Source organism: Vanessa cardui, chromosome 13 (genome assembly GCF_905220365.1).
Source record: "Vanessa cardui chromosome 13, ilVanCard2.1, whole genome shotgun sequence".
Classification (NCBI taxonomy): domain Eukaryota; kingdom Metazoa; phylum Arthropoda; class Insecta; order Lepidoptera; family Nymphalidae; genus Vanessa; species Vanessa cardui.
This window is the reverse complement of record NC_061135.1, coordinates 8,079,535-8,323,327: the sequence shown is the minus strand read 5'-3', so window position 1 is coordinate 8,323,327 and position 243,793 is coordinate 8,079,535. Positions and strand designations below refer to the sequence as shown.

Here is a 243,793-nt window from a genome sequence, read left to right as displayed (position 1 = left end):
CTTTTATAATATATTTGTTTACAATAAATAAATGACAACATTATAAATAAATGAAATTGTATTTTCCATTTAAACTGAAGAAAAAAATATAAAAAGAATAATATGCAATGATATTGGATGTTTTATTTTTATACCTTTAATATTTATTGAGATAGATTTTGCTTTTCATTTCGTTATTAAAAGTTTTGATTAATATGAGTAATCGATTATAAATAATTATTGTCAAAAAGCGAGTTCTTAGTAAAATTGGACGTAAGGCACATCCGTGGGAGACATAATTCATGTTTCCCAAAAAAATATAATTAAATAAATAAAAATGGTTTTGCGTGGTAAACGTTCTAAAGATTGGTCTCGCTTTTTTGCCCAGCCACCAACCACCAGTTTACCAATTTTGAAAAACTATTTAATCTTTAATATTTCAAGGACAATATCTTGTGACAAAATTAAATTCCCACATGAAGAATTTAGCTCGCAATGGGCAGTTTCATACTTTAAATTTACGAAGGTTGCCGTTTCTCAAAACCAACTGTAATCCATGAATATTTAATGGACGTTTTACGTGCTTATTTAGTAAAATCTTCGAGACATGTTGCTTGTTGTTTAGCTAAAAATGTACCCAATGCTTACATTATAAAGCAAAAGGAAGATGATGCGTTTGGGACATTATTATCGTAAAAAATATTGTTATTCAAGTAAGCTTTTCAATCGTCATGTCAATCAATCAATCAATCAGCCCATTCTCGTCCTAGCTGGACATAGGCCTCTCCAATTGCACGCCACTGTGATCGTTCTTGGGCTACTCGCATCCAGTTCCTGCAAAAGTCGTCATGTAAAAGTGTTTAATTAAATGTAAAGCCCTCAGTATGAAATTTATCTTTATACATATATATAGTTCTGATTCTGTGGAGGCGAAGTTACATAAGCGAATGCTAATTCCCGATAGTCTATGAAGTAATTATCATTTTGTTAATACTCAATAATGAACACTTGTCACCTATTAACGTAGGTTAATGTTGCTCTGTTTTCAAATCGGCAATTTTAGTATGGTAGTTGTAGAAAAGCTTTAATTTTATAAGAGTGAGTTTTATCAGGTTTTATATAATTTTTGATGTTATAATTCTGCGAAATCCAAAGAGCATAGCAAAAAACAATACTTTTTTACAATATGTGTAATCTGTATTGCGCTTTGACATTTGTTACTGACATTTCAATTTTTAATCAAATTTCATGTTCCTAAGACCCAAAGTCAAAATGGTGTACACACTGTTAAACTAGGGAAATAATTTGAAGTTTTAACTTATTATTCAAGTTCCCAGATTATTGCAAACATGATTAATTTTAAAGACACTAAAAATAAATCCGCTCTAAGCACAAGATGGGCGCAAATGTCGAAACAAGAACAAATCATCGAAAAAAAGAAAATGGAAATTCAAGCCAAGCTACAAGCCCAAAAGCAAGCTGCTGCTTTAGCGGCTCAGGCGAAACTATCTAAGTAAGTATTCAATGTGTCTATTATTTACTTTTTAATATACTCCTAAAGGTTTTGATTTTTCTAATGGAGCAATTCCTAAAAAATGTCTCGTATGCACAGTAGATAGATGTACTGAGTAAATTATATTACTTCTAAATCTTTTTTGCTTACTATTATTTGAATATTAAAAATGGATAATCAGCTATTATTCAAATGAGTAATGGGGGTCATGTAGTTATTCAACTAACATTAAAATAAGGAAGCAGTCAATGAAGAATCTGTTTTTAATTTTTTTCATATTATCTTCACGTGTGTTTATAATGGCAAACAATTGAAGTTTTAATTTCATCGTCATCAGCAGCCTATTTCTGTCCACTACTGGACATAGGGCTCTCCATTGTACATCACTGATCTTTCTAATTTTAATCATGAATATAACATTATTGACGCTCATAGGTATCATCATCAGTTTATTTTGATTGAAAACCAATCAAACCAAGAAAACTAAAGAATTTGAATACCTATTTAACAGTAGATATTTTCATAAAAAGTTCTTTTTAATAGTAGGCCTTTCCTATCTACTCTGCCGAGTATTCTATAAAAGAAAAGGTGAAAGTATAGACAGAATCAAAAACATTAGTTGCTTATAACTATCTAAGGACTCTTACACATGTATTGATAAAACTTAAAGTATTTGATACACAAAAAAAAAGTTAACAATATTATAGTATCTCTTCTTTGGATGTTGTTAGATTAATAAAATGAGAGTAAATTTGTTTTTCTATTAATATACAAATAAGAAAGTGAATAATTAATGAATTTTTGAGATTTGTTGCAATGTAAGCATTTAAATCCAAATATTAATAAAATATTATTTGTAAGTTTAAGAACTAAATATTGCCATTGCCAGTTCCTTTTTTTTTGTAAAAATTTTACTCATTATAGGGTAATATTAATAAATACCATTTGAATATCTAGATTTATGACAGTTAATATTACAAGTGCAATTTAAAATTACATTTCTGTTTATGAAAGAGATATTTCTAAAGACCTAATAAGTTGTATATACCTACATATATTGAATATTAAATATTAAATAATTGCATAAAAAATAGTTGAGTTGTATAGAGGAAAAGGAAAAAAGGTAATTTTGCATTTCATTTTCAGTCCCCCTGTGGCAGATGAGAAAGGATCACCAAATATTTTCTCCAATGATGGTAGCTTTATGAGCCAATATAAAGCTCTCCTTGAAAAACAAAGTAAAGAAAAACAAGAAAAAGAAGCAAAAGAAAAAAAGGAGATTGAAGAAAGTCAAAAGAATAATAATGACAATAAAGATACATCAGAAACAAATCCTATGCAAGAAGAAAGTGACACTTTTGATGGTTTCGAACAACACAATCATAATGCGAATGAAAGAAGGCCAGATAGAGGAAACAGGTAGATCTATAAACAATGTTATATTGTATTATAACAATTTAATACCTAATCATTTGTTTTTCTTAAATTCAGGGACCGTCACAGGCGATGGAATGACAGAGGCCGTAATCGAGCTCATAGCCCCATGACTCCAGTTATAGAAGATAGAAAGAAAGTGACTGATACTATAAATATCCCACCTTTAATGCAACTTACTGTGCAACCTCCTGATGATCAATCTCCACCACCTAATTCTCATAACAATCGTTGGGATTCTCGGGACGGACCTTCTCCTAATGAGGAATTTGACAGAGAAAGTCAGCAAGACAATTCTCATGACCAATGTCCAGATTCAGTTCCAATGGGATCAGGTCCAATGGTATCTGGCCCAGGGCCTATGGGGCCTGGGCCAATGGGCTTTGGACCTATGGGTCCTGGACCACTAATGCCGAACTCGATAGGTTCAGGTCCTATGGTTGGTGGTCCGATCGGACCAGGTGCAATGGGCCCAAGATCAATGGGGCCCGGTCCTATGGGTCCTGGGCCGATGGGACCCGGACCAATGGGTTCTGGTCCAATGGGGCCTGGACCGATGGGGCCTGGACCCATGAGACCAGGACCAATGGGTCCCGGGCCGATGGGACCCGGACCAATGGGTTCTGGACCAATGGGACCCGGGCCAATGGGTCCCGGACCAATGGGGCCTGGTCCAATGTGTCCCAGGAACATGGGTCCTGGCTCCAACATGCCTTCAGGTCCAAATATGGGTCAAGGATCTAATTCAGGGCCTAATGGAGGTCCTATGATGGGACCTAGGGGACCTAATATGCCACCAATTCCGCCGTTCATGGGCGGTCCTCCGAATTTTCCAATGCCTCCGAATTTCATGGGTCCTAATGGACCAGGGGGTCCTTGTGGCCCTGGTCCGATGCCACCAAACATGTGCCGTCCTAACATGCGAGGACCTGGACCAAATGGTCCAATGCCACCATTTTTTCCTTTTCCTAATTCTCAAATGCCTGGCCCTAATGGTCCACCCAACTCAATGAATTCTCCTTTCGGCCCTAATGGTCCTAACTTTGGCCCACAACCTCCATTTGGACCCAATGGCCCCAATTTTGGACCAAATAATAATGGCCCACCGATAGGAGGCCCTCCTAATATGCATTTTATGCAACAAAATTCTTTACCCCCTAATTCCATGAACGAATCAAAACCTTTGGATAATATACCTCCGCCTGAACCTATGAAACTTCAGAACATTCCACCTCCACTATCAATGCCCCTCAGTCACATCCCTAAACCAAATGATGTGGAACCAGGACACTTACCGGCACCACCGCATTCTATGCAAGGTAAACACTTATTAAAGTATACATACAACTTTTCTACCTTCGTCCTATTTTTTAAACTTTTAGTGACAAAAATAGTACAAAGGTGTTTAGACCTCTCAGAACTGCCAAAAGATGAAGTTCTATGACTGCGATTAGATTTTTCTCCTCCTTAATGCATTGTGTTTAGAATGATTGCTGTCACAGAGCTTAGACGCAGGAGGTCAGCTAGCGTGTAATTCATAGTACGATAATTTAAATGTGTACTGAACTAATCTGGTTGCTAAAGCAAACCAGTTCGTTGGAGCGGCCGTAAGACAAAATGTTGACTCGTGGTGTGCAGTTCTCTCTGCAGATTCGTTCCCGCCGTCAGTTCAGCGAGCCGCAGCCGAGGTCGCAACCAACGGCGACCACTGGGAAAATGTCCTGAAAGCAATACACTCACAAGACCAAAATATGTGGTAATGCCACTGTAGCCAGTTTTGATTCCGACAGGAGGATACGTGCTGTATTCATTTTTATATTACATACTGAACATATATTGCAATAATTTAGTCTGGAGCAGCGTTGCCGTACTATATGATTACCTCTTGCTACCTAAATTACATCGGTGTAGACGCAACACTGTTTCATTAGTATATTTTCAGGTTGTTTAACCTAACAAAACATTTATAACGCTTTTCTATTGACGTTAGATTTATATGAATTATATTTCCAGGTTTCTGCATAATACGAATTCGAATGAGTATAAGGCGTATAGGGATCTCGTGACAAAGATACGGCGTGAAAACCAAGGTGATAGAAAACCTGAGATCAAGCCTGAAGACAAATATGAGCCTGAGTTCTCCTTAGAAGACGACGATAGCAGCGACAACAAATATATAAAGGAGGAAATGAAAGACAAGTATGCTAATGGCCAATTTCGGAAATAATATATTCAATCAACACATTGTTTTTTTTGCAAGACATGATTAGTAAAAGAATAGTTACATAATGATTTTTGTGTATCTTTTTTATATGTTAAATTACTTATAACTTTTGTTATATTTAATAATATAACAAAAGTTGTTTTTTAAAAAAAATATCAAAATCGGTTCACCCAGTCGAAAGTTATGAGTTAACAAACATAAATTTGAGTCAAATTAAGAAAATCCTCCTTTTTTGAAGTGGATTAAAAAGGAGACAAATCATTGTTTAACTATACAGCTACATCACAATGTTAATTAAGTTCAATATGTCCATATAAAAGAATTAAAGTATTTGCTGAATAAAATACCTATTTTTTTTAATAAAATATATCTTCTTATCATACTTAAATTCTGTTTTACTTTCAGTTATGATGTGTACTCGAATCAATACACCAGTAATGTTAAACGGGAACAGACCAGCTCTCAGAGTGACGACGATTCTGACCCTAGAAAGGAGCGTCGTAAGAGGAAGAAGTCGCGTTGGGGAGATGACCCGCCAGTCGATATAAAACCACCGGGCGTAGTCACACCGTTACCAAATTCTCTTCCAGGTAACATGCTTTGTTTATCTAATATAACATGTAGGTAAGATATCTGTAAGAAAATATTCCTTTTATACGACGACGTGTTTGATTTGAAAAATGCATATGTTTATTTACTTAATGATTAGATTGCCTTTAGGATAATTTTTAATAATCATTATAATAAATATTAAAATTTATATTATTTGATAAAATTCAAAAAGTTTACGAATACTTTTCTTTCCATTTAGGGTTACCCTGTTGCTTACTTAGGATTATGACTTTTATTGTTTTATATTCTTGTTATGTAGACATATAACTTTATCAACCTTTAACTTGTTCTGAAAAAGCTTTGGAGGATTAATTCTTTTTTTTATATTTATTTTCACTAGTTTTTTGACTATGTCTGTCTATGACGCATATTAATTTCAAATACTTAAATTACAGGTGCAAAATTATCAAAGATAGACGAAGAAGGCTTAAAGCTTACAAATGTCAATCGTAATAATCAAGCGTTAATGCAATATGCAATGACTAACTATGGTACTACTAACCTCAGTGTGGAGGATTGGAAAAAATGTGAAGATAATTTCAAACTCAACTTACTGTATCAGGTATAAATGTTGCCAAGCATTTGGCATTTTTATTGATAAAAATAGCTTAGTTTGTATTTTTCGCCATTTCTAATTAAAATTGTTTAGTTATTGGGTTTACTGGTTCATTTTCTATTGACAAAAAAATGTGTTATTTTTTTAGCACAATTTTAATTTACAAAGGAATAAAAACATTTGACAACATAAAACAAACAATAATTTTAGTGACAATTGTACATATACAAGAAACACTATCCCACCTAGGCAAAAATGCTTGAGGAGTTTTCAAAATTGTAATATTATATACTTTCTAATTTTAAGGATATGTTAAAAAAGAGGCAAGAAGTAGAGCGTTTGGCGGCCGCTGGTAAACACAAATACGAGTATGACAGTGATGAAGACACCTCAGAGGGAACATGGGAGCACAGGTATGTTTGAAACAAAAAATAATATTATAAGGTACATGCGTTATATATTTACGTTCCATACCTGACAAATTATTTCTATAAATATGTGTATGCTAAGTTAATATGTAAGCTGTATTGTCTGAGATATAATGAAATTGGTATCTGGATAATATTACAAGTACACTGAAAGTATTCCAGGTAAAAAGTTATAGAAATACAGAAAGAAATACATATATAGAAATAGCACACATACCAAACACCTTCTCAATGTATATATGATAGCCGCTTATGTTAGTGGAATCGACACACCAAATTTAATATTACAGAATTACTGTAAGGTATAATATGTGCTAATAAAATACTTTAATTAATTTTGGAAAGAAGTTAAGTTACTATGGTCAGCAAAATTTAATTACTATTTTAAAAATTTATTTACTATTTTTAACATTCAAATAAATTCTTCAAAGTTTGACTGTCAGTATACATGATGTACATAATAGGAGGCGAAAAATCATATTTATTTATTTATTCAGCACAAAACTAAAAACAAAAATAAAAATAGACTATGTTATATTACACTCAGAATGTGTAATTATTAGGAAGTGAATGAACTGGCATAATTCAATAAAATAATACTCCATAGTTTATGTTACTAACTCTATCTGATAACAAAAAATGAAGTGTGAATATAGTTAATATTTGACTATTTAGTAAAGAAGTGCTGCAATTTTTTTTTAAATCAGTACATGGCAATTTGAATATGCTATTATTATGACATTAATAGACCTAAAGTGTAAGTTATTTAGGCGTTTAGTAGTTTAAACAAATTAGAATGTTTTTAATAATTTTGATGTTATATATATATGTACTTGTTTAAGAAATATCACAGGATAGATCATAAATAGAAAAATAGACATAATTAAATGAACGAAAATAAACAAAATCCTTTTGATAGCTAGTATGATATAAGGTTTATATCAAATGTTTTCATTTTATGAACTAAGTTAACATTTAAATTTCTCACATACATTTATATGGATATTATGTATACATACATTCTGCATCAATCATATAAAAAAATAAATCTAATTTATTACAACATACAACAACAACAGCCTGTAAATTCCCACTGCTGGGCTAAAGGCCTCCTCTCCCTTTGAGGAGAAGGTTTGGAACATATTCCACCACGCTGTTCCAATGCGGGTTGGTGGAATACACATGTGGCAGAATTTCTATGAAATTTGTCACATGCAGGTTTCTTCACGATGTTTTCCTTCACCGCTGAGCACGAGATGAATTATAAAGACAAATTAAGCAGATGAATCAGCGGTGCTTGCCTGGGTTTGAACCCGCATTCATCGGTTAAGATGCACGCGTTCTAACCACTGGGCCATCTCGACTCTATTACAACATACATGTACGAATTTGTTTTAGATTACGTGCCAAAGAAATGAATGCCACAGAGAGGTGGGCAACTGAACTCACAAAGCAAGCTGCAGGTAAACATCATATTGGTGACTTTCTTCCACCCGAGGAACTGAAAAAGTAAGTTTATTAATACAAAATCTATTTTAATAAGATCTATTCAAAACAAATTCAAAAAAAATTAAATAAATGCAAATTTAATATGCCAATACATAATATAAACACAATTTTGTACATTTAAATCATTATATGATTTATTTATATGTATCGTATTAAAATTGGTTTATGTATATATATTGAGTTTCCTTGAAATTCTTTTTACAGATTCATGGAAAAATATTCAGCAGTTAAAAGTGGCAAAGAGCCAGACTTGAGTGATTACAAGGAATACAAACTTAAGGAGGATAATGTTGGTGAGAAACACTGTCTTTAAATACAATTTTGTTAGTAATGTTATAAGTAAATGTTACCGATCATTAGTTGTTAATATTATGAAATATATTTAGGAAATAATGATAAATCATTTGCATAGACTGACAAATATAAATATGCCAATAAAAATTGATGAAACCTATAAACTAAATGAATGAACAACATTTTATACTTATGGAATATGAGTTAATAAATGCGAGAGAATAATATATTGATGTCATTTTGATTACTTTTTTTGTTTAATTTTTTACTAATATCATCCTGACTAATAATTTTTGAATTGTATTATAAATAGTATAATTATATTATAATCATCGAATACTTACAAAAATATGCTAAAATAAATATAATCAAAGCATAGATTTACATTTATCATGCAATTTCCTAATAACATTATGCACAAAAATAATAGTTGAGAAAGGCAGATGAACCAACAAGGTTCATATTTGGAGATGTTGTAGGGGAAGGCTTAGAAAAGCTAAGTTTAAAATTGACAATTTATATGACTTCGGCACCATTTGAAAAAGGCTTTGAATTTTAATTTTTAGCCATTGTTACAATACATCTAAGACAAGCTTTTTCGGTTAAATTGCATTATCAAAAATATATAATAACTTTTTGTAGTGAATCATATAGTCATATGTGATTCATGTATGATTCACAATTAAACTCTTGAATATATCTTTAATTATGATTACCATTTCTACTTCTTATAGCCACTTAAATTTTAACTGATATTGTGGATGATACTTTTTCACGAGTTAAGACTAAATACCACATGATTATTATTCAGGTTTCAAAATGCTGCAGAAACTTGGTTGGAACGAGGGTCAGGGTCTTGGTGCTGAGGGGACTGGTATTGTTGATCCGATAAATAAGTGAGTACAGATGTTTATTACAATTCAATACATATAAGAATCAACTATAGTAGAACACAAATTAGATGTAGCATCGGAAAATGCAATGGAATGAAAATAAAACCGATTACTTCCGATTTACACGACCAATAGAAATAGCTCCCTATCGCGCCATTCGACGCTATTCGTCGCTATAGATTCACGCGTCAGAGAAAGCAAATGTATGTAAATCCACGCATCAAATTGACGAATATATTAGGTCATATGATATTACAAGTTATTACGTTTGTGTAAAGATCATATTCGGATGAGAAATAAATATTGATAATTTGGGATAGCGTACTCAATTCGGATGTAATCGGTTTTACGAATTTTGTCGATGCGACATCTAAGTTGTGTCGTACTATAGTTGCAATATTTTTTTGTAATAAGGTTCACATGCGCCTTTTGGAAAAATAATTTTATTCAAAAGCATTTATTATGTTATACATATGTGGTATAGTTTTCTTATGAGTAGAGAAATGGGAGTTTCTTTGGGAGATCGGGCTCCTTCCATGTCTCTCTAGGCTGATTCTCTGCAGTATAAATCTGAAGAGAAGTTAATTCAGATAAGTTGATTGGGTGATTGATGATGATCTCAGTATATATTAATCCTAAACGCTTGAGATATGATGAAATTTAGTAAATATGATTAAAACTTTTCAAAAGTAATTATAATATTTAGAATAAATGTTTATTGTATGTATATATGCTATCATTTTAACAACTTCCCTGTCCCAACGACAGACAGTACTTGAACAATATCGATGAGTCATAATTATATGAATCATGCGAAAATAAAGTGCCTATAAACAAATTAATAAAACCAAAATATAATATTGAATTAATAATTTAATTTCAATCATCAATCATTTCGAACATATTAGTTTACATTTAGTTAATATAGGGATATTACATCTCAGGTCTGTCATACTGTAAGAACTAGCGCGCACGGGTGATTTTTGTCACGGTGACTGTTTCGTCACTCTTGTCGAGTCCATGAATATGTATGGTCGTCTACCCGTGACCACGAACGCTGTAAAGTGCTCGAAACGTCGGGATGTTAAAAATAATTAATATACGCGATTTAAATCCGTTATAACTAGTTTTATTTCAATATGTATGGAGTTGCGCGCACGTTACGACGTGACAATTGGGTGAAATTTGTCAGTCTTGCGCTATCTGCACTTTGACTGCCGACTTTAGCGCGAGCAAATGGCGTCACCATCTATTCAAAACGTAAATATTCGTGAAGACGATACATATAATGATGCTCTAATAGAAGAAGTGGAAAAGAGACCAGCTCTTTATGACAAAAAATTGAAAGAGTATTCAGATATTCACGTGAAAATTAAAGTCAATGGCAATTTGACACTTCGATTTCGAAAATGTTTTGTCTCTGTCTCTATTAATGAGCGCACTCCGCTTTGGAAACGTGACGTGACAGTGACAAACACTTTAAAGTCACCGTGACAAAAGTTACCAATGCGCGCTAGTTCTAAGTTTCGCAGGTTAGAAAGAGATGGAATTAATATTAAAATTTATGTTGTTTTATAAAACTCGGAAAGCTTATGAATACTTTTTTTTCTATTCAGGGCTAACCAGCCTGTAGCTAACTTAGGATTAGGCGCATCGACATCCGACGTGGTGTCTCCTGAAGACGATGAGTTTGATGCGTACAGGAAGCGAATGATGCTCGCATACCGCTTTAGGCCTAATCCTTTGGTAACTGAACTTTATTCTATATTTAATTAAGTTACGTTGAGTTTTTAATTAAGTAACATAGAACGTGTTCTTAAACGATGATTGCGAGTTCAAACCCAGACAAGCACCGCTGAATATTCATGTGTTGTGTTTATTATGCATCTTCGCCTTGGCGGTGATCGAAAACATCGTGAGAAAACCTGCATGTGTCGAATTTCATAGAAACTCTGCCACATGTGTATTCCACCAATCCGCATTGGAACAGCGTGGTGGAATATGTTCCGAACCTTTTCTTCAAAAGGGAAGGCCTTAGCCCAGTAGTGGGAAATTTACAGGCTGTTGTTGTTTCAGTTTTCTTGTATAATAGAGCATTCCGCTTCTGTCGGATTATTGTCTGTACTTTTTCTTGCAGTGTGATAAAACATATTGGATTTCATAGTACGAGAGCAAGTGATAATGATATTTGCATGATATGATAATTAATATTATTATTATTTGTAAATTGATCTGTTTTAAGTTAACTTATTCTTAGCAGATATCTCAACTGATTCGTATAGGCAGGATTTTGTCAGTGGTTGTTGAATTAATTGAACAATAGCTTTCGTTTCTTATCAGTGATGGGTTATCGTAAGTCAATGTATGTTCCTCACGTTTTGCCGATTTTGATAAAAAAACATATAATTTTTAATCAGTCACGTCTGGTGGTCATGGCTGTATTTTGATGTGCTTAATTTAATTCAAAATTAATCTCGTGGCTACGGAAAATAATGTGAGTAAAACCTGCACGTATCTGATGAAATGTCCCATAAGTGTATACTTTACTTTACTCGCATTTGGACAGTTCCTTGCAAAACTCTCCATGTCCTTTCTCTAGAACTATGGTCTAAACCCAATATTGTTACTTTAATTTTCATTTCTGGAGTGCGGGAATAATTATAATTTGATAAACAAATCCCTGAAAGTGAAAATGAACGTAGAGATTTGGGGCATACTAAATATTACTAGATACGACCTTGATTCCATGAACATGTTAGAAAAAATCCATCACTTAATCACTTTAGCAGCCCATTCAGTAAAGTCGTATATAATACAGATATAGCACAAACATTTTTAAAATATTTATTCATAATAACTCCTTGATATCACATAAATACCTACGAGTACTTCATAAGTAATAATAATATATTAATTTTAAAATATCATTTAATTTAATTCAATATTTTAGTACCTAACTTAGTAGTCGCTGTTAATTTGTGTGGATGCATCGTTATACAAAAATATAAATTATTCACCTTTTTAATTATTGAAATTATTGTGTATTTCAGAACAATCCTCGCCGACCATATTACTAAGAAAGAATAAAGCAAGGACTTTTATGGGAAATAAAAATAAAAGTACATTTTGAAGTGTTGAATTTATAATTATATAACTGTTTAAACATAGCATATTTAAGATAATACACCATTTTTTGTGTAATTATTTTGATGAAACATAAAATATATTTCTTATCACAATGTATCAAATTATTTTTAGTGATTAGTTAGTACGTTTTTGTGTACAAATGTTTAAGATTTTTTCCATATTATTGATAGTTTGGTGAAGGCAGCAAATGTGTGTGGCTGTTTTCCACTGGTAAGATTTAAGGCTTTGTCTTTAAATTGAGATTAGAAAAAGAGCTGCATCTTATTTTCAATGTCAAGTTTATTACGACAGAAGGAAAGGAATCAATGTTAACTTTTGCTGATCGTTTATAGATAAAGCCGTAAATTCTTATATACACTAGAATTTTCGTCTTTACATATTGTTTATTTTTGTCAAATACATAACATTTTTCAAACACACGTTTTTCAACACATTTTATTAAAAATGTCTACAAAAATCTAAATATAATTTAATATTATACCATTTGTTTGGAATCTTACTATACAAGTAACTAGATATGTTATATATCAATGTGCAAAAGCCTTTTTCCGGATAAGGCTGTTTCCAAAAACCACATAACAATTAATAATTTCAATTGTATTTATATTATTATATATTTAATTATATTATTTTAAATATCTTCCACGTCGAATATTTATTAATGATATGTCTTCGAGTGACTATTTGTCCGTACATAACATTGTGCAGCTCGGAGGTACAATCCGGAATTAAACGATTTTTGCAAATTTTTTTTGCTCAATCATACGACATAAGCCTGTAAAATCGTACAGTTCTTGGAATTTAATGAATAGATAAAAAAAAATATCGGAGATGGTTAGCAGCTTATACGGTTAGCAAAAAAAATATGTTTATTTTTGCTAACGGCTGAAATATACTCGTAATAACTGTGATGACATTATGTCATGACATTTTTATCGTCGTCTCAAATATTAACATTAAAACAATCAAAGTATGTCGTAATAGACCATTTTTATTCCTTTTTGATTGATGTAATAAATGTTTTAATTCTATTAAAATTGTTAGTTTTAAGAATGAAGATCCAAATTATTATGTAGTTAGGTAATGTTTAAATTATATTAAGAACTTCCCTTTTGTATTATATACTAAGATTTTATTAACAAGTACAGGTATTGTTTATTTTTAAATAAAAATTAAGAAGTCATCATTTGTTTTATTTATATACTATATAACATAACATAACATAACCATTTATTTATATTAAAGCTGGGTTTAGATATTTTATGACTTACAAATGTATTTATCCTATGCGAAAACTTTATAATATTGAAAAATGTATAGTAACAAGTAACTTTGTAGGAGTCGTTCTTAGATTTTGTATAAAATTTTAATGTTTGTTCACCGAAGAGAACGGGGATTTTTAGATAGTAAATATTGCATTAAAGTTAATTAGTTGCTATTAATGTAGTTACATTTGCTTGTAATAACACTTTTAGTAAGGATTTAATTTGAATTGAAAATACGACTCAATTTGAGACATGAAGATATAATCGATTTTTAGAATCAGTTCATTCGATTCAACGCGATTAAGTTAAAACAATAAAAGCTTAGAATACAAAATATTTTCAGCGTTAATTGATAACGCTGTAATATTTTCCATAGGCGATTATCACGACGATTGAATAATAAATGAATTATGATGGATGAATGACAAGATTATTATATTTATTGATTAGCGAATGACAGCACATTGACTAAAACTACTATAACTCACCACTTCGATGGCGCTGCGCCAGGGTCCTGGAGTTTTGAAAAAAGGGGGTTAAACAGCTCCTGAAACTTAAAATCCTTGCCACCGCTTATCAATTTTTTTTAAATATTTCATTCTATCAAGTGCTATAATTTTGAAGGTCAAGATAAGTTAAAGAGGGAGTAAGAGCCCGATTCTTTTTCTATGCATCGGGGCCTTTGCCCACCTACTCACGTTACTGCGTCCGGCGCTCGTTTGATTGCCTTTATCTCTAATATGTAAATTACTTTACATTAAGAATTATGTCAACTTCCGTTGTATCGAATTAGAACTTACGAGTGATGATTGATGACTAATTATATCGAATCAGAAACCACTACATTCAACTTTATAGCATATGTGGCGCCGGCGTTAATCTCGTCATATGATAAACCTGAATATATAATTTAAATTAATAGAATAAAAGTATTTACGGGGACGTAGCTTCCTATGTTATAAGTTAACAAAATCATTTACAATAAACCAATATTTCTTCTTCTGATTATATATTTATCGTATTTTTCTAAGTTTATAATTATGGCGTCGGTCCTTCTAATATCATTCACTCTGACATGACTTTTATTATGTTATTGATTAAGATGATTTTATTTAAATGATCCATGAAGATAGCATTTGCCTGTTTAGCCGTTTCTTAGTAGTTGAATCTACACTTCGAAGCAATGTTAGACTGTAATTTAATAAGTAAAGTGACGGTCCAAAAGAGCTTGCATAAAATCTAATTTTGTTGTTTGCCAAATGCAAGAACAAACCGTCAAATATTATTTTTACAAAATTATGTGGCTAAAATATCACAACAAATGAAAACTCTTTTGAAAATAGTTGATCAAATAAACATGGTTTTATTTACCCACATCGTTTATAAGTAGTTTTCGTTGAAACGCACTTCAGGAAATCACCTCTACATCTTTCTATACGTGAGCACGTGTATACATATCAATGAAAATGCAAGAAAATAAGTTAATGGTGTTAATTCGAAGAACCGTAATGCGATAATTTTTCAATCTGATCTTATTGTTGATGACTCAAACTCGACGTGGACGCGCTTACGCCTCAGCGTGCGAACTAATTTTAGAAATCAGTGACAACTTATATTCAACTAGTATATATTCCTCCTAGCATCAAATTTTAGTTTCGGAATATATTTTGTAGTGTGTGCTTACACAAGAGTAAATTGATTTCGAGATTGTGAGTTTCATTGTGAAACGTGTATGAACGGCTAAAATGTCGAAAAGTAATCTTCGGAAAAGTGTTAGTACTTCTTTTCAAGTTTACCATCATGTCAATTCCAGTAGTAGTGACACTTCTACTTCGTCAAGTTCTTCTGAAAATGCGGATACACCACTAAAGAGGTAAATACACAAGTCTTCGCGTCATCACTAGGCTAGTAGGTCAGCAACATGGAATTTTCAGCAGTTTAATGAGACTAAATAGGAACTACATATAAAAAAAAAAAAAAACAAAAAAGAAACGAGATCGAATTATGTACATAATTTTTTTATATAAATAGTTATGAGCCTTAGCTAGTATATTTTATAAAAAATAATATCCTTAAATTATTATACTATACCTATTGCTCTATTATATTCATAATATAGTAAGTCCATTACGATTCCAAGATACAGGTTCTTTAATGTGGAGGCCGCTGTGCACTTTTCAAACTATAGTATTTATACTCTCATTTGTATTTCAAAGTTATTTTTTGCATATTTTTAATAATTCTAGATTATTTTAAACACTTGTCAAAGGAAATTACAAACTCACAATGAGAATGTAGCGGTTCCGACGATAAACCAACGTTACAGTATTATATTCAACAATCACAAGATTTATAAATAAGTAAATGAAATGATTATATTTGAATATAATTATATAGACATAGAAATTACTTAACATTACACAACACAATATCAAAGAGTTTTAGTAGCAAAATATTATAATCAATCTTTATTCAAGATTCAACCGCCTGCTTCGTTCATCAGTAGCGCGACACTGGAGCTTTTTCAGAAGAGAACGGCCTGACCTCAGGAGTCGAGGCCGATCAGTATCAGATGCCGGGTTATGTTCTATCGTTGACAATGGTAAATATGTTAATGTTTATTTTGTTTTAATACTAGCTATGCCCGCAATCTTGTAAGCGTTAGAATTAAAAAAAAAGGTATATATCTTTCAGCCTAAGTTACTCTTTATTATAATTTTTCTATCTTTATTATAAATTATCTACCAGTGAAACGCCCGTCAAAATCGGCCCAGTCGTTCCAGAGATTAGCCGGAACAAACAGACAGACAGACAGAGAAAAATTGTAAAAAATGATATTTTTGTTTATGTACCGTGTATACATACACATATGCATTGAGTAAAAACGGTTTTTTTTTAATATTACAAACAGACACTCCATTTTTACTATAGGTATATAGATGTTTCAATGAACTAACGATTTTAAATAGACCTATTATTCGACAAATATGATTTTAATAGTAACATTTTACAGATTTGGGCTTCTTGGATATTACAATGGTGGCGCCGCGTCGGTCGTTACAAGTTATTGGCGACGCAGCGAGGACTAACATACCTTCATTATCGATAACGTAAGTAGTACTTGACGACTTTAAATGATTCGAAAGTGCTTGTAAAGGCGTACTTGAATAAAGTATATTTTGATTTGATTTGAAGTATAAAATCAAAATATATAAGTTATAAAACACATTGTCAAGCTTACAATGTTTCCAGATACTTAATTTTTTGTACCAATTCTTTTTTAATTTAAAGTTCATTTTAAAATATGATACTATTAACACCGAACACCCTATGATATAAAAACTTCGTGAGTATATATGAGTAGATAAATTCGAAATGAATTGAAATATATTTTTAAGTTTAATATAATTATATATACCTATATACTTATATTAAATGTTTTATTGAGTAATTAAGTTGGTGATATGTGCGGAAAAAGCCTAAATATTTATTTACAATAATGATTGAAAAAAATAAATTCTGTTATAAACTGGTAATAGGTCATTTTCTGGTCGAAACTTTAGTTTTAATTAATTGACAATTCATTAATGTTTACTTAAAAAAATATAAAGCATCTGCACCGACGAAACGGTCATAAAAGCTCTACTTAGTACACATAAAAAACCGCCCAACGGCAAGTATGGGTAGGTGCACTTAAAATACAATTTGCATTTTTAATGAGTATTTCAATCTGTGTCGCCACTTAAAATAAAATTAAATCAAATGGGTCATCGAAATATCTTCGAGTCCGGCTGTGATGTCGCATACCTACAGCAAAATAATATTTTGATGACATTCGTAACAATAAAAAAAGATAAGTATTAAAGTTTACACAAATAAGCCGATAATATAATATATAACCTAAATAAATTTAAAATAAATGTGTATATATCTTATAAAAGTATGAAATGATAAACATTATTTATGAAAATCGGAAGTCGGATAACATTCTTGTGAATTGATAACATACGTAGGAAGAATAAAAATCTCTTTATAATACGCAATACTGAGATCGTATTGATCTTCCCTAGCCTTGGCCGTTCAGTTCAGTTACAGGAACGGTATAATATTCAATTTATAAACGTTGAATGTAGATGAACTTGATCTTGTATATTGATTTGGACTTTGCGTTCAGAACATACATTATACAACGAAAGGTAGTAAAGTTTACATAGATCGTACCCATAAGGTGCTCCAATATATATGCGTTCCTTCAACATTTTATTAATTTCTCAGAAAGATAAAAGAGTCAGTATTCTTTTATTTGCATTTTCCTACCCATGAAATGCATATTAGTCATCAGCAAATTCGTGTAATGTTGGAATATTGACAAGAAGAGCTATTCATTTAGCGAGTTAGTTAGAAATAAATTCAAACATGTAGTATATATAGTAACAGTCTGTTCCATTGCTGGGCTGAGGAGGAAATCCTTTTAAAGTGAACATTCGGAGCTGAGGTATCTACTCTTTATTTTTCTACTTACTCCACTTACTGCTAGGTATAATGCAAGCTTGGGACAAAGTGATAATTATTATCAAAACATGCAGTCATCCTCACGATGGTTTACTTCACTACTGCACGAGATGAATCATTAACACAAATTCAGCACATGAATATTCAGAGATGCATGCCCAGATCTGAACGATGATATAATATATAATTAATGGTTTGGCTAATTCTTCTTACAGTTAAGTCATTAGTTATCCGTTTAAATTCTAATGGCGATATTTCTATCAACTCGTATATATAAGCGGTTACGCAATCAAAATGAAAATACGTGGCACGTGGCAGTGGATCACGATAGAGGCGCTCGCTAGGCGAGGGAAGATCATGAACTATACAATAGCGTAGTACCATAGTAACAATACAGCAAAAACATTGGAAATCATTCGAAACAATGATAAGGTGACAGATAAAGAAAAGAAACAAAAAATATATAAAGCGTGTAATGTATAATAATAAAAAAAAAACAAAAGATAATTTTTATGTACATATATTAGATGATACAATTAATTGAATGACGCATAAATATTTTAAAATCAACTCATGCTTTTATGACCAAACTTGAATAAAAATATATATTGACTTTGATCTTGGTCGTATTGACATTGAAGTCAAGGAAATATGGAGAGTAGGTACAGCATCTCCACACCGTGTATCCAAGTAAAAAAAAACGTATATTTTATTAATATTTAGGTACATGTTAAAAAAATAAATGACTATGTATAAATATCACATCTCTAAATGTCAGCATTGAACTATATTTATGACGCAAGATAATTATCATATTTAAAAAAAGAAACATAACAATATAATACATTTACGTCACTAAAATTTATTCAAGATGCCTCAAATAAGACAATTAAAGAAGGCAGCTAAGATATTTTTTTCATACATTTTAATTTAATTTTTACGCAGTCCATATAAGATACTTTTTAAGATAACTGTCAAAATGTGAATGACTAGTACAGTGTGTAAAATCGTTCATTTTATACGAATCTAAAACTCAAAATGACAATGTATATGTAATGCATGTAAATTGATTATGATGTACGAATATAGAATAGCCAGCGCTTATGATAGAAGCCACAACAAAAGCTACACGTGACACTAAACCATGTTGTGATTAACTAAACAGATTAGCGACGATTGTTCCTTTATTTATAAATTTAGGTTAATAATTATTTAACCTAGTTCCGTTGAATTAGTAAAACATACTTTTCTTAAAGTTAAGAACAAGAAAAACATCAAACTTCATTTTAGTCTTAAGATTAATCTGATCTCTTGTTTACTTGATAGATTTAGAGACTTTTGATAAACTTTTTTATTGTGCGCATCTATAGGAGATCTCTGTCTCCTCTTAAGCTCATTGTTGGTCCGATTGCAAGCAGTGTTCTGGCGATCTCCTCTCCCACAAAAAAAGAGTGATCGAGGTTAAAGTTTTTAAATGACCTTTACCGATATCGAATCGGTTACAATTTAGTGATGCGCCCCTAATTCGTAGCGCCCCGAATTTCTGCATACCCTGCACTCTGGGTTAAGACTGACTCTAAGTTTTTTTTCATATTATAATAATAATGAAAAGTGTACAACCATTTGATATTTCATAATAATATCTGAGTAGCAAGATGCATCCGGATTTATATTTAAAAAGTAAAATATAATAATCTTCCAAGCTCATATCCTCATGTCGAGGACGACGATTACGTGCGTCATAAATTTTAAGCATTTTCTCCTTCCTTCCTTCACAGTTGAACACGAGATAACTTATAAAGTACATTATAATACAATAAAAATACTCGTTACAACAATCAAACGTGTACATGGAATATTGATAAAAATAAATAAGATTTACACGATCACAATTTATCGGACACAAGTTTCTATAAACTGTGTCATCTTGACTTCAAGATAAGCAAATAACTACAGATAAATATAAAGGTACAAAGTTACTTGTAATGAAAGCCAAAAGCTTGGCCCTAACGATTGACGAGGTACGATGGCTTAGTAAGTAAAAGCATGTCCCAAGTACATCTATGTATATTTAAATTAAGTACGTATATACAATATTAAAAATTGAAAGGTTAAACCAATAGCAAAAAATGCCTGTTTTTACAAAGCTCCGCTTGGGAATATTTTTTAATATTAATTATAGTTGTTGACATAAATCAAAATAAATATAATTAAGGTCTAATGTCCTTTATTATAAAGTATAGTGTATTTTTTCTAAATCGGCTTTTATATTTACAGCATAAAGAGTACAATTTAATGAATTTATAGTATATAATATATATGTTAAAGAATATTTGAAGACAAAATTGCCGCCACATTTTCCATTACACATATGATTGCAATCAATATTATGCGCAATGCACCACTGCGCATGTTTCTGTAGAATTAGAAATGATACAAGCAAATTTATGCTTTAAACATTTGACATAAAGGATATATTCGCGTATTTAATTTATTCAGCCCAGATGACAGCTCCACGGGTTGTTAGGGATCGGTACAGTATGGAAGCGATTGGTACGGTGAAAAGGAAATAACAGAAAGAATAATAAGTGTAATATAGAAAACATTGCTCAATAAATCACACTTGTTCTTGAATTAAGTTCGAATCAGTCAAGGTGAAAGTGAAGTGTTATAATGATCATTGAAATTACATATATCGTAATAATCAGACAAGTGTTACCTCGTTTCTGTAAAAAGTGAATAGCCTTTACTTGATTTATTTTTTTTCTTAATTATTATTTGATCGATTTGTACTTACTGTTGACATTCATACGCGAAGGAGGTCAGTCCTTCCAGCCCTATTTTTACGTTAATTAATTAATGTTAGAAAAATTGCGTCGGTCATAAAGAATGGGGCTGTTTTTATTTAGTTTTTATATACTCCTTATTGGAGACCGATAATATTTCGTAGTAAATTTGCAACCAAAATGTACAATGCTAATTTAATATAAATAGACGAGAAAGTATTGTCAAGTTGAAACTGGTATAAATGTTCCACGGTCACGCAGTACTTAAGTTATAAATATAAAAATGCATTAACTTACAGATATAAATATACATTTACCATTGAATAATATATTTAAATTTCCATATACTGTTGCATTGTGATAAATGGTTACACTTTGTGTTCATGGTTTTTTTAAGTCATAAAATTGTTATTATAAATGGATGTCATACATCTCAGTATTAGTTAATTTTGCATACAAATAAAGTAACAGAAAAAGCAATGTATCTTTAGAAACAGTGATAAGATTAAAATTGAAGCTATCTTTGTGTAATCCAATCAACTTGTAAGTCATCGTAATGTTGTAACGTTTTTTTTTCTCTAGGTTACAGTTTGCGGCTTACATTTAAACATACTTCATGCACGTACCGTTTAGATTTTAATTTCATGTATTAAAATTCCATGCTTATTATTTCATAAACAAACAACCTTTTGATCATTGCTATGGTGTCCGGTTTCTGTGTAGTGCTCGTTGGTTGTGATGAACTGAATTAAATCGAGGATATATATTATTGTGATAAAAGTGTACATAAAATATCAAGTCATTAGTCGCTTGAAGAGAATATTTCGGTGAGTGAGAACACGTAGTAGTAACTATATCATTTTAGTTTGTTTTTTTTTTAAATAAAGACTTCCATTCATTTTAAAGTCAATTTAAATTGTGTCATTGTGAGAAAAAAAATCATTTAGTAACAATTATACAAGTAGAATTTGTCATTGATTATAATTATTGATGATGTGCATTATGTGATATAGGTTTAGCTTTGTGCATTATTTCTAGGTAATCGGCATGGCGTGTGTCGAGTTCATAGGTCACCTAGGTTCCAACAATTAGTTCCTGCTTGCAGCTTTTTGAGAGCTTATAATGCCAAGGTATTATGCATGTGCACGATAAACTTACATACTTTCACAGCACTATCATACGTAATTCAATATTATTTAATAATTATTAAATATTGCTTGTATAATTCTTAAATGCAATTTTAACACCCTGTACGCTATATATGTACTACATATGTTATGTTTTTTTAGAATTAAAAAAAAACTATTTTTTGTTACGTATCTCTGCACTAAGTAAATGATGTACTATTACATTATTTTTTACGAAATACATTAGGTAACTATTACTGGGTTATAATTGCGATTAAATCAAACTATCTGTTAAGCATCTAAGACTAAATAAAATAAAAATAATACCGGTTAAGTCTTACAATATACATAGAATAAAGAGTATGAACAACTAACCTTAATTTATGACTGAAAACGATCTTTACTACTATTTTCTGTCTGTGTTCTCCTATAATTGGAGGTACATTTAATATCTTATTGTCTAAACTTGTATTTTTTGTATTACATATGTACCTGTGTTGGAGTTCCATATTAAATAAATAAATAAATAAATAAATAAGGGCTATTGATTCCACAGGCTATAAATATGACTATTATCAGATGAGTTCAACAGAGGTAACTAGTTAATACATTCAAAGGAAATTTAAGATTTGTACATTATTTTTAGTGATTGCATATAATGATCTTTATATCGATTGTAAATCATCAATTAATAGCAATATGAACTTCTGATGAAGATTTAATAAACTTTAATGTTCGAATAACTACTTCTTTATGGTATAAGACTGCGTATCAAGGCTATAAAAAGGCTATCAAAACATACTACTAACTGTTCCAAATGGAAAGTCGATAGTGTGGCTAATCAAACAGACAATGATTTTCTTTTTAAAACTTCTTTTTCACGCTTTGTTTAAGCTTGTTTGTACTTCTGTTAATTATAACAGCAGCATATATAAGTATACTTCCAACAATTTTATTGCGCTATTGGCACTGAAGTTTGCTGAATTTTCACAATACGGTAACTTCCAATAATAATAAAGTTCGAACAGACTATAAAAGCGTCAATGAATAAATCATGACTTTGTTAACTTTCATCTCTAATATTTTACGAGTCACTAGGTTGATTCGAGGTCACTAGATATCCCGTATTCATATTAGTATTCATCCTAATAGTTACGATTTTTAAATTTCCCGAGTGAAAAATTGCACAAAAGATCGCGGAGTTAATGATGTTTTCATAAATTTGGACCGGTGACAACATTTATTTTTGATTTTATCGATCTTAAATAAATATTCTTTTTAATATACATAATATTTTTCATTGAAAAATTAAAAAGGTTTTATTTTAACTTTTTTTCAAATATTTGAACAGGTTGTAATTTAAAAATATATGAAACACAGAAGTTCAATTTAATTTATTATACAGCTAAATAGCAGGGTACATGATTTCAGCCAGTATGTATGCTCATCTATTACCTATCTTCGAAACTATTTATCATAATTCGACAAAGGAGGTTTCGATAGAAGAGTCTTAGTCTCCCGCTGGTTGTACGGTTGTAATCTATGTGACGTCACTTTTTTCATAATGGATTTGAGGATATAAGATCCTACATTTCAGAAAAAAAAAGTATTATTGAAAAGTGCCATTTCGGTTATCGAAGTAAATATGTTAATCAGCACATTTCTTGCTTACTGCTTTGCTTGAATTGAATCTATAATTGGCTAATAATTCAAAGAAATACCTTTAGTTTTGAATCTTTTAATATGATTTCTACGGAACTGAATAGCTAAAGTTGTAGTTTTGTTTATCACCTACAAATGAAACAACATTTTAACACAAGTCTTGTTAATCGTAGGTCGGCGGGCGGGTCCGGGAGCGCAGTCGGCCTCGAAGAGGCGAGTGACGGCAGCGACGCCGAGCGCTCTCGGAGGCATCTGCGCGTGCCTACACCGACTTACTTGGGGCAGTAAGTCATTTATTAAATTCTCAACTGCGTACAACACAACAAACAATCTCGTCGTAGATTTAACAACAACTTTAACACGAACTTATAATTAAGATACGAACAAAATAAAACAGCTCTCGATAATGACTCAGTTGATAAAATATCACGATAAAGTATAGCGTTATATTAATAACGCATTATGAGTCATATGTAATCTCACTAACAGTATCTATCAATTATTACCGTATGAGTAACTCATACTTTTAGTAACTCATACAGTAACTATTGATTGGTACTGTTATCATTTTGATATATAAAAATTGGAGTTAAAACAATGTTAGTTATGTTTGCGTTCTCATTATATTTGATAACATAATTTTGGTAGTAATTATACCTTAGTGTTTGTGTTCCGGTTTGAAGGCTGAGTGAGACATAGTACAAGAGACGTAAATATCTCAGTTGCCAGGGTTGGTGGTATATTGGCGATGTAAGCGATGTATGTATACTTAATATTACAATGTGAAAACTAACTCTGTCTGTCCGTTTGTGTTTCGGTTTTTCACGGCCAAACCAATGAACCGAATTTGGTGAAATTTGAATTAAAGAAAACTTAAACTCCAAAAAAGTTTTTGCCTGGCACATGACAACCAATCACCTAAAACGCGAACGAAGCCGCGAGCGATAACTATTTATTTTTATAATTATAGAATAGGGTGGCGGACGAGCTTATGGGCCACCTGATGGTAAGTGGTTACTATCTCCTTGGGAACTAAGATGTTATGTTCCTTGTGCCTGTAGTTAGACTGGCTGACTCACCCTACAAACCGGAACACAACTGATGAAGTGATCTCCTGGGTAGGTACCACCCACTCATCAGTCTTTGATCACAAAAACTGATGAGTGGGTGGTACCTACCCAGACGGGCTTGCACAAAGCCCTACCACCAAGAAGACCATTCTTGAGATGGTGACGAACTAGTAGTTAATATTTCTGAAATCGCTAACCAATAATGGTTGGCGTTTAATTTGGGAAAACTAACCACTACTATCAAAACCTACGTGGTACGTATTGATTTGTGACTCTGAAGAAATTGATAAATACCCTCATATATATACCTAATACATATCTACCCTGATCTTTCATATTACTTTCATACAATTATATTATTAACGTTTATCGAAACAATGTAATTACCGCAGAGATTATATTGAAATATAACAACCATAATTTACGTTGTAAAGTAATTTTTTAATCTACGCTTCGTTCGTATATGATTAAAGAAACATTAAACATGTTAGAGCCTGTTGTTCAGAAAGTTTTCTTTAACCATTTGGGAACAGTGCACAGTTGATACATCATTAGGTCAGAAGTTTCGCATTTTATAGGTAAACTAATTATCGCCAGCGGGTTCACTTGGTTTAGTCGTGAAAGACAAACAAACAGAGAGACAGAGTAAGATTACTAGAAGTTAAATTACTAGAGCTGAGATGGCCCAGTGGCTAGAACGCGTGCATCTTAACCGATGCTTTCGGGTTCAAACCCAGGCAGGCACCACTATATATATGTGCTTAAATTGTTTTTGGAATTCATCTCGTGCTCGACGGTGAAGGAAAACATCGTGACCTGCATGTGTCTAATATATTCGAAATTCTGGCACATGTACCAGCATTCCACCAAGCCGCATTGGAACAGCGTGGTGGAATATGTTCCGAACCCTCTCTTTAATGGAAGAGGAGGCACAGCAGTGGGAAGTTTACAGGCTGTTTCTTTACTTTACTTTTTACTAAATTACTAGTTATTTGTAACTACAGAAAACAACTTCATGTAACCCAATTCGTTTATAGAGTATAAGGCATATTGAAGATTCTTATCTAAGCTGACGAAAACACCTGCCCGACAAACTTAAGTAGTTCAAGTAAACTCAAACATTTAAACTTGTTACTTATATCTATGGCTTATATACTTATATGGTCGCTTAGGGAATGGGATGTATTCATCCGAAACGTGGAATTCTGTTTTAAATGCGGACCAAGTGCCGTTAAGTTTTCAAGTATTTGAATTGTTTTTATTATCTCGTGCTATATCTTAGTAAGAAAACCTTCATATGTCTGATGTTTTCGTAATTATACCATATATATCAGACCAGTATTAAAACATAGATGTAGGATTTGTGTAGGAGAGAATTATTGACTCAGGCATTTGTTAATTCTATTCAAATTTAAATCTACACTAATATTATAAAGAGGAAAACTTTGTTTGTTTGGTTGTAATGAATAGGCTCAAAAACTACTGGACCGATTTTAAAAATTCTTTCACCATTCGAAAGCTAAATTATTCCCGCATAACATAGGCTAAATTTTATTTTGAAAAAAAATAGGGTTCCGTAAGATATTATGGGTTTTTCGGACAAAAAAGGAAAAAATCTACCAAAAAAATTGTTTTTTTGCGTATGATGCCTAAATTATAAAAGATAGAACTATAAAATGTTCTAACTCCGGTCCTTAGAGGGCATAATGGCCTCCGACCCTAAGAACCTCATCAGATTCGTGGCTGATGTTGGTCTGTTGGCTGAGGTGTTGTGATCACGAATTTGAGGTTTATCACAATAGATCCAAGCGCCGATTGCAGTAATTCTTCAAATGTGACCGTGCCTCAGCAGTAGGGATATTAGAAGACTGATTATGAACCGTTATCTACGCGGGCGAAGCCGCGGGCGACCGCTAGTCATATATAAAATGGAACTAAAAAGTATTTACTGTTTTGAAACTATTACTCTAAGTTCATTCTATTTATAGATTTCTAGATTTAATGGGATTATACCTCGAAGAAAACATGAATTTCTTAATTCTGTCTTTAAAAAAGTTAATTCCAACAATAAATAGACTAAAACATGAATTTTGTTCTTTATACAAAGAGTACTAGTAGAGTGAAGATAGAGTAGGTATGCTTTTCCCCGTTATTTTTCCTAACTAAAGGTTTTGCTACAATTTTACAAAACCTGACTATTGACTTTTTTTATGGTATATGGGCAACCTGATGGTAAGTGGTCACCATTACCCATAGACAATGACGCTATAAGAAACATCTACTATTCCTTAAATCGTCAATGCGCCACTAACCTTGGGAACTAAGATTTTATGTCCCTTGTGCCTGTAGTTACATTGGCTCACTCACCCTTCAAACCGGAACACAACGATACTGAGTACTGTTGTTTGGTGGTAGAATAACTGATGAGTGGGTGGTAACTACCCAGTCGGACTTGCACAAGGCCCTACCACGAAGTGAAATAACTCTTAAAAATCGACCAACTAGTGCTCAGCGTCTTAGAGTAAGCACCACGCCTTCTTCGGTTTTACTTTACATTCGAAGACAATTTTTGAAAAACATCAACATTGGTAAAATAATTATTGTTATAATTAGGTGAAGTAGTTAATTAAACTCATATTTTAATATAATCTTAGGATTTTTACAAAATGTCACTCTACAATTCTCATTTGAAATACTAATGAACATAAAGCGTTGCGTAAAGTACGCAGTATAACTTTTAAGGAGATACCACATTTACTTTGGAATATTTATACATCTAACCTATAAGGTATAGGAATTAATGAGTAACTAATAGATAAATAATAGTAACTAATAAATGATTGCGAATAAAATAAAAACATATACCAATGTTGAAGATGAAAAGAAAATATTGCTAACTAATGTTCCACTCGCCTTCATTATGTGTAGACTTTTTAAGGTATTCCTGCATAACTTTTTAAAAGTAGTTGTTATTTACACTCTGTAGAGCCAGGTATATTTAAACGTATAAAAATATAATTGTAATTGACGTAATAAATTATTGAAATACTGGTCCGAAAAAAAATTAAGATTAATTAATTTGGAAAAATAACATTAAGGTAAAATTTAAAGCCTCCAGTCCTTACTATCAGTTGCTCCAAAACGGCTTTTAAATCAGTCCCTTCGTAATATAAGAATTATTATAATGACCACGATATATATGGTGGTTTAAAGTTAAATACATTTAAAAATCACAAAATGTTAAACATTGAAAGAACAGAAAAAAAATGCAATCAAAGATATTTTACATAATGTTATTCAGTGACAGCTTATATAATGGAACTTTATACAATACAGAATAGTAGAATATCACTATTAATATAATCTACTGCAGTCTTGTCTTGGGCCTGGAATAACGAGTTGGCTCGCTTTATAACCGCAGTGTTACGAAAGCTATTTGAAAATACCTGGGATAACGTCACGTAAGATAAGAGAAAATTTTAAGAGATTTTATAATAAAGCCTTCTCAATTTTCGCATACATATTTTCTCGTTATATACTTGACTACCATTCCAGCTTTACGTGTACAATAAGAGTCAATCTACAACTTTTATATTGAAGAACAATCCCAATGAAAAATAACTTTTAAGATTAGAAAAATAAACATTCTCGTATACATAGAAGCCTTCTTGTATAACTGTTTTTGATGTAAACCACACTGGATTTTCTATTACGTAATTTAAAAGATCTAAGCGTACGGACGGTGGGAAGCGACTTGGTTTCCTATTATCACAAACATTAAAGCTACATTCCTAAACAAAGTGTTTTGTTGATAAATTAAAACTTTTTTTTCTATTAGAGATCCCGATGATTTTTAATAAAGTTAAGTTAATAATCGAAATTTATTTAGTTGTTTCTTAAATATTTAACTGTAAGTGACTTTAAGTTTTTTATACGTACGTCTTTCTTTTGTGTCTATGAACATAGAATATATTATAATATGCATATCTATGTTTTACAAATGGCGACTTTAATTAAAATGCCGCGCGAGTTCGGTCTAATTGGAAGTGGTTTTTTTATCTCGAATCTCATCTAGTAAAGTAGAGACAGCCAAGTATCGTTCAATAGACACTCCGTCGATTTGAAGCTCTACGTTTTGAATGTTTAAAATTCAATTGAAAAAAGAACATTCTATATAAAACGATAACGATAATTGGATATATTGCTTTAAATTTATATTTGACTGAAACTCGGCTTTGTTATTTAAATAAGACAGGCTGGAAATAGCCTAATGGTAGATGGTGGTTCACTACTGACAATATTGTGCTTTTCTAATCACATGTGTTTAATTTTCCAACATTGATAGCAAATTATAACAATATAATTCACTGAATTCAATTACTTTAAATAAATCATGAAATAAATGCGTATATTTTGAAATTGTTATAATCGTCACATAAAAGTATCTTCTGTCTCTTTTTTCATTCTTTCATTATGCACGTCTTTCTTTTTCCGATGGTTTACTACGCGAACCGAGAAAATTAATGAAAAGATTATAATAAAAGCCTAGCATGTTTATAACTTAAACTAGCATAGTATAAGAAGCTAATTAGGAAAAAAGTTTCCTGATGAAAAATAAAACAGATGTATTTGTTGATTTATGTAAATTTTCAATGTGGATGCTTTCAAAGGATTGACTGACTAAGAATATAAATCATAGTGCACATGTATATGTAGTAATTCGACCCGGGGTTTGATCGCAGGACCTATTATTTACCTAATATAATTCTACAGCTTTATAAACCAGCCACTTCACCTATAAAATTGTGATCGATATTTATGTTACCTAGTAAATAATAGTTATTTTTATTATAAAAGTTACACATACGTGTAAATTTTAAATGAAGCCTTACATCTGACATTTAAAACCAGGGCATGTGGTCAACCTTCCATAAAGAAAATTTATACACTTAGCCAAGAAAAAATATGCTGAGCTCAGATTATAATAATTAGAATCAAGGTGGCTCGTAGAAGGCCGCGGATTCAAATGCGGGTAAGCATTACCCACAGTGAAGTTGTTTTTGTAAACAATTTCAATTTTGTTCAGTGTTAAAGGAAAATATAGTGAAAATACACGTATTGTTTTATAAAATATTCTAAGGCTCTTAAAACCTTGTCGAAATCGTAATTTTTACAAGAAATAATACCATCGAAAAAGGACGAAACTCTAGATAGTTTTAACAATCAATCGAAAATGATCATTGACGCCCAAATGCATAACCTAACCTAACACGTGGCATAGGCATTGTATTTATTTGTTTGTAATTACCGGTTTCGTAAAATATTAAACCATCCTTTAAACGGACTTAGAGCAAGATTTTTTTTGTTTTATATTCAGTTTTCGAGATATGTAACTCATTTGTAAGTTTGATGAAAATAAAATGTTTTCACATTCAATTTCATTTAATTACTGTTTCACAGGCATTTAATCACTGTTGACTTAACTCTGCCTTATCTTTAAAAGTAAATATATAACAGAAAGACGCATGATAACAATCAGTTCTAGCTAGGACTGCATCATGTTTTGGTGATTAGAATTGTGTTATTTGTGATACTTTTATTTTATAACCGATAAGTGAAGTGTTTGCCTAAATGTCAAGTGTTAATTGGAATTCCGTGTTTAATGTTACACTTCTAATAGCTAGATGGAAGACGCAAATGGAAAATGAAAACGAAAAATTGCATGTGATAAGATCGCGATCGATACTTCGATGGGCCATTAGGCGCGACAGTCTTCCTTTAGCGACTATAAGAAAAGCTTGGCTTAGAAGTAAACGGAGTATATCGCCTGACGCGCTATCGTGGCGTCGGAGGTAAGCTTCCCATAGATATACTAATAATCATGACTGTAATATGTACTTTTCAGATTTTAATAGTATACATAAACATACCTACAATTTTATAGCGATACCAGAGTGACTAAAATTCATATGTAAGATTTAGGTATATAGAGTTCGTTGATCATTTAGAACTATATTTTATAGAGTTGGTTCAAAGCAAGAGAATGACTAATTATCATATAATAGTTATCTACTTCGCGGTTGTGAAAAAGGGTTTAAAAGTACTTTTTTATTTCACTAGCTCATAGCAAACAATGAGATAGAACCACGTGAATGAAAACACGTGAACCCAAATTAAGCTGTAACAGATACAGTGTGCGTGACGCTTTTATATATACATGGGTGCCGATGTGTGCGTAGAATGACCAATGTATAAATTGTACTTCCGATATAAAGATTATTACTAGAAATGCCCATGACTTGTAAAGCACAATTGTGTGCTTTGTGGTCCAAGCAGGATACATTAATTTAAATAATTGTATTTAATTAACATGACTTTGTAATTTTTAAATGTTAAAAAAGAGTTTCTTGCCGGTTCTTCTCGGTAGAATCTACTTTCCGAACCGGTGGTAGCGTCACTTAATTGTAAAATGACGATTCAAAAGTGCTTATAAAAGCCTACTTTAAAAAGTTTATTTTGATTTTGATTTTTTTGTGCACAAATACGAGAGAACACGAGAGAATGACTTCAGGCATACGACCGTCAGCTTTACCTGGCACGGTAACTCCGAACTATAACTTGTTTTCTATTTGACTGAATTTCGAATCAAGGGATTCTCAAGGATACGTTATATTACTTCGATATAACACCCGCTACAGATATGAAAGTTTTCGGCTTCCTATATTAAATCTTTGCTATGTAGCAACAATTTAGTAAATTGCAATCAAGAATCCTTTATTTTTCTTCATATATATGGCTGGAGCTCTTCAAAATGAGACCATAACCGATTTATATGCTGATGATAAATGCATAGCGTTCCTTAATCACTGGAACAAAAATTGGATTATGCTATTATTAAAAACACATCAATTCATATAACAAATTGCTTGTATTTGTTTCGTTTCATAGATAGCATTTTGATGTAAAATAATGACGATTGTTCTCAGTGAATAGGAAAACAGCAACAAATGGGCTCTTACATTGAAACAAGCGTCTGAAACCATTACGTATTACGTTATTATCCGGATTACATATTATGCTCTATCACTGAAGGATTTTACTTTGTTGAAGTATTAAGTCTTACATAAGGGACTATTTATTTATTACGTAAGACTGTTTCCGCTAGTTACTCCCTTGTATTATAAGAAAAATTAGATCGACCCCTTCCCTCTTGTTTAACATTTATAACGTAAAAAGCAAAATTTAAACATTTGGTTTATTTTAATGTTTATTTTCGAAAGTAACAATTTTTTTAATGTTTATTTGTAATTTCAACGGTTCGTATCCTAGCAAATTTCAGCAATTGCGTGGTTTTTTTGTTATTAAAACTATCGAAACTTTCTGCCACGCCTCGTAAGAAAGCATAAGAAATGTTTGACCGACCGACCCCAGTGAATGAATAGCCCCTAACATAACCAAAGATATAGCAGTAATAGGTCATGAATATCCCACTGCCGGCCAAAAGTCTATATCTTAGTAGGAGTTATATATTCGCCGGGATTTAGATTCTTGTCACTCGTACTTTTAAGGATAAGATTAATTAAGTCGATGATAATATTTTTTTAATTTAATTGTAATTTGTCTAGGCTTTTGAAATTTAAGATGGAAAATGTTCTACATCATGATTCCCTGATTGGTCTAGACGTAAAAGTATCTGATTTTTAGGATAATAATTTTATTATCTTAAACCTAACCTACTAAAATTTTTGGACATTTATTTCTGCTTTTTGATGTAGTATTTACGTAGTGATTGTGCAAGTTATTTTATAAGTATTTTTAATTAAAACTTATTCGTTGTGAAATGGAAACAATACTTAATTAAAAGTGGTTACAATTTAAGGTATCCGGGTTGTTAATAAGGAAACAATTAGGTACATTGAATTAAAAAAATACGATCTATACAACTTTTTTAAAAAGGAAATTATTCATTTGTTTCGTAAAGAAATCGTCTATCTAATATTATTTTATAGCCAGTATTTTTTTAAGAATATATTCGTATTAATAATACTTATAAGCTTGGTAATTACAGGCGCAGTTTAAAATTTTTTTAATAGAAATGTTGCTATGTTTAATGCAACATTTTTTAAATTGTGAATAATATGATACCAAATCGGAAAAACATAGGGCTAATAAGGTAAACATAGGAGTTGAAAATTTGTTTCTGCATGTCATTAAAATATTATTTTACTTGTGAACGAATGAATGAATGATTGGTGCTTTTACGTAAAAAAATTTAAATTGATAAAGTTCATTTCATATTTAATTGATTTAGCCCAAGGTATATGGGTATACCTGAACATGTTAGTCCTATGATACCCGTATACATGTATTGTGGGGCATTTCGACTGATTCGATCATCCATGAATGGAATCTATTCATTCAAGCGTATTTCATTGGACGAATGAACATTATAAATGTTATATAACTATTATGCCACTAAACAAACACCTCTTTGGAAGAAGATGACCCACTTTCAGGAATGGGGCTTCATTTCCTCAAAAGTATACCGTTTGTATAAAGGACTTCGTGAATGCAGACTCTAAGCTTTCAAACGATGATGTATTTTAATGCATTTCTTAAGTAACTTTAATACTTGTTCTATATTAATGCACTTGATTCTATATAGAACTGTTATGTAATTTTTTCAGTATATGTACTGTACGGACAATGCCGAAATCGGTCAGGAGACATTGGACATTGATATGAAGTATCAAAATAACTACTTTTATTTAAGTGAAATATAAAACCTTCTATTGCGTCGGAATAGACAATTATAATATCAGCAATTGATAAACAAACATGGCCGTTATGACGTCCAGGAAAATTGTTTCAGATCCCATAGTTGGCAATGCATTGGAAATATATAAGTATACTTCCCAACGTCGATGGATACCCATCCTCTAAAATCACTCAAATGGTCCATTAACAACTGTAATAAATAGGCACATTTTAAGTAAAATACACGCATAAAATAAATACGATTGTTTTTGCCGCTCATTTGTCGCAATTGTTAGCAATTTATTTTATATATTAATAGAGTCACCTTTTTTCGTGTTACTCACCTTGACCAAAGTTCGACTATTTACCGAAAAACGAAGAAAAAAACGCTTTAACCGATGAAATATTGGATATAACGACGTAGACACTCAGTTGGCAGTTTAAATATAATGTAGGCGGTTCTGAGAAGTAAACAGCATTATGTACATACTAACAATGAAACGATTAACATATAAAAGCGTTCATGGATTAAATAGCCGTAGAGAGGTCCTAAAAGTGTGACATTTTCCTGTATATCAAATTGCTAATATAAAATTTGATATGAAAAAAATACGAATTAATTAAATAACAATTATAGTAGGCCATTAATAAAAATCTGTTATCAATTATTTTTTGGCACAAAATTTTTTATTTTGCTGAACATATCATTTTGAAAATTCGCGATATTTTCAAATATCATTTCTTTCGAAGCTGTCATACTGCACAAAAAGCATGCAATATTTAGACGACAAAATTAATAATTACAAATGTTATCATGCAAGCAGATTAGTCACGTCAGAATCATAAACACAAATACTATTTAATTTACGATAAATTGTAATAAAAGGGGACCTAGAGAACAAATTATCTTTTTATCAGAGTTTACTCTTGGATGGAAAATCTAACAATGCATTTTTTTTTTTACAAATTGGGTTTAGACTCTTATGTAAGCATGTTTAAATTTTCAATCGTAATCTGATTTTGAGTGCATAGAAATTAAAAAAGTATTGTTACAAAAAGTTACAATATTTTCATGGAAAAGAAAATATATGGGCCCTGTTCAATATGTAGGTGATAAATTAAATTAGGGCCGTAAAATCAACTGGAATTCAGAATCCTTCAAGAAAGGTACAAATTGACAATTCTGCTTAGGTATAAAGTTGTTCCTCTATAAAAGGATAATTAGATTATTTGTGTTATCGCTTATGTATGACGACCTCCGTGGTCGAGTGGCGTGTACACCGGTTTTCATGGGTACCCCACTCCGTGGTCCCGGGTTATATTCCCGGCCGAGTCGATGTAGATTATCATTAATTTTCTATGTTGTCTTGGGTGTGGGTGTTTGTGGTACCGTCGTTACTTCTGATTTCCCATAACACAAGTGCTTTGGCTACTTACATTGGGATCAGAGTAATGTATGTGATGTTGTCTCATATTTATATTTATATTTATATTTATATTTATATTTATATTTATATTTATATTTATATTTATATTTATATTTATATTTATATTTATATTTATATTTATATTTATATTTATATTTATATTTATATTTATATTTATATTTATATTTATATTTATATTTATATTTATTATTATGGAAAAATCGCAAACAAACAATTTCCAACTCTATCAGTAGAAACGAATGAATAAAATATTCTAAACATTCAAAGTCACGGATGTAATTTCATAAAGATGTATTCGTATTACGAAGTCGTACATTGTCACAGTTTTTCATCAGGGATGTCAGAAATCGGGACACTTGCCAAAATTTCATGTCTGAGGCCGCCACGCCTTCATTTAAACATTGTGTCGCCAGATTTTACGTCATTTAGTATTATTTTTACGCATCTTAATAGTAAATACGTCTCAAGGTTTTAATGGGAATACTTTGTATCTAGTTTTTTTTTTTTTTTTCGTTTATACAATAATTTTAGTATTAAACATGAAATAAAAAAATTAAAAAGCACAATTTTCGCATTAGTCATTTACAAATTAATCTATACTTCTTTATAATATTAATAGAGATTACGGTTTAAATATAAACATTAAAATAGAAAAGAGAGGCCGCGTTGTATCAATTCCAGCTTACTTAATCGGTATTGAAGGCATCGTTGGCGGTTTTCTCGGTTTTATTGCAATATTATCGCATGTGGCCAAAAAAACATATCTGCATGTCTATGGCATTCGAATTTATATAACATACAAATGTTAAAAAAAACATCTTTCCAAGTTAATATATAAATAACTATAATATGTATTTATATATTCAATATGTTTATCTAATCAGAAAAGACATTAAGTTTACTACGTGTGTTGGCGTGAGTACGTATCATATTGAATTAAATGACGACATCTAAGATCTATAATTAATATTGTTATTGTAGAACACGATGACAGCTATCCCAGATTTTCTGAAAGGAATTTCTTTGATGTATGATCTCGATAAAGAAAACTTTTCCTGTATCATTGTTTGCTTCTTTAAAAGATGTTTATAATTGTGTAAACATAACGATTTAACTGAATAAGCTTGCGCCTGCTGTCAGTGTCAGTAAATAAGTATATATTTTCATTTTTATGACTTGATATTAAACAAAACACGCTCATTCTTGTTATTCGTAAGCCTGCCTAACATTTTACCATATTTCCGCCTTTTTGTATGTATGGCATAAATTGGCGGAATGATGTTTCTGCCACAAATAAAATCACGTAATAAATCAAACTTGTTGGCGTTTCTCTTTCCGTACCTATGTCATCATCACATTTTCATGATTCATTTCTCTTTAGTTAAATAAACAGTACATAAACTTAATACACGCTTCACAATTTTTGATTAACTTACGTCCAATGATGTTGTATTAAACAGATATGTTATCAACGCGCAAAAAGTGAAGACTAGAAAACGTCCTAATTGGGACGTTTGTCTTTAGTCGTTTTACGTAGTAATGCGTTATAATACATCATAATTACGTAGTAATACGTTTTGCGTAATTATAACATCTAGTTATCCCTTTTACTTATTGTTTTTATCAAGGTATTCTTTTTACTTTTAACGAAATGTAAAAATAAACTAAAATAAACGGTCCCCGGCACGGCACACTTTTTTCTGTTGTTTAGTTTAGTATGGATATAACATATCTGTTTATTAGAATATCATTGCTTACGTCATTTTTGACTAGATAGTGCCTTAAAACATCGTACTTTAACCATGAATGTGTCCATAAAAACGTACAAAGAAATCAAAATCCAACGATAATAAACCTTAGCAAAAAATTTGCAAGTTTATTAAATTTTGATAAATTACAAAAACATGAAGTACCTTGTTTTTAAAAGATAGGTACTGTTCTTTTGTAAAGAGTCAAACAGATAATTTAAAATAATTATTATTTAACTTGACGACGTGTTGTCTATGAGAAGATTGAGAGAGAAAAAACAAACTTAAAAAAAAAGTGAATAATAAACATTATTGTCTTTAAACTAGAAGAATTGTCTATATTTCATTGTACCTACTTTCATTATACACAATATTTAGGATTACATCAATACAATAATATCATTGTGTTTTTCGATAAAACTACGTATTTGAATTCATTTTTATTTTCACGTTCCCCTCGTTTGAAACCAAAGCCCTTTGCTTTGGTTCCCGGTAACCCAGGAGATCCCGTAATTATTACAGGTTTTATAAAAGTATTGATCGAAATAGTCACGCGATGTGCAGGCGATAGTTTTAGTTGACTACTTGAAAATGAAATAAGTTTTGATAGGCAGGTAAATTTTCAAACAAACTTAAACGTCAAGAAGAAATCCATATTAATCTATCTTCTTATATGCGAAGTATAACAAGATAAATTGATGCAGATTTGTAATATTGGTAAAATAATAATTTATGCCCTGTCTCGACACAAGTAAAATCAAAATTATCTAAAAACATCCATATTTTTTTTACCGTTTTGATGTGAAGAGTTAATTAACAAAATTTTATATGTCAGATTTACTACATAATAATTCAATGTATTTTCTGTTTATTTGTATTTTATCATAAAATATTTGAAATAGCAAAAAAAAATATGTTGGTATTAAATAATTGGTTTGTGCAATATATATCTATATCTACCGATTGTGTCACACCCGAGCAAAAAATGCGTAATTTCTGAGTGGCTGTATCAATAAGATACGCGTAAATATTTTTATATCCTTTCACCACAAAGTTTGTAGCCGTCGCGTCAGTAGGATGTCAACTGTCTCACACAGCTTAAGCTAGCGGCACACATCTAAACAATCTTTTCTTTCAGTAGTTAGCAGTAGATCTGCTAAGCATATAATTTGTGTTAACTTATAGGTATTAAGTTACTATAAAGTACGTAATAAATTGGACTATTTGATGACGTTGACGCCTTGGTTGTGGCCATTTTATTTTACCTATTACTATTGCTTCTGAAATTACCTTCACACATCGTGTATAATTAAAAAGTTTAAATGATTAAATATTTTTTAAACTATTCGACAGTTTAACACGAATTGCGTAATTATTTGTTGTAAATTGCTAGTCACAAAAAATACTACTCATGTGCCTCTGTCGCATGTCTGGCCTTACCTTTAGTCATATAAGAACTGGGCGGGGGCAGGCATGTGCTAGCCGGCTCCGGCGTTTAGTACTTGACTACTTCAGTATTCGTTAGCCGTTGTATAAAGCTATACGAGTGTTTTCGAACGAAAGCGTTGTTAATATTTACAACTGAAGTCTGAACTTAAAAAATATAAATATGTCAGACAATTCATCGATAATATATTAAAATACAAAAAGTTTGTGTTTTTTCTTTTGAATAAGTAAAACGTCTTTACTTATTTCTATTTCACTTTTTTCGTTATTGTAAATTCGGTCTCGTGTGAGCTGTGAACGAAAAGTGACGTCAAAATATAATAGTGAACAGTGGTACTAACAAAATTTAACTTGAATTTGTTTGGAGATTGAAATAGTAATTGGATTAGGAAGAGTACTACATACAAGTGCCTCAATCGAACAAGTTTTGTAAGTTAATAAGTGGGTATGACCTTCTAAATGAAGGAATCATATTATCCTGACGATATTATGCTCTGCTTCGTACAAGGATTCGGTGAACGGGAACCTGGATATGGCAAAGACCATGAGGGAGCTGAATGTGAAACCACTAACATTAATACATTAAAGAAAAAACAAAAACGTAAATTCTTGACAGTCCCTAAAGCCTCAAACACAGGACTGGGCGAGCAAAGTGACATTGAATTTAGAAGGACTGAGTCTGTTGAAGATAAGTCTTTGAAAGATACATTCCTCCGGGGCCTACCAGAGGTAAAGAGAAGCTTCAGTGATAGATTCTCAGTCAATACCGATGCAACTGGAAGTAAAATACCAAAAGGCCTTTCGACCATTAGAAAAACTTGGTGAGAACTTTATATTATTTTAGAAAAAAAGGTTAAAAAAAAGTTATTTTAAACCTATAAATATTGGTTGATATTGATTATAATGAATGCATTACTTAGATATCAATTATAATTGTTATCTTAGTTATCAATAGTTATTGATATATACTAATCATCTGAAGCTATCGTTAATATTAGAAATCAATTAGTAGTACCATCAAATTTAACATCTTAAAATTATTGATTTAAATTACATTTTAAACTCTGCTCAATTATTTTTCTTTCATTATCTCACTAATGGAGTTGATTTATTTGAAATTAAATTAGAACCTCTTCTGGCATGATATATTTCAAGAAATAAGTGGACAAAATTAATGAAACATGGCAGTTTCACATTTATGCTTTTTATAAAGAAGACCAATTGTGTGGTGCTCTAATCCGAGTTCAGTCTTGGTATATCCTTGATTGTTGTTAACACAAACAATACTACATGAACTTCATATTTTCATCAATATTGAGGATTTCTCTATTGTACTTTCAATGCACATAGTTACTGGATGGTAAGTTTGTCTATAAGCTAGTCTAGAGTTGGTATCACACACTCATCGCATATTCTTCCTGCAAAAAGCACTTAGTATTATTCCAATTGATTTAAGCCAAAACTTTAAAAAAGTATGATTCATGTTCATGTGGACAAATTGCAATCCTATTTATATTGAAGATTATTAAAAAGTAGTGCATATTAAAGAATTTTCTTTAATATTTATGTGTACCCTACTCTAAAAATTGAATATATTATTTTTTCAATTTTTCATTTATATGAATCTAATCCAGGCTGTTTACAAGGAATAACTAAAATATCAAACAATACCTGTTGACTTCCAGGCTACTAACTAGTATGACTGTATTTTTTAAATGTTAAAAAATAATTTCTTGACAGTTCTTCTCAGCAGAATCTACTTTCCGAACTGGTGGTAGCTTCACAAATTTAGTTAAATGACGACTCAAAACTGCTTTTAAAAGCCTACTTGTATAAAGTTTATTTTCATTTTCATTTTGAAATTATTTCCAAATGAAATTTTCTAGGAATTTGATTATTCAATGTATTAGAACCTTTTACTTCCACACATTGCTGGCCTCTTTACCAGTGAGCCATTTATTAGTTTATACTTTAATCTTTAGGAAAGAAGTGGTTGATATTGATCTGTTATTGTTATATAAGATAAGATAACACAGGTGTTACTTGTTAGAGTATTAATCAAATGTCACATGATAAGAGTGCTATGATAGGATTAAAATTATAAGTACTTTAACGCTATACATATATGTTGGTAACCAATTTTAAAATTATACTTAGCAACTGTTTTTATATACCTGACTGAAATTGCTTTTGAGGAACATTTCTATAAGGATATTAATAATCAATTATATTGTAGATGTAGATGTTAGCTTTGCTGCAAATTAAATTCTGAATATGACTACTTATTAATCTTAAAGGTTACTGACTCTTTCTTAAATAGTAATATATTTAAAACTTGAATTCATATTAATTTTTGATAGCAAAATTGACATTTGACATTTAATATGCTGGACAGCAACGTCTAAATAAAGATGACGTATGGGGAAAAGAAATTTCTTTACAACCGATATGTGTTGACAGATATAACGCTTTTAAATATAGATACATATAAGATCTGGTTTATTTACACTGCAGCACATGTTATTTTCTATTTTGTAACAGTCTACGAACTCCATAGTGCTTTAGGTTTGTGAATAACAGGAACATGTGCAAATGTTTTGTCAACATTAACATCTGTTGTCTTGACATTGAATCTAGACTAAAAAGGTTACTGTTGTGACCACATAACAATGCAAATAAAAATGTTACATATTATAAAAGTTGCCACAAGAATAATATATTTTTTTAGTTAATGATAATGAATAAAGTTTTAATACAAGATTATCAAAGAATCAGCCATTTGAATTTATATCTTTATTTTAATAACCCCTATATTAAAGCAATATATTTAATTGCTTCCAAATTATGCTTTATCAAGTTTGCTTTAGCAGCAGTTGACGTAAATTATAAAGAATATTGACGTAAGATACGGCTCTTAATAATATATCTTTTGGTGTTAAATAATAGCTATTAAGCATTAACATGAGTATACGGTAACCACACATAAGAATCGTGTTTCACAAAATGCTTGCGTGGTTTATGTCGCAAGCGTTATAATGATAGACTTCTAACATATGTTACTGACCTAGTTTACGTTGAACTACACTACCGAAATAACTGTTACGTTGTTAAGGCCAAGATATTTTTGTTAATTCATGTTTCAATTAATAGAAATGACATATTTACTTAATGATAAAAAATATGAAATTGAACATGACGTGTGTTATATTTCATTGTATTCGTTATTGAACTCTTTCGTGGACATTCAGTCATTCAAATATACTTTCATTAGGCCTTACTGTCGACGCGGCGAGTGATACCGTCTAAGATTCTATCAAAAACGAAAAAAAGCTGCACAAATTCTTAACTTACTAGGAACACTTTAAAAAAGGTTTTTGGTGCAATAACTATGAACACATATTTTTTATATATATTTATAGATATCTACAGGCTGTTGTTGTAATAGATACGTTCACTTAAGTATCTAATTATAATCCATATAATATGTAGTCTATAATAACTTACACATGTCACCGTTTATGACGACGCTTGTTCCTACTAAGTATTTTCAACCGACTTCAAAAATCATCAATTCTTATTTTTGCTATATTTGGAGTCGGTGTCAGCCAACCCTATACTATACCTATCAAAAAACAATAAACTTTAAGAAATGTTTCTTACAAATTACCTTTTATACGATATTATACTGGGTCAATCAAGAGGCTCGTATCGCTTCTTTCTTTTGATTGTTGAAGCGTGTGCCTGTGGCTGACACCGGCTCCAAATATAACAATAACTATAACTACGTTATATAATCGTAAATCGACTTTTAAGTAGTCTAATATTTTTCATTTCATTTTACCTAGGAGGACTCTCAAAAATATGTTAAATATCCAATTATTTTTATTATTTTTTAGTGCTTTTTAATTTGTTTTAAAATACTGTTTTGTTTGAAGTCGGTTTTTCTTTTTGTTAAAATTTTATAGTACAATTTGTCAATAAGAGAATAGAATAGCTCGTAAAGAAATCAACAAGTAAACATTTTTAAGTATCTTTGATCATCATTTTATAGAAAAAGGGATTGTAAAGATAACACCGATTCGAAAAGTAGATTCTACATAAAGTAACCAGCACGAAACTCAACAGATACTTTTTTTTTATACTGAATTACATCGCTAAATATATATATTTACACTTGTACATGCATATAAAAAACAAAGAATAATATCTTCGCATTTTTTGCGTGATAGATGTTAAAAATGTTTTATAAATTTCACAATAGGCAAAGTCAAAAATATCTGCACAGGAAGGATGTGTTGACTTTGCGGAATCGGAAACTGTTGTTAGTTTCCCCTTAACTCTCCTGATTAAACAAAGAATAGTTACTTTGATTCTATAATGTTATTGCGAATGTACCTAAAACTATTTTAAAATAACATACATATGGTGTTCCTAGAGTTCCAAAATTATAGATATGCAGCCCTGTTTTGTACATTGGAAATAGTTTCTAGTACTGTAGCATTACCCCATATTAACACGTTGTACATGTAAGACGTAATATTATGTTATAACCAAGGTATACTATATCAAGCAGTATCAATATCTTAATTGTTTACGTATGTAGTATACATGCTGTGAAGCTCAGTCTTCCCGCTAGGGACTATGAATGAGGTTTCCATTCAAGTATAACCTACAAATAATTTCTTTATATTAAGATACGTATTGTTAATTTTTCTGTTGACTGTATGTAACATGATGCCTTATTTATTACGCGTGAGCTAAAGGATGTCCGTTTAAAAAATAATTTACGCTTACATGATATAATAAAAATGTTACCATGTAAAACCTTATTTGTATATTCGGAGTAAAACAATAGATAACAATGACTGAACAGATAAGATAAATAAGGTTGTTATTAATTACAGCGTAAAAATATTTGTAATTACGAAAATACCGGGAAGTAAAAGGTCATTATATAACATTTAAGTTTATCAAGAAAACGTAGCTTGATCAAGGTTATTTAACTTGTTTCAATAAATATGGTTTATTATAGTTTATTTTATTGTATTTAATAAAAATATAATGTGTACTGTATTGGCTTTATTCGTATTTACAATAATCAGTTGCGTTTGCGTTCGTTGTTCATACCTGTAAACTTTTCCAATTGCAGAACCAGTAAACATATTGCGTATTCTGTGCAGTTTAATACACAGTTTAACACTTGATTAATTTGCTGTTATTAATAATACAACACTATTACACTTAGCTACTTATATCTACTTGATTTTACGATTAAATTGTTCATTTTATGGATACCGAACATTATTCTAATTTTCGACGTTATTAGGTTACTTACCATATTTTAATAGATTTGTCTAACTGAACGGCTACCACAAATAACAGTTATTTTTTATTTTTTTATTTTATTACGTGTACACTTAGGAAAATATTTGCACTTATATAAATAAATATGAAATGCTTTATTTAAACACAATCTCAAAAAATCTAAAATGTGTTTAACTAAAGAAAAAATAAGGAATATATTAGTGATAGGGCTGGTTTTTGCATTACGTCTGGGTACCACACATGACACACCTATCACTTATTCTACCTTCGACTAACAATAAAACAAAGCGTAGGTTATATTGTTTGGTTTTAATTAAAAAATTTCGATGAGAGTAAGGTCTGTTATACGTAGCATAAAATATATACTATTATATACATTCTCGTACATAATAGTTGTTTTACTTGCATTAGTTAGGTACATGCCAGTAATGTCGTCTAGGCTCGCCATTACATTACGTAGTAGGTTTAAATATTGCAGAAATGTTGACAAAAAGCTAGTTTACTGTCAAAAACTTTCTCTATCAGATAATTTCAGGGCGTGCAAGTAATATGTAAAGGGAAAATACATAATTAATGTGTATAACGAAGTTTTATGTTAATAAACGTTAATATTTTTTTATATAGCATCTATAACTACGTATAACTTATTTTTTTTCGTATAAAAAACATTATTTTTTTCTGTAATGTTTGGAAATTCCACTTAAAAGGTATAATAGTTTTTACTTAATTGATTACGAGGAAATTGTTTAAAGTTTGAAGATGTTCAAAGATTCGATCCAAGTATTCAATATTTAAATGTATTTTTTTTTAATTATTAATATGCACATTCAAATTAATAGATCATGCAAGCGTAAAAATACTCGTAGTTCTTAATTTATAATATACTAGTTGTGATCCGTGGCTTTCAGTGACGGAGTTACTTTTGTAACTTTATTTCAAGCAAATGTAGTAGGTACAAATAGCTGTTTTATAGTTACAGACTCAACGACGACGCGAACAGGAAACGTTCTCTAAGTTTTAACCAAGCTAATTATAGTGGGTAAATAAAATCCAGACAGGGCGTTATTCAGAGGGGTATGTCGTAATGATTTCTGCGCAATTGTTGCCCACCTACGCGTACAAGGTCATAATATGTGAACCGACGTATGTACATCGTCTGCTATCATTCGTCATCAACCAAATACTATGAATTATATTCAGTTTAAATCCTTACATCGGCTTAAGATGATTAAATTTCCTTTTGCGTTTTTTATGGATTGTTTATTGTGAAGCCAGCATGCGTAACGCCATTAAAAAATAACGAACAATCCTTGGGTTTCTGCATATTTTAAAAATGTATTGTAAGTTACTTATAATCTTTGCAAAGGTTTAATGTGTTTTTTTTTTTTTTGTATAAATTTTGTCTCATTAGATATTTCGTTCTAGTCGCGATCGTTCGCCGCCCACGAATTGTTCGCATATAAGGAACGACGAATAACCCTATTGAATTAAACATTAACTAATTCCGTCGCGGCTTTTCATATGAGTGTCCTTCTTCAATTGGTTCGGTTGTATTTTGCTTCCCGTTTTAGAGGATCCGTAGCGCGTATGGAAGTTGGCATGGCGCCAAAGTTTCGGTGATTACAAACGATGTATCCGATACATATGGTAGGGGAGAGAACAACGTTTTTGAGTAGTTTTATTTCATTCTATTGTTCTTAAGTCATCGTCCAACAAGTTAGAAAATATTTACAAAGCAACCTAGAAATTGAACGTGTTAAGAATTTGTATTTAATTTTAAAACGGAGTAAGTGTAAAATTAAAGAGTTACTTTCAGAATACGACCGGTGTCAATAGGACCTTTTTCTCTTGACAAATACTTGATTGATGTCCAATTCTACTTACAATTATGAAATATAACTTCCAAATCTATACTTCTAAATATCATAAGTGTGAAAGTAAATCAGTCTGTCTGTCGCCCTTTAACTGCCTAACTAGTGCACCAAATTTGACGAAATTTGCTATAAAGTTTTTTTTGCCTAACTTATGATAACTAAACCCCTAAAATAACTAAACCCCTAAAATAACTATAACCTCTAAAATAACCCCTAAAATAACAATAACTAGTTGCGGGCGGCGGGCGGCAACTAGTTATTGTATGATAAAAAGTTCTAGCAAAAATCGACATACGTCTTACCTGTATATAATTGTTATGGCGATCGATTGAATGTTTTAAAAGTTGATGGGTAGCAAGCAGCAAAATAAAATGAATATTACAAAAAAATATCTTCTATAACCAATCCATTACATTCGAATACCAATCAAAGAAGGAATGAGTAAGCCTTTATGTACCTACTGATTTACGTTTTCCTGAGATTTTGATTTTGTGCACTACCAGTGCTACAAGTTCCGATAAAATTTTAATATACGTTCAAAACGCTATTTTTTCACAAGGTAAGTTCAATGATATTCCGTCAATTCTTAGTGAAATTGTTGTATATTTGGCTTTTGTTCTATTTTGAAATAATAGGCTATATTATATGCATATAGTCATAGTAACCGGACATACTCTGTCTAAGATATACCTACTTTATAAATGTCAGATTATATATGGTACATATTTTTACTTGAAATCATGCAATCATTTGTTATTTTCCTTGAGCTAAGATTAGCAACAGTATTTATCTCATTTATTGTTGTGAAACACAATAGGATATCTACGTCTGAGATATAACTTACATATTAAAGTAACAAAAAAAAATAGACAAAGAAAGTTAATTAATTTTTTGAACATACTTCTTTATCGCTTAATTTGATATTCGAAATTCAAATCTTTTTTTTTTAATAACGTTTTAAAGGTTTTATATAACTTTATTGAATATTGAAATAGTACTTGTGACGCAGTTCTCACAAACTCTTTTGTCGTTATACTTGCTTTTATGTGACGAGAATCGACATATGTTCAGGTCATATTTAATAACTCGGCAAAGTTAGCAGTTGTTAAGGAAACTACATTATATTATGAATATTTAAAACACAATGAGAACTTCTGTATATTATTAGCTTGAATATTTAAACGCTAAATGTGTCTATATAATTATGTATATTAACATATATCGTGATCTTATTTATTTATATTAGATATTGTGTCTATTTTCTTGATAGTAGGGTTTTGAGTAAGCAAGATGTATAATATCTCAGTTCTCAAGGTGGGTGGCTCATGGCGATGTAAGTTAATGGTTATTGATGGATGTTATGGTCAACGGTAACTAACATGGCCCATTTGCCGTCCGCCTACGTATCACATCAAAAAGATCTTTATTTTACTTATAAATATATATCAATAATAGATATATTATTCTAATTTGCTCTCATCGCTACAAGGTTGACATAGCTATTGTTTCGAGATTAATTTATACGAAAAACTTCTTCTGTCTTTATTTTTATAGTAAAAAAATATTTTAAGACACTGTTACTAAGTTTATTACATTTTCAACGAGTTACACTTACTACATATTGGTTGTAAATAGAACATCAATATTTGTATTTAAAAATAAAATTATTTTACCGAAAAAGGTCATATGTCTAATATATTTGTGAATCTTCTATTGTAACCCTTATACAATACAGACGGGGTCATAACACATGCTATAATTTGTAAACATGTTCAATCAGGTGTAGTTATTGTATGGCTTCCTCGCATACGCATCAGGATTCTTGGCAAAACCATCTGGCAATTGATTTGGCTTGTTATCATATTACAAAAATACATATTTCCTTTTAGCATGTACATATTTGTAACTGGAGCTGAGATATATTTGTTTACAATAGCAATTTATATGCATCCACATGCGTTTTTATTATATACTTTAGATTAGGTGCGCTCAACATTTGATATATGATATTATTTCTTGAATATAATTTAATTTTACCATGCGTGTGGAATGGGTGGTACCTCTTTATAATATCTGTGGGACATAATAAAAATTAAATAAATAAAAATGTATCTAGGCATAAGCAAAATGTACACTCAAAGAACTACAGAAAAAAGGTTAAAGATTATTATCATCTCAAACACGATATAAAAGATATTAAGAGTTACATAACTCCTACATGTAGACTTCAATTATTGACGACCTCCCTGGTCGAGTGGTGTATACACCGGTTTTCATGGGTACGTCACTCCGAGGACCCGGATTCAATTCCCGGCCGAGTCGATGTAGAGTATCATTCGTTTGCTATGTTGTCTTGGGTCTGGGTGTTTGCGCTACCGTCGTTACTTTTGATTTTCCATAACACAAGTGCTTTAGCTACTTATATTGGGATCAGAGTAACGTACTATATGTGATGTCTCATATTATATTTATTTATTTACATTTATTATGGTGACTAATTGTGACCGTGACTTTGTGCGCGTTTGAATTTAACGAAAACATTTATTGTTGTAGAGTGAGTTACTCCTTATTATATCTAGCCACAGCTATATGAAAGACCCTTGCAAATTGGTCCAGATCTACTAGAGATTATCCAGAACAAACACACAAACAAAAAAAATGTTATTTTGGTAAATGTACCGTATATACATACAGGTGTATTTAGTAAGAAGCGTTTATTGTAATATTACAAAGAGACACTCTAAAATTTACCTCACAAAACCTCCCAAAGGTGAAAACGCCTTGTCATTTAGTGGTACCAGAATAGATGGCGATTTTAAACCTTGGGGTAATTTGATGAAATATTTAACACTATCCGGTATGAGAATACCTACAAAATAACATTCATTATTATCTCTTATCTTATGAATATCTTGAAAGATATTTCAGCCTATACTTGTATATGAATTATTATTTTAGTATTACGTTTGTTAGTTAAAAGTCTATATATGTAGACAAAATTTCTGTTCACAAAACATTTATTCCGCTATGCAAGAAAGGAGAAATTAATAAACGATTGTACTTAATTTTCTGATCACTACTAAACACGTAATTATTGGTATCGACTTACCATTCGAGTCGTATCTGTATTTTCGAAGCAACGACTGCATAGTCGGATTTTGTACATTCGATAACACGACAATAGCACATGGCTGAAACACAATACAGAATGATAAACTAATAAATCAATTTAAACATTGAACAAAGCATGAATAATATTGTATTTTATAACGAGAACGTGAGGAATTTTCACATAAGTTTCAGAAAATATGACTTAGTTTGTATTATTGAGAGAAAAATGACGAAAGCTTAAAATAATAATTTCAAATTGAAATTCCTTTGTTCGATATAGCTTTACACTTATCGATCGAAGTGAAAACTGTTACCGTTCACCGTTGTGAGAGTGACTTAAATTGTGTCATGTATACAACAACAACAACAGCCTGTTAATTCCCACTGCTGGGCTAAAGGCCTCCTCTCCCTTTGAGGAGAAGGTTTGGAACATATTCCACCACGCTGTTCCAATGCGGGTTGGTGGAATGCACATGCGACAGAATTTCTATGAAATTTGTCACATACAGGTTTCCTCACGATGTTTTCCTTCACCGCTGAGCACGAAATGAATTATAAAGACAAATTAAGCATATGAAACAGTGGTGCTTGCCTGGGTTTGAATCCGCAATAATCGGTTAAGATGCACGCGTTATACACCACCACTGGGCCATCTCGACTCTTGTGTCATGTATGATAATAGATAATTTTACCTTCTTAAATTTCTCATTGATTTCTTCATTGATTTTGAGTCTGATGTCATCGCTATCCCTACGCGTAACTGTTGTCAGTATTACTTTTTCATTGGAACCTTCATCGTCGTGGGTGTCAGCTCCAGTCATAACATTCTCCGTTGCCGGTGCTTCGGTCTCATAGTAAATTGGCAGCATTCTCTGGAAATAACAAATATTACAACATGCGTTATATTTTTGTGATTATATAAGCTCAATAAATACTAACATTCTCAACTAAAAGAACGTTTGAAAATATAGCTATTAAAATTCCTATAAACCACATTGTTGACGGTTCCGAATAACTTCTCCGACTGAAACGGTCGTCCTAACGTCGAATATGTTTCACCTTTATAAACAGTCTCTTATTTCGTTAATTTGAGTTATTTCCTAAACATGCATGTCTTTGTTTGAAAACAATGTTCGAAATTTTAACTTTTGAATGTCATTTAGTCGTAATTATGTTTTAGTGTTAATTCTTGTAATTGAGAAAAAAATGGTTGACCCTTCAGGTCATCTTTCGAATTTTCCGCTATTTCTGAGAAACTGAAAATTATATATATTTTCAATAAAATATATTTTCACGGCTCAGGACGAAAATGTTTGAAGTTATTTGTCGGAATGATGAAAAAGTGGTTCTTTTAAATTTTTGAAACGCGATAACTTTCTAATATCTCGACGGTTTGACTAAAAAATTAATCGGATCTAAATCTCGATTAACCCTATCCAATGCCGTGTCGCGGATCTTACATTTGATTCGTTCTTGGGCATCGTACGACATTCAAATATTTACACCTACACACAAACACAAGCACGTATACGCACACACAGCCGGACGTCAAACGTTAAATAATCATATTGGCTTCCTATTAATTACAAATGTATCTATTAAATGAATGGTCTTAGCTTTCCTTAATTAAATATTTATTTTGAAAACAATGTATTTTCTTGCTCAATGTGTTTTATTTACCTTTGCTGGTTTTTAGGGTTCCATATCTAATTTATAATATAATATTTATAATATATGCGTCAAGACCCTTTTTCCGGTGGTACAGAACACTCAGTGCGTCAGTTCGAATCTTACTTGCCCGGTTTTTAATCCTATATCGAATGATGTTTTTTTTATGATTCTTTAACGTTCGGAAGCTGAACGGGCATTAAACGCCAGGAAGAAATCCATTAAATGTTCGTCATAAAATTGCTGCCTTTGTGCAATAGTGTTACATTAGTCTGATTAGTGCAAGCCAGGCCGGATAAGTATCCTCTTATCATACATTGCACCGCCAGACAGTAAAGATTACTATTGTTGTTTTCCGATTTAAAGAGTGAGCTAGCCAGTGTAACTACAGGTAGGAGGTACATAAAATATTAATTCCCAACGTTAGTGGCGCATCGGTGATATGAGAAATGCTTAGGATTTCTTTGAGTAGGTACCTATGGGCAGTTGTGACTATTTACCACCTGGTGGTATTCTCCGTACATATTTGAAATTAGCCGTGTCTTCGCGCGTCTTTGAATTTAAAAAAAAACAGTTATTGTTGTAACCTAAGTTACGCATTATCAGATATTTTCCAATGAAAATCTTATCAAAATCGGTCCGGCCGTTCCAGAGATTAGCCGGAACAAATAGACAGACACAAAAATTATAAAAAATAATATACATATTTTGGTATAGGTTTTTTAATTTTATAAACAGACACTCTTATTACACTTTATGGAAAAAAAAATCGTGTGGACATAACCCACTAACGAAAAGTTTAACCTCAATATTTAATTACAATTTCATACCAGAATAATCCCGTTGTTGTTATTATTACAAGAAGTAGGCTAACGGTAACATAAAATAGATATAGTTTTCTCGAGTAAACAGTTTAATGGAAAAATAACACTAGACTGACAGACGCCTGTTTTTCGTTTATGAAGTTGATTACGGCTTTGCTGGTATAAATGCCAATTAACAATAGCCGTGCTCGTTTCGATTTATAGTCTGGAAATATTCCGATCATCGGTTATCTCTGGTTTAACAGGCAACCTTAAAAACGAAATACGTAACAACTGAAATCGAATAGGGAAAACATGCTGCAAAAAAATAGATCAATATTTTCATCCTATATTTTAAAATTAATTACTCGTTTAAAGTGAACTTAGTGTTTATAAAAGTTCGGATAGGTAATTAGTTATAATATTCTGCGAATTATCTTCATTTTTCTTAATGATAAAGTGTGAGTTAATTGGAAATTTATATTAAGATAGAATCAGGAATGTTCCAAAGGTTTCTATCATAACACAAAAATTATATTAGTTCGCCGTGGAACTTTCCAAGGCCTTCTCTTATTGGGTAATCGCATCATAGGAAAACTATCATAGAATAAAAACTATATATCAATACGATGATATATATCAGTGTGGGAGGTTGATTGGTGTTAGGTACCCTATGTACTCATCTCCTATAAGGTGTATGTAATTTCATGATAATCGTTTGAGTAGTTAAGAATTGAAAGCATAACAAAAAACATAATTTTACATTCATAATATTAGTTAGCAATTGAGGACATTTATGCTTCAATGTTCTTGTATTTCTGCATATATGTCAATTTTACTTTGTTAGTAAGAGGACCGGAGCAAATCAAAGGTGGTCCCTTTGTCCGCAAAAATTGGCTTTATATGCAGATTTGGAAATCAATATAAATTCAATATAAAATATATTCTTAGATCAATGAAACAGATGATCACTAACTGGGCAAGGTGAGCCCTATGATGTCACTAATTTTATTAGCTCTCTTAGAAGTACAGCGAAGCCGAATGTTGGTGTGTTAGAATTTTAATTTTAATTATTATGTTTTATCGAATAAAAGTTTTAAAGTACCTATGTCTTACTGTAATGTTTTAAATGTTTATGTAAGTAAGAATGATACAGACTTTAATAAATATTTAAAAAAAAAAACTTGTTGAATAGTATATAGTTTTCAAATTGACAAGAATTAACTTAAAATGTAAATCAATAATCATCTTAAATGCGATTGACCTTATTCCCAAGTGTCACTTAACTGTTTAAATTGACCTGAAATGAAGTCTAATTAGCTCAAATAGTCGGCTTTAATTTATGGCCTCGCATGAACTGAATACCTGCAAACCGCAGACAAAACAGGCGTTTTCTAAAAACGTACTTAGAACGGTATTTTCCTTTAGTGTTGTAAAGCTTTGTATGATGAATTAGCTATTAAATTTTACAACTCTAGGTTTTCGCTCGCGTTTGAGGTTAGGGATAAAATTCTATATGCTATTCCTCATTATAATCTTCCATTCAGATCAAAAAATTACCATACATAATTTTGTATTGATAAACTAGCCACTGGCACCGGCACTGCTCGGGTGCAATGCTGATCCTAAGTTCTTTAATATCTTCGAAAATATTAAGTTAAATTAGTTATATTAATTTAAAGCATGCTGTAAAGACACATATGATCTATATTAAAAGGACAATGTATTTAAGGCACTTAACTGGATAAGTATTAATGCTGTATTGATAAAAATAAGTCACTATTTGTCGTTAAAGTAAAGAATAAAAGATTATGTGTAGTTTATCCCTATGATATAGACACCAAACATTGACATCAACCCTTGAATCAATCAATTAAAAAAACCGTATCGTAATCCGTTGGGTAATTTTAAAGATCTAAGTACACACAGATGTAGATAGACAGCGGTAATCGACTTATATTAATAATTTATAAATAAGACATTTAAATATATACATTCAAAAATAATAAATAAAGTAGTTTTCAAAACAAGAGTAAAACTTAATAATGTTTAATATTCATTCATAAATTTGAAATGTTTAATAAAGTTTCCGCCATATTTTCCGAAATAAACCGGTCTTGGCTAATTAAAACGGAGCTTTGATTAGGTAATTAGGTTGGATCCACATTGTAGTATCCAAATTCGTAAACAAACAGTGCACATAGATTGGTTAATTAGGTCATGTGACGTCATCGAAAAATTGGGGAGAGCTTAGGCCCAAAACCTAAGACTGAATGATTTTGCAATATCGGGATTGTAGCCTAACCGAATAATTTATTGGCAAAAACATAACAATTGCACACGCAATTATCAAAACAATTGTCATTTCTTTGATTCAATTATTGATGCCCTAAACTCAAAAGATAGATATATGAATTTGTATAATAGCAGAAAAAGTTTGCTTAAATTCGTTGAAACAAAATGTTTGCGATTTAGTAACAATGCATATATAGAAAATCTTGGTTACATATAGCGATGGTTCAAATTTATGATATTTCGGTTACGAGTAATCGTCTGAAACTTTCTTATAAACCTTACCGTTCTGAATATAAGGTATAATTTAGCTTGCTTAGTCTGTGATTTCGCGTTAGCAAGCCTGTTAACAGCGGCAAAAAATGTACACGTGCATTAGCCGAAAACAATAACCGTCAGAAAGAGACAGAGCATATTTCCATGATATTCGAATAATAAAAAAGTGAAATGGATTGTTTGTGAAAGAATAGATTCGTTGTCCACAGACTCGTTGTGCAGCTTTTACCGACCATCTAAAGATGTGTTTCCTTTATTTTTATACAGTAACAATGTCCCAAAGTAATTAAGGAATTCCTATTTACCCCTACTCTTAAGCTTATCACTTGTAGTAGTAGTAGGGACGACAACAGCCTTAGGGGTCTAGATCGATCGCAGGCTTTTGATGTTGTGCTATTGAAGTTAAAAATAATAGCAATTCAATATTAAGTACATTATGTGATTAAACTTGCATACAATTTCAAATTTAGATACTAGGAAATAAATTCCAACTGGTCTTAGTGCGTCTCCCATATGATGCAGCAACAGCTCTTAATATTCGTTTTGCCATATTGTATTGGTATAAAAATGCCCATATACTTCCCTGAAACATAAAACAAAAACAGCTTCAGTATTTACTGAGTTTCTGGTTCTTCTCTGTGGAATCTGTATTCCGGGCTTTTAAATGCCTACTTAATTGATTAAAGAATATTTAGATTCTTTATTCTATTCTACTTTCAATAATAATAAAGGAATGTAACTGATAAATGCCACAAATAGGTCTAAGAAGTTAAAATAATTTAAACATGGAACAACACGATGTTTCGGATGTTTGTGTTATTTGAGAAATGTTATTTAAATTAAGTTTATTTTAGAATATTAATTGCAGAAACGTGAAATGGTTGTTTTTCGATGCCACTCGTTATAAATTTCTGACCGGTCAAATTGCGCGTATAAGAAAAGAAAGTTTATCTGTACTCTGTTCCAACCATAAGAGAAATAAGCCAAATAAACATTTGACAAATTGAGGCGATATAATTTGTCGAGAGCTTGATTAATCTATGTATTCACTGTGTTTGCGAAAAAAGGCGCTTAGAATGTCGGCAAAGAAAGTAAAATTAATGTGTATAAGTAGTTTAGTGATATATTATAAATAAATATATATTAATCATAAACTGTAAGAGCACAATATAGTTTATCTTTATCTTTACTCGTACTTCGAATGGTATAGATTAGAAATTGAAATATTTTTAGAATACGACTACTAACTACTACTAGTAAAGTAAAGTAAAGTAACAGCCTGTAGATTTCCCACTGCTGAGATAAGGCCTCCTCTTCCATTAAGGAGAGGGTTTGGAACATATTCCACCACGCTGTTCCAATGCGGATTGGTGGAATGCGCATGTGGCAGAATTTCGATGAAATTAGACACATGCAGGTTTACTCACGATGTTTTCCTTCACCGCCGAGCACGACATGAATTATAAACACAGATTAAGCACATTATATATAGTGGTGCTTGCCTAGATTTGAACCCGTTATGATGTACGCGTTCTAACCACTGGGCCATCTCAGCTCAACTACTACTGTTTTTAAATGTTTAAATGACTTATGTTAATATAAGTACATGTACTTAGGAGTATTAATCGTTATGTAATACAAATGCCAAGGTCAACATTAAATAATATGTCCTCTGTAATCTCGTATGCACGAAACAACACCATATATTTATGCGTTTAAAATTTTAAATTTAATATTCGACCCTGATGTGTTTTTGTTACGCTTTTTTGATGTTTACATTATACGGTAACGATTTATTTTTTCAAATGCCTGTCTGGCGAAACACTTGGTTTATTTTACTATTTGCGTTTTAAATTTACAACGTGCTTACTGTATTTTAAATTGTATACTTTAAATGTTGCTTTTAATACAGAAAAAAAACAATTTAATCATTTTAAAATTTACTTGTATTTTTCTATTAGATTAAAATGAGTGCATCGACGCATTATGAGGAAAGTTATAGACATTTTAAATATTTCTCATATGTAAAATTCTTGAACACTTTTTTGCTCGCAGTTTGATTTAATAATTAATTATTCCATGAATTACTTAGTAACGCTCGTGGCGCCATCAGTGTATTTTTTTAACAATGTGGTTAACGGGTCTCTGCCAAATGTATTTGCATAACACTCTGATATATGATTCAAGTGGTAAATGTAGTTATTTAAAATTAACTAATATATCTCCGCAAAGGTTAGATTAGAGACAACATGTGTTAAAGTAGTAATGTGTTAGGCCTGGATAATGATAATCGTAAAAATAAAGTATAATATTAAAAAACGTCACGTCCATATGCCGGAAATGGAAATTTATGTCCATAAAGGAGCCTCAGTACCTTCTTCATTTTATTCTGTTTTTCTTAAGCTATTTTTTCGTCTTCTTAATTTATAATCATATACAATATATAATTTAATTTTACAACTTGTATCTGTTGATGTTATGCTATAATAACGTATATCTAAAAAGACTTCCTGCCCATTTAAAATGCCTCGAATTAAAACTTTTTTATGAGATTTTAATTTTTCTTGTAAATATCTTTAGTATGTATTTATGATATATTTTCGGTAAACCTGTCGACTGATTCTTTGGAGCTGAACCCACTCTGTTTATAAGACTATATGTCTTTTCAATAATGTGACGGATTTCAAGGATTCTATCCAAATTATTAATCGTATATTTATAAAGAAAGAAAATCTCAAATATTTTGAATAGATTGAGCTCAGCCTGCAATAATATTCATTCACGGATTGTAGTTTTTCGATAACTATAAAATCAATGATTTATCCTTGTATGAATCCTTATCCTAATAATTAACACTTGAAGGTTTTTTGCATCAGCTCAAAGATGTTCAAACATTTTTAAGGAAAAAAAGACATTACATGGACGTTTATAAGGTCGAGTTTTATTATAGTTTTTTAATAATAAATATTACTCTTTAGTTATAGATAGATTTTCTTTTAAACAAACACGAGGTTCGTTCAATAGAATTTAGTAAGGACGCCAAGTACAGGCGGATAGATCATTAAGATTGTTTACGGTAACTTAATTGGTTTCAACAACAGCTTGCCTTTTAATAGGCACCATAATACGGGCTAAATATAAATGTTAGCTTATTAAATTTTCTGTAATAATACTTAATTTTTAGTATATAAGAGAAAACTACTTATCGAACTCACAACTATTTTAAAAATAGAATTAAAAATGGAAGAACACTTTTTTTAATTTAAATATAATAGGAAGTTAATTTGAAAATCATTTATGCACAGCAAAATTATTTAGATTAGACGCAATTCTTTTTAAAGCCGCTTTATTTTTTGTTATAACGTTGTCAATATATAATGATCTATATCAATCTATCAGAATATACGTATAAAGTTCAACGTATATAGTGAGTTGGCAGGAAGAAATATTTGTCTCATGCATACCAAATACTTTCTTACGGGAAATGAGCGGTGTTTTTATTGCGCAAGTAAAATATCTTAAGTATTCATGAAGTATGTACGTACAGTTTGCTCATGATTAAAATACGTATCGAAAATAATATTCCAACGAAATTGCGAAGGTGACATACGTAATCGATCGTGTGACGTCTTTCTATGACGTTGAAGGTATAAGAAGGTAGTATTGCATTCGTCCAGGCGTACAAAATTTATGTACCAAACATACCCTGGGCGTAACGTGCAAGGAAGTTTATTCCTTATCAGCGGCGGCCTTACCCATTGCGAGGCTCCGGGCGATAGGTCTTTGCGAGGCCCTTTCCTACGAAAAAGTAACTACCTACTATGTGATGCGAAAGTTGGTCTGGTTGTTTGATAGGTATTTGTTATGTTTGGTAAGAAATGCTAAAGTTGTAAAAATAAATAAATGTTGAGTTTTAAAATATTTTACTTACATTGAGTGATTTACAAAATTAACAAATACAAAGGTTAGCCTCTGATAAATATTAAAATTGATGTTTACGCCTTTTACTAAGACTAAAATCATCAATTAGAGCACAATAATCTAACGAATGAGCTACGTCATTTTCGATTGACAGAATAGCAAGGGCTGAAAGTCGATCTTGTGTCATCGAATTTCTTAAATATGTTTTAATAATTTTGAGCCTCGAGAAACTCCTTTCGGCAGACGCAACCGTAACAGGTGTAGTGGCAATGTTTCTCAGAACTATTTCGATAATGGGGTAAACTTCAGTTTACATTATTATTTGTTTTCTATAATGTATCTCAGCACCGGGATAATGTCATCGTTTTCTTCATACACAAAATTAGGAACAAATTCAAGTCTTAAATAAAAAAAATATAGTAAATTTTTTTTTTAAATGCTCGACGAGATGCGAGGCCCCTTCAAGCGCGAGGCCCCGGGCGATTGCCCTGTTCGCCACCCCCTAAGGCCGCCACTGTTCCTTATTTCAGCGACATAAAAGGCATAGTTTAATTTATTAAAGCAATGTTATTAACAAGTACGAATGCACTGGTATTTTTAAAACCTATTATGTTATCAGCTGTTTATTCAATTACTTTAGAGGTGAAAATCGTACATGTAGGTCTGAAAATTGTAAATTTTAGTTAAAGTTCCTAATTTATCAGCTAAAATATCGCCCAATGGATGATACGATTATTTTTTCCTCTGTTAAAACCTTGTGGTGTACAACAAAGTATATTCAATTACTATTTATAATTAATTATGTAAATTAGGATATACGAGAAAGCTAACACATATATACACAAACACATTAGTCGACATTGCCTCATAAATTGTTTATAGCCTTTTCATCAATAAAAGAAATATCTCTTACTGATGAATAGACTATAAAATTATACTGTTACAAAAAAACCGTCGCATGATATTGCAATACAATGAGTCATCTAATAATAACCGTTATTAGCATTGTGATAAGGTTGTTATCAGAATAATGATTTTAGCGAAAGGTTGCTATTTTGAAAAAGATTCTTAACATAATTAATATATTATATTCAACTAGTAGTCGTCTGCGGCTTTATACTCGCGATTTAGGGTGTAGGTTGTCATGTGCTAGGCAAAAAAAGTAGCCTAAGTTCTTTCTTAGAGTTCATGTTTGCTTCATAGCAAATTTCATCAAATTTGGGTCAGCAGTCGGAAGCGCGACAAACATACAGTTTCTTTCACATGTATAATATTAATATAGATATAGATATTGTTTATATATAAAGTTTTTGATGTTTGGTAAAAATATGTATGTCATTGAGTAAATGATGTTTTAGTTGGGGGCTTCTTAATTAAGTCGGTTAATTGTTACAGGTCGACCGGGAACTTCGCGTCGGGCGCGGCGGGTGGCGGGTGCGGGGCGCCCCGCTCCGCTCCCGCCACCCCGCTGCAGCTCGAACCTCACTCAAGATCGAAACATGATAAGTGAGTTGGTTTTGTTATTTAATAATTGCATTTTTATACTACGAATTGAAAACGGAAAGGGGTTTACCAGGTGTTGAGAAGTGGCCATCCCCTGCCACCCAAGTTTTGTCTATAGACCAAAAAAATATTTGACCTACTCTAGTACTTTTTATACTTTTAATAAGTCGGTAAACAAAATAAGTAGACGATTTTCAACTTTAATTTAAAATTTATAGGCAGATGCCAGTTCATTATTATATTACACATAATCTATATCTAAAAACGTTTTTATGTAACTAACCTACCTATAAAACTATCGATATGCCAATATAGTACTTAAAGCTTATACATGTGTGATCATAACCGATTTTATGCCACGGTGGTAAATATCAAGTGTTCTATTCCCTCATTCTCATGATCCGATACATGCAAATGCTACATGACTGGAAAGATTTCAAGTGCATAAACACGTACTTTCCCGGGTAGGGTGTGGTTTCCAACTTCGAAACTCGGGGTTGTACTGGGAATTTTTCGATAGAAAAGCCCAATGTTTTTTATCGACCCCCTGGGATCTCGGGATCTATTTCCTTACGGGTTCAAATCACAGTACGTAATTTTTTTTATTTTTTAATAGTATAGGTTGGCGGACGAGCATATAGGCCACCTGATGGTAAGTGGTCACCATCACCCATAGACAATGAATCTGTAAGAAATATTAACTATTCCTTACATCGTCAATGTGTCACCAACCTTGGGAACTAAGATGTTATGTCCCTTGTGAAAATACGGTAATACGTGGCAGACAAAGTCTGCTTAAGGTTTTGCTGTTGTTTGGACATTTAATTACATTTAAAGTCTTTTATTATGTTTTTTTTACTCAATTAATGAATTCATTATTTATTAATTGAGTAATAAAAGATAATAAGCGCTTTGTAATTCGATGTACGTTTAACGTCATGCAAGTGAAACAATATATTCTTAAATAATAACCCATTATTTTACACTGATCATACATTTATTGCAATATAAAAATAATATTCTTATTGAATTTTCTGATTGACTAAAATGCGTTCAATTATGACAAACTATCCGTCAATTTATTAATTACTATTTTATCTATATTATAAACATTATAAAAAATAATTTCAGATTACTTAAACCGTACATTCATTCTGATTCCTAATCCTAACCTTATCTATGATTCACATTCAGCCCTATCGTTATTTAATTTACTTCAGACTTATCCGATAAAGTATCATTGATTATTATTTATTATTAAATATAAAAACCTTTATAGTTTTAGGAATATCCATATTTTAAAGTCCCCCCAAGTTAGAATATGTTTACGAATCATAAGTGTTTGTGTATTTATGTGTGCGTGCATACACGTGTTTTTACGTATTTTTCTGAACGTCAAATAAATAATGCTGTGATTCATATCGTCATCTATACATTTCCTACCTAGGTGAAGTTTGTTTGTTGAGCATGCCTCCCCTTAATGAATAGGTGAAGATTTTGAAATGTTTCCATGTGACTTGGCTGATGCACGTGAGGTAAATTTTCACCTGACGTTCACAACTTCACAGGTTAACTTACGATGTTTGACTGATGAGCATCGGATGAATAATTTTAAATATAAATTAAGCACATGAAAATTCAATGCTGAGCTACTCTTATCGATTTAAAGTCACGATAATATATTACGATCCACGTGTCCAGCAACTAGACAAACTCGGCTAATTTAACTCAAGACCTTACCTACTTAAATATAATAAAACCTGTATTTTTTCGCCTGTTAACAATCACACTGCGAAGGTATGCCTGTGATATGAATAAATAAAAAGATATTTTTATTTTCTCAGTGACCTTGAATTTTCACGTGTCTTTAGGTACCTACGATTGTTTGCTCGATGATACAAAAATAACAAAAAAATAATTGATATATTATTGTAAAGTATGTATATTTTTGTAGATATTATATCTGTAGCAACAAAAATATCTTTACGCTTGGAGACCTAAAACTTTATCTTAATTACAAGAGAAGTACTATTAATTAAAGTATGACACTGATATGTTTTTAGTACTCATCATGTTATTAAATTACATGTCCACTTCCTAATAGATAATATAACGAGTTCACTCTCTACGATAACTTCGGCCTTTTTAATAATTTAGACGTTTATTTTCCCCGTTTTAAATGTTAATATGTATTTTTGGTCAGCAATTAAATCATATTTATAGCGTGCTTTTCAACCGACTTCCAAAAGGAGGAGGTTATCAATTCGTCTGTATTTTTTTTTTTTTTTTTTTTTTTTTTTTTTTTTTTTTTTTTTTTTTTTTTATTATGTTTGTTACCTCATAACTTTTCACTGGGTGGACCGATTTTGATAATTTTTTTTTGTTCGAAAGGTAGTGCTTCCCGTGGGGTCCCATTTTTTTTATTTTTTTTTCCGATGATGGTATCCATGTGAAAACGACATAAGTCTTAAATTTGCATTATGTATATGCGCGACAAATAGGTGAATAACTGAAAATCACGTTAACCAATTTTGATAATTCTTTTTTTATTATAAAATATATACTTCAAGGGTAATTTGGTGAAAGTTTGGTAAGGTTCTGAGCACTGGATCCACGACAAAGTAACGGAACGGAAGGGAACGGAACAATTCTGAGGAGCACGTTAGCGATACTCGGTCGAATCTTTTATTTATAGGTTATTTTGATATTTGAGTCACCTTCCGTAATGTGGTTATGTTTATGTAATTATCATAGTCGAATATTATAATCAACTAGCTACCCACCCCGGCTTCGCACGGGTGCAATACTGATACTAAATATACTACAGAATTTGTTTATATACGACATCACATCGCAAACTTCTAAAATTATCAGTGTTTCTTTAGTATATTGTTCATGTATTATATACACAAACCTTCCCCTTGAATCACACTGTCCTTTAAAAAAAACCGCATCAAAATCCGTTGCGTAGATTTAAAGATATAGGGACAGAGAAAGCGACTTTGTTTTATACTATGTAGTGATGGAACTCCTATACGGCTCGCAGTTAGGGTGCGATATGGGGCAGAATTTCTTACTATCTTTAATCAAATTTTGTGTATATGATGTGATGTCATATGATGTACGAAATAAAGTTGGTCTATTTCAAAGTTTTTTTGCTGAGTTCGATTACAGCTCTTTCGAGGGATCCTTGTAGTTTACGCCGCGTGACGTATTAAATCCGCATTTTCGAAAGTCTATTTTTGCTTTATTCGCAAGTTTCCTTTGAAATTGTCCTCGAAGTAGTTTCTGACTCATATAAACGGAACGCTTAATCTATCCATATTAAAAAAAATTAGTCAACATCAGCTTCACTTAAAATCAAAAAATAAATAAAATTTTAACAAAAAGAAAAACCGACTTCAAACAAAACACTATTTTAAAACAAATGAATATGCACGAAAAAGTAATAAAAATAATTGCGTATTCAACATATTTTTTAGAGTCTTCCTAAATTAAATGAAATGAAAAATATTAGACTACTTCAAAGTCGATTAACGATTATATCATGTAGTTATAATTATTGTTATATTTGGAGTCGGTGTCAGCCAATAAAACCCTACAGTATATCTATCAAAAAAACAATACGAGAATACTTTAACAAATATGTTTTTACAAATTACCTTTTACACAATAATATACTGGATCAATCAAGGGGCTCGTATCGCTTCTTTCTTTTGATTGTTGGGGCAAGGGCACCGTGGCTGACACCGGCTCCAAATATACCGATATCGATGGCGTCACTTGCCGAGTACAGACGTTAAAGCAGAGCTCCGTAAAATAAAATTCTTTATTTGTAGTTAAAGTATATAAAAGTTACAGTGCCAGTCATTAGAAACTTCCTCGAACTAGTAGTGATTGAAATTAATAGTGTTCATGGTGAAAATACCCAGTGATCAGTATAGCAGACCATTTTATGGATGATATAAAGATAATATTAATATTGCATATATTACAATTGAATAACAAAACTACACTATCGTGCAAAAAATAGTGCTAACAATTTGCCAAATGTGTTAAAATTAATTGCTTTTAAGTTAATGCCATAAAAAATAAAATAAAAAGAAAACAGTGAATCAATTTTTAGTTTGTGGGTGTTCTGTTGAAATGGTTTGTTCATCTACCATTCGTTAGTAACTTTGTAACAGGATTGAGTATATACGGTACACAAAATTCACTGAGTTATACTAATAGAGTCTTGGCCCCGTGGTCAACGGTTTGGACTCAAACTACCCCAAACTGATAGACCTGAGTTCAATCCTCATCGGAAACGAAACAATATTTTTCACTATATATATATATTTTTAAAACGATAATTTATTCATAAAAATGTCTAATTCAACGACATACGCAATATGTGCAGGTTGTAGAAACAAATTACCACAGAATCAATTTCTTACTTGCACTAATTGCAAAGCGAAGTATGATATCGAATGTGGCAATATACCTCTAAGTCAGTTTAAACTAATGGATTTACATCAAAAAAATAGCTGGAAGTGCCCTGAATGTTTAAATAAACAGCCAAAAACGGGAAATATGCATACACCAATCAGATCAATCGCACTATTCGACGATGTTAGTAAACCTTCCACCGAAACGCAGGATGTTACTTATGTTACTAAACGTAAAAAATTTAGTAAGTCGCCTCAATGCTCCACGCCTCAATACAATATCGAAAGTGTAGACCTGACAGAATGTAAGTTACGTAATATTATTCAACAAGAGTTGGCTTCCACAATTCAAAACTTAGTAACAACTCATCTTAACACTATTAATGAACAAATAAGAGGATTTTGTGAATCAATAAATTTTATAAACACTCAGTATGAAGAAATGAAAGCAAAATTTGAAGAAAAATCTAAAATAGTGGACGAATTAAAAAGGGAAAACGAAAATCTTAAATCTTCGGTTAAGGACATTACATCCAGATTAAATATTGTTGAAGTGCATATGAGAGAAAACAATATCGAGATTAATGGTATTCCAGAAAACAGAAATGAAAATTTGGCTAATGTAGTTGTACAATTAGGTAAAACTATTAACAATCCTCTGAAAGTGGATGAAATACAGCATGTTACTAGAGTCGCGCAGTTTAATAAGAACAGAGAGAAACCACGATCAGTTATTGTAAAACTGCAAAGCTCAAGACATCGTGATGCCTTTCTGGCGGCTGTTACACAGTTCAACAAAAAGAATCCTAAAGAAAAATTAAACTCACATCACCTAGGAATCGGGGGAACTTCCAAACCGATATATGTTTCTGAACATTTAACCCCAGCGAATAAATCGCTTCACGCAGCAGCACGTATTAAAGCTAAAGAAATGAATTATCGCTTCACTTGGACAAGAAATGGGAAAATTTTCGTCCGTAAGGATGAATTTAGTCAAGCTAAGCTTATTAAAAATGAAGACAGTCTTAAACTAATTAATTAAACTCATTAAGTATATTAATGTTATGGTAGTTGGTTGACACAATGTTAGACATATACTATCAAAATGTAAGAGGTTTGAGAACAAAAACGAACGATGTGTTTAAAAACATTCTCAATACGCATTATAAAGTTATTGTTTTTACCGAAACATGGTTGAACCCATCAATTTCGAGTAACGAATTATTTGACTCACGCTATGTAGTATACAGAAAGGATCGTTTATGTTCTCAAACCTCAAAAAAGGACGGAGGAGGTTTATTGGTCGCTGTTTCGCGGGATGTTTCGTCATGTAGGGTCACTAATTGGGAGACTGAAGATGAAAACATGTGGATTGTATTAGATATTAATAGTAATCAAATTGTTAAAAAAATCGCTTTTTGTATTGTATACTTACCACCACCTGTAAAAGTAGAAAGTGCCAAGAAGTTATTTGATCATATTGACATTGTAACAAATCAGGTTGATGATGTAATTATAATAGGGGATTTTAATATGGGTTTTATTGAATGGAACACTGGGGCTGATTTTTCTTACATGGTTCCTTCCAATTATAATAACCCACTCGGATATTCATTAATTGATTTCTTATCTACTAACGATCTACACCAATACAATAACATTAAAAATAGTGATAACAGACTCTTGGACCTGATAATTAGTAATATGTCTAATATAACTGTCTCTAGGCCTCTTGAGTTACTAAGTAAACTGGATACATATCATCCTAATCTACTAATAAATGTTTCGTACCCTCTAATAACATACCTTCGCCCCAAACAATGTATAAAATACAATTTTGTAAATGCTGACTATGTAAAAATTGTAAATGAATTAAGAAATATAGAATGGGCCAAAAAATTTTCCAACTGTGAAAGTGTCAATGCCATGGTTGAGATTTTTTACAGCATATTGTATGAAATTATAGAGCGACTAGTACCTAAGCGGAAATTACGAAACCTAAAATATCCTACTTGGTTTAAGAATAATCTCACTAAGCTAATCAAAGAAAAGGAGAGGTTACGTCTCAGATATCGTAAATATAGCAATCCTAGAGATAAACTTGAATTTGAAATTTTGCGTAATCGCTGTCATAGATTATTTGATAATTGTTATAATAAACACAAAAGAAATGTCGAACAAAATATTTCTAGGAATCCAACTTTATTTTGGAATTTTAATAAAAGCAAACGAAATTTAAATCCATTATTGCCTTCATCTATGTCTTTGGAAAATAAAAGTACTAACTCGGGAATAGAAATCGCTAATCTTTTTGCTTGTCATTTTTCATCCGTTTACCCTGAAGAAACAGTAGCTATGAACAAGAGAAATCAGAATAATTTGGATAACACTAATATAACAACCATTACTAAAATAATATTTAGTGAAGCTGAGGTTGCAAAAAAAATTAAATCTCTAGATCTATCTAAAGGCGCCGGTCCTGACGGTATTCCTCCACTCTTAATTAAAAGATGCAGCTCCGCGTTAGTACTGCCGTTGACAATAATTTTTAACTCTTCCATGAAAAGTGGTATTTTCCCTGACGAGTGGAAGAAAGCTCGAATAATACCAATATACAAAAAAGGTGATCGTTCAGATATTAAGAATTACCGTCCAATCTCAATACTGTCGTGCTTCTCCAAACTGTTTGAGAGCCTTGTCTATCCCATACTTAATAATCATTTTAAAAATATTTTTACACGTTCACAGCACGGGTTTAGAAATGGGTCATCTATTGCAACAAATTTAACTATTTTTACATCAGATCTGGCTTTGGCAATAGATAAGGGTGATGAAATTGATTGTATATACACCGATTTTAGCAACGCGTTTGATAAAGTGAATCACCAAATACTCATTAACAAGCTGTATCAGTATGGCCTTGGCAGTTCTTTGATTAACTGGTTTCAATCATATTTAACGCAGAGGCCACTTACAGTTTCGGTCACTGGTTTTGACTCCGAGATTTACTTTGCCAAAAGCGGGGTGCCGCAGGGCTCACATTTGGGTCCTCTTTTATTTCTCGTTTTCATCAACGACATAACCAAATATATTAAACATTGTAAATATTCTCTTTATGCAGATGATCTTAAAATTTACAAAACAGTAAAATCGAATAAGGACATTAACTTAATACAGAATGATATTAACAGTATTAACGAATGGTGTTGTTTTAATAATATGACTCTTAACGTCAGCAAATGTTTTCATATGAAATTTACCAGGAAGAAAAAACCGCTTGTCTCTAGGTACTCCATCGGCAATGTATTAATCGAGAAAATATTACAAATAAAAGACTTAGGAGTCACTATTGACAGCCGTTTAACATTCATGACGCATATTGATAATATAGTTGTTAAAGCTGCACAAAATCTTGGTTTTATCAAGCGAAACACCCATGGATTTTCTAAAGACACTAAAATACTTCTATACAATGCCTTGGTACGCAGCAATCTTGAGTACGCCAGTATCATCTGGAAACCTTTTTACACTGTTCATTCTCAGCGCATTGAGAGTATACAGCGAGCATTTACCAAACATCTTGCTTACCTTGAAAAAGATTTTTCGCATAGACGATTATATAAGGACCGTTTGGCAAAATTTAATATGGTTTCACTACGGAGTAGGCGCGAAATTATTGATCTAAAATTTTTACATAATATTATAAACAATAAAGTAACAAATTCAGAAATTATTGAAAGACTATTTATATCTGTTCCTTCTAGACCACCCAGAAATACTCACAAAATATTCTACACTCCTTGTTTAAGAACGCATGTTGGCAATCAAGCCCCCTTGATACGAATATGCAGCGAGTATAATAATATCCTTAAATCAATCCCTGGCATTGACATTTTTAACGACTCCCCCACTATCTTCAGAAATAAGTTATTTAATTACTACAAAACGCATGATTAGTTTTAGTTTTAATTTAATTTTGATTTTATTTTTATGTAATTTTAATTTATTTTGATTTAATTTTTAATTCAATTTTGATTTATTTAATTTAATTTTTATTTGATTTTGATTTAATTTTTATTTTACTTTAATTTAATTTAATTTGTATATTTATTCTGAATTAATTAAATAATATAAATAATTTTTAAATTTGCACTGTAACTGTAACTATCATTACTTATAAAATAAATATACATACTTAATGAATGTTATGTACACTTGTAATTGACGTACATATCAAACTTTAATATAACTTTTAAATTTCAATAAAAATGTTTGTAATATGTATGTTGTAAGTGTGCTTAAATAAATAAATAAATAAATAAATAAATATAATCGTTAATCGACTTTTAAGTAGTCTAATATTTTTCATTTCATTTAATTTAGGAAGACTCTAAAAAATATGTTGAATACGCAATTATTTTTATTACTTTTTCGTGCATATTCATTTGTTTTAAAATAGTGTTTTGTTTGAAGTCGGTTTTTCTTTTTGTTAAAATTTTATTTATCATAAACAAATAACATAAGTTGGTTTTATTTTACATGTTATATTATTTTATCCGTCCAAATTCGCTAATAGGATTTAGTTAAATTTTAAATATGTCATCTATATCTCTGCTAACATGGCTGACTTTATGTTTTGTCGAATTAAACTATGTGTATGGAACACTGAATGTATATGGAACAAGTGTACGGAAACTTAATGTTTCCCCAAATGTCTGTAATATTTTATAGAAAATATACATCGTGGTTGGTAAGGTTTTAGATAGGCAACCTGTCTGGATAAGTAGGCACTCAAGACATATTATACAGTAGTACTTAGTATTTTTGTCTAGTATCTATATCAGTACTTAGTATTTTTGTATTCCGCTTTTATGGGTAGAGAGCTATTGTAGCTACAAGCACAATCACCAGGGACATATCGACATTTTCCATGGTTGGTGTTGTATTGTGATCTACGGGATGGGTAATATATACAGTGCTTATATTTATTAGTAGTGTGGTAAGTGTAGACTTGGTGGGCCATTAGTCAGTCTATCTTCCTACTACCAAATGTAGACGCATTTCCTTTATGGTCCAGACTTGAAGCGACGCGACTTTTGCACATCTCATCACGTATGCATTGAGTGTGCTGTACTGACGTATCACGCCTGTCTGATACTTCAAACACTTTCGACTGAACTTTGTGGTACAATAAAATGTTATTCCAAACGAAAGAAATTGGGATTATATAAAATAAATCCTTGTAGTTTACGCCGCGTGACGTATTAAATCCGCATTTTCGAAAGTCTATTTTTGCTTTATTCGCAAGTTTCCTTTGAAATTGTCCTCGAAGTAGTTTCTGACTCATATAAACGGAACGCTTAATCTATCCATATTAAAAAAAATTAGTCAACATCAGCTTCACTTAAAATCAAAAAATAAATAAAATTTTAACAAAAAGAAAAACCGACTTCAAACAAAACACTATTTTAAAACAAATGAATATGCACGAAAAAGTAATAAAAATAATTGCGTATTCAACATATTTTTTAGAGTCTTCCTAAATTAAATGAAATGAAAAATATTAGACTACTTCAAAGTCGATTAACGATTATATCATGTAGTTATAATTATTGTTATATTTGGAGTCGGTGTCAGCCAATAAAACCCTACAGTATATCTATCAAAAAAACAATACGAGAATACTTTAACAAATATGTTTTTACAAATTACCTTTTACACAATAATATACTGGATCAATCAAGGGGCTCGTATCGCTTCTTTCTTTTGATTGTTGGGGCAAGGGCACCGTGGCTGACACCGGCTCCAAATATACCAATAACTATAACTACATGATATAATCGTTAATCGACTTTTAAGTAGTCTAATATTTTTCATTTCATTTAATTTAGGAAGACTCTAAAAAATATGTTGAATACGCAATTATTTTTATTACTTTTTCGTGCATATTCATTTGTTTTAAAATAGTGTTTTGTTTGAAGTCGGTTTTTCTTTTTGTTAAAATTTTATTTATCATAAACAAATAACATAAGTTGGTTTTATTTTACATGTTATATTATTTTATCCGTCCAAATTCGCTAATAGGATTTAGTTAAATTTTAAATATGTCATCTATATCTCTGCTAACATGGCTGACTTTATGTTTTGTCGAATTAAACTATGTGTATGGAACACTGAATGTATATGGAACAAGTGTACGGAAACTTAATGTTTCCCCAAATGTCTGTAATATTTTATAGAAAATATACATCGTGGTTGGTAAGGTTTTAGATAGGCAACCTGTCTGGATAAGTAGGCACTCAAGACATATTATACAGTAGTACTTAGTATTTTTGTCTAGTATCTATATCAGTACTTAGTATTTTTGTATTCCGCTTTTATGGGTAGAGAGCTATTGTAGCTACAAGCACAATCACCAGGGACATATCGACATTTTCCATGGTTGGTGTTGTATTGTGATCTACGGGATGGGTAATATATACAGTGCTTATATTTATTAGTAGTGTGGTAAGTGTAGACTTGGTGGGCCATTAGTCAGTCTATCTTCCTACTACCAAATGTAGACGCATTTCCTTTATGGTCCAGACTTGAAGCGACGCGACTTTTGCACATCTCATCACGTATGCATTGAGTGTGCTGTACTGACGTATCACGCCTGTCTGATACTTCAAACACTTTCGACTGAACTTTGTGGTACAATAAAATTTTATTCCAAACGAAAGAAATTGGGATTATATAAAATAAACTTTTTGTCTATAATGATTACTTATATTTATTGAAATTAAAATCGAATAAAATAGATAATTGTATACTAAAGATTATTATTATTGACAAGTAACGTTTTTCAATTTTTTATCACTTTGGCAGCTCACTATCTATCTATATAGATTTCTCTTATTTTTATATTATTATGTAAGAGCTACCCGTACCTATTTTCCATGGGTACACTAAAAGGTCTATACAACTTAAAGATTGAACATAAAATTGTTTAACAAATTTGATTTTATGGGCTTTATGGCTATGATATTCATGTTTTATACATATATACAACCCTTCCTCTGGAAATAATCTGTTTGTTGATGAAAGTGCATACAGAGCCACTTTGTTTTATATTAACTTAATCGTGCATGGTTTTCAACCGACTTCAAAAAGGAGGTTATCAATTCGTCTGTATTTTTTTTTTTTATGTTTGTTACCTCATAACTTTTTACTGGGTGGATCGATTTTGACAATTGTTTTTTTGTTTGAGAGGTAGTGCTTCTAGTTCTAGTGGGGTCCCATTTTAATTTTATTTTTTTTCCGATGATGGTATCTGTATGAAAACGACATAAGTCTTAAATTTGCATTATGTATGTGCGCGATAAATAGGTGAATAACTCAAAATTGGTTGGCACAATTTTGATGATTCTTTTTTTATTATAAAGGATATACTTTAAGGGTACTTTGGTGAAAGTTTGGTAAGGTTCTGAGCATAGGATCCATGACTAATTAAGGGAACGGGAGGGAACGGAACAATTCTGAGGATACTTGAATATTTGAATCACCTTCCGGAACGTGGTTATGTTCATGTAATTGTCATAATCCAATATTATAATCAACTAGCGACCCGCCCCGACTTCTCACGGGTGCAATACTGATACTAAATATACTAAAGAATTTACGACATCACATTGCAAACTTGTAAAACTGTCAGCGTTTCTTACTATATTGTTCATTTATTATATACAGAAACCTTCCCCTTGAATTACACTATCTATTTAAAAAAACCGCATCAAAATCCGTTGCGTAGTTTTAAAGATACAGGGACAGAGAAAGCGAACTCCTAAACGGCTTACAGTTAGGGTGCGATTTGGGGCAGAATTTCTTACTGTCTTTAATCAAATTTTGTGTATATGATGTGATGTCATATGATGTACGACATAGCATACGAATAGCTCTTTTACAAAGTTTTTTTACTGAGGTCGATTACAGCTCTTTCGAGGATGGTACCTTGTAGTTCATGCCGCATGACGTATTAAAGCCGCATTTTCGAAAGTCTATTTTTGCTTTATTCGAAAGTTTCTTTTGAAGTTGTCCTCGAAGTAGTTTCTGATTCGTATAAACGGCACGCTTAATCTATCCATATTAAGAAAACAATTTTAGTCTACATCAGCTTCACTTAAAATCAAAAAATAAATAAAATTTTAACAAAAAGAAAAACCGACTTCAAACAAAACACTATTTTAAAACAAATAAAAATGCTCTATTATTTGTTTTAAAATAGTGTTTTGTTTGAAGTTGGTTTTTCTTATTGTTAAAATTTTTTTATTAACCAACTCCATCGTTGGTTTGCTCAGATCACTTCAATAATATGTGCATACTTTGTGTTTTATAATTCGTACTTCATTGGTCAGATTAGACTTAATAAATTAATCTTTCCCTTGCTTGGGAGCGATTGGTGCCTTTTTCCGTACTCTAATATTTCATTTATGTGTCTGGTTTATTTTCAAAGGTTATTCTTGCGTAAAGGTTTAGAATGATTTATTCTAATAGCTTATCTGTATTTATTGACGTCAGTACCTCTATGTTGTTGCTATAATCATAATTGTTTGTTTCAGAATAGATAATATCTGTACAGTGCCGTAATTAAGAACATCAATTATATTTATATTTACGATATAAACAAGTTGCGTTACACGAACTATTTATATTGAATAGCGTTGAATTTCGGTATTGAAATTATTGTTTGGGACCTACGTAGACGATTTAATTGATGAATATATACTTACGAAAATTGTATTGCAATTTCTTATACATATTTCTTCTCCATCATACTTTTTTTTAAACTAAACGATCGATGTTTTTGTCACTTGTAATATGATATTAAGTAAAACTATTTGAATAAAAGAAATGTATATGTAAGGCTCATGAGTCTTATAGAAGTAAAGAACCTTTGATCGTTAATCGTGCGGTATTGGGTGGATTGACCTCAAAGCAAAGTCATTACTAGCTTCCTTCGTGAAAGGTTTTTCTTAAAATAACTATAAAATACTTCATAGTACCTAATAGATAAATTTAAACGTCAATACCTATTAAATAAAACTAATAATGTTGTTTGTTTATATTTGATTCATTATCTCCTTAAAATAATTGGAGCAATGTTTTTGTATACAAAATACAGATCGTAAACAAGTTTAACCTACTTAAATGAATATAATAAATATACGTCATTTTTTAAATAAAGGAAATTGAAAACAATTCCTTCTCTAAAATATTTGTATACTACCATAGCTATTGTACCATAGAGGCTACAAAAGAGGTTTTATATATTTTGCTCATAGCTACACTAAAATAATTGAAAGAGTATTGCGTAGTTTTAGACCATTAGATTAAAACCAGGTCTCGCTGTGTGCTCCAGAAATACATACGGAAGTTATTTTATTACGAGTATTTTTATTGAATGTTTTTCAGGCTTCCTTTAGTTAATAATAGCCGTACGTTATACAATTGTTTGTAGACTAGTTTCCGTCCGCGGCTTTGTCTTCGTAAGAACTGAAGACGGGTATATTTTACGATTGACAACGTCTATGCCAAATTTCTTGGTATTAGGCTATTTGACAATGCGAAAAATAAATTGTGAATTATTGTAATCAGTGTATATTATGAGTTTAAAAATGGTTATTTACTAACGAAACTTGAAAATAACACTTAATTTATTCAAAAATCAGTACATAAAAATGCATTTCTTCAAACGTTTGTCACGTGACACAAAACGCTCCTGATCGGCCGCGCACATGATGAAGTCACTTTCTTGTAAACCTTGCTTTTCTATTATATGTACCACAGATTAAAATACAGCAAAGTGACGTCACCAACCCCATTGCAGCGCCATATTGTCCAAGTAGTGTTTTCGCGCGTTATTTAAATATGATATTTTTCGGCAAATATGTACTAGAAATAGAAAAATCAACTTTTAGTGTGTTCCTTAACCTCTACTATATAATATAAAATGGATTTTAAAAACTAGTCAAATAGCCTATTGGAGGTTTGGTTGCGTTGTGAAAGCATTTTTAGCAAACTTTCTTTCTCATTTAAAATATTAGTTAGTTAGTCAATGAAATAAAACCAAATAAACCCAACAGGCGAAACCAAATAAAGCCAGGTAATCGAGGGTTTTCCCCGTGCGTCAGATATAATAAAGGCATATATGTATGTTCTTAAAGTCACAACAAGACGTAAAGTATAGGACTACTCTGTGTGGTAATTTAAATTACACTAAAGTTTTGAGCTAAATGAGAGAGAATGAATGATTTCGTAAGCGAAATCTTTAAACTCAAACTGTCTCATCAAACACTTTTTATCACCGACTGGAGATTAAATAGCTCTGAAAACTTTTCTTCAAGTGATATTGTCACCAATATGAATCGGATTTTGAGAATTATTAAGTGCTAAACTAAGGAATATAGTGTTTCATTTTTAGCACTTGCATCTACTGTATCGCAATTTGCAACTAAGTGTAAATAAATTGTTAGAATCAATTTTTTACATTATAATGGAGTCGATTGTACACTCTAAATATTTTATTATACACGGTGAGTTATAAATATAAAGTTTATTTTAAATTTTAAATCAATTATCCGGTACGATTCACCCGCCTATATTGATGTATTATTATTTTGCAATCAAAAACCGTTTACGTTGAATACTCTATTTATACATAAAAAACTGCTCTAATGTTATTTTTTTTAATGTCGCACACCGGGTCGAACTACGTTGGACTCTACCTTCAGCACTGATTTGCGTGTTTTTGACATTGACGGCAAACTCTAGTTATCCAGTTCAATAGTGTATGTACACATTTCTAAAGGTCCGTGCACTCACAACAACAACAACAGCCTGTAAATTCCCACTGCTGTGCTAAAGGCCTCCTCTCCCTTTGAGGAGAAGGTTTGGAACATATTCCACCACGCTGTTCCAATGCGGGTTGGTGGAATACACATGTTGCAGAATTTCTATGAAATTTGTCACATGCAGGTTTCCTCACGATGTTTTCCTTCACCGCTGAGTACGAGATGAATTATAAAGACAAATTAAGCACATGAAACAGCGGTGCTTGCCTGGGTTTGAACCCTCAATCATCGGTTAAGATGCACGCGTTCTAACCACTGGGCCATCTCCACTCCGACATCGTTTAAAAATTGGTAGAATAATAAATCAACACATTCAGTATGGTAGAATAGTTTGTCTTAAGAAACTTTCTTTAAAAGCGACACACAGATCTTTACGCTATATTTATAAATATAAAGACGGATGTAGTACTTTTTACGGCACCCAATTGAAAAACACGTTATTGTTACTAATATCACCTCTGACAATGTTGCGAGTTCGTGGTCTCTTTCCTATATCATGCGCTGATAAAAAATGCAATACAAGTTGCAATTTCTGCAATACGACGTTTATGATTGATATGCATACGATTTAAGAAATGCAATCTATGACTGTATTGCGTCTCACATTTAAAACTTTTTGCTCGTTCTGTGTTAAATCTTTTATTTTTTTTACAACAATAACAGCCTGTAAATTCCCACTGCTGGGCTAAAGGCCTCCTCTCCCTTTGAGGCGAAGGTTTGGTACATATTCCACCACGCTGTTCCAATGCGGGTTGGTGGAATACACATGTGGCAGAATTTCTATGAAATTTGTCACCTCACGATGTTTTCCTTCACCGCTGAGCACGAAATTATTTATTAAATTAATAAAGACAAATTAAGCACATGAATCAGCGTGCCTGGGTTTGAACCCGCAATCATCGGTTAAGATGCACGCGTTCGAACCACTGGGCCATCTCGACTCTTTTATTTTTTTAATGATTATGATCACAAGTGGGCACTTGTGATCTTCGATAGACCTTTACGCGACTATATAATCATATTGTCAATACGCTGATCACCTATATTATCTATAATTTCCCTTGTAGAAATTTAAAAAATAAATAAATGTAAGTTAAAATGAAAATAGAAGCAATATATGTCATTAAAAACATAATTATTATCTCATATGCATATTTAGAATTGTTGAGGTAATTCAGTGTTTAAAACGAATCGTGTATTGTTTTCTCAAATCTATTCAAACTATACTTAATTCACATAAGTCATAAATATCGTAAAGGAGGTTACCTCTATGTTTCTGATGAATATCTACCCCAAGTGTTGGGCAACTCGCTTTGAAGTTGTCTGGTGGAGTACCCTCTTTGCGTTCTAAACAGAAGGAAGAGGAAGTCTTACCATACCTGTGGAACATTAAATGATTGATACTTCACTTTTAATCTTATAAAAAACCCTATAAAGTATTTCGTATGTATATGGTAATCGTATACACAGTTATAATGGAAATTTTGTAAACCAATATTGATGTTCCTGTACCTACTACGGTTTAATTAATCTTAATTAGTGTGTAACAAAATAGGTAGCCTGTCACGTGTGTGTTGCGTATCAAACGCAAGTGTGTCCTCGGAATAGAGAACATCACAAGTGGCATCAAACTTCAATCTTTTACATGGGAAAATGAGCCATAGTAACTGATAAAATAGTGAAAATATCAATACAAAATTCAATGTAATTTATTCGAATTTCTAACGTGTTGTCCAATTGGTATAAGATACTAATGATACTTTACGAAAGTAAGTAAGTTAGTAATGGAATTTGTGTTGTATTTTCCCGTCTAAGGTTGTACCCATTTGTTCAATCAACACAGATAATGTTGATGTTCCCGGCCGCCCTCGATTCAAGCGATTAGGTAACGACAGCAACAACATTTTGACTATAGTTTCAATCACATTATAAAACATTCGTGTCATTATAGGTAATCAATGTTTTATAATAACCTTGAACAGAAAGCCTGAAAATACAATTTGAGCGATTGAATAATTACTTAAAATAAAAATAGGTCTGAGAATACTATATAGTGCATAGATTTATTTAATGTTAATGCTTGGCCATCAAAAGTATTCACATATTACCTTAGTATGTATTATAATAATGAGGAAATAAAATATCATTTGAAAAGTCTATACAGTGTATTTATAAGTTATCTATAACGTCGGTTTACGTTAAAAAAAGTAATAATTACGTCGACACGCGATTCCTACTTGTCAAATTGGGCATAACTTTATTATACCGTCTTTGGTCATTGATTTAAAAATAATTCGTATCAGTATTAAACCGGTAATTATGCTACATTGATAAATAAAGATATTGCGAAGTACACCTCAATTGATAAAAAACCATCTTTAATATTATTATTGTTTTTTTTTTATTTCTTCAGGGCATATCTGTGTTTGGTTTATAAAAATATAACATATCATCATTACATAGCAAAGTCCCTTACTGCTGGCTCTCTCTATGTATTCTTAGATCTTTAAAATTTTACAACGGAATTTGATGTGATTTTTTTAATAGATATATTGATTCAAGAGGTAGGTTTATATGTGTAATATATATACAATATATAGTAGAAACATACTGATAATTTTATACGTTTCTAAAGTTATGTAAAAACACATTCTGTGGTATATTTAGTACCAGCATTGCTCTCGTGCGAAGCCGGGGCGGCCCGCTAGTAAATTATACTTGTTCAATTTGTAAATGAAGTACTATTTCATTATTTAATAGTCATTAAAATGAATCATAATCGCATTCCTAACATTAAGATCATTCGACTACTTATCGAGTGAATATTCATGTATAATAATCTTCCTATTAAAATAAAATTAATTAAACATAAAAACTAACCAAAGAATGTGTTCAATAAAGGTAATGTCTAATAGACTTGCCATTTAATTATCGATAAGGAAAATAATAATACATTTTTCTTGTTAACTTAACCTGCTTATCAATTATATAATAATTATAATTAGATATTAAATTACCATAACCGATATTCAAATCATAATCATTGAATCGTTTCTTGGATCCCGGTGTCATTGTTCGAGCTATCTGTACGTTGTATATAAGCGACTTCACTTTATTTCGCTACAAACAGCTGTCGCATGTACTGGCTGCATCTTGCAGTCTGAATTTGCTTAACTAGCGTGTTGTACCGTTGTCGACCGGTAACGGATCGAAGGTGAATGTCGTTTCTAGTGATTGTTCAAAAGCAATCGTACGATTTTCTTCCCACTCTCTATATTGTTTTTGATGTCAATTAAAGTCAAGTCCGCGGTATCTCTGCTATCGCATGGTCCGGCCTCAAGCCGCTGAGGCGTTATAAGTTCGATGAACTCGTTTCCGGAAGGTCGTCGTCGTCTTGGAGAGATTTTTTTTAAAATATTTTAATAGAATTTATTTTTACCATTTGCTAAATCGTTAATAGCGTTTAATTTCGCTACACCTCGTTTAGACCTTCGCTATCTTATCGTTTGTGACGATAAATTACAGCGTATTCGATACACAATCAATACGTGTTGTACATAAGCATTCTATCAACAGTTGTTCTCTCGTGCGCGGCCGGAACGCTACTTCTGTCCGAAGTTAGTGTTTTCATACGTAATATTATCGACACTAGTTCAGTTTAATTTAAAAGAATAGAATTACCGGTTTGTTCGTCATTGCGATGTGATGGAATAATTACGAATGAATTGGAATCAGCGGCCTCGTGGACGTGTTTTGTGTTTTATGTTCGTCAACTGTAAAATAGCTTATAGTTTCGATATGTTCGCCTCGCTAACCGTATCATTTTATATTTAAACAAGTGATGCAAGGATATTGTCGTAATTCATAGTTTTAACGTTTCGGTATGTTCAACGGTTCGCTTTTGTTAATCTTATCGTTGGAGATAGACGGGGGTCAACTACATTATTCGCATACGTCAGTCGAAGATTAGGTATCGTTTGGTCTACATTCATTGATCAAACGCTTAACCTGAAACAATTATGAATGACAACTCGGATCATTGAAATTATAATAATATATTCGAACGATGAGAGTGTGTCGTTCATTATATTCACGTGTTTGTGCAATCAGAATTACAAGATTCAAGAAGAAATATGTGTAAAGTGATAGTGTGATGTGTACGTTGTTACCGATGATGTGAGATATCAATCAGGACAATGGTAGATAATGCATCTTTCGAGTATTCGGACGAGTCGAGTGGTGAAGGCAGCCTATCGAATCGAAATTTAGGGTAAGACACTTATTATGAAACTTAACCAATCAAATAAATATAACACAATTATACAACAAGGAAACGCAGCTGTTTGTAATATATGAGAATTAATTAAACTGATAAACAACTGGTTTTGTTAATATTTTGTAATAGAGTGAAAAATATCAAATAATAATCAAATCTTAAGCTTAAAGTATCAACCGTAAATATCCTAATCTTGAAATATGTCTTACTCGTCTCTTGAGAAAAAGAGGAGAGCAGGGTCTAGTAAACTTATTCTATGACGCTGTTCCAAAACGACTTGATATGTTACAGTATGACATTGTTAACAGCTGATATCTTTACCAATTAAGTTTCAGTACTTACGAGTCACGTGACCCCTCAACAATCAGGGTTCTGAATGTTAAGCTTGGCCATGACGAGTTAAATTTTAATCAAATTCAATTTTTAAAGTGAATCGTCCAGAATAATGCTTGAAATTGTAATTTATGTAAAGAAAAATAGGTGAGAAATTACAACAGCAGCCGAATTCGTATAAGACAAGCGAGTTTATTGCACTATCTGTATGGATATTGAAGTTTGTTTATAATAAATTTCGGTTTATACGTAAATAAAATACGAGGTTATCATTCGAGATGTATGAAAATTTACGTGATCTCATTACATTGAAAATAGAACGATATATTCTTTTTTCCGGATGTATCAGAAACTATTTGATTCTGTTATGTAAAATGTTCTATTTCCAGTTAATGTTAAGTGGCATAACAGTGCTTCTATCTGTGTCGTATTAAAATGCAATAACTTGCGTACGTCTCCACCGTCATATATGTTTTATTTATTTGGATCGACGGTGCCCTTGCCTTTTTCTCAGCAATAAGACTCATATTCGCTCGGCTTTCTCCTGTTTTCGTTACGGGATATCAATTCTGTTCGAATGCATATAACCAGGAGTAAACACGGTTTTTGGTCAGTTGCTCGCATCGAGGTCTCGACTAGTGTTTTGTGCCATTTACGAGAAATGGGTGTTTTTCTTCTGAAAAAGTATGTATTTTCATCTATGTACTTGCGATAAGGCGTTTTTCTACTGCCAAAGAGTATATTTAGTGTATATTCTATACCTTTGTTGGTATTTTGAGTCAAGTTTTAAGTAGAGGAAGTATCTGAGCTTTAGTGGTTGGCAGCACATTGTACTTCAATTTAACCCATATCATATGAAATAAACCTTTTCCAAAACATATGTCATAAGTATATTTACCGCGACTTGCGGCTAGACATAGAATCTGCGAATAAAAAATAGAAAATACCGTCAATTGAATGTATCACAATGTTAAATATATCGTACTATTTATATAATACTGTCCAAAAGTGTCCAAAAAAAAAACATCTATGATGAAAATCAAAAATGCGAAATACAAATGTTTGACTCTTCCGCATTTTTAAAACTTGATATCTAATTTGAATTTTTATATTCAATAATGAGATGTTAAATTTTCTGTCGTTATTCGTAAGACGTAAGGGTACCGATAGAAAAAAAAAACATTATCGAATTTTATAAAAATAGTCAATTTTGACAAAAACATTTGTAAGATTGCTTTGTTTGAATAGTTGTATTCGCAATATGAAACAATTTTAGTTCTTATAACAATGGAAACATTAATTTAAATAATATCGTTAATGAAGAAACGGGCAAGTTATAATAATGATAACAATTATACAGGTCAATTGAACAACTTTGATACAAGTAATCTTTTACGGTTTTCGAATCAAGTTGTTAAGATAGTACTTTTGTATATTTAGATAGTGTATCTTTATCGTTAATTGCAAACTTTGTGTGATTTTTTTTGAGTAATGTGTGATTGGAAAATAGGTCACTTGATGGTGACTTGTCTTCCTTGTGGCTACAGTTACAATTTCTCATTCACCCTCCAAACCGGAACACAACAACACATAGCTATTATTGTTTGGCGGTAGAATAACTAATGAGAGAATGATTTTTGTCCAGAGTCTCCCAGTTATTTAAAAAATTTGTAAGCTTCAAGACTTTTCCCCATACATGGGGATGATGAGGCCTTAACATTTACAAGCAGTTACTGTTGTTAAAAATACATCAGATATTGAGGAGAATATGTGATTTTCTGTTAGAACTTTGTGAAAGTAACTCAGTTTGTTTGCCTCCCTTTCACGACCAAACTGCTTAACCAAATTTGATGAGATTTTGTATGAAACAAATTTAAACTCTAAGAAAAGAAATAGGTATATAGGAAATACTCTTTTTGCCTGACACATGACAACCTATATCCTAAAACGCGTGCGAATCCGCGAGTAACTTCTAGTTCAAAATAAATTTTAAGGAATTTACATCAGACAGCTGAATTTAATATCAATATTACAATTTTCAGTTTGATTAAATACTACAATATATTGAATTAATCTCTATCATTAGTCGCAATGTATAATGTGTTATTCGTTTGTCTTCCAGACATGCAGTGAAGCCTTTGTCGGGCTCGGCGCCATCGGTGCGCGTGTCGGCGTTGGCGTCGGGCGATGAGGCCAAGGATGGCAAGCAGCCGAGTAAGTCCCGACAGAAGAAGTTCCAGAGGCACTTCCCGCAGGTCGGGCCTGAAGAACGTGTGCTCAATTGTAAGAAATTTTCAGATCTATATATTTTTGCTTTACTACCTTCAACCGATCATACTCTTATATTATAAGAGATACATTAATTTGATGAGTAAGCGTTTCTTTTTCCTTCAGTTATCATTATTTCTTTATTCAAGTATTATGTTATACTAAATACTTATACCTTAACAATATTATCAGAAATTTCAGTAACATCTATTAAATAATGTAAACTTTAAATTTATTCGTCTAAATAGAATTCGTCTATATCTTCATCTTGCATACTTAATAAATGTAATGAAGATTATATGTTATGAATGTTTTCATTGTTTTGTTTGTGTGATGCATCGATAAGAGCATGGGGTTTCACTACGCGTTGCCATAGGACCATACGGCGTCCTACTCTCGATATTATTAGCGAATCTACAAGTACAGCAGTGTTTTATGAAATTAAAAAAGTAAAGTAACAGCCTGTAAATTTCTTACTGCTGGCTAAGGCCTCCTCTCCCTTTGAGGAGAAGGTTTAGAACATATTCCACCGCGCTGTTCCAATACGGGTTGGTGGTATGCACATATGGCATAATTTCGATGAAATACATACAGATAGATACATGTAGGTTTCCTCACGATTTTTTCCTTTACCGCTGAGCACGAGATGAATTATAAACACAAAATAAGCACATATTTATAGTGGTGCTTGTCTGGACCCGAAATCAGGGGTTAAGGTTGCACTCGTTCTAACCACTGGGCCATCTCAGCTTTATTTTTAATTAAAAGTATATTTGTAGATATCTTAAAATATTTTTAAGTAAAAAATATACAGAAAGTAACTGGTCAAAAGTTTGACGTAGTCGAATCGTAATTATATACAAAAAAAAACCGAACGTTCATTGACTTTCATATTTCGAAAGATCAGGAGATTTGAATGTCAATATGCCATTGGTCCAATATTTTAATTATGATACCGTTTCGAGGTCTGATGTTTGTAGTGATCTTGTAGTGACTCGAATTATTCATGATTCTGAATATGTAGACTTGAAGAGATTTTGTTTATTGCATACAAATAAATGTTAATACACTATTGTTATAAATATTTGATGGTAGGCGTATGGCCAAATGGGCCACCTGATGTTAAATGGTAACCTCCGCCCATAGATATTGGCGCTGTATGAAATTTTAATTATTTCTTAAATAACCAATGTGCCACCAACCTTGGGACCAACTGAGATGATATGTCATTTGTGCCTGTAGTTAAATTGGCTAACTCATCCTTCAAATCCGAACTTATCAGTACTGTGTATTGTATTTACTCACGCTTCAAATTGAAACAACAATGTATTTCTTTTTGGTGGTAAAATATATGATGAGTAGATGACTAAACGGATGTAGTATGTACTATCTGGTATATAAAATTAAAGAATTTATGTTAATGATATGTAAACTATATAAAATTGTGAATTTTGATTATGTAAATAAATATACTGGTTTTCGCTCATATTTCTTTGAAAATCTTAATGTTCTTCTGTTCGTTTAAATACATAATATAGGATCGCCAATTTTTAATCAAAATCATGTGTACTTGGTAATTTTGAATCAGCCATTTTACAGTTTGTAAAGTTATCGGCTACGAAAGTAGTTTGATCTGAGAAGATATGTATCTAGACTCGGTTACGTTTTTCCACCATTCGAATAGCAATAATTGTAATTAAATAAAATTAAAAGCAATGTTATAAATGTGAATCATTACATAGTATTAAACGTCGCTTACCGCTGTCTGTATGCTTAGATCTTTAAAATTAAGCACCGGATTATGATACGGCTTTTTTTAACAGATAGAGTATTATTATTATATTGTAATCCTAGTAAACTGTGAAAACCAACCGCGGTACCCTCTCCGTCTCTTCAAACTATGACTTCACGACTTTCCCACTCAATCGATCATCATAAACATTTTTATTAAACATTATTAACCCCTTTCTCCCATCAGATTACTTTACAGTCATTGTAATTTTACTAAAGTTTTCAAACATAGTGTTCTTTTTTTTTAAAATAGTTATTATATCTTTCAGATTACTCATGCGCCCTGGTCGGTGATCTGTTGCTTCAAGGACATCTGTATATTACGAAGAACTATTTCGCTTTCTATTCAAACGTCTTTGGCTATGTGACCAAGGTAAGCCAGTCGATATATTTCACATATCTTGAACATTTATATTTCTATCGATGTGATTATTTCTCTTTTTGACTTATATGTACGGCGACTGTTTTTTTTAATTTGCAACAATTATCATCATCATTATCATGTAAAATGAAATAAAAAAAAATATGTATATTTTTGAGTTTCTTTCGCCGGTACTTCTCAGGTCCGAGGTGATAAATTCCAAACCGGTGGTAGATTTTTTGACTATCAATAAGCAAGTGTAAAATCACTTCTATATTGAATAAAGATTTTTGAGTTTGTCTTTGATTTGACTTTACCTACATTTTACATTCAGGTTTTAATAACTAGTTACTAGTTGTCTTTATATGGTAATTTACATGTTTAAATACTTCGTATTTCTTGAGTCGTGACCGTTTATATGTTGTGGGAAACCAAACGTTAGCGCGATTTAGAAACTTGCATTTAAACTCAAAAATTTAGTGCAAAATTTATTTTATACTGTTTAACAATATTTTACGTTAAGCATTATACGAAGCTTCTATCGATTTACATAAATCAAGGTGATCGAGTTGCTTCATAATGCGAAGTTGTTGAGTGATTAATTGAGATAAATAATTAATAGGATTTTGGTAACAGCAAATGTTCTATTTCACTAAATACATATTTCGAAGTGAGTTAGTGGGTCACACACACACATGCATCTTACATGTTAAAATTATTACTCAATAAATAAATATTCTTAGAAAATTTGTAGATTCATAAATTACTAATACTTGTTTCTTACTTTTTTTTTCTCGTAAATAACTAATGCGGAGGTGGCCCATTGGCTAGAACGCTTACATCATAATCGATGATTGCGGGTTTAATGCAAATCCAGACAAGCGATTCATATCGAGCTCGACGGTGTAGTCGTGAGGAAACTGCATGTGTTTAACTTGAACGACATTCTGCCGCATGTGATTCTACCATCTGTCGAATCAAAATCAATCAAAATCAAAATAAACTTTATTCAAGTGGGCTTTCACAAGCACTTTTGAATCGTCATTTAACAATTAAGTGAAGCTACCACCGGTTCGGAAATTAGATTCTACCGAGAAGAACCGGCAAAAAACTCAGTAGTTACTCCTTATCAACATTTAAAAAAATACAGTCATGTTAGTTAATATAATTATTTAAATTAATGATCCTAAAGAGAGAGGAGACCTTAGCCTATCAGTGGGAAATTAACAGGCTGTGCGTATCGCAAATAACTGTCAAATATATGTAACTCAACATTATATACGTAGTTGTTTGTGTAATGTCGTGATCATGAATTTGTCGTTACCATTTCCAATAGGACTTGACGTCCTTAACCTTAAGACTGATATAGATATTACTCAACTGATTTACTCTCGACGGAATCTTAACCTTGGACTTAGTAAAATACAGTTATAAAAACTAACGAAATATTTCTTTGCGGTGAAGTTTTCGATGAAGTTTTTGATTTTGGAAGGTACTTTGAGACGAAATGGCCCAATGGTTAGGATGCGTGCATTTTAAACTATGATTACGGGTTCAAATCCAGGCAAGCACCACTGAATATTCATGTGCTTAATTTGTGTCTATAATTCATCTCGTGCTCGGCGGTGAAGGAAAACATTGTGAGTAACCCTGCATGTGTCTAATTTCATATAAATTCTGTCACATGTGTATTCAACCAATCCGCATTGGAACAACGTGGTGGAATGTGTTCCAAACCTTCTCCTCAAAGGGAGAAGGAGGCCTTAGCCCAGCTGTGGTTTACAGGCTTTTGTTGTTGTTTGAAGGTTCTAGAACAACTTATAAATAGCTATCTTAAGAATGTTTTTGTTTAATTATTCTAAATAGCTTTTTAAATATGGGCTTGTATTTAATTCCAGTTACTAATACCGACGACGTCCGTCCTTCGTATAACAAAGGAGAAGGTGGCCCGTATAATACCGAATGCGGTTGGAGTATGCACGCGCGACGAGCGTCACGTGTTCGGCTCGTTGCTGTCGCGCGACTCGACCTACAAACTTATGATGCTCGTTTGGAAAGCAAACAGAGTTGATGAATTAACTGTTCCTAAACCCGAAGTAAGTACTTTATAATACCACTAATTTGTTGATACGTTGTCATGTGTTAGGCAAAAAAAGTAGTCTACGTCCTTTCTTGGAGTTTGATTCATATCAAATTCCATCAAATTGGGTTCATTGATTTGGTTGTGAAAGAGCGATAGACAGACAGACAGAAAGAGCTACTTTCACATTTATAATATTAGTACATATTACTTTCATCACCTTTATATGAATTGTAAAATATTGGTCCAAGCGTCGTTCCCTGCGGGACTCCTATAAAATTACATTTCGTACATTATATATTCGTTGAAAAAGGTCTTAAGCGTTGTAGTTATATTTTAAAATAGATATGTTTTTATCATTGTAATAAAACTGATTTTAGGAAATTGCTGTTGTGTGTTTACTCGTAAAATATTCCACAGGCGTTTTTTACACGCAATCATAAAGATACAATAACATGCCTGAGACCTTGCGGTGACGTCGCTTTTATATAATTATAAAATCTTATATCATTCTCAAAATAAAACAGTCACATTAGTAGTAGATTCGCAAGGTTACATTTTTTAAATATTTTTCATTTTAGCTTCGACAGCTAATATTTTAATGACGACTACAAGCTATGTCATTATTGTCGTTTTAAAATTCTTGGTCAAGATATATTCTTGGTATTTAAATGGTAAATCTTATTGAGTTTTAATGAATGTATACTTTATATAATGAATATAATTAAATATATATACTTGCTTATTCTTTCTTAACATATAAAATTTCAATTCAACTTTTATTTCTTGTTTGTTGGTTTTCCGTATTAGTCATGGTTTTCGCCATATGAGGTTGAGACGTTTGCGTTGGAGATTCAGGGATACGTTGTAAAAAAACGTACTATTCCAAGAAATATTTCAAAAGTTTTGATTAACGAACGAATATTTTAAGAATATTGTAGTTATTAGTTTTTAAATTAACATGGTTATTTTTATTATTACAATTATTAATTACGGGATATTTACCATATGTTTTATTTTTGTTCTCGTGAACAAGACATTCGTAGATAATGTCGAAATATCGAGCTCCAACGATCAAAAATATAGGACATGGTAAATATCTCGTAATTATTAACTGTAATATTGTAGTTATTGTTGAAAATTTTTATAATATATCTTTATTTATTCCATAGGAACTCCGGACATCGGAAGTCGAAGCATCGGAATACTCCCCGGAAGACGACAGCAGTTCAGGGGGAGCAGACCACATAGATGCCCCCTCAGTACCCATTAGACCTGAACCTGAAGCTATTATCGCTGCTGGTATGCTATCAGTAACAACTGAATATTTTATTGTAAAACTATTATCTTGCATTTTGCATTGTTTGTTTGTGCTGATCTGACAGGAAAATGACACAATGACAAGGCAAAGTCAATGACTGGAGATAGTTAATTTTCAGTTTTCATAAATTTAATTTCAAGACCGATGAAATTCTGCTTCATAAGTTTTTATTAACACATCCAATATTTATCAGTTTTTTTTGAGGTCCAATAAGACGTCAAGGAAAGAAATTTAAAGACAAAAATATCTCTTATAAATCAAAGTGCGTGTATATTGAATGATTGATTTAAATTAAGTTTATTTTAAAGTTATTGTCTTTACTGCAACTAAAAGGTTATATTGAAGTCGACACGTATGTATGGTTTAAACTATGTCCAACGATTGTCTCTGCCCTAAATATCACTGAGCAAAAGTAGGCGAGTTAGTAACAAATGCAACTATAAGGTTATATTGAAGTCAAAACGTATGTATGGTTTAAACTATGTCCAAAGATTGTCGTTGCCCTTAATATCAATGAGCAAATGTGAGCGAGTTAGTAACAAATGCATCTATAAGGTTATATTGAAGTCGACACGTATGTATGGTTTAAACTATGTCCAATGATTGTCTCTGCCCTAAATATCAATGGGCAAAAGTAGGCGAGTTAGTAACAAATGCAACTATAAGGTTATATTGAAGTCGACACGTATGTATGGTTTAAACCATGTCTAACAATTGTCTTTGCACTTAATATCAATGAGCAAAAGTAGGCGAGTTAGTAACAAATGCAACTATAAGGTTATATTGAAGTCGACACGTATACAACAACAACAACAACAACAGCCTGTAAATTCCCACTGCTGGGCTAAAGGCCTCCTCTCCCTTTGAGGAGAAGGTTTGGAACATATTCCACCACGCTGTTCCAATGCGAGTTGGTGGAATACACATGTGGCAGAATTTGTATGAAATTTGTCACATGCAGGTTTCCTCACGATGTTTTCCTTCACCGCTGAGCACGAGATGAATTATAAAGACAAATTAAGCACATGAATCAGCGGTGCTTGATTGATGCGACACGTATGTATGGTTGAAATTATGTCCAACGATTGTCCTTGCCCTAAATATCAATGAGCAAAAGTGAGTGTATTGGTGACAAAGAGTGTGATGTCGTTAGCGGGCGCGGCCGTGATCCAGCCGGCGCTGCTGACGGGCGCCGCGCCGCCGCGCCGCGCGCCGCGCTGGCACGCGCTGCTGCTCGCGCTCGCGCTGCTGCTCTGCTGCTCCGCGCTCTACTTCGCCTACCGCCTCTACGCCGCCGACCAACCGCGCGTGAGTAGACCTCGCCGTACTACACGAACCGCCCCCCCCCCCCACACGCCCGCTACCCAACGTACTGGGAACACAAGCAACGTTACAGTGGTTACAATAATCTCTATAAATAGACATGATACTCATTACATAACGTTCAGAGCTCATTGTTGGTCATTAATGTAGTACATAGGGAATAGGCTATTTGACAATGTGAAAAATAAATTGTGAATTATTGTAATCAGTGTATGTTATGATTTTAAAAATGGTTATTTACTAACGATTTGAAAATAATACTTAATTTATTCAAAAATCAATAAATATAAATGCATTTTTTCAAACGTTTGTCACGTGACATAAAACGCTCCTGATTGGCCGGGCTTATCATGAAGTCACTTTCTTGTAAACCTTGCTTTTCTACTATATGTACCACAGATTAAAATACTGCAAAGTGACGTCACCGACCCCATTGCAGCGCCATATTGTCCAAGTAGCGTTTTCGCGCGTTATTTAAATATGTAATTTTTAATATGATATTTTTCGGCAAATATTTACTAGAAATAAATAAATCAACTTTTACTGGGTTCCCTAACCTCTACTAAATAATATAAAATGGATTTTAAAAACCAGTCAAATAGCCTATTGTATTTCTTATATGATCGCTTATAGTGACCTCAACTCGCTACTCTGTTTTCATGAATTAAAAATGATAAATCCTTTGAATCGGGCTCGTTCCAGGAGGCCGTGTCGGGAGACGAGCTCTATTCGGAGCTGGTGCGGTGGCGCGCTCGCCTGCACGGCCGCGCCGCCGCAGAGCTACACGCATTCCTCTCCACCAACCTGCTGCTGCTCGCCAAGGTATCACATCACCCCTCTGGGGGTATAATGCTTAGATAATTGTATCCGTGTTACGATTGGGTCATTTATTTGTGGGTTCAGGAAAATTATGGAATGTATTGTCTAATGTATTATGAAATTGAACAAATCAAATTTTTTTTTCAAATTCAAATTAAAATCAAACAAATGAAATTTAATATTTGTCTTCCCCACACCCCTCTAGGGGTATACTGCTTAGATAATTGTATCCGTGTAACGATTGGGTCATGTATATGTGTGTTCACGAAAATTATGGAATGGATTGTCTAATGCATTATGAAATTGTACAAACCAAATTTAATCAAATTAAAATCAAACAAATGAAATTTAAGTTTCTTCTGCTCAAGAATACTACCGACAAAGGTGTTAAATAATATATAATATTGAACAGCTAATCGTGTTGGTTCAATATAAGTAAGATCTGCACTAATTTGACAGTCTGAAATGTTTGCTAAATTAAGTTTTTATACACAGATATTATTGTAACAATACCTCTTTATAATATACTAAACACTAGCGGCCTGACCTGCCTTCGCACGGGTAGACATAAGTTTAATTATTTTGACTTTTCATTTATAAATTATTTTAATGCTTTTTAACGACACGCTTAACAATTGTCGTTTTATTTCAACTCTGTCTATTCCTGAAAACCGCATGAAAATCTGCTCACTAGTTTTGGAGTCTACCGCGAACATACCGACAGACGCGACCGGGGTACTTTGTTTTATAATAGTGATATATATAGCTAACCGGATTTGTATGTTATCCCTGCAGGTGCGACAGTCACTGGAGGCGCTGTCGGGCGTCATACTCACGGACATGTCGCAAGCGGCCGCCGACATAAACCTCGACGTGCCCAACGAGACCGTGTTCAGTTAGCGCGCCGGCGACGCGACCGGGGGCCCGGGGGCCTGAGGGGGCAGTTGAGGGGGGGGGCGTTACGATCAAGGACCAGTGATACGTTAACATAGTGCATTTTAAATTCATCGTGGATTATCAGTGATTATGTTTAAACGGTATTCTTTTTAACCCAAATTAGTACCTGCCTTTAAACATTATGTAATCGCAAATACTTTTGTTCAGTTCTACCGTTATGTAGTACTCCTTTTGAATACTGTGATTATTTGTTGATTTAGAAATTTTTTTTATATTCTATTATGTTAAGTGTAAAGTTAATTTTATGTATATCCAAAGAATTCTTGTTTGAAAATGTGATTTTGTATATAAGAGCAACGGCGAAACCAATTAAAAGCCTATAAGGCGATGCTAGGTCATATTGAATGTGTCAAACACGATAGGTTAAGGGTGATTGGCCAATAGAATCGACGTTAGGGTAAATACAACCATATTGGCCCGGCAGTCAATATTATACGTGGCGATTTATTACCTACTTTCTTTTATCATGGGAATTGGGCTTAAAATGTTGCTTGACTAGAAAACACTATGTATTTATATCCAAAAATCTGTTATAACTTTAATTTAATAGTAGATATGGAATTTATGATTGTTTTAATTTAGAATGTTATATGAAATTGAAAATCTAAGCAACATTTTAACGTGAAACCAGAGAGCATTTATAATTGAAATTACTTTACCAAAAGGTGGCGGTGCTAGGTACTAAAACATTCCTGAACAAATACAGTCAGAGCTGAAATAAAGTTTAACAATAAAAATTTAACAAATAAAACATAAAATATTTGATTGATAAATTTTATGGAACAGGACAATAATGAGGAGGCTCTGATTCTGATGAATGCATACAATGATATTGAACTAAAAGGTTTGCCAAAAAAAAAACAAATACTTCTTGCCAATACGTAATAACGAATAGTTGTTTCTGTTATTGCAGATATATCGTATGTAGCGCTGGTATTAGTACATTTATTTTTTAAGTATTTAATTAAGAAATCGGGCATTTTAGCGTTCACTTAGTCTTGCTCGGTTTTTTTTTTTGATTGCATCCTATAAATAATATTTGACAAATTTAGTGAATAGATAAATATTATTTTCATTATATTCGAATTAAACTGAGTTTATAGTTGTAATTAAGTTTTATTTTCAGAGTTAATATATTAAACAATGCAATCGAAATACGTGGCCCGGTGCAGTTTCATAGTATATAATTTATTCTAGTCTTTAGTAACGCTCAACTTATATGTTTCGGTACTATTATAGATGTACTTATTCATTGTAGAAACCGCTTCAGATAATGAATATGTACGGACAACAGATTTGTTGTTTGTGTGAAAATGCATGAATGATATATGATAATCGTCTCTTTGATTGGACTTTCATGGTTGTTTCGATCAAATCTAGAAGAATCCAAAGCATAAAAATAATAACCCTTTTCATTAAAAAAAAGAGTAATTTTTTTTTTTATTACATTTAGAACACATTTTAAATACATATATTCTCTTTTAATTCATACACTTGAGTTTCCATATATGTTACCAGCGGTGCCAAAGTATTTGTCACTACATCTATGATGCATCTAACGTAACTATAGCAAATCTGGTGCATTAGGCTGTTTACAATGACATTATCTCTACGACACATTGTTATGAAAGCAAACTTAAAACAACATCAATCAAACAAAATTATTTATTATCTGTTCCGTTCGCTATAATAATTGTTGTTAACTTTAAAAAAAAAAAAAACTTGTTAAAAATACTGCATGAAAATTTCTTTCTAAAATTTCTGTGCGTGTATGTGTCCAGAGATAAAAGTTAGCTTTTTCAATGTAAGTCAGAAATATTTTTGCCAAAGACAATGCTAGATTAGGGAAGGTATCACGTAGTTAGGTTAGCAGTTTGTACAATACGCAGTGTTAGATAGGATTATTTGGAATTCATATTTTCGGCTTAATGGAAATGTTATTTTCATCTATATTAATAATTATAATCATTTACTATATTGTAAATTATTATAGTTATGATGTACGAATGATTACAAAGTATTGTAATTTTAATGCTTTGGATAAGGATTTTATCAAACCGTCTGTCTAATAATTTTATTATATGTTGAAATTTTCAATGTATAAATGAATATAATGTGAAATTAAGTGACGTAAATTTAAAAGTTTTATTTTTTGAATTTATATTTTTTTTATGTTTTTTGTAGAAATGGAAATAGTTTTGGCATTTATTTTATTATTTATTTTTTATTATTATTGAATACTGTTATAGGCAGACGGTTGTTTAGTGCAATCTAATTAAATTGGTGATTAATGTTTTCTTCTAGATATTGTTAAGGTTTTTGTTATGCGGTCATTTTGTATATATGATTGGAATTTGTTTGTTAATTTATGTAAATAATAGATAAAGGACTTTATTGAATATAAACAATTGTTTTATTATAACAAAACCAACTTAACTAGTTTTAGAAAAGAGAATATAAAGCATGCTGATAATGTTTATTATTATTGTACTCTTTTGACACGTTTTCTGAAATGTTTCGTGGCTTTATTTAAAATTAGATACATTTTTTTTTGACAGGCACGGACTACAAAATTTTGGGCTATGTCTATTGTAGCTATCGACTAAGCAATATTGAATAAAAGTTTAAGGGTGTCTCGAGGTCTAAAACTAAATTCGATTCGAGTTTAACGTAACATCACTATTTTTCTAACTAAATACATATATAAAATTTATGCATATACATATATAATTATCTTGGAAAACGACGAAGCGAAAGGTAATACCTAGGCATTTATACCATCAATATTTTTGATTTCTAAATGGTATTGTCGTTGCGGTTATAAGTTACGAAAGTAAAATAAAATGACAGCTTTGTTGAAAATTGTACATTTTGTAAGCGTCGATACAGAGGTATTTGCACAGAAATCATAATACGTTTGAATAAAAACCCAACATTATATAGACAAAATTTTATTAAATTTTAATAACATTAACAATCATTTTAAAAATAAACTATGTACGAGGAAATACATAAAAATTGCAAAAATGCTTTTTAAGGAAGATACATATTTAAAATTTAACAATACGTTAGTTTTAAGTTATAGTTTAAATAGAACGGCAACACAATGTCTAAAATATTATTTTGTATACAATTTGGCCAAATTCCGTATAATATTGTACCAAATGCGACTTTATGTAGTTGCAATAATAGTTGTATTATTTCTTCTTGGACAATGTTCTTTGCTTCTCCGCGTGTTGCACGAGTTGTTTGTCAGTTGCAAGACCCTTCCTGGTCCTGACGGCGTCCATGTACGCCTTGGCTCTGTTCACGCCGTCCCATTTCTCTCCCCAATGCAAGTACTCCTCTTCAGTCCTAGGCCTCCAGAATGGATCGATGTCAATTACCTGTAACGAAACGACATAATGATGGTGGTTACTATTAATCATTGCTGTATTCGTTTTTCAAATATATGTAGCAATTTAAAAACATACTACAATAAAATGATCACTAGTAAAATAAATGGAATTTCACGTTTGTAGCATGAATCGCCTGAAGTACAAAAATAGCATTTACACGTATCAATACATTTTGCTCACACAAAAATTAAAGGAGCAACTAGTAACTTCTAAATTATTTGTTAAACAATGAAGACGTAAGTCATACTTGACCTTAATAAAAAAATCTTTTAATAGTACGATATCAAGATAATCAAAATAAATTACATCTAAGTTTACTTATTGAGTGATTTCATCGAGATAATGACGACGAATTTATAACATTACCTCCCAATGACTGAACATCAGTTGCGGCGCGGCGAGCCCTGACGTGTGCGTGCGCAGCTCTATCGCGAACTTGAAGCTCTCGGCGACCGGCATGAGCGCCTGCACTCGGAACGAAGCGGAGCCGCTCTGCAGATCGCTGCCGATCACCCTACCGCCTCTCCTGCCCAGAGCTGCATATAACTTACCTAGAACAGAAATTTCATATGTTATTAAAATGTTTAATCATTTTTTATACTACCTAAAAGTTTGGAGGAACTATTGGCTATCGTCTGTAAAGTGTCCAATGAACGTTTCCTTTTTTTGTAATAGGTTTTACATATTATAACGAACTTTAAAAGTTTCAAAACCCTGCTGATAATGATAAAAAATATTTGTTTTCTTTTGTAAGACTTAAAATAAGTATAAATAATAATCTACAGTATATAGTGTGGCTAACATGGCCAATATTGGGAAATATATCGCAGTATAACCTGTATTGAAAGATTGAATTTCAAATTAAATATTTATATTAATTTTTTCATGGCCACAATGGAATCAATAAGTAATTTTATCACAGATATGTGAGCAACCACACATAGCCAATGATTGTAATACAACACGATACACGTGTAGGTATTGTTAGCACATAGTAGGTACTCATAAATTCAAATGCTATTACAGTTTATTATATAAAGAGCGGAAATAGAAAAAGAAAATCATTTATAAGATTTGTATATAATACGTATGTAAATTGCTACATATTATTTTCCGAACCGGTGATAGTGTTTAATTTGACCATCAATCAATAAGTGTAATGCGTTGATATTGAATAAAGGAATTTGAGTTGGAGTTTACTATTTAGTTTATATGGTACATCATTTTATTTAAAAAGGATTTTCCGATAAAACTAATATTTCTTGGAATATTAAGTTTTGTTTGTGTATGTATAGACGCGTTGCGGCTTCAAATGTGAACAATAACCATCTATGAACAACTTCTAGATTGAAAAACAAACATGTTTTTCATTTGATTGTTGAAATTTCCGAAGTTTCCCTGCATGTATTATACTTATAAAGCTTTTAAATACTCTATTTACTTCTGACAGCCTTATCAAATTTATTTTATCTTATATAGAGAACCTCTTTAAGCAAACAAAACATTAAATAAAAAGAACTTGAACCAGTATCAAAAAATATTTAAAATAACTATGTCAATTTTACTACTATTTATATAGTAAGACTTATATCGATATCTTGATAATAAATGATGTCATCAATTCTAAAATACTTCAGCATAATTAATGCTTGATTAAACTTTGATGATTAGTTTCATGTCTCAAAGCGTTAGTGTTAGGCTAAATAAATGGCAATTTTTTTTTTAACATATCTAACCGACACCCTCGATTCGTTTGTCAAATAGTACCAGTTCCAGGTTCTGTTGCATCTCGCCGGACGAATCGGACCGGATGCACGCCCGTGACCGGAAGACCTCCATTCATCTCAAAATGGCTCGCGACGAATCTTTTTAAGACCGACGGTATTTTTCTACGCGACTGCCCACAAAATATTTTGTCAAGTTATGGCATCACGAAGCAAAGTTTTTCTTGCATTTTTTTTTTCATATCCTTTTTGTTGCATTATCACGAGATGCGTTATTCGATACCCGTGGCGTATAGTTTCAGTCAATAAACTTTTGACACGAATCGGCTGAATTGCGAAGGCTAATTTATATAAGACTGGCTGCCACCCGACCGCTTGGCTGCGCATTAAATAAAAAAGGAGGAAGAATTAACGGAATTCTAAAATTGAATATGCCTACAACTATCAGAGATGCTCAGTCTCTAAGCGATACTTTCAGTAATTTCCACGAAATAACGAATAAAAATGTTTCGCATATATAATAAAAATCATTTCGGAATAACAAATTTGAAATTGTCAATTCAATTCAAGTCAACAAATTGTGATCGATTCATTTATTCAAAATAGTTATTATTAATGTACCTAAATAAATTTAATACGTATCTACGTTTTATATCAATTTCATCAAAGCAAATCAATATATATGGATGAGTACAACTCCTTCATTTATTTCCTTTAGATATTTCATAAACAATATAAAACTTTAGCAAACCAATATCTGACTTTGACTTTTTTTTCTTTGGTTCAAATATATATAAATATAGCGAATTCTCTGGAATTATATATGGTAATAAGTATGATATATATAGACATATATACAACCAAATATTCTCTTCCTTTTTTAAATTCGGTTAAAAAATATAGCGTGATAGCTTGAAAACTATAACAAAAAAAAAAAAACTACATTGTAGGCAAATAATTTTAAATGATAGCAGAAAAATTAAATTAATTAAAAAAAAAAAGGTTTTATATGTTATCAATTTTATGATGTTGCAATTTTGTGTAATATTAAACTACATACAACCAGGATATTAAGAAAGCATGGTACTAAAGTAATCGTAGCGGATATAGGATTAAATTTCGCTGAATATTTTTATTAATTACTGTACTAAGAATAATTGTAAAGCAAATAGCGAATATCGCTTATTAAGTTCCAATAAGGTTTTACTAACGAAATAAAACTCTTTAGTTATTAAATTGATTAGTAATATTACAGATGAGTTAGTATATAATACTGAAGTCAGCTTTTTATGATTTTTTGAACAGGGATATACCGACGGTTAGACTATGGATCCTAACGAGAGGATTACTAGAAAATCAATACTTTTTTTTTCATTAGCCTATAAATTTCCAACTGCTAGGCTAGGTTCTACTCACCCTTTGAAAAGAAGGTAATCACTTACATAGTATTAAAATATAATATTTATTACTGTCAATTTTATTGTAGGTATTACAAAATTTAGTGACGTCAATTACAATAAAAGTTAAAACTTGAATAAAACACATTATATTTCATTATATTATAAAAAAACAGTTCCCATCAACATATATCTGTCTGTCTGAACGCAATACATTCAAAAACTTAGACACACTAAGATAACGACGCATACTCAACATGATTTCGTTTTAATATGTTATTAAATATCAATAATAATTATGTCTAGTATGCTGCGGTTTCATATGAATTGAAAAGACAATGAATTCCGCATAGCGAGGATGGTAAGAGATGAAACACAGACCGTTGTGCCCTATATCACCTTGTCCGCGCGATGCAGTTATGTTCTGTTCCGGGAGACGCGTGTCTCACGGCGGGACGTCGCATTACTAATATTATTTATATGGACATATTTTTATTTTAGAGCCGAGTTGGTCCAGCGGTTAGAACGCGTGCATCTTAACCGATGATTGCAGGTTCAAACACAGGCAAGCACCACTGAATATTCATGTGCTTAATTTGTGTTTATAATTCATCTCGTGCTCGGCGGTAAAGGAAAAGGTGTCTAATTTTATAGCAATTCTGCCACATGTGTATTCCACCAACCCGCATTGGAACAGCGTGGTGGAATATGTTCCAAACCTTCTTCTCAAAGGGAGAGGAGGCCTAAGCCCAGTGAGAAATTTACAGGCTGTTGTTGGACATATTTTAGACCTGACCTCAAGTCCAGAGTAGATTTTTAGGCCAAGGCCTGTTGTAACGTCAAAGGATGAATCGAGCGTCAATGAATTCAGTACGATTATACATATTATACAATAACAAGTCACCGAATTCCATATGAATGAACTGTTGCGGCCTTCGCTTCCAAGAATCACTTGTTTAAATTAAGCCTTTGAAATAATTCATAAGTAGCGCGTAAAGATTGTAGTTTGATAAGTTACGTGTTGATAGGAAAAAAACCTTTAGCACACACATAACGACAATAACAAATCCTTTTTGTTTTTCTTACTTATATATTGCATATATTAATATTATATATTATACATTTATTATATTATATATTTACATGTATTAATATTATAAATGGGAAAGTAACTCTGTCTGTCTGTCTGTAGCTCTTTCGCGACAAACCGCTGAACCGAATTTGATGAAATTTGGTATGTAGCAAACTTGAACTCCAAGATAGGCCATAGGCTACTTTTTTGCCTGACGCATAACACCCTAAAACGCTAGAGAGGTCGCAGCCGACTAATGGTATATAATATGGCTCCTGATATTTCTATTATCATCGTAACTCGTTAAAATACACATATTGTTGTCTAAATTACAAAAAGTTCCGTTGTTGACCAGTATATATACATATCAATATTCATTTCAAGGTTTGTTTAGGTAAAAAAATATTACTTAAGATGCACGTCTTAACCGATGATTGCGGGTTCAAACCCAGGCATGCACCACTGAATATTCATGTGCTAAATTTGCGTTTATAATTCATGGGAGAGGTGGCCTTAGCCCAGCAGTGGGAAATTTACAGGCTGTACTGTACGTATAGATTTAGAAATATAATTTAATCAACAGTCGGACCCTTAAATTCGTTACATAAATATAGATAAATATCAACAAATTTTGCAAGTGGTAGTGCCACACTGCATACCTCTCGGTTGCAGTCGAATGGGCCGGCACGCCCGGGGAAGTACCACTCTCTCACTTAAAATCGGCGTGAAGTGGTAGCTATGCTACCGCGTTTCGTCTGGTAAGTGAGAGTTCCGGAGGCCCGATCCCTCTCCCCCCAAAACATGGTTGTGCAGAATTTGGTGACATTACCCCAGGAGGGTACCATCAGCGACTGCGATGGAGAATCCCTCTCTGGGCATCCATGCTCAGGACGTACACCGCCTGAGCAGGGATGCCCAGGCTGCCCTCCGAATTCTGGGGGGGGCAATTTTGCGCTCGCCACTGTTCGGGGCAAGCGGAGCAGGCATCATAAGGCAACCCCTACCACACTCGCTGTGGACTTCTGCAACATAAGGGGACTCAACTCCAACTTGAATGCCGTTCACTTTCACCTTGAGACGGCGAAGCCGGCCTTGCTCTTTCTTACCGAGACCCAGATATCTTCTCCTGCCGATACGTCTTTTCTCTCTTACCCCGGGTACAAATTGGAGCATACTTTTGTGCCACGAGCTGGGGTGTGCGTTTACGTCAGAGATGATATCTGCTCTCGACGCCTCGGCAGCCTTGAAGGGCAGGACCTATCAATTATCTGGCTGCGCGTAGACTGCGACGACCATCCGCGAATCTACGCGTGCCTTTATAGGTCCCATAACGGTAATGCCGAAACCGACCGACTGGTTGAGCACGTCCAATTGGCTACAGATTCCGTGCTGCAGCAGACTCCATCCGCAGAGATCATTATTCTGGGCGATTTCAATGCTCATCATACAGAGTGGCTTGGATCACGCACCACTGATCATGCGGGTAGATCTGTTCTCGACTTCGCTTTGGCTTATGATTTGACACAACTGGTCACCTCGCCAACGCGAATACCGGACGTGGAGGATCATACACCTTCCCTGTTGGACCTTCTGCTGACTTCGCATCCGGACGGCTATAAGATTGTCGTCGATCCCCCTCTGGGCTCGTCGGACCACTGTCTCGTCCGGAGTACAGTGCCAGTTACACGATACTCACGACCTCGTTTCGCGGGCTGTCGTCGCGTGTGGCACTACAAGTCAGCAGATTGGGATGGGATGCGGTCCTTCTTTGCATCTTACCCATGGGGGCGAGTTTGTTTCTCGATGGATGATCCGAGCGTTGTTGCTGACTCTGTCGCCGATGTGGTGCTTCAGGGTATGGAACTTTTCATTCCATATTCTGCGGTGCCCATTGGTGGCAAGTCCCAGCCCTGGTTTGGTCGCCTCTGTAAGACGGCTTCACGCCGAAAATGGGAACGCTACCAAGACTGGGCTAACGCATCGGCGTCTCGTGATACAAACACCAGCACATTCAGAAAGGAATATAACTCTGCCTCCAGGTCCTTCAAAAACGTGATAGCTGAGGCGAAGTCGAAGTACATTGGCAGAATTGGCGAGAGACTGGTGCGCTTCCCATCAGGAACACGTGCGTTCTGGTCTCTCGCTAAGGCTGTCCTAGGGAATTTCTGTCAGCCTTCTTTTCCGTCTTTGCACAGGGACGGTGAGTCATTGGCCCATACCGCGAAGGAGAAGGCCGATCTTTTAGGGTCTCTCTTCGCGTCGAACTCGACTCTGGATGACCAAGGAAAGTCACCTCCATCAATCCCGCGATGTGATACGACGATGCCGGAGGTTAAATTTCGGCAAAGTGCAGTTCGGAAAGCACTTCTTTCCTTGGACATTCACAAGTCGAGTGGACCCGATGGCATCCCTCCAATCGTGCTACGGACATGTGCTCCCGAGTTGGCACCGGTCTTAACGCGTCTCTTCCGGCAATCCTACGCATTAGGCGTCGTCCCGAACTCCTGGAAGACTGCTTTGGTGCATCCGATCCCTAAAAAAGGCAACCGCTCAGATCCGTCCAATTATAGGCCTATAGCCATCACCTCCTTGCTCTCCAAGATAATGGAGTCCCTTATTAACTGCCAGCTCCTGCGGTACCTAGAGGAGAATCAGCTGATTAGTGACCGCCAGTACGGTTTCCGTCGGGGTCGCTCAGCCGGTGATCTTCTAGTTTACCTTACTCACAGGTGGGCTGAAGCAGTTGAGAGCAAGGGGGAGGCATTAGCAGCCAGCTTGGACATAGCGAAGGCCTTCGATCGCGTATGGCACAAAGCGCTTCTTTCGAAGCTTCCTTCTTATGGGCTTCCCGGGAAATTATGCAATTGGATTACCAGCTTTTTGGCAGATCGGAGCATCAAGGTCGTTGTCGACGGTGCATGCTCTGACTTAAAATTCGTCAATGCTGGTGTTCCACAAGGCTGCGTCCTATCACCCACTCTGTTTCTTCTGCATATCAATGATTTGTTGCAAATCGGAAACATTCATTGCTATGCAGACGACAGTACCGTTGACACCTTATACACCGGCCGCGCTAATATTTCTCGGGAAAACGTCGAAGAAAACCGGAACAAACTTGTGTCTGAAATCGAGTCTTCGTTAAACGAAGTCTCGAACTGGGGCCGGCTAAATTTAGTCCATTTCAACCCCAAAAAGACGCAAGTTTGCGCGTTAACCGCTAAAAAAACACCATTTGTCGTATCTCCACGATTTGAGAACATCCCGATAGCCGCTACAGGTAGTATCGGAATACTTGGCGTTGATATTTCGAGCCTCGTTCAGTTCCGCGGTCAATTGGAAGGCAAAGCCAAATTGGCTTCAAAGAAGCTCGGTGTGCTCAGCAAGGCGAGACAGTACTTCACGTCGGCCCATCGCCTAAAACTTTACAAGGCGCAAATTCGGCCTCACATGGAGTACTGCTCTCACCTCTGGGCGGGTGCTCCCCAGTACCAGCTCCTTCCATTTGACCGCATCCAACGTAGAGCGGCTCGAATTATCGACGATCAAGCCCTTTCCGATCTCCTTGATCCTTTGGCTTTGCGTAGAGATGTTGGATCACTCTGCATCTTCTACCGAATTTTTCACGGGGAATGTTCCGAGGAATTGTTCGGATTAATCCCGGCTGCTGAATTTCACCTTCGGACATCTCGTCAAAATTCTAAGTTTCACCCGCACCATCTTGATGTCCGAAAATCCACAACAGCGCGATTTCTTAGACATTTTCTGCCTCGCACAACCACTCTGTGGAACCAGCTGTCGCCGGCGGTTTTTCCGAACCGATACGACATGGGAACCTTCAAGAAAAGAGCCTACTCCTTTCTCAAAGGCCGGCAACGCACCTGCAAGCCCCCTGGTGTTGCAGATGTCCATGGGCGGTGGTAGTCACTTTCCATCAGGTGAGCCTCCTGCTCGTTTGCCACCTATTCCATAAAAAAAAAAAAAAAAAAAACGAGCATGACAGGGCAGAAACATGAGATCTCAGTTATAATGTAATCAGTTACGACAGTTTTAACGTGGGTGTCTTGTAATACTTGTTAATTTTATGCAACAAATTATTTATAAATATTTTTCCGCAATTAACAAACATAAACGATGGACATAAGCTTAAAAAAAAACAGTAAGAACATAGCAGTTGGTTGGTATCTTGTTAGATTTTGAATTCAAAAAGAAAAAAGTTTCTTTTTATAATATTTTTTTGAACATATTTGCGTTCCCTTTGCGGAACTATGCGGATGCGTTTCCTAATACTAATCATTTTATAGTAAAGTATACATACGATTTAAAAAAAAAACCAATTGGTTGATACATAGTCAGATTATGAATTAAAAAGAAAAAATGTTTTTTTTTTTCTAATATACTTCTATTTTTTTTGGACGTGTAATTGTGTTCCCTTTGTTTATGCGTTTACTGATAATACTTATAATTTCATAGTAAAGCATGTGATAATAAAGCAGTAGTCTATTCCTACTACAAGATGATGAATCAGTATAAAATCTTTGATATTGAATTAGCGCGATACTGATTTTCGAGATCTTGAACAATTTATGATTTTCGTAATAGAATCACGAAATGGTGTTTCTAACTTAAGTAGAGGTGGAATGGTGTTGTCATATGGAATATTTTAATCTAAGAAATCTTTACTTCTTCGATTGAAATAGTATGTCTTATTTAATTTTTAATTTCTTGTAAAATATGACAATGCCTTTACTTTCAAAGTGTGTAAAATCATTCAAAGATTATATTCAAAAGTTTTTAATTACCTTCAGCGAGTTAAGTGGGTCAGAATTATTAGTTTAATTTGAACACATTAAGCTGCACTACTGGTAACTATGAAATCTTATTAAATTTTTTTTTTTTTTAAAACTACTAGCAGATTTTTGAAATGTTTTTTGTTGAATAGTAACTATTACATAAATTTCGATATTATATAAATTAAAATAAGATAATAATTACAAACATTCGAATAAGTAGTTCTTTCTTTCCTCAATATATACGACCTTCAGTGTCGCTCGAATCGATTTACTGTGACGGCCATCAAAATAATGTTCGCGCACCGCAAACATCCGTCGGTATAGAAAAACATCTTATAATAAGCTTACAAGCTCCGGTTGTTCGTAACGGAACGGCAAATAAACGCAGCCAACAGGCGCACGCGGAAATATAACACAATTTAATGTAGTGCCTGACCATTGCTATTTTCTCTTAGTCTAAGTCGGCGGGTTAGTTAACGTGTTTTCAACTTTAACAAAATTATAATCATTTGGTCTCATTTATGAGCGTGATTATCGTTGATTCTAGACAAATATTTATGATTAAAAACACACATATTATTGTGATTAACTAATATGATTCTATTTTTAAATGTTGAAAAAGAGTAACTACTAATTTTCTTATCGGTTCTTCTTGGTAGAATCTACTTTCCGAATCGGTGGTAGCTTCACTTAATATAGTTGTTAAATGGCTTAAAGGTGTTTGTAAAAGCCTTCTTGGATAAAGTATATTTTTATTTTGAAAATATGCGATATGATAGGTTCATAACAATCGTTATAAAATAAAAATATATTGTGCTGTGAAATTTTAAGGTGAGTAAATATAAATTGCCTTCATCTGGAAAAAACAAATCTTGATATTTGTGTAATCAAAAAAAATCTATATAGCGTCATCACGCCTAATAAAGCTTAGGTACTGTTGGTATTAACTACACCACTTATAACTACAAGGTAATTAAGGACTTAAAGAAGATAACTACACTGATGTACTGATAGTTTAGCAAACCTCGAAAGCGAACCAACGCCGTAACGCTCTATTATCTCAAGGATTCATCATCCATTCATGTTTAAAGCTAGTTTAAACAAATACAATTTTATCAAACGGTACAAGCAAAAATTACGATTATGCTTATCAATTCAAGGTTATAAATAGAACTCGGCCGTTACTTATGCTCGAGTGAATAGCAAAAACGTAAACAGCGCGGCGACAATTCCAGAAATATTTTCAGCCGACCGGCCCGTGATGAGAAGTGTTATTATCGAATATCCTCGAGATCAGATCGGATTTTGTTTTTATGTTATTCGTTATCGTGACGGGAAACGATCGACGGGAAGGGAGAAAAACGTAATGGTTCGCTTTTTACCGTCGGCTCGTCGGTGACAAATTGCATGCGATTCGAGTTTCCGATTTGACGGAATCGACTCGTTCGTGACGTCATCGTCGCATCGACATCAAGCCGTCTTTCATGCCTTTAAAATCACTTACTTAGATATAGAGATTGCCGTTGACGATAACTAGTATAGTCTTAAAATCTATAAAACACCGTAACTGCAAGGGAAATACAGTATATGCCGCTAGTAAATCCAACATGGATTTTACAGACAATATTTCTACCAAATCAACACAAAAATCTCTTCTACCCTGAATTTATAAGGATGATATAAAATATATTTTATTCGAGTAGGCCTTTACAAGCACTTTTAACTAGTATAGATAACTAGGTATATAATAAAATTGGAGTGTTTGTTTGTAATACTAAAATAGCCTTTTTTTACCTTTTTCAATGCATATTTATGTATACGCGGTACACCAAAATAATATTTTTTACAATTTTTTTGTATCTGTCTCTTTGTTCCGGCTAATCACTAGAACGGCTGGACCGATTTGAACGGTATTTTCACTGGCAGATAGGTGATATAATCTTTGAGATAGTACGTTGAAAACAACCGATATCAATTAAACCGACAAAGTATCACATTAGGTACAATTTGTACGGTGACTGTTATCCAGTTACGCCCGTGTCTAAAACATCAATAACGTTATCAAATATTAAAGAATGCACAATATTTTAAGACTAGCGAAGGAAGCGGGTCTCGTTACTAACATCCGTTGTACTTACGTGCACGACTAAGAACTTATTTCCTGTAACATCTGGTGATGCCCTTAATTTAAGATGTGTTTGGTGCTCAAAGTTAAGAGTATGAGAAATGTTGCTTTGTCAATTTCTCATGTACGTAACGCATTAACCGTGCTTGCGGGATATTTTGTACATTTTTCAAATTAATTTTGCATTTGAATTAAAAATATATAATTATCTTATAAATAAGAAAGTATGTATTGGTTGCTCTTTTACGGCCAGACCCTGATCGAATTAAATAAGATTTGGTATTGTGCATGTTTGAAGCCCAAAGTTTGACGTATGTTATTTTCTTAAAGCACAAGCCTACATCTGACGGTCTATCTCTAAAACGCGAGAAACGAAAGACCTTGTATAAGAAGGTTTAACAACAACTTTATACACCTATACGTTACGTACATTATGTACTTATGTATAGGTATATAATTAGGTATATACGGTACATCTACCAATCATAAGCCTTCGAATAGTTACTAGACAGTTTTTCAATCTAAAAGTTGTATATAAGCTCTTATTGTAGCGCGTGAAGGCAGGACGGATAGTTTATCTATTAGCAAAACCATGATATAAGAATTAAAAATAATTTGAACATACAAATTAATATTTTATTTATAATAATATATAATTAATATTTATTACTCAATTTTTCAATATGGATTATTTTATTTATTTAAGGTTACATTAAGGAAACAAATCATTTATAAAAGCTGTTAGTTATTATATAATTGTTAATTAACTGCTAATATAAGAAAGTGTATTTAAAAAGATAATAAAGCTAGAAAACAAACGAAGCACGCTGCAGTAATTAAAAAGTAATACATGTGTTTAAACAGTCAAAGTAAACGCAACTCACACATATGTACAAATCTGAGGATAATATGCACACATCTATAGTTCTATGTATATACGAGTATTTAAGCTTGAATTACGATATTCGATTGCAACATGGCGGAAATTTTAATATTTTCCCGCTTTAGGCCATAATTATCGTCCACGGTGAAAGCAACTCGCCGCATAAACAAGCACGCTCGCAAATCCATTAAATATTTTAATTAGATTTTTCACACAACTAATAATAAACTACAACGGCAGATATAATTTAACGGGAGCTTTCGTTGACAGAGCTGAGATGGCCCAGTGGTTAGAACCCGTGCATCTTAACCGATGATTGCGGGTTCAAACCCAGGCAAGCACCAGTATGTGTATGTGCTTAATTTGTGTTTATAATTCAATCTCGTTCTCGGCGGTCAAGGGAAAAATTGTGAGGAAACCGGCATGTGTCTAATTTCATCGAAATTCTGCCACGTGTGCATTCCACCAACCCGCATTGGAACAGCGTGGTGGAATATGTTCAAAACCCTCTCCTCAATGAAAGAGGAGGCCTTATCTCAGCAATAGGAAATGTACAGGCTGTTACTTTACTTACTACTTTTCGTTGACAGTTCTTGTTTATAATCAAACGAACTAATTGAATATGTATATTTAGTACGCTTTATTTTAATGGTTATACAAAAAACTGCTTATTGTTGTGTTTAAATACAAAGTAATTAGGAAACACGTATTCGTATGATGAAAATCTGCCACAAGTATATGCTTACCTATTCCAGGATTCATCAGATAATAATAATGATAATAGATTCATTATGAGTACCTACATAAGAGGAAGTTTGAAAGTGACACTGATAGCCGAGAAGTTATGTGGAAGGCGGCTATCATGGTATGGGCATGTAACGCGGAGGAATGAGGAACATAATTTGAGGATGGCCTCGAGCATGGATGTGGGTGGATATAGAGGTAGAGGACGACAAAGGAAACGATGGATGAATTGTGTGAAAGACGATATGGTTAGAGAGAATGTTACTTGTGTTACGTCTGATAGAGAAGTATGGAAGGAGAAGACATGCTGCGCCGACCCCAAATAAAATCGGGATAAGGGCAGGAAGATGATGATCCAGGATTCATCAGAGCATAAACCCTATAACACGGTAAGAAAGGTTCTATTCTTCCCTTCTATTTTTTCGCAATGGAAGTTATATTTATTAAATGATATAAAGGTTCTTTAAATAAACAAATCAACGTTACGATAATGAATATAATTTCGTTAAAATTATTTCAATTATTGCATTTTCGTATCTATTTATAAATGACCTAATAATTTTATTTATACATCGTATCGTGGTATACACGAGGCGTGCAGCTGAATCCATTTGATTAGCTCCAATTATTGTTCTATTTCGGGAATCGATGGCGCCCGATCAGGCTCTAGAGGTCGCACGTGGGTTGACGTGATCTTGCACGTGGATGTTACGATCACTTAACGTTATATGAAAATATTACAAGAAAAATATATCTTAGTTAGTATAAACAATATACATTTTTCAATTTATAAATTAATTAAAAATGATTCTATTACTTTTTAAGTAAGTAACGCATTTTAATATTTACATAGGTAGGTAAATACTGGATAGAGAGATAATAATACTGCAGTTTTTGAAAATCACGAACAGGCAGACTTATAAAGGTACATAAGGCTAACCTTCACTCTAAATCTGCGAGCACAAACTTAAGACATGAGTTTAAATAGGTTTTACAGACAGTGCACTGTGCACTGGCAATCTAAGGTATTCTACTGCGAGTCTATTATTACCATGCTAGAGAGGGAAAAATATACTTACCGCTGCCGAGTTAATGCGCGAAATAAGTAAACAATGACATTACTCATTCTCCCCTTGCTATAAAAGAGTTTATATGTAAGAACAGCTTAACATATCCTCCGAAACACTCTAGGCCTTAAAAAACGTTTCAAGGAAGTTTAGTCGTCGGGGCATCAAAGCAGCGTACTTAAACAGTTCTATGGCGTCCCAGTCCATCAGGTGCCCCTGATTTGTGTAGATTATTTTTGCACGATTCCCATTATCCACATACCCTTATTTTATTGTGGGGGATAAACATATAATCAGGAAAATTATAAACATGGTAATATGATATGTGAATTGTTTTCCACCGATATATATTTTATTTGTTTGTTACGCCTGTTAACGGGAATAGTCTGATTGGATTTCTGAAGACATTTCCAATTTCCCATATATTATTTTCTTATTAAGGCATTTCAATTAGATCATATTCAATTACGTTTAGTTCAATTTAAACAGTAAATAGGAAGAAAAAACATTCTTATTGCCACAAAAAGAAAAAGTAAACAAAAGGTTGTCTCAAAATAAGATAACTTAAAAGTAGAAAAAACTGTTAATGATATAGTAATAACTATATTTTTATATATGGGATTATATTTATGACAACATGTTTGTTTTTATCCAACCGTGAACAGAAACAGTAACAATTGACTTATTTTTTCAATTGTAGCTGATTGTCTGTTTGCGACTGTCTTGTCTCGTGTCTGTGCGTACGATACACGTGCGCCTTTATACACGGTTCTATATTAAAGGATCTGACTGCTCTTTTATAACACCCAATCGGATCTTCGCTTCCGTATTATTTTGTTACATTTAAATTGTAAAAAGAAATAATTAGGTACTAAATCTTTTAATATTTATAATCAGATCAAAAAGGTAATTTATATTTATAAAAAAGTTCACAAAAGTTATTTTTTAAACAAAAACTGGTTGGATAGCTAAAATATATAAATACATATTTTTATAATAATTATAATTGCTTATTGTAATATTTATAGTATTGTAACAATACTGAGTATTGTGATAATATTTAAATCAATCATTGAATTAACTTAAAAAAAAATCGAATTACAAAAGACCGTAAACAGGATTTTTCATTTCAGAAACTTATATTTATCTGCTTATACATAATATACATATATAGCAATAACTATAAATAAACTTTTATTTGCCACTTTGCCACTTTCTTTATTTAATAAAATAGAAGATCACACTATAAAGTCAATTTTAAATATAGTGATTGATATTAGTTCCCAATGAGTATAAAAAAACACTGAAATGGTAACACCTACGTCGTTTTTATGTAATATTGTTTTTATCATAAAAGATTCGAAGTCTTATTGTTTGAAGGATATATATTTGAATGATAATAAGTTCAATGTATGCAGTAGCTATTTTTTAGTTTTTAGTAAATTTGTAATTCCAATTGGTGAATATCCTTCTGAATTCATAACTCACTCTGATTTTGGTTTTCGATTCCTTATATGAGCGTTTTTCGTAGTCTATTTATTTATAGTCTTGGATAATTAATTGTTAATACCTATTTCGTACGAAAAAATGTTTTTCTTTTTTTTGTTTCTATAGAGATTTTAATACATAATATTTTGTCAAACATTTTCCTTTTCATAGATAAAAGATTCTTCTATAACAATTGTAAAATCGTCTACTTCTTGTCCTGTGATACCCGTCGCGTGTTTTCGGTGATTATTATTTTAGTACGAGTCGAAACAAGCCATTATGAAGTTTTCTAACAACTGCAATATAAATGAGTGTAGTTTTCGTCATTAGCATCTTTTCGTATCGCGTGATAATATTGCGTGAACATCAAGATAGTGACATCAGACACAGTGTGGCGTTGGATTATTCAGGTTAAACTTGCTATCATATCCTTAAACATTCGCAGGCAAATTACGATGAAAATTGTGACGGGTCCTGTGAAAGTAATTACTCAACGTACTTTATATAGGTTACTTGTTATTAAATCAAATCGCGTTATTTGATTGTGCAAAGGACATAAACGGATAAGGCTAGCCTAACTCTAGACCTTCAAAAACGACGAAAAGAATTGAGCAAGATGTTACATCGTGTTAAAACAGCTATTGCGAAATATTGTTGATAAAATTTTCTTAATTTTTACAAAAAATCTTTAAAATCAACAGATAATCAATAAAAGTTTTAAAAAACGTTTTAAATATCAGTGCATTAAAAACTTTTTGTAGTAAAATAAAAAAAAAATGACGTTAATATGTACACTTCATTCGTTACTATATCAATAGCCCCGTCCAATCAGCAAATGAAAGTGATAAAACAAAAAAAAAAAAAAAGTTATATTATCTGTTAAACGCGTTAACGTCGTCTCAGTTATTTGGAAGAATGGGTCGCACCGGATATGTCACTTCCCAGTAAAGAACAATACAATCTTAATACGATGGAATACCTTACAAAAGGTTTGAGAGCGCGTGCCAATGGTTTCGTCAGTTTCTCACACGATGGGGTGCGGAAAAAATGCTGACCACTTGAGTTTGAAGTGCGCCATTGTTTAGTCCACTATCGGGACAATGCACTCAGTTTTGAGAGCTCTTCCTTTCTTATCTACTATACACAGAGTTACTAGATTATAAACATTTTGAATATCGAACATAAAACCTCGATTCGCCTTCGTATCGAAACGTGCCCGGTAATATTTAAGTTCTTTTTATCGTCATATTAGTTTATCCAAGATCGAAAAATAAATATAATTTTATTATTGTAATGAAGTTTTCTAACATTTTTTTTATGGTATAGGTTGGCGGACGAGAACATGGGCCACCTGATGGTAAGTGGTCACCATCGCCCATAGACAATGACGCTGGAAGAAATATTAACTATTCCTTACATCGTTAATGTGCCACCAACCTTGGGAGCTAAGATGTTATGTCCCTTGTGCCTGTAGTTACACTGGCTCACTCACCCTTTAGACCGGAACACAACAATACTGAGTACTGTTATTTGGCGGTAGAATAACTGATGAGTGGGTGGGTGGTACCTACCCAGACGGGCTTGCACAAAGCCCTACCACCAAGTGTTTAGTTTAAAGTTTATTTAGTTAAAAAAGAAACAAAAATGATATTAAAATAAGAAAATAAAAAAAAATAGACCGAAATCTCTTGATTTTGCCGTTAATCTGACACGGAATTAATTGTAATGCTCGATATAATAATAGTTATTTAGTACTATCGTATACCTACGAATTATAAACCAAAAAAAGTAATCGGATTCCATTTTAATCCCCGATTATTTGCAACAAATCTGTCATAAAAATTACATTTCCGCAAATTTATAGTAGCTCTGTTAAACTTTTGAGGTATTTTAATTTCAGCATCTGTTAGCTCTAGTTTACACGGGCATTTGTTTATTCAATCAGGAATTCCTTTCAAGCTAAGCATATGCATAAACACGGAGGGCACTCGAAAATTTTATTACCTTCTAATTTTAATGCATGTCTAAACTGTTAAAACGATTGACTAGGTATAATTATAACGTTCGCTAATGTTGAGCTTCCTGTTTTATAAAGGACTTCCCTTTGTAATAGTTATGTTATTATTAAGACCTTTTTCGTTTGGACGTTCATTATGGAAATATACATATATCGATAAATGTATGGCAATACATTAAATTAATTCTGATATGGCCCAGTGATTAGTAAACGGGAATTGTTGAACATTTCGGGACCAAGCCCGGTAAGTACCTACCATTGAATATTTATTTGCTTAATTTGATTGTGTATCATCTCGTGCTTGGCGGAATAAGATTTGTAGCTCCATAGTGGAAATTTTACAGGCTGTTACTTTCCTTTTTTTCCTTCTGCCAATCTTGACGTAATAAAAATTAATAGCTTTTAATTCACCAATATAGGCAATTTACACACTATCGTATACGAAATCTTTCAAGAAACAATTTGGAATATTTTCTGTCCAGCCGTCAGCCTGAAGAGTACCTTACTCGAAAAGCTTTTATTAAAAGTTCTCCGCCATGATAAGGGTAGTGGAGGCGCTTACGTGCTCGATTGACGGGTGCGCTTAACGAAATTCCCTTAGTCGGGTCTTTCGACACCCACGGGTTGGGATGAGGTCGTTCTACCCCAGTAATCGAAAGGAGATATAATGATGAATTCAATTGGAAGAGCTTTAATCATTGTAGAAAAATTGTTTGGAAACTATACTGTCCTAATGACATGAATAATAAATGTTGAAAATTTACTTGTGCTATACATCGGTTTTAAGTTGTAAAATATTAAGAAGGTATTAAGAACCATTAGTTCGATAGACCTTACAGTTCAGATGTTAAGTTTACATATGAGATGGTAACATAAGATATTAGCTATCTATTGCAGAGTGTTATGAACACGTGTTGTGGAACGGAAAGATGATTTCTTACTCTACCTCGATAATAAGCTTCCACACTGGTAACTCTTTAGAATAAAATTTCTACTTCACAGTAATATTAGTTAGATAGTACCTAATAATGAATTTTTAATTCATATATTTATTAAAGTTGCGGCACAATGCGACCTAAAACGTCGTAAGTCACCGGGACAATTGGAGTTTATCCCATAATCAAATTGTATCAAATTTAAATAAATTGTAATTTTACTATAAATCATGTTATCTGTTCCTAATCTTAGATGCACCAAGGTACCTTAAAATACTAGCCCCGGGCAGTTATTTAAATGGGCGCCAAATTTGGAACATTGCTTGAAAAAAAAAAAAACTTACTAAATCAATGGACAACTAACAACATAGATAATAAAGAGTATAAATTAATTCTTTTTTCAAATACATTGTATTCAAATCTAAAAGGGAACGATCAACTTCAAGTTTGTGCCCCCGGCTTCGAAAGTTCTTATATCCGGGGCTATATGTTATGTTATTCAAATAAACTAACCTATATTAATAATTTAAAAGTGAAATTGATCTAAATAAAGCGTTACACTTTTTTATTTTTGTTACAAATTAATCAATTAAAATAATCGCGTTAAAATTTAATATGGGAATTTAAATAATTATTCGATTGACGTAACAAAATCACAGCGTCCTATACATTCATATTTCTAATAGCTTAACAACAAAAAAAGTAGAATTTACAACTATTTAAATTAGATATGAGTAAGCTTACACATCCTGTATAATATAAATATTAAAACTTTTTTGTCAGTCTCATCGTGTTTTACTCTATAAAAAATCGATTTTAACGAATTTTCACGAGTAATAACTTAGAACTCGATGGATATCGACTTAGAATCGAAACACTGTCAGACGATGTTTTCGACAAATAACAGTTTGAATAGATGATTAGCAGTCAATATGAGTATTTGTTACACGTGTGACCTTAAAGTTTTCCATTTTATCTTTTTAAAAATCCACGTGGAAGAAATCGAAGATAAATAAATATACAGCGAGAAAATCATAGTTCATATTATCCTAACTCTCTTGAAAATTTTTCTTTTATAATAACTTTAAATATCGTATACGTAGACAATAGGTCACCTTTTAAATGTAAGTATACGCAGATAAGTCATAATTGATCTAGTACGGTTTTTCTACCTACGATTCTTTAATTTATATCCACGTAACGTTTTTTTCGTTGCTTTATAAATAAAGTATAAACTATATAACGGACAATTTTGTCAAAATTTCAATCCCAATAAAACCTGCCTTCGCATTCGTAAAGAAAAAAAACATGCGACCACGTGCCATGGTACATACATTCAGAGATATAGCCATGAGGCCTAAGAACTGGGTCGCTCATCAGAAATGGCATAAAAAGCTATACTTATACTTGACAATATTTTTATAGCGATACATTTTCTATGTTAGCTTAGCATACAAATACGTATACCTAACTCTATCTAGCGTATTATTGATTAATTACGATATTCCAAACAAATATTGAAATAATTCTATCTATATATGTTTTATCTCGCAGTTTAGTAACGTCTAAGTTCACACGTACATTGACATTTCCAATATGTATTATGTTCTGAGAACAAGACACGTATACCAGTAGGTATACATAGTACTATGGCGACTGTCCACTCATTCATAAGAAGCGGTTCATTCATGCGAGCGCGCGGACACTGAATGGGAGCGAGAGAGATAGAAGATCACATAAGGTCGCGTTCACTAGCATATAGAAAGGACCAGGCGATCTGTTATTACAACGGAACATAAACGAAGCGAGGCAGACAACATATCGACACGATAGTACAATACAATAGAGATTTCTTTCTCTTTTTAGCATGCATTCATAAAGGGATCGAGTATACAGCCTATGGTAGAGTTACATTGACAATTTACAATTCTCATGAATGGTTCTTGTTCTGCGAAATAACTTTTGAAACAATTGAAGGTGCTGTGTTTGTAAAGCTATTTACGAGAACGACTTAAGGTGGTCGAGTGGGATTATCGGATGTTCATTGTTTCTTGAGTGCAGTTGTAAAACGATTTTTATTTCATATAAAAGAAAATATATCAGCCATTATTTAATAATGTTATTGACTCTCAATACAGCACGTTTGAGAGTATATTCCCAATCGGGATATAAGACAAGATATATTTTAATTACGTTTTAAGTACCAACGTTTTAAGGGGGCATAAAGTTATTTATTGTAACATTTCTTTAAGTGTTAACTTAAAATCAATATAAACGTATCTTTATACCCGAGCAACAAGATTGTGTAAAAAAAACATCGTCGGTAGGAAGTCAACCCGAGCGCGACGCAACATTCTTGATCTATGGAACATTCCGAGACTATTTAATACACGGCCGATTTCCTGATTCTATTAAAAATTAACATATTTTTATAATGACTTTCTAGTATCATAAATAAAAAAAATCTTTGCCTACTTTTGTTATTCATTACTTTTTTTATGAAGTGTTAACAAAAAATACATTCGAGGATATGAATAAAAAAACGTTCTCATCGGAAATTAGCACAATTATAAAACGTTTCAAATAGATTATTTTTTATAATATGTTTCTAGGTAGATTAAATTAATTATATCGCAAATTATTTAAGATTTATATTTTCCCACACTATGTGCTATACTATATTTATTAAATTACAATAAAAATTCAAATAAAAAAAAACATAGTTTAATTGTTGTAAATGAATAAAACGAAATATAATATTGTATTAAAATTATAAATACGAGTGACAAAATGTTAAAGCTCGCGTTTAAAAGCCTCCAAAGTATCAAGGCGTTCCGATCGTCGTCGGAGGTGGTTTTACCGGGCGCGTAGGCCAAGTGGTACCTGCCTCGGCGCGCCCGTCGTCAGTCCGAGCTTGCCCGACCCGCAAACAACTCGCACGGATCGCTCGACGTTCACGAATATCGACAAGTGTGACAGTGACTCGAACATGCAAGTGATAGCTACACTACTCTTCGCGAGCGTTCTGGCCGGCGTCCGGGCCGTCATCCGGACGCCTCTCGAGGCGTTCAGGCCTTCCGGAGAGATCCACATCCGAAGGCCGGACAAACTACCGATTCTCCCGCACAGACGGACCCTTCTACAACCGAAAAGTGGACTCAAGATTCTCTATCAAACCGGAGTGAGTATCCCTTACGATTAATTTCCCCTTGATCGTTTCGATTTACGAAACCTTGTTTAAGTTACATCTCAATAAACTAGCTTCTTATAGATCTGCGTGGAAAGTTGTGTTCTTCGCATTTGCGGTATTGAAATAGTACCTTGAGTTTTTCGTTTCGTAACTTGCATTATTTCGACCTAATTCTGCAGTTGTTAATTACGAAATGGTTATTATGCATATACCTAAAATGGCCTTTCCTCGATCAACACTAGTTAATTTGCCACAACGGAAGTAATGTTTTAACTCTTATGCTTTCCGATATCTTAACGTAACGATCGGGGCCAGTTAATATCGCGTAAAATATAATTAATAATATTAAATAGCTATGTCGAAATACTCGTGGAAATCTTAAGATCGTATCCGACTTTATCGCGGTTTATGTATTTATGTACAATTTGCTAAATATCGTAAGTAATAAAGTAATTTAAATAGGTACGCAATTAGTTCAAATGAAATAATAATGTTAGAAGCGTTATGTATATCTTGGAACAAATATTGGCGCGAAAAGTCAACGCTATGGGTGCATTCGTTGAATTAATTATTTCTTGCGTACCGGTAAGACAATATAATTATTCGATTCTTCTAATTAGTAGTACGTGTGGTTTGACATATTATCTCATAAGGCATAGCAAGCGTGTAATAAGTCGTGACCAACGTCACGAAGCAATACAAAGCGTTTAAATAAAAGAATTGGTATGTGTACGAAGTCTCATTTAATATCGAATTCTGCTAAATTGATTTGCAACTTGTTATTCTAAATAATTCGTCGTCTGCATTACAAGTGAACATTTAATTATAATTACTTTTTTAATTCATCGTCAGCAGTAACAAAAATGTTTCAAACATACAATTATTTTTAAAATATATAGATCGAGTTTTGAAGTTTACTTTTAAATTTTGTTATTAGACTTATTCTTGTAAGACTTTTTCTATAGAATCCGTAAACCTTCTTACTCGGAACTCATTTATTAAAAAAACTCTCGGAATCCGTTTCGAGACGTAGGAAATATTTCGAATTTTTCTTTGAATGATTTTCCTGAACCCTGTGTTTCTCATATAAGATGATCTAGCGGGAAGATATTAGTCACGTGTTAATCGTTCCACGAAGGGACCCACCCAGTAATTAGCCCAATTAAATTCAAAAATACCGACACTTATACGCGCTACGGTGACTAATAAATGCGAGAAGGAAATCAACGATATAGTTTTAAAACAATCAAACTTACATCATCAAAACAACAGCACAAAATAAAGGCATCAATTTCCTCGGAGAAACTCATATCAGAGGTCTTGTGAAATAATTATGCCCGAGATTTAAAAAAACAAAATAGAAGTTACGGATGTCAAGTTTTGTCAGTCACATATTAAAAATAAAGTTAATCATATTATTATGCCTAATTTTAAAGTCGATTCATGAAGATAATCGCTTCAACCTAGGTATATAATTACGTCCATACAATAATAGTTTTTAAAGTATACGTTGTATATATTTAAAAATGTTCTGTAAGTCGAATGCCATAAAAGTGAAAATGCCGGTGTGTTTCGAATGCATTTAAATGTTAAATTATAATATAGTGGATGTTGCACGGCTGCGTAGGAGCATGCGTAACACTGGTAGCGGCAGGTGTTCATTCACTCATTCTTATCTTGACAGCTTCGATGACTTACGTTCGAGGCTCCGTCCCGGGCAGTGTGTGCTATTTGGTTGAAAAAAAAAAAAATGTTTTTCTCTCTTTATGTCACTGGCTTTAAGCTTATTCGTAACGGTAACCGTTTCTTTAGCCGTACGTCTTAAGGAATGGAATTTAAAAGCTATCTTGTCGGTTATTCATAATTCTTTTATGCGAGAATAATCTTGACAGATACGTCGTGAAGCCAATTCGTTTAGTTCGAAAAATAAACTTAGTATAATAATTACAATTAGTTAAATTATTTCATTCTCAACTTGAACGGTTATTACAACAATGGTGAAGGAATATCTGTTGTCTGTTTCGAGTGGCGGTACTCGCGATCCAAAGAATGGATGAAGCAAAAGACCGACAAATAAACAAAAGATCTTTCTTGAATGACAAAACCGCAGGAGGGTGCTGGTCAATGATCATCTGCTTCACCTCATAAAGAACTCCTCATACAAAACCGGGAACAATTGAAAATGATTAAATTGTGAAGTCATTATAGCGAATTCAAAGAACTGAATAGTTTGTTATTTTTTGTCAAACACTAAGAAATGTACCGTGACAGCGTGTCTACTGGGCCACGATTACACTATACCATAAATCAGCTTCATTTACTTATTTCTTGTTTTCAAACTAGCAGAAGTTATAGATACTCTTTCGTACACATTTATGGATAGCCCCTTCCCTATTTCTTTCAGAAGTAATTATAGTTTGTTATTGGGACTAATAAAAGTAAACTAAAAGAATATTCACTTCTATCTTTAATGTAAAAGACTTTGTGATCATTTGTATAAAGAAAAAGACAAAAAATAATTAATTGTTTAATTTAACAGTCTTCAAATATCGTATTTGAAAAGAAATCCTCACCTAAGTAAAATTGTCTCCATATTTTGTTTCTTTATTTAGCCTTAAATACAGCTTTAAATCAGTTAATTTTAAGACCAACGCATAATTTTTCCTAACAAATATTTGTCGTAATCCTAATATAATACAAACTTTTTAAACATTACATATATTTGTTCGTACATACCTAATCATGTTGATGTTATCCCCTTGTCAGCCGATGCAAAATGATTAGACGAACGGATAGAAATAAATGATAGGATAAAGTCACACCTCAGTGTCACTCTTGACAGTTTCAATAGAATAATAGCCATGCAATTTGACTAGTATGATTTATTGCCTGTGAGATTTGCAGTTGCCTAGATGATGAACTTATATATAGAGATCAGAGCGACCAATTTAATTTACCTGTATTATACGTAGATGGAGTTATTTATAGTTCTTATTCTGATTCAACCCTTAATACCTGTAAGTTATTGCTGACCGATAAAGTTTAAGCGGATATTAAAAGCAAAGAATCAGTATCGAATCGCATCAATCATGATTAGCTTAGATACAACGTCGGGTTGAAATGATCACTTTGGATATTTATTACAAAATATAGCTTTATATCATTTGAAATTGACGATATATTCCTTAATATATACTTAACAGATTATATAAAAGGAATCATAGGATTAAATTTTTGACAATTTTTACGTTAACGTATAGTCATAACATCGTAGTAACGGTTGAACCAGCTGGACTTGTAGAAATTAATAAATTAAAATGTTTAGCAAAATATATATTAAATGTAAGTCCAATAACTAGGACTACACTAACTTAGAATTATAAAACCAATATATCCCTTTAAACTAATGTTAAGTACCTACCTAGTGACTATAACTTAAGTCCAATAAGTTATTGATAACAAATATCGCTTTAAATTCAACGAATCCCCTTACGATATCATATCGAACAACTCATATAGTAAACAGAAAAATGAACAAGCAAGGACTTACACACTCATACGAATGCAGAAAAATTAACTACGATACGTAATAGAAGCCGTGATCGTCGATGCAGAGCAAGAACTAAATCCAATTTAATTACAACGACAGTGTAGATTGACATGTATATTGTTGTAATATACAAACGAACGAAAAAAATGATATCCATCAAACACTGACAGATCCGATTGAACCAATGAAATGGGTAAGTAATGAGATAATTAACGCTTCTCCACGGTTAGGTCGGACAAATAGCGTGACTGCAGACACGAGTCAATACAGTGAATGTAAAAAGTGACCTCGAGAGGGAAGCGAGTCAACAACGTCACTGGTAAAGACGGGACTACAATGTTTGGAATGCTGTCCGAATTTAATGACAACATAGCTCGCGTAGATATTACTAGCGACCCGCCCCGGCTTCGCACCGGTACTTGATATGTAACATTATATTACGACTAAATTACATTTAGTTATTCTGATGTACAAATTATATTACTGTAAAATTTCATCCAAATCCGTTTAGTAGTATTTTTCGTGGAAGACTAACAAACATACATACATCCATCCTCACAAACGTATTTATACTAGTAGGATTAGTAGGATATTAGCGATAAAAATTAAGCGATAGAATATACACGATACACACTGAGTTTCATTGCTTATTCTCATTTTATTCGTAAAAAACAATCTTTGATAATTTATTAGGTACCAGTATGGCGAGGGACTTTATTTGTTGCATCTTTGAAATTCAACTATTTGTGACAAAAATTCTAACTTAGGGAAAACGTAATTTTATACATTTAGTTTCAATGAAATTCATTCAGTTTACTAAAGTATCAAACGGATAATATTTCAATGAAATATATAATTGAAATATGAAATAAGACTTAAAACATGATACATATTAGGATACTTGTTTTACATATACATAATGATTTAATAATATAAAATAACAGCTTCAGCATAACGGTTTATTTGAGAATCGTAAATACTTTAAAGGTTTCATTCAATCTTTGTGAACGACGCATTAGAATTTTATGAGAAAAAAAAAAGACATCCAAAAACGAAAAACACCCGAATAGTCAAAGCTGCACCTGCGTTACGCGACAAAAAACCTAAATACGATGCGCTTTTTATTCTTTATTTCTCCCAAACGTTTAAAAATAAACAAGTCTTGACTTAGTGATCTAGAAGTGGCTTAATTTTTGATAAAATAAATTTATATCGTTATTCAGAATTATCATTGTCAATTCTATTTTATTTATCTGTCAACTTACTAAGGCCTTTGGCTAAGCCAGTCTTGGTTGGTACCACCCACTGATCCGAACTGACCGCCAAACAGCAGTAGGTACTCAGTATTGCTGTGTTCCAGTCTGAAGGGTGAGTGAGCCAGTGTAACTACAGGCACAAAAAACATCTTAGTTCCAAAGGTTAGTGGCGCATTGGCGATGTAAGGTATATATTTTTTACAGCACCATTATCTATGTGGTGGTGAACACTAATCTTCAGGTTGTACATCTATGCGACTATTAACCTCTCTAATAAAAAAAATTGAGCTGTAAGAAACGTCAATTCTGTAACAGTAATTCAAATTCTTTTAAAGAAAATTTTAATGAAAAGATTTTTTTTTATATTGCGAATATAGTTTATGTTACGCGAATTAAAGTACAAATTCGATAAACCAGGCTGGATCATTGTATTTTTAGACATTTGGACAAGTTATAACGAATAAGACAAGGGAAATACCGGAAGCACGTAATAAATAAACTATCTTCTTAAATAACTCAGACGAAGCTGCTGTAAACGTCTTGTATTAAACTAAAAACGTTTACCATACATCGAGATCCCCTTCAAGACACTTGAGCGTCTTGGTAGAATGTCAAAAGGACACGTGCGTCGTGAATAGGTCCGGATGGAAGGGCGACAATAGACACAAGATGTGCCCTACTGTTATACGGGGCTATGTTTAGAGCCTTTGATATTGAAATGCTCGAGTACAATTACGTGCGAAGTTATATGTTACATAAGTTACATACCAAAACATACATAGACTGTATTTAAATTGTCGCAATTGTTTGATTGTGCAAATTTTATTCTATATTTAAATTATGATTGCAAAAGTAAATTTGTATGTCTGTTTGATGCTATCTTAAACAAAGTTGACGATTCGTATGAAAAGTCTTGATCGATTTTTATTACATAATAAATTCCTTGCGAGTGATGTCGCATGTCGATGTCGGGTATAGCTAGTTCAAAATACAAATGTGATCAATTCATATCGAATTCATTTATTCGAAAGCAAAACATTTTAAACGCCTCAAATAATAAAACGTAACAAATTGTAAAAATCAATTGTAATTCGAGTCACGGCGTAGTAACAACGTATCACAAAATATAATCAAAGTACATATCATAAGTGTCATTGGACACATGTCTCAACAATGGAGCCATATACGGCGACTCAATTAGTCTGCGCGTACGCAATGCATTCGGCGATGCTTCCGGCAAGCGTTGATGTCTTTTAGAGCACTACTGAATACTATATAGGACTACGGCCCACGTATTACATCGGCGGGTCGAATCTGTTGATTTGAACATGTACGATAAAATTATATAAGCTGTTAAGATTCCGTTATGTGTACATTTATGAATTGTTTTTGTACGTAAGACGTGGAATGTACTAGATTGTTCTTAATAAAACTGAACGTGATTGAAAATAAATGTTAGTACATATGATTATACTCCTGAGTATCGAATGATTTTACGTTTAATATTTACTATCATAATAAGTTGTTTGCTTTTAAAATAGGAATACTTTTTCCTTAAAATCATTTTCTGTCTCTTGCGATAGAAATCAAATAAATATATTTCAGATAGTCCATGATTTTTTTCGTTCTTTCACGAGAATAGTTAAGCAACGTTGTTGCAATATTAATCTCTTAGTACTTACTTTATTTCGAAAATACGATAGTCATTTATCCTTTAGCTTCTCATTTCTCACTACAAAAACTTTAAATTTTAAGATAATACAGAGTAAAGTATAATTAAAATAAACAAAATACGTATTCGTGTCTCTTAAATTATATTTTGATCGACACCTTAATATGTATTATATACGGAACTTACATTAAAAAGTTTCACCAACTGAAAAAACATTTGTGTTATACTTCATGTCCAAAAATAAATAATTATTAAAATGTTATACAGGTTGTTGAAATAAACTGAACTTTATTCGAAAATATAAAACCCAATAAATAATTAAAAGCGTCATCGAGAGAAAAACATAACATTAACAACTTAATATAAATTTAAAATAATCATTATCTCCAACGAGCTGTATATAATACGTAAAGAAATTATCAATAATAAACTAATTTCTATTAGTTCCTGTTTTCGCACGAATTATGCTTTATTAAAGGCTGACTTCCTTTGGGCTGTAATGATATTCTTCCCAAAAAAAAACTTAACCCACCATTTAAAAGGATATAAACTAATTTTAAAACACAACAGCAACGGCAAATGTTTAAACGGGACGGATGTTGAACGAAACGCCGAAAGCTTTGAGCTAATTACAGTTATAATAAATAATATAAATTTGTAGCCTCTGGCGAGTCGTTATTACCCGGATTGGTAATTTGTTTGTAGCTACCTGTGTTCCCGGTACAACGTACGAATCGAATTTATACATACACGCTATAATCGTTCTTATTTCGAAGCTGATATGAACTAATGTATACTGACCGATTTAAGTCTATGTCGTGTGGGATTATATTCATCTTACAACGCATACTGTAATTAAAACGGCTAATTGGAGTAATATAATTTATGTACTACAATTTCGCGTGGGTCATAAGATATTAATTTACTCTACTAGTTATATAGTACCTACATGTAAATTAAGTTCAAATTAACCATAAACGCTATGATATAGCTAGGGAGCATTTACAGTATAGACTATTTTATTGCACTTAAGAATACTATAAAATAATAAACAGACCTTTATTAATTTTATGAGAGGTATTAAAGGTTTTCAAAAGACAATTGCTTAATATTAAATATAACGAAAGTCAAGACATAAATAGGTACCTACGAATGATTAAAGTATTTTATCATGGCTATTACGTATTTATTACTATTTACTCGTATTCAAACTTTCATTACTGAATCGTTTTTTATACTATATTAAGGCCCAGTTTAGTGCTATTTTAAAATATATTAATAAATAATTGTTATTTTTTTTTAAATTGTATGCATTTAAATATTTGTATGACGGTTACGTAACATATATACAATTGTTTGTGAATAAAAGACTAAAAAGAAATAGCAGAGGCGTGTGCCCACATCGTAGGGCTAGGCGTACTTGGAAGGTTGTGGAAGGTCGCTCGGGCACAGATTATTTCATTAGAGTGGGCGCGGCACGCCACCTGTTCACACCGGATGCCTCGCCCCGCGACCCCCCCATCTGCCTCCACGAGAGAAACACGTTCATCTCCATTCCCATTACAATCAAAATTACGTCCTATTCCATTACGTGTAAGTACCATTTCATTTTAAACGTTGCCTAAATATAGGCTTTTAAGATTGTCAATTTGATGGCAAGATTAGTCTTACAATGTATAGCTTTGCCGTATTGTGTCTTATTCTTAACCTCTTACGGTCAATATTCACGTGGCAATTAATTAATTTTCAGCTGTAGAAAAGGACGAAAATGAAACGTCCCCTAAAACCGTCGCCCCCGGCCGCCGGTCAAGTCTTGGACTTTCAAAAAATTACATCCGACGAACTTAAAAATAATGTACAATTGGTTAGTCGTGTGGAAATCGGTATATTTTATTCATGGGGGTAAATTAGACACGCGATATCAATTTAACATGTTGATAGTAGTATTTATTTAATTAAGTCCCGTACGATTTTTTTAATTTAAATAAAACCATATGGATGAAATTGGTTAAGAATAGCAATTGTATATCTGGCTGTTTGTATGTTGTTTATGGCTGTTTCATATGAAATAATCAAAATACAATTCAAATTCAAACTTATATTAATTAATATTAATGAAATAAATCGCACTATTAATTTTACTTTAAGATTGTGTATTTGTACCAAACTGTCAATTCTAAGCAATGACATTTTAGTTTGTATAGTTTTCTTGCCTCATTAAAAATTCTGTGATGACGAGAAATTTTCTTCTTGCGCCATTAGCATTCAAGATGAGCTTGGGACTACTTTAAACAAAATCTTTAAGAAGTAAGTCAACAACCCGTGCATTGTGTACAATCCACACAGGCATTTTTTGTTTGCTACACAAAAGGGCTATATCCGGCTTTTGAAAGATCCATCCGAGGCCGTTTCCGCGAAATCTATCGCAATACACAAGAAACGGGAAGTGTGTCCGGAACTACGAAAAGCAGGAACGTAATTCGCGCGTCTTTTGCTATAGGGCTGTCGGTAAACTAACGTTAACGTGTATGAATATATTATTATTAGTATATATATACTTTTTGATAAGAAACAATAAAAGATATTTATTGTTCGATTTACAAATTTTTGATTTATGACATCATCAATTAATAATTCATTTCGATTACGTACATAAAATAACAGTACTCTTAAACGTATGTATGCCAACAAACTTTTGGTTTTATTTTTGAATATGTCCGGTAGAACTAGCCCTGAGAAACATTCGCTTTGAAAAAATATTCCCACCGTCAACAGGTTGTCGAATGGCATGCCTTCCGGTCGGAAGTAGGCCTAAGACCGATGGTCCTTCGCCACAAAAAAAAAGTGAATGGATTCAAAGCGCACATGTCCCTACATTGTTGTGCCCAGCGAATCATAATGATTAACATCTTTCGGACGTCGTTATAATGATCTCCCGTGATCCACTTCTGTTTTCTTCCTTCACAAACGGCGGCAGGTGCGAACGACTTTCGACAAACACATTTCGTATTTCCCACGCTGCATACGAAGTTATTTCTTTTATAGGAATACGTTCGACTTTGTGATTCTCGCCATGCAAAATTTTACTGCCGCACGGATTTGCGAATCTTTCAATGGACACTCATTGATGTGTGCTGAATTCGTAAGGCACCAATGGCTTTTTATATGCGTGTCAATATTCAGAATTTACACGTACGAAAATTTTTGCATTGTTTATTTTACTATCGTATGTATGATTCGCTTGTGGAATATGAGGATGTTATGTCATGTACTGCGAAACACTGATGTGCACAGAGATTGACTTAGTAACGATAGTGAGAAAGACATTAATACATTATTGAATTAGACTTTAAATAAAAAAAAACCGCTTGTCAAGTTCATATCAAAATAATGTACTTAGTAATCATTTTATATGCGTGATATTTTTCGTAATATATATTGCGTGATCACTGACTTTATAATCGATAGCAAAAAATGAAAACGATCAGTCACACGATTTCTACCTCATCCTTTGACGAATGAGAAAATGCAAATTTTATAAAAAACGGCCGCAACCAATTTAAATTAATTTAAATATAAAAATAAAACGTAATAATATGTATATTATATTTTTCTTATCAATTATTTTATTAATTTCCAGATATCCGAAGAGGATCTACCCGACTGCAGAGCGAGGCAGGTGTGCAGTAAAGTAGATTTATACGATTCAGCACAGCCGTGGATTGAGAGGAAGTGTCGATGTCTGGGGCACAGGCCTTGTTCTAGGTAATAAAACTTTTTTTATATAAACTTTAGATAAATACTAGCGTCCCGTTCCGGCTTAGAATGGGTGAAATACTGATACTCAACAAGCTACAGATTTTTTTTATTTAAGACATCACATTAGGAACTTCTGAAATTAATAGTATTTGTTTACTATATTATCCATGTATTGTATACAAAAACCTTCCTCTTGAATCACTATCTACAAAAAAAAAACGCATCATAATCCGTTGCGTAATTTTAAAGGACAGACAGCAGTAACATGAATAATGTAAATAATAATAATATTAACCAAAGATGAAAGATTGAGATATAGCAACTCTTTCATAATATTACAAAATCTTGTTTAGTTTGTGTGGGGCGTTTTCCGAAGGTTACTTTCCATATGTTGATAATAAGAATTGATCATACGAAACGTAGGAGTACCATCCTTAGGCTCAATGCTTTGGATGGCTCTCGTGGGTAGATAACGGTGTCACATTAAATACCTACTTTGTTTAGTTATTTCACTTCCATTAACTGGTTGTAATATATACTTGAATAAAATATAAATAATTACTACAATAACAACGTGCCTACGTTCATATGGATTCTTGTTATTATATAAACACACCATATTTAGTTTTCTGCATATTTAACGTAGTAAAAATACAAGTACGTAGGTACTAGAATTATGTTTTAAATGACGAAATAACTCCATAATCATATAATAATTGTATGATATTGTCCTAATATGATTAATTTAATATTTTATTTATTTTTCCAGTGATCTTTCCGATGACGACAATCACACATTAGCCGATAAGACGACGCTTTATAAGACATGTGAGCCGGTGAAGCGTTTGCCCAAATGTCGTTACTTCAAAGACGCGGCTTGGATCATATACTCATTCCCCGACAGCAACGCCACTCAGCAAATCGTCAATTGTCACTGTCCGAAGAACTCTGTAACGTATCTTTTGAAGAAATTGCCATACACGACACCTAGCGGAGAGCAGGGGAACCAGTACCAGTTTGCGTGTTCGCCACAAAGTGTAAGTGTTTACGTAGTTGCGCTTTGTGCCACTTGGTGGCGCTGCTGACTAATTTTAATCGTTGCTATAATTTTAAATAATGTTCGGAATTAATACAAATTCATACGTTCATGTTAATATCAAATTATAATAACTCTTCAGATAACAGTATAATATTAAAGTGCTAACGTAACAGCGGAAGAATCAGAGAAAATAACTTTATATAATATTGTAATTGGAAAAACGACATTCAAGTCATAAGAATAGAAAAAGAATTATTAGTATTGATGTAAGTTTTTGATAAAAAAATAATTAGATATTTTAATTTACAGAGGCTAAGGTGTTCAAGGAAAGAGCCATGCAAGTTATTCAGCGCGAGGCGCCGTCACGAGCAGATCGACGAAGTCAACGCGAACACAATCTGCCAGTGCCCGAGGGATCACACTTGTCCGAAGCACCACACGGAACCGGGGGTACTGCCAGGCGTAACGTACGTCGCCGAGGACATCCGCACGTACCACGGCTACTGCATGCCCGAACCACCGCCCGACACGTATAGATTCGTCGGCGACAAAGACTGAAAACGAATATAGAAACCCTTGATAGCAATTGTGATCGCTTGCTGTGCATTCCAAACGTACACTGGCTTTCTTATATTAGGCAGCTTCTATGATTTGCTCATTACCTGTTTAGTACAAAAAGTAATAATTATATTAGGACATCAAAAAATAACTCATCTCTAATAGTTCAAAGGTATCTTGCGAACGATGATAGTATTCGATAATATCTAAGTGATACTGATTTAATGTCAAAACTCTTTATTCGTTGAAATATTTAAATAATTATTTAAGATATTTAATCGCGAGGTTTTTTTTTTCATCGCTTCGAATCCATATGTAGAAAATAGTGCGAATAAAGAGAGTTGACGGTAAATACTTGTATATAATTCGTGTAACTGTAGCGCTTTGTATTACTAATTGTTTCTGTTATATTTGTAAATATAAATAGTAGTTAATTAAGTATCATTCCAAACGTTTAGTTTAAATTATTTTTTTTCATATATTAATTATTTACTTGCCATACTTACTTAGTTGTTGCGTTTTTATTTGTGAGTCTTTTTTGACTTACGATTTGTTCCGAGTCTTCCATTCCAGTCATGAAGACATATTATGTTCATTGTTTTGTTTGTTTATTGTATAATAGTTTTTATACGATAATGTTCGTTCGTGAGCCATATTTTAAGTATACATTAAGTAATTTGAAAACATGTGATTTTAAAGATACTTTTATTATTTTTAAAAGATGGACCGGCGATACTCTTTTTTTTAAAAATTGTTGAACGTAAATGACAGCGATGTGAACTGTAGATGTTTGTCTTCCATATCGGCGCTTGTCGTGTCGAGATGAGATCACAAACAGAAGTCATATTATGTATGTATGTAAATATGAAAATGTTGTTGTTTGTAAAATCATACCGATTTGACGGTACGTCTTCCTTATTTGTTTCATGTATAGGTTTAAAATAAGTTAAATTATTGACAGAAAATGAATAAATGTTTCCAAATTATAAGTATTTTTATTCGATCCTCCAATCCATGTTAAAAAAAAGAAAAAATATTTTAAAGAAAAATGTACTTTTACCAATAACATGTTTAAGATAACGATACAAAAAACAAAGATTTAGTAAAACAATTTTCTTTATACACACGATAATAAAGTGCAGATGATTAGCCTTTTTTTACTTTTTCTGCTACTGATTATACATTAAAAAAGTAAAATTTATCAATGAAATCTGCCTTAAAATTTTAGGATTATAAAAATGGGCTCATACAAATTTAGAGAAGCCTTTTATCACACTTACTAACCTGACATGCTAATTTCCTTTAATTTCTTCCTAAAACATTTACTTGGTGCAAGAAAATTTAATGATTTGAAAAAACTGAAAACTCTAACAAAAAACGTCGAAAAAGAAACACCCTGACCTGAGTAGAACCGGCGAAAGAAAGTCATCGTTATAATATGTCAGGTTTATATAGTATTGTATGGGCCGAGATGGCCCAGAGGTTAGAACGCGTGCATTTTAATCGAAGTTGAGATGCAAGCGTACCAGGCAAGCACCACTGAATTTTCATTTGCTTAATTTGTGTCAATAATTCATCTCGAGCTCGGCGGTGAAGGAAAACATTGTGAGGAAATCTGCATGTGACTATGTTACGCATGTATCCACTAACCCGCATTGAAGCACGTGATGGAATGCTCCAAACCTTTTCCTCAAAGTGAGAGGAGGCCTTAGCCCAGCAATGGCACTGTTAAAGTTGTATTGTTGTTATGTATAGTATAATGAGTAGGATAAATGACTGTCCGTTCTTTTCAAGGCCGAACGAGCTCAACAGCTTGTATTTGCAAGACTAATGTCTTATTGGACAGGCCCAGAATTTAAACCCTGGATCTCGGAATTTATAGCGTTTTATACAAGCCACTAACTTATATTAATCTATTTTATATGTATATTTGTACATATCTGGAACAATATTTAAGAAATAGGATCGATGGTAAATCGATTTCGCAACGCTCCCACGAGTCGAGACACAAATAAATCTTCGTAAACGGGGAGAGGTTTGAGACCATAAACAACTTACCTACTCGAATTGCAGTCTGATTCCCATAGGAAAGGTAACTCGGACAGTAATGTACTGACCACAGTCTTGAGGTTAGGTATATGAGGCATGTTGGTAATAAGAGACTGGGTTATTGGAAAATAGGAACAGATGTAACAGTGAGCCTTGAGGGTTCCTCATACGATTGAACCGCAATCATTTGCCGGTAACGGTATTAATCGGTTTTACTTCAATGTTGCTTGATTATTTCTTGTGCTTTTGATTGACAAACATTACAAGACAAAAGTTTTTCAGACAAAAATCAGGTCATCTTAAAATATGTAGTGTCTAAGAAAGATTGTGTAATAATAGGTTTAGCCCTCGGTTTGGGGAGGGGGTCAATTACGCATGTCCTTTCTTCCTGAACTTGAAGGGGTTAAAGGTTGATTCAAAGCAAATTACATTGAATTCGGTTCAGTAGTTTACCCGTGAAAGCGTTACAAAGAGACGAACAGTTACTTTCGAATTTATTATAAATTCGAAATTAGTATTATAGATTAGAAAATAATTGAATATTGACATTAATGATTTTAGATAAACACCAGTAACACTTGCACACCAATTGAAATAAAAAATAGACTTAATTGAAAATATGTTGGGAAATTTAAATTTAGAATTAAAAGTGTAATTAGTTATTTTTTGTATTTATTTATATTATGTAGCACACTATATTCGCGTATACCTATATCGTGTAAGGAGTATCAACGTTCATTGAAGAATGTAGAGTTATTTTTAGGAGTTTTGCTTTCCTTATCAAGCAGTCCTGTCATGGAGAACGCAAACTTTGGAATAATATATAGAGTCGGCCTTTATTATGATTTTTAAATCATCGCTAAGAATTTTGCAAAACGGCTTTAAATTATAAAACGAACGCCACCTTCAAATTTTAAGTCAAATGTAATATTAAAACAGTATGTATTGTTAGTCAATCTATTTCAATATTATCTGTCAAATGTTAAATCCCGTGTACAAACAGTATATATTGTTAGTAAATCTATCAGGACTCAGTAGCACGTGGTATGGTTTAGTTTACACAACATTACCACACAGTAAGTAGCATGAAACACGAGAAACGAAATCACAAGTCCTCAATACCCAGAATATAGATACCAGCCATAAATCAATTGATATAAAGGTCTTGAACCATACGACTTTCTCTGGCTTTTCCTCAATTACAATTCAAAATAAGTAAATGTACGAGCATTCAAGTCTAACTTTCCGTTTGCTTTTAGGACATTATTTTACTTCACTTTTTTCTCAAACCGAGATAGAAACTGAAACGGCACAGTAGTTAGAACACGAGAATCGTAACCAAAGGTTCTGTGTTCAAACCCGTGCCTACATTTTGAATGTATTATTGATGTTATGTTTGGTGGTTAAGGAAATATCGTTAGGAAACCTACAAATGTCAGTGCAAATCAAGTGTATCTTTGGCATTTGATCGGCGCAAGATATTTATTATACCTTTATATTCTTCTAGATATTTTTATAAAATTATCAAAATGAATTAAGCACTACAGTTCAAATAAAATATAAAACTGTACATAAAAAAAACATGTAGTAGATTCTACTGTGTACATGCAATGCAATTTTCTTGTTACTAAGACGACTTTCTGGAATTCGTTCAAAAAACTAATAATCTGTTGAAAAACGAAGTTTATATGAAAACAAAAATGCACATATTGTGTTATAGTGCAATGTAAAACCTAATGATTTTTTAGGCATATAATTTAAAATGTCACCTTAGAAGTATAAATCGTTGAAAAGAATTTAATAGTGTAAAAGCCAAGACAAATGATTTGTAATAGATGTAACAGTAGCTCATTACATCCAAAATGAAATAAAATCGAAGATGATAATAAATAAAATTTTAACAAAAAGAAAAACCGACTTCAATCAAAACACTTTTTTAAAACAAATGAATATGCACGAAAAAGTAATAAAAATAATTGCGTATTCAACATATTTTTTAGAGTCTTCCTAAGTTAAATGAAATGAAAAATATTAGACTACTTAAAAGTCGATTAACGATTATATCATGTAGTTATAGTTATTGGTATATTTGGAGCCGGTGTCAGCCACGGTGCCCTTGTCCCAACAATCAAAAGAAAGAAGCGATATGAGCCCCTTGATTGATCCAGTATATTTTTGTGTAAAAGGTAATTTGTAAAAAACATATTTGTTAAAGTATTCTCGTATTGTTTTTTGATAGATATACTGTAGGGTTTTATTGGCTGACACCGACTCCAAATATAACAATAATTATAACTACATGATATAATCGTTAATCGACTTTTAAGTAGTCTAATATTTTTCATTTCATTTAACTTAGGAAGACTCTAAAAAATATGTTGAATACGCAATTATTTTTATTACTTTTTCGTGCATATTCATTTGTTTTAAAAAAGTGTTTTGATTGAAGTCGGTTTTTCTTTTTGTTAAAATTTTATTTATTTTTTGATTTTAAGTGAAGCTGATGTTGACTAACTAATTTTTTTTAATATGGATAGATTAAGCGTTCCGTTTATATGAGTCAGAAACTACTTCGAGGACAATTTTAAAGGAAACTTGCGAATAAAGCAAAAATAGACCTTCGAAAATGCGGATTTAATACGTCACGCGGCGTAAACTACAAGGATCCCTCGAAAGAGCTGTAATCGAACTCAGCAAAAAAGCTTTGAAAAAGACCAACTATATTTCGTACATCATATGACATCACATCACATACACAAAATTTGATTAAAGATAGTAAGAAATTCTGCCCCATATCGCACCCTAACTGCGAGCCGTATAGGAGTTCCATCACTACAAAATATAAAACAAAGTCGCTTTCTCTGTCCCTATGTCTTTAAATCTACGCAACGGATTTTGATGCGGTTTTTTTTAAAAGATAGTGTGATTCAAGGGGAAGGTTTGTGTATATAATACATGAACAATATAGTAAAGAAACACTGATAATTTTAGAAGTTTGCGATGTGATGTCGTATATAAACAAATTCTGTAGTATATTTAGTATCAGTATTGCACCCGTGCGAAGCCGGGGTGGGTAGCTAGTTGATTATAATATTCGACTATGATAATTACATAAACATAACCACATTACGGAAGGTGACTCAAATATCCAAATAACCTATAAATAAAAGATTCGACCGAGTATCGCTAACGTGCTCCTCAGAATTGTTCCGTTCCCTTCCGTTCCGTCACTTTGTCATGGATCCTGTGCTCAGAACCTTACCAAACTTTCACCAAATTACCCTTGAAGTATATATTTTATAATAAAAAAAGAATTATCAAAATTGGTTAACGTGATTTTCAGTTATTCACCTATTTGTCGCGCATATACATAAGGCAAATTTAAGACTTATGTCGTTTTCACATGGATACCATCATCGGAAAAAAAAATAAAAAAAGTGGGACCCCACGGGAAGCACTACCTTTCAAAAAAAAAATTATCAAAATCGGTCCACCCAGTGAAAAGTTATGTGGTAACAAACATAAAAAAAAAAAAAAAAAAATACAGACGAATTGATAACCTCCTCCTTTTGGAAGTCGGTTGAAAATCTATATTTATTATATACTATATCTATTATAAAAGATATAACAGTTACAAGAACAGATACGAGAAAAATGCCCGACATATTATTATTATATTTATGATAAAGTTCTTCTAAACGAGTTCGTTCTCGGAGGCTGTACTCAACGAAGAAAGGCCAACTTCTCGAGATATATTAAAGTGCTCAAGCGAGTACGCAAACACGTGCAAAGTGTACGCTATTTCCGTACTTCCATAACCGAAGCGAACGAATAGAAAATCTTCACGATACGAGCGTTCAGAAGTAAGACCGACGGCTTGGCATGACATTCAAGGCGAGAGTGTGTACTACTAGGAAACATTTAGTGCAACGGAGATTCAAAAACTCAATAACTTATTATTGGCTTACAACAACAACAGCTCGTAGATTTCCCACTACTGGAATAAGACCTCCTGTTCCTTTGAGGAGAAAGTTTGGAACATATTCCACCACTCTGTTCCAATGCGGGTTGGTGGAATACAAATGTGGCAGAATTTCTATGAAATTAGACACATGCAGGTTTCCTCACGATGTTTTTCTTTTAATTATAAACACAAATGAAGCACATGAATATTCAGTGGTGCTTGCCTGGGCTTGAACCCACATTCTGTTAAGATGCATGCTTTCTAACCATCGGGCCATCTCGGCTCATTGATTTACCTAACTTTTTATTTGAATCCTTGAAAATCGTAGCTTCATAAGCTAGCCACCCAATCAACAAGGCTGTCTCTAATAGATTTTATATAATATATAACGCTGTGTTAACGCTAGCCTACGTTGCGTATACACCATGACGAAACAATAATAATGTAACAAATTCCATAAAAAAACCGTCGTACCCGTTAATTTACAACAATAATAGCGAACGGCCTTATAATGACCATGGCAAAACCGAAAAAAAAAACTGATGAAATATGATCAATTTTGAACACTAAGGGTTTAAAACTAATATTACTTGTTCATTTTTCATGTAATAGACTGCGATGATATAGATGAACAGTATTGTAATTCAAAATATTGAATAAAATGTGTTTATTTTTTCTGAATGTTGTGGTTGTTTGCTCGAAAATTATTTATTATTTATATATTTATTTACAGCGACAACATTTTATTTACTTTTATATTTCATTTACAAGAATTAATAACAATGTATATTAGTATAGGTATAGTAGTTATAGTAAAGTAACAGCCTGTACATTTCCCACTGCTGAGATAAGGCCTCCTATTCCAATAAAGAGAGGGTTTGGAACATATGCCACAACGCTGTTCCAATGCGGGTTGGTGGAATGCACATGTGGCAGAATTTCGATGAAATTAGACACATGCAGGTTTCCTAACGATGTTTTCCTCCACCGCCGAGCACGAGATTATTAAGCACATATATATATACAATGGTGCTTGCCTGGGTTTGAACCCGCAATCATCGGTTAAGATGCACACGTTCTAACCACTGGGCCATCTCAGCTCAGTGGTGGTCTCATAGTAGTAGTATATGACACCTATATTTCTAGTAAGACGATATTAATAGCATTGGACAACATTACAACGAGCCATTACACGGAATACTTTTTGACATAATAATCTTGACACTGCTTGTAACAGTGAATTCGGATATTTGAAAATCTATGGAGAAATTAAACCCACTACCACGACCACAATTAAGAGAGTATAATATCAGCAAATATAGAAAAAACTAAACTAATCTAATAAAGACGTACGAAATTTCGGCTTGAAATATAAAATTTAGTTGCAAGATTGACTTAAATATATAAAGCGGTGAAGATAAATAATGGTAGAGTCTACGTGGTTACTATCCACTCAGCATACATTATATCGCGAAACAGTAATACTTGCAGTGTTCCGGTTTCAAAGGTGAGTAAGCCAATGTAACTCAAACAAGGGCTAGTTTAACAACGCACGATTAGGCTATGCCACTTAGCTCAGATAGCACAGTGATTAGAACTCCAGCATCTAAACCGATGTTAGTGGGTTCAGATCAGGACAAGCATCACTGGATTTTCGAATAAATTTGTATTTATATACTTCATCTCCTGTTCACATAACTTCAATAAAATACTGTCACATGTGTAATAGAATAAGTTTGAAACTTACTTCTCTGTACCAATATCAGTGGTGGTAAGTGCTTGCCATTAAGTGACCAATTTGCTAGACTACCTGCCTATTTAAATTAAAAAAAGTTACTCCGTCCAAGGATGGAATCACGTGCAGACTACACTCACTATACAGGTACATATATCTGGGGCTAAGATACTCGTTCTATATTATGAACACGTACAATCAATCTAATATCAGTTTTGATCAGACTGAAAAGTTTCCAGACTATAAGATTAATATATAAAATTATACTTGTAGTAAAATAATGGGGTTTGAGGTCACGTAATGTTCTGTCCATTATGTCAATTTACTTTGTACTGATTTGTATTGACGTGTTACTTTTATTATTTGTGCGAGCAGTACACTAAGTAATCTAGTTTCATTGTGTTTATCTAATAATACAAACACAGATCTCAAGCCTTGTATTAGAAAGACAACTAAGAAAACATTTTCGTCTTATTTGTAATTATTAGCAAAATGTAATAAAATTGGCAGAATTTTAACATCAAATACTGTGTATGTGCGAAAGATATTCTTATTAATTATTGATATTGATGAATCTATCTGACCGATATCTGAAGAACTGGTCAACTATGCAGTACCTATATATTTTACTTTTATTATCGATGCTGATATAATTCGTTAGCCCCTAGACCATTATGCCATCGCTTGAATCTATACACATAATAAAATTGGAGTGTCTGTTTATAGTATTAATACAGCTCTTTTTTATTCATATGTATGATACACGGTACATATAACAAAATACCATTTTTACAATTTTTTGTTGTCTGTCTGTTTGTTCCGTCTTATCTCTGGAACGGTTGGACCGATTTTGATGGGACTTTCAATGGGAGATAACTTATATAATATAGAGTAGCTTAGGCTACAATAAATTTTTTTTTGCTAAATCAATGCGTACATATAAAATACTCATCTATATAATACATGAATCAGTAACGTTAATAGGCGAAATAAATACAAATATAAATGATGAACCTTTACTCCGTAAACGGGAGACAGAGATTTTCTATGTCATACATATTGGCTCATTTCGCTTTTAAGTGGCACTCGCTAGAAAATCTATGCTTCCATCGTCACCGTAACAACAAGTACAGTTAGGGAACCACGATTTCAGCTACCCAACTATAATGGCACAAGCTTTATTTCAATAATTCGTGATTTTCGCAGCGAATTGACATAGTATTTTCAAGACTTCAACAAACTCTACTTTATCCGTATAGAAATACGGTCTAAATTATCTAAAGTGTCTTGTTTGAAAATTTCTGATGTAGGTCTGCAACGTAAAACGGTAAATATGTACAATGGATGATTTTGGAAATGCATTTGATATAACGCTAAATAACTTAGCTTTAATATTGTTTGAATTTTAAACTTACCTTTAATATTGAATCTATGCCCGCGATTTCGTGCGCGTTTGAATTTAACAAAAAGATCAGTTCGCAGATTTTACTATAACTCAAAAATTCTGTATTAGGAAGCTTTTAAGATATTAAGTTGTTTATTGGAGCCACCCAACGTGACGGGCGGAGTGGGGGCATGCGCGGTAGGGGGTAGTAGTTGGATCTTGAAGTGTGACTTTATTATTATTTTATATATTCTAAAATAAAAAAAGCCTAAGAGAAATAAGGAGTGCCTTATTTCATGAGCTATCTGCTAGTGAAAGTCCAGTCAAAATTGGTCTAGCCGTTCCTGAGATTGGCCGGAACAAACAAACTGACAAAAACGTAAAATAATATATTTTGGTATTTGTACCTTGTATACATACATATGAATTCAGCAAAGCGGTTATTTTAATATTACAAACAGGCACTCTAATTTTATTATATGTATATACGTTTTCGTTTATTTATACAGGTAAAGCATCAAATTTCCATGGAATGAGATTAAAAGTCACAAGATGAAAATTGGATTTGCATTTGACACAGTGGGCGATAATCTTAGCGGATGTTATAGCCATTTACCACGGTGGTAGCTGTTTATTGGTAGTTGGTATAAAATTGATATTCGACAAATTGGAATAGGTCATAATAGTTGCTAAGGCGCTAATAAATGAAACGTAACATTCAATTGATACGGTTTAAAGGACTGTACATAATTAAAATAATAACTAATATCAGTAAATATTACACTGCTGGGCTAGGGTCTCCTCTTCCATTGAGAGGGAGTTTGTGGCAGATTTTCAGTCGTAGCACGTTTGATTTCGGCGTTTCTACCACTTTTGAGTCCGCTGTTTCGACAATATCAGCAAATAATAGTACTATACATATTTTGAGGTATATGGTATATTATTGTTATTCTATGTATTAATTTAAAGATCGCGCCCGCACTTTGTATCGCGCGAATGCCAGTTTGTGGGGGCACGTGCGCTCATGATTGGGTGTGTGTAGGAACAGCGAATGTTATTTGGATGATTGAAGAATCAATGGTATATTTTGAAGCAATGTACGCCTTTAAGAGCCGAGATTGCTCAGTGGTTAGAACGCATGTATCTTAACCGAGGATTGTGAGTTTAAATTCAGGCAAGTACACCACTGAATTTTCATGTGCTTTATTTGTGTTTATAATTGATGCCGTGCTCGGCGGTGGAGGAACACATCGTAAAGAAACCTGCGTGTGTCTAATTTCATAGAAATTCAGCCGCATGTGAAATTCACTAAAACGCATTGGAACAGCGTGGTGGAATATGTTCCAAACCTTCTCCTCAAAAAGGAGAGGTAACCTTAGCCCAGGAGTGGGAATTATACAAGATTATGTAGTTGTTTATTGTTGTTGTACGCCATACTTTTGCCATGTGTAGGCGCGCATATTCTTGTTGCTATATTTTTACTATTTTTAATGAAGTATTTAAAAATCCATTAACTTTGTTCAAATGCTTATTATGATGTGACTACAATCTAAGACACAACTGAATTTTCAGTGTAATTTGTGCGACTCAGAGGCTCACGAAATAATATACCTATTAAAGTTTATCTCGTGGCGTACGCCTCTGAGCGATGCACAATTGCAATATTTCAGGTATAATTTAAAAACGATTAAAAATAAGAGTATGTACACTAGCTAAATAAATGTAGTTGTGTTATATATACACATATACATATGCGCAACTTATATATTTACGTGCGTAACGTTACGTACTTTGTATACAATGACAATTACACAAGGGACGGTGTAATATTCAATGAGGAGTTGTACAAAGTAATAGGATAAATAGCAACTAAATTTTATTTAACACTAGCTGTGCCCGCTGTTGAATTTAACAAAAAAAAAAAAAAAATATTGTAGCCTAAGTTATTCCCTATTATATCAGTTATCTGCCAGTGAAAGTGCCATCAAAATCGGTCTAGCCGTTCCAGAGATTAGCCGGAACAGACAGACAGACAGAGCGACAAAAATTGTAAAAAATATTATTTTGGTATATGTGCCGGTTCAGGATTATTTTAATATTACAAACAGACACTTCATTTTATTATATGTATAGATCTGGCTATGCATTAGTATTTTATATAATAAATATACTATATACAATGTATTCCAGTGTTAAAAACTTATTGATGTAATTAATATTGCATTCTTCCATCGGATCACGGTTTTGTATTGCTTAGTATAAATACCAAGATGTTTGTTAGTTTCATTAAACATTTACGTTTAATGGTTGTAATAATAATCAGTATAATTTATATTTCCATTAACTGCATTACAAATGAGATAGAAATATTTATTAAGAACACAATTCTGTTTATTAAATCACAAACAAATTTATAAATATAAAAGTGGTTCCGCTAGTGATCCCTGTGTTACGCCTAGAAGAACAGCTAGTTAGCAAAATTAGTTTTGCATATTTATAACGATTACAGGTATTGATATACGATAAGGCTTAAAGACTAGCTGTAAAGATCGCGATCACCACTTATACCAGCGGCAAGAAGTTTTAGAAGGAATATTTAATGATGTATTATGTTAAATGCTTTCTCAAAATCCATTCAGATGTAATCTAATGGGGAGCGATTATATGTAGGTTGTATAATATTAAATATAGTAGCTAGTAAATATTGTATAATTATTATATTTGATGTTTTTATTTATTTATTAAATGTATATATCATAAATGTATGTATGGATTTTATTATGTATAGATGGAACATTAGTTCAGACCGTATTATTTTAATGAAGTTACAGAAATGATACGCTCAAGACGCAGTAATAACTTGCAAATTAAATAGCAGCAAAAAAATAGTAAAAAATTATAATCATTAAGATGATAGTTTTATAATGAACGCTAAATCAAAACATATATATTTTCAAGCAAAAAGACCTAAAACTCTCATGTGTAATACATTGTTAAAAGAACTAACATTATAAATACATTTTGTAATAAAGGAAAATGAATTGGATAAAGCAATTCGAAAGTATCATTATCCAACTTATTTGCATTCTAGATGCAAATCGAGTGAATTACACTTTCGTTGCGTTGATTAGTGTGTTTGGAAAATTCATTACACCATTTATCCTTTAGTGGCTATAAAATAGATATACGAAATAAGCAATGTACGTTAAAACGGGAGGCAAACGATTGCGTTGGCGCTTCGCAGTAATTTAAATTGAAATTTGCTTGTTCATCTCCTCATTAATATCAAATTGGTATGGCTTTTATTTAAATTCCATGATACCATTATATGATATCTGCAATATTAGTTTGCAAATTGTAATAAAATGTATCAAATTATATAACAAATAATCAATATGTAAAATTTACGTAATTTTTGAAATGAAGATTTATGTGTCTATTTATATAAACTATTATCATAACTTAAGTTTGTAATTTGCATTTAAAAATGGTGTTATTTCAAACTTTTGTACTTTCGGAGACATTTTACTTTTTTTTTTTTTAATGTTACAACAATGAGTAATCACGAATTGTTACCTCATAGAAGATTATCTGAAAGCTGGATGATGCCCACTCAAACATAGTATAAAGTATTAATTACATAAAAGTAAAAATAGATTTAAAACTAAAGTAATAGCTGTGGTATTATATATTTAAAAAAAAAAGTCAAGACACTCAGTATTATACGAGTACGCAGTCGAGGCAAGTATGCAATTATTTTATTTTTCAATGTAACAGTTAGGCCTCTAATTGTACAATTTATCAGAAAATTGATAGAAAGTTGCGGACAATTTAACCCAACAAAACTCTCCGCTTATAGAATAATCTAAATCGAAATTGTTCTAAAGAAGCAATCTAAAAACATTACTATTAATATTCAATTTTGAAACATATTTGATTAAAAATCAGGAAATGAGGTTAATGTTCAATATTTTATTTTTTATATGTAAAAATGTATCCCATAGTTCATGAATAGTTTACTGCTGTTTTTTTTTAACATTCAACCATACGTCTGCGATGTTCTCATCAAAAAACGGTTAAGAAACAAAGCAACATAGTGCATTGGATAAAACTTTTCAGGGAGGTAAAGCTCGTCTGGATTCTGCCTCTCTGAGAGAGGAAGCACCTGGGAACGATAGATCTTATTCCCATTACACCATGTCGCATCTACACAGACGTTAGTCGTCACCATGGCTGGTTAGAATATAAAAGAGTTCAAATCAATCATGCCTAGTGCCAGGAAGGATTCAGAACTGCACCCTTTCTACAAACTACCTATATAGAGTTCATATGAGTCAAAAAGAATTGATCTTGAGATAGACTTACCAAAACAACAACATCTTAAATTACTATCAGGATCTACCAGACAGAATAAATCAACCTGAGCATCAACTTCAAATAAGACACCAATTGTGTCAAATCATAATTAATGCATATATCGTGAATTATAGTAAAAAAAAATCCAATAGAGATTAAACTTACTTGACTTGGTATGCGCACGCCCACGAAGGAATTAATACAAACATTTTACAAAAGGCTGCGCGCGAGTCATTCCATCAAATTGGACCAAGCGAACGGAGTCACGAGCAAGTCATAACTCTTTATCAGTTTCATATTTTATTTTCTATGTTTATTGTAATAAACAGTGTACAGGTAAGGCTTTAAATTTAAAAATAAATTCTGTTATTTGTTTGTTCTGGATCACAATTTTCAATAAATAATCAATACTTACCTAAAAGTTTATTATTTATCCCGTATTTCCGACCATATATCAGTTCCGAATCCTAAGTAATCAAAATATAAAGTTCCACTTGTATCGGATGCATCGCCAAATAAATAAACAAAGTTTCGCTCTTCATAATATTATTTTTATAAAGGTTACGACGTTCTGCTTAATATTAATAACCTTTATAGAAATGTGAAAGTCTAAAACGAGATACAAAGTTTCTCATCTTTTTTAGTTTGCAATAACATTGTCGTTTTTACACAGTAATCTAATGAGGCACTGATGATGGGACCACCCGGGAATCAATTTAGTTACTACTGGGTCTGATGCACATACAACTGGGATCTTTTCTTGTAACTTGTTTAAATTTCACGATGTCTTTTTAAGATACACATATTTACAATACACAAAATAACCATGATTATTTATGGTTAGCATAAAATTCGATGCTTAAAGTAGAGATGCAGATCTGATTCGATGATTGTATGCGGTATTGAGAAACTGACTTTCATAGAGGTTTACCAATTATATCTAAATTCAAGGAAATAACAGGATACAAAGACTACATTTCAAAGAAATTCTTCCATGTACATTGTTACGTCTACAGTTACTGATTTACCACTTTTTAATGGAGATCGAGGTATTTGCGCGAGCTCGTCTGAACAGGTACCACCCATTCATTAGTTACTCTCCCGCCAAACAGCAATACAAAGTATTACTGTGTTCCGGATTTGAATTCATTACTCCTTTGCCAGTATAATTACACTCACAACAGGCATATCTTTTATGTCATGGCTCTTGGTTCTCAACGCTTTTCATACTAAGATATTTATGGTTCATACTACTTACAATGCCAATGTCAGAGGTGGTCAATGAACACTTACCATCAGATGTTTTATGCGTCCGTCTTTCTTTGTACTATAAATAAAAGGAATACATCTATTTTTATATGTACTAGCGCGCTCGACATGGGGTCGAAATTCGTAATGATAAAAAAAAAAATATAAAAACATTCGTCAAAACGTTTTTATTGATAACTCTAAAGCTCGTCAATTGTTATCAAACAAAATGAAAAAATAAAATCCGTTGACAAACATTGGAGAAAAAGTATTGAACTGTTCTTTCTTACACTCTTCAGAAATAAAACTATCTGCTCGTACCGACTTCGTCCGGTTCAAATAAGATTACTATTTACTATCCGATCGCAGTGCCACCTACCGAACACAGTTTAAACCACGTGCTCAAATACATAAAAATGTCATCGAAATTGGTTCAACCGTTTAGGAGATGTTTAGTTACATAAACTCATACAAATTATTTAGATATATAAATATTTTATGGGATCGGCGAACTCTATATGTATATTATAAATGTGAAAGTATATCTGTCTGTATTTCGCTCTTTCCCATGAAATTTAGTATGAAGCAAGCTTGAACTCGAAGAAAGGACATAGGCTGCTTCTTTTGCCAAACACATGAAATCCATCACCGAAAAACGCGAGCGAAGCCGTGGCCTAGTACTAGTGTAAAAATAAAATTAATATAAGTAATTTTTGTTGAAACTTCCTTTGAATAATAGTAAAAAATAATTATAACGTATGATAATATAAGCTTTGAGCTAAATCATGGATAATTTCACTATCGCATTTAACGCCCACAGTTGACTAGAACCCATTTATCATAGCGAATAATCAATTTCCATTCGCTCCCACCGATACGTTGCTGGTGAATGCAAATTTATTTGCTCGATGTGGATTTGTATAAACTGGAACCATTTATGTGGCCGTAACACTTTAATTCGCATTCAAACTCAAATAGCACATATTAAAAATTCTAAAAAAAAAAAAAGAAATCGAAGAGAACTCAGTGGTATTACAGGATAATAGTATATACTAAAAAATTAAACGCTCAAGTACTGAACGTGTAATCTTGCGTTCGAACTTTTATTCAATGCAATGCTATTAGACGATTTGACTTGGTCCAGGATTTCCTCGATCACACGCGGACCACGTTTCACCGTCCATTGAAACTAATCATTACGCTATTGAGCGATAATTACGTAATATCTTTGTTTGTGATGACTGCCGAGGGAACGAAGCGATGAAATGAGTAAAAGTGTTCCCGCGTGTTCGCATCATTATCCTAGCTTGGATGTTATTAAGTTCAGTTATTTTCTGCTGAACCGTGTTACCTGATTGGATATCACATGCGAAAAATGGATGCGAGAATAAGTGCGATCCGCGTTGATTATATTGTGATTATTTTCTTTATATAAGGGAGGATGCAATATTTTTATTTTTGTGTTTATTTCAAAGAACTCTATATAGGATAGACCCGAAGTATATTAAAAATCCAAAACAATTTAAATTTTCAAAACAACCTATTTTTCGTATGACGTGAATTCTGTCTGTCGCTGGCCCATTGATCTTACTTGTCCTCACTGACTTTTATAAATTTTTTCTCGACTTTTGAGATACTTTTTTTGTAAAAATTTAAAACGGACTACTCGATGCTCTGAAAAAAGCCGTATTGCCGTATGTTTTGTGAAAACAAAGTTTTCAAATAAATCGTTTTTGAGTGGACCTTCTGACACAAAACTGAGAAAAAAGTGGTTTGATGCTGAAAAGAGGAATCTGGAGTCTGCTCTGACAAACCCAACTTCCATTTTTATTCGAAATACGCAATTTTTGATTCAATATTCACTTTCTTTACAACTGTAACATCAAAAAAGTAGTCATAACAGGAGTGACGCCAATGAACCCTAATTAGTGTTTTGAAATACGTCCGTTTCAAGTTACTTTAATTCGTAATTATTGTTAAAAAACAACATTCTATCAAATATAAACCATGCAGTGTTTTATGCATTTCTTTTATACTTTTTTGACATTTTCATAGCAAAATTTTCAAAAACATTATATTTGCATGTTCCCCATTACATATTTTATTTTGTGCGACGCCTGTAAAAACGTCGCAAAATTTAATTTACAAATGCAGTCAATATTTAATAGTTCGGTCAAAATAGAAATTACAATGAATAATAATTCGCATGAGTTGAAAATTGGTACGAATCTTCGGAATCTTCCAACAACTGAATAATCAAATAATCCATTTTTGAACATTTGTCGGAAATAGCGACCGTTACAAAAAATATGAAAATTGTAAGTCTAATTTTTATTAATAATGGCAACACTTAGATAGTGTTGCTAGTTTTGATTAGCAGATTCTCTAACAGTGGCTGTAACTTATCAATTTTTCAACTTCTTCTTGTCAAAATTAATTAACATTTAAATCGAACTAATCAGTGACCGTATCACAATCATAGTCGGTACATTTAGTGGACTTAACAAATAAAATTCCAAATCTGACTGTGTCCAGCGAAATTACAATTAAAGTGAAATTGCTTCGTAATATTTCATAAAACGGTGTACATACTTTGTTAATATGGATATGTTTTATATGTTTAATGTCTTCATTTGAGTTTGCATATTTGCTTTAATTTCGGAACAACTTAAAATATAAGTATATATGTAGTGATCTTTTCAAATAAGGGGATTTTCTTTGCTAATTCGAAAAAAAATTTATAAACGAATTGACAATATTTATTGTAAATACCCTCTGAATTTAATTCTTATAAGTTTTACCTTCGGTTTATTTCTGCAGAATATCTTTTCTTTAATATAAATAGATATTGTTCGATACGAATAAAACGCAATACAACCCTCTGTCACTTAATAAATCAGAGTTAGAGTTACCTGTGACATTTTCTACTTGAGATATTTATCGGTACCGCCCAATCGAGCAAGGTCAACGATGTACATACATGTATCACATACACATACATTCATTATACAACTTAAGATTGATATTTACTTATTTGTACACTGAAAATAATTTGGCTTAAAATACAATCAATGAATAAATACTTCAATTCACTATTTTAGAAATTGCAAGTAACATCAAAAATAAAATAAACAATAATAAGGAAGATTACGAGGCGTTTAATAAAAGGGCGGTACGATATCACCGCAATCTTGACGAATACATATATTGGAGTTGATACTTGCAGTAGTTCTTATTTCATAAACATAAGAAGGTATCGACAAGGATACAGATAAGTAATATTAAACGTCTGAAATATTTAGTATAAGTCTTTTTAACACTAAACTTAGTTCTATTAAGAATTTTGATGCTTAAAAGAAAAAAATAAAATTATCCTTGTTTTAGTAGTTGACTCCTATTCATGAAATTTCTGTTTTTTTCTGGCTTCATCAATGTAAGATAGCAAGCCCTTCTCAAAAATCCATCCTGTATAAACATTACGCATACATACATACATATAGGAAAAATTCTACAGACTCGAAAATGTAAATTTAAAAAAGTTAATGCAATTTAAAAATCGAACAATAGCAATATCTTCCTTATCTATGGGAAGCGAATAAGAAATTTTTCAAAACCTACCTACGAATTATTAACAATTTTACCCACTGACACAAAAATGTAATTCTCTGAATAGAAATAATTGAACGAGCTGAGTCAAATTCACATAATGGTACAAAGTACGCACTCACACTTCAATCGCATTGTCTTCTACTAACACTTTTTTGTGTCGAAATTTTCACACTAAAGATCTCTTAACGTTGTCGTGAATTATTGAATTTCTCTTTACGAATTCACTCTAAAGAGAGTGAAATGATTTTGACATGCATTAAACATTTATACCTTCATATATTATTGAGGCTGTATGCAAGGAGGTTTATTTTGAGTGTACGTAAATTTATAAGATTATACGAATCAGATAGTACTATTATATATTCCGAATTTAAAGTTTTATTTTGTGGTGGGCGTTGTTCAATCCCGCCTGGGTAGGAACCCTCCACCTATCATATATTCTATCTTTGTGTCCTGGTTTTAAGGGCAAGTGGCGACGAGATAGTTACACAAACAACAACAACAGCCTGTAAATTCCCACTGCTGGACTAAAGGCCTGGCCTCTCCCTTTGAGGAGAAGGTTTGGAACATAATCCACCACGCTGTTCCAATGCGGGTGGATGGAATGCACATGTGGCAGAATTTCTATGAAATTTGTCACATGCAGGTTTCCTCACGATGTATTCCTTCACCGCTGAGCACGAAATGAATTTATAAAGACAAATTAAGCACATGAAACAGCGGTGCTTGCCTGGTTTTGAACCGGCAATCATCGGTAAAGATTCACGCGTTCTACCCACTGGTCCATCTTATCTCAGGCGAGATAGTTAATATCATTGGGCGCTAATATCTGAAGATTATGACACTTAACATAAGGTGATATATTTTCGCATCGCTCTACCGTTGTCATGAAAGAAAAAACTACGTGTAGGATGATGTATGTTTTAGATTAACATAACACAGTAGACATACGTCTTTTCAGATGATTTTAAAAATAAATCAACGGATCTATCATTAACAATTGTGTTTTGTTGTTCTATTATCCAAAACGATACCGAAAACGATTTCCAAGAAACAGTATAATTTTCATCTTAATAAAAAATAATAATTTACTAATATAATTTGTATATTTTAATGGTGATTAAAAATGTATGTCAAAAGAGCAATGTCGTGGGATCTAAAATTTTTGTAAATATAAAGGTGGCTTACAAATAGAGCGTGTAGAAGTGATCACCACGGTTTGTGGTGACTTTTCGATTCTTTATCAATTTCAGGCGATAGACGTGTTTCGGAGCTCTTAAATTATTTATTTACGCTTATGATTGAGTAACGGTAAATATCACTGAGCTAATACAGAAATACTAACGTATTGTATGTATAATGGACCGAATAAAAAGAGAGCAAACATATAATAAAAACTACGGTAAAACATAATTTATTTCGTATAGTTTACGAAAGTTGTCTGAGATAAATAATTCGACAAAAAGGATAGAATTATAAACGTATGGTACCGCAGTTATTGTACGACTTAATCTGTATGTACTAATGATTCAAATAATTTTAAAGTAAGTTAACATCGAATATTTAGTTGAGTCGCGTCGTGAAATACCATAAAGCTTTTCGAATTTATACGACCGCATACTCTACAACTTTCCTTGCGGATATATCCCTGCAGGCTGCATCTGCATCTCGACCCTACAATTTCAAGTGGGTGAGCGGTGGTGGGCTCTTGGTTCGCAGCGCACGCGCAGTCCCGCTCCGATCGTTACAGCGGCCGCACGCGCACGCCGCGCCATGACTCGATTACTGTTCGCTCTTCTAGCGCTCGCCGCTATCGCAGCCGTTACCGCAGAAACGCCGCGACCTCGCCTTATAGATTTTAACCCTTGGTCCTGGCTTCCCAACAATCGAAATAAATCCCCATCCATCATGGACTATTTTTTTCCACCGTCAAGAACCCCTAAACAATCTATGTTAGTAGACCCACCTGCTGACAGACAACCACCCACCGTACAAACTACTATGGATGATTCCCCAACGATGACGACTCTTCAAGAACGTCCTACGACGCTAAGTAGAAAATCCCATAATAAAGTAAAAACGACCGCGTCCGCTATCCGTCCTACTGCATCCACGCCTCCGAAAACAAAAAAAACGACACATAAAAACGTCGCCACCGAGACTACTATCGCTTCAAAAACGACGCAAACATCGAAAATTGAAACGTCCCCACCGACCACTAACGTCGTTACGGCTACGGTGAAACCGCCCAAACGCTACACCATCCGCCCGATACGGACGACGGAAACTCCGGTAGTTCAGGAAACCGAGTCCACGGTCAACACTAACAGCGACAGTACGGAAACTGTTGTAGGTATCGATACGTCGGGAACGACGATCGAAGTAGCGAAAGATACAGTTCCAACCCTGAGCACAGCCGCTGATACGCGGTCTACTGAAGGTACGGCCAGCACGGGCATGGAGTCGACGACGTTGTTCGAGAGCACCGTAACGGAACCAGCGGACAGTCGTGAGGGCTATTTACCATTGCGGGACAAGCCGCAGCAAACTCACGTCAAGATCAACGAGCAAACGAATAAAGAGGTCAGTAATTTCAAAGATTATCGAGAATCGCTCAAGTCTAATAGCTGTGATATTTTCAATTTCTAATGCAGATATATATTTATTATCAGGCGCAATTGTATATCATTTTTTTCTTGTAAACATGCATTTCTTTAAAACAATGTTTCTATATAGTTTCACTTGCAAATTCTCACATTATAAATTGTCATGAATAATTTATGGAACGTATTCAAATCTAATAAAAACGTGTTACTTTGGTTGACTTGAAACGTAGTTCTTACAATAAATTCATTATTAGTTAGCGATATTCATAAAATGTTAATTGCCATATTACTAAAAACACATATTAACTGTATTTAATAAAATTATGAGTGCCCACGTTTATTATAAAAAGAAACAATTAAAATCTTAAGCTTAAATACTTCTTGGACAACGCGAATATTGTTTCAAAATTAAGATATAATTTATTCGAGTGGTTTCTTACTTGTACTTATGAATCTTCATTTTATAACATAAAATGTATAGACAGCTACTACCGGTTCGGAATCTGGATTCTAACGACATTGCGCCAATCGATACTGCAATATTTAAACCAATATATGATACATAAAATATAGAGGAACAATTCTTATAATGCTTCCTCGTTAATGGTTACTAAACACCATTATTCTCAAACATTGAAAAAACTCAACAATAGAATTCTTTAACGCATTATGGTAAATATGAGGCAATTAATGTTAAATATTTCATATTCATTTTGTAAAACTCATTTGCAAGAGGGCTTTGCACATGTACATTGTTTGCGAGAAAAAAAAGTAAATAGTAATGATGGAACGCAAGAGTTCTTCGACTCAAACTTTAGTATAATAAGAAATAGCACATAAGAAAACGATCAAGTGTACGAAGTGGGCTCACATTAAGGGATCCGTACCCAATATGAATAAGGATAATATAAAAATGGTGATAAAGGATTAATAATACGTACTTTCTTAATTGCAATTAGTTTGTATGACAGTTCTTGAATGTCTTAGACTTCATATGAAAATGCTTTAAAGCACCACATCTTAAACTAACATTTGGGCAATTTGCATTGCATTCAAGAAGATTTTTAAAGGTTTATTTTTTTAATTTTAATATAGGGAACCCTAAAAATGATTGCGATGTGAAGATACCCGACGCATATTCGCTAACCTGTCTCCGTGGAATAGACGTTAGAGTAATAATAAAGCAACAAAGCCTCCTTGGTAACCAGTTTTATTCTCATTTCAAGTAAATATATGAATAGCAAAATCAGAACCGAGTCAAATATACTTGTGTTAGATAAATTTATTTAAAAGTATGGTATACTTTGAATAATTATTTAGTTGAAGGGTTTTGTTCAAGCCCGTATGGTAGATATTATACCAAACAGCAATACTTGATATTATCGTGTGAAGGGCGAGTTAGCCATTGTGCCTACAGGGACAAGTGGTATAACATTTTAGTTCTCAAGGTTGCCGGTTTATTAGCGATGTTAGGAATGGATAATAATTTTCACAGTGCCAATGTCTATGGGCGGTGGAGACCACTTACTTCAGAAAATATATTCATATGTAAAAAAAATTCAATAAGTTAAATTACGTGAAGTTAGTTAGTTAGAGTCAGAATAGGGATCAAACGGTCAAATAATAGCCATTAGTCAGAAATAAAACTAACCTAACCGTTAAAAAATTCGAACTGCAACATACGCATGCACGAATACTACAACTTAAATATTGCCATATAACATTTTTACATTTATATTTATGTGTATTAATTAGAAATATACGAGGAATTTTATTATAGAAGCGAACATCTTGACCAACGATGGGTGAAATGACTTGATGATGAGTCTCTAGGATAGTTTCAAATACATTTTTCTTTACGTCTTGCGAAATAAGCCGCGGGCATAACGAAAGAGTTAATTATGATATAAGAACATTCTCGTATGGATGTTATATGTAGGGGAAATATAATATGAGATTCTTTGAAATTTGTTTCAGTTTAAGATTTTAGTAAACTTATCTTGATATGATTTCGTACTATTTGACTTTAGTTTTATTAAAAAATAGACCGATTAAGTGAAATCGACACCACGTTTCTCGAAAAAAGCATCGACCAGACTTGAAGATATTATGCAAAAAGTATTCTAATCACGTAGAAGTTTGTACTTTCTTCTCATTAGTTACTTGCGGTCACAACTGCAGTTTCTTAAAAAAATGTCATGGCTTTACGAGAACAATATTAAAACTTTCACTTTATAATATTATTTATACGAACTTTAGTTAAAAAAAAAATTCATGTCGGATTAAATGTTGCGCAACTCGATAACCATAATCGTGCAATTTATATCTATATATTTTAATACTTTTACAAACAATGAAACAAGGTGATTATTTTTATGAACTGAAACCTTTAGATTGCTTACAAACAGTTAATTCAAACTTTATATAAGTTTACAGTTCTCGAGAAATTAGAACTAAGTTTATAGAAGTTGAAGTTCTTGTAGGTGACGGCTAATCAAAAATTGCAATAGATTAAGAGACTAGAAAAGTATTAATTACAAAATAAAAAAGGAACAACAGAATAACAAAATATTATCGAATGATACAACGAATCAGAACGATATACATTGCTCAAAAATAAAAGTAATAAAAGAAAAGCAAAGATACTCCAACATCATTGGAGAACAACAAATTCATTGTTTACACAACTGTAACCGATCAAATCGAATAGTATTACTGAGATGAGTTGTAACAAAACAATCTTGGGAATCGCTGAAACCGAATCTAATACTAATCGTGTCTAATTAATCAGTACGCATTGCGGGTAGAAAGTCGATAGCCGTATCTATCTTACGATTGGAAGAGAAAGGGGTATGGTACCTTAGGTACAATTCGAGAACTAGGTTAGAATAGTCGTAAACAGAAACTGCAGTGGAAAGTATTCAACTAAAATAATACATCTATTGTTACTCGGCTTAATATTGAGTCGGTTATGATCACTAGTATGTATCTAATGATAGATGGTTAACTAAAGACTGCACATCAAATGAAAGTTCTTGCTCTGAGCACTTGAAATTGTATCGGAAAACTAATTACCTTCTCGACGATCTCGAATCGAATTTTCGATATATTTTTTGTTCTAAGAACAACGCGTAAGTATTATCATATCTTTGAGTAATTTTATCGAGTGCAATGAGAGTAAAATCTAACGAACATATTTGATAAGCTATAAAAATACTTTGCTTTTGTCCCAGCTTAATTTCCATGATTAAAATTGTGTAATCCCTTAAAATAATTGATTAGTCTTGATAGTTGTTGATATCTGTTATGTCATTTTGTTATGCTTTTCCTTTAATTTATGAAAGTATATAAATGATTATGCAAGCCTATACAATTTTGACCTCGTGGAAACATTAGCCCTCGTAAAAAGTACGTCTCGCTTTCGATCAAGATTAATTTAAAATTGTATTCGAAAGAAATCAATACACTAATTGGAATCATAAAAAAACAGATAAAACGAATCGCATTGCAATGATAATATTTCTCAGAAGGAAGTAGCGCTGTAACAGTAAACTAATCTTTTGCCATAAGAATCTATCTGTAATTAACAATTTATTTTTATAAAAACTTTTTTAATAAAGATGACTTATTACATTCTATTAAAGATCAGTTATATAAGAATGTCTGATTTTAAGAACTTATGCATATATACAAGTGGTAGAAAGGCGATACAAAAAAATACATGATGTATATGGCAGAGGATATCAATATCTATTTGCATAAATTTTCCCGTTTCTAACGCCTGTCATCCGGCTTAGATACACGTCTATTATAGATGAAACAATTTCTATCCCTACTTTAACATATATTTGTTCACATCGAATGTTTAATTAATTTCTGTATATTATATTATTTTTTACAAACTAATTAATCATTCACTTGTAACTTGTCTAGGCTCGCAGATAAATAGATATAAAATAGCGTGTACAGTCAACATAGATTTAAACGAATGTATGGCACTCGTCTAACATGAAGACCATTCAGACAGGTTTCCGTGTGACGCGGTAATTTGTGCATCACCGCGTGCGACGACCGACATTGACTTTTCAATTCAAGGCCATCAGTTATTGCATTTATTGCATAATATTCATTCATCGTTACGATTGTTCACGTGGACATTTAATTACATTTTTTTGTTTGTAACGTAAAAATTAACTAGTAGCCGCCCGCGGCTTCGCTCGCTTAGAGTGTTGGTTGTCACGTTTTAGGCAAAAAAGTAGCCTAAATAGGGCGATAAAATAAGGGATCATAGTAGCTCCAATCTATAATTTCAGTTCAATCAGTCGAAAATCTAAGAAGGTTTATAAAAACTTTAATCCTCTATTTTATCCCCTTAGGTGTGGAATTTATCAAAATCCTTTCTTAGCTGTTGCCTACGTCATAACTTCTAACTGCATATCAAATTTCAGCCCAATCCGTCCAGAGGTTTGGCTGTGCGTTGATGTTAATTGTGCTTTGAGCAGGGCCGTATTTAGGGGAGGGCAACCGGGGCAACTGCCCTGGGGCCTCCACATGAGAGCGGACCACAGTTTGCAGCAAGTTAACAAATACTGAGATATAGTCAAATTATAATAATGTTACTATTTAATATTTTAAAAGTTACCGATACAAATACGAAACAATTCATAGCTTACTGATTTAAATAAAAAAAAACTAATTAATTCATAATAATATAATTATTAGGGTGTTCACGCTTCTGTTTGTCTAGGGCCCTCACTGCTTTGTGGCCCCGGGGTCTCCACACCTTTAAATTCGACTCTGGCTTTGAGTTAAATATATGTACGTATTTATAGATTGTTCTATAGTAAAGACACGTTTTATAAAAAAATAAGTAAACTAGACATAGTTAAGTGTGTCTTTAATATGACTATAAATGAGAAATCAGCTCACAGCAGCGCTAAAGTAATATACATCAGTTAAAATAATGAGTTAAATAATAAAAAGCTAGATTGCCCAGAGAGAACGTGCGGTTACAACCGTGATAGCTTGATATCCGTATTTTAAAAACAATGAGTTTTGTTATTTTAACTAATCTCGTTTGGCAAAGAAACATTGCATAAGGAAACCGGTAAGTATTAAATGACATTTTACCCTATCACCGGTAATTGTCAAAAAAATGTATCGAAGCGGCTTGATGGAATAAGCTCTATATTTTCTCTCTCCTTAAGAACGAAGCAGTGAGTCGTTAGAAACATTTAAAAAATCCAAAATGATATGAATCATGTTGAAATGTAATTGTTACTGTTATTTATTTTTTCATATTTAACCTACATCGTACCGTGTAAAACAATTTATCTTATTCTTTATAAAGATCCGTTATATAAAAACTCTTTATTGGATGTTATGGTAGTTAACCGCATAGATGTAACATATGCCTCGAAGACACGACGCGAGAACGAGCACGCCATATATATGGAATAATAAACGATTGCGGGACTTGAACTCTGGATAAGGATAAGCTTGGTTCACGAGCTAACGTTTCTTGGACTTTTTCAGACGGTTGCGTAATGGAGGCTAACCGCTAACCCGTTAGTGGCGAACGTCAAAACATAAATCCTAGTATAAATCGTTTGCTATAACTAACCGCAAGATTGTAATTATGCGTGTCTCTCATAATAATCACGATGACTTAAAACTTACATAACAATGTTTTATTCAGACGAATATAGAATAAGTCAAGTTTATTTTCGTTTTAACACTAATGTCAATAAAGCGAATCGAATACGAATCACATGAATATCTTCTACCTATAACGCTGACTCATCAAAACATATAACTAATCAAAGAAAGCGAAACCAAAGAATTAATAGTAGAAAGTGTGCAAAATCAATTATTTACTACCGATATGTTTTCAATAAACATAATATTGAACGGTAGTTGAAATACAATTGATCATAGAACGTCAGCATTCCGACGAAATTCTATTACTCAATTCCATTGGTTATAGATTTTTTTTTTTAAACGTTCCCATTCGAATTTAGAACGAAAAAAAGATTTCAACTTTTTTTTAATTGTTTTGAAATCGATAGGCAGAGAAATACGCAAACCATCTTGTTGAAATTGCTTTAAATTCAACATTGTAATTAACGGGCTGTAATGAAGCTGCACATGTCAATCACGTTTGAAATTCACATTCTCCGCTAATTACTACGGTCGATTCACTTCCACTATTTAATATCGAATACGAAACGTTTTTATTGCATCTTAATTACGCTACGCTTCAATTATCACGATTTACGAGATACGAATCTATTTGTGAATTATATGTTAGGTGATAAGTAGGTAAGTATTGCGTTCAATGATCAATCGTGTGATGAATCCATTAAAACATTTCGAATCGTTTTAATAAATCTTAATTACAAGTGTATTTATAATTTGAAATCGATACGATATATATATTGGTTAGTATGCAAGGCTTCAAATCCTTTGTCGTGCTGTCGAAAAGTTACTCAGGTTGTGACAGTAAGTTTTCAGTAGCTGCGTGAAGTTATCAAATTGACAGTTTTACACTCGCGTGCTTCGAAAATCGAGACAGCCTTTTGTTTGTTTTATCGTAATTAGTAGACTACATATCTCCTTCGCTAGTCCTTGAGATTGCCATATATTTCATTATATAAATACTATATTTAAATTTTTGTTGAATTGCTTTTAATGTCACTTTAACTTTGAGGTAACATCAATAGTCGTCCTTATGAAATCTACAGAATATTCTGTTAGTGAACAATAATATACATTTATGGTAACTCCTTTAAGGTTAAAGTATATTATAAAGTTGCTTATGGCATTAGAAAGTACAGAAGTATGTTAATTTAGTGGTCAGTGTTGTTAGAAATGATTTTCACTCTCGGTAAATCGCGAAAAGTGCTATTAGTTATGTATCTAGAGCGCCGAGTGGACGGAACACTCGCATGAGTGTCAATAATAACGTTAAACAGCTATACATTAAGTCGAAGCTTTAAGGCAAACATTTTATAGATCATTTATTCATAACAGTTAAGATTTAAATAAACGTTATTTTTGTTTCGTATATTTAAAGTAACGTTAAACTGTTACAAAGTTATACGTTGTTATCATTAGCATAAATATAAACAGTTTTTAGTTAAAAATTTTTGCTTTATCATTATAGCGTGCTTATAAATACTACATACACTAAAATTCTATACTATATATAATGTTACAAATTAGTTTATAAATAATTATCGTCGTGTCGATTATGACAATACACTTAAATTTCTCAAATTTCTTTTCACGTTCGCTTTGAAAAGGTTTAAGAGAAAGTAGCAGATTATCAACTATTGTGTTAAAAGGTCTATATGATCCATCTTTGACCCCACCGTCAGTTTCAATTCTCTATTCATAGGAAATGTGCAGTCATTAATGATGACTATGCTAAATTCTTTATAGCGAATTCATACAATTTTATTTACTCTTATAACGTACTTAATTTATATAGCATACATTCGGAGTAATTGTATATGTATTAAAAACTTATTGCACTCAAATCGCTTAATAAATTAACTATCTTCCGGAGTTAATACTTGCAATGTAAAACTTGGGTTCGATAATAATTTTATTACATAATATAAGAAGTTGCGATACCGGACGGTATTTATTAAGATAAAAAGCGAATTACATGATTTCAAACGAAGATAGATATGAAAATATGTGTGAAATAAAAAATATACATGATTATCACTTACTGGCTGCACTATACGCATCGGTACACGGTAACCACTGAGTAACTCACCTGAAAAAAAAAAAAACGAAACAAAAACTTTACATTACGTGACTTTCGAGACAAAAGAATCGTGCATGCGTAATATTTGATAATATTATTTAGCTTGAGGCGAAAGTTTATTTGACGCTCGGAAGTTTGACCTCTCAATTCATTAAAACATAATCGAAAGTGAAATTAAATAAGCAACGAGATTACGTCGATAGACACACAACAACATATGTTTCGTCACAGCCATAGCACCAAATTAAATAAACGATTTCAAAAGGAAAATAGATAACGTAAAAGAAAAAGGTGATTAGTTTTTTAATAGGAATTCGATTGGCATTGTATATCGTTTTGGTATTTAAATGAACACAAATTACATGTGATTCAAAGTGTTGAAAGCAATCGTTACGATATTGAAGTGTGATTAAAATTTATTTATTTTATTTTATCGTATAGGTTGGCGGACGAGCATATTGGCCACCTGATGGTAAGTGGTCACCATCACCCATAGACAAAGAAGCTATAAGAAATATTAACTATTCCTTACATCGTCAATGTGCCACCAAGTTTGGGAACTAAGATGTTATGTCCCTTGTGGCTGTAGTTACACTGTCTGATGACTGATGAGTTGGTAGTACCTACCCAGACGGGCTTGCACAGAGCCCTACCACCAAGTATAATTAATAATTATATAATTACTCTGCTTAGTATTAGAGGTGGTTTATTTAGATTAATCTCAAGTTAATTTTGTAATAACAACAAATTAATTTACACAATGTTTTCGAAAATAACTTAAATTTTATAGATTAATATACTATCTAGTTTATTTATTATAATTAATATTCCACAATAATTGTATATTAATATTTAATATACCGTAATAAATATCCCTTTAAAGCCTGCGGATAGATTAATTGAATATCATACAGTAACTTTACATCGTATTAGTTCCTTATTAAGATATAAATCTTAACTGTAAATTAAGAAGATCGTGTTAAAAGAAAATGATCCTAATGGCAAAAGGGATAAGGTTGATATTGATAACTCCATAAGGCTTATATATCGTTATAATTTAAGCGAAATTGATAGATATTAAGCGTTGAAGGGTAACTCTATATGTATTAAATGTCATGATATATAACGGCACTTACTGCTTTCCATATTAAGTAATAGATAAAGCTGAATAGATTATTTTTAATGACATAAAAAAACATTTATTCCATTGCGATAACGAACAATTCAATCGTTTTTCCTTTAAGATAAAATATCACAAAGCGAATACTGAGTTACCGCCTCATTTTAAATTTCTATTCGTCTTATATAAATTGTTTGACTGATTTATCTTTGCGTATAATCAAACCATTTCTTGTATACAATTTACTATATCTGCTCATCTAAGGGGACAAATAGAATGAAGTAATGTTAAAATCTATTTTTTAAATATATACAGGATAAAGTTACTATCCCAACGCACGTTAGTACGGAATCTTAATGAAATGAAAAAAAAAATGTAACAAAATCCACAAATACCTATATACATACGATACTAAACTCTCATATTATAAACAAGAAGAAACAGTGTCTATATGTTTTTTCGCCTGTTGCTCATTCTAAGTCAAACTTCTGATCCAATTTTAATAAACTTCGGTGTGAAACAAGATTGAACTACAATAAACTACAGCCACTATATATGTAGTACGTACGTAATCATCGTTATATTTCGTTTGTATATATTTCGATATTATCACATAGAATTAGTATAAGCAGTTAAATATCTAGTAATAAAATGTTACTATTTGCAAACAAAAATTTACAACGCTTACGAAAAAACGTTACAAAGAAAAAGTAAATCCGAGACCGATGATGTTATTTACCTTCGTTGATTCTTAAGATTAGAAACGAATGGACGTAAAAATAATGACAATAAATTGAGATATACATCGTGTCTATCGCATTTGAAAGCGTAGCGGATCTGTTTTAAAACAGGACATTACTTTGAGTCGACACAAAATACGTGCAAAAATGTTAAATGTTTACTTTTACCGCTAGGCTATGGAATTTTAGTTTTGATGTCTTTAACTGTAAATTTATATCGTAAATCTGATTATTTCTCTTTTGTTTCGAGAAATTTCAAAAGACAATGTAACATTATCTATTTAATATAAGAGGACGTGCCATTTAATAATATACTATTGTGTATTTGTACTAATATTATACACGCGAAGGTGACTGTCTGTTCACGAACTACTAAACCGTGTTTGTAAAATTTGGTATAAAGCCAGCTTGAACCAAACAAAAAAAAAAAATATGCTGACCAGTATACCCTAAAAAAAACAATAAAAGACCGCCTTCGATAACTACTTTTATAGTAACAATATAATTAAAAAATACATCAATAAATTAAGTTGATTTAAAATTAAAAAAAAGCATTTGTCATACATATGCTTATACTTGACCAAAGTAATTCTTAAAACAGTAATTGCGGTGTTACACGGTGAATTCGAAATGAAGATTGTAACATTACCAGAAAGCATTAAGCATAGCGGTTTATATGACTATTTGTAATACTTGTCGCGTTCAGGAACATGCTTAGTGCTCTTTTACATATAAAAGGTTAGCTGTTGTTTTGTTATATACTATGAGAAAGCGCGGCTTTGTTTGGTTAGTATAAAATTAAACAAATATAAATTTACTAAATGCCGTGATCGGATTCGGAATTTTCTGGTCGGACCCGAAAAACATGGCCACCCGTTGAATTGTGTGTTCATAGAATTTCATGGATTAAGTATCGAACTATATTGATTTTACGAATTTCGCTGATTATGTTATCGACTAAAAAATCGGACCGGGTCTATTGTAGCAACAACAACAACAGCAACAACAACAGGTTGTAAATTCCCATTGCTGGGCTAAAGGCCTTCTCTCCCTTTGAGGAGAAGGTTTGGAATATGGTGGAATACACATGTGGCAGAATTTCTATGAAATTTATCACATGCAGGTGTCCTCACGATGTTTTCCTTCACCGCTGAGCACGAGATGAATTATAAAGACAAATTAAGCACATGAATTAGCGGTGCTTGCCTGGGTTTGAACCCGCAATCATCGGTTAAGATGCACGCGTTCTAACCACTGGGCCATCTCGACTCTCGGTCTATTGTAGGCTTGCACGAAATTATTAATTTAGAAGATAGACTAGTAATAAAATGTAAGTAACCAATATTCCACATTCATTACAATAATTGGTGTTCAACGAGTAATAAGTTTGTCATTTATGACGGAGCAGTAAGTATATAGGAATGGTTTACTTAAAAACTGGGCCGATTACGATTTTATGACTTGCTATATAAAAGTGGCCTATTGCGCTTCTCTACGGAATCGTGTTCAATAAAACACTGTGTCGACTAGCGGTCTGCACTTTTTTCGATCTCGAGTATTTTGTCAAGCCGTTATCTAACGCAAGTAATGATCATGATTAATAATTAACGTTCAAAGCGTACATATTAAAATAAAAAAAAAAAAGAAATTCACGCAATATTATATACATACGCGTGAGAAGTACTACTTCTTCGGCGTCATTAAAAATATATATATAATTGCTTGCAAGTAATTAATTACAGTAAAATATTAGGATGTTTTTTTTTCCACCACATTACTAAGACATGTAATTATTCATTAGAACATTTACAATTTAATGAAATAAACAATGTGAAATAAGATAAGGTGTGAATTTGTCTATTTCGTGCGACTTTAAGCTTAATTGGCGTTTAGCGAGACCACCCACGGATCACGCACTATAAAATTCACTTTCATCACTTTTTCACAAAGAAGAAAAATTTCAAAAAACAAACAAAAGTACGTGATTGTGGTCTCATTCATGTGTTCTAGTAAATTTAGAAAGGAAGAGTTCAAACTAGGATTATGTACGAAGTAAAAAAAAAAAACAAGATCACTTTTCGTTTCGAAGCTGTAACGATATCATCGGTGATAAACAACTCGGTGTGCTATAAAAAAAAGTGGATTAGAGGTATATACTTAAATGGACGGTTTCGCCTCTCACTAACTGTATGTAGCAGGCCAGTAAGGCAATATTACCGGAGATGAAATCAAGATTGTTTTATAACGATTCGCAGATCTGTTACTGTTTATATATAACGAGATCCGTAAACGAGAATAAATAGTTGATACACATGGATATGAACATATATGTGATTGCTACCGTTGAAGTATTTTAGTTTCGATTGAAGACCATGATCATCCGTTCGCAAGAAACGCCATTAGCAGTATTTGGAGCATGCGAACGTGGGAAGGTGTCATTCGAAAGTCATTTATAATTAAAATCAGAAGTGAGCGCGGAGTGAGAACGGATTGTCGATTATACACAATTTCTTTGGTTTTTCTATTCGCCGCAAAATTGTATCGTAGATGTCTAAGCGATTCGAGGCCCACTGCAAATCTCGTACACGTGATCGCTGCTCTTGTTTGCATTGCGGTTTAAATAGTTATAAGTGGACGAAAGTTTTAGCCTACATCGGAGACCGAGCACGTATGTATCACTCGACTGACAATTTCCCTGGTTTGGCTGAGGTCAAACTTTATTTATGTTACTATGCTGTAGCCCGGAATGAATGCAAAGTTTGCCCGCAAAATTCTCGACTACATATGCTCTTCACGCATTCAGCGAAATTTGCGCGCCATTGACTCGTGCCGTCGTGGTCTTAGACTATTAATAATCTGTTTAGTTTCTCAAAGATGGAATAAAATTACTTCATTAGATTGAATGAAAGTTAATATCACAGTATATGAATAATTATTGAACATGTTTTTAAGACTACTATAATTAAGGCATGTGGTTGTTTTATATCTCAGTAATCATCTTGAACACAGGGCACTGCCAGCTTTATTTATATATTATCACACGCATCTTTATCTAGTTGTGATAAGTGAGAACAAATCGCAAAATTCATGGAAATGCTTTCACCGTACGCCGCTTACGTCGTTTATTAAGGAATTCGTGCGATTGGATCATTTTTATCGTAAAGGAATCTCTTTGGCAATACTTACGATTTTATTTCAAGTCCTTTCACATATAAAATAACTGCACTTTCACGTTATTAAAATTCTTGTAAAAGCGGATTATTTTATATTTAATACAAGAACTGACACCTCTTTCTTTCATATTTATTCTTAATATTACATAACTCTCGACATAAGTCTGGCTAGTTAGAATAGTTAATATTTTTAATTGAATAATAGAGCATCTGTAATCATTTAAACTTTTACTATGATATTTTGTCATTACTTCAGACATTTCATTCGAATTTTAAAAAATGTAAGCAATATCTATGGGATATAAAATCGAAGGTTGGACGAAGGAGTGCTAATAGTAACATATTTTATCCCTTGCACATATCATTATCAAATTACCAATCAAACTATCTGTATTAAAAACGTACACATCAAATCGAAACGTTTGGTAACAAATTAAAAACATCATTAACGTTTTATTCACGAATCAGAACGAAAGTAGTGTCTAGGTAATTCACATGCGTTTCTGCACGACATCCAAAGGAATAATTTAAGGTTAAACGTACCTCGTAACAAGGTCAAGATCCTATCGACACGACGTGTTGATTGTTAAAGGTGAAATCGAATTACATATAAAAGTGCAAACGCAAGTACCGACTATCAAAAGATGAAGTCGTCGTTGATTTTTTTTCTCCTTCGACATTTCTATGTGTAGCTTCGACTAACACGTTTTTCAAATTTCGTGACAGACACAATAAATGGTCGAGATCTTCTTGGAATTAGGATCAAGGTCATGCTTCGATCGTATCGGATTCTCAACTCTTCGGACTATAAGCGATGGAATAGAGATTGCTCTACACGTGTATCATATATCCTGGGGTATGTAAAATTGGTGAATAGAATAAAATAATTTAATAATATAATATAATTGACGACCTCCGCGATCGAGTAGTGTGTACACCGGTTTTCATCGGTACGCCACTCCGAGGTCCCGGGTTCTATTTCCGGCCGAGTCTATGTAGAAAATTCATTAGTTTTCTTGGGTCTGGGTGTTTGTGGTACCGTCGTTATTTCTGATTTTCATGAATTTGATTGGAATCAGCGTAATGTATGTGATGTTGTCCAACATAAAAAAAAATTATCAACATTTATTTTTAAGTCTAGTCTATTCAGCTTCAAATTAACTTTCATTAAGAATTAGCTATGCTATGAAAATGTATTTTGAAAATTGCATTAGAATCGACATACCAGAATTTGAACCTTAACCTTTTGGGTGCCGCGAGTGAGGAATTCGATTAATTAACTTAATTAAGCTTTGTGCCCGGGAGACTGCAATTCCAGAATACTTCGTACGATGCATCTATTATATCTTAAGGAACCGTTGCAGGCACTATCCGTGTAATATTAAGATCATTTTACATAAAATATATACGACAATTTAAGCTCAAGGCCATTTGAGACGATAAAAATATTTTCGTGGAAAATGTTTTAATGTTGTTTATACCTATAAAGATGTATCACCTCGAATGTCACCCATAAAAAATATTATTTTTAAGTGTTCAGTGATAAATCGATGGTGTAACTTTTACAATAAATAAATAAAAATATGTTTCAAACAACATATGAAGGTACGGCTTGTGATAGAACTAAAGAAAACTATAAATTAGATTAAGTTACAACCACAATTACATACAGACTAAAAACAAATAAACCAAAATATTTATAGAGACAGCGTTACGATTGAAAGTTACAAATATTAACCGAAGTTTAATTCGGTCTGATAATCTCAAAGGCTATTGTAACAGACTATAAGCCGAGTAACAATAAAGATTAAAGGTACGAATGAATTGAAATAGTCTTTTCATTTTACTAAATGAGTTACCGTCTGAGTGGCACATCAGTTATTAGGCACTTGCTTTGTGTATGACCGACCTTGGTCACGTGGTCACTCGGAACACAATGGTCACTTTCACGTCGTTACGAGTGCCTTATTGAACTGTCAATAATTTCATTCTCATAATATGATAATAATGTACTTATGTATAATTATTTGACGCTCACCATTCAATTCGTTATAAATAATTGATATATGAGTCCGTCGATTTTACCAGCCACATACCTACGAGATATGTGTATTGCTTGATTTACGAATAATAATTGAAGAAAGTAATCATACATTTACCCCTTCAAGAACTTCACTAGTAGGTAATTGTAGCTAAAGACATCTAAACCAATAAAGAGTCGATTTATTTACATTATTCAAATATTAATTGTCGTTGAGACTATCTCTTTTTCAGTTTTACTATTTAAAATGACAAATGCACTAATTTGATATAGTCTTATCACCTAAGTCGAAGGATATTTAAGGTATTGCTTACCTTATTGAGTTCAGGAATTTGTACATTTTTACCAAAAGTTTTTTATAAACTTTTAAACTAGATTATAAATATTACATTGTTACAGGGTAAAAGAATCTACTGTATTTGCTAACCATGTAGGTATACTTATATTACTAGTCTGTAGAGGCACAATCGAGTTTCAACTCACCTCTGACATAGGTCTCACGCTTCTAAATATAGTATTCTCGTAGCTATGTGGTCTTTACGGCCATATATGTGATTATATTAATAAGATTATATCTAATGCGATTGAGCTGTATCACGATAAAAGCATGAATGGTTTAGTAACCGTATGAACCAATTTTCTAACTCATTGTGATAACGGTCACTACTAGGCACGCGGTTAAAAATTTACAGATAGCTATCTTCATGTAGCCGCGAAACTGTCATTTTCACAACCAACTAATAATGTCATCAACTGTTGGAATGTGTGACACTTTAGAACTACTGAGTCTTTCGCCGGTTCTTCTCGGTAGAATCTACACCGAAACTGCGGTAGTTTACCGTTTAATTGGTTGTTTAAAATTCTTGATTAGTATTGAATCATTTATATTTTGATTTAATTTTAAAAAAGGTAGGCATATTATCAAATGGATTAACCTATGGTAAGTTGTCACAACCGCTATTAACCACGATGCGGGGCTGTAAGAAAATAACAAATGAAGTTGCATGCACTTCCACATGGCAACTAAGAAGTTTTGTACTATTTGCCTGTAGTTACGATGGCTCACTCAAACCGGAACATGGCATTTCTAAGTACTCGTATTGCTGTTTTGCGCTAGAATTTGTGACGAGTGGGTGGTACACACACAACCTTACCACTAACATAACGTAATATATCAACTGCTTTACAAACTAAACTTTAACTGTTGCTTTACAAGCGAATTTGTTGTAGTATTGAGTATTACAAATCCGCCAATCCACAGTTAGTATTTAAAAACATTACATACATATAGTCAAGTAGAATACAATTTCGTAATTCAATGAAAAACATCGCAACAATCAAAGCCGTTAATTAATCGGACCGATTTCCATGCAAAAGGGCCCCAAGTCAGAACAAGAAGCCAGCAGTGCGGAAATCGTTCAAATTGAAACAGCAAAAAAATTTAAGAAGCCGTATTAAATTACACAAAATTCGATTCGCTCTGTACTTTGTGAGTTTATTGAAATACAATGGAACGATTAGTTGTTTACTAACTTATACATAAATATGGATTATAGTATGTTTATTTGAGATAAATAGATTTCTATACTGTGAGCAGTTAGAATAAAAGTTGGCCCGTATATGTATTTTCTATGGAGAAGTCTTCTTACTGTTCACATATTAACACGCCACTAGATGCATCTACAATTCATTATCTTACACGGTTCAATTGAACGCCGTGATTATTCGTGTATATTATTCGTATACTAGCGGCTCGCCCCAGTTACGCATGCTTCTAGTAATGTCGATAATTCTTAACTATATTGTCTATGTATTATTCCTTCCAAGGGGAAGGCCCTTCCCCTCACAATCAAAATCCGTTGCGTAATTTTAAAAATCTAAACATACATAGGGAGTAGGGACAGACAGCGGTAAGCGACTTTGTTGTATACTATGTAATGATATACAAGCTGGACAACGCCTGGCTATTTTTAGTTTATTATAATTTAAATTTTAATATTTATACACAAGAGCCTAATTACGTGGACTCGGTGAAATTAAAAACATTATTATACGTAAAGTATGCGATAAATATATCAGGCTGCGACGTTAAAAGTGAAATTAAAAAAGAAGTTTATGCGTATAAATAAAATGTAAAAATAACTATATAAGTAGTATCAACGTCCTTTCACTTTAATAAGACGTAAGTCACATTTTAGCTTAAAAATTTAAAAGTACTTTTTAAAACAAAATTAACTTGACGTTTTAAGGATTCGTATAATTTAAATACTGTTGGTGTGAAAGGTCGTATGTTATGTTATTTATGTCTGTATTAAAAATACATATATTTTAACACGTTCGGTATACATTAGTAACTATGCGAAAATGGAGTAAAATATTAAAATTTTATTGATTTATTTAAATTACGATGCAATTTTCATGAAGGACATTTTGTACTAACAGCAGCGATAAACAATCATTACAATATATATTCGCTCGTATCGCTTCAACAAACGCACAAAACTAATAAATCTTAACGAACATCCCACACCATTTTTCTCATACGTTCATCTTCGTTTTATCGTGGTTGTTTCGAAAGACGTTTTCCATATCTACAAACCTCGCATACGAGTTTCAAGTGTAGATAATATTGTTTTACTAGCACTTTCTAGAACATTCTGATTTCCTTTTCGGCTACTATTTCCATAAAATTTGCTATAGCTTTGAAAATAATATGGTTCCGTTGTTAAGCATTTATTTTTTATGAAATAGGTAGGCTAACAGATATTTGTTCCACCCGATGGTAAGTGGTCACTATCACACATACACATTGCAGTAACAAATTTCAATTATTCCTTACATGTTCAATGCGACACCAACCTTGGAAACCATGTTTTTATGACCTTTGTACCTGCACATAGGCACCCTTCAAACCGGAACACAACAATACTATGTATGATTACTTGGTAGAATATATGATGAGTTGATGATATATACCAGACAGGCTTACACAAAACCCTATTACCAAAGAAATTTATACGTGTATGTACATCTTCCTCAACAACTTCGAAGATGACATATAACCTGGATGAAGAAATACTATGTGCATTAACACAGGTGTTCTTGGTATACACTCATTCTCATATTCCGATGGAATTGCAAATTTTAATAGCTGAATGATAGTTAAAATTTCGCAACTGATTAATTACAATACCTAACTTTATACCAGCCCGAACTAACGATCCAAGAGTTTTAAAGAATTTCAAATCACAATGACACATAATAGGAAAAAAATTAAAACTCGTTCAAAAGGAATAAACATTAAAAGGGGGAACAATTCATTTCCTCTTTTTTCAAACGCAACGGACATCCAAATTGAGATATAACAGACTCCTTGAGAATTTTCGAACATTAATGAAACACGACAGGCGGGAAATTAAGGGATCACTTTTCGAAGAGAGATCTAAATAACTGTGTCAAGGGGTTATAGTAATGTAAACGACGGAGTCCGTTACTCGGTTCGCGCTACACCGTGAGATTATTCAAACCAATCATTGAGACGGCGACTTTTCATCTCGACCTTATATGGATGTAACTGCGGGGAAAATGGTTATTGTATGCTACACGACGACATTATACCTCCTTTACAACGAATAATTCAACTATTTAGGCGTAAAACTGTGTAATTTTAAGGTGATCGTATTTTAAAACAAATTATACTTACATTAAGAATTTATAAAATAGGTTTAGTAATCTTGAATCATATTGTATTTAACTCTGGCCTTTTGAATTCTGAATGATTTAATGCAAGAATATGAAATTCACAATTGTAACGTCAATAGTTGTAAATCATAATATAACGTACTACAACGTTCTCCAAAACGAGCTGCATCATCTGTTATAAGTTTTATGGAGATTGGTTTAGATTTTTAAAAAACTTGAAACTACTACAACAGGTATTCAGTTTTGCATGTCCATTAAAATTGAATAGCTGCTTCAGTTGAAGAGTTTATGACGACGATAATGCAATATATACGTATATGGCCAATAAAATTTAACAAGTGGGAATTCAATTTACGATTCTAACTGCGCATTCACCTGGTCTAGAGATGAATATACAATAAATACAATTGTAGTATTCATGCAATGAAATTTTTACTTCTAACGAGACTTTTATGATTTACACGAAAGTATGTTATTGATACAAATTAACTCATAACATAAAATTACTGATAGTACCAAAAGGTCGTATGTAAACATTGAGCTCGAATTAAGAACTCGTACTGATATTATTTTGTTATTTGATGTTACAGCAAGTTACGTATGCATTAGATACCATAAAAACGGAAGATTAGTTATACTTGTAATCAACTCAATTATTTTGTAATCTAGATGAGTGCAGGAGCTAGTGAGAATATACATAAACCTGTTTACTAATAACGATAGCCGGCTGACATGTGATGAAATCTTTTTATATTGTTTGTCAATCAAAACACGTGATTAATACGTAAAGGGTAATTGAGTTACTAGCCTCGATACTAGTGAGGTTTATTGGATAGCATACGTGATTCTTAATGGATAGTCATCCGTTAGTTGAGTCCGTTCAAATGTGAGCACGACTGACTTTCAAGCACTAAATTAGTGGTAACCATTTGCCACGAGCTATTGATATTCTATAAGTGCCGATCACTGAGTTTTCAAGTGCTTAATTTTAGTATGGCAATAAAATTATAATCCACGTGTAAACGTCATCTACATTGGAGTAGCCTAATGAAACGAGCGCCAAACCTCATGAGGTCAAGAGGCAAACAGCGTTGGGTTTTTATAAGAAAGAAGAAATTAAATAAGCTGAAAGTGTTGGAGAAATTTCTAAGACATGCATGTCCAGCATACTAATAGTGAATGATTGTCTCTTTAAGACTTTTAGGTTTCTCGTTTTACTCCTTATTAGGTGAAGAAGCCGTTGGTCAGCTATGGGGAGTCAATACACTGTTCTTAAAGACACTAATAACTATTTTAACTTATGATTTACTTCTGTTTAATGAAAAAATAATGTCTTAATTTAAAAAGAATTTTCAAATGAGTAATGTTAAAAATCACGTCGTTAGCCGTAAACTTCCCATTAGATGTCATGATAACGCAATTACATTCCCGATGTAGACGTGAAACGGATACAAGAATTGCTTATAATATCTTAAGATAAAGTTATTCTTGATATTATAACGGAGAGAGACAGGTTAGAACATCAACCATCCGCGTCGGAAAATCTTAGTATTTTACAAGACTAAGATATAATGACACTAGTAATCCACGGACAATTTGTGGCTTATGCTATAGCAGGAATTCAAAGACTAATAGCGAGCACAATTCCACTTCTGAACAAACCGCAGACTTCGCATTCAAATCAGGTTGCGTTTTCATTAAACCCCTACTACCTAATCAAAATATAATTTCATTATTCATATTGAATCGACGATATTCTAATCAAAGATAGATATTAAAGTACTATTTCATATAAAGAAAATGAGGAAAAATGTAAATGTAAAGAAAAAAAATAAATTCGTGATTCCGAAGCGAAGTCGAATACAATTACCATTTCAGCTTAACAAACACTTGTTAATCGCAGAGAATTGATTGCATATTTGCTACGCAATAACTGGGGCTTGCAGGCATCAGCTATCACGGAAGATGAAACATTATCAAGTCGAGTATCGCACGGCATCCACCTCAATCGAGTAAAGCGATGGTTTCTAACAATGCAACTCAGTGAGACGCGTGACAAAAACTTTTGAACATAATAGGAAAGCGGTTTCCAACCTTACGTTTCACTTTAGAATTTGAAGCTGCGGTCGTGCTAGAAAAATCCCACTTAACTAAAATTTCAATTACATAGTCATCCGTAATACCGTTTTGGGTACCGCTCATTGGAAATAATTTTTGGAGGTCAACAATGTGATTAAGTTTCATTCTTTAGAATCATTCATTTTAGGAAAAAATACTAACTGCTTTTAACATTTAAATTTAAATTCAAGCCATCCCTGTAATCATTTTAGTATATTCAGTTATTAATGGTAGATTTTAGCTTATATTCGTTATCACTGAGAAAACAATTAGTGATTTTCTTTTGTACATGTTCTTTGTTCAGAAAATATCTTACATAAGTATATTTTTTATTGAAGATGGAATCTTGATTAAGAAGAGAAAAGACTAAGAAATAATTATATTAGTGATCCATGCCAATACGCCATTAAAAAGTATAATGGTTATATTTGTATAATTATACTTGTATATACGTAGATAATATTAAAGTAATGTAACCGTATTTGTGTATTCAATATTGCGTGAGAAATAATCAAATGTAGTATGATAATTGTTCGTTCCGTTGATAAGATTAAACAAAATTACGATTTTGGATTATATTTTCTCAAATTATGGTCGTAAAAATTATGTAACCACATTAAATGTTCATGTATTACAGAAAACCAATACTTTCTCCGCCGAGAAAAAAACTTGAGAACCGAAACCAAGGGTTACTCGGCGGATACTCGACGCATGTAGACCGTGTCGGCAAGAGCACTCGACAAAACGACGCGTCACGCTTAACTACACCACGCAATATTGAAAATATAAGAAAAAAAAAACCAAAGCAAATTCGTCCAATCGCAAATATCTTTAATGACTTAAGAAGCAAAACTTTCAGATACATTGTTTCGTACGCGTTCTTTTTTGTAAAAAAAAAAATATAGTTCTTTTTTTCACTAGCGACACACAAAAATCTTTTTTTTTTAATATTTACCTTTATACGTCAATTATCATTTCATATTTTTAACTTTCGAACCATTTCTAATTTAAAATCAAACATGAGTGTACCGCTGTATTTACAACTGTTCTCACTTACAAATCGGTATTCTTATGTAAATAATAGAAAAAACAATTGAACATGATTTATATCGTTTCAAAACCAATCGTCTATCATGTTAGGAAAGTTATAATCCAGTTCATAGCAATTGCTGAGAGAACAATATCAGAGATATTATCGGTCCATAAAATATACCGGAGTTATCTTTACGAATTCACAATGCCGGTTGATGAATGTGGGTTAACGGATTGATGATTCCCATCTGATATCAGATTTGATATAACTCAGCCGCGTCTTTAAAGGCAAAAATAACAAACGAAATTTAAGTATTTTAAGCTCATGTTAGTTTTAGAGATTTAGTATGAAGAATCATACTATTTATACAATGTTATCTCAAACTAATATAAAGAAGAAATATAATATTATGACAGTAATTTATAATTGAGAGATTTATCTCGGCTAGACTGATGTGTGGAATGATGAGAATGAATAAAACGTGACGGAGAAGTCATTTCTAAATAATGACATCTTATTGAAGGCCAATGCGTGTTTTCTTAATGTATTTTTTATAATATCTTGCTGTTTTATTGTAGTACATTCCATACCAAACAGCGTTACCGAAAATATCGATTCAACTTTACTCTATGCCTAGCATTTTTATCTTAATATATTTTTGATAGATATCCCAAAACACTTCAAACAGTTGAAACTGCAACCCCAATGGATATTTATTAATTAGGAGAGAAATCATAAAATCAAATTTTCATTATGAAAAGAATTCTTACGAGTCAAATAATATCGCGAAATGGACGATAGTCCAAAATCCTAGTAATCCCTAGATAAAAGTATAATCGGTATGTTTTGCGTACAGAGGTGCCTGGGTCCTACCTCAATGTAACAAAGTTTAAATTGTCCAAATTAAATCGGTGAAAATAAATACATATATAATACTTATGTGTGCGTAGAATGGCTACAGCTATAACTGTTAACGTACAATATTCTGGATTTTGAATGATTTGTAACTGTAAACTTTTTACATTATTAACAAATTTCAGGTCAATGTGAGCATTATCAGGAAATTAAACTTTAGCTGTATATTCATAAGGTCTGTGCGAAATAATTCAGGAACACAATAGCTAGTCATTATAATAAAATCTAAACTAAGTAGAATTGTGAAAATTTATACTCATATGTTATCTCGGATCTATAATTTCCGTGGATCCGATGTGGAAAATCTTTACACTTACATCTCGAATCAAGAACACAGATCTTCGTTCCCACAGCACAATTCTCGGATCATAATTACTACAGATTAACTGTTTAAACTTACAAACCACGGATAGGTCATTTTCACTTAAGACCTATATAAAACTATTATTATAAACGAATTAACTTCACATTGACAAGTTTACGATGCTGTATTTCTGTGGTCGCGAGAAATTAGCTTCGGTTTTATGTTCGACGAAATTCTAAACAGTATGTATAAAAACAAATCTTCCGTGAAATAGAAGTTGTATTAAACAAGATTAAGCGAAAAAAAACACCAATAAGTATAAGTTTTATGAATGTTAAAGTTCGATAAACAAACGACATGTTTGTAAACAAAATATCACAAAAGTGCAGTTCATTAGTTTTGTTGTACGATTCAATGTTTAAAAATGGTAAAGGACAATGGCTTTCTTAGAGGACAGGATTTCATGAATTATTGACTTTTAAAAGTATAAATTATTTCTAATAATACTCTTTCCGGTCAAATCAAATTATTAGACCGATATTATATTTTCTTTTCTATTGGTGTCGCTTGGACTAAAAGTTTCATACGATATCATGTAATGTTGATTTCCAATACCCAACACGTATAGAAATACAATAACCTCCTATGCGATTAATTAAAAGTTTCATCACTGTTCTGAATTATAATTGTTTAAGATATATATCATTTTATCACAAGGAAGAATTTATCAAGGATGTATCTGAAAGTCCCGTCAAAACCAGTCGATTACGCATAAACACTTACTGTGCGAACTGGAGATACCGCTAACTTGTTTTATCTAAGACGTAACTGTTCCTCCTGTTGCATATTTATCAGCGATTAGAATCGATGACAAAATTAGTATTGACGTTATATTATAATCTAAATATTAATATTAATAATATCGAAAATTTAAATGTTAACTAAAGCGTTTGACTAAATTTCAATATGACTACATAATCACATGTAGATAAGACGTTGAAAATTGTTTCTTTTTCGTTCCATTATAATCAGTAAATTTATTAATTTAGACTTAAAGGAATGTTATAAAAAAAAATCATGCCCTCTCATGTATAAAGGTAATTTTATCTGAATACGCTGCAAGAAAGCGCAGCGTGCTGCAATGTTCCATTGACCCACAATGATTTGACATACATACGATGACTCGCTATTAACCCGTGACTTCCGCAGGTACGCGTGCGACCTCTGTTTATACGAAAATCTGATCGTTATCATTGAATTATGTTCTCATTAGTTATTACTTTGTTTCATTTGCGTCAGCTTACGCCAATCATGTTTGATTTACGTTTTATCAATACAAAAATAATTACTATTCAAGTGTTTTAAAAAAAGAATCGTTAAGTAATTTTATTTGATGGTTAATCGCGCCAATGATTGAAGATGGAGAAATGAGAAGAGATATTTTGATCTTGAATAATGAATTTAATCATTTTAATATAATATTTTATGTATAATAATATATATTATTATTTGACGTTCTAGTCAAAAAGCGCAATCTTTATTTTTTTCTGAATGACGTCTCGCCGTAATTAATGTATACTGTAAGGAGGTTTTATTCGGTTCGAAAAGTGAAATAAACGGAGAATGAATTTGCTTATAGATACAAGTGATGTAACAACATCGGTAAAATGGTTACCAATGAGAAAAGAAAAGTTTTAGGGATGGTTTTTTAAGATTAGTTCATATTAGTTCATATACGCGACAAAATAAAAGCGATTGAGGATCTCTACGTCCAAGGATTAAGTATGGCTACTTTATTGTATGCAAAACTCAGCTAGTCCACATTACAAGCGAAGATCCACTGTTTCGGAAATTACGATTACATCGGTTACTCGTACCGGTTTAAAAATAACCATATGTAATTTCATGCATTCATAGTCAGTAATGAAATAAGCAAATGTCAGAATACGAAGCACTGGGATATTATGTTATTACTAGAATAAAAAATCTTAGGTGAATTGCTTATAAAAAGAGGTTTTACAAGCCACCAGCATAACAAACAAGCTTATATTTAATTTAAGTACTTTGTACTACCATATTATCTCATGACGTTTATATTTTTTTTTATTCTTTTCTCGTATGCGCTTATATGACTACATTGGTTGTAGTCACTTTTAGTATTTAGTAGTCAGCCTGTTCGGCTTCTACAATGAAGTCCCGGGTTCGAATCACAAGTTTCACATGAATGATAATTAGACTTTTGAAACAGTTTTAGATTCCCTTATATAAAAACAAGTGTTGATTATTTTGATGTTATGCCGTTGCGAAGAACAGTACTTTATAAATAAGTAAATTTAGTTAAGTTATTAAATTTATAGATAAAGATCAACTATACGTTTTTTCTTTTTTTATTAAACAAAATTAAAAAAAAAGCCCTAGCTCATGAAGGAAGTACCGTGCATTAGTGTCTACGAGAAGCCTTAGTGAGCGTGAGAAGACACTATAAAATGAAAAGTTTATCATTTAAAGTGCGTCTGTGTGAGCGTTAGGATCTTCACTTATTCAAGTTTATGTCTTCAGTGTTGTAACTGTATTAGGATTTTGGACTATATTTACTAAAAAAAAAAAAAAAAAACAAACAACTGTACTGTGTCAAACCGTTGTAATAGAGCAAATAATATGTATAGAATCAATAAAAAAGATAAATCCAATTTTCATATAATACGCAAAAGTAAAAAACCTTCTTTGGTGGTACTTTTTACAAACGTGTAGGGTTTCGTACCTCATTCCATAGAACCTATTGACGACCAATACGTTTTTTCACCTACAACTAAGGTAAAAGTGACATGATCTAAAACGAATTACATGGGACGAATGGTCCAACGGTAATTTAGTGATTACTAGAGAATGGTGGACCGTGGCTAATTCTTCTCTGAAACGGATAATGTTTTTATAGACATTTTTTAACATAAAATAACTGAACCTTCGGGTGACAGATGCAGAGTAACTGATTATTTTAAGCGATAATAAATTACATGACTCAGCATTTAATGCAGCGCCTAATCTAATTGTGGTACAGAATTCTTTGTATTGAAAACATTTATGTCTATTCAAATTTTTAACTCAGGAATAAACTCGGTTTCTTTTTGCTATGATAACAATCCAATTGCTAAACCTAAACATCATACTCCTGCCCTTACCTCAATTAATTGGGATTGGCGCAGTATATCTGACAAGTTAAAAATTACCTTCGTCTTTATCGACAGAACTGCTATCAATTTGAGCGAATTCTCCAACTTAGGAAATTATCATCGTTTTTCCCTTTCACCGGTTTCCGGATGCAATGTTACAATTTCGATTCTGTTTTCTTGAGAACTCCATATTTAATATATCAGGTCTATTTTAGAAAGCACATCCGTTACTTTTGTTTCATAAATAGATTTTCCGTTTTCCGTTTACATGGATACGTATACTGCCTTTTGCTCATCACACGAGTTCCTTTATATCTAATTAAAATGTTTATCTGTTATAAGTTTTATTTTTCTTTACTTGACAAGTTTCTTTTAAAGTATAATCCACTTCATCAATGTGTAAACAATCATATAAACTATACGTTTTAATTTAATTCACATCGGTATGAAGTTTGAAAAGAGCCGCAAATATAATTTTTATTGCAATAATATTTGCGACTCTTGATTTCAAGAAGAATATTATGCCAGACTTCATTGTAGTAATGTGATTCAGATTACATCTAATTCAATGTATTAACACAGCATTGACTGGGGTCCTTGTCCAGTACATCCTCAAATTGATACTTAACTTGTATGGTAAGTGTATGGTAAGCACATAATCGAGTTTTCCACCGTCACACAACAATTCTCCAACAACAATATTGTAATAAGCACAATGTAGTAAATAGTTTATGATTCTTGGTATACCATTTACAATCAAATAATCCTTACATCCGTTTGTCTTCCGACACATATATAAGCTGATGCATTAATCATGTTTTTATAACATTTCCGTTAATTTAAACATCATATACATACTAATTTGAATGCGTGCGTGAATGTCAGTATATTGCATTGCAAACGCACTCGGCATTATGTTATTAAGATTGAAATGAATGTCATGGTAAAAATTTAAACAAAAAGCTGTTTTACAAAAGCTCAGATGTATTAAGCCTAAGCTTATATATCGTCACAGAACAATCGTCCTTACATCATTAGGCATTAAGATCTCTATTCTGATACATAGTTTTATTTTACTCACTGTTAATAAAAAGGGTGGAAGGGTTCACTGAGCCTTACTTCTTGAGTTCCCACAATCTCTCGTGGGTAATAATGCGTTTACTGTGCAATCAGTTCTATTAGCGTTGTCAATAATGGTTAAGAAATTGCTTTGATTAAAATTGCAAACCGTAAAAATGTGCGAAGAAATCGATTTTCTATATTTATTCTTCCGCAGTGTAATAAATGTCAATTTTAATAATAAATTTATTCAATAAAAGCGTCTGACCCTTAACAATGCATAGAGAATCTTTTTATCCGATTAACATGGAAGCTCCATACATTGTTCCCTATATAATGATTGAAGAAAACGAGGAATTGCTATATCAGACCAGATCCTCGCTTTCTCGCATTCATTAATCCATTACTTGGATGAAATAAAAAACCAAATGAGGATCAAGTTAGTATAGAAAGCGAAATGCATTGACGTTCAACGTAGCATATAATTTAAGTATACGTTGCAAATTACAAAGTTGTTGCACGTCCAGACTTGTTATTTTGAAAATAATTGAAAACAGATGCCTCATAGATCCATTACATGCACGCGATATCATTACTCGTCCGGTTAGCAACAAATTTAGTTTTTAGTCACTAGTTAGTCCTATTCAGTCATATCAATCAGCTGACACTGGTCGACACCCAGAAACTATAGTACACATTAAACGACACGCAATCGAAGACAATATACATCATATTGTGTGAAAAACAATGTGAATAAATCTGCAATGTTCAGGAGAAATTCTGACATCAATCATGCTGAGATTTAATAAACATATTTTTTTATATTATTCTCTGAACTTTAGTACTATATTGTGAAGAAATAAATATACAAAATCTGTCAGGTCAATGAGGTGGTTTGTAAATAATTTCAAGATATTCCAAAATCAAACATAAGCATTTTATAATACTGAAACTAATTTTAAGTAGGTATAAGTATGGCGATATAATTAGACTCAAGAGACTAATTTAAGAGCATAGTTGGCAGCGAATTCATTATAAAAAGGGCTCCTTGCAGAGTCATAATTTTAAGACGAAATAACTACTTAAAATCGGGCTACTTATTTTATTGTCTGCCTGCCAAAAATAATTCATAAAAGATTTTATTTTTATCAATAACTTTAATATTTTCATAACTGGTACAGACCATTGATAAATCAATATCGATTTCACAGAAAGCCGTGAACCCGTTTCTGAATACCCCGTGTCAATTCTTAGCGGGCGGTAATCGTGAAGTACTAAAATAAATAGATAATACTTCTGCATTATTAACCGTTGTATTTATCTTAATTTTCGCAACTCCATGGTTTTATATCGAATATAAAACATAATTTTACTGCTCAGTACCGTATATATCATTAAGTAATCCTTACTTTTATTATGCTATTAATAGACAAGATGAGATTCGTTGAAGTGTGCTCTCACCCCGTGGCATTATATACAGGCAATAAAAGTCTTACGTTGAACTAAGAAATAAGTTAATATTGACCTAAAGATAGTCATTGGTCTAGTGACATGTTTATGACGCTGCTGATTTTTAGTAGCAATTCTATTTGAAAATTGACGACCTCCATGGTCGAGTGGTGTGTAAACCGGTTTTCATGGGTACGCTACTCTGAGGTGCCGGATTCGATTCCCGGCCGAGTCGATGTAGATTACCATTACTTTTCTATGTTGTCTTGGGTCTGGGTGTTTGTGGTACCGTCGTTACTTCTGATTTCCATAACACAAGTGTTTCAGCTACTTACATTGGGATCAGAGTATGTGATGTTGTCTCATATATATATTTAAAATTGGTAGTTTCTGTGCTTCGGTATGTAGTTCCATGAGATTATAGAAACAAGAATGAGAGTTCATCTATACTAATCGACACTTGTGTAGCACTACGTCTAATGAAGTAATAATATACAAAGTAATTTGTAAAATATTGCTTTGTTAATGAGAGTTTCCTTCTAGAATTAAATAACATACTCATCAAGCGTGACTATTGAAATAATTTATAATGTAAATACGTTACAAATTGTTTCATACGGAATGGAATCAATCCAAAAACTGCCCTTTGTATCCTACAGATCGGAACGCTTTCTGGGTGAGCAAGCAACCCGTTATTATCATCGGCCGACCGGTAGTGCGTAAAGGCGTTAAGGGAAATAATTGATGTTTCTGATTACTGTATAGTGTCTGTGAAATCAAAATGGCTTGCTTACGATACGATGATGACCTCGATACACCATCATTACAACAATGACGTGGTATGATTTTAAGTGAGCATGACAGGAGGAATGATAATGATGGTTTTAGAGAAGCGATAATAAGCTAAATGATATCTGCATCCGATTGTTGATGGATGACTTTCGCGCTTAGACAGCGCGAAGCGGGAAACAACAACAAATTTGAAACTTATATATTGGACGTTTTTATGTTACAGTTCAAAAGATTGATGCGCTAGTCCAAGAGTGGTATTTTACGCAGCTGGACAACAGCGATTTAAAATGTTATATGAGCTAGAGAATCAAATTATTTTTCTTTCATTGATCATTAATATACATATATTTTTGTATTTTATGATTATATGTTGGGTATTGACACACATAATGTAAATAAAATAACTGAGACAAGGTACCTAATAATATTTTTTTTATAACTGGAAATGCTTTGCAATGCTTGAAAGGAATCATTTTTAACACAGTTGCGAATAATAAACATTCACTTAGAACTATGAAGAGTGAGTTTTTTTCGGAAAACAGCCGTTTTAAATCCCGGACAAGGACTTTTCTCGTAATAACTTTCAAATTTGTATTTCATCTTCTACACACGACACTAAATAACTGTCTGCCTCTCTAGTATAATATATATTGGTAGCGGTCACTGTACTCGACATTCAAATAAACAAATATTAAGATAAGGGGTGATATTCGGTATGAACTAATTTAAAAAAAAAATCACTCTCACCCTGTACTGTTAAAAATAGAAAAAATGTACTAAAATTTTATTACATGTACCCCTTGAATATTGCAATTATAGATCAATTTCGCAAATGGAACTCGAAATGTCGACATTTCTTTATTTTAGTGAAGATCGTATTCTTTGATGAGTTTAAAGTTTCATCTTACAGAATAGCTCTATTAAAGACATTATTTCTCTTATGCCTGTAATGACACTGGCTTACTTACACTTTAAACCAGAGCTTATAACTACATAGTATCACTGTTTAGCTATATAATGACTTATAATAATTGGCACTCAGACGATCTCACTTAAAGCCTGGTTAGTCTTCTCCTTTCTAAAGGAGTTCAATAAGTTCATGTTTTAAGTACTATTTATTATAGATTCTGCTCTAAATTCTGTTCAATGCATTTGAAGTTTATTTTTAAGGCAACGATTGTTTTATGATTATCATTTTTAAGTACAAAATTATAGGTGAAATCGTATGAATCGCAACATGAAAGCCACGTTTCGTTACTTATAGTAACAATGTAAAAAGTCTTAACGATTTTATATTGCCCTTTCTCTGTAAGCTTTCTACTTTAACGTTTTCAATGTTTTGAACGTCTATTGTTTGTTTCGTTTTACGTAACTCGTGAATTTTACTCATATTTACGTTCTTACTATACAACTTAATTTCAAGCTAGGCTTATATACCACACACAGTTATTTCTTATACGAAACCGATACGTAGTAATATAACAAATAACTTTTCTAAAGTTATGAATTGTTACTTCACTTGATTATATTAAATGTAAAGCTGCTAGCGGTTACAAATGTATTTTATACCGAAAATAAATATGGAACAAACAACAGTTTACATTTTTTTTACGCATAAATTGAAAGATATCTGTATTGCAAAATCATTCGAAAACATCTATTACATTTATACTATTCGCTTCTATTTTTAAATAAACCGAAACGATTATGGTTGAATAAAAAAATCTATTATAAAAAGGCAGTATTTGCTTTCCCATTTCCCTTGTATTAGGAGATCAAGGCACGTAGTTCAGACGCGTGTTTACGTCAACAAATTCTAGTAAAAAAGTCTTTTCGGCTTGGTGACTGCACTCGACCCGGTTGTTAAACAATTTTCATGACGCAAAAGAATTTGTGCCAGATTTTCGACAATCTCTGCTTTTTACCGCGTTTAATCGTGTTTGTACAAAGATTTTGTTTGACATATTTGACCGTCGTGCAACCAAGGAAAATATTTTCTTTAAAGTATAAATAAAAAAAATAGCTGTAAAATTATGCATAATTGCATTCATTAAAAGGTTTAAATTAATTTACGTCAAATTCGATGAACGACAGCATTGTATATAAGTTTAATTATTTATCGGCATTATTTCTGAAACAAACAACAATCCGTTTTATTGCCTCCACTCGTGACACGAGGGTTGGTACATTTTTCGTTCAATTGGAATTGCGATTCAACGAAGAAATTCTGCTGGCATTCCTGTTACTATTTCACGCGGTCATGATTATTACATTTGAAACATTAAATTTACTTAATATAGAAGATGAGAGTGATGGATTTGTATTTCATGTAAAAAAAACAAAATAACGTTGACGCCTTGGGAAACAGTACTGCACAACAAAAGCGTGCTTTATTGAATCACGCCTTTTAGTTTTGTAGCCAATTCAATGGTGAACCGGCACGGCTGTATAATGATAGCGACGTAGATGATATTCGAATGTACGTGGAAACGTAATTTTTAGTCAGGATCATCTGAGTAGTCGCTTCTTGTACAAAAGATAGGGCACGACTTGGGTCAACGCCGCGACGTGTTGTATTATAGTGGTATAGTCATGCCTGCGGTACATCCTAGCGGTAAAGTCAGGTATGCCCTACGTAGCCAGTTTCCGCTATTATCAGACCAACGAAAAAACATAGATAAGTTAGAAGTATCCATCATTAAAGTTTTTATCACTTCAGAGAAGATGTACGAACGGTTTGTGACGTCATCGTTTACACCATTGCGTATGAAATAAAATCACTATCCTGATCTTTCTGGAAACATCTTACTTTAAAAAAAACGTTTAGCTCCGAATACTATATCCCTGTGTATGATTAAATTAATAAAATATACAAGTGTTTGTTGATATACGCATACTTATGAACTCCTTATACAAGAGATCTGTAAGCAAATACACAATTTTACTGTATAGATTTTTTGCAAACCTATAAAGGCTCCGTTTCGTTTAATTCGAAAATAAAGCAAGAGGTGTAACTGTATAGATGACTACACCTATTTTTACAAAAAAATGCTGGTAATTTAGGCGTACATAAATAGCTAGTTGTTCCAAATTTCCGATAGTTGACAAGTGATGGAACATTTTTTGTTCGAAATTACAAAGGCCTTGATATAATTATAAAATTACCAGAATACATAAACGTGCAAGATGAAAATCTAATGAATCCTGATAAGAAATATTGAATGGAATTTGTAGTAATCTTATCCTAAGCTTTAACGATAAACATGATTACGGTACACTTATTACGGTAATCATATTTAAATAAAACAAACTCAAGAAATTACTGCATATTATTTTGTTTAATAAACAAATTATAACATTTTTTTTTCGTATGACCGTTTAAATTAACCGTTTTAACTGTTAAACTAGAAAAAGCAAAAGACTTAGTTTTTCTTTTCTTTCTTTTTTTTTGAGAATAGTTTGTAAGTACTTATTTTGTTGGGCGGGACTCAAACGTAAACTCTATAAGTTAATATGGTAAATTTTTTAACGTATATTAATAAAAAATAAACATATTTCATACTATTTTTTTTTCATTTCTTCGTATAAAAATTACCAGTTAAACTTTGCACATAAATCGAGTTCGTAATTTGAATTTCTAAGTTGTAATAATTAAATATAACATTTCCACTAAAATGCTTCCAATGTATCTTAGACGAAACAATGTAAAGTTTCCTTAACTCGTTATCCTCGCCGCTGTCCATATAAAGTTTTGCAAAGATACCATCGTCACTACAAGTTAATTAAATTACAGACAGACAAATCAGATAACAGTATAGGGGTTATTTATTATTAGATATCTCGTGTAACCTTGTCGATGGGGTAATAATTTTAATTGGACCTAATTAAAGGAATTAAAAGATCTTATCGATGGACTTTATGCAGCTTTTATATGTATATTAATGGTGCATAGTTTATTGGATAAACAAAATGATCTATATAAAAAATACTTTCTTTTTTACAATGTAATGTAGTTTTTATATAATCGACGAAACAAATAAACTGATGACAAATAAATAAGGTTGAGGTTCTATTATATAACAGAATTCCATTATCTCTGAGTTCCGTTATAACTTCATATCGATCAGATTGCATTAAATATGCTCGAAAAGTTTAAATCGATATAATACTTGGTAGCAGTATTAAATCGACTTCTTAGATTTATTTACTCACTTTTAAAAAACAAGTGAAGCGAAGTAAGCGATTAAAACTGATCATCTTGTACCAAAAGCAATTACCAGTATGATTAAAAATGTTGGAAATTAACATCGATAACTTTAAACCAATTATCGAGTCGTGGAACAGGTTAACATATTGTCATTTATAGTCTGTGCGACAATCCATAACTGTCATACATGTGAAATAAAAAAATAACAGCAATTATTTAACCATTCGATAAAAATTAAAAATAAATCATCTCTATAATTTAATGGATGAATGTCACTTATAAAAAGTCTTAGCGTAAGCTAGTCCTAGCGTTTAAAATGTAGCTAATATGATGTATGAGTTGAACACATTTATCAGCAGTCGGCAGTTGTTTTATTTTATACTTACCTATTAATAGTTCATTACAAAATAATACATCGACGCGTTTAAATGCAGGAGAAGGGTTCGTCATTTATTTCTGTGGTATAACTGAGGTTGGGTTCGGTCTTAATGTACATAAAAACATTATATCAAGTTGGATCACTTTTCGAATTAATTCCAAATTTTGAACCACTTTTAAAAATATACGATAGTATTAATCTAATATAAACGGCAAAAAATGTATCCATCTATTTACTTCAAAACGATCTATTAGACAGCGCGTGCCATAATGCATACTATGATAGCCGTCATATAAATAAAATTGGCCGGCTTACAAGCAGTCGATGATAAAAGCGTAGATCGGTCAGTAATGAGGGGGAAGATTTTCTCATGGCTACTTAATGACAGTTGTGAATGGCGGAGCTACCAATTTACTTAAAAATAAATATTTCTTTAGCGACGCGGAAGCCAGCCGACGTTTCAACGGGGAGCATTAGCCGCGCAATCATCGTGAACAATTTCCTAGGTTGAGTACTAAGAATCTAGTCATAGCGATATAGGCGGTTATTTGGATATCTATTCTTATACATTTCCAAAGAAAATTGACGAAGGTAGCAATTTTGAAGCATCAGTACTTCTAATACATGTTACATTAAAGTTGAATGACTACAATCCATATTTGATAAAATATTAGACGACATTTATATTTTAAATGCCACAATCTTACATCGTCAAGTAAATTTCCTAACCCATTGTTTGTGACGTTATTAACTTTTATTACATAAATTAAACAACTCTTTAAAAATAGTCATTAATATATATAATTAATAAGTAATTAATAAATTAATGTATGAGTAATGATAATCCATTACAAACTATAACTTACGATAAGCTCAAAGTTATACTAGCAAGAGTGTACGGCTCATTAAAGAAAGACGTAAAATATAGTCGAAGCTGTTTAGTGGAAGTGCAATCGCCTCGAGTTTAATGCTAATTTTGTTACAATAAGAATGTATTTGATGTTGTTTAAATTTAAAAAAGTAAAACTAAGTTTTGAAAGCATAATAATTATTTTCAAATCATAATAGATACATGTTTTGGTCTCAAATTATTTTCAAACTGACTCTCTGTGAGAGGAGATAACCCGGAAAAGCTACTATATGAAATAAAGATATTGACTTAAAATAAAAAGTGCGTGTGAATGGTGGAACGCATTAATAATCAAGCAGTCTGTTGAAAAACTGCTTTTGCATTAAATAGTTTATGCTATAAGTGTACAATCCGTAGGAGTGGGGCTATGAATATAAACGTCAATCAACTTGTAAAACCATATTAGCAGTACTTAATGAGATGCAACACAGTAAACAATAAAAAAATCTTTTTATTTTGAAAATATATATAAAATTAATATCTGATAAGGAAATTTCGGTTTCAATGATACCGTATGGAAAGTCACGAGTTTTCATTCCTATACACATTGTAGACATTATTTGCATGGATAATGTTTAATTTATACTAAAACGTGATGCATCTACGGCGAGCTGGTCTTCTGGGAGAAAGGGACGATTTTACATGTGGTCTTTACCAATTATTACGAGTAACATTACTTTAGATATAATCGAGTTCGAACTTTCACAACAATAACATTATCATCATTGAAAATTTTAAATCCCGCGACAGGATTGAAACTTTATACGAAAAAGTCAAATTACAAATTGCTATTCCATTTTCATATCCCTGAATAAGGTAAAATTTCATCATTTTCATAATTTATAATTTAGTCTAAATATGCAATATAAGAAGGAAATGGAATTTTAACATCGATACAGTACATTACGTATTAAAATAATCCCTAAAAATATGGATCGCAAGACTTCTACGCATACGAAATGTCGTTTGTTATTCAACCATTGTCATCCTTTGTAAATAACTATAATTTGCATAGACGACTTCCTGTGGGAATGTGCCTCATATTTGCTTGCAAGAAAGGAAGGAAATGTTCCTATCAATAGATACGACAAATGCACATTCGCTAGTAATTTATGCCACCCACCATGGGACTTCGCCAACGTCAGGTACAATAGCCTATCTGTCGCTGTTCTTGTTTAAAGTGTATAAGGTTGACAGATATGTATTCTTGCCGTAAATATTATTACAATATATTTATTAAAGTTATAACAATAACAGAGGAACAAAATACTTTATAGATAGAAAAAGAAAACAATACTGTACAAAAGCTACGTAAGAATTGGTCCCTTTGTATTTTATATTTCACGTACCCAATCCTTATTAATCGGGGATATAACATCAGTAATTGCAATATTCTTCCAACACACCAGAGCAACATGAAATTATTGCAGGATGTTTTGCACTCATGCCAAAATAGGTTGTACCCAATGGTTATAACTTCTAATATTGTGTGGTCAGATCGACGTGTCGTAACCCTTTGTGCGGTGGTTATACGTGACTGCAAGGCTCGGATCGGTGATTTACGGGTTAACGCTTAACTGGACACGCACGATTGGTTATTACGCATGTTACGTTACGCGACCAGTTTCGCATGTCGAGATCTAGCGGCCGTATGAGATAATGCTCTACGATACGAACGACTACTGCAATTATGAGGATGTTGATAATAATCGCAACCGGTTGTTTATGTTGACATGGACACAATATTCATATTAGTGCTTGATTAATAAGTAAAACGTTCGGATATAGCCGAAATACTACGAAAAACCTCATCTTTTTAATAACCAATTTACATGAGACAAAGAAAGAGAGAAATTCCAAGGAACACGCTCTTAGAAAATTCAAGATAAAACAATACAAAATATTTCAAGAATACTCGGATGTATGAACAATTTACATGGTCAGCGAGGATGCAAGCAAAATACGAGCAAATTCTGCAACATTTATATTGCTATAAATCTATTTATGGTGCTTAAGTATACAACACAATCGATCTTTGAAGATATGCAATGGAGAATGTATACAAAAATGGAATAATGTTTTACGATCGTGATCGCGCAAAAACGTGTCACACGCTTCGCGAAGAATTTACAGTTCATAGAAAATGAGTAACGAGATAGATAGTTAGAGACAATACATTGAAAAACTAACCGAATGCGCGTTACATCGAACCTGATGACTAAGATTAACTATTAAAACGGGATAAGCTTTATAGGCTTTTCGCAGAATACCCAACAGTTGTATGGCTTCAATGACTCTTTAACAAAAAGTCAATAACGGTTTCATTATGCAAGAAATATGACCGGCATATATGATATAATAAGAGATAATTTAGTCATATAAATTATTATTTTAATTACGCTAACGGTTAAACTATAATATAATGTTCAACACATAAAGCTAGCTACAAATAATTATAATTTACAGGTATCGTTTTGAATTTCATTACGATTACGAGAAGTGATATTTGAATTATTAATTGAGCGAATGATTAAATCAGAATAATGGCTGATATCGATCGAACAGTTCAGGCCAATTACGTAGTCAGTGTATTCATTACACCAGGAATGGTGAGTAAAATGTGAAGGAGCACCTAGTACTCGGGTGAGCGTGACATACGATCGCTTCTGCCTTATCGGACCATCAGTTCCCTGTACACCGCACGTGCCTTTGCATACGTAGATGGAACAGCGTCGATAGTCGATATCAGAAAGTATATTGCTTCACGCACTATACAATTTAGCTAAGAACTATTTTTAATATAATGCTGATCTAAAGTCGATTTATATCTCCGATAATGTGAGCTGGTGATGTATCTTTTTTTTTTATTTATTACATCGATTGGAGTAAGTTATAATTAAATGAATATATTGTATTAAAGTATACAATATAATAAAATAAACTATTACTGAATAAATTTGAAAATATTAAGTTAAGAATATTGTTTACAGAATCATAAAACAATAACAGCCAGCAATTCATTCACTAGTATCGAGGGCTATACATCATTTTAATCTCTTACAAATGTTTGCGTTTACAGCTAAAGTTATTTATTATCTTGATACCAATATTCAAGATAGAATTCAAATACCGAGCCTATTCATTGTACTAGCCAGGCGATACTTTCTTTGTCTGAATTTTCATAAAATTGTCTTTGAATTAAAACCTGATATTGCATACTGTTCGAAACATAAATCCACTTATCTCCTTTCCAACGTACACCACATCTACTTTCATTGCTACGTTGCAATTGTTTTCAAATATAATATATACATGCATAGATTTTGTTACTTTAACAATACGTTGAATATTTTACCTTTTGTTTTGTTCTAAGCCGTTTAAGCACTGCCATCTTACAAGTCTTGTCTGAGGGTCTTTCTTTTTAATACCTTATTGGTTGCTCGTTAAGGACGTTTTGAAGTAGCGCAACAAATCCCGGGCCGACAGTTACATGGCAAACCCGAGCCGCAGTAGATGCAACTACGTACCAAGCGAATCTTTTCGTTTAGAATTACCCGGTACAGCTATTAAATTTCCAAATCACGATCCAGAAACAGTGCTCTATTAAATCCTTCCTCATTGACAGCGGTAATTATTTATTGTTCGATATTTAATTGAAAATGAAGTCGACTCTTTTGTTAGTGTGGTTGTAATATCTCGATCAAAAATACTCTAGCAATAACTGCGAAAATAAAATGACCCTTAACAAGTGCTCCATCAAACAGGCGCTCATAAACGTCAAGTGTATGCTTGCTTCGAGCAGTCGCTTCGAATGAGTGGGCACAGATAGCATCCCGTGAATGCGAAACGTCACGACTGTACAACACAACACGAACCACAATAGACGCGAAGTTTTGAATTTACCATGCTGCATCGAAGAAATTGGAATTTAATTTAATAGCCCTCCAACACAATAATGAGGCTTAGCGCTAACATGCAATGACGAAAACATCTTTGAAGTGTACGAGAACTCAAAGCATATCGTTAACAGAACAGAAAAGTTGTTGTAAAAGTTTTAACAGAATAAAAATTACAACTAATTCTAGACTGGCGTGTTGATAATATCATATACTTAGTGTTAAGAATAGTAAACTTAGCTACTTATTAGATCAGACGACTTGTATATGTGACACAATAAGACAATTATAACAACTCTTAGCGACTATTATAAAATTCTTTAGTTCTACAGTTATGTATTTCTGTAGTTGTAGAGAATTATCATCATTTTGTACCTCGCAATACATAATAACAGTGATTTAATTGAACTAAATAACGGAGTGGAATCGCATTGATGTAATTCACGCAATTCATAATTAGCAGCGAGATAGAATATCACGTTTGAATACGGTTGCATAATTTCCACATTAAAATTCTGTAGTGCATGATAGAGAAGGAAAATCGATGGCACATTTGAGTGTCTCGAGACACAAACAAGTACAAAAAATATTTTCATTCAAAATTAAAAGCTTAATTCACAGATTATATAAAATACGTTATAAATATAATATACGACAGACATGAATCTATAAAATGTATACTGTAAAACAGATACTTTGTGACATTTCGTAATTTCATAAACTCGTCTTAAAGTGACTTCCCATACGAAACGATACAATTAAGGTTACCTTACAAGGAAGGCTCCAATTCGTGACCAGATAAGGGTCCGTTATATTAGCTTCTGATTCCTGTAACTTCTGTTTTATAGAGCATATGTCTTTGTTTAATGCTTACAAACAACATTCCAAGTTTAAATCAAAATTTGAGTACTTTCAGTAATATTCTTTGGTTGGGATTTGGGTAAGCTTGCCTGGGTAGATACCACTCATCAGATTTTCTACCGCCATACACTCGATATTGTAGTTTGAATGGTGACTGAGCCAGTTTAACTACAAGTACAAGGTATATACCTACCATACTAGTTCCTAAGGTTGGTGGAGCATTGGTGTGCAGAATGGTTAATACTTATTTTAACAGCATTGTTTATGGGTGGTGATGACCACTTATCAGGTGGTCGTTTGCAAATAAAGTCATTATTAATATAATACTAAAATTTATTTGTAAATACAGATAATTTAAATTCAAGTTGTATATTTAATTAGATATGCAAGTGGTGAATGCAATCAAAGAACTGTTTATACTAGTTACAAACACTTCAATGCAGTCACTCCACATTCAGATACTAACTATTTTAAATAAATTTGCATTGAGAAAATCCGTTAGTTTTTTTACTGTTACTTATATAATAATTAATGATATTATATAATTTATCTAACAAATTAAACTGTATAATACATTCAAACTTAAATCATACGAAATATTTTCCAATAGAAACAAATACATACGAATAAATCATGTTCGAAAATTCCTCATTCTCTATGAATCTTACATATAAGACTATATTGTGTTTAAGGGATTTATAAAGAGACTTAAAGTTGCTAAGAACCTGTTCTTTTAAGGCAACGACTTTCTTGTGTAGGAGGTTGGAGTGCACTCATGAATAATAACAATGGCTTCCGGATTTGCAATATTTAATGTAATGCTTAATGTTTTCGTTAACTTAAGTGACATTAAGTAGGCATTGAAGGAGAGATTCGATTCTGAAATTTTAGATATGTTGTCTTCGTATTTTGTTAATGTTATCGAAAGTATGTGTGGCTCAAGTATTAGAAGCAGAAAAGGCAAATCGACTTCATATGCTAAAGTCAGATGAGCGATAAGTTCTCAACTCGAATAACTCAATGAAAAAATATATCGTGTGATTAATTAACCTAGCCATTAAAGTACCACTAGAAGATATAAAACAGAAATAATTAAATCCTAGGTTATTTTAATTGAATAGTTAAATTGACTAATTACAATATCGTTCTAGATATCATCGATGAAGGCAGATAAAAATAACTTATTTCCAATCCTGTTCATAATCCGCGTATGTATATAGAGCATAAAATATTTACGTACTTGTAAGCAGTCCGGAACGGAAACTTGAAGTATTGAATTACTGGACCGCTATACGGTGAAACCTGTTGGATCTATTTGCTAACTGTAAGCCTGATAGGGAAATATAAATAACTAATGCAAATATTCTCGGTCGTATGTAGTTAGTTTAATCAAATCATTACAATTGGCTTACGTAAGTAACCAAGTCGGGTTAAGAACCGACAAGTTTCCTTCTCTGGTTCAATCTCGTCTCTATTTCAAGAGGAAATGAAATATTAACGAACATAAGGTATCGTCTGTAATGCTTCTAAGGATATTAACAGTTATTGCTCAAAATTAAAATAAAAATAAAAAAATAAAATGACGTTATAGATTTGGAAAATAATTGAACATATTGATAAGGGCAGGAGAATGATGATTGTGCATGATGAAAAATACAATAAAAAAACTTATCGAATTACATTCGAAGGGCCACTTATTCCATACAACTATTATTTAATTTATTTATATTAATTTTAATTTAGTTCTTATCATTTTCATGAATAAAAGCCATCTTTTAACATTGTTTTTAGTAGTGTATTTTTCTATGTGTAGACATATTTTGTTTCTTATTAAGAGTTGTAAATGTAAAACCTTGTCTGTCGTTCTTAGGCTAATTTGAATCGTTTATTTGCGCTTCACAGCGAGATCTCTAATGAACGTTCCTTTGGACGTAGCATTCCTAATTGCTGTCAGTTCGTAACGTTACCTAAAGGTCGGAATGTCTATTCGCCTTTCAGTTTGGTGCTCGTTTGCAGAACATTTTAAATTGAACGGAAATATATATGTACATAATTGTTTACAGTGTTATAACCTTTTACTGGTCGTGCCTTTTAATACGCTGCTCCTAACACAAACATTTTATCGGGCATTGACAAAGTCACTTTGTGATTAGGTAATATTTTTGTTTGTATAAAGGCCGAAATGTATGGAATTGACAAATATTTTTGAATTACCACGAGATTAAAGAATAATTGTCTTATAATAATGAAATTCGAAATATGATACGAAAATTTAAATAACCTTTACAACAAAAAAAACATCATCTCTTTACGTGCTCTTCTAATCTTATTTTGTATATAGAAAGGCTTAGTTAACTGAAACAAGTTCGGAACTGCAAATATCTATAATACACTGTACAATTTACCGTAATTGCGTAATAAATAATCGTTTAATGCGATATCGCATCGTGTATATGAATCATCACATCGGAAGTGATTACGCGGTTACGTCGGGACCCTGAACTTGCGTTGAGGTAGATCGCGGGCAACGAACGTTGCGTGAACTTGGCCAAGAGGCAATTGTCTGCAGCGAATAAAACTTAAATCAAGCGATAAAACAAAAACATTTATATCTCTATCGATACATGTACTTCTACTAATCAATACATTAAAATCATAAAGAGACTATAACGATACGATATATACATCATTTTATGTAACATGACCATAGAGTCTAGAGTCTTTGATTTAAGACTATGGTCGAGCTTTACCGGTATAAGGAGTGTTCAAGTTTTTGCCGTGTTAATGTCTATGACCCAAGTAACGTCAGATGGCCTAATTGCTCGCCTGCCTTTCCACAATAAATAAAAAAAAGAAGTACTATTTTTCCTTTGCTTCGTTCTAAATAACTACCAATCAGTAAACAAGTCGTATTTACATAAGTGAGGCTGCGATGGTGATGTATATGGCGCCTGTGGCACTCGTTAATCATTATAGCGTCAGGGAGCTGCGTATAATTAATGAAAACAATTTTACTTAGAAATCACAACGTTAAATCGTGTTGATTTATATTAGACCTATAAAATTTATTAAGGCACGATTGAGATGGAAATGGATTTCTTGTATCATAAGTACCATAATTAGATAATAAATAATAATGAATTTCAAACAAAGGTAATAACATTGTATAGGATGCTTACAAAGTCAGAGAATCATTCTAATCACAATCCTGATTAAACCAAATCTACCTTTATAATACAATTAACAAATCGAACAATTGTTGTTTTTTCAATGAACAGTTCAATGACCTTTGTTATCAAGATCATTTATTGCAGGTTACACGAAGTTCAGAACACGTCAAGATCGCAAACTAGTGATTAACTTTTTAGGTAAACATATCTGTTGATCTCGCTGCATACCGATATTGACCTTGCTTTACGTAACGGGTTCTGAGACGGTTGAATCATTTAACGATTCTCAAAGCAAAAACAAAAACATGTAATTGACATCACGATGCGCTACGATACAGATTATAAAATCGAGTAAAAGGTGTTACGACTAAATTGTTCTATCGAAAATATCGAGTAGTCGATCATTCAACTCAAACGTGACGTCCGGCGATTTAAATAAGAAAAAAAATCGAATGTTCATCCTTCCAATTCCTGATCTATTTCATCTTATCGAAGGCGGTATCGGTGCGGTAAAAGAGTTCGGTAGTTTTTCTGTTTCAAATAACAAACGGTAACGAAGTTACCCAAATAATGCTCTGTTAAACACGATCGGAATAATCGTTGAACGAATTCATTAAAATTAATTTTATAAAAATTTCAAAAAGTTCAATTGCAAAGTGAAAGCCGATGAAAATCTTAATAAAACGATCGATTAATTGGTCAGCAGGAACCGAGTTTAAAAGCAAGAGTTAATGAGGGCAATTGGTGATTTTGTAAAAAAGAACCATCAAACGAGGCCATTATAAGTAAAAAATAAACGGTCAGCGCTTTTGTCATCGAAAACACGGTATAATTCTATTAACGGTTCAAATATTTTGATCACGTAAATCAAGACTGAATCACAAAAAAAGTGTGAAGGTACTTTTAGTAGTCTGTAAACATATTTAAAAGACAAAAACATAACTGATCGAATTTATTTATCAAGTCATAGTATGATATATAGCTTTTTAAATATTTATATCAAAAAATATTGTAGTTTTAAGTAAATATAAGGCATGTATTGAATATTCATTATATACAATTGTTGGTGATAAAAAGAAGTTAAGAATAATAGTTCGAAATCCTGAATAATCAATATTCACACTCTCTAATTTAAGACCCCGTTGACACTTGTGCTCATGGGAAAGCGCTTCTTGAACTTTAATCGAAACAAACGAACGTGAAAGAAAGTTAAAATGTTAACGTTGTCGAATGCGCTTGTCTTTTCAGGAACTAAATTCCGGCTTGTAACATATTTTTGCGTTAGATAGCCCGTTTATTATGGATGGTAACATAAGGTATATAACGTCCCGCTATGACTCTTAGGAGCGGAGCAATAACCATAAACCTTAACCAATCTTGGAAACTATACCGGCATATAGTTCATGAGATACACTTGCATATGGCTATATGGTTATCATACATATGAAGATGTACAACGCGGGTGAAACCACGGGACACAACTGGATTATAATAAAAATTATAAGAACGTTTATTTTAAATAATTACAAGGTAGAAAAGGACGAAGTAATGACCTCGGACGAAATCTAATCTGAAAACTATGAATAATTATGATTATCTTGGTGGTAGGGCTTTGTGCAAGCCCGTCTGGGGAGGGACCACCCACTCATCAGCTATACTACCGCCTAATAACAGTACTCAGTATTGTTCGTGTTACGGTTTGAAGGGTGAGAGAGCCAGTGTAACTACAGGCACAAGGGACATAACATCTTAGTTCCCAAGGTTGGTGGCACATCGACGATGTAAGGAATAGTTAATATTTCTTACAGCGTCATTGTCTATGGGTGATGGTGACCACTTACCATTAGGTGGCTCATATGCTCGTCCGCCAATCTATAAGATAAAAAAAATATGATCAAATACTAAAGCTAACTGACCAAACCGTGAGGTACCGCTTGTATGATAAAAAAAAAACAAAATTAATGACAAAAAGTATTCGTAACATTACAATATAATATTCACGTATTGCTATTCAATAGCGACGTAACAATGAAGTACATTGTAAGCTATCTGATGTCAATTTACGGATCAACAGAGCAATATTTATATTGTTTGAGATCGATACTTATCGAATAAAATCGCGCAGCAGGTGAGCGCAGTAATTGTTAGAGTACTACAAAGATATAATTTTCAAACATAACGGTTACCGGAACGCGTGTTCGAATCGTCTACGCGTAAATATGAGAACCACACATTTCTTATTTATAAAATAATAAGAGATAATTGTTTGTGTGGGAAAGTGATTACTTACGTAACATATAGTGGTATTAACACGCCATTGGTGTGATAAAAAAGCTAATCATGTGTACAAATAAGCAACTTTATATTCGTAAAGTAAATCAGTTGAAACAGAATTAGCTGAACTTGTATTTGCATTTAACTTTAGAATAGTGATTGTTAATTATAAGGCAGGCTATGTGACATAAATTTAAGTAACCTATCTTAGTATTTCAAATGTTGGAAAGGAGTAAATACTGAGTTTCTTGTCGAATATTCTCGTTAGAATATACATTTCGAATAGGTGATACAATGTAACATTTTATACAAATGTCTAAAATGACAATTCAAAGGTGCTTGTAAAAACATCTTGAATAAAGTATATTTTGATTTTGATTCATCATATTATTCACGTGAATATACCTCGGGCGTTCGCTATTGTGTATGTAAGACACGGCTTGAACTTTTAACAAAGATAATATCAATTCTGTACGACGACATCTTCACGCCGTTTCTCATCATTGTACTTACTTATAATTAATGACGTAGCATGAATTAGTTCTTCTGAGGAATCCATACGTTTTTACAAGAACAGATATAACGCCGACAAACGTAGTAGCTCCATTTCTTAGACGTTAATTTGCGAAATACATTAATCATAATATAATATGTTACTGTTTCAGACGGTTCCTTTGCCGGCGGGCTCTACTTCGGTGCTAGCGAAGCCGACAAAGTATCACTACTACCCTCACAATCAACACATCTATTTACTACCGGAATGCGCTATTCAACAGGTAATGAAATTTCTCCATTGTATGTCAAGTAATAGCATTTATTATTCAAAGCAAATTGCATTTGAATAGAAGTAAATATTTGCAATGCCCTTATAGGTTGACTGTATTAGGCTTTGTTACATTTTCTGTGTACCGACGTTCTAGCCTTTATTATGACCACAGAATATTTATTATTTCAGTTCTGTTTTCGCTAACATATCCGTGAAAGTTTTTACAAACTATTTAATTTGATACAGAAACAATTAACATAATCGGTCAATCTATACATGAATAGGCGAAGACATGTTAATTTTCTCCGGTCTATGAAACGATTTTCTTTTTATTTGTTTAATGAACATTGATATTTTTTTTTTGGAAACCGAAAAATATTTAGAGGTAATACCTAAAAGACAATCAAAATTTTAAATTATGATTTGTTCGAAATTCAAAAACTGCATTTTTTTATAAAATCAATACTGGAACAAAATTATTTATGAAAGACGTTACGATATGTCATTTTTTATTTGTTAAATTAATAATCAGTTTTATTCGATTTTCAGGTGTGCAACGCAGTTTACGTGCGTTTGAATTACACCCAGCCACTTTGCGCTTGCCCCGCCAGGTACAGGGACCCGTGCTCAGCGAGTTTGAACGCAGACGACCTGCATACCACGCGACTCACTACAGATTCCAAAAAGAAGGTGAGATACCGCAGGACATTAAAGTTAACGGCGTAACATTCATTGACTTAAAAGGAGTAATATTGTAGGTTAACGGCTAAGATCTTTATTGAGACACTAACGGTTACTTTGTATAAATTATTCATTACTCTTAATAAGCAAGACTACTTTGTTTGTGTTATATTTTTTCATGGTTCATTTTGTTATTCAAATAAGTGTTATATAATCCGTTTTATGTTCCAGTACGCAAAAAAAGCAGTCACATTGGTAAAGACTTGTGAAGCTGTGTCAGAGATGAGAGAATGCCGCGCTCCGAGAGACTGGTCACTTTTAGCACTCCAAAACATCCGGACTGGCAAGTCACACTATTTGGTCATTTGCCGATGTCCCGAAACCCATATACTTGGTAAGTTATATTACATAACTATATTGTGTAATCGAGACAGTTAATTTTCAATATAATAAATCTACGAGTTATGTTAAAAGGTAATCATGGGTGGTCCTTTGTGTTGTCTGCTTTCCATAAGACATTTAATAGTGAAAATAATATTAAATGTATACATTAAATAAAAGTATACATGCCGCAAAGAAATAACGCATATTTTGCGTTAAAATATTTCCAAATATGTACAGCTTTTGTTCACATTTATCTTTTGTATCTTGATGGATATACGATGGAATTTATCTGTTGATGCTTGTAAGTTTAAAAGATTGTTTTATCACATAGAAGGGCCGATGTCTCACGACCAGCCGACGTATGCGTCTGTACCAGGAATCAGAGTTTACGGCATGATGTGCGTCCGCCAGACAACTTCTTATCACACCGGTGAGTCACTTTGCTATCTTCTCTTTAGAAACGCCCATATCGCCTGCATTAATATATTGCGGAATATGAATTATCTAGCGCTGATTTATACGGGTATTAGCGCATATAAAGTAAATATTGATTTATTATAAGTGTCTTGTGTTGAACCTTAAGCCAACTTATAGAACGCTATTAATGTTGCTTTATTTTATTTCGAAACGTATTTAAGATTTATGGGAATTTGCTAACGCAATCTATATGAATATTAAAGTTTTTAAATTATTTTTCAGGTTTTAATTCGAATAGATACACATCCGGCGTCCAGAGCACCACAAGCACGTACAAAGTAGACTATTCTCAACCTCACTCATACGTCGATAAGCCCGTCTACAATCGATACCCGACACATAGCTACATGGACTCAAACTACTACAATAGGAGGTCTAGAGCCTCGCGCGTGAGGCGAATGACATCAGAATACCCCCCGTTCCCATGGTATAAAGTAAAAGAATTGGCGCGAGCATTACATTGGATCAATTAAGAAGAAATTAATCGTATTGTTACGGAAAAGTAGGTTGGTTTCAAGACGGCCGTACTATTACCGCGTCGTTGAATTCAACGAAGACTTTAAACGATACATTTAATTTCGAAAACGCTTTTAGCTTTCTTATACCAGTTATGTGATTAAGTCTGATTTATTTAAATTACTTCGTATGAAAAATAATCAGCTGCTGAATACTCGATATGCATTTAATAGACATTAATAACATTTTGTACCTTTTCCAGTACTACATTATATTACATAGGTTCTAATAATCCATAGTATTATAGATTACGATTAAGTTATTATTATTTGCCAGAAGGCAAGGCCATAGATATAAGAATGGAATTAGAATGGACAAAACATTACAAATCGCGTAATATGGCGATAAAATTCTATGATTCGGTTTTTTCATATATTTTTTTAAGTACACGAAATAATGTGATACGAGCTCAGTGTTTTTGTGTATTTTGATGCATTTATAGCTACATAAGTTTTAGTTGATACATTATTTATATCAAAAACCATATAACTTAGACAAATCGCTTTGTAAATAGTAGTGTTAATTACAATATTTGTAATTACAAAAAATAAAATTGATTGAAAATATTTCACTGTATTGTTATTTATAAATCAAACATTTTTATATTTAAACTTCACACATCTGAGACCTCTTCAATTTTCTACAACACGTTTGTTACGGTATTTTCATTTACCGCGCTGAGTAATTATAAAGACAAATTAATGAAATGTAATTGCTACTTTCTCCGATTTATGCCAACTATCTTGGATTAAGATCCAAGAGATCTATTGTTTTTTTTAATATCAAGTTCAATGTATTATCCAAACTCAAATGAAATCTTAAAACATGAACAAATCATTTTATAATGCCGCTTCTTTTTTTCATACATCAATTACATACTTCTTTATCCTACTAGGAAAGAATACATTTTTATTTAATTTTATTCGATATTTTTTCTAGTTTTTTCAGGGCCGCCTTGTTGATGGTTAGTGTTCACCGCAGCCCAATAACATTGAGATTTTAAGAAATATTAACCATCCTTTAAGACGGAAAACATTGAATAAAATGTTACACATTGTGTAAATGTCGATTAAAAGTGTTTGTTTGATTGAAGTATACATATTTTTAATTAGAAATATCAAATAATAGTTACACTGGTCCATTATAACGAATTACTAATATTCCTATTTACTTCACTAATTACGAATACATCTTGTGTAAGGAGTGTGTCCACACTCCTGACAATAGACTAAGGAGTCAGGATTGATCCTGCGAATATTTCAATGCTTAGCGGTCCTTAAATCAAGGCGCTATTGGCTATCGACAAATACGACTGTTTAGCAGTAGGTCATTTAATGAGTCAGTGCTACTTACCCAGCTTGGCTTGCATAGAGCCCTCTCACGAAGAACATACGTAAACTCTCTAAGCAAAATATATTAGCAGAATTTAACTTACCTAATACTTTCTGATCCACAACAATGTCGCAAGAATACATAGCCGCCATGAGTCTTTGAGGTTGAACTTGGAATGCTCTCTTACAACCTTCTTTCACCGCTGACATTATTTGACCTCAACAAAAAAAATATATGTATTAATAATAGACGAAATTAATACTAACCTAGATTTAGGAATCGTTTACTATTGTCAATTGGATAATGTAACGATGGTAAATATATTTCTCTGAGAAGCATCTGACATATATTATTAAGTTCAACGAATATTATGAAGTTCGTACTTTTTTTTGTTATTTCGATCTTAATTACTTTGATAATATATAATATACATTATAAATTTTACATTGGGATGTGTTTAAACTGTATAACTAACAAATTACGCGAGGAATATTATAGTGCACAAGTATACAAATATGCTTTTACGTATTTTTCGAGGGACAGGATTGTATAAACTTGCATTTTCGAGACTCCGGGATTTTACTGAGAATTTTCAATAACTATTCATCGACGCGACCTGGGATTTGAGCCTAGGACTACCCAACCCACTAGATCGATGAAATATGTCATTTGTAAGAAGAAAAATAAGTATAGTAACTTCTGTATAATTACCTGATAATGGTCCATATGTATAGGAAATATCTTCGTCTACTTTATCCATAGTCCATTCCTCAACACAAAAAGCCACACCCATCATCGGTTCATCACACAACGGACCAGCCAATGAAGCCAATTGAAAACCATTCACAAAACTACTTTCGTACTCAAATCTAGGATCCTCTTTTAATTCTTTCTCATGATGTAGAAATTTAGTTTTATAATCTGGCGTCTGATTTAAAAGCAAATTTGGACCACAATTTCTAGGCCCTACAGACCATATTTGATTGGCAATGTCTTTCCATTCCGGACCCAATTTGGAACATATGGCTTGTAATTCACTCTTAAATGCCTCTATCAGTTTCAACATTCTGTCAGACAGTTGATGTTTACCATTTATATGCAATTCATCGAATTTACTTTCAAGTTTGTCATTTTTCGATACTCCTTGTAACGTTTTTATGTGTTGTGATATTGCTTTTAATAAATCAGACGATCTATCTAACAATGACGTAATTTCGTTTGGTAAAGGTTTAGCACGAATTTTGATCGTGCTTTGTTTATTGATAGTGCTTATAGTTATCAGAGTATCTTGCTCTGTATTGCCTTTGTCAATATTCTGTGAGTCAATTTCCTCATTGGCCATATCTATTTTAGGTGGTTCTACAATTGTTTCTCTAAACGGTACTATCGGTTCTGATACTGTTATTGGAATTTTGGCATAAAGATTCCTAAAATAAATAATGATTGAGTTAATAATAATAAATAATAAATGTGAGACAACATCACATACATTACTCTGATCCCAATGTAAGTAGCTGAAGCACTTGTGTTTTTAAATGTGGAAATTAGAAGTAACGACGGTACCACAAACACCCAGACCCAAGACAACATAGAAAACTAATGGTAATCTACATCGACTCGGCGGGGAATCGAACCCGGGACCTCAGAGTGGCGTACCCATGAAAACCGGTGTACCCACCACTCGACCATGGAGGTCGTCTAAAATAATTGCGATGATGCATTTGTATCAACACTTATGTCTAAAACTTACTTGAGATCTTCAAGACATCTCTGTAAATGTACTTCGCCGGCTGTAACTAAAACATGTTCACCTGTTTCTTGCAATAGAACTTGTACGCAGGAATCTGATTGGTTGAGTAGCCTTAAACCTGCAATAGACATGGACATATTATAAAATATCTAAGCAAGAGTGAATGGTATTTAAGGACGACCCCCATTAATTCTAATGACTGATTTTGACTTAAGCAGTAATTATTGAAGTGAATTAGTTAACAGCACAGGATACCTTATAGTGTTACAGGTACACACACAAGAGGACTCTGATAATTTACATTCAATACAGCGAAACACACATTTCCCACTATTAAACTGTAACTAAGAGTCTTTTCAATCACTTTTTATTTCTTATCCTAGGGTTTGAATCCAAACCTTCCGATCGATTTTATAAGTTAGTCATCAAACATGCAAAACCTTTTTTTATTATTAAGGTATATATAGATACGATTTGTATCTTTCAAACTCAAGATATCATATATATAATAACCTAAATTATTTGGCACAACAGCAATTTAGAAAATATTTAATATTATGAACTGATCAATGTAATTAAAAATTTTACCTTTCACTAGTTGAGATAGTTGTGACGGATATGAAGGTTCTATAGCTACTCTTAGTATAGGTACAGCTGCGTATTGTATCTCACTGAACGCTGGACATGCTAGAGTACTACTTAATGTTGCAGTTTTGAGGATATGATCCTGTAAACCACCTATACCTAAAAATCAAAAACATTATTAATATAGATAAATATTCGCTATCGTAATTTAAATTTCGAACATTGTGTAATCATTACTTACCTATAATGTTACCAGCTACAGCTTCATCGATATCTTCTAATTCTCTTCCCATCAAAATATATAGAGATTTAATCCTGTAAAAAAGGTGATATAAATTGATAGGTAATATTAAAACCTTAATTATATTTAAGTGGACTATATTAAAGGAGCTTTGTGCATTTCCATCTGGGTGGGTACCACACATCATTAATTCTACTGCCCAGTATTGTTATTCCAGTTTTCTTGGTGGTAGGGCTTTGTGCAAGCCCGTCTGAGTAGGTACCATTCACTCATCAGTTATTCTACCGCCAAATAACAGTATTCAGTAATGTTGTGTTCCGGTTTGAAGGGTGAGAGAGCCAGTGTTACTACAGGCATAAAGGACACAACATCTTAGTTCCCAAGGTCATTAAAAGAGCTCAAGTCATTAAAGGTACAGGGTGCTTAACATTTAAATTTAACAAAGCCATTGTATAGACTTTGTAAACACTATCGCCCACAGGGGCGATAGTGTTATTACTAAGTTCCACCCAATGATTTTTATTTTTTTTTTACAGGTGAATAAAAATCCTTACTTATATAATAAAAAAAGCAAAACTTACTCTGTACACGTGATGTGTTCATCACTTTGCAAGTCTTTCAGTTTCTTATTAGGATCTATTTGGATGTCTTTTTTAATAAGTACCTGGGAGGGATCATGTTTTGGACCTAATACATATAATTTGTCACCTTTCTTAACTTTACCACTAAATATTCTAGCAAAAGCTATAAATGCAGTTTGATTTTCATCTTCCTTTTCTTTTTCATCTTCAGTGCACTTCTCAGTTTCATTCTGACTCAATTCATTATCTTTCGATATAGGAATTGGTTCCGCATTAACATTATTCTGTTTCATTTCAACTCGCATCTGTCTCGCTCTTTCTCTTCTCAGCGCCATTTCCTCTGCTGTTAATGCTTTGGGTTTGTTTTCGGGCAGTATACTTTTATCAACACTAAACATCTTAGATACAAAAATAATCACAGTTCTATCATTACTGCTATCACAGTCTAAAAAGTCATGTTTAAGTTTTTGTGTTTCTTCAGGATAAGTGTCAATGTCTCGTATACGAGAGCACATGAGTTTTTCAACTTTTTCTGGTAAAATTTCTTTCGGTGAAGGTAGCTTTGTGCAAACCATGTCTAACACCGTATTCGACAGCGGAAGCCACTGAGTCATCAGCGACTGTAATTGAATTCGGCTGTCAGTGTGTCTTAAATCACGGGTCGTAAGTTTTATACCAAGTTTTTCACAAATAACTGGAACCTTTTCTTTGTCATTCCTAAGTACTATTGTTTCATATATATTCCATAAATTATCAAAAATAACTTGAACGAAGAGTGGCTTTTTGGCTTTTTCTTGAGCACCTTTCATGAAACGTTTCGTTTTTGAATTTAAAAAAAAGTCACCCCAGAGAACCTTTCGTAGTAATTCTTCTTTTACACCTGGCAACAAACATAATTAATCAGGTAAATAATATAAAAAATATCAGAAATATGAACAAATTTCAAATTAATAATTTGATAAACATACCAAGTTTATCTGAAAAAAGTTTAGCAAAGTTGTGTATAGTGAAACCCCAACCATCAATAGCACTAGCAAATACTACATTTCCTTGTTCTGGTGAAAAATATAAGTTTGAGTCATCGGCGTCTTCAAGTGCTGATGTCCAATCATAAAAATTATTGTCTTCCTTTGGAACTGACTTTTTCGTCTGCTAAGGTTGAAAATAACTGTATATTAAGATCTTGGAACAACATTTACCTAAAGGGACTATTTTTAAATAAAAATTTAAACAAATAGTTATTCAAAGTTAATTTAAACATCTTTTTATTCGGCTAGAATATGTATATTCTTAATTGTATGTTTATAAATTTTATATTATACATAAAATAGAGACAAGAAAGAGGTACAACAAGTGACCCCATACAACATTATAATGCACTTTTTATTTTTATACATTGCATATAAAAATAAAATATTCTAATAAGTTAAGAACAAAACTAGTATAATTACTATTCAAGTATTTCATGATTTAATTATTTCATTTTATATCTTATATTTTATTTGACGGCAACCAACAGTTTATTTATATTTTACTGTGTTTGCAATTAAAAACATGTTTACAATTATTAGAAAAAGAAATTCTTTTTTTTACATTTCTAATATATTCAATTAATTTTTGCAAAGTAAGCATACAAGCTACCTTTATTCTGAGAAGGAACATGAGTATAATGATTAAATTAGATCCAGAAATAAGGCAAATTAAATATTTAACTTGTTGAGTAGTCTCTTATGGTTTGCTTCATGAGTCATGAAAAATAGATAAACTGTTTACATACTTGTTTGTCAATTAAGGTTTCCTCATTCTCTAATACTTCAGAAGCAAATAATTCTCCCATAACTGCATTAACTTGTTCCAATACTTGTGTGATATGAACATATGCATCCAGAGCACTCATCTTCATTTCAACTATCAGACGATCGATCTTATTCAAAACCAATACAGCTTGAATACTTTCGGAGTAAGCCTGTTTCAATGCAAGTCTTGTTTGAGGACAAACACCTTCGACAACATCCACCTGGAGATAGAAAAGTTTTAATTGTAGTGAATACATGATAACAAAAACATTATGCAATAATACACTTTTTATTTTTACAGTAAAGTTCTTTAAGTAATTTATGAAATTTTTAGGCAATTAAGTATAATTATTCTCCGGTATTTTAAGTCTTTCAACATATAATATCGAATAGGTTGCGGTTGTTTGAAAAAACATGTTTGAATACACTTTCTACTTACAACAACAATAGCGCCATCACACAACCTCACCGCAGTAGATACTTCACTTGAAAAGTCAATATGTCCAGGCGAATCTATGAGGTTTACAAGATACTCTTCTTTATCCAGAGCATGGTACAGAGCAATACTGCTACTTTTCATCGTTATACCTCTCTCTTGCTCATCAGGCCTACTATCCATATAACGCAATTTTCCAGACATTCTCTGTGATATAATACCATTGCTGGATATCAAAGAATCTGCCAAAGTTGTTTTTCCATGATCCACGTGGGCTACAATACAAATATTTCGAATTTTTGTAGGTCTGTTTTGAAGTTCTAAGATTTTCGTTGAATCTACTAGCCTCATTGTTGATTTTTTTTATAGATCCTGGGATTTAAAACTTTATTTAGCACAAGGTGAGTTTACTAATACGATTTAGAAGAAAAAATATGTCTCATGTAGTGAGAAAATAACAAGAACAAGTTGCACAACGTGAGTGAAATTGGAAAATATTGACATCGTTGGCATTTTGACAGCGTCAAAATGACAGTGTCTTGTGGACTTTACTGTTTCCGTTTAGAAATAGTTATATTAGCTAAATACTTAGTTTAATGATGTAATGCGATAAATATTATGATGTTAACTTAAAATTAAATTCAAACAATACAGTTTTCTTAAAGTATCTTTAAAATAAATATAAATAAATAATGTTGTAAGTTTGCTTGGAGTGCTTTTAAAAATATTTAATAGTAAGTTTCCTAGGACCAAATAATAATGTGAATTATAATATATTTTTTAATTGTATTACCATAACTATACATTACTGTGATCTTAAAATGTGAAATTAAATTACAAGTTGTATATTTCACCAATAAAATAAATATTGGTTTTGTTATTACATTTACATTTTAAAATATAATTTTAATCATATAGAATGTATACTTTTTTAAAATGGAATAATTAATTTATACGAAATTATCTGAAAATGATTATTGATATTTAAACAATAATTATCCAGTGCTAAAATTGTAAATATGTAGTTATTTATGCATTTTTGCTCTATCTAGAATAAAAAATCTTTAAAACCGAATTTTACGTAAACATTTTACATTCTTAAGAAATAAATAAACTGTATAAAATTTAAATATTAAAAGATGCAAGACTCCATTAAAAAGGTGTCATGTTTCAATATATTTACAACTTCATGCATGAATAAAGCTTTTATTTTGTGGGTTTACAAATCCACCCGCATTGCGGCTTACCGGCTGTCTGCCCATTGTGCTTCTCCTGTCAATAATTCATCACGTCGGACAAAGTGGGATCAAACTTGCGAATATAATTAAGGTACAAATTGTGAGAGCTCTTGCATAATCGATGGTCGATTAAATTTTGTCGACGGTAAATCAAATTTTCCATATTATTCATAATTATTTATATTTTAACTTTTATTCTATATTAATTTTATAATTTTATTTATAGTGTAGAACATCGTATAAGTGAGTTTAAAATGAAATAAATAAAGTCAAGTAAAAAGTAAAGTGATAGCTTGTACATTTTCCACTGCTGAGATAAGGCCTCCTCTTCCATTCAGGAGAGGGTTTGGAACATATTCCACCACGCTGTTCCAATGCGGGTTGGTGGAATGCACATATGACAGAATTTCGATGAAATTAGACACATGCAGGATTCTTCACGATGTTTTCCTTACTGCCGAGCACGAGATGAATTATAAACACAAATTAAGCACATATATATGTATATATAGTGGTGCTTGCCTGGGTTTGAACTCACAATCGTCGGTTAAGATGCAGATGTTCTAACAGCTGGGCCATCTCAGCTCAGCTTTGGTAATTAATGGTATTTCGAAACTCTATTAACTTAATTGGATATTTAATAAAATGTATTTATTTTTCCATCCATGTATGTATATGTCACTATCTTAAGGCTAAAGGCTACAAAAATAAATAGTTCTCTTTTTGTTTTTTTTTTTTTCGGGAACAATTTAATTATCATTTAAATTAACTTAAAAAAACATACTTTTTTTTAATCTACACTGAGTAAACAATCTTTGTAATGGAGGTTGTGAAAATCTAGATCTCAATTTCTTTGGTAATGCCCAAGAGACAAAACGCTTTTGTAGAACTTAGAAGCGTCTTGGATGCAAGTTGTAATTGAACATTTATGTCTTTAAACTCAATATCCGGACATGGCAAATCATGGCGAGTAAGTTGTAAGTTATTGCCTTATCTTTCTTCACTATTCGTTCCTTTCATTATTGACCTCAGGATACTATACAAATCAGAATATAATTCTTTCCACGAAGAACCAATATCTTTAAAATATATGAGAGAGACCTTAATAATATCATAGTAGATGGTTTTAATGGAAATAAATCGATGAAAATCAAAAACCTTTCCTTACAAATGTTTGAGATAATTAAGACTTAATGAGCTAAAAGGCATTGGTTTATTTTTATGTATCCTTTTAAGATTTGAATGCAATCAATACCTTGTAAGGTAATATATTAAAAAGAGTGTGCGATCGCCTGTTTTTGATTATTGATATTGACTTTATAATTATTTTGGCGCGAGGAAGACGAAGGTTATAATCTATTTGTCGTTTTAGTTTGTTTTGAAACGGTTGAATTTATTACTTTTTTATTATATCAGGTATTTGTGTATTCTTATTGAAGATTTTATCTCCTGGCCTGTAAGATCAGAAGTGGAATAGCCCGTGTGTTTTCTAGTGCTCGTTAGCTCTCCAATTAGTAAGCTCTCTAGTTCTGTTCATATATCTAATTTATTAGTAATGTTAGGGGTTATTCATGTTATGTTCTTGTTATTAAAAAATGTTGATCGATCTTAAAACCTTCTGTCTGAAGGGCTACATATTGTTACATAGTTCTATAATATACGATGAATGCGTTGTACCTAACTAGAGGTGCAAGCAAGTAATCTAGTAAGATCCGTGATGGAGGTCGAAATCATTTCATTCGCTGTACATTTCGTCGTAATATTTCTCTTTTTCCCCAATTCAACTTTATCAGACGCGGGCGTCTCACCACATAGTGCATCAATCAACGTTGTAGCGTTTGTAATGCATTAAAAAAAAGAGTTTGTATCGCCTGTCACAGAGGCTCGGGTTTCCGTTTTAGCTCAAAGTTCGGGTGCCCCGAATAAAACAAAAATGTTATATGTAAGCTGCAATTACAACAAGCTATTATAGTTTTAAATTATTAATCTTCTAATTTTTATTATTAAATAGGCTTAGGTTCTGTGCATCTATACTCAATACATATAATAAAATTAGAGTGCCCGTTTGTAATATTAAAATAGCCCTTTTTTACTTAATGCATATGTATTTATACACGGTACGTGTACCAAAATAACCTTTTTGTACAATTGTCTGTCTGTCGGTCTGTTTGTTTGTTTCGGCTAATCTCTGGAACGGCTGGACTGATTATGACGGGACTTTCACTGGCAGATAACTGATATAAAGGGAACTTAAAGGGAGGCTAAAATAATGTTTTTTTTTTGTTCTATTCAAATGCGTACAAGGTAGCGGGCACAGCTAGTAATATAATAAAAAGACAAACGAGTACAATATACACTTATTTTCCATAAAACCATAGTCGTGTAAATTAAGATTACGATATCACTACTTTGTCTAAATAAACAGAAATCTCTAAAAAAAGTAAAAGAAATTGAGGCCTCAACAAAGAGATTGCGGTTCTAAGAAATTCTATAAAGCTGAGTCGTAAGCAGTGCTCGTAGCAATTCAAGATTCACAAAAGCTGTTGTTTGTTGTTGATGATGCTATCTGTTAAATTGTAGGTTTTATTCTCTAACAAATTGTAACTATTTCGCTTCGCCAACCTAAGCTTTGTCTTTGAACATTATGTCTTACGGTGACACATAATGTCAGTAGAGTACCTTTATAGATTAAAAATCTGATGAAATCCTCATTGAAAACGTGAAATCCTTATTACGATTTTTGTAATCTATAAAGCGTAATCAAATACAAACATGTGTGAGATGTTGTCTCAATTCTTTGATTGCTACTTACAAGAAATAGAGAAAATGCATTCTCCGTCAGTAAGTACCATATAGCTACTGTTAATCCCGCTAAAAGGAATATTTAGTAAAATTCTAATAGTTTTGTAATTAAATTCCATATTCGAATAAAAGTATTGTGTTAAAGCAATTAAATTTTAATAGATGCTCTTGAATTTTATTTATATTAAACCATAATATGTAGCTGAAAGCTTTAGCACTCCTGCAATTTTATTTTTTCTATCGATGTTATGCATATTTAAAACATATTCACAGTGGATGTATGTTTACTCAATAAATAAATTAATATCATCACAACATTTTAAATATTTTATAAAATTAGTGAAAAACTACACTTACAATTTATCGTTCTCGCAAACCTTATTAGAAATTGATTTTTTAAAGTAGCGTCTGGAAAAAATGCATAAAACAGAATACAGAATATATCTGTCAAATTTCAAATGTACGATACGTAGAAAAATACGAGAGCGTTTTGAATTTTAACACCTCCATGCCTTCCCCCCTTTCATCCTGTCTGTGATAGATATTCGGAAATCCTATTTTAAGCTATTGTCTTTTGCAGTATAAAGAACATCTATGCGAAGTTTCAATTCTGTCCAATGTGTAAGTAGTTAGGAATGGAAATTCATAGCGAATTTCAAAAAGAAGATTATCAATTCTACTTTGTTTATTTTTGTAAATGTTTCTCGATAGTTTCGACGATTGTGAACTGATTTTTTTTTATGATTTGTTCAGTAACCTATGTCGTATACTTGCTAATTTTAAAATCTGCTGCTTCTTTGTGAGTCATTCTGCAAATTGATTTTTATGAATTATTTCTTCTTGATGTAGTACCTTTATTTTGAAGAAAATTACGTTTACAGCGACCAAGAGGTCGAAAATAAAAACGAATAATTATCAATTACTTATTTATATTATTTTATAAGAATAATTATTCTTATAACTAACGAGTGCTGACTCGAAGTGAAATGAAATAAAGAGTAATTAAAATAATGTTACAATTAATATAATTAGAAATTAAAACAGCAGGGTCGCCTGGGAAGCTTCCATGAGTTTGGTATGTCAGCTTATTCGTGGGATTCTGGTTCCGTTACTACGGTCCATAAATTTTATTAATTTTGTTATATAGCAAATATATGATATTAAAACTGTATCAAAATTAAGTATGGAGTCATTTTTACTATACAAAACATGTATCATATACTCACAAAGAGCCCCTATACGTTAAATGATTATCCTGGATAATCTTGTAAGCACAAGAACTCTCACACTATATTATAATATATACTACAATATAATGGATGCTGATAATAATTTAAGGTAGAGTGGCGCGCCTTTGTAAAGCAATATATTGTATACAAAACTGTGATCACCTCACAAACTGTTATAAATGAGTAAATTTTCACCGTCTCTCATGTCTCGCAATTAATTAAGACTGGTACCCGATCTCGTCCGCTTTGATAGTCCCCTGTAATCGAGTTTCAAACAGATCCAACCCTGAGCGGGGTTGAAACTTTCTTTTAAAGAAATACGATGGCCATATTTATTATTTATCCGGATTGTATGTTGCGAAATTTATTCCCTTTTTAGCTTACTAAAAAAGCAGGAAATTCCCATTTCGGTCTCCATAATTTTTTTGTCTAATAAAAGTACATACAAAAAAATACACTACCGATCAATTAACATGTTTCATGCCTGTCCTATTTTAATTAAAAACTAAAAAAGTGTATATTTAGTTTTGATGTTGACGTCATATAAAAATGTAAAATACTGAAAGTTATAATAAAAGCAACCTGATTGGTCAATTATTTTATTTCACTTATATTTATTAACCGACTTCAAAAAAAGGAGGAGGTTCTCAATTCGTCGGGGCCTTTTTTTTTTTTTTTTTTATGTATGTTACCGAATTACTCGAAGATGGCTGGGCCGATTTTGACAATTCTTTTTTTGTTTGAAAGGGCATGTTTTACAGGTGGTTCCCTTGTCAGGAAATCAGGATCTGATGATGAGATCCTGGAGAAATCGAGGGAACTCCTCAAATTTTATAGGCACACCTATAGTGATTTCGGTTTTATTCAAAGTGCCTTGGTCATATGCTCACGAAAAGTGACATTTGATGAAGTGGAACTGATGATGAAGCCCACAACTGGTAATCAGAACCTATTAGTAAGTAACTATTTTACGGGTTTAGTTCTATTTCTTTAAGATAGTCGTCAAGCAATTGATGTTAGTAAACATGCCTATGATGAAGTCTAGCTGATGGTGGAGTACCAGGAGAACTCCTCAATGATTAACGGCATTGCATTGGGAAAAATGGTATTGTCTAATTGGCGATGAACAGTTAACATTAGGCTATTGTAATTTAGGTAACGCTTAATTTGAGTTGCAGTCCACATCGTATTGCAACGGCGTTGAGTTATGTTTAGAGTCGAAAGCCGAAGTGTACTGAGTATAATAAAGTGAATGACAAACACTACCAATTGTAATTATAAATAACAAAACAACACTGAAAAGCAGTAAATAAATTTTTATAAATAAAAAAAAAACCGCCTTCAAAAATGAACTAAAAAGAAAAAAATAATCAGTTACATCCATATCCAATTTACGATTTTTTAATCACCTTTTGAATTCGGTGCCAACAAAGTTAATAAATTCCTATATTGAAATCATTTAATTTGTATCGATAGTAAGGTTTGTCTAATGGTGTAATCTATACAACAAAAAAAAGATTTAGTTTTCAACCGACTTCCAAAAGGAGGAGGTTATCAATTCGTCTGTATTTTTTTTTTTTTTTTTTTTTTTTATGTTTGTTACCTCATAACTTTTCACTGGGTGGACCGATTTTGATAATTTTTTTTTTGTTTGAAAGGTAGTGCTTCCCGTGGGGTCCCATTTTTTTTATTTTTTTTTCCGATGATGGTATCCATGTGAAAACGACATAAGTCTTAAATTTGCATTATGTATATGCGCGACAAATAGGTGAATAACTGAAAATCACGTTAACCAATTTTGATAATTCTTTTTTTATTATAAAATATATACTACAAGGGTAATTTGGTGAAAGTTTGGTAAGGTTCTGAGCACAGGATCCATGACAAAGTAACGGAACGGAAGGGAACGGAACAATTCTGAGGAGCACGTTAGCGATACTCGGTAGAATCTTTTATTTATAGGTTATTTGGATATTTGAGTCACCTTCCGTAATGTGGTTATGTTTATGTAATTATCATAGTCGAATATTATAATCAACTAGCTACCCACCCCGGCTTCGCACGGGTGCAATACTGATACTAAATATACTACAGAATTTGTTTATATACGACATCACATCGCAAACTTCTAAAATTATCAGTGTTTCTTTACTATATTGTTCATGTATTATATACACAAACCTTCCCCTTGAATCACACTATCTTTTAAAAAAACCCGCATCAAAATCCGTTGCGTAGATTTAAAGATATAGGGACAGAGAAAGCGACTTTGTTTTATACTATGTAGTGATGGAACTCCTATACGGCTCGCAGTTAGGGTGCGATATGGGGCAGAATTTCTTACTATCTAATCAAATTTTGTGTATGTGATGTGATGTCATATGATGTACGAAATATAGTTGGTCTTTTTCAAAGTTTTTTTGCTGAGTTCGATTACAGCTCTTTCGAGGGATCCTTGTAGTTTACGCCGCGTGACGTATTAAATCCGCATTTTCGAAAGTCTATTTTTGCTTTATTCGCAAGTTTCCTTTGAATTGTCCTCGAAGTAGTTTCTGACTCATATAAACGGAACGCTTAATCTATCCATATTAAAAAAAATTAGTTAGTCAACATCAGCTTCACTTAAAATCAAAAAATAAATAAAATTTTAACAAAAAGAAAAACCGACTTCAAACAAAACACTATTTTAAAACAAATGAATATGCACGAAAAAGTAATAAAAATAATTGCGTATTCAACATATTTTTTAGAGTCTTCCTAAGTTAAATGAAATGAAAAATATTAGACTACTTAAAAGTCGATTAACGATTATATCATGTAGTTATAATTATTGTTATATTTGGAGTCGGTGTCAGCCAATAAAACCCTACAGTATATCTATCAAAAAACAATACGAGAATACTTTGACAAATATGTTTTTTACAAATTACCTTTTACACAATAATATACTGGATCAATCAAGGGGCTCGTATCGCTTCTTTCTTTTGATTGTTGGGGCAAGGGCACCGTGGCTGACACCGGCTCCAAATATACCAATGACTATAACTACATGATATAATCGTTAATCGACTTTTAAGTAGTCTAATATTTTTCATTTCATTTAACTTAGGAAGACTCTAAAAAATATGTTGAATACGCAATTATTTTTATTACTTTTTCGTGCATATTCATTTGTTTTAAAATAGTGTTTTGTTTGAAGTCGGTTTTTCTTTTTGTTAAAATTTTATTTATTGTATGTATGTATTATGTACTATGTACCTATATTAGCAATGTAGGCACCGACTTTGAGAGGTGATTAAAAAATCGTAAATTGGATATGGATGTAACTGATTATTTTTTTTCTTTTTAGTTCATTTTTGAAGGCGGTTTTTTTTTATTTATAAAAATTTATTTTACAATTGTCACCTGTCACCGCTAACAAGATTGAAAATCGAATATATTTTGAAAACCATCAACAACTGTCTCCGCTCTTCTCTTCTCCTCTTTTTCCCTTCTCTCTTTTCGCCTCACCTCACTTCACCCCGATTCACTTCAACAATATTTTATAAAATCGCCGTAATAAAAATATATATCAAGATTTTCTACTCTGAAAGCATTACAGTTTTTTATGTTATATTAGCAACCTGACCCGGCTACGCACGGATGCCATGCTGTTACTAAATTTAGTAGAGTATGTCTAAATTGTCAAAATCAAAATAAACTTTATTCAAGTAGGCTTTTATAAGCACTTTTGTCATTTTACAATTAAGTGAAGCTACCACCGGTTCGGAAAGTAGATTCTACCGAGAAGAACCGGCAAAAAACTCAGTAGTTACTCTTTTTTAACATTTAAAAAATACAAAGTCATGTTAATTAAATACAATTATTTAAATTAATGTATCCTGCTTGGAAGTCAAAAGGTAAGTCAAAATTAACTCCACGCTTTTTTATCATCTATAAAATTTTGTATCGAATAATATGCTTTTTCTAACAATGTATTTTTTACAATCGATTTGAATTTACTAAACGGCAAAGTTAAAAATGTCTGCGGAATTTTAATATAGAAACGGATACCTTGCCCCAAGATGGATTTATTGACTTTGCATGGATTGTATATAAAAACTTTGCTCACGAATCACGAATATTTGAAAGCGAATCGCTGGTGACATGGCGCGCTGGTGATTTTCTTCTTAATCAAAATGACCGGCTCGTTGCAATAGTAACGATGCTCCGCTTAAATGTCAGTAACAAGATACTCTTTTCATAGATGCATGACGGTCGGCTTGACGATCAACCGTCATCGAAGTTTTCGATTTATCAAGAACCAACAATTTTAACCATATGAACTTTCACCCGTCTACCTTGACGAATATGATTTCAAAATACGACAAAGTACACTGTAATCTTAAATAAGATAAAATATTTGAATGCATGAAATTTTTCTAGTATCTCTACTCATGGATCGAATATCTTTCTTCAGGCACCTTAAAATATAGGCCGTAATGTGTGTGCCACCTTGACCAACCCTACACATGGATAAAAACCAAACACTAACTATTCGACAAACCACACAATATCAGACTCAAAAGGACGAGTTTATTTTTCAACCAGCCTGGGATTGCAGGTACTTGACGATACTGATCTCTTTGACCAGATCACGATACAAGCCAAGCCCAGTTGAGAGGATCCCGAAATATGTAAATATACTTTATGAATATTATTTCGCAGTCAGGAAAAGAAAACAATTTTCGAGTTACACGGTTAATATGGTATGAAGATCAGTTAAAATTAAATCCTTTACATCTTTCAGCAACGTCCCGGTCTCGTGACAGTTTGTCCATATAAGTTACGACGTATTAATTTGTCCTCCTGATGCTGGTGTAACGAAACTAGTCATGATTGCTTCAGACATTGTAGATTTAGTTATTCGTTTGATGAGATTCCATTATCGTAGAGCAGATTCAGCGGTCTCTTCAATACCGGAAATTCATTAATTACATTGAAGTTAATCTTAGCAAGACATTCACTTGCTCGACTTTTTATCGTATACCAGAACCACGAGTAAGCTAAGGTCTTAGACGTTTTTGTTGAACAATTACTTCTATTACTTCACAGTCATTTATATCCAAATTTTTTCACTTCATGTAGCAGTCAATTATATCCGCTTCTGATATGTGCGCAGGATAGCCTTCACCAAAACTCATAATGGTTTGTTGTTGGCAGTTATAAAGACTTATTATTTTAACAGTCTTTACCGCAACAAAGTTTAACAACTCCCACTGACTGTTATCAACAGACATACTAATCCTCTAATAATTAACTTTGACGTTCCGATTTATTCTTAACCAAACTGGCCATCAGCTACCACAGGTGCGGTAATCGGTGGCGGTGCGGTGGAAATAACAAAACACTTTTCATAGAACCGTCATCATATTCTATCTAAAAAGTTGTTATACTATAGTAATTAAGAATTGAATAAAAATATTTGATCAATGAAAATAATTAAACGTAGCCGGTAAATTTGATTTATTTATGTATCGCTATTACCGAATTTTAAACACATCTGGCTATAACTTCTTTTGAAAACTTATCCAATGCAAAGTGTACCTTTATAGGGTAATTAACTCCATTGAACCGTACGTTTGTGATTTCAGATTGACCTCGCATGTATTTGTACAGCCAGTCATACACAGTTGGAGGGGGCAATTTCTAGTGAATTACGACCGTGGTGCAAGTAAAACGAAACGCGTATTACCTTAGAGATTTTAATGAGAGTTTGAACCTATCTGATATAAATATTTGCCGAAGCTTAAAGAAAAAACTTACACTTTAAAGTCAGTTACATAATAGTAAATTGACATCAATACCCAGTAATGGCAACGGCGATAATCATGCATTGAAAGAAATACAAACTATTCATCAATACGCACTAACTATAGGAACTAAGAAGTTAAGTCCACTGCGCTTGATACTGCTATACTTTGCAAACTGGTATACAGCAACACTAAGTAGGTAATTGATCACTAGCTTCCTTAGCTAGTTAGACTTCCATGCGCAACAGAACACCGCCACGTAAACAGTATGTTTTTATTATTATAATACTATCAATATTTACCGTTGATGAACAATCATTGAAAACTAATGATCACTGTTAAAATCCGAAAAAAATGTACTATGCAGATACGAAATCGACAGGACATGTAATTAACACTAATAAGATGTCATGGGAGCAATTGGAGTATAAATCATTATTTCAAAAAACTACTGACACGTTTAGAAAATACGACAGTAATAGTTATATTGTGTAGCGAAAAAATCGTTAATCGATTGAACAAATTAAAAATCTTTTTCTTTTATACTTTTTCGAACAGTAGTCTAGTTACTCTTGGGCCATTGTTAAAAGCCTTCACACTGGTCAGCATTTCTATTGACTTTCCTACTCAGCCAGTGATTGAATCTGAAGTCTGAACTTGCTAATTGAATTTCAATGTTTTTGACTAGTTTTTTCGTGAAGTTCATTTGTAAAGTACAAATTGAAAGAGCTTAGTACAGATACTTTGTGAAAAGCCTGTTTAAATGACACAATTATTTAGAATACTGTGATTTTGTAAGATTTTAGAGCCCAGTCAGTAAAATAAAATGTCATTTTTATAGCAATGAGTCAATTTTAGAAGGTAATAAGTTGTTTTAATGAAATTTAAGTTCGACTTTATTGGATCTAAAACAAAACTGACTAAGGAATGTGGGTTGATATCACTTAGACTGGTCTTGTAGTGGTTAGAATATAAATTATTACGTAATGGCGCTATTAGCTTTAATTATAGTATGTATTTTGAATACTTGATAACTAGGTAAAGTAAATCTTCTACATTAATTATATATAAGAGTCTGCTTAAATTATGGTCGAGCTTGTGGTTTTGCGTAATTCTAGTTTAAACCTTAAAAGGATGAGACTGCTAGAATATTGAGATAAGATCAGGTGACATAAAGTTTATATTTGTATTGAAATAACGATAGTATTTTACTTTGTTTTTCGTCAACTTTTTTTCGTAAAAATAAGTTTTGTTCAGTTAAAAAGATACCCTATGTACCTACATACATTTTTCTACTCTCCATAATTTTGTGTATTTATTTAATAAATATAATATAATGCCTGTAAATTATTTTATCTCAAATATTTGCCCGATTTACGCTGATTGATATATTGACATGACATGACATTAGTGTGTATGTACAAATTAACAAAAGCAAATGTAAAGTAAATTAAATTTCCAAACTGTGATCTTTTTTACAGATAGCTGTTAAATGACATCTTCTATTTGACCTATTTTTGGCTACACCGATTTCCCCGGAATGTATTTTTCTATCGACCATTCTTTAAATTAGTGTGAAATACCCGAATTTTGTCGGATTGTCAGCAATTCCTTCAAATTGGAACCTGGCAGGAGTCCAGACGATTAACAACTTAGTGCAAGCTGTTTAATTTCATGCCTGGATGCTTGGGTTTTATGTCACACTTGTCTATCTACACAAGCTCGTTCCTGAGTTTGCTAAAATCTTGTATAAACGGTCTCGTTTAGATTTTACGAGCGAAGGAAAATGAACAACAAAAGTAAAATTTTATTAATTGTGACTAAAAGTTCACAAAAATAGAACCAGAAATAATATCTGGATTTTTGTTACTGCAATTAGGTCAAGCTGAGTTGGAAGTAAGTTTTAGATTAGTTCGTGAAATGTGCCATCTCATAGTTAAGTAATTATGATTGTTACAATTTTGAGACTGTTTCTTGTTCTAGTGACATTTATCATTGTTGCCATGCATTAAAGATTAAAGGAAATTCGCAAAGATAAATTTCGACGGGATATATTTTTAAAACAAAACATTGAGATTCAGAAAATAATTTACGTAGTTTTTATTTTATGATCATTGAGAATAAATTTACTTTTAATAAAAAAAAAGTAAAGTGCAAGTTTTTCTTCTGTCTGTATTCCGTAGTAGCAGCAGTTTTTTAAATTCACTTTATCTATAATTTTATATCTGTAAATATAACCATAGTAAAAATTATATCTATAATATGATATTTTTGTATATTTAATAGGATTCACTCTGAAAAATGTTTAAATATCACAAACGTTATCTTTTAAATCGTTCGAAAAACTATTCACTTAATTGAACCAATCTAGATTCAAATGTCATGTTTGTATTGAGACTAGTGCAACTATAATTAAACCAAATGTAAGTCATTTATTTGAAATAATCACTAAGACGGGAATTTTTAGTAGAACTAAATATTGCGATGGATAGCTAAGTAATTGTTCCGTTTTTAAGAAGAATACTAATACTGAACGAGTGAGGGAGTAAGATTAGCATTCTTACTCATGATAAAGAATGTTTGATTGGGTTTCTTTATTCATATTTTACTATCTTATTTCATCACTTGTTATGGTATTCCACTAGTCCTACTGATTTTAATTAATTTTGTATATCTCAGAGTGCAACATCTTCGGTTTTTTTTCTGCCTTAGAGTTCTTTTGTGAATAATAATACCGTTAAGTGGGTGGTCCCTTTTTCCTATTCATATCTATAATTTGTAAATAATGTTATTGACAAAAAATACCCGCTAAGTTTCTTTCCCGTTTGTCCTCAGGTCAGGGTATTTTCTTTTCCGAAAGGGTACCACCCTTAATTTGACAATCATTATGTAAGTGTAATGTTTGTATATGAAATATTACTTTTCAAGAAGGTTACGCTATAGAAAATAATGTTAAGTTAAACATAATATAATACTAAAATATATCAACAATATATGAAACTACGCTGTGAAATAAAAGTAAATAAACATTAACAAAAACATGTTGAATGAAAGAGCATTCAAGGTTTGTAAATAAAATTATTATATTTTATTTTTGTTTGACACAATCATTTTTCCATTTTTCCACGTTATTTTTTTACACACAGAGAATGTTTTATATGCCTTTAACTACAGATTGTGACGTAATATAAAAATGATATTTTCCAGATATACGCACGTAATAACGAATCAAAGAGATATCGAATAAAAATTAACATATTGGTCACATGACTGGAATTGCTTACAAGAAATTATACTTTTGTAAATCAATCACGTAAAACGACATGTAAACCAATAAAATTTTTGGGATTATTTTAAAAATAAATTTTATATTGAATATCACCGAAATCGTAGATGATGAAAGATATTTCTTAATTAAAAAGAAATTGAATAATCGTCACATTATTTCTTATAATGTGGAATTGTTCGGAGTATGAGTATGAGTATATCAGATTGAAATGTATTTTTCAACGTTGATATGTTTTTTTTTATCATTGTCATTCGTGTCACTTTTTGTTATTATATGCTTTTGGTTTGTAATATTTCGCTTCCAATAATAATTTTGTGTATAAAAATAGAAACTAGATTGTTTGTGTTGAAAATTTTACGTGACGGTTTTTCCAATTTGCAACATACGAATACACTCAATACATTCTGATTTCAAACTATATAGGTAATATCGACTGCTGTTTAACTAAGCATCTGTATTTTATAAAAGGAATCCGTTTTACTAAAATGCGTTTGAGGTTCAAATAAAACACCCCATTGTAGAAGAAATTCTACAAAGAATTGTAAATCGAAGAAGCAATACGACTTCTACGACCGGCTGCAGACATTCCTTTCAAAGCAAACTATTGCCTTTTCCGTCGAATTCGATACGTGTAGACCCTCGAACAGAAAAAAAATACTATAAATGTTCCGAGACAAATTTTTAATCAAAATACGAGAAAATCGAATATTTTGGTTTATTTATTACATTCTATATGATGCGTAGGTAATATTCTTGTAACATTATGATCAATAGGATACAAGAAGCATAAAATAATAATCGCTTACACGGTTGGAGATGGTATTTCGGAAGATTTCTGAGTCCTCTTTTACGACATTTGAGAATACATATGTATGTATGCCAAGCACGTTTAACCTTAATCAAGAAAATGTATTTCTACAGTATAATAGAACAAAGCTCGCTCGTATTTTAAACTCTATAATGGAATAATTGCAATTACGTTTGAATTTCATTTGATCACATTATAAAATAAAATTATGATCTTATCGTCGTTTAAATTTTAACCAGAATTTTATTTATATTATGTACATCTATGTGTGATTTTGTTTTATTAAAGTAATTTAATGGACTTGTATATCTCACAATTGCATATAATTGCATATAAACACAAAGAGGGTAAAATTTGTGTTGACAATGAAAGCACAATATTGTAGCTACAATGTAGTTAGTCAACGGTTATTACAGTTTTGGTAAAGATTTAGTTAAGTTATAGAATGGTGGAGCGTTATTAAAAGTAAATGGATAAATTGTGTAATATACACATACTCACACAAACGAATAATTTTGGAATACCTTATCATTTATGTAAATCTGCAATTTGCATACAACTAGAACATTTGAAAAATGTATTTAAGTCTTAAGATTTTACAGATTATCACGTAACGATTAGATTAGAAAAGAGTCGTTATTAGTAAGTATAATTTTAAGAAGACCAGAATAACTTATAAAAAAGTAACGCATTTTCATATTTAAAAACCATTATGATATTCCAATAATATGAAACGAATAATTACATAAATGCAAAGAGAACTAAGTTTTTTTTTTTTTTTAAATGATTGGGCTTTTAAGAAAACACTTGACGTGGAATTAGACACGCCTTCTGCATTAAGGCTTCAAGCAAACCGCGGCCATTGTGGCAACTACGAACCACGCTCAAGCTAATTGCGTACCAGACGTGCTAAGAATAATAGTATTTTACTAGAAAAATTGCTTCCTCCGTTTCAACTTGCCTAGTTTATTTTACCGCAAAGCTACTTTATGCTTAGAATGTCAGATATTAGAAATGCCATCGAATATATTATTGGAATTATTTAATTGTCGCTTTTGTCGGTAATTTTGTAACCCTTGTAGATGCTGAAGATCATTTGAAGAGTTATTTAGCTTGATTTATTAACATATAGATCTTCTATATTATCTATACTGTATTACATTATCGTCGAGCATTATTTTGAGTTAGTAATAATCAAGTTTATATCTTAGTGTACGTGAGACGACTCAGAGGAAGGCAGCAAAATAATACAAATTAGATTATATATATTAAGTGAAGTAAAAATGAATTAACTTAACGCAGGGGAACGCGTTCATGGGTGAATAGATAAATAATAAATTTGAGAAATATTATTATGCATTTGGATTGTTTGACATTATAGATTTACTGACCCGAACAATTCCGATTCAAAAATATATTTTTAATGAAGTATAAATTTATTCTCCTATTTTTCATTTCAATTTAAATTTTGAAAAATCCTATTTTTGATGCTCGTCGTCGTTATTAAATAAAGTTAGTATCCAAATATAAACTTTCTAGACAGGCAGGTATGTATATATAAAGAAGCATTCAGGCTAGGCAAGCATGAGAAGGAGGAAATCTGCATTTGTCGAATGAAAGAACGAAATTCTGCAACATGTGAATCCACCAACCCGCTTTGGAGCAAAGTGGGTTACGCTCCTTCTCCCTGAAGAGAGAGGAGGCCTTAGCCTAGCAGCAAGTGTTACTTCTCTAAAATATACAAAACTTGTGTTGTAGTTCCAAGTAGTTTTTATAATGTTCTTGTTCAGGTCGTACTTGGAGTTTTGAGTGATTCAGCAAATGTTTTATGTAAATTCTACCAACCATTAACGACGCCCCTTTGTGTAGTTATTCGGTAAATAAATTGTTCGTTGAAAGTTGCTTCTGATGCAATCGTGCATCATTATTTGCCAAAGTATATTCAGTCATATTATAGCTTTTTAAATATTAGATACAAGTTATTAATCTCGAATTTGTTGGTGTGGGATTAATGAATATACCACCAAATTACTTTAATTAGAGTGTAAAAATCTTTCATAGCAAGCACAGATTCTGTCAAAGTTATCAATATTACTGTGAATATTCATAATATTTTTATAATATATATATTGACGCAACGGTGAGTATTTCTACGTTTTACTACTACTTACTAACCGATATATGTATCGGTACGATGGTACATCATTTTTAAATTATTTATTTTTTAAATATTATAAGTTTATTCTCTGAAATTTCTGCCGTATCGTTCAACCAATATTGAAGGGTGAACAATGTGCTCAAACACTTCTATCAGTGGGAATATACGTATTTACTTTTGTATTATGTTACATTCTCATAAAATATCCTTTAACTAAATGCTATATTGATTTTATGCGAACTAATAGTTTAGGCATGAGTCTAGGGACTCATGAAATGAAACTAATTAAACTTACATTTTGATACCTTAGGACAAGAATTGAAAGGAATTTAATTACGTAAATTCAGCGTACATAGTGCCGCAGTGAACGTCATTAACCTCAAGCTGGACATTACGTCATTTGTTTATATTAACTAGCCAACCGTCCAAGCTTCACATGGATAAGGGTTTTATATAAATCTTCAAAATTAATTAAAAACTATAAGAAAAAAAATCTTGATTCTTTTCTGGTAGTGTAGTTGAAATTCTTGGCTTTTCTTTTCTAAGATATTCATATTTTATGTTTGTTCATGAATAAATAAAACAATTAATAACGTATTAAAATCCGTTGTATAGTAAAAGATTAAAGCGCACAGACTACGAAAGCAACTTTTTTTTTTCTATGTAGAGTCGTATGTTCTTAGTTTAGTACTTTAGTTATTCAACAACAAGACCATTAAAAACTGGTATGTTATTAAAAAATGTACCAAATGTATTTCATTGCTAAATTTTTCTAATATATGTAACATTAGAAAAAACACAGTAAAACTTTTATTTATAATATTACCATTGTTTAGGAATTCAATATATATTTTTTTTGATTTTGTAATCTTGCCCTTTTATTGTATAACATTTATTAAATCTCTTTACCCTTGTTTTTCTATTGTTAACAAGTTACTTGAGCAGAAATAGGTTTTAAGACGTCAAATAAAGAATTGCTTTTATATTTTTTAAGTTTACGTATTGGCTGCATTATTTACTACCTTAGTTTATTACGTTTTATTCTTATAATTTTACGGTAACATAGTATTATTGAGCTGAGATGGCCCAGTGGTTAGAACGCGTGCATCCTAACCGATGATTGATTCATTATGATTAAGAGATGTTAGTCAAACGAAATGTAAGCAAAAATAATAGTTTTCTATAAAACCGTTTCCGCTTTATTATTGAAATTTTGTAATTAAGAAAATAACTTGATACAAGTATATTATGATATAATGACACTAATGCTCTCGTGACCGAATTTCTGCCGCAGCGGCCATTTTAAATGAAGACTAGCAATTACTGCTCCGACGTCGAAGTGCACAAGTGTGTGTGCAAACATAGTGCATTCTCTATTCTTTCACTTTTATAGACCGACAGTAAGCCGACAGGGCCGGAGATAAAGCTCAGGACGATCGGTATTACGTGTTTTCTTAGGCATGGAAGAGTAACATCGCCTACACTAAACTCTCAAGAAAGTCTGATCTATTTGACTTTTGACGACAAACAGTTCGTGATATTACTGTACCAACTAAATAAAAGACAAAAAACCAAATTATTATCATAATATTAAATAAGTTCAAAATATTACTTAACTACTCAGATTCTTTAATTACCATTATGGTAACAAATGTTTATAATTATTACATAAATACGCTATTATTATAAATTGTTACTTATTATCAATTTTTAACAATTATGATGATTATTTTTCTTTAATAAAATTTAATAATTGATAATAATACAATAAATCCGTGGCATCAGTATTTTAAATTCTGAAAGATATTACCTGTTAGTTCAATTTGATATTTGTAGGCTGTATTTATTTATTAAATACTAGGAAAAAAACGTCAGGTTTTAGGGTGTTAGTTGTCATGTGTCAGGTAAAAAAAGTAACCTTTGGCCTTTCTTGTAGTTCACGTATGTTTCATACCAAATTTCATCAAATTAGGTTCAGCGGTTTGACCGTGAAAGAGCGACAGACATATTGATGGACAGAGCTTCTTTCACATTTTTAATATTAATATAGAAATATAAATTTAATGGCAGATTTTTAAATATAAAATGTAATCTTTACATTTTTAAATCAAAAGTTACGCATTTGTTTGAAATAGTCAAAATACATCGGTTGATAGACCGGGGTACCATGTTGGAAGCCAGCTATTACGGCTTTTATTAATATTTTTCTCTTAAATTATGAGAATTTCAGAGAAGTGTTACAATTTTGTTGCGTAATAATATAAAGTCAAAGATATGTATTATAAGATAGGTTAAGATATTCAAATTAAAAAGATATTGACGAGCAGATTTTTGCTAAATGAAATAAGAATAATAAGTCATGCCCTGGCAACGAAGCTATTACTTCTGTTATTAAATATTTATAGGCTTTTCAAATCTGTTCTCTTTGATCGCAAAATGTACTGCGCTGAGAGCGATTTCGCTCGGGAAATATAATTTCCGAAACATCGCTTTCGTATCCTAAGATCATCAATTTACTTCTGACGTACATTGCTTTCACAAGGTTTTGATATAATGTCTGTATGTGTAACAGTATCCTGTCAATAATGCTTATAGTCTGCAGCGTTTATGTTCCAAGAAATAATTTTTGCTTTAAATTTTGGCACAACGTAGTTTGGTCAGGGTTCAGTAATACCATTAATGTAACAGTATTGGGCAAAGGCTTTCTCTCCTCGTTGAGAGGCTTGGATCTTATCACCACAAAGTTTCTCGTGGCTTTGAAGATACACACGAGGCAGAATGGAATTGTGTGTTTACGTAGGTATATGTGTCCCCAGTGTACCGACAATACTGAGCAAGTGCAGCAGTGAATCATAAACAAAAAAATAAGTAAAGTACTTATGATAACCAGAGGTCGTCATTTATTTCATTTATTTTGGCGGGCGATCTGATTATAAATGGTCAACCTTGCTTAGATATTGGTGCTTTACAAAATATTAATTATTCTTAGTATTAGCAATACGCCAATAATTTTGCGTACTAATATGTTACAACCCATACATACTAAGTATTGGTGTTTTTGCGTAAGAATATATGATGAGAGTACCCACTCAGACAAACTTGGACAAAGTCCTACCTAGTGGGGCATATTGCTCTACTACCAAATAAATTTTAGAATTACCTTTATTCTGTAAACTAGAGCGTCGTACTTTGATTCATACGACGCTGACTGTATTAACTGTCTCGTGTATCCTGTTCATAACAAGCATTAGTCTTGTTTACTGGATTCTGATTTAATACGAACCAAATAAATATGGCTGGCTGAAGTTATCTTCGTGAAAAAGGTATAAATGTTGACAATTTTTGAATTATATGGATCTTATGGTAATCGTGAAACAACTCTTTATCAAAAGTATAACGTGTATAGTATATAGTGGTTTTATCTGTCATAATATTGTGACAGAAATGCTCGTATTGCATGAAATTTCTAGAAAATGAAACCGAAAATTAAAGGTTATAATGACATAGTACTAAATAAATATCATATTATTACTAACCACACAAAATCGAAAAACGACGTCTTAAATAAAATTAATTAACTATATTTTTGATTAGGACAACATCCATCATAGCTACACAATATTCCTTTTTATATTAGTTTACTCTTTACATTCACTTACCAGTGCAGTAGTTTACCCCGTATTTGTAAGAGTCCATTATTACAGTATAAACATTTTTGACTTCTCTTCACATAATAGCTACTCTTATCCATTTCTGTAATAACGCACGTATGTTGTACTCCACTAAAAGGCTTAAACTCAATCGTATTTGGGTTTCTTGGGTGAGATCTATATCTATAATAATCTGAGTAAGGTTAATGACCGTAACGCAAGTTTGAAATTGAATATTGCATATGTTATTGTATATCGCCATCATAGAGGTCATATGTTAATCTTCCTGTAATGAGGATTTATTAGAAGCTACACCGGAAGTTAATGCGTTAGTCAATTTTACTTAGCAACCGTAGTTAGGAGATATTTTTAAGTGTATTATTTTTTTAGTTAATAAAATAGGCACGGAAATAAATAGTTTTGAGTTAGGGTTGAACTCATAGTATTATGGACTCATTTTAGTTCTGCTGTTTTCGTTCGTCTAATGTTTTTTTAAGTATGTTTCTATTCGGGAGAAGAATTTGAAACTGCTATGTACTCGCTGCACGAGTGCTGAAGATATAAACAATTATTATGAAGTCATGTATGTGTGTCAAATTGTCTTAGGGTAAATTAATTTCTCGAAATATTTTTTTTCAGTAGCAAACGAATTATAAAAAGAAAACGTATAAAACCTCATTGGTATAAGTACCATAGATTACAATACAAAACCTTTCGGTTAAGTGTTCTGATTCTTTTTTCTAGGCAATAAATTCTTTATTTTTGTTCACTGTCAGTGTGATAAACGATTAAGTGTTCAGTGAGTTCATTAGCAAAGTACCTACTTACACATTAAGTTGCTATCTGACTAAGGCTGTCTATCAACTTTGTTACCGGCCTTTTAGTTTTGTTTGATTTGTCCACACGAACAAAGTCCTTCAGGTTCACTCTTTGAAAGGTTTTCTGAATATACTTATTTTATACGAGTTGTTTCTTATTGTATTTGTGTCATAGACAAAAGTTCAACTCTAGTCTTTATTAGAGATAAATTATAACGTGTGATTTCCGACAGTATAATATAGGCGGCGTCTCCAATAATGTATGCCGGAAAAAGGGCTATTTGTGTGGTAAACGGTTTTACCAGAAGCTAGAACATCTCGTATAGTAGTGAAAATCATTTTAAAAAAGAATTTCCGTCAGACAGGTATAACTATCAGGTAGGTATATATAAAGAATATCACATGCTTTCCAAAAGAAAATGAGCCGAAGGCGCTGGCGAATTTTGTATCAATTTATTTCTAAAATAATAAGGTGTGACGTCATGAGATGTGACGTCATATACTTTTGCCTGTCTTGTATTAAACAAATATATTACATAGAGCACGTACAACAAAGTTTGTGGTTATGAGAATTATGACAAACTCCTAAATATCAGAGTGTCAGAAATAACGAGATACTTATTATAAAAAATATAGCATATATTATATCTAATTATTATCTATTTATTTAATTTTTCTTTTTTTTTCTTTTTTTTTTTTTTTTTTGGCGGTAGGCAAAGAAAACTATAACATTGTTCTGGGATTATAAGTTTCGATTTTATTATCTATTTTTAATCGAAGTCAACAATATTCATCAGTTTATTAAAGTTTAAGTTCTATTATATACTTACAAGTGTTATCTCAGCTTAATATATGCATATAGTGCTTATTTAAACATATCACCTGCACTGTCCTGCCGGCACAACAAACTTCATCATTATAAACACTGAGTTTGTACAATTTACATCAAACATGGCAAACTATTACACTGTAATGGAAACACAAAAGGCATTAGAAGCTTCCTTGCTGGAGAAGATGTCGGAATTTGAGAAGCAGCTGAAGGCTAGTACCCCAGGGAGTAACATCAATCTCGCAGCTCTGGCTGATGAATTTAATTGCTTTAAAGATCACGTCTGGTCAATTCTAAGCCTTCTCAGACAGCAAATAATGGAAATCAGCCGAGCTGTTGATAATGTGGAGATGAGACATCGCAGGAAATATTTGCTTTTTAATGGTGTGCCTGAAGAGGCAAATGAGGATCTCACAAACACTATTTCTGGGATCTGTACAAACAAGCTTGATGTTCCTGATGCAACTAAGGATAAAATTATTGCCTGTCATCGCCTCGGCAAACACTCTGAGGGTAAGCATCGTCCCGTGCTTGTAAGGTTTGTTGACCTTAATTTAAAAAGTGCCATCTGGAAGAAAAAGGCAAATCTTAAGGGCTCCTCTTTTGTGCTATCAGAGTTCTTAACTCACCAACGCCAGTCTCTATTTCTAGTTGCTCGTAATAAACTGGGTATGAGGAATTGTTGGAGTTTAGATGGCAATATATTTGTCAAGATGCCTGATGGTTCCAGACATCGTATTGACTCAGAAGAAAGTCTCTCTAAGCTGACTGGAAAAATCGACGTTGCTGGTGAGGCATCTTCATCAGGTACCCAGGATAACTCATCAACCGGTCTCAGTTCCAAGCCCAAACGTGCAGTGAGAGCTAAGAAATAGTGTTCATTATTTTATTATTATTATCTTTTTTTTTTTATAATTATTAACCTCAATGTTATTGCCTTCTTATACTTATAGTATCATATGTTTGTCTTCTTGTTATAAAATTCTCGAGCCATTGCATATCTTATAAATAAGGGTATTCTTTTGTCATTTTTAAGCGTATCACGTTATTTCTTTGTACTTTTGTTGCTTTCCGTGATAATATGTTGTGATTGAATTCAATTCTAATTTCACGTGGTGACTAATTTTCATTTTTCAATGTGTTGTTTTTGTTTACAAATAAGAACTCCCGGTAACCCGGTATTTCAATAATTAAGTTGACGTTGACATTTGACACAACTACTTGTTGACTTTGATCATGTCGGAAAAGCAAAGGTATTATACTGTACAGCCTAGCAGCATAAGCAATAGATATTTTTGCTTTTTTAATTTTATTTGAAATATCTATATACTTTTAAATTTCATGTCTTTCGTTTATCAACATTATAATTATTATTGTGTTAAGGTGTTCCTTGAATATAAGTCGAAATCAATGTCTAATAATATGGATTATAAATGTAACGTCTGTATTTTACCGTCTATATGTAACATGTATTAATTTCAATTATTAATTTTAGAACACACGATATTTTTGATAACAAAATAAGAATACCCTTGTACTTGCTGTTATTAATTAATGTTTACTATGTTTGTCTTTGTTCCTATTGCCTTGGCCATTTAAATTTTTGTATTTTCTTTTCCACATTGTTTGTGTTTTTCCTGTTTTTATTCAGTGTTTATTATTTTGTTATTGTATTAATGTAACCGTCAACCGGCGGGACGTGCAGAAATAATGATTAGTAGATATAGTATTAATATTTATTGAAAGAGTATATACATATTATTTATCTTATTTTTATAAAATCATTCAGCATATCTTATTCATAATATTAATATATATTTTATATATTGTATTCAATTTTTCGAAACTTACAATTAAAATTGTAAAATTATGTCCACTACAGATGATGATATATTTTTATCAGCATGTAGTAGTAGTTGTTCCTCTGACGTAGACGATGATTCTTTCCATGTTCCTGAAACGCTAGGGTCCTTGCTTAGTAGTTCTTTTCTCAATTCTCCTCACCTTTTTAACGTATGTCATATTAACGCTCAAAGCTTACCTTCTCATTTTTCTGATTTTCTTGAAGCCTTTTCCAATGCCCCTGTAGACGCCATTTTAATATCCGAAAGTTGGTTAAAACCTTCTCTTAGTTCCTGCTTATACAGTCTTCCTGGATTTGTGCTAATTCGGAACGACCGTATAGGCAAAGGTGGCGGAGGTGTGGCTATTTACCTACGCTCTGAGATTCCCTATAATATTCTTTTTTCATCTCCTTCTTCTTCTTCGTTCTCTGCTGAATTTTTATTCATTGAAATCCGTCTCAGGGGTGTGAAAGTGGTTCTTGGAGTTATTTATTGTCCTCCTGCTGTTGACTATTTCTCTTCACTTGAATCTGTCCTTGAGTCCCTTTCATCGGATTACACACATCATGTAATCATGGGTGATCTGAATACAGATATGTTAAAAATGACACCACGTTCTTTAAAACTTTCTAGTCTCTTAAATTCTATTAATTTCAACATTCTCCCTTCTGGAGCTACACATCATAACTTTGACTCGCCTGATACTTGGTTGGATGTTATTATAGTCTCCTCAACAAATGATGTCATTAAATATGGTCAATTATCAGCTCCCGGATTCTCTCGTCACGATCTTTTATATGTGTCCTACAAGCTTAAGCCTCCTAAAATTAAACCTTCTACAGTGTGGATGCGCAATCTTGCTAAAATTAACTTAGAAAACCTAAAAAATGATGCAGTATCGCTTGACATGTCTTTGGTGTATAATTCATCAACAATTAATGATAAAGTTTCTCACTTCAATACATCCATTTCATCACTTTTTGATAAACATGCACCAATGAGTCCTGTCAAGATAAGAAGACCGCCCGCTCCTTGGATTACCAAAGGGGTGCGTATGGCTATGTCTCGTCGTGATCGTGCTTTCCGCAAATATAAACATGACAGGTGCAAAGAAAATTGGGAGTTATATAAGGCTGCACGCAACCGGTGTAACTTAATGGTAAGAACAGCCAAACGCCACTATTGTCATATTAACGTAAGTAACTCGTCTCCGGCCTCAATATGGAAATTTCTACAAACATTAGGCATAAATAAGCGTAACAATAATTTTTCTTTGCCTTCATTGTCTCCTGATAGTTTAAACTCACATTTTTCTTCTTGTACTCTATTATGTCCTAATATTAAATTACGTACTATTTCAGAAATTGAATCCATGGCCTCTCCTTCTTTTAACGACTTCGTCCTTTCTCCAGTGTCTGATGAAGAAATTCGTAAAATTATACTGTCAATCTCTTCTAATGCTACTGGTGTTGATGGCATTAATCGATACATGATAACATCTATTCTAGACTATATACTGCCAGCTATAACTCACATTGTAAATTTTTCTATTTCATCAGGAGAGTTCCCTGTACTATGGCGTAGAGCTTATGTTATTCCTCTTCCTAAAGTTTCCAACCCCTCCCAGTTAAATCACTACAGACCCATTTCCATTCTTCCTTTCCTGTCAAAAGTCTTAGAATTAAGTATTTACCAACAAGTTTCTTCCTTTGTTTATAACAATAATATTCTCAGCTCATATCAGTCAGGTTTTCGACCAGGCCATAGTACAGGTACTGCTCTTCTCAAAGTAACTGAGGATATTCGGATTGGTATGGAGAATAGATTGATCACCATACTGGTCCTCATTGATTTTTCTAACGCGTTTAACTTGGTTGATCATGATATTGTTCTTGCCATTTTTAAGTATTTAAACTTTTCTTCATCAGCTCTGGACTGGTTCTCCTCATATCTTCGCGGCCGCCAGCAAGCGGTCAGGCTGGATCAATCTCTTTCCGGGTGGCTTGATCTATCTGCTGGTGTGCCGCAAGGTGGCATCCTTTCTCCTATTATTTTTTCTATTTTTATAAATTTTCTTACTTATAACATCGACTGTTCTTACCATTTCTACGCCGATGATCTGCAACTCTATATTCATACTAAGTTGGAGGATATCGATTCAGCTGTAAATAAAATTAATCGAAACCTTACTTATATATATGACTGGTCTAATAAATATGGTATCATGGTAAATCCAGCTAAGTGTCAGGCGATCATTGTTGGTAGTTCGCGTATCATTTCCAAGTGTTCTTCTTTGCCAAATATCGTGTTTAATAACAATATCATACCTTACTCTCAAAATGTTAAAGATCTCGGACTGCACATTGATTCAACTTTGAGCTGGAAGGTGCACATTAATGAAGTTAGTCGCTCTGTCACCGCTACCTTAAGGTGTCTCAATAGATTTAGAAATTTTCTCCCTATTAAAACCAAAGTTTTGCTAGTGCAAGCCCTTATATATCCGATCATCGATTACGCTGATGTGTGTTATGTCGATCTCAACGAAATTTTTTTAAATAAACTCGATCGCCTCATAAATAATTCCCTGCGTTTCATCTTCTGCCTTCGAAAATTCGACCACATTTCCCATTGTCGAGCCGAACTCAAATGGCTCCCTATCCGCCAACGCAGGGATTTACGGCTACTGTGTACTCTTTTTTCTATTCTTTTTGACCCTCTTTCCCCTGATTACTTAAAAGATAAATTCAAATTTCTCTCTGACAATCACGATCGACAGCTACGCTCTATTGATTCTCTCATTCTCTCTTTTCCCTGTCACTTCTCTGGTTTCGTAACTAACGCTTTCTCTGTCCAAGCTGTCAGATTATGGAATAAACTTCCGGTAGAAATTAGAAAGGCTCCTACTAAGACATTCTTCAAGCGTCGTTTACAGGATCATCTTATTAAAAACCTCTCTTAATTTTCTCTTTTTTTTTCTCACTACGCTGTGTTTTTATAATTTCTATTACAACTCTGTTATTTTATATCATGTATGTATATATAGTTATAAATGTGTATTCTTATGCATATATACAATATTACCTCTATGTTCTTGTTTTATTATTATTACTATCGTATTTATTATAAAATTTATTGTTACCGCCTTCATGACTTTCTGTTTGGCCTAAAGGTTGACTGGTAGAGAATGCCTTCAGGCATTAAGTCCGCCTTTTGTCACAACTTATGTTGTTGGTCAATAAAGAATTTTAAATAAAAAAAATAAATAATTTTTTTGCTTCAAATTTTATAACGTAAGTAATTATTTATCTTTTTAAAATATAAAAATTCTAAAAACTTTGTGATCGTTCCACATTTTAAGGATCAATTAATTTGATATTCACGTGAAAATTTAAATTTTCTCTTTTAGTTTTTTACTACTGGAAGGACTCGCCAACTTAAAACAATCTTAAAATAATAATTAATTTTGAGCAATACTTTGTATCTACATAACGGAGCAGCATGTCCGAGCGCGTTTTTAAAAAACATGACGTCAGCATAGCTGACGTCACGAGTGTCAGAGTTTCCATTTTTAACCATCTTCGGTGGTATGAAATAAAACTCAGGAATTAATCCTCTCTGATTTATTCCAATATGAGACGGTCCGATCGCTCCGACGGCTCGACCAAGTCTGTCAATACCGGCGGGTGCTTAATCTTATATAACAAAAATAGGTGGGTAGACTTATTCACTCAAGATAACAGTTGTTTACAAACATTAAAATATTTCAGAGTAATTTAACATTTAAAAATTCACTAAAATTATTCATTTAACAATGAAACAGTTTTAAATTATTAAAATAATCATTTCTGGACACGTGTTTTTCTTAAATTCGTGGCTCCGCGCCGACATACATAAATAAAGAAAAAAAAACTACTAGAATCATAAAAAAATACAGTTAATGTATGTTTATAAAAAGAGATAGTTAATGATACACCCTAAGTGGCTTTAGCACTCAGGTTCGCTTCAGGTTGCTCATCAAGAAATTCAGTGGTTCATGTCTGAATATGAAACCTTAATCGTTGGTTAAGATGATTGTTTTTTTTTTTTTTTAAATTAGACGACGACGGTTAAAATTAATTAAACATACTTTAATTGTACGTTAATTGTTACATAAATGAATCTTCATTCTTTATTAGATACGATACGAAAACAGTAACTCAAATGTTTGTTCATAAGGCTTGTGATCCTCTCATCGAGGCCATCAATAGACGCAATAATGTCACATCGATTGCAATGCGGACTGAGGAATTACTGAATCATCCATTAGCGACAAATGTTTGCTGTAATTAGACGCGATCTCTTGATGCCTGTGATAAATCAGACGATATTGATACAGAGGATACAATGAACGATCCCATTTGATCGGTAATTGTAAAACTGTTGAATCATAACTTTAATCACTTTGGATATTAACATCACAGTATTATAGAAGAGAGAATACATATTTTTTCTGTTATTTTTATAGCTTTTCAGAAGAATTATGTGCAACAAATTATAAATAAAAAATAGAAATATTACTTCCTATGAAAGTGGAAGACTTTATCGGACACAGAGAAGCATAATATGCAATGATTCTATGTAATGACATATATGATACAAATATTCCAGTGAAATGAAATTTGATTTACATACATGCAAACATTAAATTTATTTAGACGATGTATGACGAAGGCTATATTATATAAAATGTTCATAATTGATCTTTTCACAATAAAATTGGTTACTGTTTTTTAAAAAAGTTGATTAATTTTAATGATTCGCTTTTTATTGAGTATACTGGCATCAGAGTTTTATTCAGTTTGAAAGTAAATATATCTAAATCAAATTAAAAAATCAAAAATCAAAATAAACTTTATTCAAGTAGGCTTTATCAAGCACTTTTGAATCGTCAATTTACAATTAAGTGAAAGCTACCGCTGGTTCGAAAAGTAGATTCTACTGAGAAGAACCGGCCAGAAACTCAGTACTTACTACAGTTAATACATTTATTTAAATTAATATCTCCAAAGGCAAAGCAAAAATAACGTCAGTTTTTTATTACAAATGCTTAAGAGGTAGATGCCCATTACATTAAAGGCAGTAACAACGTTAGCCGTCTATTCTCTATCAATGATGTCCTAACAATAAATACTTTAGTAAATTAAATTTCTCAAAAGTTAACAAAACCTTGTTTGTAGAGAGATGTTTCAAAGATGACTAGGAAATTAAGTACAGCGGACTTCGAGCGAAGATTCAAATTATGTCAAAACTTTACGACAACCACTTAGGTGCTTTTAGAGATCAAATATTCTCCATAAATTTACAATATTTATTGCATTGTTATTAACGATCGTTTAAAAAAATTTAAACGATTAAATTGTAAAAATTAATAAATCTTTATAAGATTTTAAATTAACATAGTTATTTTTTTTATTAAGTTACTAATTGCGGGATATTTACCATGTTTTGTCCACGAGACCCGTGAACAAGACATTCGTAGTTAATGTCGAAATATCGAGCTCCACCGAATAAAAGTAAATATCCCGCAATTAATAACTTTAATAAATAAATCGTTCATTATCCGTTCCAATCTGCCACAATCTAAATTTCATTCCTTTGTTACTCGTAATTTTTTTTAAACTACTGCTGCTACTACTACTACGGTAAAAATACAAAATAGTAATAGACTGTAAATTTCTCTTTGCTGGGCTATGCAGTAGGCCTCCTCTCCCTTTGAGGAGAAGGTTAGGATTATATTCAACCACGCTTGCTCCAAGGCGGTTGGTGGATCCATATGTGGCAGAATTTCGTCGAAATTTGACACATGCAGGTTTTCTCACGATGTTTCGTTCACTGCCGAGTACGATATGAATTATGGTGCTTGCCTGGTTTTGAACCCACAGTTATCGTTTAAGATGTACGCGCTCTTATCACTGGGTCAATTTATTGGAATCCGTGATGTAACTAATTTCCCATTTATTTGTACTGCTAACCCAATTCTTCATTTTTGATATTTTCTTATAAATTAAATAATAAAATAAATTACATTTATTTTAACGTGTCGCTGTAATTGTTACAAGAATTCGATTTTAGTATGTAATTAGTTGACTATATTGGCTATAATTATTAGCTTTCATAATAGGATATCATTTTGCATCGTTTCAGATCAATTTATGACCTGTTATCCGCTAAAATGGTTAGTATTTGTGTGAAGATGGTCGGACGATTTATTGTAACGGATTTCTTTTGCCTTATTTATTGGTTTTTATGTTATTAATTGTTCCAAATTTGATATAAAAATATTAGTTCCCAATTCTAAAATTAATATTTTTATTACATATAATTTTGCGATTTATACTGATTTCTGATCCATTGGAATGAATTTCCGGAGTTTAAATTATCATTTTAAGTAAGCAGGACTTTAAAACTGCAGAAAGAACAAAAGTTCTACGTATAGCGAGGACAATAAATTAAATGTTAAGTGTGGATAGCTGCAGTTTCCTGATTGAGTGTGTCCAGATTCTTGATGTTGCTACTGTGAGGTACCTGTTACGCTTTATCATATCTGGAACATATTTGATGGCGGGGAAGTAGACCGGCTCCCTGGCTTCACCGGCTCACTTAGTAGCTACGGACCTCCCCGTCACCAGATGCCTGCCCATTAAATATTAGTATAATCCTCGTGTGACTGGAAATACGGCGATGTACTCTTTTATTTGAATAGTCCGTCGTATAATTTATTTGTAACTTGAAATAAAATATTCATATAAATAATTTTTTTTATACCTCATTATTGTTTGGGTAAAAATCTTATTTAATTCTACTATGGGGAACAGGCCCCATGTTTTCGTCCGTTTTCGTCCTTTCTCTGGTCCCAGGCTACATCAATGTCGAATTTAATTAAGCTTCATTTTGCTTTTATAAAATGAATAAATACATGTAAAAACAATTACGGAAAATTAATTTAACAGTTCCAGTTTTATTATGCGTAGAACCTTAATTATTTTTGGGATGAAAAGTAGCCATGTCACTTTTATTAAATTCGACAATGCGAATTTAATATATTTGGCCTTTTCTCGATTCATATAGAACGATATGATACACCAAGCGGAATTATATCATAGGAATATAATAGTTACTTTATTTATGTCCACAAATTTAATACAAATATAATAAATTAGATCTTAAATTATCATACAAATGGTAATGATTAATAAATATGTACCTGAAATACATTTATTTTTATTTTAATTGTATTGACTTTTAATATATGTAGTTGAAAAATAAATGTAACTTCAAACTAAATGTATATTTATTACTATACTAATTATACCATGGATGAGCAAACTGAAAGACTGTTTTGACGAATTTTGTTTATAAATATATTTATATGTACATCTATAAATGTTTTATTGAATGTATTTTAAATGGCAACACAATTTACGGTAATCTGTTCAAACACAAACAAACGTGCCAGCTGTATCGTTTTAAAAATGTCGCCATAAAATTTCAAATTCAGAACTACAAACATTCATGCAATTCGTAAGCAAAATAGCTTTTCGTTGTTAGAAGTGTTGCCAGCAGTGGTACGTGCGGCTGAGAGGTCGTTCACGGGAATTGAAACGGATTCTACCGTGGATTGTTCGAGGTATTACGAGATTAGTTTGCAAGTACGACGGCGAGTTCGAAACTTTTAAAAAATAAACTACAACAGCAAACGGTGAAATAGTTTAATCGGTTATTGTTGAAACAGTAATAGTTCGAATAAATAGTAAATAGTAAATATATTTAATTCTCAAGGACAAATTATGACTCTGTTATTTTTAAATAAAAAAATAAAACAACTTATTGAATAAGTAATGACATTTAACAATTTTAATTAAAAGAAAACATTGCCACTGAAATACAAAATCATAAAGTTGTATTCTCTCACTTCTGTTAAATCATTTATTATGCATGGATAAAGTCTTTATTATAGCATCGGTATATTATGTCGAAGCAAAATGAATTTACAGTTTTTATGTGTTTAACATGCAAATAACGCAGTACAACCTGACGTAAATATTAAATATCAGTAATACTTCCTGTCAGTGCCGCATTTTCATGTTATTTTAAGCCGAATCTCCAAAAGCGGAAAATTGGATACTTTTGATTCGGTTAGTGTTGTAAACAGGAGTTTGTGACAAAAGTTTGTTATTAAGCAAAGTTTTCGCCACTAAACGTAATAATATTGAGCAATTAATATTGACAGTCTGAGCAGTTACAAATTGTTGTAACGTAAATCTTCCAAACAATTTGGTGGTTTGGTGGTAATCCGACTTTTAAGAGCTTCATTCATGTGGAATAGAAAAATTGAAGCTCTAAGGCCTAAAGTTAAAGCTATCTGTCTAAAATATCAATTAGTTCAATACTTAAGCCAATTAAAACTTATCTGATAACATACATAAACAATATACAAAATATACAATACATAAATTATAAAATTTTCCGAGATGACCACACATGAATGCATGCATGTTTTGGATGAAAATCTTCCATCATTTCGCATTGAAGTAGCATAGTGTTATAACTACTAAATGAGGTATATAGGAGATAGACTATTATTCTTAAAACAAAAGTAAATCTAGGAAAAAAAAATCTCAATTTAAATTGGATCCATGGAAGTAGAACTTCATATATTTCAGCATCAGTGAGTTTCTTAATTAACAAAGAGTGGGAAAGTTTGTCAAATGCTTTCGAGTAGTCCGTATAAATAACATTAATTGCTGTTGAAACTTTATTCAATTGAAATTCACGAACAGAACCATGCTGCGTATCTTAAGATACATTTTGACATCGAATAAGTTTCACTTGTGCTTTTTTGAAATCAAAAGTCAAAAGTAAGTTTACTTCTTAACGACGAACTGCTTCTCTTACAAATGTTTTTGGAGCATCGTTTAGTATTTACAAAGTTAATAGTCTAAATTAGAAAGTGCGAAAATTAATTATCATTTTAATCTGGGTTAACACTGTGTGTAAAATTTTAACCGAAGCCATTGAGAAGTGGGAGTAAAGTAAGTGAGCGGGCATAAGTGGCGTAAGTAAGTGAGCGTTAATGGAAGCTGCATTAGTACATAACTAGGAAACTTCTCAACGGATTTAGACAGGAGAAATACTTACATTTGTTAAAATGTTTGTCAACAGATGGCGGGTAGAGTAAATAAAATAGCTTGTAACTTATTTCAAAAAGTAAGTCAGCCTATGTTAAATAGCTTTTTTGAAATTTGTGAGAGTGAGATATTGGATGAAATCTAGAATTATATAAATCAGGTTTAGGCATATATGTATTTATGTATAAAAAGATGTAAAAGCATTTTTGAAAATTTATCTCTTAAGGAATTTGGCATTTATTTTGGTTAAATAGCATTAATCGGTTTTTATTCTTCTTTTTGTGATTAAAATATTTTATATTTGAAGATTATCATCGTCTTAGGGGATGAATTTGCAATGAAGTTTGTTTGTTTTTTTCCATAATTAAAATATAAGAATTGATGTATATTTTTATTTACAATTCACCACTTATATCATTTTTTTTTGTTAGAAACACGGATATATTTTTATGCTTCTTTCAGATGAGTCATTTAGGCACGTAAAGTATTAACATTATGTTACTTTGATAAATCAGTGGTCTAATTGCAAAAATATATAGAGTTTATTAAAATAAATGTTTCATTTTAACATATATTAATGAAATTGTAATAAAAAGTACAAGTAAAAACTTTTTCTTGTTTGGTTAAAAAAAGTATGTGTGTCACACATACTCTTTTTATTTTCAGCCATGTCTTAAACCACAACGTTTACCGATAAATCTACTTTACTCCAGGATATAATAAACACAGCTTACGGGCGGAATTTGTTTAACTTGAATGAAAATTGATTTCTATTGCTAATTTATACTAATGTTATAAACTCGAAAGCAACTCTGCTGTTACCTTTTCACACTTAAACCGCTGGATTGATTTAGATGACATTTGATATGGAGATAGGTGGAGCCCTGAAGACTTTTTGATGAGGTTATACAGAAGTTCAGCTAGTGCATTATAAGATTGGTATGAAATGAAAAATACGCTTAAACATATGAATAATTTAATTTGTGCCGCAGATATTGATTATAATTTTCTTTTTTTAAAACCTACAATGAAGGTTTAATTTGTGCCGGGATGTTTGTTTTCCCGATGTCACGTGCGATGGAGGAGACACGATGTAGATTGATTGGTGCGGTTGAGATTACAAGCTTAATTTAATTTTGAATGCATAATAGGATACCACTTAACTTCCGGTTCGAGGCGCGCAAACTATGCTTGAACAATGAAATGTCGTATTCCAAGTAGTCATTTCTCTCAAAAAACTCTGTCAGTCTGTCTACCTGCCTGTTATTTTTTATAGCCAAGCTGTTGAACCAAATTTTAAATGAATTCCGGAATACGTACGAGAGACATTTATACCTAAAACTGGACGATCAAATTCAACATAGCGAGCAAAACAAACTAGTACAACAATAACAGTTTTAAATATAATAAACAAGTTGAAAATAGTTTTAAACATAAAAGTTTTAATTAAACGAAGAAATAAAAAAATGTACTTGCTGCTAACAATTGACAACCTGTCGAAGGGTGCAGTGACATTTGTATAGTATGTATGTAGTTCGTATTTGAAAATAATATGCACAATATTTTAGTCCTGTTTTTTTTCCAATGAATTTCGTCTATGATGTTAAATATATTTTCTGTCAATAAGGCTTAGGATGGACTGGATGGAGTTTCTACTAAGATAAGTTACTATGATTTCTGGTAGTGTCTATGTATATCGGAAAACTGTATTAATTTAGGGTCTCATCAATTATTCTATCAAAACTTTATGGCTGTGTTCTGGTTTGAAGATTGAATGAGTAGGTAACAGATAGGGTAAAGGCACAAGGGATATAACTTCACAGATCCAATGCTTGGCGAAATGTCGGCGATAATAGGGGTTTATACTTCTAGCATTGTCAATATTTTAGGCTAAAATTCTATTACTTAACAATAGCACCTAATCCCTTAAGTTACTTTAATATAATATCAATGAATGATTTTCTTTATAATAATAAAATATTGTTATTGGAATAAAAATAATATATTTCAATTTAAAACCTATGCTTAACAAAACAACCAAATCTGCATACGCGAATAATGCTTAAGAGTTATGGACCAATATTGAATGAATTTCATCGTTATTCCTATGAACATTATTAATATTTCAAATTTCATTGTTCAAATGTTATTAAGTAAGTTTTAACAATATAAAATACCAATTTTACACATACGTTTACGCTATAAAATTCAATTTAAGTCATAAATTGTGAACGGAAACAATTCAATGGCTGGCCGATTCATATGTTCATTCATTCCGTCATTCTAAGCCCGTAACTTCAGTAGTTACTCGCCCAACTGATTGTATTGTTCGATTGAATGAAATATACAGTATATGTGCATCGAATTGCTGCGTAGTTAATTGAAGTACCAGTTGGTATAACACTTAATATACATCGTTAGAATTGGTGTTCTTGTATTTCGATCGATCGTTATCTTCATAATATTATAAATGTGTATTATCCTCTGTAAATTTAGTTGTGATAGGACCTTTTTATTACTTGCAGCGTCAAAAAAAATGTCTCTCGTTATGAAGCGTGCCTTCATTAGATTTAAAATAAAAATAAGGATCGACTTGAAAGTTTAAAGAATCAAGTGCTTATAATAAAATAGCTTACCCATCCGCTTCACTGAGCATAAAATAAAACTTTATAATTATTGACTTACTTAACTTAATAATTATTTACTCTACGTTTTCTCAGAACTCTTAGGTCTCAAAGAGAAAAAGTCTCTTCTTTTCTAACTATTATTTGTAGAGTCTTGAAGTAAATTTATAAATTTAAAGCTTTCACACTTTCGACATTCAATATTTGTATATTTTCAAAACCCATCTACATACATGTTTATTTTATAAGAAAAGTATTCTTACGTTGAATATGTATTTATTTCTCATTTGTAAAAAATCGAAGAAGCTTTTTATAAATAATATTTTAGTAGCTGTCTACGTAGTAAACGATATGTACCGGCCTTTGAAGCCTCGCTGATAAGGTGTAAAAGATACGAGTGCTTTAAATATTAACACGTCCGTAAACATCCTTTTTGCCCTTTTCGTTGGTTTTTAGGTAATTTAATTTTAAGTTTTCTGTGTGGTGGTCCGGTCCACATCTCCACATCATGCCGCCGTGTAACTATCCGGTAACGTTGCCGCATCGTGCTAGTGCACGAAACGGCAACGCCGCCGTGGGGCGGTGTGCCTCGTCGTCTTTGTGCTTACTTAGATTCATTTTTCTTTATTGCTTTTGCCATTATGTTCATGAAAAATTCGACAAATTTCAGGCTTCCGTTTTTAAGTTTTTGTCTTTAAAAACATCTATTGAGTATAAAATATATGAAGAATAGCAAGATCTCTCAAAATGTACCTATATTTAATCATAAACAAATCGATTTGCATACGATATAACTGCATTAATAACTATGTACCTACATATTATACTGTTGCATTAGCTATACTTTTAAACTTTTATGTATATCGTGATATTGTTTCAATAGACTTACCAACAACTCAAACAAACAAACAAACAAAGCAATTTTGCATGACGGTAGAATACTTAATCGTGTCTTAAGTGATACTTAAAACAAGAGTATGCCTAGATTTTACTAGCAGCGAGTTCGAATTAAACTAACACTTCTGAATTATCAAACAGATGAAGTAAAGTTACGAAGCTCTTGTGTTCATTTCGCTTTGCTCTATTTAAATACTTCCGAAAAGAATTGGCAATTTTCTAAAGGCAGATTTTTAGAACAGTTTTTGATTTCGTTAGGTAACGAGAACTAGTGGTTGCCAGGTAAGTAAAATTCAACCTTCAATCAGTGCTAATAAAAATGAAACTAGAAACTTATTCATTATAATTTGTGTTTACATATTTATTCTTTGTTTATTAATAATTGTAATATTGTAATCTTACCGACCAGTAGTTAAAATGATATTATCGAAGAAAAGATCATCAACTGATTCATGATCATCTGATCAAATGATTTTATAAAAATAGTCAACAATTAAATTAATTATTTTTATGATTAATAGTTAAAACAAAAACTGACTAAAAGGATAAATATTCTATGACTCGGAATTCCGTTGTCCAAGGATCCCAAAAATCGCGCGAAAAAGTAAAATCAAGACTCTGTGACAGGCGATTGGTCTTTATATTGATTCTTTGGGATTCATAATATAAAACGTATATATATAATTTAAGATTATTAATGTGAAAATGTCCCTGTTTGACGCTCTTTTGCAACCAAACCTATAAACCGAATTTGATGAAAGTTCGTGTGAAGCAAATTTGAACTTCAAGGCAGGATAACTAGAGCAATTTACTTAAACTATACTTTTTATGCCTAACAATCAACCCCCAAGAATTACTATTATTAACTTTATACCCAATGAAAGTGCCCTAAGTTAGTACTTCTAAGGCTTTGAATTAATCATAATAAACTACAGCAAGTATTAACAAAGATACATTTCAAATCAACACTGAATCCGAGATAGGATATTAGCTTTATGAGCAGGTGCATTGTGTAATCACTTATCTACATTCAATGGTATGACATTCAATCAGGTAAATACTCGAGTAAGATACAAACCTCCATTGTCTAGGCCATAGAGATTGGACATAAAGCAAGTTGTTAATTTTAATCGTTTCATTAAGTGGTTTGTGGCTTTGTCACGTGATCGCTTCGGTAATTAAAGGGCTATTGGTGTGTTACAACGGACAAACAATGCCTTTGACGGTTACACTGTATAGTAGCGAGTGCTCATGCAAAGGGAACTCTTGTACAACTCTACGCGATTTATAACTTTTTATTAACGTTGATTTTTAAGCGAAGTGATTTTAATTCCATATTTGTCGTATAAATTTATTACTAAATATTATAAAAATCCCTTGACCTCGTCTATCTGTGTGTATGTTTGCGATAGACTCCAAAACTACTGAACGGATTTTCATGCGGTTTTCACTAACAGAGAGAGGGATTAATGAGGAAGGTTTAGGTACATAGTTTATTAATGTTTTTGTGTAATAGAACGACAATTGTTGACGTATCGGAGGAAATAATAATAGCCGCCAAAGAGTTATATATATATCGGATCGACAGCGACATCAGTACGATCGTCAGACATCATAGGGGCGTATTACTAGGGTGATCGAGCAAAGAGGAAACCGCGAATACAGGAACACGTTTAGTCTACGTTTAAAGTACTTAATACACTTAGTAGGAATTCAGTATCACATTGTATCACACTTGGCAACGAAGCGAATGACAGTTCCTAGGATGGAGGTACTGATCTTCACGAGAGCGGAATCGTAAGTGAGTCGTCTCTGAGCGCCTCCACCGGATAGGCTCCGTCGTAGCACGAAGTTAGTCGCGTCGTGACGTCACGATAGTGCTGCCGCCGGATTCCGCGGGATTCGTGCCGCGCTTCGTTACGCTAAGGAATTTATGACCGTCTCCGACATATATATAAAAAAACTAATGTCCATCCGTGCTAAGACATTATTAACATTTTATACAAACGTTCTTATATTGTCAGGAAATTATAGTTGTTACTTGGTGGTCTGGTTTTGGAATTTTACTGTCCATCACTGTAGATACTATTCATATATCAGAGTTCCAGTTTGAAGTGAGCATATGTACTCACAGATACAAAGGAAACCTTTTTTTTTCAAGGATGGTGGCACATTGATGTTTTAACGGAATGGTTATTATTTCTTCCAGCTTCAATGTCTGTGGACGATTGTGACCATTTACCATGAGGTATAAAGTAAAAGTATCAAAAAGGAATAAAAAAGTGTTTAGTTCAGTGTAGCTGAGTACTGGTCCCAAATAATTACAAACAACCGCGTTTATGTTGATGCAGTATATGCTACACTTGCTCATACATGGAATGTCTGACTGCCAAAAATAAGGTCTTATCGCGGAATAGTGATGTAGTTCAAACAACATTTCAAGATAAAACGTTACGTTATACGGTATGTATGGTAGTTGTTCCATTTCATTTAAATAAAGAACTATTTTGTTAAATATTTATATTCTATTTTAATAAAATTTAAATGCATTAAGGTAATGTGGTTGCTGCTTAATAAAATAGGCCACGTCAGTTTGCTCCTTTATGTAACGATGCGCTTGCCGCCGCGACACGGAGACGCTCGGTTATACACAAGGGGAGGCTTTAGTTCGCAATAATATCGAAATTGAATATTTTAATTTATTAACTTTAAAACATTTCTTGTTACATTCAATATTTTAAACAGACTTTTTTGTCGTGTTTTCTCAATTTCACAAAGTCTTGAGGTTCTTTTTACAATATTCGCTGTAAACAGAGTCTGCTCAATGTTTTGCTGTTACTGCTCAGGTTTGGTTGACAGTATCGGATCTTTAAATACGAAGTTGTGTAACGGTTTTAGAATTTACATTTGGACAATCTGATTGCTCGGCCATATTATTTAAGTACTGCGGCTGCTAAGAAATTAAAAGAGGATTGATAAACATACGATCCTTAAATTTTGTGTGGCTCCTGATTATGGCTGTCCATTAAATATTTTTTATTTCGTCACTCTTTTTATTTCTATCATAGTTGGTGATCTTGAAGTAAAATTAAAGGAACAACAGCCGTAAGACAAAAGCAATATCTTTGTGTTGTAGTTATGATATAAATTAGATTTTCAATTTCTTCTAAATCCTTTCGTATTTTAAAATTTTATTAAATAAATAAACGTTGTCTCTTTTTATTAGTCAATTTATGATTGTGTAAATAAATAAGTTAATAAGAATCAATCAAGATCTCTTTGATTTACAAAATTGGTCGATACAAATTAAAATTCGATTTCTATGTCCTAAAATCAACCCTTGAAAAGGGTTTACATAATGAAAGGCCCTTCGTTTATTCAATTATCTGTCTTTGTCGCTCCTGAACGTCGATTAGATTTATTGTTTTCCTTATTACGAAAATAATAATTTGGCCAATAAATATTAATAAGAGATTTTATAATTATAGCTTATTTAATAATATCTAATTGACGCACAATTGATATACTTCCTATATATACATAATATAAAACAAAGTTACTTTCTCTGTACCTATAATCCTACGTATGCTTGAATATTTGAAACTACGCAATGGATTTTGATGCGGTTTTTTTTAATAGTTAGATTGATTCGAGAGGAAGGTTTCTGTTTATAATACATGAACAATATAGTAAAGAAATACTGTTTGTAATAGTTTGTAATGTGATGTCGCAAATAAACAAATTCTGGAGCTTATTTAGTATCAGTTTTGCACCCGTGCGAAGTTGAGGCGGGTCGCTAGTAAAAATATAGCAAATACTGGTGGAGTAGACTACCATACAATAATATTGTCTTAACCGAATATTGGCCAACACCGATCTCAAACAATCTATACAAGATTTATTAGAGTTAACAACAGTGTGCATACACGCAAGCGCTTTCTCTGAACCCTAACTGATAACACGATGAGACTCCATTCCGACACAATCAAGATCAAACGCAGACCGACACATTTAGTAGCTTTTCAGAGTCCGGGTGCGAACTACAAACTCGGTAATTCCGAACTGTTGTATTTTTCCCTTTGAGGAGAAGATTTGGAACATATAACATCACACTTGTTCTAACCACTAGGCCATCTCGGCTTTTTATTTCTAGGTGGTAGGGCTTCGTGCAATCCCGTCTGGGTAGGTACCACCAGCTCATCAGTTATTCTACCGCCAAATAACAGTACTTAGTATCGTTGAGTAGTAGTTAGTAGTGTCGTTCCGGTTTGAAGGGTGAGTGAGCCAGTGTAACTACAGGCACTAGGGACATAATATCTTAGTTCCCAAGGTTGGTGGCGCATTGACGATGTAAGGAATAGTTAATA

At 32.3% G+C, this 243,793-nt stretch overlaps 5 protein-coding genes across 9 annotated transcripts; 4 read left to right on the top strand and 1 right to left on the bottom strand.

Annotated features, from left to right (window-relative positions):
- The first annotated feature begins 1,204 nt into the window (after nt 1-1,204).
- On the top strand, nt 1,205-13,772 carry LOC124534618 (arginine-glutamic acid dipeptide repeats protein-like). Its single transcript, XM_047110557.1, has 13 exons — nt 1,205-1,492; nt 2,639-2,911; nt 2,984-4,245; nt 4,565-4,682; nt 4,940-5,125; nt 5,556-5,740; nt 6,158-6,324; nt 6,625-6,731; nt 8,145-8,255; nt 8,460-8,548; nt 9,361-9,445; nt 11,059-11,188; nt 12,493-13,772. Exons 1-13 carry the CDS (start codon nt 1,329-1,331, stop codon nt 12,517-12,519), a joined length of 2,904 nt encoding a protein of 967 aa, XP_046966513.1. The 5' UTR covers nt 1,205-1,328; the 3' UTR covers nt 12,520-13,772.
- Nucleotides 13,773-15,547: 1,775 nt separating this feature from the next.
- Nucleotides 15,548-91,734, top strand: LOC124534583 (GRAM domain-containing protein 2B-like). 4 transcript variants are annotated; one of them, XM_047110500.1, is made up of 12 exons: nt 15,548-15,727; nt 16,332-16,456; nt 16,868-16,964; nt 24,115-24,225; nt 59,076-59,186; nt 81,234-81,394; nt 83,440-83,543; nt 85,430-85,627; nt 86,784-86,913; nt 88,086-88,240; nt 88,958-89,077; nt 89,870-91,734. In XM_047110500.1, the coding sequence occupies exons 1-12, from the start codon at nt 15,600-15,602 to the stop codon at nt 89,972-89,974; spliced, it is 1,545 nt and encodes a 514-aa protein (XP_046966456.1). In that variant the 5' UTR covers nt 15,548-15,599; the 3' UTR covers nt 89,975-91,734. The 4 variants fall into 4 exon arrangements, with proteins under 4 accessions (XP_046966456.1, XP_046966459.1, XP_046966458.1 ...); XM_047110503.1 differs by lacking the exons at nt 15,548-15,727; nt 16,332-16,456; nt 16,868-16,964 and adding an exon at nt 20,915-21,101; XM_047110502.1 differs by lacking the exons at nt 15,548-15,727; nt 16,332-16,456; nt 16,868-16,964; nt 24,115-24,225 and adding an exon at nt 30,542-30,863.
- A 1,282-nt stretch (nt 91,735-93,016) lies between these two features.
- LOC124534568 (elongation factor-like GTPase 1) lies at nt 93,017-202,803 on the bottom strand. Of its 2 annotated transcripts, none has more exons than XM_047110479.1 (11): nt 202,285-202,803; nt 201,827-202,066; nt 201,018-201,201; nt 200,050-200,929; nt 199,469-199,542; nt 199,231-199,386; nt 198,643-198,760; nt 197,604-198,319; nt 196,996-197,109; nt 93,796-93,980; nt 93,017-93,417 (listed from the first exon to the last, which is right to left on the bottom strand). In XM_047110479.1, the coding sequence occupies exons 1-11, from the start codon at nt 202,630-202,632 to the stop codon at nt 93,229-93,231; spliced, it is 3,204 nt and encodes a 1,067-aa protein (XP_046966435.1). In that variant the 5' UTR covers nt 202,633-202,803; the 3' UTR covers nt 93,017-93,228. The 2 variants fall into 2 exon arrangements, with proteins under 2 accessions (XP_046966435.1, XP_046966436.1); XM_047110480.1 differs by having other exon boundaries at nt 201,018-201,198.
- Nucleotides 114,563-127,678, top strand: LOC124534570 (protein giant-lens). Its single transcript, XM_047110483.1, has 4 exons — nt 114,563-114,852; nt 124,980-125,104; nt 125,868-126,135; nt 126,447-127,678. The coding sequence occupies exons 1-4, from the start codon at nt 114,661-114,663 to the stop codon at nt 126,693-126,695; spliced, it is 834 nt and encodes a 277-aa protein (XP_046966439.1). The 5' UTR covers nt 114,563-114,660; the 3' UTR covers nt 126,696-127,678.
- LOC124534569 (mucin-3A) lies at nt 146,755-196,126 on the top strand. The gene is made up of 6 exons (XM_047110481.1): nt 146,755-147,623; nt 193,402-193,512; nt 194,052-194,192; nt 194,415-194,577; nt 194,899-194,997; nt 195,267-196,126. The coding sequence occupies exons 1-6, from the start codon at nt 146,814-146,816 to the stop codon at nt 195,515-195,517; spliced, it is 1,575 nt and encodes a 524-aa protein (XP_046966437.1). The 5' UTR covers nt 146,755-146,813; the 3' UTR covers nt 195,518-196,126.
- Nucleotides 202,804-243,793: the final 40,990 nt, after the last annotated feature.

Bases quoted from the DNA above. Each gene is read 5' to 3' on its own strand.
- LOC124534618 (XM_047110557.1), top strand. From the start codon at position 1,329: ATGATTAATTTTAAAGACACTAAAAATAAATCCGCTCTAAGCACAAGA. The intron at 8,549-9,360 runs GTGAGAAACACT...ATTATTATTCAG, and splicing joins ACTTAAGGAGGATAATGTTG to GTTTCAAAATGCTGCAGAAA. The intron at 11,189-12,492 runs GTAACTGAACTT...TGTGTATTTCAG, and splicing joins GCTTTAGGCCTAATCCTTTG to AACAATCCTCGCCGACCATA.
- LOC124534583 (XM_047110500.1), top strand. From the start codon at position 15,600: ATGTCGAAAAGTAATCTTCGGAAAAGTGTTAGTACTTCTTTTCAAGTT. The intron at 16,965-24,114 runs GTAAGTAGTACT...TGTTAATCGTAG, and splicing joins ATACCTTCATTATCGATAAC to GTCGGCGGGCGGGTCCGGGA. The intron at 24,226-59,075 runs GTAAGTCATTTA...TAATTGTTACAG, and splicing joins ACACCGACTTACTTGGGGCA to GTCGACCGGGAACTTCGCGT.
- LOC124534570 (XM_047110483.1), top strand. From the start codon at position 114,661: ATGCAAGTGATAGCTACACTACTCTTCGCGAGCGTTCTGGCCGGCGTC. The intron at 125,105-125,867 runs GTAATAAAACTT...TTATTTTTCCAG, and splicing joins GGGCACAGGCCTTGTTCTAG to TGATCTTTCCGATGACGACA. The intron at 126,136-126,446 runs GTAAGTGTTTAC...TTTAATTTACAG, and splicing joins TTGCGTGTTCGCCACAAAGT to AGGCTAAGGTGTTCAAGGAA.
- LOC124534569 (XM_047110481.1), top strand. From the start codon at position 146,814: ATGACTCGATTACTGTTCGCTCTTCTAGCGCTCGCCGCTATCGCAGCC. The intron at 193,513-194,051 runs GTAATGAAATTT...TTCGATTTTCAG, and splicing joins CGGAATGCGCTATTCAACAG to GTGTGCAACGCAGTTTACGT. The intron at 194,998-195,266 runs GTGAGTCACTTT...ATTATTTTTCAG, and splicing joins GACAACTTCTTATCACACCG to GTTTTAATTCGAATAGATAC.
- LOC124534568 (XM_047110479.1), bottom strand. From the start codon at position 202,632: ATGAGGCTAGTAGATTCAACGAAAATCTTAGAACTTCAAAACAGACCT. The intron at 200,930-201,017 runs GTATGTTTATCA...GTTTGTTGCCAG, and splicing joins ACTTTTTTCAGATAAACTTG to GTGTAAAAGAAGAATTACTA. The intron at 199,543-200,049 runs GTAAGTTTTGCT...CCTTTTTTACAG, and splicing joins GAACACATCACGTGTACAGA to GATTAAATCTCTATATATTT.